The sequence below is a fragment of the Sorghum bicolor genome, chromosome 10, assembly GCF_000003195.3.
Source record: "Sorghum bicolor cultivar BTx623 chromosome 10, Sorghum_bicolor_NCBIv3, whole genome shotgun sequence".
In the NCBI taxonomy this organism is placed as follows: Eukaryota; Viridiplantae; Streptophyta; class Magnoliopsida; order Poales; family Poaceae; genus Sorghum; species Sorghum bicolor.
In genome coordinates this window covers 23,000,549-23,288,906 of record NC_012879.2, presented here as the reverse complement: position 1 = coordinate 23,288,906, position 288,358 = coordinate 23,000,549, and the positions used below count along the sequence as shown (strand labels likewise).

At 42.5% G+C, this 288,358-nt stretch overlaps 3 protein-coding genes and 1 pseudogene across 8 annotated transcripts; 2 read left to right on the top strand and 2 right to left on the bottom strand.

The window, feature by feature from the left end:
* On the top strand, nucleotides 74,018–79,278 carry LOC8072930 (phosphate transporter PHO1-3). 2 transcript variants are annotated; one of them, XR_002448876.1, is made up of 14 exons: nucleotides 74,018–74,605; nucleotides 74,980–75,331; nucleotides 75,513–75,957; nucleotides 76,042–76,090; nucleotides 76,192–76,263; nucleotides 76,357–76,486; nucleotides 76,566–76,686; nucleotides 76,795–77,044; nucleotides 77,126–77,230; nucleotides 77,324–77,368; nucleotides 77,613–77,765; nucleotides 78,326–78,557; nucleotides 78,691–78,827; nucleotides 78,923–79,278. XR_002448876.1 is itself a non-coding variant. In XM_021450456.1 (14 exons), exons 1-14 carry the CDS (start codon nucleotides 74,273–74,275, stop codon nucleotides 79,008–79,010), a joined length of 2,559 nt encoding a protein of 852 aa, XP_021306131.1. In that variant the 5' UTR covers nucleotides 74,021–74,272; the 3' UTR covers nucleotides 79,011–79,278. The 2 variants fall into 2 exon arrangements, 1 of the variants encoding a protein (XP_021306131.1); XM_021450456.1 differs by having other exon boundaries at nucleotides 74,021–74,605; nucleotides 78,326–78,604.
* LOC8078298 (pentatricopeptide repeat-containing protein At1g74600, chloroplastic) lies at nucleotides 79,485–82,241 on the bottom strand. Of its 4 annotated transcripts, none has more exons than XR_002448877.1 (2): nucleotides 79,686–82,241; nucleotides 79,485–79,603 (listed from the first exon to the last, which is right to left on the bottom strand). XR_002448877.1 is itself a non-coding variant. In XM_021450457.1 (2 exons), the coding sequence occupies exon 2, from the start codon at nucleotides 81,493–81,495 to the stop codon at nucleotides 80,164–80,166; it is 1,332 nt and encodes a 443-aa protein (XP_021306132.1). In that variant the 5' UTR covers nucleotides 81,496–81,528; nucleotides 81,627–81,765; the 3' UTR covers nucleotides 79,485–80,163. The 4 variants fall into 4 exon arrangements, 3 of the variants coding, with proteins under 3 accessions (XP_021306132.1, XP_021306133.1, XP_021306134.1); XM_021450457.1 differs by having other exon boundaries at nucleotides 79,485–81,528; nucleotides 81,627–81,765; XM_021450458.1 differs by lacking the exon at nucleotides 79,485–79,603 and having other exon boundaries at nucleotides 81,000–81,112; nucleotides 81,229–82,241.
* LOC110431118 lies at nucleotides 116,136–235,501 on the top strand (annotated as a pseudogene).
* Nucleotides 277,934–283,174, bottom strand: LOC8078297 (G-type lectin S-receptor-like serine/threonine-protein kinase SD2-5). 2 transcript variants are annotated; one of them, XM_002436947.2, is made up of 3 exons: nucleotides 282,984–283,174; nucleotides 281,252–281,345; nucleotides 277,934–280,644 (listed from the first exon to the last, which is right to left on the bottom strand). In XM_002436947.2, the coding sequence occupies exon 3, from the start codon at nucleotides 280,642–280,644 to the stop codon at nucleotides 278,128–278,130; it is 2,517 nt and encodes an 838-aa protein (XP_002436992.2). In that variant the 5' UTR covers nucleotides 281,252–281,345; nucleotides 282,984–283,174; the 3' UTR covers nucleotides 277,934–278,127. The 2 variants fall into 2 exon arrangements, with proteins under 2 accessions (XP_002436992.2, XP_021304279.1); XM_021448604.1 differs by having other exon boundaries at nucleotides 281,252–281,341.

Below are 288,358 nucleotides of genomic sequence, written 5' to 3'. Positions count from 1 at the left end.
GAAAGTACCTTCTATATTAGAAACAGAACACTATCTATGAATCCATCTAGGATAGAAAACCGTCCTCAACCCTCTCTACCAATATCAAGAGAGTACGAGGGCACCCCTTGTAACAAGGAACATCTGAATAATTCACTCAATACAACGCAAATGCTAATGCCAACTGGACGTAAAGGATATTACTCGAGATTGTACTCGAGGGCTCGAACTAGGATAAAACGACTGCCTCTTGTGTTAACCGTCGAGTTCCGGCATACGCCAAAGCCCGAACAACTGTCCCGGGTACCTCCGTGGTAGGCTATCGGTGGCAAAACATCGATAGCTGGTGCGTCGGGTACGGGCTTTCGGTGGTTTTGCATTCGAGATCTCGATGGACCTCGACAACATGATATTCTTGGCGGGGTCAGAATTCATATTTGGATCATCGATCTGCAAGGAGGACGGTGATGGCAAACTCCAAAACTATCTCCGAAAAGATTTAGCATCCAATGAAGAACTCGACATCTTGGCGAATGAGACGGATTAGCTCGCTGAGAAGTTTTCGTAGCTCATGATCCTGGGTTCTTTTCCACTAGGACTCCGGACCACGGCATCATTATACCAAAAACTCAGTTCAAGGTGTTTTCAAGATACTCCAATACGCAGGGTACCACTGTCTGGAGCTCAAGGACTCGTGCTCACAGAGACACCACATGGCTATATCATCCACTAGCCGGGTTACTTTGTTAAATTCTGAGTTGTCTTAATAAATTTTAATAAATATTAAATATTATCAAATAGTGGATCAAGCCTATATCAGCTAATCTGTCAATCTCAATTGTTACATGTTGTGCGTTCGAGATATTTGTTTTACCATAATTAATTTAGGACTAAAACAAGACCTAGCTTAATATTACTTGTTAATGGCTATATTTTCGAAACCCACTGTCAAGTATATTAAGTTAAGTTTAACTAGATCCAAATCTAGTTATGATGAAATAAATAGATCTTATTCGTGCTTTATGGACCATGTATCGACTAAATAGCCAATCCAGTCATACCTCAACAAGTAGTATGCATGTATAGATCTAATTTGGATATTGAATAAACTAGTAAGATGTATCGAATTTATTGAAACCCGCTGGCCTTTAGACAAGGTGAATATAGATTTAATGCACTTATAGAAAATAACTTGTTAAGACAACGACCAGTCTCAATAAAGTTATCGTTTATATAATAGATAGAAAAGATAAGTATATGTAAGCTACTTTTTTCTCACACAAATATAGTATTGACTAATTAGTCGATCCAGTCATTCTGGTTCATAATATGGTCATTCTTTTTACTTTAAAGAATAATTAAGTTCAATAAATGAATTCAGCTCACGATACAACATTATGATAGATAATGATTAATGACAGATAATGACTAATAAATACCATAATTGTCTCATTATTATCTGAGCATTGTTTGGAGTTGACTTTTTAGTCAATTTCCTCTGATGGACGTCTGGTTTAAGCCATACATTTTGGAACTGTCTGGCAACAAACGGCAGCTTCCATAATTTGATGTTTCTTTTCTTCTTGTCAATTACAGGACAAATTAACTGGCACGCCATAAAACCAAATCACTAAATCCAGTTCGTGTGTTGAGGCTTAGGAGATCAAGTACTCTAGCTCTTGAACGGTCTCTGAGGGCCTTCGAGTGTGTTACATGAGAGAGCAATTTTTCGCGCTAACACATTTTTGGCATGCCTAGTAGGACCACAATCATCAACATGGACAATAACAACGTCTTGAATGTTACTCTGGATGAGCTCCCTAATAACTTGAAAGAATTGGTTATTACTACTGTCAACCAATATCAGGAGAAGTATTTGCTATCTTTCACCAAGAATAAAGATAGGAAGGTAATTCAGAAAACTCTTCTTCCAAGAGTGATTATGGAAGGAGAGCATGATCTCAATCTTCAGATTCAATATGGTGCTATGCATGAGACTATGAGTAAAGCTATGGCCACAACTTTGGCTAATCATAATAAGATTTTCTTGAATGGTAAAACTAATGTCATCAAAAAGCTTTTAGTCTGAATATAGAGAATAAGGGTCCAACATATTCTGTCCCTACTGGAAGCACTGTTCGCCTAAACGGCCATTTAGACCGTTTAAACACCCGTGTAAATGCTACACAATGGTACATTGTTTCTATTTAATCATCCATTTAGCCTGTTTAATTGACCATTTAGCCCGTTTAATTGACCGTTTAGTCTGAATAATGGCTAAACAGTAGGTGATCGACTGTTTACCATTGAGCATTTAGGAAAACACTGACTGGAAGTAAGCAGGCATTTATAGGGCAAACATCAGGAGAGCAAGCATCTGGAGAATATCTAATGGGAAATCATCATGTCAATGGAAGTAACACTGTCCAGCAGTCAGTGCAACAGCTGACCATAGATTATAACAATGGTCATTCGGCTATAAAAATTGCTCCTCAAAACAGAAGACTTGTCAAAGATTTTAATGCTCCACCATATTAAGGAAGAGTGACACCTGGTGAAGTGCCTCTATGGTATCATTGTGTCTCTGAGCATCACACTTCGAATGCTTATGGTTACCAGCCCAATCTTCCGAGGGGTCAAAACCTTGTTTATCCAAAGTAGAATAATATGAATCAGTAAGAGACACAATTATAGGTGGATCAGCTAATGAGTCAAGTGACTGATATGGTGCAACACTATTTTGGTCTAAAGCCTAAAAATATCTCAATCGCATATAGAAAGCCATATCCAACATGGTATGATCAAGTGGTATTGCCACCAAGATACAGATTGCCTGATTCACTGGAACAGGTTCAACATCAACCATGAAACATATCAGTAAATATTTAGCTCAGCTTGGAGAAGTGGCTGATGAACTAGCATTTAAAGTGAGATTCTTTCCTCTCTCTCTCTCTCTCCTTGTTAGGATCTGCATTCTCATGGTTTGCATCTCTACCACATAATTCTATTGTTGGATGGGAAGATCTGGAATCCAAATTTCATTAGTACTTTGACTCAGGAGTTATGGAAAAAGGGATCACAGATTTAGTTGATGTCAAACAAGGGAATAATGAATCTAGACTCCATTATCTCTAGAGGTTCAAGCAAGTCAGGAATCAATGCTACACATTGACACTTTCAGAAGCTAAAGTGATTAGAATTGCAATTCGAGGGCTAATACCAGGTATCAAGGAGAAGGTTGAGTTTGATTGCCCGAATCTAGCTGCTTTGGCCAGGAAAATATCCAGCATTGAGACACAGTTTAGATATGCACATATTAATAAACCTTAGAAGGTTGGTAATGTTGGTTATGATTTAAACTCATGTGTTCTTGAGGAATTAATTGATGAGAGTGATGAAGAAGTGGAAAGTGATGAAGTAGCTGCTGTGGATTGGAAATGGAAGTATTCTAAATATATTCCATGGGCAAAGAATATAGCCACAGGAGAAGAAGGGAAGAAGTTTAACTTTGACATCACTAAAGCTGATAAGAACTTTGATTATCTCTTAGTAAAGGGTCAGATTAAACTAATAGGAAATCATAAGATACCTTCGGCTAAAGAGCTCAAGAAGAAGAGGTATTGAAGATACCGTAATTATACTACTCATAAAACTAATGATTGTGTTGACACCTGTTAACTCACAAAATTTGTTAGCATTTATTTCTCCACCAGATATGAATATCTACTAGAATAGGGTTATCACTAACAATTTCCATGAGTTTTGCATATTCTGTGTTTTCTAGGGATTATTTCTGAAAAGAGGGATTTAAGTGCTAATCGACCACGAAACTTATCCACGACGGAAGGATGACACCAGAGGGATTAGGAATACTCTAGAAGACACGCGACACAATAGAGGGGCTAGCAGCCGCCAGGTGGGGCCGGCCAGCCCCACCCTAGCACCGGCCGGCGCCCCCTTATTAGGGTTTTGGCTCCCCTTCCGAAAGCTTCCTCCACCACCTCCGAGGAGCCATCTCGGCCGCTTGATAAGTCGGTTTGATCCAACAGCGTGTATCCATTCCACCGGGCTAAAAATAGAAGGCTAGACCCCCCTAGAGGAGGCCAGATCAAGAGATGAAGAGTCAGAGCATTAAATAGGGATCCACTATATCTAGGCTAGCAATCAAGATAGAGATTAGAGAGATAGAGTAGAGGAGTAGAGATTTGGAGGAGTCCTAGCCTGTCAGAGCTTCCTCAAGAGTTGTATTCGTCTGGATTCGGCTCCCTCGCCCAGAGCTGTGTTCTGAGGTACTTTTGCATTTACCATTCTGATTCAAGTAAGTGTAACACCCCAAAATTTGCAATTTTCCAAAATAGGATGGAATGTTAAATTGTGTATTTTTGTGCCATGAAATATAGGAAAAATAATATTTTTTCTTTAAATTAAAATTTACTATAGGAGTTAACAACTTGTATGAGCATGCATGCCTCTGCATTTGATTTATTGTGATGAGTGGTTTTGGCTAAAGATTAAAAAGGAATTCAAATTTAGTTTTGAAAATGATTTAAAATAAGTTTGTTTTAAAAGAAAAGGGAAACAGAAAAAAAGAAGAAATCTCCCTCTCTATTTTCGGCCCGAAGGCCCAGATCTTTCCCCCCTTTCTTTTTTTCCGTTGGCCCACTCCCAGTCCTTCCCCTCGGCCCACGCATGCAGGTGCCGCGGCCCAGCTTTTTCTCCCCCGCGCCAGCATCCCTCCCCCTCCTTTCTTCCGCTGACGAGCGGGTCCCGCACCCCTGAGTCATAGACAACTGGGGCCCACTGTTCAGGCCTTTCTCCTACCTCGTGTCCAAGCCGAACTCAACCCCGACGTGAGCACCGGCCGCGCGGATTCTCCGCGGTGGCGTGACCCGCACGCCGCGGGGGCTTTAAATAGTCGCCCCGACCCTCGCCGAACTCCCCTACCCCCAATCTTAGCGCAATTCTCAGCCCTAGCCAAGCTGCAGCGCCGCCAAGATCTCCGCCGAAAGAAATCCGCCGTTGCAACGCGTTTTGGTCACCGTGAGCCCTTTGCCGATCTTCTCCTCGCTCTTGCGAAGTCGCCAAACTTGTTCTTTCTCCTTTTCGTGTCCTCGGTGCTTTGCTTGACCTCGCCGAACTTGTGCAGGAGCCCGCCTTCCGCCTTCCTCCGTCGCGAGCGCACCCGAGCCTCTTCCCGACACCGGTTTTGCCCTAGGTAAGTCCGCATCAAGCTCCTCTACGCCCCGGTGCAATCAGTTCGCGTTCTACCGCCGTAAATCGCAGGACCGAACAACTCCGGCCAAGTCCAGCAATGGCGCCGCCGTGGGTACCCTCAACTCCGGCCGGCGAACTCCCTTCCCCCACCCCGATCTAATCTCGGCCGTCCATTGGAAATCCGATGGCCTAAATTGAATGATACCCTTTCGGCCATGACTTTTGCAAAAGAGCCCCCCTGGTTTTTAAAGTTCCAACCCGCAGTCCATAGCGTAGTCTCAATAATACGTTTTCTTATTTCAAAGGTCTATTTTCTTTTATTCAGATTCAAAATACATTTTCACAAAATTACAAGTTTTCCACTGGTTTTATATTGCTCATAAAATATTCGTTTTAACTCCGTTTTGCTCGGTTCAAATTGCTTTAGATTCGTAATCACAAGATCTACATGTTAGTCTCACTGTTTTACAAATTTGAAACCCTTTATTTTCGTGATCCTATTTAATTAATTACTTTTCTAAAGAAAATCTTAGGAAATTCATAACTTCTTCGTTATAGCTCCGATTTTCGTGATCTTTACGTCTGTGTGATCGTAGTGCGATGTAGATTTGTTTTATAAACTTTTTATATTTATTTGCTACTGTTGGTGTATTGTTCTAATTATAGGTTTGTTTGCTTTGTATGATTGCCTCTGGATGATTGTTGTTGATGTGATGACTGAGTTTAGACAGTGAGCTTTTACGTGGTGATCAAGAAGCAGATTGTGGAAGGTTTGGAACTAAAAGAAGGATCTGAGTTTCAAGGCAAGTATAGCATGGGATCATCCTTGTTTCCTAATAACTTTAATCACACAATTCATATTGCATGTGTCTCCTTGTTAAGAATTTCATAGTACTGATCTTATACCTTGTCACCGATGGTTTTGCATTGGGTAGCTTATGCTAGTGCTCCACTAAACCATGATCTTGTAATTTGATTAATGGAATATGCAATAAACATTAAAAGAGGAATTTTTAGCAACTTTGGTAAAGAGGGCTGGAGCATTGGTCTATCTTATGGTGCTGTAGTTTCTCTCCATAAGGACTTATCTGTATATGACCATCCGGGACATATAGTACAACTGTGAGGGCTACATGGCTCTGACTTTAGCTCAGTATGAGGACCTTTTCTAGCTTGTTAGTGGTTACCCTTGTGGCGCAAATGGGGAATAGCAGACCGTGGATTCCTGCGGGTGAATCACATGGACTGACTAATGAAACCAAGCAGCCCTAACTTGTTAAACGAACCTTTGAAAGACTTCATAGTGAACCCTACCGGCCTCCCTAGGAAGGGGGTTAAGAGATTAGCTACCTCGGGCGAAAGGGTAAATCATGACTCACAGTGAAAGTGTACAACCTCTGCAGAGTGTCAAACTGATATATCAGCCGTGCTCACGGTCACGAGCGGCCTTAGACCAATACAGAATAAATGATCACTAATGGCAAATTATTAAAGTTATTGTTGTTAATATGTTGCTTATGCTATACTTTATTCACTTTACTTGATCATGAGTTTGCTTTGGGACTCGACAACTTGATGCTACTCAAATGCTAAAATTGTGACAACTAAAAGCTACATGCAGTTAAACCAGTGTCTAGCCTTTGAGCCTCATGAACCCTATGTTATTCTTGCTGAGTACGAGATGTACTTACGCTTGCCTTTACATTTTATTTGGATAAAAATCCCGGATGGGTACCACATTGCTAGTTTGGAGAAGAGTTTAGGCTTGTGCTCAACCAGTCAGTTGTCCCTGTGGATTTGGAGTTTTCGCCTAAAAGAACGGAGTGTCTTTCCGCTGTTTGCTATCTCAGGTTATATCTTTTATACTAAGTTCATTATATATAAGCATTGTCTATTTGATATTACCTTTATTTGTGGCTATATGTGAGATTTGACTTCCTGGGCTCATATATGGTGTGTATCTGGTTTTGTAGGGTGCTACAAAGTGGTATCAGAGCAATGCTGACTGTAGCACGCAAGCCTAGTTAGAAATTGGCTGTCTTAGGGTTTTGAAATTGTTATAAAATCCTTGTTCTATAAACTTTGATATTTTCTCTACACTATATCTTTTCCATTGCTATTCATGTTTACCTTGCTGCTTATTTTAAAAGTACTTGTTCTCATCTTCACTCCTTGATTTGGTATGCTTTTAGAACCTTCTCTTACCTCTTCTTTTGTCATCAAAACAAAAGTTTTAGGATCTTTACCCTTAATATGAAGGGAACGATAGTATCGCAAGTTGAGTGGAGTGTGAACCTTTAATGCTTAATTGGTTTATCATTATGCTTATGCCTGATTTGGATCTTTGTAGTGAGTGCAGTGATCTTGTGGGATTTCTCCACAATTTCATTTAGTGTATAGGTCTAATGTATAAGGATTAATGACATAAATAGTTGGGTTTTGGTTTTTCTCTTGTTATCTTATCCTGCCTTTTCGGAGTATCCTCTCTTTATCAGATTATTTTTCTGTTCCCGAATGAACAAAAATCATGAGGAAATTTTGGATGAAAGTGGACTTCAAGATCTTTCTCTGACCGTAAGAATCACCCTCATAGCTATTATGTTTTGGAAGTTACAAAAATCATAAGATGGTACAGTTGAGCTGTCAGAAATCGGGACCAGTTTCAGTTGCCTACTATTTTAGACAAGTGTAACTCCAGAATTTGGGAAAAGGTTCTATAATAAAGTTGTAGGTCATTTGATAACCTTTCCAACGATGCAAACTGCAGCTTTATCGGATTAACAGGACTTGAGTTATGACAACTACAAGTTGATGTTTCTGCATAGTCTCAAAATCTAGACAGTTCTAGTTAGTTCCTATTTTTCAGCCACATTAACTTCAGAATCTGCGAAAGTACTATATACAGAAGTTGTGGAGGACTTCATAAGATTTTCAGCCATGTAAGACTCATCCCCACATGATTTTTGTAGCTCGAGATATGACTGTTGCAAGTTGCCACGAGTGTGCTGACATATTTTCTGGATAGCTATTGTTCTTGGCTGTTTTATCCAAAGTTAATGTCAGAGCCTGAGACAGTATTCTATACGAAAGTCATAGAGGATTTTGTCAGGTTCCCAACGGTGTAGGCCATAAGTATATTAGACTGATGGAGTATGAGTTATAGCTGCTTTACTATGCTGCATATTTTTATTTCATGGGGAATTTCAGATTACTTGTACATATCAGTACACATGAGTTTCTCTTCGGTATTAGAAGATCTGATGATAAGAAACCCACTTGAAAGATGGACTAAACTACCCATTTAAGCCCCTAGTTACCTTTTCTAAGGGGGGTAGTCTTATCAAAGGAGTTACAAGGAGAAGTATTGGTTAATATTGGATCATCGATGAGGACCTCAAGTGTTTGGTAAATTTGGTTTTTGATGCAAGAAGTAGTTCCATTGAAGTGTGCTAATATGAATAGAGATATAGGTCATTGCTAGTACTCATAGCTTGGAAGTGGTGCTTAAGAGAATCGGGTGACACCAAAGGCTACAAAGTTATACATGGGATGTGAGAGCGAAGCCAGTCAACTATGATAGAGGTACCAATAGTTGGGACTTAGTGATGAAACCAACTCAAGATCATGAGACTTGGTACAGTGACTTTAAAAGACTATATGATGTGAATATGAGAGCTAGTCCATACTGTCCCCCGACCTATCTCATCTTAAGGGGGGTAGTACTTTGATATTATAGGTTAATGCCCTTTCAATTTACCATGAAGTGAGAAGTTGTCTCTGGAGATATCCCATGATTATAATCATCTATTCTGGCTCAAGTTAGTGAAATTGGTTACTTGACAACTTAGGAAGTGGATAAGCTGCATCTACTATTGATTCTATGGAGACTCAAAAGACTTCATTACTAAATGGAGCATGACCAGTATGTTCTAGTCGATGGAAGTTCTCATCTAGGAGATGACATCTTTAATTATGGACTTAAGAAAGTTAAAGATGCAAGAGCTGGAAACCACCAAAGGAAAGTGAATGAGACTTAGAGTTTTATAGATATGGCAAGAGGCTATCATAGGTTTGCTGGGGCCAAAGTGATCTTGACATAAGAGTAAATAATAGATTGACTTGGAATGATAAGATTCTATCAGTGGTTCACATGAAGTGTTATAAAGATTGACAAATAGAGTTATTTTATCCCAGCAAGACTTTAGATGTGCTCTACACAAGAAAAGTAATGGCTTGTGCATAAGACAACTAAGTAAGTTGGACCACCTGACACGTGATGTGAAGGTAACCATACTGGATCATGGAGATACTATCTTCTTGAAATGTAGGAGTGATATCTGTGTAGAATGTAAGAATCTAAAGGGCATCTTTAGGAAGATGGATTTGAGCTGGTCACATCATTGATGGATTTGAGTGAGTAAGAGTTATGACTAGGAAAAGTGATATCACTTGAACGAGAAAAAGCCTTTGAGAATGCTCAAAGCATAAAAAGTGTGCTAGAGGAGTTCAAATAACACCAATGTTTGAGGAGTTGAGTATTGATCTGGAGTGATGTCACTAGTACTGTCAAATGAGCTCTATTAATTACTCAGTTAGGGACCACAGGAACTACAAAGATTACTTAGAAGATATGTTGTGAGCTTGTGTATTGCAGTATGGTACAAAGATGTTACCGTATGTGAAGTATTCTTAGAACAACAGTTAGTAGAGGAGCCTTCAGTGGGAGCCTTTTGAAAGCTTGTAGGTGAAAGGTCCTTGTTTGATTTTGGTAATTGAGTGACAACTTAGGTGGACTAATAGTATTTATGTGAGATACACAGGAGACTAGTCCACAGGTGATTATATGATGATGGAGGATCTCATTGCATATGAGACATGACATGGAGTCATGTGACCAAGGTGGAGAAGATCAAGATGAGGCTTGGCTCGATGGACCAGTTGCAAGAGTGAAGGGCAAGTCGGAGGCTTTGAAGCAAGGGACCACGTGTGACGGTGAAGCTTGAGCAAGACTTGGCGCCGATGGACTGAGGCAACGGTGAAGAGCAAGTGAGGTCAAGATCGATGAACTACTGTCACGTGATGGTATGAAGTGGATCATATCATTTGGTGATTGATTGGTGCATGTGTTGCATCAACATTGGAGGAGATGGAATGGAAAGCGCAAGGCAAAGGTATAACCTAGGGCATTTCCATTTCACCGGTCATAGGTGTGTAGAGAAGTTTATGACCGGATTTAGGATAGATGGCCGTACTATCAAGAGGGGCAAACATGTTTGCATATCGGTCATCTAGTGCCACTTGAGCGATCTAACTTTGCATACGTGTTAGGATCGAGTGGCGTGGCAAGTTGAGAGGCTAACTCCTTCGGGAAAATATTTGTGAAAATGCTAACACACTTGCACATGGTGGTGTACACTTGGTGGTGTTGGCACATTTGCAAAGGAGAAGGTGTCGAAGTTGATTTTGTTCAACTTGGAGAACAGAGAGTAGTCTTTCGGTGTTCTCCAGACATTAGGATGGACTTTAGATTAGAATACTGCTTTGATCCATTTTGATTTAGATTGAGTATTCATATAGATTGGATAGCACTCTAAGTAAGCTTTCCAAAATGTCCAAGATCATCGAATTCGGAGTTCGGAGCTAAAAGTTAGCAACCTAACAAGTTGCACTGCAGGCACATGATGCCGAGAGTCTGGTGCGCACACGACGAGTCCGGTGGCACAGGACGCTGAGAGTCCGGTGCGCACAGGACGAGTCCGGTGGCACATGACACTGAGAGTCCGGTGCTGCTGCAAGTTTGCGTTGCTCTCTGCGTATGCGTCCGGTGCGCATAGGACGCGTCCGGTGTGAAGCAGCAGAGCGTCCGGTGCTACTGTTCCAGACGCGCGTGCGTGTGCTAGCCGTTGGTAGCAACGGTCGAGTTCAAATGGCTAGTGACACGTGGCTGTTTCTGGAGCACTGGACGCACTGTTCCAGCGTCCGGTGCTACCTACAGTGAGTCCGGTGCTGACGACTTTTGCCCAGTGAAGGGGCAACGGCTAGTTTAGCCCTTGGGGCTATAAATAGAAGTGGTGGCCAGCCTTGGTTGGCGTTGAGCACCCTTGGGACTTAGTGTCCATGCTTGGGGAGTGCTAGGAAAGCCTCTAACTCACTTGTGCTTGCAAGAGTGCGAATCATTAGCGAGTGAGTGATTCTAGTGCGTTGCATTGAGAGATTGCATCGAGTGGCACTAGGTGTTCGTGTTGCAAGCCGGTGGTGCTTGTTACTCTTGGAGGTTGCCACCTCCTAGACGGCTTGGTGGCATGTGACTCCGTCGAAGCACGCAAGGAGATTGTGCGGTGCTCCGGAGAAGAGATTGTGAGGGGTACGGTGCTCACCCCGCGGGGATCGCGAAGAGCAACTCTAGTGCATTGCTTGTGGCTTGGAGGATCCCCATCTTGAGAGTGGATGTGCGGCACCCGCTGAGGGTTTGGCTTTGGAATGCAAATTAGCTCGTGATCCATCAAGTGGGTGTATCGCCACAACGAGGACGTAGCTTGGTGGCAACCAAGTGAACCTCGGTAAAAATCACCGTGTCAACATTGTCTACTCTTCTCGGTGGTTTGTATTCGCTATACACGAGCTTGTATTTACATTCTTTATATACTTGTGCTTGTGTAGTTGCTTTTGTAATTAGTTTAGCTTGTGTAGCTTGCTAGTTACCTTCTTGCTTGTGTAGCTAGAAGTAGTTCCCTTGCGTGGCTAATTCGGTTTGTGTAACCTTGTTAGTCACATTGCTTAGTTTGTGTGGCTAAGTAAGTTGTGCTATCTAATTTGGCATTAGTTGCCTTGTTATTGACCTTGCTAGTGAGCTTAGGCTTTGTGCGCTTTGCCTCACTAGTTTGTGTAGGAGCTCCCCCGGTTTGCAAAGTACTAGTTGCATAGGTTTGTGTGACCTTGCTTCTAGAATTGGTTAGGTGAGCTCTTGCTAAGGTAGCACCTTGTTTTCTTGTTTAGGATCTTTTACAAGGTGCTAGAGAACTTAGATAGAGGGGTGTAGTCTTAGCTAGGCCGATAGATTTCATTCCGCATTTGTTTCGGTTAGCCGGTGCGATATTTTTTAGAAAGGACTATTCACCCCCCCTCTAGTCCGCCATCTCAACCCTTCAATTGGTATCGGAGCTAGGTCTCTCATTTGTGGTCTTTACCGACCCGAGAGGATGGCGTCTAGTGGGATAGATGATTGTGAGACACACATTTTTGATGGTACAAACTTTGCACTTTGGAAAAATCACATGCTTGATCATTTTCGTGCAAAGGGACCTAAGTTTTTGTGGGTTGTCACTAATGGTCTCACACACAACATGGACCATAAGAATCTCACCAAAGCTCAAAAGGTTCTCTTCGAACTTGATTGTGAAGCTTATTGTTATCTAATGAGATCTTTGAGTTTTGAGTTGTTTGATAGGATAAACTCCAAAGGAACCGCTTATGAAATGTGGGAGTCTATCAAACACACCTTCGGTGATTCTTCCACATGGGATGATGGAAAATTCAAAAAGGAGGAACCAAAGGTGGAGGCACATGAGGATGATGCCACAAGTGATGTAAATGATGATACTACTTCATGCACACTTGACGGTGAAGATGATGGTTCATGCTCAAGCCATGATTATGATGCTACTACAAGCCCATCCACTACACCACATAGCTTCATGTCACATGGTGACATCAAGGTATATAATGCTAATGTGGTTGAGCATGTTGTCTCATATGATGAGCTTGTTAGTAGACTTGCTAGCATGACTATGTCTTTAGAAAATTAAAAAGCTAAAACTTTGAAATTTGAAAATGAAAACTCATTTCTAAAGACCACATGTGAACAACAAAAGCATCTACTTTATGTTACTACTTGTTCACATGAGGAGCTAAAATTGGCTCATGAGGAACTTTGTGTTACTCATGATAACTTGGTAAAAGATCATGCATTTCTCACTAAGAAGCTTTCCAATGAAGAAATTAAAACTAGTGAGAGCTCATCATTTGGGTCAAATGATCAATCATATGATATTACTAACCCTTGTGATGTAGGCAAGAAGCATGTATCCACCTCTTGTGATGAGTTATTATCTATGTCATGTTCTTCACATATAGATGCTTGTTCTACTTCTATGTCTTGTGAGACTAACCTTTTGAAGGAGAACAATGAGCTCAAAAATGAAGTGAAGAAATTGAGCAACAAACTAGAGAGGTGCTACTACTCAAAAGCCACCTTTGAGCACATATTGAAGACTCAAAGAAACTATGGTGACAAGTGTGGTCTTGGCTTCGAGAAGAAAATGACAAAGGGCAAAAGAAAGCAAGATAAGAAGATGAAGAAACAAGAAATAGAGAAGCTCTCTCCTTTCATGTGCTATCGGTGCCATGAAATGGGACATCTTGCTAATGGTTGCCCAAACAAAGAGAAGCTCAAGAAGATGAAAGAAGAAGAGAGGCTCAAGCATGTCAAGTGCTTCAAGTGCCGCACTTGGGGTCATCTCACCTCAATGTGCCCAACTAAGCAATCGGTAAAGCAACAAGAACCTCAACCTAAGCCACAAGTTGAGCAAGAAAAGAAGCCCCAAGTTCAAGTCAAGATCTACCATGAAGATGGTGGTGACATGGGGATGATGAGGAAGAAGACAAGAAGGGGAGGTAGACAATCAAGATCATCAAAAGACCTCTCCCACATCAAATGCTTTGAGTGCAAGAATGATGGACACTTTGCCTCGAAGTGTCCAACCAAGCTTGAGAAGAAGGCTCAAGCAACTCTCAAGAGGCAAGGCAATGAGAAGCAACACATGAGCAAGGAAGAAAAGGCTCAATCCAAAAGAAGTTGCTACTTATGCCGGGAAAGGGGACACATGGCTTATTCATGTCCCCTAGGTAATAGTTCTAAGCCTATCTCAATTGATAACCATAATATGCTTAGAAAGGATGGTGATGGTACCTCCACGGTTGCTATTGCAAAACATCCCGCTACTCATACTAAGGTTATGCCTAAGTATGTTGCACCTAACTTGAGAGGACCCAAACTAGTTTAGGTACCATCAAAAAGTGGATGATTGTTTGTAGGTACCATCGGCATTGGAGGCTTGATTCAATTGATCTTATATTATTCATCATATGATTGAGTCAAGTATTGAAGCTTAGTGCTTATCTCATCCCAATGCCAAGTCAAATAAGTGAAGTCAAAGTGCTACAACATACAAGTGTAATATTCAAGTTGTGGTGATTTATTGGATTATTTGATGGCTTGCAAATTGTCACACCCATATTTTAAGAACAAAATAGGATGCATAAAAGACTCATATGTGCCCCAGAAACAGTCGCACACATAAGTAGACAAATCTCAAATGTACCATTGCAGTGTTTATTACATAGCGGAATATATATTGAATCACATAGTCTCATACAAAAATGATAGCATAAAGTAAGCAACGCTCTCGACGGAAGCTCCACACAGGGACACTGTTGACTGGTTGACTCCAAACCTAGTACTCATACCGATAATCCTCATTCCAGTCATCTTCATTATCATACCCTGAGGTGTTGGGAAATTGCAAGAGTGAGCACATATCGTACTCAACAAGTATAACCAGGGGTTCATGAGGCTCAAATAGCTGACACTGGTTTGACTGCAATTAGCTTTTAATAGTGGATAGCATGTTCATAATTAATGAGCAATTGTCAAGGAAGCATAAATAATCCATTAATCACATGGTCAAGTGTAAGCATAATTAACTCATAGCATAAACAATAATCAAATGAACATAATAACATAACAAGCTCATCATCTTAATGTAGATGTCCCCAAGGCCGCTCCTGACCGTGAGCTCGGCTAGTATACCAGTTTTACACTCTGCAGAGGTTGTACATCTTTACCCATGAGTCATGATTTACCCTTTCGCCCGAGGTAGCTAATCTCTTAACCCCCTTCCTAGGGAGGTCGGCAGGGATCACTATGAAGCCTTTCAAAAGTTCGTCTAACAAGTTAGGGCCGCAAGGTTTCCTTTGCGCGCAGATATAGAGCCCCCCTTCCGATGGCACAATGACTCGCAGCCTATACTCATACAGACAGAGGCCACACTATACCCAAAACGGTTCAGCCCCTCCGCCCTTTCGGGTAACCGCTAACAAGCTAGAAAAGGGCTTCATACTGAGCTAAAGCCAGAGCCATAATAGCCCTCATGGTTGCACTGTTATCCCGGGTGATCACGTACAGACAAGATCTCATACAGTTATTTGTCATTCTTTTATGTTCATTGCATAGCTATTAATCATCTTACAAGATCATGGATTATATCAAGCACTAGCACATCTACACCAAATGCACATCAAGTAGGTAGGCAAGGAATACAGGTAACAATCATCTATGATTTTGCTAAGGTCGACAAGGTGATAGCATGCATATGATATATATGTGTACTTAAGTGAATAGGTAACAAGGATGATCCCAAGTTATACTTGCCTTGCTCAAAGCTCTCCTGAGCCTGCTGGTCCTCAAAAGCTTGGTCTTGGTCACCAACGTACGGCTCACCGTCTAATCCCAATCATCAAACAACAACACGCAATCCAATGTAGACAATCATACACGAAGCAAACAAGATATAATTAGAACAATACACCAAACAGTAGTAAAACAAATATAAAAGTTTATCAAAATATTCTACGCAGCGCTACGATCACACAAACGTAAAGTTCACGAAAATCGGAATTAAAACGTGAAAGATATGAATTTTCTAAGATTTCCTATAAAGAAATAATTAATTAAATGCTACTGCAGAATTAAAAAGTTTCAAAACAGTAAACTAATACTTCTAACATGTAGAGCTCGATGAAACGAATCTAACGAAATTTGGATGGACAAAAACGGAGTTAAAATGAATATTTTATGACCAATTCAATTCCAATGGCAAAACTGTAAATATCTGATTGCGCCTTTTCACTTGAACCGACGAAAATACGTGTTTAAAACGGAGAAACGTATTTAGCAGAATACGCCAAGGACCGCGGGGTAATTTGTAAAACTATACAGGGACTCTTTATGAAGTATTTCAGCCGAATGGGTACGCTGCTTTCTGAGCCCTTGATCTCCGATCGGGCGGTTGGTGTTCCTTCCAGGGCCGAGCCCGGCCGACCGGCCGCCGGGACAGAGCCTCCCGCGGCGGTGCGCCATGGGCGCCGCCCAGGACTCGCCGGAGACCGCGGGTCGCGCGATTCCGTGCACTAGAGAACAAAAGGATGACATCAGGCGAAAGAGGGGCTCACCGCGGACACGTCTGGGGTTGTTGCTCGGCCTGGGAAGGAGCAGAGAGGGTTGGCGAGCTCCGAGCTCTCGGCGAGATCGCGTCCTTGAAGAAAACGGCGGCTAGGGTTCCTCTGATGACCCGACTTCTAGTGACTCTCTCAGCTGTCTCCAATATTTTGACCGGATACTCCTCATAAGTGAGATCACCTTTAACAGAAAGTTCTTCCAATGGTAGTTGCTCCTCAGGTACACGCAAACACTTCTTAAGTTGAGACACATGGAACACATCGTGCACACCAGATAAACTTTCCGGCAATTCTAACCGATATGCTACTTCTCCACGCCTTTCTAAAACTTTAAACGGACCAACATACCTTGGAGCTAGCTTTCCCTTCATATTAAACCTCTTCACACTCCGCATAGGTGACACTTTCAGATAGACATAATCACCCACTTCAAAAGCCAGCTCTCTCCTACGCGTATCTGCATAGCTTTTCTGACGAGATTGAGCAATTCTCAAGTTATCCCGAATAGTCCGCACTTGTTGTTCTGCATGTCTAAGCACATCTGTCCCAAACACCTGAGTTTCTCCCGTCTGATTCCAAAACAAAGGTGTCCTGCACTTCCGACCATATAGGGCCTCGAACGGTGCCATCTTAAGACTTTGCTGATAGCTGTTGTTGTAGGAGAATTCTGCATATGGCAAACTCTTGTCCCAACTAGCCCCATACTGCAAAGCACAAGCTCTCAACATATCCTCCAATATCTGATTGATCCTCTCAGTCTGTCCATCTGTCTGTGGATGATATGCTGTGCTGAAATTCAACTTAGTTCCCAATGAATCATGCACTGCTTTCCAAAAGTGAGATGTGAATTGAGTACCCCTATCTGACACAATCTTCTTAGGTACCCCATGCAAACAAACAATTCTCTCCATATACAGCTCAGCTAGGCGTTCTCCAGTGTACTTAGTTTTAACAGGTATGAAGTGAGCAACTTTAGTCAAACGATCTACTATCACCCATATTGAGTCATACCCTCTCTGTGTACGTGGTAAACCCACTATAAAATCCATACCCACTTCTTCCCACTTCCATTCTGGAATCTTCATTGGTTGCAACAGTCCAGCTGGCCTCTGATGTTCAGCTTTCACTCGCTGACAAGTATCACACAAAGCAACATACTCAGCTACATCTCTCTTTAAACCATACCACCAGTACTTCTGTTTCAGATCTAGATACATCTTAGTGCTACCAGGATGAATGGAATATGCTGACTCATGAGCCTCTCTCAGGATCATATCTCGTATGGCCTTTATTTCCGGAACACATATCCTTTTTCCAAACCACAATACACCATTGTCATCTATTCTGAATCCTGGTGCTTTGCCTAGTACCACATTCTGTGCTATCTCCTTTAGTTTCTCATCTTCCAACTGTCCTTTCAATATCTCTTCCTCTAGGGTAGGAGTGATCTCAATTTCCATAGCATTTACTACAATTCCCAAGTTCAAATATGCAAATTCAGCACACAACTCCTCAGACTCAGGTGTCGCCCGAAGCTCATTAGCATATTTCTTTCTGCTAAGTGCATCAGCTACGACGTTCGCCTTCCCAGGATGATAATGCACTTCCAAATCATAATCCTTTATCAGTTCCAACCATCTTCGCTGCCTCAAATTCAGATCTGTCTGGGTGAAGATGTACTTCAAACTCTTATGATCAGTGTATATGTCACTCTTGTGCCCAATCAAGTAGTGTCTCCAAATTTTCAATGCATGAACCACAGCTGCTAACTCTAGATCATGAGTAGGATAATTCAGTTCATGTTTCCTCAACTGCCTAGATGCATAAGCAACAACTCTACCTTCTTGCATAAGAACACAACCCAAACCCAGACGAGAAGCATCACAATAGATAGAGAAACTCTTACTCAGATCTGGCAAAACCAACACAGGTGCAGTAGTCAATCTCTTCTTGAACTCCTCAAAACTAGCTTGACACTTATCAGACCACACAAACTTAGCATTCTTCTCCAATAGAGCCGTCATAGGCTTTGCAAGTTTTGAGAACCCTTCAATGAATCTACGATAGTAACCAGCTAAACCAAGAAAACTGCGAATTTCACTTACATCTGTAGGTGGTTTCCAATTCAACACATCTTTCACCTTACTAGGATCCACTGCAATACCACCATTAGAGACAACATGACCAAGAAAAGAAACTTCCTCCAACCAAAACTCACATTTACTACGCTTAGCATACAACTTATGTTCTCTAAGTTTCTGTAAGACCAATCTCAGATGTTCAGCATGTTCTTCCTTGGTTTTAGAGAATACCAGAATATCATCAATAAAGACCACCACAAACTTATCAAGATACTCCATAAATACTTTATTCATCATGTACATAAAGTAAGCTGGTGCATTGGTCAAACCAAAAGACATAACTGTATACTCATATAACTCATACCTTGTTGTGAAAGCTGTCTTTGGTATATCTGAATTCCGAATCTTCAATTGATGATAACCAGAACGCAAATCAATCTTAGAGAACACACAAGCACCTCTTAGCTGATCAAATAAGTCATCAATCCTAGGCAATGGATATTTATTCTTGATAGTGACCTCATTAAGTGACCGATAATCAACACACATCCTCTGACTACCATCCTTCTTATCAACAAAGATAACTGGTGCACCCCATGGTGATGAACTAGGACGAATGAACCCTTTATCTTGCAATTCCTTAATTTGTTTCTTAAGTTCTTCTAGTTCTTTAACCCCCATTCTATATGGTCTTTTAGCTATGGGTGCAGTACCAGGTAGTAATTCAATAATAAATTCAATGTCTCGGTCAGGTGGCATACCTGGCAGTTCATCTGGAAAGACATCCGGAAACTCATCCACTACCAGATTCGGAGGATCAACATCATCAGTCAGTTGGTTCACTTTAGCTGTGAGTGGTGCTTGCATTGTTACATCAACACTGATTCTTTCTCCCTTTGGTGTTGTCAGAGCCACTACTCTCTCTTTGCAATTAATATTTGTCGCATGTTGCTTCATCCAATCCAACCCCAAGATCACATCTATGCCTGAGGTTCTCATAACCATGGGACTGATAGGAAAATCTACCCCCCTTAAAGAAAGACTTGCTGAGGGGCAACGTAAAGAAACTGGTATAGTCCCACCCGGTGAATTAACTAGCATAGGTGTTTTCATTGCAACTAGTGGAAGGCTATGAACCCTAACAAATGCTTGTGATATAAAAGTATGCGAAGCTCCAGAATCAAATAAAACTGTAGCAGGGATAGAGTTGATGCTGAACGTACCCATCATAATCTCTGGTCCCTCCTGAACTGTCTCCGTAGCCACGTTGTTCACTGTTACTGCATAAGCAGTAGACTTCTGGTTGTTCTGCTTGTTAAACTTCTCAGGACAATCGTATGACATATGCCCTTCCTTTCCGCACTGGAAACACCTCGTAGGAGTGTTGGAAGCACTTCTTTTCATGGGGGTAGCGCCTGAATTCCCGGTGCGAGGCGTTTGCTGACTAAACTGCTGCTGTCGGGGGTTACGTTGTTGGAATGGAGGACGTTGGTTCCCACTCTGCGACTGATTCTGGAAACGCTGGGGTTGCTGGTTACGGTTCCACTGACTAACTGGTCCCTGGAACCTCTGCTGATGGCCTTGATGAGAACTGAATCGCTGACGGTTGTTGCTCCCAGATCCTTGTGCCAGCATCCTTCTCTTCTTATCCTGACCCTTCCGCATATTATCAAGCACGATGGCACGATTCACAAGAGCTTGAAAGGTAGGGTAAGTGTTTCCTGCCAACTGCAACCTGAGTTCATAGTACAAGCCCTTCATGAATAGACGCTGCTTATCAGCATCTTCCCTGACATCATTCGGAGCATAGCGAGCCAACTGTTCAAAGGTGTCATGATATTCTGCCACAGTCATGGAGCCCATCCTGAGTGATCTGAATTCTTCTTGTTTGAGCTCCATCACTCCTTCATTTATATGTCGAGCTCTGAAGTCCCTACAGAATTCCAGCCATGTGACAGGAGGAGCATTGTTGGGACGAGCAGCTTGATATGACTCCCACCATGTTTGAGCTGCCCCCTGAAGCTGTCCAGAAGCATACAACACCTTCTCCAAATCATTGCACTGTGCTATGTTCAGTTGCCTCTCCACAGCACGTAACCAATCATCCGCCTCCATGGGATCAGCTGAGTGTGTAAAGACTGGGGGTCTTCCCTTCATAAACTCCCCCCGCTTGTCTCTCACATGAACTGGTGGTGGTGTCGGTGGAGGTTGTTGTTGCAGGTGCTGCATGAAAACGTGCATCATCTGGTTTTGGGTTTGCATGAGCTCCTCCACGGTGATTGGAGCATTGCCACCATTGTCATTGCCATTGCCACGGCCTCTACCTCTGCCTCTTCCCCTTGCTGCCATCTGCATTCCAAGGTATATAAACACATCTTAGTAATGTCCAACATGACAATTACAAGAGTTAACGGAATCTGAAATTTTCTGGGTCACATCCAACATCAGCAGTTCAGAAAATCAGTCATATATCGAGTTCCAGAATTCAAAAGGATACATGCTGTACACCGTTGGAAAGATAAAGAAATTGTCTACAACTTTCATTCAGATCATTTTACCAGATTCCAAAGTTAGGTTAATCAAAAACTGTGTACAACCGAAACTGTTCCAGAATTCCAGACTGCGCAGAAACCTCAACTTTAAACAGTCATAACTCACAGCTCATAATAGATAATATGGTCATTCTTGCGGCATTGGAAATATATGAAAGTCTACTTTTTCCCAGAAAAATTTGATGAACATTGCACGAGCAGAATTTGATTTATTCCAGAATCATTGCAGACTGCTCCAGAAAACAGCACAAGACAGAAACAGGATATGACCCCAACCCACTATTTATTCATGTTCTTACTTAAGGTTCTTAACTAGGAAACTTGTGGACATGCCCACAAAGTTCCAGCCCTCATTACAAAAATCCAAATCACACATATTCATAATAACAAATCAGCAAGCACACCAAGTTCACACCACAATAGCAAAAGACTCGAAATAACTCGTAAACTACTAACGTTCCTATTACATATGGGTTCTTTTCTATTCCTCGGGTGCAGCATCCTTCAAGATGGGTTCAACATGCAGCCTCTTATGAAGTTTGGGGCGGCCTAACTCCGCTCGAAGGTCATCCCCTTCCCTTTGCTCTTTCTCCAGCAGCTTCCTCTCACGGTGTAGTTCATTCTCCAACTCTATCACCTTGAGTGTCAGCTCATAAGTCAACTCCACTTGTGCTTGAAGCTTTGGTTGTGAAGCATCGGCAACTTCTATGGCCCAAGTCATCTTCTCTGGTACAAAGCGAGGATAGTGGTATGTTGCATTGTACTGAACATCCTCAAAGCGTCTACCACGGTAAAAGATCAAGGCCTGGTAAGCTGCATCTGCCATGCTCTCTCTCATCGTGTCCCGGCTGATTCGAGCGATGTGTTTTGATTCCACCTTTCGAATCCCCTTGGTGGCATCCAGTGTCTTGACTATCAGCTCTGCAACCCAAAGTGATCTCCTCAGCAGGTGTTTGTGCTCAGTGCAGTTATACTCCAGTGTGGCCTGCAAATCCGGGTAATGGTGTTTCAATGTTAACACCAAATTCTCATGGAAGAAGGCCTTGGGATCTGCTTCTGGAATCCACAGCTCAGTAGTCCATCCCATCCTTGCATTAGCAGACTGTGGTGGAGGTAGATCTTGCATCTCCTCATCCTCAGGCACTTCCTCCTGAGCTTCCACCCTTGATTCCTCATCTTCCAGCTCAGGAACTCCATCCACATGCTGTCCTCCTAGGTTGAACATGGCACGGTACTCCTCAGCAGCCATGCGTGCAGCACTACGGGTACGAGGCGGCATCTACAAAAGTTTTTAGACATGGATCAGATGGATGCAATATTTTCACAATAGCGCAAGATAGAGAAGCATAAACTTTTAGCAAATAACAAGACCATAGTGGGAAGCATGAAGTAAGTAAAATAAGGACCTAAATTTTTGACCCTTTGCTAACTAGGTTTGCGTCCTACAGTCAACAAAGCTTTGATACCAATTTGTCACACCCATATTTTAAGAACAAAATAGGATGCATAAAAGACTCATATGTGCCCCAGAAACAGTCGCACACATAAGTAGACAAATCTCAAATGTACCATTGCAGTGTTTATTACATAGCGGAATATATATTGAATCACATAGTCTCATACAAAAATGATAGCATAAAGTAAGCAACGCTCTCGACGGAAGCTCCACACAGGGACACTGTTGACTGGTTGACTCCAAACCTAGTACTCATACCGATAATCCTCATTCCAGTCATCTTCATTATCATACCCTGAGGTGTTGGGAAATTGCAAGAGTGAGCACATATCGTACTCAACAAGTATAACCAGGGGTTCATGAGGCTCAAATAGCTGACACTGGTTTGACTGCAATTAGCTTTTAATAGTGGATAGCATGTTCATAATTAATGAGCAATTGTCAAGGAAGCATAAATAATCCATTAATCACATGGTCAAGTGTAAGCATAATTAACTCATAGCATAAACAATAATCAAATGAACATAATAACATAACAAGCTCATCATCTTAATGTAGATGTCCCCAAGGCCGCTCCTGACCGTGAGCTCGGCTAGTATACCAGTTTTACACTCTGCAGAGGTTGTACATCTTTACCCATGAGTCATGATTTACCCTTTCGCCCGAGGTAGCTAATCTCTTAACCCCCTTCCTAGGGAGGTCGGCAGGGATCACTATGAAGCCTTTCAAAAGTTCGTCTAACAAGTTAGGGCCGCAAGGTTTCCTTTGCGCGCAGATATAGAGCCCCCCTTCCGATGGCACAATGACTCGCAGCCTATACTCATACAGACAGAGGCCACACTATACCCAAAACGGTTCAGCCCCTCCGCCCTTTCGGGTAACCGCTAACAAGCTAGAAAAGGGCTTCATACTGAGCTAAAGCCAGAGCCATAATAGCCCTCATGGTTGCACTGTTATCCCGGGTGATCACGTACAGACAAGATCTCATACAGTTATTTGTCATTCTTTTATGTTCATTGCATAGCTATTAATCATCTTACAAGATCATGGATTATATCAAGCACTAGCACATCTACACCAAATGCACATCAAGTAGGTAGGCAAGGAATACAGGTAACAATCATCTATGATTTTGCTAAGGTCGACAAGGTGATAGCATGCATATGATATATATGTGTACTTAAGTGAATAGGTAACAAGGATGATCCCAAGTTATACTTGCCTTGCTCAAAGCTCTCCTGAGCCTGCTGGTCCTCAAAAGCTTGGTCTTGGTCACCAACGTACGGCTCACCGTCTAATCCCAATCATCAAACAACAACACGCAATCCAATGTAGACAATCATACACGAAGCAAACAAGATATAATTAGAACAATACACCAAACAGTGGTAAAACAAATATAAAAGTTTATCAAAATATTCTACGCAGCGCTACGATCACACAAACGTAAAGTTCACGAAAATCGGAATTAAAACGTGAAAGATATGAATTTTCTAAGATTTCCTATAAAGAAATAATTAATTAAATGCTACTGCAGAATTAAAAAGTTTCAAAACAGTAAACTAATACTTCTAACATGTAGAGCTCGATGAAACGAATCTAACGAAATTTGGATGGACAAAAACGGAGTTAAAATGAATATTTTATGACCAATTCAATTCCAATGGCAAAACTGTAAATATCTGATTGCGCCTTTTCACTTGAACCGACGAAAATACGTGTTTAAAACGGAGAAACGTATTTAGCAGAATACGCCAAGGACCGCGGGGTAATTTGTAAAACTATACAGGGACTCTTTATGAAGTATTTCAGCCGAATGGGTACGCTTCTTTCTGAGCCCTTGATCTCCGATCGGGCGGTTGGTGTTCCTTCCAGGGCCGAGCCCGGCCGACCGGCCGCCGGGACAGAGCCTCCCGCGGCGGTGCGCCATGGGCGCCGCCCAGGACTCGCCGGAGACCGCGGGTCGCGCGATTCCGTGCACTAGAGAACAAATGGATGACATCAGGCGAAAGAGGGGCTCACCGCGAACACGTCTGGGGTTGTTGCTCGGCCTGGGAAGGAGCAGAGAGGGTTGGCGAGCTCCGAGCTCTCGGCGAGATCGCGTCCTTGAAGAAAACGGCGGCTAGGGTTCCTCGGACGCGCGTCTAACGGAAAAAGAAATCCGCTGGGATACTTGGAAGCTTTATAGGGCGCTGGGCAAACGTTTTGGCAAGCAAATCCCGGAGTCCACGGTTTCGGTTCGGTGGAAAATCTCTCGGCCGAGTCCTACTCGCTCACGGCGAGAGGAGGGGGACGAGCGCCGCCCAGTGGGGCCCGCATGTCAGCGGCAAGGAGGGGGGGGAAGGAACGGGCCTAGCGGTCAGACAGAGAGGGGAGGGGGGTGCGCATGCGCGCCCTGGCCGCGCAGCTGGGCCGCAGGGGTGCTGGGCCGCGCGCGGGGGCTGGCTACGGCTAGGGGTTTTGTTTTTTTTTTTTAACTTTTTCCAATATATTTTTCCCAAGCCTTTTCAAAGAGAGTTTTGAATGCAAACAAAATCAAACAAAAGGCAACAACACAAAATTAAATATGCACCAGCATGAAATGCACAACCATGTTTTCTAAAATCATAATAAATTTTAATTTTGACCAAAACTATTTTATTCACTAGATTCAATGCTCACCAAAATGCTTAATTAAATCAAATTAATTCCTATTGATTGAAAACAAATTTTTGGGTGTTACACAAATACATGAGTTGAAGCTTGCAAATTGGATGATCATGAGCTAACCAAGGTATATCTTTGTTGATCACATTCATTTGGGTGCATATGAGTTGATTGAAATGGATAAATATGCAATGTTGCTTGCTATAAGATGATTGAATGGATTAAATGGTTAGTAATCAAGTTTGGATTGATTTGAGTTGGATAAGTTCATAAGATGACTTTTAGTGAGTGGATTGAATTGATATATGTCTTGTGAAAGTATTCAAACAAGTCTTTTTTAAGTTTGATTCAATTTGAACAAGCATAGCTCAATTGCTTGAAATCTGTCTATTATTGAAAATCTGAGCTAGCAGTGATCAAGTCTGAGTTCGAGTAAACAAATATTATTGAAATGGCTTGAAATTTGGTATGCATGCTGTACAATTATCGTAGAAGATGCTGTAGAAATTTCATGAGAATGGGATAAGGGATACTTCGGTTTTGGAGTAGATCTTATCAGCTATAGTGCAGCAGTTTTCAGCATGTAGCAGTGGTGGAAGAATTGAAATCTGGTAGCAGTCTATATATCAAAAGAAGATTAAATTTTTACAGATGCTAGATGACTCAGTAAAGCACATCTCCACCAAATTTCGTGGTATTTGGATATGTACATTGTGAGATATGGATATTTCTTTAAAGGGTACAGAATCTGCCAGAAAAGTGACAATTATTGGATTGATCTAAAGTCACTTCAATTGAAAGGTCCTCAAGTTGGAGACATGTTTACAAGTGTTTGAGGCACCTAAGTTTTGTTTTGAATTGATCTATAAGCATGACAAGTAATGAGTACAAGGGCATTTGGTTGTGAAATGTACTTGGTGTATACTTTTAGTACTCAAATTGAAGATCAAGATCAAACTCAAGATGAAAATGAAGTTTTAGTTCTAGTGACTATTTGAGATCATTTAGTAGAAAGAAAAGGGCTTCAATAAGGATTCATGGTTACTCATCATATTAAGTCCATCACTTGAATCAATCAATCAAAGCAATTCAAGTAAGTATCAAAAATAGTTCTTTGGAGAGAGGTCACTTCTCCCTATGTGAGGGGCGTGCCGCCCGAGGAGTGGGTAAACCAAGTGTGGTGCTTGGAAGGCTAACATGGAAGTGGTGATCTAAAGGATATTTGAGATGCTTAGTTGAAGCAATCAAAAGGATTGATCAAGAGAGCAAGCAACACCCAAAAGAGAGCTAGTCATGATGTTCAAGTGGTATTCTTATTAGTTCTCTCATGCAAGCAATGGTCAAAAGAAGAAGCAAGCCAACCACAACAAGATAGTGCACTTGATCATAAAATGGTTTTCAAATCATATGGGTGAAGATTTGATCTATCAATTGGCATTTATAATTGGTCTTCACCAAGCTTATAGTTGGACTTCACATTGCTATTTGGAACTAAATTGGAATCTTATTGACTATCCTCTACTCCAAGATAGCAAAGGTATCATTGTAATGTGCATGATCATTTCATCCTTTACTAGTATGCAGTTAGTGCTTATAGTACATGCTTAATAGGATCTTGCATGACAAATGAAAAGTTTTCAATTCATAGCCTACCACTATTGCTTTAATGATTAGTTGATCTAGTGGTATGTATATGAGTTTATTCATGAGCTAGTGAACCCAAGTACTTGATCTATTTTGGATTGCTAACAAGTGACAAGTACAACATTGGCAAGATAACCCTTAATGTGAGGTGTGAAAAAGCTTGTCATTGGTTCAAACCGGACTTGGAAGCTTAGTCAAATCAACATAGTTCAGGTCAACAATTAGAAGCTCATGATGATTAGAGTACAAGAACAAGACAACAATGCAAGTGGATATCTAGACTTAAATGTCTCTTCAATTGGTATCCAACAAATGGTACTCATGATGATAGCAAATTTTCAAGATAGCAAACAAGTGGTTCCATACTAGAACACCTTAATTGGTAGAAGAATCCCATATGATATCGGACAAGATATTCCAAATATCACATTTATACATATGGTATCTATCATACAAGAAGGTGGTTCCACAAGTGATCCTCAACTTTAAGTGATCATCAAGCAAAGAAAAGTTCCCTCACCAACAAGATTGACAAGTGAAAGACCCATGCTACGACATAGGGGGAGTGCCCCACCAAATGGTATCAAGGTCAAAGATCCTATGTGGTATTTTGAGAGCAATTAAAGTACTGTCATTCCAACACATATGGTGATGTCCATCAAAAATGCAAGATTCAAGCCTCAACCATCTATCCCCATGCAATCCTTTGTCACAATGAGATTCATACTGTTTCAATTGATATCAAGTGATTTTATTGGTATCACATACGTTTTATGGAAATTGATGACAAAGGGGGAGAAGTTGGAACAAAGATATGATCATGGGATAAGTTGGACAACAAAAGATATGTTTCAAGGGGGAGAGATCAAAGATGGACATGGACAAGGGAGCAACATTAAAAGAAAAGATGATGGATCAAAATTCTTGGACAAAAGAGAAGCACACAAGTAGGGGGAGCAAGCTCATGAATATTGATTGTTTGCATTTGATATGTGCATATTCATGTGCTTGCTTGCATTGCATAAGTTTTTAAAATCAATATGCATGCTTGTGTGGTGTATGCTAGTTATAGAACTTGATTGATGATATGATAACTAGCATGCATAGGTTGGTAGCTAGACTTGTGTTCTTTAAATAAAGACTAGACCCTTGCTTATAATGTTGATCTCATGGGGTTTCTAGTTTTTTTGTTGTCTAGCTACACTTGGTGCTAAGGATGGTGTACATTGAATGCTTCAAATGATATCGAATTTGGTATCGAACTACAAAGGTTTATTCTATACACCTTAGCACTTAGTAGGGTTTTATGGTGCTTATCCAAATCTTGACATAGAGCTTAAATGTTGGATAAGTAGCATAAAATCCAAAACAAGTTAGCAATTTACACTTGTGTGAAGTGCTAGCTTGAAAAAAACATAATTTCCATATCTTTGTAGAGTTGTCATCAATTACCAAAAAGGGGGAGATTGAAAGGTCCTTGTTTGGTTTTGGTAATTGAGTGACAACTTAGGTGGACTAATAGTATTTATGTGAGATACACAGGAGACTAGTCGACAGGTGATTATATGATGATGGAGGATCTCATTGCATATGAGACATGACATGGAATCATGTGACCAAGGTGGAGAAGATCAAGATGAGGCTTGGCTCGAAGGACCGGTTGCAAGAGTGAAGGGAAAGTCAGAGGCTTTGAAGCAAGGGACCGCGTGTGACGGTGAAGCTTGAGCAAGACTTGGCGCCGATGGACCGAGGCAACGGTGAAGAGCAAGTGAGGTCAAGATCGATGAACCAATACCGTCACGTGATGATATGAAGTGGATCATATCATTTGGTGATTGATTGGTGCATGTGTTGCATCAACATTGGAGGAGATGGAATGGAAAGCGCAAGGAATAGGTATAACCTAGGGCATTTCCATTTCACCGGTCATAGGTGTGTAGAGAAGTTTATGACCGGATTTAGGATAGATGGCCGTACTATCAAGAGGGGCAAACTTGTTTGCATATCGGTCATCTCGTGCCACTTGAGCGATCTAACATTGCATACGTGTTAGGATCGAGTGGCGTGGCAAGTTGAGAGGCTAACTCCTTCGGGAAAATATTTGTGAAAATGCTAACACACTTGCACATGGTGGTGTACACTTGGTGGTGTTGGCACATTTGCAAAGGAGAAGGTGTTGAAGTTGATTTTGTTCAACTTGGAGAAGAGAGAGTAGTCTTTCGGTGTTCTCCGGACATTAGGATGGACTTTAGATTGGAATACTGCTTTGATCCATTTTGATTTGGATTGAGTATTCTTATAGATTGGATAGCACTCCAAGTAAGCTTTCCAAAATGTCCAAGATCATCGAATTCGGAGTTCGGAGCTAAAAGTTAGCAACCTAACAAGTTGCACTGCAGGCACAGGACGCTGAGAGTCCGGTGCGCACAGGACGAGTCCGGTGGCACAGGACGCTGAGAGTCCGGTGATGCTGCAAGTTTGCGTTGCTCTCTGCGTATGCGTCCGGTGCGCACAGAACGCGTCCGGTGTGAAGCAGCAGAGCGTCCGGTGCTACTGTTCCAGACGCGCGTACGTGTGCTAGCTGTTGGCGGCAACGGTCGAGTTCAAACGGCTAGTGACACGTGGCTGTTTCTGGAGCACAGGACGCACTGTTCCAGCGTCCGGTGCTACGTACAGTGAGTCCGGTGCTCACGACTTTTTCCCAGTGAAGGGGCAATGACTAGTTTAGCCCTTGGGGCTATAAATAGAAGTGGTGGCCAGCCTTGGCTGGCGTTGAGCACCCTTGGGACTTAGTGTCCATGCTTGGGGAGTGCTAGGAAAGCCTCTAACTCACTTGTGCTTGCAAGAGTGCGAATCATTAGCGAGTGAGTGATTCTAGTGCGTTGCATTGAGAGATTGCATCGAGTGGCACTAGGTGTTCGTGTTGCAAGCCGGTGGTGCTTGTTACTCTTGGAGGTTGCCACCTCCTAGACGGCTTGGTGGCTTGTGACTCCGTCGAAGCACGCAAGGAGATTGTGCGGTGCTTCGGAGAAAAGATTGTGAGGGGTACGGTGCTCACCCCGCGGGGATCGCGAAGAGCAACTCTAGTGGATTGCTTGTGGCTTGGAGGATCCCCATCTTGAGAGTGGATGTGCGGCACCCGCTGAGGGTTTGGCTTTGGAATGCCAATTAGCTCGTGATCCATCAAGTGGGTGTATCGCCACAACGAGGACGTAGCTTGGTGGCAACCAAGTGAACCTCGGTAAAAATCACCATGTCAACATTGTCTACTCTTCTCGGTGGTTTGCATTCGCTATACACGAGCTTGTATTTACATTCTTTATATACTTGTGCTTGTGTAGTTGCTTTTGTAATTAGTTTAGCTTGTGTAGCTTGCTAGTTACCTTCTTGCTTGTGTAGCTAGAAGTAGTTCCCTTGCGTGGCTAATTCGGTTTGTGTAACCTTGTTAGTCACATTGCTTAGTTTGTGTGGCTAAGTAAGTTGCGCTCTCTAATTTGGCATTAGTTGCCTTGTTATTGAGCTTGCTAGTGAGCTTAGGCTTTGTGCACTTTGCCTCACTAGTTTGTGTAGGAGCTCCCCCGGTTTGCAAAGTACTAGTTGCATAGGTTTGTGTGACCTTGCTTCTAGAATTGGTTAGGTGAGCTCTTGCTAAGGTAGCACCTTGTTTTCTTGTTTAGGATCTTTTACAAGGTGCTAGAGAACTTAGATAGAGGGGTGTAGTCTTGGCTAGGCTGATAGATTTCATTCCGCATTTGTTTCGGTTAGCCGGTGCGATATTTTTTAGAAAGGACTATTCACCCCTCCTCTAGTCCGCCATCTCGACCTTTCAGTAGGGACAAAAAGTAGAACCCTGTTGATTTGAAATCAAACGAGAGAACACAAGTGTTTGGGCTGGAAGTTCTAAGTGATGCAGAACAACATTTGAGAGTGATCAGAGATAATCTGAGGGTGGCACAGTCTCGACATAAGAGTTATGCTGACACCTCAGAAGAGAATTAGTTTTGAAGTGGGAAACTATGGGTTTTTGGAAGTGCCACATATGAGTAGTGAGTGGAGGTTTAATAAGAAAGGAAAGTTAGCACCAAGGTATGTCGGGCCTTGCAAGATGTAAGAAATATGGAACCAAGTGGCTTACCAAATAGAGCTACCTGAAAGTTTGGGAGGAGTGTATGATGTCTTCCATGTGTCTCATTTTAAAAAGTACTTGCGTGTGTCATAAGAGTAGGTACAGTTAAAAGAATTGACTGTTAAATCAGATTTCACATACGAAGAGTACCTGGTAAGAATTTTGGAAACAACAAAAAAGGTGACCAGGAGTTGGATTTTCAGGATGTACAAAGTCCAGTGGAATCAGTGCACCGAAGAGGAGGCTATTTGTAAAAGAGAAGAGGATCTAAGAAAAGCATACCCGCTTTGGTTTGAGTAAGCACCAATCGAATCTCGAGGACGAGATTCATCTTAAGGCTGGTAGAATTGTAACACCCCAAAATTTGCAATCTTCCAAAATAGGATAGAATGTTAAATTGTGTATTTTTGTGCCATGAAATATAGGAAAATTAATATTTTTTCTTTAAATTAAAATTTACTATAGGAGTTAACAACTTGTATGAGCATGCATGCCTCTGTATTTGATTTATTGTGATGAGTGGTTTTGGCTAAAGATTAAAAAGGAATTCAAATTTGGTTTTGAAAATGATTTGAAATAAGTTTGTTTTAAAAGAAAAGGGAAACAGAAAAAAAGAAGAACTCTCCCTCTCTATTTTCGGCCCGAAGGCCCAGATCTTTCCCCCCTTTCTTTTTTTTCCGTTGGCCCACTCCCAGTCCTTCCCCTCGGCCCAGCGCGCGCAGGAGCCGCGGCCCAGCTTTTTCTCCCCCCGCGCCAGCATCCCTCCCCCTCCTTTCTTCCGCTGACGAGCGGGTCCCGCACCCCTGAGTCACAGACAGCTAGGGCCCACTGGTCAGGCCTTTCTCCTACCTCGTGTCCAAGCCGGACTTAACCCCGACGTGAGCACCGGCCACGCGGATTCTCCGCGGTGGCGTGACCCGCACGCCGAGGGGGCTTTAAATAGTCACCCCGACCCTCGCCGAACTCCCCTACCCCCAATCTTAGCGCGATTCTCCGCCCTAGCCAAGCCGCAGCGCCGCCAAGATCTCCGCCGAAAGCAATCCGCCGTTGCGACGCATTTTGGTCACCGTGAGCCCTTTGCCGATCTTCTCCTCGCTCTTGCGAAGTCGCCAAACATTTTCTTTCTCCTTTTCGTGTTCTCGGTGCTTTGCTTGACCTCGCCGAACCTGTGTAGGAGCCCACCGTCCGCCTTCCTCCGTCGCGAGCGCACCCGAGCCTCTTCCCGACACCGGTTTTGCCCTAGGTAAGTCCGCATCAAGCTCCTCTACGCCCCGGTGCAATCAGTTCGCGTTCTACCGCCCTAAATCGCAGGACCGAACAACTCCGGCCATGTCCAGCAATGGCGCCGCCGTGGGTACCCTCAACTCCGACCGGCGAACTCTCTTCCCCCACCCCAATCTAATCTTGGTCGTCCGTTTGAAATCCGATGGCCTAAATTGAATGATACCCTTTTGGCCACGACTTTTGCAAAAGAGCCCCCCTGGTTTTTAAAGTTCCAACCCGCAGTCTATAGCGTAGTCTTATTTCAAAGGCGTATTTTCTTTTATTCAGATTCAAAATATTTTTTCACAAAATTATAAGTTTGCCACTGGTTTTATATTGCTCATAATATATTTGTTTTAACTCCGTTTTGCTCGGTTCAAATTGCGTTAGATTCGTAATCACAAGATCTACATGTTAGTCTCACTGTTTTACAAAATTTAAACCTTTTATTTTTCGTGATCCTATTTAATTAATTACTTTTCTAAAGAAAATCTTAGGAAATTCATAACTTCTGCGTTATTGCAACGATTTTCGTGATCTTTACGTCTGTGTGATCGTAGTGCGATGTAGATTTGTTTTATAAACTTTTTATCTTTATTTGCTACTGTTGGTGTATTGTTCTAATTATAGGTTTGTTTGCTTTGTATGATTGCCTCTGGATGATTGTTGTTGATGTGATGACTGAGTTTAGACGGTGAGCTTTTACGTGGTGACCAAGAAGCAGATTGTGGAAGGTTTGGAACTAAAAGAAGGATCTGAGTTTCAAGGCAAGTATAGCATGGGATCATCCTTGTTTCCTAATAACTTTAATCACACAATTCATATTGCATGTGTCTCCTTGTTAAGGATTTCCTAGTACTGATCTTATACCTTGTCACCGATGGTTTTGCATTGGGTAGCTTATGCTAGTGCTCCACTAAACCATGATCTTGTAATTTGATTAATGGAATATGCAATAAACATTAAAATAGGACTTTTAGCAACTTTGGTAAAGAGGGCTGGAGCATTGGGCTATCTTATGGTGCTCTAGTTTCTCTCCATAAGGACTTATCTGTATATGACCATCTGGGACATACAGTACAACTGTGAGGGCTACATGGCTCTGGCTTTAGCTCAGTATGAGGACCTTTGCTAGCTTGTTAGTGGTTACCCTTGTGGCGCAAATGGGGAATAGCAGACCGTGGATTCCTGCGGGTGAATCACATGGACTGACTAATGAAACCAAGCGGCCCTAACTTGTTAGTCGAACCTTTGAAAGGATTCATAGTGAACCCTGCCGGCCTCCCTAGGAAGGGGGTTAAGAGATTAGCTACCTTGGGCAAAAGGGTAAATCATGACTCACAGTGAAAGTGTACAACCTCTGTAGAGTGTAAAACTGATATATCAGCCGTGCTCACGGTCACGAGCGGCCTTGGACCAATACAGAATAAATGATCACAAATGGGAAATTATTAAAGTTATTGTTGTTAATATGTTGCTTATGCTATACTTTATTCACTTTACTTGATCATGAGTTTGCTTTGGGACTCGACAACTTGATGCTACTCAAATGCTAAAATTGTGACAACTAAAAGCTACATGCAGTTAAACCAGTGTCTAGCCTTTGAGCCTCATGAACCCTATGTTATTCTTGCTGAGTACGAGATGTACTTACGCTTGCCTTTACATTTTATTTGGATAAAAATCCCAGATGGGTACCAGATTGCTAGTTTGGAGAAGAGTTTAGGCTTGTGCTCAACCAGTCAGTTGTCCCTGTGGATTTGGAGTTTTCGCCTAAAAGAACGGAGTGTCTTTCCGCTGTTTGCTATCTAAGGTTATATCTTTTATACTAATTTCATTATATATAAGCATTGTCTATTTGATATTACCCTTATTTGTGGCTATATGTGAGATTTGACTTCCTAGGCTCACATATAGTGTGTATCTGGTTTTGTTCTTAAAACCGGGTGCTACAGTAAGCAACTTGTTTATATTCATTCATTGGTTTGCAACTCATACTAAATTGAGTACTATGATTTGTGTAGCTCCTAGGTCGGAGTAGTGATTCGTGGCATAGATGTGGTGTCTGGGCTATGGTTGCTTGTGAATGTCCCCTGATCAGACGGACAGTGGTAGCTCGCATAGGTGACTTTATAGCTACATTGATTCCTCTATAGTACACTTTCTGTTGAAAGGATCGACAGGCTTATAGGTGCCTGAAAGGATATTACTTTGTTTCTTCTCCTATTCGGGTTACTTGCCCGATAAGATGATATTATACAAAGTTTACCGGTAATTAGAACCAGAGTACATTAGCTATTTCCTCATTCTCAATAGTTTTCTAGATTGATTGTACCCCATAGATTAAGAGTTATAGACTAGGTCATAAATCACCTACTATTCCTTTGGATTCGATATTAAAACCGGGTTGATCTTGGTGAAGTGCTGATCAGTATATATCTGTGGGCTTGCGGATAATCCGATTATAATCATTATTAAGGTGCAGTTAATTTATACCAACAAGCATTTCTGGCGCCGTTGCTGGAGAACGGTTTGCTGATCTTGGCATTAGTCTATCTTAGTCTATAGTTATCCTTTTATAAAAAATAATTAATAGTAATATATATAAAATATATATATAATGGAAATTGAATCTCAACTTTTATATCAATATGGAGCACCATCGGGATCGTACCTCTAGCCAAAAGTATCTTCTAAACCTATCACATCATCTGGCTATGAGCGACGCCCAGGACTAATCAAATTAGTTCAAGAACATATTTTTTCTGGTAATTCTAGCAAAAACCCCTATTCCCACTTAGCTGATTTGGAGCAGACATGTTCATGTCTGAGTATTAAGGGCTTGGCCAATGAAACTTTAAGATGGAAACTCTTTCCATTTTCGTTAACGGTTTGAGCTAAGAAATGGTATAATCGCCATGTTGGGAATAGTCAAGAAGACTGAGATGTATTATAAAAAGACTTTTGCCTCAAATTCTTCCTAGTGGAAAAGGTCATTAAACTTCGGTTTGAAATTATAGGATTCAAACAGTTAGACAATGAATCGCTAGGCAGGCTTGGGATCGTTTTGATGGCTTTGTAAATTCTGGACCTAATCTTGTGTTACCAGAACCCATGCTTTTACAACATTTCTTTTTAGGCTTAATGATAAAAATCAATAATACCTTAATTTGGCCTCGGGAGGAGCATTTATGCATATTACTGTTGATCATGCTAAAACTATTCTTACTAATATTTTAAATGATCTCCTCAAAGAAAAAGAAGAGTTGTTAGATGAAAATAAACTTTTACCTGATTCATCTCAATCTATAGTTGAACTAGGTAATGAGAAGAAGACAACTCTAACTTGTGAATGGATGTTAGACTTTGAGGATGATTTCTTTAATGATTATGGTAATACTACATTTTATAGTAAGATTATTCAACGCCAACAATCTAGGGATTTTGATCCTAATTTCTCACATCCTGATGATTTAAAATTTCTTAGAGAAATTATATGAGAATTAATTTTTATTTTGGGTGATGATTGGTTAATAGAATCCGAGCAATGCCCTGAAGTAATTCGCTTTAATTCGCCCTCAGTTGCTATAAAGTTGCAAGTAGATTCATATCCTTTTGAAGCTTTATACAACCCAGTTGTAGGAGTCAACATTATGTCATATACTTTTGCTAAAAAATTTGGGAGACATACCATTAATTTCTACAAATAAATTATTAAAGAATTGTTCAGGACACATTATTCCTAGCTTAGGAATTTTGAGTGCACTTCCTATTGTTATTAATGATTTCTGCATTTTGCTAAATTTCTATATATTTGATGTGTGGGATTTCGATGTAATAATTGGAGTACCCATAATAAAACTTCTTCAAGAAGGTCGTAATGGTATATTAAACATTAAATTTGGGAAAGGATTTAGTTTTTCAATACCTATAACTCATGCAGTAAAAGTTAAAGCAGAACCCCTTCCTGGATTAGATCCAATAGAAGAGGTTAAGACATTTGAATTCGATAATTTTATTCAACTTGATTTAGAAGATGATACACAGTTCTTCATCGATGAAGAGGAAGAAGATCCTATTGATCCTGAACCTCTTGATGAATTATTAGAGCCACTTAAACCTCCTATTGAGCTTAAACCACTACCTTCTGGGCTTAAATATGTTTTTCTAAATAATGATAAAAAATATCCTATGATTATAAGTGATAAACTCTCAGATAAAGAGACTTATAAACTAATAACTGTTTTAGAAAAACACCGTGCTGCTTTTGGCTATTCACTCCAAGACCTAAAAGGGATTAGCCCTGTCCTTTGCACTCATTGCATACCAACCAATCCAGAAATTACACCTTCAAGAGAGCCTCAGCATAGACTCAAGAATACGATGAGAGAAGTAGTAAAGAAAGAGGTCTTAAAGTTTTTGCATGCAGGGATTATAATCCTGTACCGCATAAGTGAGTGGGTAAGTCCTATGCAAGTTGTACCTAAAAGGGGAGGAATGACAGTTGTCCAAAATGATAAAAATAAATTAATACCCCAGAGAACTGTCACTGGATGGCGAATGTGCATAGGTTATAGAAAACTCAACATGGCAACTAAGAAAGATCATTTTCCTCTACCTTTCATTGATGACATGCTAGAGTGTTTAGCCAATCATTCTTTCCTTTGTTTCCTTGATGGTTATTCAGGATATCACCAAATCCCTGTCCACCTTGATGGTCAAAGCAAAACCACATTTACATGTCCCTATAGAACTTATGCTTATCGTAGAATGTCTTTTGGATTATGTAACGCTTATGCATGATGTCTATATCTTCTAATATGATAGAAGAAATCATGGAAGTTTTTATGGATGATTTTTCAGTTTATGGAAAAACTTTTGATGATTGTTTACAAAAATTAGATAAGGTTTCGCAAAGATGTGAAGAAAAATACTTAGTCCTCAATTGGAAGAAATGCTATTTTATGGTTAGAGAAGGAATAATGTTAGGATACTTAGTGTCAGAAAAAGGTATAGAGGTAGATAAAGCTAAAACTGAAGTGATCAAACAGCTACCTCCACTTGTTAATATAAAAGGAATTCGAAGCTTTCTTGGTCATTGTGGTTTTTGTCATAGATTTATAAGAAATTTCTCACAAATTGCTAGGCCAATGACTAGACTATTAGCTAAGGATGTACCTTTTGAATTTGACGATGAATGCTTAGAATCATTTAATATTCTTAAAAAAGCACTTACATCAGCACAAATCATTCAACCCCCTGATTGGTCTTTACCTTTTAAAATTATGTGCGATGCTAATGATTATGCTGTAGGCACAGTCTTAGGGCAAGCAAAAGAACAAATGCATCATGCAATTGCTTATGCTAGCAAAACAATGACAGAAGCACAATTAAATTATGCAACCACTAAAAAAGAACTTTTGGTTGTTGTTTTTGCTATTGATAAATTTAGGTCTTACTTAGTTGGAGCTAAAATAATTGTTTATTCTGACCATGCTGCTCTTAAATATTTGCTTGCTAAGAAAGATGCTAAACCACGATTAATAAGATGGATTTTATTACTTCAAGAATTTGATTTGGAAATTAAAGATAGAAAAGGAATAGAAAATCCTGTTGCTGATCATTTGTCCAGGATGAATTTTAAAGAACCTCAGGAGTTACCTATTAATGACTCACATGTTGTTTAAAGTGACCAAGACAGATCCTTGGTACACAAATATTATCAACTTTATGTTTGCAAGATACGTACCACCAGGAGAAAATAAGAATTTCATTTATGAAAGTCATCTCCACATATGGGATCCACCCTACCTCTTTCGGGTATGCTCAGATGGGTTGCTTAGAAGATGTGTACCAGTGGAGGAGGGCATGCAGTTCATTCAAAAATGTCATTCATCACCATATGGAGGTCATTATGGGGTATTCTGTACTCATCCAAAAATTTGGCAGAGTGGTTTCTTCTGGCCAACCATGTACGAAGACACCAAAGATTTCATCCGAAGATGTGGGTCTTGTCAGAGGCATGGACATATCAATACTAGAGATGCTATGCCACTCACCAACAATCTTCAGATAGAGCTCTTTGACATCTAGGGAATTGATTACGTGGGACCATTTGTGAAATCGTGGAATTATGAGTACATTTTGGTGACAGTTGACTATGTATCCAAGTGGGTAGAAGCCATGTCATGCAAGAAGGCTGATTCAAGACACTCAAAGAGGATGTTTGAAGAGGTGGGGTCTACCCTTCACCGTCGTGAATTCATCACCACACAGAGCAGTAACTCTATAATCAAGCGAAGGTATGCTATTCAAGGTTAATGTACACCAACTTAAACTTTATTTAGAACCATTTGATTCGAGAGTAGTTGATGAAATAGAATTTATCCAGTTACCAACATATTAAGCTCTATTTATTCTGGTACGAAAATTTATCCAAAAACACATCTAACAGAAATTAGGAGGAGTCACAAGGCACCACGCAGAAGGGCACCCGAGGTGGGCCCCTGGTGGGGCCGGTCGGCGCCCCCTTGCCGCCTCTCATCCCAACTCTTGTTCCCCTATCCTTCTGCAGCCTTCCTACGAATATTCGTGCATAATCCAATCGCGTTTGGATATTCTTTCATACGGATCCTGTAGAGCCTAGGATTTGTCCTCATCCTGTCTCCTAAGAACCTATATAAATACGTACCAAGACCCCCTCAATAGTATCCCATAACAAGCCACCTCTTTCCTCAGAGAATGTAACACCCGATTTTAAGGACAAAATCAGATATGCACCGTATGTGCCACATATAGCTACAAATAAAAGGAAATATCAAAAGACAATACATAAATACATAATGTACTTAGCATAAAAGAGATAACCTTTGATAGCAAACAGCAGATAAATAACTCCAACTTCGGGTATTAACTTCACTCTACAGGATCCAACTGACTGGTTGATCACAAGCCTAAACTCCTCCTGAGGTGGGGCAAATAGTAAGAGTGAGTCCATGTCAAACTCCACAAGTATAGCAACTAGATTGTATAGATCCCACAATCTTATGATCAATGTGACATAAATAATGTAAAGCATTAAATAATAAATAATGAACATATCTAACACACAAGAATCATCACCCTTAATGTAGATGTCCCCAAGGCCACTCCTGACCGTGAGCTCGGCTAGTATACTAGTTTTAACACTCTGCAGAGGTTGTACATCTTTACCCATGAGTCATGATTTACCCTTTTGCCCGAGGCCCGTCGACCTCTTAACCCACTACTAAGGAAGGTCGGCAGGGATCACTATGAAGCCTTTCAAAAGTTCATCTAACATGTTAGGGCCGCAATGTTTCCCGAGCGCGCAGATATAGATGCCCCCCTTCCAGATGGCACAATGACGCGCAACCTATACACATAAGGACAGAGGCTCGCACTATACCCAAAATGGCAAGCCCCTCTAGCACCCTTTCGGGTAACCGCTAACAAGCTAGAAAAGGTCTTCATACAGAGCTAAAGCCAGAGCCATTATAGCCCTCATGGTTGCACTGTTATCTTGGATGATCACGTACAAGCAAATCATCAAGTTGCTAAAAAGTCACTTTTATCATTTATTACTGAACATTAATCTAGCCACAGGATCATGGTCATAGAAATAAAATCCAAATGCTATACTTGCCTTAATCCAAATGCTCTTGTTGATCCTTTTAGTCCTGCTGGTCTTACTTGTTGCCAAAGCTCTGATCTTGATCACCAAAAACTGCTCTCCGTCTAAACTCGATCATCGATCAACAACACACAAACAATCGGAGACAACATACACGAAGCAAACAAGGCTATAATTAGAACAGTACACCAATCATATAAAAATATTATGAAAAGTTTATAAAATGATTCTACACATTGCTATGATCCACAGACATAAAGATCACGAAAATCGGATTTAAAACGTAGAAGTTATGAATTTTCTAAGATTTTATATAGAAAAGTAATTAATTTAATTAAAGTCACAAAATTAAAATGTTTCAAACTGGTGAATTAAGTTTACTAACATTTAGATCTTGTGATACCGAATCCAACATTTGAATGGGTCAAAACGGAATAGCCAAAACAAATTCAGTGGCAAACTTGTAATTTCCTGAAAACGTATTTTCATATCAAACCGTGGGTTTTACGTTTTCAGAAGGGCAAAGCGTATTATCGTAAATGCGCTTTAGGACTGCGGGTTTATTTAACAAAAGCTCAAGGGCTCTTTAACAAAACGCGTAGCCGAAGGGGTATCCTTCAAATCTAGCCGTTGGATCACGTTTCGATGGCTCCGATTAGATTCCAGGGGGAGAGAGAGGGGTCTCTCAGCCGGCCGGCCGCCGGAACAGGACCTCCGGCGGCGGCACCATTGATGGCCTTGCCAGAGTTGGTGGGGAACACGGTACAGAGAGCCTAACTCCAATTTTAAAACATGGGGAACAAGAGAAGTTCAAGGGAAACTCACCTAGGGGTCAAACTTACGACGAGAGGGACTCTAGTCGGCCGGCAACGATCGAAGGCGGATAACGCCCCCCTGCAAGATTCGACGTTGATTAGGGAACCACTGGGCACAGTAGAGAACACAGGGAACGGTCTTGCGGCTCCGCAAAGGCATCACCAACCTCGACAGCAACTCATCAAAGCACAACAGCAGCGACCTTCGAAAAACACCATGGCGGATTGACCTTGCGCTCTCCGAGATCCGAAACACGGCAATAGTAGGGCTAGGACTTCCTAGGCGTGCTTCTAAGCGAAAAGGGAGGCGTGAGGAAGATTGCGAAGCTATATAGGGTGCTGGCTAGCTGATTTGGCAAGCAAATCTCAAAGAAATCGGAATTGGTTTGCCTCCCGGTGGTGTCCTACTCGTTTACGACGAGAGGAAGAAGATGAAGCCGGCTGACGGGTGGGGTCCACTGGTCAGTGAAAGGGAGAGAGGGAAAGCCGTGCTGGCCCAAGGGAAAGGGGGCGCGTGCCGCTGGGCCTGAGAGAGAAATTGGGCTACGTGAGAAAAGAAAGGGGGAAGAGGGAAGGGATGGCGCGCTGGGCTGGGGGATTGGGCCGCGGCGCTGCTGGCTTGGGCTGAGGCCGTGCGGTAGGGAGGAGAGAATTGGCTCTGGCCTAGAGTGAAGAAGAGAGGGGGATTCTGGCCTGCGGGCTAGATCGGAGAGAGAGATAGCTTGTTTGTTTGTTTTTTCTTTTCTTTTATTTAAAAGCCATTTCAAACTCATTTCAAAATCCTTTTTAAATCATTTTCATTCAAATACACTCAGCACCATAAATAAAATGCAGAAGCATGAGTGCACAAAAATGTTGCTACACCCTATGAAAAATTTTAGTTTGATGAAGAATATTATTTCCTATGTTTCATGAGCACAAAAATACAAAATTAAATTAAATTCTCCTATTTTAAAAACTTGCAAACTTTAGGGTGTTACAGAGAAGCTCTCCAATCTAGACCTATTAGCAATGGCGGACAAGGCAATCGTCTCCTACGGCGCGGACTTCAACAACATCCCCAGTGATGACTCAGAGGCCCTCGTCCTCACACAACCAAAGCCTCTCGTCGTTGTGCCACCGAAGCCTCTCGCCGTTGTGCCGCCGAAGCAAGTCTCTACGGTGCCCCAGCGTTATGAGCAAGCCTACTACGCACAAGATCTATCTGCTCTTCCTCCACCTCCCACAAGGCTATTGCTTAAAGGAGGTGCTAAGGGGAAGCAAATTGCTATCCCGAAAGGTATTGCGCTTCTTCCACCTAGAGACAATGAGCGGCTCTTGTCGGTCCAAACCGACAGAAAGGGAAGCTGATATGTGCCAAGTACACCATTGCTCGTCCTGTTATCCAAGGAGTGCGCGCAAACCCTAATGAAGTATGCTACACAGAGCATATCGCACCTAAGCCTAAGCCTAAGAGGAAGAGAGCAACATCAGCATTAGCACTGGAAAAAGTTCCCAAGCAGCCAGCTCCTACCCTACGCACCCTCAACGAGAAGCTTGAAGGCCTCCCCGACATTGTCAACGATATGGAAAAATCCAACAATCTGAGGGACAAGCTCACAGAAGGCATGGATACTCAGTTAGGGATCAGTTTCAAGTTAATCCACAGCCTCAAGCGCGATAAAGACAAGCTTGAAACAGAGGTTGCAGCCCTCCAAAAAGAAATTCATGCCTCAACAATAAAGGGCAGCCATAGTTGCCTAGTTCCCTATAATAAGGCACAATTCCACTAGGTTTGGTTAGTCAGTTAGGTCAGTTGAGTCATAAAATTTTCATAGGACAACGCCTATTGAGCTAGGGCAGTCGTTAGCTCAATCATTAAAGCATTTGTTAAATTATATATTATCACCGCTGTGAATAAAGTGCCTTATCTTTAATTACTCTACTCTCTATATTTGTTTTGGTATGTGTTTGTCTTCACATATTGCGCAGAAAAGTATCCAGAAAAACAAGTGTGGGGCAGGCACATCGCAATCACGAAACAAAAATTTGATCAGAAAAATAGCATAATTCAGAACATAATCGAACCAAGACCGCGCACAGCAAGGCGGGGCCCACATTGCCCAATGTTGGGGCTGGCCGGCGCCTAAGTGGGGCTGGCCGGCACCCTGCTCGCTGGTCTCCTCTCTCGCTTTGGTCACGGTCAGGTTTGAGTTATTTGCAGTATAATTTCATAAATTTTATCTTTGAATTATCATCCGAATCGTAAATCTTTATATTAAATATTTTTTAAGAAATAATAAACATCATTTAATCTATGACTTGAAAATAAATTATATAACACTTTCCTAGAGTCATGATGATTGTGAAATTTATAGTACTTCATGTTTGCTTAAGTTATTATGGAAAGAGAGATAGCAAAATAATGAGTACTCAATTCCTGATAATTTGTCTTTGGAGATTTTATTTCAAAAAGGTAAAAAAACAATTAGTTTCACCTCTCTTTGTATTGGAATCAAATAATAAAAATAAACATTCTACTGTTAATTATTATGGCTTTAGTTGAGAGATTTATCATATTCCCAGTATCATAAATAAAAACATAATACACTCTCTTGAAGCATTATTATGAAGGAGGCATGAGCTATTCATAAAGAAATTCGAGGAAATAAAAAGAGACAAGTGTCTGAAACCTCAAAAAGATAGATCACGAGGAAATAAAAAGGGACAAGTGTCCGGAACCTCGATTCGAGAAAAAGAGAGAGTGCTCATGGTCCCTCCAACATAATATGCCAAGGAGTGGAGTATTTGTCTGATCCAGGAATATGATATTTCTCTCCCTAGTTATGAATATCAAATTAATATCAAAACCATTGATGCCACTACAATTAAGAGAAGGTCGAAGCTATGTTTTATTTGCAAACTCCACTTACTCTCCAGTAGACAAAATTTAAGAAAGAGAGTAATCTATTTTAAGTTATCCTACTCTGCAATCACTACAGAATTCATGATAAACACTTTAAATATCGACAATGCGTTATGGCTAGACTAGTTTTATATAATTTAATTTCCAAGCTATGCATTAAATTTTTATTATTTATGATAGAACCAACCTTTTTCTCGAGACGAGTAAAAGCCTAAATGTGGGGGTAATTGTTGACACCTGTTAACTCACAAAATTTGTTAGCATTTATTTCTCCACCAGATATGAATATCTACTAGAATAGGGTTATCACTGACAATTTCCATGAGTTTTGCATATTCTGTGTTTTCCAGGGATTATTTTAGAAAGAGCTGAAAAGAGAGATTTATGTGCTAATCAACCATGAAACTTATCCGCGATGGAAGGATGACACCAGAGGGATAAGGAATACTCTAGAAGACACCCGATGCAACAGGGGGCTAGTAGCCACCAGGTGGGGCTGGCCGGCCCCACCCTAGCGCTGGCCGGCACCCCCCTATTAGGGTTTTGCCCCCCCACCCTTCTGAAACCTTCATCCATCGCCTCCAAGGAGCCATCTCGGCCGCTTGTTAAGTCGGTTTGATCCAACGACGCGTATCCATCCCACTATTCTATAAATAGAAGGCTAGACCCCCCTAGAGGAGGCCAGATCAAGAGATGAAGAGTCATAGCATTAAGTAGAGATCCACTAGATCTAGGCTAGCAATCAAGATAGAGATTAGAGAGATAAAGTAGAGGAGTAGAGATTCGGAGGAGTCTCGGCCTGTCGGAGCTTCCTTAGGAGCTGTATTCGTCTGGATTCAGCTCCCTCGCCTGGAGTTGCATTCTGAGGTACTTTTGTATTTACCATTCTGATTCAAGTAAGCAACTTGTTTGTATTCATTCTTTGGTTTGCAACTCATACTAAATTGAGTACTACGATTTGGATAGCTCCTAGGTCGGAGTAGTGATTCGTAGCATATACGTGGTGTTTGGGCTATGGTTGCTTGTGAATGTCCCCTGATCAGCTAGACTGTGGTAGCTTGCGTAGGTGACTTTATAGCTACGTTGATTCATCTGTAGACCACTTCCCGTTGATAGGATCAATAAGCTTATAGGTGCCTGATAGGAGATTACTCTGTTTTCTTCTCCTATTCGGGTTACTTGCCCGATAAGACGATATTATACAAAGTTTACCGGTGATTAGATCCAGAGTACATTAGCTATTTCCTCGTTCTCAATAGTTTTCTAGATTGATTGTACCCCTTAGATTAAGAGTTATAGACTAGGTCATAAAGCACTTACTATTCCTTTGGGTTTGATATTAAAACTGGGTTGATATTGGTGAAGTGTTGATCAGTCTATATCTGTGCGCTTGCGGATAATTTGATTATAATCATTATTAGGGTGCAGTTAATTTATACCAATAGATTGTAAAATCTTTAGAGATATTATCCAGTAAGCCATTAACAAAGGAAGAATTGGACTGGAGAAACCTAAGGGTGGTATGGGTATAGAAGGTCATCCTTTCCCAGCAAATACGGTTGCATCCTCTTTCCAAAGAGGGAAATTCAAGGTACTTACTTCTAATAGAGCTAGAGAAGCTAGGATAGTTTATTCAGAGAGGCAAATATTAGCCAATGAGTATCATGAAATTAAGAAAAAGCAAGATCAGCAAAATAGTCGATGTGATTGTCTCGAGACTTCTAAAGCTGGTGAAATGCGTAGGTGTCCTATTATTAGAATTCTTTTGAAGAAATGGCAATGGCAGAAAGAGAGATCAGATGCGTCGAGAAAGGGATTACTGGAAATATCAAGAGATGCTTGAAGAAAAAGAGTATGAGAGGCATCATTATGAAGAAATAAAATTCAAAGAAGAAAATAAATATCATTGCAACTGTCCTTTCTTTAGGCATTGCTAGAATGAAGGCTTGAAATTACCTACCCTTAATAATTGTTCTAAATGTAGTGATCAATATTGGAAGTATCGCCAAGCAAGAGTCAACCATCGATCTGTACATGAACGATTAAGTTTTGGAGGAGTAGATCAGAGTACAAAAATCGAAAGTGCCTGAGATCAGCTAAAGGAAGTAATAGCTGATCAAGAAATAACAGAAGGAGAATATGTTTGGCAGAAAGATCACTGGTGTCTAGGTGGGCTTACTAGAAGTCAGAAAATGAGAGTTCAACATTTGAGAAACGATGAGCTACACAAGAAGAAGCACAAAGTCTAGCAAATCAAACAAACAGTTAATAAGAGTAAGGGTAAGGCACCAGTTAAAGTTTTTGCTATTTTTATGCTATCTGTTGAGTTTACAGCTATTGATAACGAGGAAGGATCGAATGAGGAAATAGCTATGGCTTAGTGGATTTCTCAAATAGAAAGTGCAACTTTTGAGATGCCCGAGAAGCATCTACATCTAAAGGCTTTATATCTTAAGGGCTTTATTGATGGAAAACCTTTAACTAAGATGCTAGTTGGTGGAGGTGCAGCTATCAATCTAATTTCATATTCAACATTCAGAAAGCTTGGTAAAAAGGTAGAAGATTTATGTCCAACTGATATGAGATTGATAGATTTCAGTGGTAATATTTCAGTAACTAAAGGAGTTGTGCATGTTGAGTTGACAGTTGGTAGTAAGAGCTTGCCTACTACTTTCTTTGTAGTGGATGCCATAGGCACATATAGTATACTTCTTGGAAGAGATTGGATTCATACCAATTGTTGTATTCCGTATACTATGCACTAGAGTTTGATTCAGTGGATTGGGGATACTGTGGAGATTGTTCCAGCTAATTCTTCTATTAGTATCTCCTATGCTGAGGCAGATGAATGAAATTTTGAAGGTATGTAGTGTTTTTCCAGAAAGATACATGAAGGAGACATCATCAAAGTATTTCAAGACAATCAACAACCGATACAAGCAGTCGGCTCTGAAAGTTTTAATTAATAGATTCTTTAGTCAATGAAGATGATGGTAAGATGGGCAAAGGTTTTATGTTGGCTCATGAATTAGAGGCGGTGGATATAGGAGATGGTGATAAGCCTAGGTCGACATATATTAGTGCTAAATTGGATCTTGAGTATAAGCAAGAGTTACTGACTTTGTTAAAAGAATATAAGGATTGTTTTGCTTGTGAGTAATATGAGATGCCCGGTCTTGTCAAAAAGTTATTTGAACATCGATTACCAATTAAACCTAGATATCGGCCTTTTAAACAACTCGGAGAAGAACTAAATCAGATGTCATGGCCGATGTAAAGGCAACGATTACTTGGTTGTATAAGGCAAAGTTTATTCAGCAATGCCAATATGCAGAATGGATATCCAGTCTAGTTCCTATGTATAAGAAAAATGGTAAAGTAAGAGTTTATATTGATTTCAGTGATTTAAACAAGGCTACTCCCATGGATGGTTACCTTATGCCCATTTGTAACACCCTAAAAATTAGATTTCTCCCAAATAGGCAAATTGATTTAATTATTTGATGTGAGCACTAAAGAATAGTAAGAAAATAATTTTTGAAATAAAATTCACTATAGGATCTAGAAACATGTATGTGCATTCATGCTGCTGCATGTATTTTGTTGAGTGAAGTTTTCTTTTCAAACTGGTTTTGCTTTTCTTTTCAAAATATTTGAGCAAGACTTAAATTCAGAAATTAGAAAAGGTTTCTCTTTATTTTTTCCCCTGCCTCAGGCTTGGCCCAACCCTTTCTCCCCCGCGGCCCGCATCTCTTCCCCCTTCCCCCTTTCTCCTCTTTACTCCGGCCCAGCGCCAGATCGGCCCACCTCGCGGCCCAGGAGGACAGGCAGCACCCTCTCCCCTTCACCGCAGTGGCTGACAAGGCGGCCCCGTGCACCAGCGCCACTGCCAGGCGGGACCCGCCTGTCGGGCCTGTCTTCAACCTCGTGTCCGAGCCGGACACGAGCCGCACCTCAACCACGCGCGAGTTTCACGCGACGTAGTCCGGATTTCACCCGACGGTTGCCCTTTAAATACCGACCCGAAGCTCCGCTAGCCCCTCAATCCATCCCGAGCCGCAGCCATCGCGCCGAGTTCGCCGAGATCCGCCGCATCTTCAATCCGCCGCTGCAGTGCGTCCCGAGCCGCGCGAGCAGTTTGCCGAGCATCGGCTTCGGTTTGCGAAGTCGCCGAAGTTCTCCTTTTGTTCTTTCGAGCTTTCTGTGCGTAGCTAACCTCGGCCGAACCTTCTTGCAGAGCCGCCGCCCGCCTCCTGCCGTCGTGAGCTCGCAGCGGACTTCCTCGGCTCCAAGCTTGGCCCTAGGTGAGTTCGCATCGAGCGCCTAAGTGTTCCGGTGCTTTCGGTTTAGTCTCTTGTGCTCTACATCGCGAAAACCGCGAGCGCCGGCCAACTCCGGCCATGGAGCCGCCGCGCCCTGCTCAACTCCGGCCGGCTGTCTCCCCTCCCCAACCTCCGACCTAATCCTGGCCAACGATTTGAGATCCGACGGCCAGAAACGAAGGATACCCCTTCGGCCGGCTATTCTTTCAGAAAACCCCCTGCGCTTTTTAATGTTATAACCCGCAGTCCTTTACGCTTTCCCGTTTTACGCTTTCCAAGCTGGGAAAACGTATTTCAGTCGCGCAGTTTAAAAAGGAGTTTCTCAGATTTACAGTTTTGCCATCGAATCTATTTTGCTCATAAAAACTTCGTTTTAACTCCGATTTAATCCGTTCCAGTTGCGTTAGATTCGTTTTCGTGTAATCTATAGTCTAATGCTACTGTAGTACAGGTTTTCAACTTCTTAAATCTGAGTTTAGATTTAATCTATTATTTATTTAGAGGAAATCTTCGGAAAATCATAACTTCTTCGTTATAACTCCGATTTTCATGATCTTTACGTCTGTGTGATCGTAGAGCGATGTAGATTCGTTTTATAAACTTTTCATCTTTATTTATTACTGTTGGTGTACTGTTCTAATAATAGGCTTGTTTGCTTTGCATGATTGCTTTTGGATGATTGTTGTTGATGTGGTGGTTACGAGTAGACGGTGAGCAGTTCGTGGGTGAACAAGAGTACTTCTACGAGCAGGACCAGCAGGACCAGTGTGATCAAGGCAAGTATAGCATGGGATCATCCTTGTTTCCTAATAACTTTAATCACACAATTCATATTGCATGTGTCTCCTTGATAAGGATTTCCTAGTATTGATCTTATACCTTGTCACCTATGGTTATGCATTGGGTAGCTTATGCTAGTGCTCCACTAAACCATGATCTTGTAATTTCACTAAAGAATTATGCAATAAACATTAAAAGATGACTTTTTAGCAACATTGGAAAAAGAGGGCTGGAGCATTGGGCTATTTTATGGTGCTCTAGTTTCTCTCCATAAGGACTTATCTGTATCTGACCATCCGGGACATACAGTACAACTGTGAGGGCTACATGGCTCTGGCTTTAGCTCAGTATGAGGACCTTTTCTAGCTTGTTAGTGGTTACCCTTGTGGCGCAAGTGGGGGATAGCAGACCATGGATTCCTGCGGGTGAGTCACACGGACTGACTAACGAAACCTAGCGGCCCTAACTTGTTAGACGAACCTTTGAAAGGCTTCATAGTGAACCCTGCCGGTCTTCCTTGGGAGTGGGCTAAGGGGCTGATCACCTCGGGCGAAAGGGTAAATCACGACTCACAGTGAAAGTGTACAACCTCTGCAGAGTGTAAAACTGATATATCAGCCGTGCTCACGGTCACGAGCGGCCTTGGACCAATACAGAATAAATGAACCTAATGGCACTTCATTAAATGTTATTATGGTTAATATGCTGTTTATGCTATTCTTTATTCACTTTACCTGATCATGAGTTTACTATGGGTCTTGACAACTTGATGCTACTCTTATGCTAAAATTGTGACAACTAAAAGCTACATGCAGTTGAACCAGTGTCTAGCCTTTGAGCCTCATGAACCCCCTGTTATACTTGTTAAGTACGAGGTGTACTTACACTTGTTTATTTTCTTTATTTGGATAAAAATCCCGGATGGGTAACAGATGGCAATGGTAATGACTACTACCAGTACTTCCCTGAGGACTTCTAGACTTGTGGTCAACCAGTTGACGTGCCTGTGTGATGGAGCTTCCATGCTAGAGTTATCTTTTATTTCCGCTATATTTGTGTAAAGACTCTGAGTTATATCGTTATGTAATAAACACTTGTGATGATACTCCCTATAATTTGTCGGCTTATGTGTGATTGATCTCTGGGCACACATAAGGTTTTGCATTCAATTTTATCCTTAAAATTGGGTGTGACAAATTGGTATCAGAGCCGTGTTGACTGTAGGACGCAAGCCTAGATAGAAACGGTCGTCTTAGTAGTCTTTTCTTCTCTACATTCATGCTTACCATCTTGCTCTTGTTATTTTCTAAAAACTTTATGCTTCTATCATCTTATTCTATTATGAAATCATTGATTCTAATCTAACTTCTCCCCGGTCTATTCTATAGATGGTTTGTGCCAACAAGACCGCCCGCATCTCCACTGGAGGGTACCATCCACCTCGTTACCAATACGAGCCTATGGAGCCACAAGAGGAGAGTTCACCGGAGCGTGAGGAGACCCCACCACCTTCAGAGCAAGCATCTGGGCCAGAGCTATCGCAAGTGGAGTCTGAACCAGAGGAGGAGCCCCAGGAGTTCATACTTATTTCTGATGATGAAGAAGAAGGTGCTCCCGGAGGAGGTCAACCCCCATCACCACCACAAGATGGACCTGCTGAAGATGATGAGTCCCCTCCCATAGGGTGGACTAGGAAGGTGTACCACAAGGCTTCGTGCAACTCTCCGTCGCATCACCGGCTGGTGGGAATGTTGGAGAATTACTTCTCTGACTGGGATGCAGTGGTGGAGTATTCCTGCATTGAGTACACACACCCCCTGGAGAACCCCTACTGGAAGTCCAAGGTGCTGATCTTTCCCAAAGATGTGGAGAAAGATGCCTACTTGAAGGACAGGGGCTACCGTCATGATGGGCATAGAGCTACCATGGAAGAAAGCATGGAGGAGGCAGCTTTCACAGCATGTTTGTTCCTCCGTGAGCAGCGTTTCGGTAACATGCGGTGGGACATACACCGTTATCTACCCCGCCTGGACCCGGAACAAGGATGGGGAATGCTGGAGCCAACAGATTTGGACCCAGTCTCCCGAGTGATGGTGTACTTCGCTCATGAGATGGTGGAAAAGCATTTGAAATTGCAAGACATGGTGATAGCACAAGGGAAGGCTCTCAAGAGGTGCTACAAGATGATTGACGAGCATCGTGAGAGGGAAGGACAGCCCAAGATCTATGGGAAGCTCGACTATGAACCACGCCCTTAGTGTTGGAGGTCCCTATTTGTAATAAGCCGCTAGAAGCGCTAGTGAGTCGAGTCAAGTTAGTGTGGTGTGCTTTTGTTATGCTTAGTTGCTTGTTATTATGTTCATGAGTGAGTTGGATCTTTGTAATGAGTGCTGGGACATTGTAGGCATGTCTACAAGTTCCATAGTTTAGGATTAAGGTTTAATGAATAAATAGTTGGGTTGGAAAATCTGTCTTTCCTGGTATCGTTCTTTAAACCTTTCTGTCTTAATAATTTTACCCAGAAAAATCCGTTCGACCAAAAATTATGAAAATTTTATGGGAATAACTAGACTTAAGCATCTTTCCTATGCCGCTGGAATCACCTTTTTATCTGATCTGAGCCGAGAGTTATGAATGTTGAAAACAGAGGTTCCTGTGCAGTTTGAGTTCTGGGACAGTTTCGATTGGAGACAGTTTATGGCTAATTTAATGTCCGAATCAGAATTTGTGTTCTAAATAAAAGTTGTAGACAATTTCTTAAGATTTCCAACCATCAAAGTTTCGCCTCTGTTGGACTTTTATATCTCAAGTTATGATTGTTTTACTGAACTGCTGGCACTGGACTCACTCAGAAAGTTTTCAGGATGGCAAACTTGTGTATGAAAGTCTATATTTGGGAGATTCTAAAGTTTTGCATGATTATGACAGATGCCGCCAAGAGGTAGAGGACGTGGAAGGGGTGTCCCACTCAACCCACCCGCCACCATTGAACAGCTTCTAGCAGTCCAGACGCAGCTCATGGAAGCCCTGGTGAACAACCAACAGAATCATCCAATCGGAGGAGCACCACCGCGTGATAAGCGGCGTGAATTTTGAAAGGTCATCCCCCTGTGTTCACACATGCTACTGATCCACTGGAGGCAGATGACTGGCTTCGCGCAGTGGAGAAGCAACTCAACATAGCACAGTGTGATGATAGGCAGAAGGTGTTGTTCGCATCTGGACAACTTCAGGGAGAAGCTCAGACATGGTGGGAGTCGTTTGAGTATGGACGACCTCCCAATGCACCTGCTATCACATGGTTGGAGTTCAAGGAGAACTTTAGGTCCTATCACATACCTGAAGGGTTAATAGAACTGAAGGCCGAGGAGTTCCGGAATTTGAAGCAGGGATCTATGACAGTTCCAGAGTATAGGGACAAGTTTGCTCAGTTGTCGCGCTATGCTCCCAGTGAGGTGGCTAATGATGCTGATAAACAGCGCCTCTTCTTGAAGGGTTTGTATGATGGGCTCCAACTCCAGCTGATGTCCAATGAATACCCCAACTATCAGACGCTTGTGAACCGTGCCATCGTGGTGGATAACAAGCGTAAGGAGATGGATGCTAAAAGGAAGAGGATGCAGGGACAGGCCTCCGGAAGTAATACTCGTCAACGCACTAACCAGCAGCAAGGCTCTCATTAAAGGTACCAAGGACCACCTTCGCAGTGGAATCATGGTCAATACCCCCAGCGCAATCAGTTCCAGCAGCGCCCGCAGTATCAGCAGAATCAGCAGCAGGGAAATCAGCAGACGTCACGCCAGGGTACGCCCGGTAACACTCGGATGAAGACTAGTGCCCCTAACACCCCCAACAAGTGTTTCCGCTGTGGTAAAGAGGGTCACCTGTCATATCACTGCCCTGAAAAGCAAAATCAGCAGACCCCCCAGAAGCAAAATAGCAACCAGAAGTCAGCTCCCAACACTGGAAGGGTGAACCATATGTCCTCTGAGACAGCACAGCAGGAACCGGAAGTTATGCTCGGTACGTTCGAAGTCAACTCTATCCCCGCATCTGTTCTTTTTGATTCTGGAGCTTCGCATACTTTCATATCACAAGCATTTGTTAGAATACATAGCTTACGCTTATGTGCCATGAAGAATCCCATATTAGTAAATTCACCGGGGGGAAGTATGCAAGCTGCTTATAGTTGCCTCCCACTTACTTTAAACCTAAGGGGGGTAGAGTTCAAGATAAGTCCAATTGTGTTGAGAGCATCTGGTATAGATGTGATTCTGGGAATGGACTAGATGAAACAACAAGATGCATCAATTCAGTGTAAAGGAAAGGCAGTTGCACTAACAACACCAAAAGGGGACAGAATATGTGTGGAAGTTGCAGTTCAGCCTCAGCCAACAGCTACAGTGAATCAGCTTGATAACAATGTCAATCAGGAGGGCCTGGTTGTTGATGAGTTCCCAGACGTGTTCCCCGATGATTTGCCAGGTATGCCACCCGACCGTGACATTGAGTTTATTATTGAATTATTACCTGGCACTGCACCTATAGCTAAACGTCCATATAGAATGGGGGTTAAAGAATTAGAAGAACTTAAGAAACAAATAAAGGAGTTGCAGGAAAAAGGTTTCATTCGCCCTAGCTCTTCACCTTGGGGGGCACCAGTGATTTTTGTCGATAAGAAAGATGGCACACAGAGGATGTGTGTAGATTACCGGTCACTCAATGAGGTCACAATCAAGAATAAATATCCATTGCCTAGAATTGATGATTTGTTTGATCAGTTGAGAGGTGCTTGTGTGTTTTCTAAGATCGATCTTCGTTCTGGGTACCATCAGCTGAAGATTCGTGCCACTGATATACCAAAGACAGCATTCACGACCCGGTATGGTTTGTATGAGTACACAGTGATGTCTTTCGGTCTGACCAATGCTCCTGCTTACTTTATGTACCTGATGAATAAGGTGTTCATGGAGTTTCTTGACAAGTTTGTGGTGGTGTTTATTGACGACATATTGGTATTCTCCAAGACTGAACGAGAGCACGCCGAGCATCTGAGGTTAGTCTTGCAGAAGCTTTGGGAACACAAGTTATATGCTAAACGAAGTAAGTGTGAGTTTTGGTTGAAGGAAGTTTCCTTTCTTGGCCATGTTGTCTCTAATGGAGGAATAGCGGTGGATCCAAGCAAGGTGAAGGATGTGCTCGATTGGAAACTACCTACAGATGTGAGTGGAATCCGCAGTTTCTTGGGATTGGCTGGTTATTACCGAAGGTTCATTGAGGGATTCTCCAAGCTTGCCAAACCAATGACAGCTCTGCTTGAGAAAAACGCCAAGTTTGTGTGGTCTAAGAAGTGTCAAGAAAATTTCGAGGAGTTGAAGAAGCGGTTGACTACAGCTCCAGTGTTAGTACTGCCAGATCTAAGCAAGAACTTCTCCATATATTGTGATGCATCCCGTCTAGGACTTGGGTGTGTTCTTATGCAAGAAGGAAGAGTGGTGGCATATGCATCCCGACAGTTGAGGAAGCATGAGTTAAATTATCCTACCCATGACTTGGAGTTAGCCGCAGTGGTTCATGCCCTGAAGATCTGGAGACACTATCTTATTGGTCATAAGAGTGACATATACACGGACCATAAGAGTTTGAAGTATATATTCACACAATCGGATCTGAATTTGAGGCAATGTCGGTGGTTAGAACTGATCAAGGACTATGATTTGGAGGTACACTACCACCCGGGGAAAGCAAATGTAGTTGCAGACGCCCTAAGCAGGAAGAGCTATGCCAACGAGGTGCAAATAGCCTCTATGGCTGAGGAGTTGTGTGCTGAAATTTCACATTTGAACTTGGGTTTTGTTATTAATGCAGTTGAGTTAGTAATAGAACCTACCTTGGAGCAAGAAATACGAAAGGGTCAGTTACAGGATGAAAAGCTGAAGGAGATAGCTGAAAACATAGTGATCGGAAAGGCACCAGGTTTCCGAATGGATGATAATGGGACACTATGGTTTGGGAAAAGGCTATGCGTGCCGGAGGATCGGTCTATTAGAGAGGCAATTCTACGGGAGGCACACGAGTCCGCTTATTCTATACACCCTGGCAGCACTAAGATGTACCTAGACCTAAAAGAGAAGTATTGGTGGTATGGCCTGAAAAGAGATGTTGCGGAGTATGTCGCTTTATGTGATACTTGCCAGCGGGTCAAAGCAGAACATCAGAGACCGGCAGGATTGTTGCAACCAATGAAGATCCCTGAGTGGAAGTGGGAGGAAGTTGGTATGGATTTCATAGTGGGATTACCCCGCACTCAGAAAGGTTATGACTCTATATGGGTAATAGTGGATCGGTTAACAAAGGTCGCTCATTTTATCCCGGTCAAGACCAAATATAGTGGACCAAAATTGGCTGAGTTGTACATGGAGAGAATAGTGTGTTTGCATGGGGTTCCCAGGAAGATAGTATCTGATCGAGGTACCCAGTTTACATCTCACTTTTGGCAGAAAGTGCATGAGTCTCTGGGGACTAAGCTGAATTTTAGTACAGCATATCATCCTCAGACTGATGGGCAGACTGAAAGGACAAATCAAATTTTGGAAGATATGCTGAGGGCATGTGCTTTGCAGTATGGGACGAGTTGGGATAAGGGTTTGCCATATGCAGAGTTTTCATACAACAACAGTTATCAGAAAAGTCTTCAGATGGCACCATTTGAAGCCTTGTATGGTCGGAAGTGTGGAACCCCGTTGTTTTGGAATCAAGCGGGAGAAACACAAGTGTTTGGACCAGATGTGTTACGGGATGCAGAACAGCAAGTGAGAATAATTCGAGAGAACTTGAGAGCAGCACAGTCTCGGCAGAAGAGTTATGCTGATACACGAAGAAGAGAGTTGGCTTTTGAAGTAGGAGACTATGTGTATTTGAAGGTTTCCCCTATGAGAAGTGTGAGGAGATTTAACATGAAAGGGAAGTTAGCACCAAGGTATATTGGGCCCTTCAGAGTGTTGGAAAGGCGAGGCGAGGTAGCATTCCAGTTGGAACTGCCTGAGAGTTTAAAAGGAGTGCATGATGTCTTCCACGTGTCACAGCTTAAGAAGTGCTTGCGGGTGCCAGAAGAGCAGATACCGATAGAGGAATTAACGATTAAAGGTGATCTTACTTATGAAGAATATCCGGTCCGAATTTTGGAAACAGCAGAAAGAGTCACTAGGAGTCGGGTCATCAGAATGTGCAGAGTGCAGTGGAATAGATATACCGAGGAAGAGGCTACGTGGGAAAGAGAGGAGGATTTAAGAAAATCATATCCTCAGTTGTTTGAGTAAGCACCAACCGAATCTCGAGGACGAGATTCATCTTAAGGGGGGTAGAATTGTAACACCCCAAAAATTAGATTTCTCCCAAATAGGCAAATTGATTTAATTATTTGATGTGAGCACTAAAGAATAGTAAGAAAATAATTTTTGAAATAAAATTCACTATAGGATCTAGAAACATGTATGTGCATTCATGCTGCTGCATGTATTTTGTTGAGTGAAGTTTTCTTTTCAAACTGGTTTTGCTTTTCTTTTCAAAATATTTGAGCAAGACTTAAATTCAGAAATTAGAAAAGGTTTCTCTTTATTTTTTTCCCCTGCCTCGGGCTTGGCCCAACCCTTTCTCCCCCGCGGCCCGCATCTCTTCCCCCTTCCCCCTTTCTCCTCTTTACTCCGGCCCAGCGCCAGCCCACCTCGCGGCCTAGGAGGACAGCCAGCATCCTCTCCCCTTCACCGCAGTGGCTGACAAGGCGGCCCCGCGCACCAGCGCCACTGCCAGGCGGGACCCGCCTGTCGGGCCTGTCTTCAACCTCGTGTCCGAGCCGGACACGAGCCGCACCTCAACCACGCGCGAGTTTCACGCGACGCAGTCCGGATTTCACCCGACGGTTGCCCTTTAAATACCGACCCGAAGCTCCGCTAGCCCCTCAATCCATCCCGAGCCGCAGCCATCGCGCCGAGTTCGCCGAGATCCGCCGCATCTTCAATCCGCCGCTGCAGTGCGTCCCGAGCCGCGCGAGCAGTTTGCCGAGCTTCGGCTTCGGTTTGCGAAGTCGCCGAAGTTCTCCTTTTGTTCTTTCGAGCTTTCTGTGCGTAGCTAACCTCGGCCGAACCTTCTTGCAGAGCCGCCGCCCGCCTCTTGCCGTCGTGAGCTCGCAGCGGACTTCCTCGGCTCCAAGCTTGGCCCTAGGTGAGTTCGCATCGAGCGCCTAAGTGTTCCGGTGCTTTCGGTTTAGTCTCTTGTGCTCTACATCGTGAAAACCGCGAGCGCCGGCCAACTCCGGCCATGGAGCCGCCGCGCCCTGCTCAACTCCGGCCGGCTGTCTCCCCTCCCCAACCTCCGACCTAATCCTGGCCAACGATTTGAGATCCGACGGCCAGAAACGAAGGATACCCCTTCGGCCGGCTATTCTTTCAGAAAACCCCCTGCGCTTTTTAATGTTATAACCCGCAGTCCTTTACGTTTTCCCGTTTTACGCTTTCCAAGCTGGGAAAACGTATTTCAGTCGCGCAGTTTAAAAAGGAGTTTCTCAGATTTACAGTTTTGCCATCGAATCTATTTTGCTCATAAAAACTTCGTTTTAACTCCGATTTAATCCGTTAGATTCGTTTTCGTGTAATCTATAGTCTAATGCTACTGTAGTACAGGTTTTCAACTTCTTAAATCTGAGTTTAGATTTAATCTATTATTTATTTAGAGGAAATCTTCGGAAAATCATAACTTCTTCGTTATAACTCTGATTTTCGTGATCTTTACGTCTGTGTGATCGTAGAGCGATGTAGATTCGTTTTATAAACTTTTCATCTTTATTTATTACTGTTGGTGTACTGTTCTAATAATAGGCTTGTTTGCTTTGCATGATTGCTTTTGGATGATTGTTGTTGATGTGGTGGTTATGAGTAGACGGTGAGCAGTTCGTGGGTGAACAAGAGTACTTCTACGAGCAGGACCAGCAGGACCAGTGTGATCAAGGCAAGTATAGCATGGGATCATCCTTGTTTCCTAATAACTTTAATCACACAATTCATATTGCATGTGTCTCCTTGATAAGGATTTCCTAGTATTGATCTTATACCTTGTCACCTATGGTTATGCACTGGGTAGCTTATGCTAGTGCTCTACTAAACCATGATCTTGTAATTTCACTAAAGAATTATGCAATAAACATTAAAAGATGACTTTTTAGCAACATTGGAAAAAGAGGGCTGGAGCATTGGGCTATTTTATGGTGCTCTAGTTTCTCTCCATAAGGACTTATCTGTATCTGACCATCCGGGACATACAGTACAACTGTGAGGGCTACATGGCTCTGGCTTTAGCTCAGTATGAGGACCTTTTCTAGCTTGTTAGTGGTTACCCTTGTGGCGCAAGTGGGGGATAGCAGACCGTGGATTCCTGCGGGTGAGTCACACGGACTGACTAACGAAACCTAGCGGCCCTAACTTGTTAGACGAACCTTTGAAAGGCTTCATAGTGAACCCTGCCGGTCTTCCTTGGGAGTGGGCTAAGGGGCTGATCACCTCGGGCGAAAGGGTAAATCACGACTCACACTGAAAGTGTACAACCTCTGCAGAGTGTAAAACTGATATATCAGCCGTGCTCACGGTCACGAGCGGCCTTGGACCAATACAGAATAAATGAACCTAATGGCACTTCATTAAATGTTATTATGGTTAATATGCTGTTTATGCTATTCTTTATTCACTTTACCTGATCATGAGTTTACTATGGGTCTTGACAACTTGATGCTACTCTTATGCTAAAATTGTGACAACTAAAAGCTACATGCAGTTGAACCAGTGTCTAGCCTTTGAGCCTCATGAACCCCCTGTTATACTTGTTAAGTACGAGGTGTACTTACACTTGTTTATTTTCTTTATTTGGATAAAAATCCCGGATGGGTAACAGATGGCAATGGTAATGACTACTACCAGTACTTCCCTGAGGACTTCTAGACTTGTGGTCAACCAGTTGACGTGCCTGTGTGATGGAGCTTCCATGCTAGAGTTATCTTTTATTTCCGCTATATTTGTGTAAAGACTCTGAGTTATATCGTTATGTAATAAACACTTGTGATGATACTCCCTATAATTTGTCGGCTTATGTGTGATTGATCTCTTGGCACACATAAGGTTTTGCATTCAATTTTATCCTTAAAATTGGGTGTGACACCATTGCTGATATGTTGGTAGATGCAGCGGTAGGACATAAAGTGATTAGCTTTATGGATGGTAATACTGGATATAGTCAAATATTTATGACAGAAGAAGATATCCATAAAACTGCTTTTAGATGCCCTGGTGCTTTGGGATTGTATGAATGGGTAGTTATGACTTTTGGGCTCAAGAATGCCAGTGCAACCTATCAAAGAGCTATGAGTTATATCTTTTATGAGTTAATCGGCAAAATTGTTGAAATTTATATAGACGATGTGGTCATAAAATCTAAGGGGTATCAGGAACATTTGAAAGATCTTAGAGCTACTCTAGAATGTGCAAGAAAACATGGGCTAAGGATGAATCCTCATAAATGTGTATTCAGTGTATCATCACAACAGTTCTTAGGTTTCATGGTACATGACAAAGGAAATGAACTTGGACAGAAGAGTTCTAATGCGATCAGCAAAACAATACCACCAACTTCGAAAACTGAGTTACAATCTTTGATCGACAAATTTAATTTGGTCAGGAGGTTTGTATCAAACTTATCAGCTAAAATTTTGTCGTTCTCTGCATTGTTGAAGTTAAAGAATGATCAAGAGTTCAAGTGGGGTAACAAACAACAAAAGACATTTGAAGAGATTAAAGAGTACATGAAATCTCCACTAGTGTTGATCCCTCCTCAGATGGGGAAACCTTTTAAGTTGTACGTAGCAATCGGTGACCATACGATTGGATTGGCTTTAATGCAAGAATTTGGAGGGAAAGAAAGAGTAATTTTCTATTTGAATAAAAGTTTGTTGGATCTAGAAATAGGATATTCTCCTATTGAAAAGCTATGTTTGTGCTTATATTTTTCATGCACTAAGCTTCGACATTACTTGCTATCTTCTGAGTGCATAGTGGTGTCTAAATTCGACATGATTAAACATATGTTATCTATGCCTATTTTAAATGGGAGAATTGGTAAGTGGATTCTAGCATTTTTAGAATTTGACTTGAAGTATGAATCGGCTAAAGCAGTCAAAGGTCAAATTATAGCTGACTTCATTACTCATCATCATGAAAAGGAGATTACATTGTTAAAATTGACTCCTTGGGCTTTGTTTTTTTATGGATCTACTTGCAAACAAGGGGGAGGTATTGGCATTGTTTTGATTTCTCCATAAGAGGTGAGTTTTGAATATGCTATTCCAATAAAGCCGACATCCACTAATAATCAAGCTGAGTATGAAGCTATTCTTAAAGGAGTTCAACTTCTGCATGAAGTAAAGTCCGCGTGCATTCAGATTTTTTATGATTCTCAACTAGTGATTAACCAATTGCTCGGCCTATATGAGTGCAAAGATGATATATTAAGAAAGTATTATGAGGAATGCCGAAAAGTTCTTAATTCTTTTTCTTCTATTGTTATGAAACATATTCCTAGGAATCAGAATCAAGAAGCTAACCATCTCGCTCAGATTGCTTTTGGGTATCGGCAAATTACTGAGATATTAGTTGATGAACTTGATGATGAAGACTAGAGAAAAGAAATCATTGAATATAAAGGAGCCATCATGACAAGTGTCTAGAAAGTTGAGATATTAGTTGATGAACTTCATTTCTCAAGTTTGTTTTTCTTGATAACCAATTATATTACAAGATAGTTGTTGGTGTACTTCTCAAATGTATTAATCAAGAAGAAGCTAAAGTTCTAATAGAGGAGATCCATGAAGGTGTTTGTGGTGCACATTAGTTTGCTCATAAGATGAAGTGGATGATTAGAAGAATGGGGTATCTTTGGCCAACTATGTTGGAAGATTGTTTTAAGTATTGTAAAGGATGCCAAGAGTGCTAGAGATTTGGTAATGTCTAGAAATCAGCTATGAATCCTATTATGAAGCCATGGTCATTTAGAGGATGGGGAATATATTTGATTGACCAGATTTTTCCATCATCAAGTAAGGACATAAATTCGTATTGGTGGCCATAGATTACTTAACTAAATGGGACGAAGCTATTCCTTTGAAAGAAGCCTCATCAGCTAATGTGATTGAGTTTATCAGAGAGCATATTATTTATAGATTTGGAATTCCTCAGTCCATTACAACTGATCAAGGGAAGATATTTACATCCAAGGAATTTGAAGATTTTGCTACTAGTATAGGTTTTAAGTTGATTATTTAATCTCCTTATTATGCTCAAGCCAATGGACAAGCTAGAGCATCCAATGAGATTCTTATTAAGATAATCAAAAAGAAGATTAGGGAGCATCTGAAGAAGTGGCATTTAGTACTGAGTGAAACTCTTTGGTCTTATGGATGGCTTGTCATGGATTGACTAAGTGTTCACCTTATGAGTTAGTCTATGGGCATGAAGTTGTATTACCTTTGGAGATTAACATTGGATCACAAAGGGTATTACAATAGGATGAGCCGGAAGCCGATGATTATAAGAATCTCATGATGGATAATTTGGATGATTTAATTTTTTATCGGCTAAAAACTCTAGAAAATATAAAACTCATAAAATTAGAGTTGTCAAATATTATAATCAGAAGGTATGACAAAAGAAGTTTAGGGGTTTGGAAATTGATTTTGCCGATTGGATCTAAGGTAGCAAGTTTGGCAAGTGATCACCAAACTGGGAAGGGTCATATCATATTACTGGAATTTCTCCTAGAAATGCTTATTTTTATGAGATATTAGAAGGGGAAGAATACTCCAGAGCTCTCAATGGAAAATATTTTAAGAAGTGTTACCCTAGTGTATGGGTTGATCCATTTTAGTTGAATGAAGTGTTGAGATGGACTTTAATAGCCGATACAGAAGGGTATCGCCTTCAGCACAAAAAACTAAAAGTCTTACCACTAAAGACAATAGACGATGCAATATGCATCACCTTTTAAGAAAAAAATAAAAATTAGACAAAATATATAGTTCCTGACGATGAAGGAAGGATGCAGAGTAATGAATTGTCTCGATGGACATTATCACAGAGCAGAGATATTTGGATCAACAAAATAAGATGAAACTGCCTCGATGGGCAGTAGCATTTGTTTAGTATTATTACATCGACAAAAAAAGGAGATAAAGAAAATAACAATTTAATCTTCATTGTTGAAGACATTGTGATGATGTCTTTGGTGGAATAGACTTGGGCGATGGCGTCCGCGTAGGGAGCGAAGTCCTCCACCAGCTCCTCGAAACCTTTGTTGTTGTGTTCTTTGATGAAGTTTGGAGTGAGGGACTTTGAGAGCTGGGCCCCATGGCGGAGTTGGGCCCTACCAGTGCATCCACTGCCCTAGAGCGGAGACCATGGAGGGCTACCTTTCAGATGTAGTTGGGGACGTCCTAGAGTCGCTCCACCTATGTCTCCCCATGCTCGTTCACCATCCCGGTGAGTACGTCGATGGCGGGGTTGAGCGTGTTGAACCACCCCCGTAGGCCTATGATTGGCAAAAAATATATGATTAGAGGTGAAAGAAAGCCGATTACTGAAAAACAAATTCAAAGGAATACTTTCTAACGATGGTAGAGTTAGACTCTGCCAGTTGCTCATTGGCCACTGCCACGAATCTCTCGGTGCTTTCCAGCACTGCCTCCAGAGCGTTCACCTACTCCTAGAGTTGGTGAGACCTCTTGAACTCCTCAGAGTAGAGATCTTGGGCACCGTGGAAAGGACGGAGGTAGTCTCAAGCGTCTTCATTGCTGAAGACGACATCCATCCCTAGGGCATCCTCGGAGCTTTATGGCTCCGAAGCTGCTTGGCTCGTAGCTGCCTCCTCAAAGGCCGCCGCCTCCGCTGGGGGAGGAGAGGATGCTGATGTCGCTCTAGGAAGGTGGCTGGGACCCATGCTAGGATCGACTCAGGAGGGCAAGGCTACAAGAAAAGATGGAAAATAAGAATGGTGCAAAATCAATGAAATGAGAGATTTGGATTACCTGTTTAGCCGTCGGCATTGCACAGGCTGCTCAACCTCATCGGAGGAAGCCGATGCCGGACATTTTCCCCTACTGTCCGCCAGGTGGACGGTTTTGAAAAGAGGAGGCAAGAGGTTGAAGATGAGTGCGAATGAGAGTTGGAGTACTTTCTCTCGGGGGTGTCGGTATTATTTATAAAAGGACAGTGGAAGATAGAACGACATGCAGTTATTTCACCGAAGAAAGTGGATTAGCTAAAATGAGAAACGCTTCCATTATGCTAGGTGTTGACGGTCGATAAATCAACTTTTATTATAACTTTAGACCTGAAGGAAAACATGAAAACACACTAATCTAGAGTTTGATCTGACAATTTCCACGAGTTTTGTATATTCTGTATTTTCTAGGGTAAATTTCATGAAAGCTAAAAAGAGGGACTCTAGTGCAAAATAAACACAAAACGTATTCGCCACGGGAAAGGTCGCGAGAAGACTCAGGAAGGATCGAGAAGTCACCTAGAGAAACAGGGGGCCTGGCGGCTGCTAGGTGGGGCCGGCCGGCCCCACCCTAGCGCCGACCGGCGCCCCTTAGGGTTTTGGCCCTCCTCTTCTCGAAGCTTCCTCCACCGCCTCTCCTGATGCATCTCGGCCCTTGGTTAAGTTGGTTTGATCCTACAGCGCACACGCATCCCACTGAACTATAAATACATGGGTAGACCCCCCCTGGAGAGAGCCAATTAATTATTCATCAAGGCCTCAAGCCATCAAGCATCAAGCGCCTTCAAGTTTATCAAGAGCCTTCTAGTTCATAGTTCTAGTTAGTTAGATTAGAAGTAGAGGAGATCTAGTTCTTCATCGGGATCTAGAGCCCCTGGCGTCGGTCTAGAGTGCAAGAGTCTGGTAATAGATCTAGTTCTTACTTTATAGTATTCAATTGTATATTATGGAGACTTTATTCTTAATAGATTCATAAGTTCTTAATTGCATTAGTCATTGTCTACATTGATTATATGTGTAGGATAGTTGGTTTCATCTTATTGAATTCATGTAATTGCTCGTATAGCGCTTACCTAATCGATCATTGGGTAGATGATAGACAATATTTAGACATGGTGTCTAGATATCTTGTTTATCTGCGAGTGCACCCTGACGTGTCGGGACGTGTGGTAGTCCACGTAGGTGATAGTTGTGTTGGTTCCTCTATAGTCCACCCTCCGTACGTAGGACAAGCATGGGCGCGGTCGTGAAGGAGGTGACCCTTGTGTCTTAATACCCTCATTAGTTGATGCCTCTTTACATGTAATTATAATATATGGTTAGCTCAACAATGATTTCTAGATGTAATTGCACTAATTAGAGTTATTCATTGGCGTAGTTATAGAATTACCTTAGATTCAACTCCCTAGTTTATCCATTGGCTGACTATGATTATAACTAGTAGATGCTCTGATGATTATCCTTAATTATGATACTTGATGATTATGCTATCACTATTATTTATCTATATTTATCTTGTGACCTCTACCTATTATGAGTAGATTATACGACTTGGGTAATATCATTTATTCATCCTACATAATTTCTTATCAATATAATAGATTATAGTTTAACACTTAGCCTTCCTAGTGGTATAAATATAAATTGACAACCTGGATACTTTCCTAGGTAAAATGCTACAACGGTATAATTATCTGTCCAATTATCTGTCCGCTTGCAGAACCCATTCAGTTTATAATAATATTCATATCGTTTATTCTCTGTCTAGTTGCAGTAGAACATGTGAATCTATATTAAATTCCTAGCAATGTAATTAGAGATGACAACCTACTTCATGCTTAGGAATGTAGAGTGGTTAGTTGCTATTTGACAAGTTAATTATTTACCGTGCATTTCTGGTGTTGTTGCTAGACTAGGGTTTATCTCTATTTTTAGTGATGACGGTTGTAAATGTCAACAAGCATTTTTGGCGCCATTGCCGAGGAAGGCACAATAAACTTAGGATATATTGATAACATATATATGTATGGATAAAGTTATATTACCAATCAATTTCTACTCAATCAGTTACACACTTCATCGTTATCATTTTCTTATCTCATGTAGGGTGATGAATGAATAGTTTTGCTCTTCCAAGAAACTTTACTGAAGATCCAGAGAAACTCCTTAGGAAGAAGAAGTTTGTAGAAGCAAGGGACAAATTCGAATCACAATCAAGAACACCCTGTGCTGCTCAAGCTAGCTCTTCAGAGGAGCCAGCTCCAGCATTGGAAGAGGAATTTGAAGAACAAGTAGAAGAACAAACAGAAGAGCAGTTAGGTGGAAACCTAGCTCCTGTGTTTGAAGACATGGCTGAGAAGACACTACAAGAGTTCTCTGCCCCAACAACAGTAAACATTTGGACTAGACGAGCGGTCAACACTAGGGAAAATGGGTTCGAGCTCAAGCCTGCTCTCATCACCATGGTTCAAGCCAGCCAATTCTATGGAAAAGCTCATGAAGATGCAAGTGCACACCTACAACACTTTCTAGAGATCTGCAGCACCTTCACAATCACAGGAGTACCAAAGGTGCTATTTTACTCTGTCTTTTCCCGTTCTCATTATTGGGGAAAGCTAAGCAGTGGTTCTACACCAACAAAGACAAACACAATACATGGGACCTTTGCTCAACTATTTTCCTGGCAAAATTCTTTCCTACAGCCAAGACTAATACTCTGCGTGAGAAGATTTCAAGTTTCCAACAACAACATGATGAATCATTCACTGAAGCATGGGAAAGATTCTAGAATTACATTGAAGACTATCCTCATCATGGGATAGAGGAGTGGTTGTTAAAACAGACTTTCTATCATGGGCTCATCTCTAGTACCCGTGAGTCTATTCATGCTGCAGCTAGGGGAGCTTTCGTGTCACTTAAGCTCTCAGACGCTAAAGCACTTGTTGAGAAGATGGCCTCGAATTCAACATGCAATGAAGAACGTACTCAGTCCTAGAAGAAAGGAGGAGGAATCCATCATCTCAAGGAAGCTGACATGGTCACTGTCAAGCTAGACCTCATCATGAAGAAGCTCGACATAGAGAAGAAGGAAGTCATGCACATCAACGATTCTCATATGACATGTGAAGAATGTAGAGACTATGTGCACTCAGCTGTCAATTGCCCTACACTACAAGATGATGTGAACTTCATCAACAATAACACCAGCTATCGTCCTCAACAAAATCAAGGATGGAATCAACAACCTGGACAAGGTAATTACCAAGGTAATAATTTTAATAACAATTTTCTACCTTTGAGAGAATTAGTTGCTAGTCAATCCAAACTACAAGATCAAATGACTAGGAAACTAACATCAAATGATAAAACTTTGGAAAACATACATACTAGGATGGATACTTTTGCTTCTGCTATAAAGAATCAACATAGTTTCAATAAAATGCTAGAATCATAATTAGCTCATTTAGCTGCTGTAGTTCCACCATTAGAAAAAGGCAAGATTCTAGGCCAACCAGAAGATTTAGAAACTGCTAATCTTGTTGATATTCACAATGCAGCCCAATATCATATTGAGCCTGCAAACTCTCTACCAAAGAAGATGGGAGACCCTGGAAGACCTGTCATTCCTATCTCAATAGGATGCCACAGCTTTCTAGAGGCTATCTGTGACTTCGGCGCAAGTGTCAACATCATGCCCAAGGTAATTTATGAGAAAATATTAAATGATCCCTTGTTGTACACAAATATACGTTTGCAGCCTGTAGATCAGTCCATCTGCTACCCTGAGGGAGTACTAGAAGAAGTCATCATTAGAGTGGGGCAATCATATGTCCTAGTTGACTTTGTGGTCATGGAGACAAGAGTAGATGAGAAGGCACCCATCATTTTGGGCAGACCATTCTTGTGCAAGATAAAAGCCATCATCTTTGCGGAGTACGCCAAGATTGTCCTATCCATCAAGGACAAGAAGGAGAGATTCACATTCAAGAACCGCATCCTGAAAGCTCCTGCAGCACCGAAGCAATTCCATCAACAAGAAGAGCAAGAACAGCAATCAATGCCAAAGAAGAAGAACAACAGAAACAACAGAAGATGGAGAACCAAGCATGCACCAGGAGAAACAACTCAATTGATTACCGCTCTCAACACAGAGAATGATCATATGCTACCCAAGCCATTTCCAATCAAGAGAGGTGATCTAGGAGTTCCAATCATTGAATGCACAATCAAAAACACCACCTTCCCTCACACCGTCTGCGACACAGGATCAGGCTACAACATATGTCAAAACAGGTATACGATGAGTTATTTGACTTACCTTTATACCCAACATATATTCAGTTGCAGATGGCGGATCAATTATTAAGGTTCTTGGAAGGAGTGGTCAAGGATGTCATGGTAAGAATTCAAGGACAATATATACCTATAGATTTTCTAGTTCTTGACATGCAGGGAGATGATGAGTCCCCAATTCTCTTGTGAATATCATTCCTTTACACAGCCAAAGCCAACATCTACATTGGATCAGGGCATATCCACTTCAACCTACCTGCCGAAAAGGTACGCTATCAATTTAGAACACAAGTTAACCATGAGCAGATCAGGAAGCAACGCAACAGGAGGAGACGCCAAGCCTACCGTCAGGCTGCCCAGCCTCACTATGGATGGCAAGACTTTCCCGGCAAGATTGTGAAATATGAAGATCGCTTCACGGAGCAAGAAGAGAACACGCAAGCACCCCGATGGAGTGGGCTGAAGAAACTGAAAGGATAGACCAAATTGCCAAGAAAGAGAAAGAGGAGATCTTAGCCCGATTAGAAGCCTGGGAAAAGGAGAACAAAGCTGAAGAGCTGGAACTAGAGAAGGAAGAAGCAAAAGAGACAAAAACAAGATGGAAGGAAGACGCACGTACCGCATCACCACAAGACGAGGAGTTGACTGAGGTTGCCTCAGACAATGAACTCATTGAGTAAGTCCTCTCCACTATCTAAGTCCTGTCGGTAGACTTTAAATCCCGTACCCTAGCCATAAGGTCAGAATGGTAGTTATATAGTTAAGTTAGCATGCATTAGTAATTTTGCTTTAATTCATTTAGTAGCATATTTATTTCTCTTGGCATATTAATACAAAATACAGACAAATATTTATTGTTTTAATTACTGCATCATAAAAACTAAAGCCCCATGTGAATAAACTTATGGTAACCCCTTAGGGATATTTACTGTGGTAGCATAAAAAATAAATAAATAGCATTTATATTTAATTCCTGCATCATAAATAGAAAATTCAAAAAGAAGAGAGAAGTGAAATCCTGCTTAAATCAGACAATATTAAAATTAGCTCATAAGAATAATCAATTGCTCATTAGTTGATCACTAACCCATTATTAAATTCAAACCTCGAGTTTTGGTTTTCTTGTTGGAGTATGACTATGCAAGAATAACATCATAACAAAGAGAGAGTCCATCAGTGGCACCCATCGGGTTCACTACTGGCTAGCTCACTCTGAAGGACATCTACACCAAATATTGCAAACATCCAGCTTGGGGGAGGAGCATCCCCTAGTTATCAGGTAATTATACCTAAGCGATTATCGAGTCTATATAGTTATAAAAATACCAAAAATATGTGGGCACATGAAGGTCCATAAGTCATAGTCTTTTGTGAGTTTATAATTAGTTAAGTATTAGAGTATTTTTAGAGTCAGTCTAAACTAGAACTAAATAAAAAAAAATTGATGAAACATTAAAATTTTGTCTTCGAAATGATGAATAGTTGCACTATTATAATTCTTTACGAGTACCTAGATTCCAACGTTAGATTTTCTCGAGTTTTGGACATTACTATTTTAATCTGAAGATTAACTCTGAACCTACAATTTGTGGAGGCATAAATTTGAGTTAAGTCTAGGTAGTTGGTTGATATGATCACTGAAAGTCTGAGCTACTATTTATCTTATTCCTAGCATTACTAAGTTCTCGAGATTTATTTTGAAAACCCAAAATCCTACATGATGAGCTCTACACTATGACAAAGTATTAATTCCTACCAAAGCCATATATAATACACATTTAGAGTTAGGAAAACATTTGTATATTTATGCCGCTTGCTTTGCATTGAGTTTAGTCAACCTTTGTAGTATACCTTATGAGAGTCTTGTCATGCTTTTAAAACTAAGATCACGTACACACTCTAGTTCACATATGCATTATTCCTACAGTAGGAGTAATAATAATCATTTCCATTCCATGTTCATCAATCATGTTTTTCTCCTACACTAGGTGTAAACACCAACAATCACCCTATAGGATAACACTTGTCTTTAATGCTCTAAGTTTTGAGTATTATCTCTCTGATCATTTATTGTATTTAAAGGATACATGTGGCTATGCAAAAATATAAAAGAAAAAAGGGAATAAAAGATGGACAAGTGTCCCAATAATTAAAAAAATGGGTACTAGATGCCTGCCTCCCTGTTAAAAAAAAGAGATAGCCCATGTCTTTCCTGAAAAGTTTCAATAGAGAGCTGTTCCTAAAGAAATAGAAATTAGCCACAAATACCACAAATGCACCTATCCACCATATTTCATACACATGCACACCTTGGTTTAATTGTATGCCTCGATTCTCTATGGATCCATTAGTTGACTTTACTATACATGCATTGCAAGTATGCTTATCCTTGTTATTAGCACTCCTCTAAGCTCTACCATATATATACCTTTAGCTATACGAGGCATAACATCATTAATGCCTCAAGAGAGAACCAATAAATACCACATACATTGAGAGACTTGAGAGTGTCATACAATTAAGCTCTGAGTTTTATTCTAAAAACTTATAAAAACTCTAGAATAACGGTTCTGTAGAGAATTTGAAACATAGTGCTTGACCTGATTGTTCTATCTTCTGATTACTCAAGACTCATACAAACACTGTAAAGCCCCATGGTTAAAGGTAAAATAGGTAAGTTTGAAGATTAGAGCAACTATTGACTAATCCGGAGGAGAATCTTTTGTTTGGGAGCATGTGTACTTGGCAAGAATGAAAACATTGTAGCAACTCTTGATCTAAATACATATACTGCTTAGGCTTGGTTTGCCAAGGGACTGGCAAAAGGTAAGCTTGAGGGAATTGTTGACGGTCGATAACGTCAACTTTTATTATAACTTTAGACCTGAAGGAAAACATGAAAACACACTAGTCTAGGTTTTTATGTGACAATTTCCATGAGTTTTGTACATTCTGTATTTTCCAGGGTGAATTTCAGGAAAGCTAAAAAGAGGGACTCTAGTGCAAAATAAACACGAAATGTATTCGCCACGGGAAACGTCGTGAGAAGACTCAGGAAGGATCGAGAAGTCACCCGGAGCAACGGGGGGCCTAGCGGCTGCTAGGTGGGGCCGGTCGGCGCCCCCCTTAGGGTTTTGGCGCGCCTCTTCTGGAAGCTTCCTCCACCACCTCTCCTGATGCATCTCGGCCATTGGTTAAGTCGGTTTGATCATACGGCGCACACGTATCCCACCGGACTATAAATACATGGGTAGACCCCCCTGGAGAGAGCCAATTCATTATTCATCAAGGCCTCAAGCCATCAAGCATCAAGCGCCTTCAAATTCATCAAGAGCCTTCTAGTTCATAGTTCTAGTTAGTTAGATTAGAAGTAGAGGAGATCTAGTTCTTCATCGGGATCTGGAGCTCCTGGCGTCGGTCTAGAGCGCAAGAGTTCGATAATAGATCTAGTTCTTACTTTATAGTATTCAATTGTATATTAGGGAGACTTTATTCTTAATAGATTCATATGTTCTTAATTGCATTAGTCATTGTCTACTTTCATTATATGTCTATGATAGTTGGTTTGATCTTATTGAATTTATGTAATTGTTCGTATAGCGTTTACTTGATCGATCCTTGGATAGATGATAGACAATATGTAGACGTGGTGTCTAGATATCTTATTTATCTGCGAGTGCACCCTGACGTGCCAGGACGTGTGGTCGTCCGCGTAGGTGAAAGCTGCGTTGGCTCCTCTGTAGTCCACCATCCGTACGTAGGACAAGCATGGACGCGGTCGCGAAGGAGGTGACCCTTGTGTCTTAATACCCTCATTAGTTGATTCCTCCTTACATGTAATTATGATATAGGGTTAGCTCAATAATGATTCCTAGATTTAATTGCACTAATTAGAGTTATTCATTGGCGTAGTTATAGAGATTCAACTCCCTAGTTTATCCATTGGCTGACTATTATTATGACTAGTAGATGCTCTGATGATTATCCTTAATTATGATACTTGATGATTATGCTATCACTATTATTTATCTATATTTATCTTGTGACCTCTACCTATTATGAGTAGATTATACGACTTGGGTAATATCATTTATTCATCCTATCAATATAATAGATTATAGTTTAACACTTAGCCTTCCCAGTGGTATAAATATAAATCGACAACCTGGATACTTTCCTAGGTAAAATGCTACAACGGTATAATTATCTGTCCAATTATCTGTCCGCTTGCAGAACCCATTTAGTTTATAATTATATTCATATCGTTTATTCTCTGTCTGGTTGCAGTAGAACATGTGAATCTATATTAAATTCCTAGCAATGTAATTAGGGATGACAACCTACTTCATGCTTAGGAATGTAGAGTGGTTAGTTGCTATTTGACAAGTTAATTATTTATCGTGCATTTCTGGTGTTGTTGCTAGGGGTTGGGTTTATCTCTATTTTTAGTGATGACGGTAGTAAATGTGAACACTAGAAAAGTGGATCATCAAAAACTGAGTGCGAATGTAAGAGCAATTTAAGGAGGGATGCTATTACAACTTGGTTGAAAAGCTGGGAGACAGAAGATGGAAGTTTCCTTTCAAAAAAATAGAAGATGGAAGTTCATAAACACATTCATATTTCTTTTTACTATTTTCTTGTTTTTCCTCCACCTTTTAGTTTTACTTTTGCTTTTTCTTCTGTCTTCCTTCTTCCTTCACTGCTGCTCCATGTTCCCCTCTTCACCAATTGTATATGTGCATATATTTGCACAGTTTTGTCTCATTTTTAATAAAATTTAGGTAGGGGCCTCCCCTGGCGTCTTCGTAAAAAAAACAAATTCAATATGTAAGAAGTAATTTATGGTCAAAGCTTAGAATCAACATCAAACAACCCAAAACGTCACTTGTCTGACTACAAGGAGCATGAAGATCCATTTAATCAGTATAGTATATTTTAAATCACCGATTGAAAATTCAGTCAAGTAGGAAATGTAAATATATCAAAGGTCATGTGTTCTAAGCTTCACAAAAAAAGTATGCGTTCAAAGGGGAGAGGAAACTACAAATAAGAATCATTGTCAATGGTAATACACAAAAAAAAAGATACATGCTGTTTCCCGGCCCTGTCGTAGTTGCAAAAGCCAAAGGAAGTAATCATTGTCAATGGTAATACACAAGAGATGGGTAAGGCTATATACCAAAAAAAGATACATGGTTGTTTTCCTTCTTGAGATTCAGATACTAATGGGTAGGAATGAAAACGGTATAGATATTTTCCGACCGTATTTGAGACCAAATTCGTTTAGAGAGATTCAGATATGTCCGTATCCGAGTTCAAATATTCAACATCTGATACCGTATCCGTATCTGAATACTTAAATCTTATATTTATAATGTCGACATCCAATCATATCCTATCCGACATAATTAACATTATCCATATTCAAATCCGAATCTGACCAGAAATATGAACTCAAATATGATATCAGTGATATCCGTTGATATCCGATCTGTTTTCATCCCTGCTAATGGGGACGGGTTCCCGATCTTTCGTCAGGTTCAAGATAAACAATGATTTAGTCGGAGAGCGACACACTGATCCGGCTTCAGATCACAAAGACCTGAACCCTGGAACCTTAGCACCACGTCTCCTCAGGTTATTGACTGACACTGTACGGTTGACCTTGTCAAGAAGACTAATCCTTGCCTGTGAATTGAGAAACACAAGAAAGAATGCAACCAAATTTACAGATGAATGATTAATCTCACAAAGTTGGGGTCTCACAAACCGATGATGGCCAAACTGTTGTAAATAGAATAATCTAAGCAAAACTGAAACCCTAATGAGAGTGGCGCCGACTAATTATAAGGTGTCAGGGTCGTCACTCCCCCTGGACGTGCCCCCCTAATGGGCTCAATGAAGATACATGACCCAACAGACCAAAAACGGTGACGCAACACCCTTCCAGATTCTGGATGCTGACTTATTTTGACAATTTCTATTGACTCTGAATGTATATTGACGCGAAACCAAAGCCATTAGTTAGCTTATCAAATTATCTTTCCATCCATACGTGGATCATCAAAAACTGAGTCCGAATGTATCGTGGGTGTCTGTGTTTACTGCAGATTGCTTCTAGATTCCGAGGTGGACTCAAACTTGATTTAGGCCTCCACCTTTGGTGACTCAAACCATATAAGCTTTAAGCCTCCTTCTCTATTTGGATACCCTTGCTCATCTACTTAGCCTCCATGTGATTCTCTAAGCATGGTCATGTGCATGGCGCCCATATCCTCATCAGATACAATGGATATATTTGTGTTCCAATTATCACCTAGATGTTACTTAAACTTTTGGTCATATATATATATGTGATACGCTAGCAGGGTATAGTACTGGCGCATTTAATTTAGGCCCTGTTTGGTTCCCCCAACTAAATTTTAGCTAGCTAAAATTCTTTTAGTTACTCTTGGGTGACTAATGGAACTAAACTATTTTAGCTCTTTTTAGTCAATGTGTTTGGAACTTTAGCTACTAAAGTGACTAAAATTTAGCTAGCTAAAATTTAGTTGGTGGAACCAAACAGGGCCTTAGTTCAAGCAGCAGCATATAGAAACCACCCAATGTTTCTGAAGCAGCTAAATGAATCTGTGCTGTAGATGAGGAGGCAGGCAACATAACATGTCCGAGAAGGGGTCGCTTGAGAACATCTAATCAGTCGTTGAAAGCCACTGGTGGTCTCGGTAGTTGCCAAAATTTACCTGTATTCTTCCATTTACCCATCTCTCTGCTTTCTGGTACATGGCAACCATCATCAGAGGTTGCAGCAGCCTAAGCCAAAATGCGCTACGCGTCAATCCATCCTATAAAATACCCTCCCTCCCACTTTCCCTCTCTATCCCCTGTCCACTAGAACACGTAACACAGCGACTTGTTACATTCCCCTGTCAGGCTTGATGCTCATCCAGTGATCACAATTCAGAACAGGTACGTACGTAGCTAAGAGCCACAACCCCCCATAGGCAACAATTCCCCCCCATGTTGCATGCTAACAGATACTTGAGAATGTGCTAACCTAACCCTGTCACAATAGATTCTAGTCCCAATTGTCCAACGAACTGAACTCTGCAGCACACTCCATCATGCACATGATATAAGTCCACACACCCAAAGCATGGCCTCCCTTGAGACGACGCACCATCTCAATCCCAGAGCACTGCACTGCTTCTCCCTCCTCTGGTCGTCTACGGAGGACGACAAGGAAGAAGCAGCAGCAGGTGCCCCAGCAATGGTGAAGTTCTCCAAGCAGTTCGAGGGCCAGCTGGTGCCCGAATGGAAGGAGGCCTTCGTGGACTACTGGCAGCTCAAGAAGGACGTCAAGAAGCTGCAGGCCGCAGCAGATGGTGCCGTGGCGCTGGCATCGCCGCTGCAGCCAGCGGTGGCTCCGGCTCACTGGGTGATGAGGCTGCCGTTCTTCCATCCCCATGGGCAGCCTGCCGCCATTCAGGCATGCACTTACCAGCTTTCCTTGGCGCTGCCTAATAAAGTTCCGTTTGATGCTGCAACGCCACGTTTGGAAAATAAACAAGCTTGCACATACACCTACTTTGCTATAAGTATATCGTACTATTATATTAGTAGCTACTCGAAAGTATCTTTTCGCAGAACCATATCTGCAAACAAAATCTCTTTTAACAAGAGGAGGACACACAAGCACCAGTACCATAAACATGTGGAAGCCAACGCTACGGCAACTATACCACCTAATAACATGCATGCCGCGATCGAGTTCGACCACTATCTATCACCTAATTAACGATGTAATATATAGTAATAATAACATATATAGTAATTAACATGCATGCCGCGGGTGCAATGCAGGTGCACAAGAAGCTGGCTGTAGACAGGAGCATCGACGGCGCGATGGCCGGGGAGGTGTACGAGACGGCGGTGGCGGATGGTGCCGGGTTCGTGGATGCCGAGGCGGCCAAGGCCTTCTTTCAGAGGCTGGATCAACAGCTCAACAAGGTGAACCGGTTCTACGAGCGGAAGGAGGGGGAGTTCCTGGAGCGCGGAGAGTCGCTCAGGCGGCAGCTGCAGATCCTCGTCGACCTCAAGGCTGCCATCACCCAGCAGCAGCAGGCACAGGCACAGGCACGGCGCGGGGCCGACTCCAAAGGGAGCACCGACACGGATGATCATGATCCCGCCGTTTCTTGCTCCATCCAGCTTGGTGAGACCATGTCCCTGCACGTACCAAAAGTCCTGTTCCTGTATGCCAATTACTTATTATAAGCCAGCTGAAGAAACAATATTACCTTTTTCCTTCGTGCTGTATAAGATTGTCCTGTTCCCTTTCTTGGATTGACTGCTATATATACACTGATCCTGACATAGCATCTCAAAAATCACAGGAGGCCAATCTCTTAGGGAGATTGCAGAGAAAGAACAAGAGTGTGAAGAAAAACTCAACGACGATGTCACTGCCAAGAGCACTGACGAAGGACCTGAGGACCAGCTCTCCGTCCCTCAAGGCCTTATTAGTGAATCAGGGAGACTTGGCAAGCCGAATGAAGAAGTTACGAGCAAGCTGAGGACACTCTCAGGGAGGGTGGTCACCTGCCACGGCAGGAATGTGAGGATCAACATCCCAGTCACCACGCCTTCCAGGACTGTCACTGCCATACGCGAACTGCTGTTTGAGGACATGCTGAGCCAATCGAAGAAGATTGGCACACATGGTACCGATGGCAATGAGAAGCTAAGCATCAACAAGAGGAAGGTGCACCAGGCAGAGAAGATGATCAGAGGTGCTCTCGTTGAGCTATACAAAGGACTGGGGTACCTCAAGACATACCGGTATGCATAGTTGATTTTGCAATATGGCTTGTACTTCAACTTTTTCTTAAGTCGATACTGACAACGAGAGCATCCTTGTTGCAGGAGCTTGAATATGATGGCCTTTGTGAAGATCCTGAAGAAATTTGACAAGGTTTCTGCTCATATCTCTTGCTCTCTTTTGATGGTGCAATATCCTGAAATTTATCTCATATAAGCAATTCTGATGATAGCAGCTATATTTTCATGTTTCAGGTTACAGCAAAGGAAGTGCAGCAAATTTACCTCAAAGTAGTGGAGAGCTCCTACTACAATAGCTCTGACAAGGTATTTTGTAGCAATGAAGCAATTCTGAGATGCTTTCAATAATTTCCTTCTATCTAGGCTCCAAATTTCTGACTGCAATTTTCATCTTAACAGGCAGTCAGGCTCATGGATGATGTTGAGGAGCTGTTTTTGAGACATTTCACAGATGGTGACAAACGGAAAGCAATGGTGTATCTGAAGCCAAATCAGAGGGAAGAATCACATTGTACTACGTTTTTCATTGGTAATAATTTTTAATAAGGTTTTCATTCCTTCATCACCATAGATTTTCCAATCTTTAAACAAACCTATAAAATTTTCAGGATTATTCACTGGTGGCTTCATAGCATTATTCATAGGTTACTGTATCATGGCACGCATTGCTGGAATGTACACTCAGCAGTCAAACAAGGTGTACATGTCAACATCTTATCCTGTTCTTAGGTGAGCACTCAACATGCCAATTCAGTTGCCGCTGTGCAGTTCCTGAAAAAGAAAAACTACTGCAATTCAGGCATGCCATTGCTGATAATATTTGATCCCAAACTGCAGCATGTTCAGCCTCTTCTTTCTGCATCTCTTCCTCTATGGATGTAACATTTTCATGTGGAGGAAGACACGCATAAACTACACATTCATATTTGAATTCACGCCTACTAAAGAGCTCAAGTACCGAGATGTGTTCTTGATATGCACTACTTCCATGACAATTGTTGTTGGTGTAATGTTTGCGCACCTCACAATAATTGTTAAAGGAAATTCATCAAGCGCAGTCCAAGCTATACCAGGGTCCTTACTTCTGGTATGCACTATTGAACTTAACAAATTTGTTCATAATTACATATGAAAATTTATGACCTTATAAGGTGCTCCCTCTATTCAGGTGTTCTTGTTGATATTAGTCTGCCCTTTCAACTTCATCTACCAATCAAGTCGTTACCAATTCCTTAGAGTTATCAGAAACATCATTCTAACACCCTTTTACAAGGCAAGTTTCTTAAGCATAATTGTTTAAGATGTGTGCTAAACTTCCAATTAAATCAAAAGGGAACAAGCTAGTAAATTTTTTGTATATATGCAGGTTGTCATGGTTGATTTCTTCATGGCTGATCAGCTCTGCAGCCAGGTAATAATTTAATTAAATACTAAAGGTTGGTCAAGTTCACTTAGGCAAACTTAAGCTATTCCCTACAAACCATAATGCTCAGAAGTATGTATTTTTAATATAAACAGAAGAGGACTTATAAAAAGTGGTTCTCCTACCGTAAATACTTATCTGAGTTACAACTCGATAGGCTACTACATACTCGAGCATAAATGATTGTATTAGTATCAAAATGACTAAGCATGTAATTACTTCTGACAAACAGGTTCCGGTGCTAAGGAGCCTGGAGTATTTGGCATGTTACTACATAACAGGCAGCTACATGACACAAGACTATGGCTACTGCACAAGAGTGAAACACTTTAGAGACCTCGCTTATGCAGTATCCTTCCTGCCTTATTACTGGAGAGCCATGCAGGTATATAATCCATCAGTACCCACTGTTCGCCTAAACAGCCGTTTAGACCGTTTAAACGCCGTATAAACGCTACACAGTAGTACGCCGTTTACGTTTAATCATCCGTTTAGCCCGTTTAATTGGCCATTTAGCCCGTTCAATGGACTGTTTAGCCGGGGCTAAACAGCAAGTAACCGACGGATTACCATTTAACGTTTAGGAAAACATTGTCAGTACCACTCACCACAAAAGAATAATGTTATTTGGGACATTGACATGCTCAAAAAATTATATTCAAATCAATAATTTAATTGTAGTGTAACAATAGAACCGAATAATATATAATATTATTATTACAGTACTTCTGGAGATACATCTTCTACTTATATGATTCTCATGTTTTAAACATGAAAATTTAGAAACATATCAATAGTCATGGTTTCAAACTGTACTTAATTCAAAAACAACTTTTTCCATCTGGAGGTAGTAAGATTGAACATAACGACATGATAGTGTCCCTTCTTTGTTGTCCCTTCTAAAGGCTATTTATAAGCTAGTGGTACTTTACTGTTATCCTACAGTGCGCACGGAGATGGTTTGATGAAGGGGATATAAACCACATTGTCAACCTTGGGAAGTATGTGTCAGCCATGCTTGCTGCAGGAACAAAGGTGGCATATGAGAATAACAATAGTACTGGGTGGCTGTCACTTGTTATCATTGTATCAAGTATTGCAACTATCTACCAACTGTACTGGGACTTTGTCAAGGACTGGGGTCTTCTACAGTTCAACTCCAAGAATACCTGGCTTCGTAATGATTTGATACTTAAACAAAAATACATTTATTTCATATCCATGGTGCGTTTTCAAATAATTAAGCTCTGCATCAAGATTTCCAAAGCAAAAATAGATAGTTCACTTACAGAGACTCACATGTTTTACAGGGTCTGAACCTTGTCTTGAGGCTTGCTTGGCTTCAGACTGTCATCCACCCTAATATTGGAAGCCTGGATTCTAGAGTAACTCTATTCTTTCTAGCAGCACTTGAAGTGATAAGACGAGGTCACTGGAACTTCTACAGGTAAATGCTTTTAGAAAATCAAGCTGTTAATGGGAACTTTTCGATTTGATATAAACATGAATGTCACACTAAAGAACTATAAACTTTAATGTCAGGCTGGAGAATGAACACCTAAACAATGCAGGGAAGTTCAGAGCAGTGAAGGTTGTTCCGCTTCCTTTTCATGAAGTGGAAGAGGACTAACAAAATAGGACCACCACTGGAGCAGGTTGTAGGTGTTAAAAATACAAACAGTTCGTATGTAACACCAACTAATGCTAGAAAGCATGCACTACACTACCATTAATAAGATTCATTTTTTTGTATGAGCAATAAAGGCCATTCCGCATTGTCAGTATGGACAAGTTGTATGGGAGCAGTAGGCACTTACATAGAATGTAGATTTCCTATAAGTTCCCCAACATTGTTAGAAAACTCAAGCAATATAAAGCAGCAGCTCAGCTCTACAGATGTTCCTTTGCTCCTCATCAATTTTGTGTTGTGCCTGTCATGCATAAATTACCTCTAAAAAGGTTTGTGATCATTTTGCAAAGCATAAAATTTCTTTATAAGCCACTTAGAAGGTACAATAGACACTAGCAGAATAGCATATGCCACTGAACTCTTGTGATCTCAATAATGAACTTCACAACTTGGAATTTAAGAATTGCAAGGATCTACAGAATCCTGACAAAGAGTCATATTGGCATTGTGCAATGACCTCACTTTCAGCTCTCACTCATGTAAGCCATGTCTCTACCGAGTCATTTGATGTGCAACAGAGTATGCACGCATATCTGGTCCAAAGCATAGAAAATTATAGTTTATTTGGGATTTGTAAAACATACTGATAAAGAGCTGGACTGTGCTCATACTAACCTCCCACAGCAGGTGAACATAAAAAACTTAAACCTAGGTGTAGATTTTGTTTGTATCCACTGAAGAGATATCTCTGTATCTCCAACATCAATGTAAAGTTTGGCTGACAATAGAGAAGTATCAATATACTTTCCAACTGCAGCGCTGCAGCGCCCTATGTACAGCTTACAACATTGGCAGCATCGTAGAGCATCACAAATTTAAAGAAACATAATCACTCAAAGTTTACAACCGTGTTCCACACCATAGAAAGGATAATAATCTGCCTTCTGCACCACATCATATATTTTCTTCCGTGATGATCTGACATAGGTCAGTTCTATTCGATACAAGACACTGAGACCATGGTTTGCTTGCATTCACGGATATCTTTTGTTCTGCTTGTCGATTTCTTATGATTCAGGGCTCTGCGCTTCACTGAAACCATGGAGAGTAGCAGACCCCTAGTCTTTCGGAAAAGAAGCATTATCAACTAACATTACATCACTCCAATTTGTAATGTATCCAATATATTCTCTGATAATTCTTGTGCATCAATCCAACTCCTTCCAGTATCCTTTCTTGCTTGCTGGGTATCGAATACAGTGCGATTCCAGCATTTCTCATCCCACATGTCAACTGAAGCATGAATGCTTGATAATGTAATGTATGCTGAATAATCATGTGGTGTAATTTCCAGAATTTTCTTAGCTGCTATTCTTCCTAACCCCAAATTTCCGTGAATCTTACAAGAAGCTAGCAAAGCTTCCCACAATATTTGGTCTGGTTCATAAGGCATTGCATCAATGAAGTCCATTGCATCACAAAATCTTCCAGCACGGGCAAATAGATCAACCATGCAGGTATAATGAACCATCTTGGGCTCCAAGTTGTATTTTGCCTTCATTTCATTGAAGTACTCACAGCCCTCTTTTACAAGGCCCATTCGGCTGCAAGATGATAGCAGGCCAACAAAAGTGTAATCATCTGGACAGACCTCTTCTTCTTGCATCAGATCAAAAAGCTGAATGGCTGCCACCTCATTGCCATGCTGTGAAAAACTTGTGAGTAATGCATTCCAAGTGACAATGTCTCTATTACTCATTGAGTTAAATATCTTCAAGGCAACCTGGACACTTCCACAATTAGCATACAAGGTTACGAGTGCATTCTCTACAGAATTATCATCATCAATACCTAGCTTCACAGTCCTCGAATGGATTTGCAATCCAATAGCTAGATTTGAGGTTCTAGAACAGGCTCGTAGTACACTAGTCATGCAAAATACTGGAGACCCCAACCCTCTCCGGAGCATTTCCCTAAAGAACAAGAGTACCTCTTCATCAAGACCATTCTGAGCGTAGCAAGTTAACAATGCCGTCCATGATATGATGTCCTGTTCCTCCATTAGGTTAAATACAGTTTCAGCACTAGTGGTATCACCACATCTGCCATAAACAGTGATGATAGCATTCAGTAGTAAAGTATCCAACTTGAAGAAAGTTTTTAAAGCATAACAATGTACCTCCCGAACCATTCTCAGTTGTCCAACAGATGAACAAACCTGCAGCAGACAAGTCATAGCTGACTGATCAATTGCCATATTTGTCAAGATCATCTCCTTGAAAACACCAATTGCCTCTGCATTGTATCCATTACGAGCATAAGCTCCAAGCAGGGAAGTCCGTGAAAACACATCATGCCTTATACGACAAGCCAACCTAGCTATCTCATCAACTCCACCACATCTGCCATACATCGTCATCAAGGCACTCCCCAAAGCAGTGTCAACCTCAGTCCCTATCTTCAGCAAGCAGCCATGAATTTGCATTCCAACGGATAGCAAATCAGGCGTATTGAACACCTTCAGGATGCAAGAAAACGTCACATTGGTAGGCCAAACCTTTAATGCCAGCATTTTCTTGAACAGCAGCATTGCTGCGTCATGGTAACCTGACGAACCTTGGTTGACCAGACAGGCAATCATGCTCGTCCAACTCAGGACGCTCCGCTGCGGTGCGAGCGTGAAGGCCCGCCATGACGAGTCCACCCACCCGCACTTGGCATACATGTCCACCAACGCCGCCGCGACGCTCTCATCCTCGTCGACGCCGAACTTGGCCACGCAAGCGTGCACCTGCACGCCAGCGTCGACGTGTCTGGCGCGGGAGCACCCGGCGACCAAGGCCCCTAGCATGAACGAGTCCGGACGGTCCCAGCTTCCCTGCCCCGCACCGTGAAGCATGTGGGAGAACAACGCGAACGCCTCCGCGAGGACGCCGTGGCGGGCGGAGCCGGAGATGACGACGGACCAGGACACGAGGTTGCGGCGGGACATTTCGTCGAACAGCCTGCGGGCATGCGCGGGGACGGAGCGGCTGAGGTAGGCATGCAGAAGATTGTTGCAGAGAAAAGTGGAGGCAATGCAGCCAAGCTTGATGGCCACGCCGTGGGCGGAGTGAGGATGGCCGCCGCTGCGAAGGAGGGCGGCGAGGGGGTCGCGCATTGGTACCGCATCGGCCGCACGCGCGGCTGTGAGGGGCTGGCTGTATTCTATTTCCTTCACTGGCCGATGTAGGCGATGAGTACCACCCATTGCAAAAAAGTGCTCTACAAAAGAAAACTATGGTCTTGTTCACCTAAAATTTAAAATTTTTTTAAAGATTCTTCCTCACATCGTGGCATAGCACTAAATATAGATAAAAGTAATTAATTATATAATTTATCTATAATTTGCGAAATAAAACTTTTGAACCTAGTTAGTCCATAATTACACAATAATTATTAAATACAAACAAAAATACTAAAATATCAAAATCCAAAAAAATTAGTTCTTAAGAAAGCCTATTTCTACTTGACAATTGAACTGAAAATCTTTATAATTTGTCAACTCCCTTACTTTTTCTTTCCCACTATTTTAACACTTTTTTAGGACTTGTTTAGTTACATCTAAAATTTAAAAAAATTTCAAGATTCTTCATCCCATCAAATCTTGTGGCACACATGTATCAAGTACTAAATATAGATAAAAAAATAACTAATTTGTAATTTGCGAGATAAATCTTTTGAGCCTAGTTAGTCCATGATTAGACAATAATTAACAAATACAAACAAAAATGCTATAGTATGCAAAAACTTTTCACCTAGGGAACTAAACAAGACCTTACTTTAGAATTTAGATGGGTATAAAGGTGTTAGGTCCTAAATGAAAAGACCAATATTCTAAAAAATACTAAACAAAGCAAATAGTTTATATTTTCTAAAAAAATCTAGGATGTAATTAAGTTATGAACAAGTAATAATGAACTATGTGAATTTCTAATTTTTTGGAACATAAATTTAATTGTTTTGTTGCATAATTTTGGGATGCACTTGGTATTTATGCGCCTAGAATTTTTAAAACATATTTTGGGAATTTAAAAAAAAACTCAATATTGGAGGTTAAAAAGCAATCTCTATATTTTCTACAATTATTTTTGCACTAAAAAATTGTTTCAAAAATTAAAAATTATAAAAAAACAAACCTAAACACTGCATGTGGCACAACCTCCTAAGTGTTTGGGCCCACCGGCACCTGTCATTGTCCCAAAGACCTATGACGGTAATGCCGGGGATCCTCCCACTCTAGAAGTCCGATGAGCACCTCTGGACGCTCATTCCACCGCTATCCGGGGCGTATCACACAAGCCTATCTTGACCACCAGCAATGGTCAATTAACGAAAATGTCTTCTCCTCGCCCTTACAGGATAGCAAGTGGCCACCTTAACACCAGGATCACTCGTTGCGAACACATTGCAGTATCACAAACGACATAAGCCCAAAATAAGATTTCAGAGTAAAACAGCGGAAGTATTACATAACTTATTTTACAAAAGGAGTTCTTCCAAATAGCAGAGTGTTATTACAAGCCAGGCCCAGCGGAGCAACTTAAACTTTAGTACACAGATTACAAACTTATACAGACCCTGCCCATGGGTCACGCTCACACTTCTTCGTCGTCAACCTCGACGACGGACACACAACAGGGTCCGAAACAGGTCGGCTCCTGAGCTTCACCTGCAACAGGGGTTGTAAAACCCCGAGTACGGGAGTACTCAACAAGACTTACCTGGTAGAAAAAGAGGAGAAATTAGGAATGCAGGCTTAGGGTAGACAAGGGGTGGCTGAGCAAGGAGCCAAAGTGTTTTGCTAAAAAGCTTACTAATAGTGCATCCTTACTTTCAAGTTTTACCCACGAATCCCTCTCCTTAAGAGGTCGAGGAGTTCGAGGACAATCTATCTAGTTGCTTCTCACAGACAAGTCTGTAAGTTCCTAGTCCTTAATCAAAGTATTATTTATCAAGGTAGTAAATGCAGCAAGTAGGTTAACCCAATTCTCAACTACCTAATGCAGCACTTTCAATTCATAAGTGATAAAGGATTTAAAACATTCAAGGAGGGGTTAATGCATCCGGGGCTTGCCTTGGTTGCAGGGCAGAGAGGGACCCTCGGAGACTTCCCAAGTCTCGGATCCTACTTCCTCGAACGGAGCACCGACCTCGGGGTTCGGTTCAACGGTCGCTCCTTCGGTCACGTGCACTATACGCAAAATGATGTATGCTCATGATATGCGTATGACAAATATGCAAAAAGGACCAAGTTAAGTACTACTGGCTCTCTTGGTGCAACAGAGACTAAACAATAATTAAAGTTGTTTAGTATCTTAGTGTCTTTACCCAAGAGGTTGCATCTGTAAATTAAGGTTTCTCTTAATTCATAATTATCCTAAATTAACTAATTATTAATTCTTTCTTCTTAATTAATTCTTAATTAAATATTAATGATAGCAATTAAGCATTAAGGCCAAACAATAATTAAATGCCAAAGGTCATTAAGGTTAATGACCTCAGGTCAACACATAATCCCAAAATCACTCAAACCCTAATTTTTAGAATTTCACTAATTATTACCTAATTATCCTAGAATTATTATTTAATTACTAATTAAGGGTTTAATAATATTTTATTCAAACATTATTCAAATGCTCAAAATTTGGTGTGGAGCCAGAGAATAATATTCAGAGGCATCCCACAAATTTTGGTGATTTTTGGACATATTAATAAATTATTAAAATTCATAGAAGTTTTATTTACTAATTAAAAGAGGCAATTTTTATACACATGCAAACTACCAGAAAATAAAACTTAACATTTTTCCTGTGTTCTACTTATTTCATGGAGTCTATACAAAAATTTTCATGATTTTTGGATCAGTGCACAATTTTTCACACAAATTCAAACATAAAGCACTTTTAATTCAAAAAGAAAAAGAAAAACAAAAGTTTGAAACCGGAAGGGGCCCGGCTAAACGGCCCGCAGGCTGGCCCACACGGGCGCTGAACCCGCCCCTTCCCCTCTCTCATCCAGACACTGACAGGGCGGCCCCACCCGTCAGTTGCGCCTTCACCGCGCACGGCGGCTCGGCCACGGCTCCGGCCGCCGTTGGCGAGGGTTTTGGCCCCTGCGCGAGCGCGCACCAGCCTCGCCTCACCTTCGCGAACCTATTGCTACCACTCAATCGTGCTCTACTCCCTTCCTTTCACCTTGGCCACGCGAATGGCGGACGACCGCCATGAACGACCGCGGACCGGCCACTAGGGCTCGGTAGAGCGCAAACGGACGAGCTAGAGAGTTTCCATGGACGGTAAGGAACATGGTGCTCACATCACCACGGCGAAAGAAGCAGTAGAAGGCCTTGGCACCGATGGCCGTGCGGTCGAGCGGGTGCTCCGGCTCCGGCGAGGTCGTTCCGGCGATCCTGTTCACGTCTAGGGAAAAAGAGAGAGCGCATGAGTTATAGGAGCTGAAGAGGAACTGGAAACGACCGCGAGCGAGGTGTACCACTCACTGGAACAGCGCGGCCACGGAGGGAGTTCCACGGCGGAGGTTTCTGTCGGAGTTGGGGGAGATAGAGAAGCTCCGGCGATTGAGTGGGTTAGGGAGGGAGCTCGGGGGTGCTCGGGGTTCGCAAGGAGGTGGCGAACGTAGTGAACTGCTCAAATTGGCTCGAGGGGGACCGAGTACGGTGAATTTTGGGAGAGAAGCTCGTCGGGATTCTTTGGCTCTGGACGGAGATAATGAGCGGCGTCACCCACGCTGGTGCTCAAAGGGGAGGAGGGAGCGAGCCTGGGGCGTCCACGTCGCCTGGCGGCACTAGCAGCAAGCAGCTGCGTGCTTGCACACATGCACGCGGTGCTGCCTGCGCGGCGGCTGCGCTGGACAGGGGGCCGGTGATCCTCATCGGATCACTGTAGCTGACCCTTATCCCCTCTTCTCTGTCCCTTTGCAAAATTCGACCAAAACTTGAACTCAAGCCAAATTGCCACCAAAATGAAAGTTGTGCAAAATTTTATAAGCTACAAATCATATTTTGGTGACCAGAGCTAATTTTGAGTGGAACATGGTGAATTTGACCAAACAGTTTGAAGTTCGAAATCCAATTTGGGGAAATTCAAATTTTTTGAATTGGGGCAGATCAGGATTTCCAAAATTACTTTTGATTTTTCCAAACAACTTGAAAAACTCCCAACATGAAAGTTGTTCAACTTTTTGAGATCTACAACTTTCATGTTGGTCACTTTTCAAAATTCCAAATAGATTTTGAATTGGAGGTTCAAATTGGAAAAGGGGACACTTTCTGGAAATCTGTATTTTCAAAATTACTTTGAATTTTATATTGAAACTTCAAAAACTCAAAACACCAAGGTTGTACATCTTGACAAGATCTACAACTTTGCTTTTTAACTCAACCTCAAATTTTGCTTGGTTTTTGAATTGCACAAAAGGGGGCAGTTCTAGGGTTCAAAAATCAGGGTTTCCCCCCCCTAATCTTTCGGAAATCTTTCACCTTAGGGTTTTAGCAACCAACACAAGCATCCATACACAATGTAAGCACACTTTAATTCCCTAAGCACATTCAACCAAATTAAACTTGTTTTAAGTTAATGCATCAGGGTGTGCTTAGCAAATATGTTGTGCAATGCTGATGATGACATGATCCAAATTTTAGTAACCGTAACATCGGGGATGTTACAGCCCTTCCTTAAAGAAATCTCGTCCCCGAGATTTAAAGCCTTAGGGTACGTAATGGAAAAGGAAATTTGTCAAACCCTTTCACCTCCAACCTTTTTCATAAGAGAAGAAGTTGGGGAAGATTACTCAATTAGAAACATACATGTACACTAAGTACATGACTTTGACTACTCCTTTCCTTCACTAGAGTACACTCCCTATTTTATTAGATGTTGTCTTGAAGAGAAGCGTGAAACTCAAGAAAATTCTCCATTAGGTAATCTTCAGATTCCCATGTGGCTTCCTCTTCAGAGTGTTGGCTCCACTGTACCTTGTACCACTTGGTAGTTGTTCTTCGAGTAACTCTATCTCTTTGGTCCAATACTCGGATAGGATACTCCGAATAAGTTAGATCCGGTTCAAGTTCCACATCTTCAATATCTTGAACTTGGTCTGGTACCCGAAGACACTTTTTCAATTGAGACACATGGAACACATTATGTATCTCGGATAGTCGTTCGGGCAGTTTAAGGCGGTAAGCTACCTATCCACATCGGTCAATGATTGGAAAGGGACCAATGCAACGGGGCGCTAACTTGCCTTTAACACCAAAACGATTTACTCCTTTCATTGGGGATACTTTCAAATACACATGATCACCTTTGGCGAACCTTAACGGTCGACGTCTTTTACCGCATAGCTTTTCTATCGGGACTGAGCAACTTTTAAGTTATTTTGGATTTGTCTAACTTTGTTCTCAGTCTCTTTCACTAAGTCAACCCCGAAGAACCATCTTTCTCCGGGCTCCGACCAGTGTAACGGAGTTCGACATCGACGGCCATATAGTGCCTCAAAGGGAGCCATCTTGATACTCTCTTGGTAGCTATTGTTGTAAGAAAACTCTGCTAGAGGCAAGCAGTCATCCCACTTATCTGGAAAATTTAGGGCACAAGATCTCAATAGATCTTCTAGAGTTTGATTCACCCTTTCAGTTTGCCCACCTGTTTGAGGGTGGTAGGCGGTGCTGTATAAAAGTTTGGTGCCCAAGGACTCGTGTAAACATTTCCAGAATTGGGAGACAAATTGTGTGCCTCTATCTGACACTATTGTCTTTGGTACCCCATGCAGACTTAGGATACGATCAAAATAAATCTTAGCATAAGTGGAGGCAGGATATAATATCTTTACAGGCAAGAAGTGTGCTCTTTTGGTGAGACGATCCACAATGACCCAAATAGAATCAAAATCTTTAACCGTCTTGGGCAACCCTACTATGAAATCCATACTAATATCATCCCATTTCCATGCTGGAATAGGCAAAGGTTGCAATTCTCTAGCGGATTTGAGATGAATAGCTTTGACCTTTCGGCAGGTATCGCATTGGGCCACATAGCGAGCTATTTCTATCTTCATTTTTGTCCACCAAAACCTTTGTTTTAGGTCCTGATACATGACATTCCCCCCTTTTCTCATTTTATCACTTAGTTGCATATTTATCTACGATGAGGGTCGAAGGAATTGAGTCTCCCAATCGGGGAGCAACGACGATTCGAATCGCTTAGCAATCCAGCTGGAGTTCCTAACCACCCGACATATGTAGAACCAAATCTTGCATATGTCAACCCAATTCTAGCTCTCCCCAAATTTGACCAAGTTCGTGGCACCCAAGAGCACAGTAGTAGACATAGGTTCGCGAAGGTGAGGCGAGGCTGGTGCGCGCTCGCGCAGGGGCCAAAACCCTCGCCAATGGCGGCCGGAGCCGTGGCCGAGCCGTCGTGCGCGGTGAAGGCGCAACTGACGGGTGGGGCCGCCTCGTCAATGTCTGGCTGAGAGAGGGGAAGGGGCGGGTTCAGCGCCCGTGTGGGCCGGCCTGCGGGCCGTTTAGCCGGGCCCCTTCCGGTTTCAAACTTTTGTTTTTCTTTTTCTTTTTGAATTAAAAGTGCTTTATGTTTGAATTTGTGTGAAAAATTGTGCACTGATCCAAAAATCATGAAAATTTTTGTATAGACTCCATGAAATAAGTAGAACACAGGAAAAATGTTAAGTTTTATTTTCTGGTAGTTTGCATGTGTATAAAAATTGCCTCTTTTAATTAGTAAATAAAATTTCTATGAATTTTAATAATTTATTAATATGTCCAAAAATCACCAAAATTTGTGGGATGCCTCTGAATATTATTCCCTGGCTCCACACCAAATTTGGTAGCATTTGAATAATGTTTGAATAAAATATTATTAAACCCTTAATTAGTAATTAAATAATAATTCTAGGATAATTAGGTAATAATTAGTTAAATTCTCAAAATTAGGGTTTGAGTGATTTTGGGATTATGTGTTGACCTGAGGTCATTAACCTTAATGACCTTTGGCATTTAATTATTGTTTGGCCTTAATGCTTAATTGCTATCATTAATATTTAATTAAGAATTAATTAAGAAAAAAGGATTAATAATTAGTTAATTTAGGATAATTATGAATTAAGAGAAACCTTAATTTACAGATGCAACATCTTGGGTAAAGACACTAAGATACTAAACAACTTTAATTATTGTTTAGTCTGTGTTGCACCAAGAGAGCCGGTAGTACTTAACTTGGTCCTTTTTGCATATTTGTCATACGCATATCATGAGCATACATCATTTTGCGTATAGTGCACGTGACCGAAGGAGCGACCGTTGAACCAAACCCCGAGGTCGGTGCTCCGTTCGAGGAAGTAGGATCCGAGACTTGGGAAGTCTCTGAGGGTCCCTCTCTGCCCTGCAACCAAGGCAAGCCCCGGATGCATTAACCCCACCTTGAATGTTTTAAATCCTTTATCACTTATGAATTGAAAGTGCTGCATTAGGTAGTTGAGAATTGGGTTAACCTACTTGCTGCATTTACTACCTTGATATTTGTTATCTTGTCCTTGGCAACTGTTTTGTTTTAAAACTGCGTAGTGATGCTTAGCCCTGCTTATTAGATAGGTTTTCAACTAAGAAAGTTTGAAGGGTTGTTGTGGAATACACTTATGGTCAATGATGTTTCAACTTGAGACCGGTCGATGGACTTGCTTTAAGAATGGAGTCTTAAAGTAGTGTCTCCAACTGTGTCGGTTAAGGACCGGTCCGTTGATGGCCTGCTGGGTTGAGAATTTATAGTACTAACCACTTGCCCTCGGTAAGCCCGGTCTTGGGATCCCTCGATGCGAACAGCTACTCGCGCACTGGGCGTGGAGCGATGGCGAGAGTAGCGTGTACCCACCTTACGGATCTGAGATGACCGGGAAACATCTAGATCGGCTGTAGGATGGTGGAGTACTGTGCTCTCGGGTGCCGCGAACCTGGTCAAATTTGGGGAGAGCTAGAATTGGGTTGACATATGCAAGATTTGGTTCTACATATGTTGGGTGGTTAGGAACTCCAGCTGGATTGCTAAGCGATTCGAATCGTCGTTGCTCCCCGATTGGGAGACTCAATTCCTTCGACCCTCATCGTAGATAAATATGCAACTAAGTGATAAAATGAGAAAAGGGGGAAATGTCACATGAGGTTCGGATCCCAATTCCCGGACTCAGAGTAACATGAAGCTATGACCGTTGGATAAATAATACTTTGATTAAGGACTAGGAACTTACAGACTTGTCTGTGAGAAGCAACTAGATAGATTGTCCTCGAACTCCTCGACCTCTTAAGGAGAGGGATTCGTGGGTAAAACTTGAAAGTAAGGATGCACTATTAGTAAGCTTTTTAGCAAAACACTTTGGCTCCTTGCTCAGCCACCCCTTGTCTACCCTAAGCCTGCATTCCTAATTTCTCCTCTTTTTCTACCGGCTAAGTCTTGTTGAGTACTCCCGTACTCAGGGTTTTACAACCCCTGTTGCAGGTGAAGCTCAGGAGCCGACCTGTTTCGGACCCTGTTGTGTGTCCGTCGTCGAGGTTGACGACGAAGAAGAGTGAGCGTGACCCATGGGCAGGGTCTGTAAATTTGTAATCTGTGTACTAAAGTTTAAGTTGCTCCACTGGGCCTGGCTTGTAATAACACTCTGCTATTTGGAAGAACTCCTTTTGTAAAATAAGTTATGTAATACTTCCGTTGTTTTACTCTGAAATCTTATTTTGGGCTTATGTCGTTTGTGATACTGCAATGTCTTCGCAATGAGTGATCCTGGTGTTAAGGTGGCCACTTGCTATCCTGTAAGGGCGAGGAGAAGACATTTTCGTTAATTGACCATTGCTGGTGGTCAAGACAGGCTTGTGTGATATGCCCCGGATAGCGGTGGAATGAGCATCCAGAGGTGCTCATCGGACTTCTAGAGTGGGAGGATCCCCGGCATTACCGTCAGAGGTCTTTGGGACAATGACAAGTGTCGGTGGGCCCAAACACTTAGGAGGTTCTGCCACACTGCATCTATATATATGTTGGTAATTCTTGTGTTGTGTTATTGTTCCGCAAACCACTCCCTCACTCATCACTCTAAGACTGTCTCCAACCGGAGACCTATATGGATACCCAAACCCAAAAATGGGTAGCAGATGACCTAAAATCAGCCTCCAATAGAATACCTATATGGTAGACCCATTTTGAGTTGCCTAAGAGACAAAACCCAAATATGAGTATCCTTTATCATATAAACTCATTTGTAGAAATGATTTTTTGGGTTTTATTGTTGGAGAAGATGTTGAATTGGTATTGAACTTTTTGCCTGTAGCAGTACCCAAATGTTAAATGGGTCTTGTATTTTGGATGTTATTGTTGGAGATAATCTAAATTCTGTAAATTTAAGGCTAAAATTTAAACTTCCGTGGTCTTTTTTGGCACATCGGACACGTTATGATAAAAATCAACACCGCCATGAAATTTGTCTTATCATTCTCTCATTCTCTATGTCGTAGAGTCCTTCTATCCGTCGTTGTTGTGTGCCATCCCATTTATATTTTTTACTTAAAATTAGATAGCATGTCCATGTATTGCTACGGGATAACTAAATCTTTGTGTTAAAAGCATATGGATCGTACGATAAGATAATAATACCGTGAAATTAAATACCAACATTAAAATATTATTTTATCCAAAAGATAAAGTTTATAAAATTAATATAGTCAAGAAGAATACGGCATCTCAGGCTCACCAACTCTACTTTGCAGATCTTTTATTCGTGGCAGCGAGAACAAGTAGTGTCGTTGTGAAAGAACAAAACAATGCACGTATACGTGTGTTATACAAATCCAGGAATCTTCTATTGTCCTTTCTAGCTTCACCTCGTTTGTTGTGGCCTAGTGGGTTGCCTATAGAATACAATATTCTTAATCCCATATTGCAAGCATTAGCTCTTACTTTTTTTTGCATAGATAGATATACCCTCCAATCTGTTATCGTGCGCCTGCCACACAAGACATCACCGACACCACGACCGCCACACTGTCCCGATCATGATGGCTCTCTGCTCCCCACATCTGTGGTGGTTCAGGTTGCTCATGTGGAGGCGAAAGGTTAACTATGAAAATCAGCATCTAGCTTGTGTTACATAGATTGGATCATGTCTCTAGAAGAAATACAAAAAAACATGAATAAATATGTGCTAACACCACGTACAAAGATTAACAATAGTTGGAGATGCAAATAATTGTTTTCTAGGTAAGATGCAACCATCTGAAAGGAAAACTTCTATAGAAATCAAACATATTTCTAAACTTGATTGAAACCAGCAATCATAGCTTGCAGAACTCAAAAAATAGAATAGAGCTTTGATCTTGCATCATTTTCCCCTACAATTAGGATTTCCTTTTTTTCGAGACCCAGTTACAGACGCAAACGCTCATATACACGAGCGTGCACTCATCTCTATGAATGCACACACGCACACCCTATCCCTATGAGCATCTCCAAAGAACCGAGTTGGACCGGCAAATCTTGAGATTGACGAAGTCATTACAGGCGCCTCGCTGTTGATGGGCACGTTGTTGACCACTAAAAGCATAGCATCGTTAAATCCTAGAATAAGTTTAGGAAAATACGAGCACTCTGTTAAGTCGGGGACTTGAATCCGGATGGGCAGGTATGACAGAACCAATTTATACAAGTTCAAGTATGACTATCCTCGTTTAACACGTTGACACACACATACTCTCACTTATATAAACTCGGTAGTCTGCCTAGTGTCACGAAGGACCTCGGTAAATCAACTTCACACCAAGATCACATGATTAAGTAAATACACATTACATACATAGAGATTTGCAGCGAAAAAATATTACAAAAGAGTTCACAAATAATAGTACAAGTTTGAATTTCCAAATCAATTAGAGAAAACAACATAGGTTTCAAATGATTAAAATAACATAAGTTTCAAATATATTGGTAGCATAAGTGACATCCTCCAACAATAGCATATAGATGAGAACACTATATAGAGTCACCGAGCCCACCGGCAGTTAACCACCATCTTTACCAGACCGAACACTTCATCTGCAACATGGTGGGATAAACTCTGAGTACTCGAATGTACTCAGCTAAACTTATCCAACAGAAGAGAAATAAAAAACTCTCAAGGATATGCAAGGCTTATTTGGTGGAGTTGGTTGGATAGCTTAACTTTGCCAAAAAGATCATTACTATCATGAGTCCTTACTTTCAATCCTTTAGTCAATATTTTAGCACCAAGTTCAATGAAGCTATTGTAGCTAGATTTGCACTTATTCTATAGCAATCACTTGATTAATAAGCATCACATTAGTAACTGTTGATACTTATTAATGCAATTACTAAAAATAGACTCTTAAACATATCCCTAGTAACAGCGTCAAAATTACTTTACATCACTTAAGCCAGGTTGTCATCCCCAGCATGATGTAGAAGTGCTGGTATTAAATCTATATGCTTTTCTAGGAATAAATAAATCAAGGATCTGCAAGCGCACAGATAATACCGATGTAGCATTTTAACTGGGAGTAATCCAGGTATCATTATTTATATTTTTACCACTGAGAAGGGACTTGCAATGGATAATGAGTAATGAGCACTACATGTAATCATGGAGATCTTAACCATGTCTTTATCTATCTGCATGCAGGGTAAGTGTCACATAAGATAAATATATGAATAATAAGTGACAAATGATAAATAAGAATTCATAGCCATATGATAAATATGATAATCACCTCAATTAGATTACTCTAAGTCTATAACACTAGCATGTTACCAGGATAATCTACAAGAATAAATCCTAAGTATTCTAACTATACTAAGCATATATTGATTAGTGCAAATACACCTAGCATAATTGCAAGAAAAGGTTATATCTATGTATAGTGATATTAGCAAGAAAGATCATGAACATAGCAATCACTTCCCTATAATAATGGTGCTCTACAAGCCTTATAATCGGTAGAAGGAATACAAAGGACTCAACAGGACTGTCACTTGCGCGATCTACCTCAAGCTTCAGACTATAAGGGGTAATCGCAGATAAATACGGTCTAGGCACCTCGCTTACACAATATCTACCACTTAGCCATCAGCCTAATGAGTAAGCGCTATACGATCCTATGCATAAACATAATTCTAATCTAATTACGCTAAGCATATAATCAAAGTAGACTCATAACAATATAATTGAGAATATAAGCAAGTAAAATAAAGTCAATTATGATATAATCAAATAGATCAAAGTCATATTCATAGTAGCAAGAACTAATATAAATATAACAAAGAAGAATAAGAGTTTACCAAGAACAAAGATAGATCTGGACTCCAAGATTAATTTGACTCCTTCTAGATCTATTCCTATATAGCTATGCTATGAAACTATAGAGATTTAATTGAGATGGTGACTAAGAACCCTAAAGAGATAGATCCATTCGAGGGACCCCTCTCTATCTAATTCTTCTTCTCTTGATCTTCTCAAAGAATAATGAACTCCTCTCCAAGGGGGTCAGAGTCATATTTATAGCCCCCTAGGAAGCACCACAGCCCTGGATCAAATTGACTTAAATGTACGCTCAAGATTACTCCTCAAAGGCGGTGGAGGCAGGATCCACGAGGTGGAACCTCATTGGTTTAGGGTGCTCGCCCTTGGCTGGCTAGAAGGGGGGCCCCACTTTGCAGGGTCACCTCCTCGAGATTCTAGAGTATTCCTGAGTTGACGTTTCATGTATTCTCTCTATGTAAATCTAACATGTGGACCTCCTTTTGTTCTTATTCTAATAACCCCCTATAGAAATAGACAATCACCAAAACTTGTAGAATTCTATTAGTGATAACCCCTATGGCTAGATAGTATTCTGATTTTAATCCTTTTTCATGCTATGTTCACGGTTAAAAAGAATACTTATCTACCGTCAACAAACTCCCCCAAGCTTACCTTTTGCTCATCCCTGAGCAAAGATAGACTCAGTGATGGATCAGGAGTTGCTACAATACTTTCATGCCTCACAAGGACACATGCTTTCAAACAAGGACTCCCCCTCCAGATTAGAGTGAACTATTCTAACTCAAGACTCACTCATATTACCTTTTATCATGGAGCTTATAGCTATCACTTAGGTCTTGAATAGTTGAAAGATAGAACAGTTAAGTCGGACACTATGCTATTCACTCTTTGATCAACTATTATTCTAGAGTTTTTGCAAGATTTTTAAATAAAACTTAGAGTTTCCTTGTATGATAATTTCTAGTCTCAGAATATGTGGTATTTGTAGGACTAAGGCATAGTTGCCTACTCTCTCTTACCATATTTCTAATTGACTTATATGGAGCTCATAGGTTGGAAAGACAATTCAAACCTACTTGCATGTATTGCATAGAAACCATGGATCTAGAGAAACTAATTACACAATCAAGTCATATGTGCATGTGAGTGCAGTGAATGAGGTGAATGATAAGAATGAAAGTGGTTATGAGGGGTGATAATTGATGGTGAATATCTAATTCTACAATTGCTCCTTGGGGATAACATACCTCCCTAATCTGAGAACAAGGACTTGGCTGTCTTTTTCTTTTAGATTGGGACTTTTGTCCTCTTTCTTTTCTTTTCTCATTTTTTTAGAGATCAGCCAATTCTTTTAATGCACTGATAACAATAGGGAGTATCAGTTGAAATAACTAGAGCTTTATTAGATAAGTAGAATAAGACAATGGATATTTTTAGGGTGTCTTCTCCTAGTGTAGGAATAGAACATTTTCTAAGTGGATGGTGGAATGTGTATGGGTGAATAGAGGAATGTGTACTCCAAGTGTAGGAGCGGCATAAGTGTATGTCTCCAAGATAGAAACAACACAGAGTGTAGTGCGTATATGTGGGTGGTACTTCTAGGAACAGAAGTAGCACATCGAGAATGTGGTGGATGTAAGTGGTTGCATACTTCTGAGGATAGAAGTAGGTAAGATCAATGGATGGAGAGCACATAATATTGACTTTAACTACATGACTAGTTCCTTAGGGTCTACACAGCTTAACTACCCTCAATGCTTATAGGATGAAACATAAGTGGAAGGTTTTCCTAATCTAGTAAGCATGAGTATTTGGGTGTGGTAGGCATTTAAAATACTCTCGTCATAAAGGAACTCATCATGTAGCAATTTAAGATTTTCAAAATAAAATTCTCCAGAACTCTAGCATCTTTAGGAGCAAGATTGATAGCAGCTCAAGACATTTTCATATCATATCCATCAACTAGCTAGACTTAGATCAAGCATTTGCTACCCACAAGTTTCAGGCTCAGAGCAAAATCTTAAATCTAAATAGTTGTGTCTAAAACTCAAGAGAGTACAAGGTTAAAAACTAGGTACTTGCAAGGAATTACGGTAGAGCAACTATTCATCATTTCCATATAAGAGTTTATTCTAGAGGTTCATTTTAACAAATTCACTAATATCTCTCCTTAGCAAAATTAATTATGAAAGATAAAATATTTATTGAGTTTCTAAAGTTATTCATCTTTTTATCTTGCCATAATGCATTAGGAATAAATAGATAAGTGAGTAAGGAATACTTAGCTTGGTATACGGGGGTTGCTCTCCCCCAAGCTGGATGTTGACATAGTCTGCTGATGTTGCTAACGGGCAGTGAAGGCATACTGATGCTCCTGGAGTGTCGTGGATACTTGCTGTCAAAAATAGCAGTTACCTGATGTGGACAGTACTCCGATAGGGGACAAGACATTCTTCTGCCTGTTAGTTCTTCTTGATCCTTTAGAGCCTATGAAGCTCAAATAGACAACAAAGCTTGTGTAACTGAAAAAGCGTTAGTAATAAACCTCTAAGCCTTGGGACTCTAGAACTTTCTTATACCCATTTATCTTTTAACAATATCAATATATTTTATGCTTTTCATATTTATAATATGCAAATAGGAAAATAAATATGCTAAAACTTATTTTTGTGCCTCCATAGTAGATAAGTATGTGAGTGTATCACATATTAAATACTTGGGCTTAGTAATTTTTCTAGATGCAATGCAAAACATATTTATTTTCTTTTCTAATGCAGCAAAAAAATAAAGATGCAACTACTAATGCAATTAAGAGAAATAAATATGCTAAAGGAAAATGTAGATAAATACCAAGTTACCTCTTGGCGCAGCGTTCGATGATTTAAGTCCTCCAAATAGGACCTTCTTGTTTGCTCAATGATTGAGGGGCGCATTAGAGGGCGCCACAAGTGCTATGTCCTGTGCAGGATTTAATTCTAAGTTTACCTTTGGTTTCCATACCTACCCTATAGGTGATGGTGACTTGGAGGAGAGAGTGTCTGGAATCACTATCTTTTCTTCTGCTGGTACCTCCTCTTTGACGGCGTTCACCTCGTCAGGGTATCAATCTTTGAATCTTGAAACCTCTCCTTCATAGTCGACCCATCTGTCTACAACATTCTTCTTCTTCTGGTGGTAGGTATGTTGCCTTCTCCTTGATCTATTCTTCTTGGGATCTTCCTCAATTATATAATTACTATTGAAATGAAGGCGTACCTTTTTTGAGGGGAATTGGAAATATACCTCCCCTATTCCAATTTATATGATGGCCTTGGTGGTGTTGAGGAACGGTCTTCCTAGGATGATGTGTGGATCACATTCATCTTCTCCCATGTCGATGACCAGGAAGTCAGTGGGGACGTAGTGGTCGTCAATCTGGACAGGGACGTTTCTGACTTTCCCTTCCGTAAAGTGAAAGGACTGGTCCACTAATTGCAACTGCGCATGGGTGGAGTCCATAGGCATAGTACCATATAGAAATTTATAAGTTACCTTGGTCATTATGTTGACACCTGATCCGGTGTCATAGACAGTGTTGTAGAAGTAGCATATGTTGATGGAGCATAAAATAGTCGGGACACCTGGATCGTCCTTCTTGATCAGATGTGGGGACTTGAGCAGATGGTCATACTCTATGCGGATTGCAGTGACCATCTATGTTGTCTCTGTCTTCTGGGCCTTCTGTTTGCCCTTGTTCTTGGTCTTAGCCTTGTTTTAGGTGTTACTCTTGTTCCTACCATTGACGGTTTCCTTTTGTACAGGGAATGACAATGTCCTATTCTTGAAAGAAAATGCTTCCCTGTTGCCCTTAGTGTTGAAAGTGATCTTGGCATTGCTGGCGTAGATAATAGCTCTGGCAGTGTTCAAGAATGGTCGTCCCAGAATAATAGGCAACCTCTCAATGGTACCAGTGTTCACTACTGTGAAGTCTACAGGTACGTATGAGTTGCCTGCTTGCACACAGGTCTCTTCCATGATTCCCATGGGGTAGCAGAGTGACTAATCTGCAAGTTGCAAACACATGGCTGTGTGTGATAAAGGATAATTGAAAATTTTTTTGTATAACACCTTAGGCATGATGTTGATGCTTGCACCGAAGTCACAGATTGCCTCGTTGAAGTTTGCACTTCCAATGGAGATCAGAATAACCGGCCTCCCTGGATCGCCTTTCTTGGTTGGTAGAGATGAGTCAAACCATGTTCCTCTCGGAGGATACCTCCAGTAGCTTCTTGCATTAAAGATGTCTACAAGATTTGCAGTTTCTAATACCCCTTGTTGTCCAAGAATCTTACCTTGGTCGTTGGCGGCAGCAAAGGGAGCAAGCTATTGTAACTGAGATTCTAGGATCTTATTAAAGCTAAGCTAATTCTTGATAGCATTTGAAAAAACTTCCATTCTAATATTAATTGATTCTAAGGTTTTGTCATTACATGCTAGCTTCTTTGATAGGCTATCCATTAACTTGCCTGATGAAGCACTAACTCTCTTAAAGGTGGTTGATTAGTATTAGTGTAAGAATTATTACCTTCGTAATTACCTGAGTTGTTGGTTCCAACCTTGATTCTACTCAGGACAGTAGTAGTTGTTGTTGTTGTAGTTGTTGTTGATGTAGTTTACATCCTTCGTCAGCTTAGGGCAGTTGGTACCTATATGCCCAATTTCTCAACACTATTCACAAGTCATGCTAGAATCATAAATGTGCATGACTTCCTTCTTCTCAACGGTTCTCTCATCAAGTATTTTCATTAGCAGGTCCATCTTGGCAGCTAGCATATCTACCTCCTTGAGCTGGTGCATTCCTCCACATCTTTTGCGGGTATGTGTTCTTTCTTTACTCTAACCTTGGTTGGAGGCCATCTTCTCCACGTGAGCAGTGGCTTGAGCAATGATAAGTGATAAGAATGCTCCTCCAGCAGCAGTATCCATGGTTTCACGAGTGTTGTTGCTGAGCCCATGATAGAATGTCTGCATGAGCAGCCAATTCTCTATCCCATGATGAAGACACTCAAGTATGTAGTCTTGAAAGCACTCCCAAGCTTCTAGGACTGTCTCATCATGTTGTTGCTGAAAGCTTGATATCTTCCCACATAGAGTATTGGTCTTACCTATAGGAAAGAACTTCACCAAGAAATTGGTGGAACATAATGCCCATGTAGTGTTCTTCTCCTTGTTGGTGTAGAACCACTGCTTCGCTTTCCTCAAGAGTGAGAATGGGAAAAGGTGAAGTAATATATTATGTATGGGGATGCCCTTGATAGTGAAAGTGTTGCAGATCTCCAAAAAGTGTTGAAGATGAGCACTAGCGTCTTCATGGGCCTTCCCATAGAACTGGCTTGCTTGCACCATGTTGATCAGCGCTAGCTTGAGCTTGAATGACCCATTAATATCCACAGCTGGACCAGTCTACTATGTTTTCACCCTTTAGCAACGTCTAAATATGCTGCAATAGCCTTGTTTTCGATGCAATAGCCGCAATTACACCCACAAAAAATCATAAACAGATGATGCATAAAATCTCATGGTATTAACCTTCAACTACGAATGTCTTTGTGTCGTTGCACTAATTATGGTATTGCAACACAGTGAGGCGTTGAAACAATCATCTATCGCAGCGCTTAAGTTGGTTGCCATGTATCCTATCGTGACAGACTAGGTGATGCTAGAGGTTTCACTTCCACCACCTACAAAGCATTGCAATGTGTCAACTGAGGCGTTGCAAAATATTGTATTGCTACACTCAAGTTGTGGTTGCTACAGGGGTAGCCCATCTATTGCCATCAACATGAATTTGTTGTTATATGTGGTTTCCTATGTTACCACAAAATGGATCTCGGTGCAATAGGGGTGTCCTTTATTGCTACCAGGTGTCCTCAGATGCTAGAGGTAGATAGCTCTATTGCCACCAACAAGGTTGGTTGGTATAAGTTGGACATGTTATTCCAACCAAAACTAGTTTGGAGGCTAGAGGTGGGACACTATTGCCACACAATGTGGTTTGTTGTTAGATGTGATCTCCTCGATTGCTTCCTAAACGTTTTGGTTGGGTAAAGTTCATGTCTCTATTAACACCATAATAATCGGTTGCAAAATGTGTACCTTCCTCTATTGGCACAACCCGTCGTGACATCAAAAAAACTAGGTTGCTATAGGATGAATTATCATTTGCAATGAATGGTGTTGCTTTCCATATTTTTGTACATACTGCCACATGTCACCAACAATTTAAAATAATAATATAATATAGGATCATACAATTAACTATGTATTTAACATGCATCAAAACACAATTAATTAAACCACAGAAGTAGTATAAAATTACACCACACCACATAGTTAAATGTTTCGCACTCCATCCACACCACACATGAATTAAAGTTTGTGATGACCACACATGCACTGCTCCATTGTTTCAAAGTATTCTAAATGGCGACTTGATACGATCGAAATGAATATCATCCTAAGATAACTGATATGAAATAAAGCACTCAATCAGCAATCCCATAACTTGATCAGCAAAGGATAAATATTCCAAGACAATCCCATCACTTGTCACTCCATCAAAATGCCTTTACGTTTCTGGAAAGAATGAATGACATTTGTTTTAGCATCAAGTAAACTAAAATTAACATTAAAGGTACACAACATCGAACACTAAACCAAAGTTTCATTGATCATCATAAAATTATATGAAATGCTCATCACAAAATTATATGAATTTCTCATAATGAAATTATATGAATTGGTCATCATAAAATTATCAGAATGATAGCATGTGATGAACTCAATTATAAATACTTTGACAGCGGAAACAAAAATGTTCACCTGCTGCCTTCTTGTTGCTGCTAGTGTTTCATTTCTTGTTATTGGGTCCCTACTTGAGATGTTCTATAGTAACATAATTGGGCGCTGCTGCCTTAGATGGTTCGTTGCCTACAGGTCTAGTACTTCTTGTATGGCGAACACTTCTTGCTGTTTGTTTATCAGCGAGTTGAGAGTCCTCCTGGTTGCCTTGTGTCTGCTTATCCTAGGAACAAATAAGGACATTCCAAGGATAAAATTAATTAGCCGCCATTTTGTGCAGTATCAGATGATAGCATAAAAAAGTTATCAATTCACAGTCAACCTGATTTGAGGAGACCAAAATCTCTAGGATAGGCTCATCAACATGAGTACTTGTGTTTGTTGTAGCAGTCGCCACCTCTACAATTTTAGTGACATTGTTGTTTGACTGGATAGATACAGATGGTTAGTTACAGAACCAAAGGAAATAAAGTCATTCAATAACTAGCTTCATGCCAACTTAACATTTTGTATTAGTAGTACCTGCTGCAAAGCTACCTATGCTTGTCCTGCTAGCAATGCTTGGATCTCTTGCCTAAAGGCTTCTTTATCAGCATCCCTTGCCCTCATAATTTCTTCAATCTGGCCTGCATAAAATGACCTTTAAGCTTCCCTTTCAGCTTCCCTCTCAGCTTCGCATACACTCATTTGTTGTTGTAGCTTCTCAAATGAGTCCATGAGCTCAAGGTGTTCATGATGTTGTTCCTCTTCCCTACGAATTTGTTCCTTCCAATCCGCATTCAGCAACTGCCTTCTAGTTGGGTTTTTTGCAAGGTACCCATTACCGTGCAACTTTTTTGATTTGCACTTTGTGACTTCCTTGTATGCATCCTGGAAAAACTCATTCCTCTCCCTTAGGGAAAGGAAGTTTTGTAACATCCCTGATGTTACGGACACTAAAACTGGATCATGTCATCATAAGCATTGCATAGCATATTTATTGAGCACATCCTGATGCATCAACTTAAAACAAGTTTTATTTGGTGCTTGTGCTTAGGGAACTAAAGTGTGCTTGTGTTATGAAATGATGCCAGTGTGGTTGTGAAATTCTTAGTGTTGGAGGGTTCCGAGGAAATGGGGGAGAAAACCCTAATTTTAAAACCCTAGGTTTTGCCCCCTTTTGTGCAATTTAAAAACTAAGCAAAATTTGAGGATATGTTCAAAAGTGAAGTTGTAGATCTTGTCAAGATGTACAACTTTGGTGTTTTGAGATTTTGAAGTTTCAATACAAAATTCAAAGTAATTTTGAAAATACAGATTTCCAAAAATTGTCCCCTTTTCCAATTTGAATCCCTAATTCAAAATCTATTTGGAATCTTGAAAAGTGACCAACATGAAAGTTGTAGAGCTCATCAAATTGAACAACGTTTATTTTGGGATTTTTTCAAGTTATTGAGAAAAAGCAAAAGTAATTTTAGAATTTTTGTCCTAGTCAAACTCAAAATTGGAATTTCCCCCAATTGGGATTTGAATTTCAAACTGTTTTGCCTAAATTCATCCTATTCCACTCAAAATTAGCTCTGGGTCCTTAAATAAGTTTTGTAGAGTGCAAAATTCTGAGGAACTTTTGTTTTGGCAGAAATTTGACTTTAGTTCAAATTTTGGAGGAATTTTGCAAAAGACAGGAAAGGGAGGGATAGGGCTCGCTACAGTGATCCGATGAGGATCACGGGCACCTCTGCCCAGCGCGGCCGTAGAGCGTGCGCGCGCCTCGCCGCCACGCAGCTGCTTGCCGGCCGCGTCACCGCGTGATGTGGACGCCCACGACCTCTACGCCTCAACCTCTTGAGCGCCCGCGCGGCCGACCTCGAGCTCACTTACCTCGGCGACCGAAAGCACTCAACGAAACTCCACCATCCAATACACCCTACACGCAACCCCTCTGGCTAATTCGAGTTCTCCACCACCTTCACCATTTCCTTGCGAACCCAGCGCACTCCCCGGAACGCTCTCTATGCCACCCAGCCACCCGAACGCCGTCTTTCTTCCCCAACTCCGGCCGGGACCGCCACCATGCGCCTTCTCCGTGGCCACGCTGTTCTGGAAGGTAACACGCCTTGTTAGCGGTTGTTTCAGGTTCCTCTCATCCCCCAGAAGCTCATGCGCTTGCTCTTCTTCTTCGGATGCAAGCAGGTTCACCGAAACGACCTCGCTGCGCTCGGAGCACCCGCCTGGAGGACCTGCTACCGTCGCCAGCGCCTTAGGCCACCTCTCCGAGCCCTACGACATGAGCACCACCCACCCCACCCTGCTTGGAAGCTCCCTAACACATTAGTTTACGCTCTACCGAGCTCTCGCGGCCGGTCTACGGGTGGCCGACGCGGCCGTCCGCCATGCGGGTGACCGAGGTAGAGAGGGACGAGTAGAGTGTGCTCGGGTGATAGCAATGGAGTCGAGGGGGTGAGGCGAAGCTGCCGCGCACCTCAGCGTACCCCCGCTAGCGGCGACCGGAAACGCGGCTGAGCCGCCGGTCGAGTGGAAGACGAAGCTGACAGCGGGGGCCCGCTGTCAGCGACGTCGTGAGGAGGGGGAGAGCGCGCACAGCGGGTGGGTCGAGCGCGTCGGCCGGCCTGGGCCGAGCGTGAGCAGGCCGACCACAGCAACAGTGCTGTTTTTCTTTTTTTTTTAGAATTAAAAGTGATTAATGTTTAAATTTGTGTAGAAAATTGTGTACAGATCCAAAAATAGTGAAAGTTTTTGTATAGGCTCTGTGAAATGAGTAGAACATAGGAAAAATGCTTGGTTCCATTTTCTGGTAATTTACATATGTATAAAAATTGTGTTCTTTATTTAATAAATAGGGTTTCCATGATTTTTAGGAATTTATTAATATGTCCAAAAATCACCAAAATTGGTGAGATGCCTCTGAATACTATTTCCTGACTTCACAAAAAGTTTGGAGGTATTTGGATAATGTTTGAATAGAGTATTAATATACCCATAATTAGTAATTAAGTAATAATCCTAAAATAATTAGTTAATAATTAGCTTAATTTCAAAATTAGGATTTGAGTGATTTTGGGATTGTGTGATGACCTGAGGTCATTAACCTTAATGACCTTTGGCATTTAATTATTGTTTTGTGTTAATACTTAATTACTATCATTAATGCCTAATTAAATATTAATTAAGATAAAAAGGAGTACTGATTAGTTAATTAAGAATAATTGTAAATTAAGAGAAGTCTTAGCTTACTGATGCAACCTCTTGGGTAAAAACACTAAAGTGATAAACAACTTTAATTACTGTTTAGCCTGTCCTTGCACGGAAAAGGAAAGTTGTACTCGACTCGGTCCTTCTTATATGTTTGTCATAAGCATATCATGAGCATACATCATTTTGCGTATAGTGCACGTGACCGAAGGAGCGACCGTTGAACCGAACCCCGAGGTTGGTGTTCCGTTCAAGAAAGTAGGATCCGAGAGTTGGGAAGTCTCCGAGGAACCCACTCAGCTCTGCAACCAAGGCAAGCCCCGGATGCATTTAACCTTTCCTTGAATATTTTAAATCTTTTATCACTTATGAATCAAAATGCTGCATTACGTAGTTAAGAATTGGGTTTAACCTATTTGTTGCATTTACTACCTTGATATTTCTTATCCGGTCCTTGGTACCTATTTATTTTAAAATTGCGTAGTGATGCTTAGCCCTGCTTATTAGGTAGGTTTTCAACTGAGAAAGTTTGAAGGGTTGTTGTGGAATACTTTTATTGTCAATGATGTTTCAACTTGAGACCGGCCGGTGGACTTGCTTTGAGAATGAAGTCTTAAAGTAGTGTCTCCAACTGTGTCGATTAAGGACCGTTCCGTTGATGGCCTGCTGGGTTGAGAATTTATAGTACTAGCCACTTGCCCTCGTTAAGCCCGGTCTTGTGATTCCTCGACGACAATGGCTACTTGCACACTGGGCATGGAGCGATGGCGAGAGTAGCGTGTACCCTCCTAGCAAATGGGCTGGATGGTGGAGTACTATGCTCTCGGGTGCCGCGAACCCAGTCAGATCTTGGGAAAGCTAGATTTGGGTTGACATATGCAATATTCAGTTCTACATATGTCGAGTGGTTAGGAACTCCAGCTGGATTGCTAAGCGATTCGAATCGTCGTTGCTCCCCGATTGAGAGACTCAATTCCTTCAACCCTCATCGTAGTTAAATATGCAACTAAGCTATAAAATGGGAAAAGATAAAGTGTCTCATGAGGTTCAGATCCCAATTTTCGGACTCAGAGTGACATGAAGCTATGGCCGTCGGACGAATAACACTTACTAGATAGACTATCCTCAAATTCCTCGGCCTCTTGAGGTGAGCAATTCATGGTTAAAACTTGAAAGGAAGGATGCACTATTAGTAAGCTTTTTAGCAAAACAACTTGGCTCCTTGCTCAGCCAGTCCTTGTCCACCCTAGCCTGCATTCCAAATTTCTCCTCTTTTTCTACCGGGTAAGTCTTGTTGAGTACTCCAGTACTTAGGGTTTTATCATCCATGTTGCAGGTGAAGCTCAGGAACCGACTTGTTTCGGACCCTATTGTGTGACCGTCGTCGAGGTTGACGACGAAGCAGAGTGAGTGTGACCCGTGGGTAGGGTCTGTACCTTGTAATCTTTGTACTATGGTTAAAGTTGCTCCGCTGGACCTGGCTTGTAATAACACCTTATCTAAGTCTTACTTTGAAGAACTACTTTTGTAAATTAAGTTATATAATGCTTCCACTATTTTACTCTGAAATGTTATTTTGGTTACCTCCTGTTTGTGATACTGCAATGTCTTTGCAATGAATGATCCTGGTGTTAATGTGGTCACTTGCTATCCTGTAAGGGCGAGAAGAAGAAGTTTTCGTTAATTGACCATCACTAGTGGTCAGGACGAATCCTGTTGTTGCGCCACAGGTAGCAGTGGAATGAGTGTCCTGGGACGCTCATCGGGCTTCTAGAGTAGATGGATCTCCAGCATTACCGTAAGAGGTCTTTGGGACAATGACAGGTGTTGGTGGGCCCAACTACTTAGGAAGTTCTACCACAGCTAGTATCAGAGCATTTATTGCTAAGATGACTGTTGTATCCTTTGAAAAACTTCAAATCTATTTGGATCCAATAATATAAACTTGCCTATTTTGAGTCCAAGTGCTTTAGCTACCTTACCCTTGTCTGTAGGCTTTATTAGAATTTTTAAGGCCGCGTGGAGGAGCAACATAAAGTATAGACCTATGTTGTAAAATTTTAAGTGATATATGAATTTTTATTGCGAATCGTAAGTACATGCATGCATCATGATATATCACTTGGTTAATTACCTTCCTCTTTATCCGGGTTGGGTTGTATAGGATCAATCCCATTCTTGCTAACCTTTAAGGTCTCCCTTACTAATCCAAACTTACCCTCTACAGGATGGGCCGTTTGAAGCAGACTCCTCGCAAGAGAACAGGTCCCAAGGGAGTGCCCCGACATCAGTTGGCCCCAAGAAATGATCAAGCTAGTAGCAGTCGCTCCCAACCTCAGCAGTTGCTAGAGTGATTGTTAGTAGAGTGGATGGAAGTGACTAGAGAGAGAATGCTCAACGATATGGAGATTAGCGAGCTCAAAGCCCAATTAACAAATCAAAAACAAACCACAGAGAATTCCGAGGTGATGCTGACCCGCGTGGTGGAAGAGCAAAATGCAGCCATTGCCCGGGAGGAGGAGGCCAAGAGTACACATATGCACGAGCTGACCCGTATGAAGGCCAAGCTGACCAAAAGCAAGTACACTAAAAATTTATACAAGAAGATGGCAGCCACTGTCACTGCACAGAGGGACGTCGCGTGGCAACGGAGGATCAACTGCAGCTTGAGAAACTTGAGTTGGCGCACCATTTGGACACCGTCAGTGATATGGCAATGCAATACCGAGATATTGCATTTGACTTGTACCATCAGCTTCATCCACCTCCAGGGGAAGGGGAGATGGATACTGGTGGAGAGGTAGCAGATGGGGGAGAGCCTGATCAAGACCCCTGTAGTCTAGAGGAACCCGACTCTGGTCACGACAACTCGGGGGACGACCATGGCGATAACGACGATGACCCAGGCTATGGTTCCGACCACACTGACTAGTTCGGTGGAGTTGCGGGCGACGTCGTTATAAAGCTTTCTAGACTACCGTAGTTGGGTTGGGTCAGTAGTAAAGCGTGTTTTAAGTTAAAAAGTTGTACTCGTTTGTTTTTGGTATGCTGAACTGTTGTATGATAAATAAATTGAAGTATGTAAAATATGTTTCTAAGTTGTGGGTTTCAAGTGGTAATGGGTAAATATAACTGTTGTAGCAGATGTCGATGCTCACCCGCGGATTTGATGGAGCTGGACCTTCCCAGGGAGGGGAGGACATCCCTAACCCTCCACCTGCTCCACCTTCTCTGGCTGATGCAATTGCTGTTCTTCTGAGTGCCACCACAGACAATGCTTGTCTGTTGCGCGTGTTAGCGCAGCGACAACCCCATCCTCCCCCGAACTTCCGAGCATAGAATCAGCCAGAGGGAGAAACTCGTTACGTGAATTTCACTGAGACAAGGCCACCAGTGTTTACAAAGGCAGATGAGCCTTTGGAGGCTGACAACTGGCTCCGGACAATGGAGCATAAATTCAGCCTAATCCGTTGTTCAGAAACCCAAAAGCCCCTCTTCGTAGCCCAACAGCTTCGAGGAGCTACAGGGGCCTGGTGGGAAAATTTTCTTGCTATCCAGACTCTGGGACACCAGGTCACCTAGACAGAATTCAAGGATGCTTTTCACACCCACTATATTCCAGAAGGACTTATGGCAATGAAAGTGGAAGAATTCCTCGCCTTGCGACAAGGCGATAAAAGCGTAATGGAGTATGTGGCTAAATTCAATCACCTTTCTCAGTATGCCACTGAGCACGTGAACACTGATCGGAAGAAGAAGGCATGCTTTATGCGCGGCCTCAATACAAAACTTCAAACAATGATGACCACATGTCAAAATGCTACTTACTATGAGGCGGTTAACATTGCTATCGCCTCAGAAGAGAAAAATACAAAGCATAAGGAAGCAAAGAAGAAGGCTACTTCTTCCTCTTTCTTTGGTCGCGGCCAAAAGCACCAGAGAATCATCTATCACCCTCAGAGCCACGGGCACTTCCCGGCGCAGCCACCTTTTCATGGTTCTTTTCCCCCTCTACAGTACCGACCTGGGCAGTAGGTTTATCCTCGACCTACTGCCATCGCCACAGCACCTCGCTAGCCGAACGCCCCAGGTGTTCGTCCTACTGCTCCGCCAAACCACAATTACCCTTTCTATAATTGTGGTTAACCCAGACATTTCTCTAAGGAGTGCCCCTACCCTCGACAAAATAACCCCACTTTCCAAAGGCCGCCTACCGGCCAACCTCAACTGAGCCAGTTTAAAAATGTGGCTCAGAAAGGGCAGAATGCACAGAGGGGTAAACACGCAAAGAAGGTGGGACAAGTTTTTCATACAGAGGTTGAAACCATACCGGAAGGAGAGCCGGTGATGATGGGTACGTTTCCTGTTGCTAATCATCCTGCCTTAATGCTTTTTGATTCTGGTGCATCCCATACTTTCATCAATCACACCGTTGTGGTAAAGCATGACATACCCATCGGGGAAACTGTTGACATTCGTTAAGTGCAATAAGAATAAGAAAAATTCCGCAAGCGCACAGAACATCATCGTAGCATTTTACCGAGAGTATTCCAGGTATTGTTATTTATATTTTACCACTGGGAAGCTAAGGTTAAAGAATCTGATAACTTACTATCATGCATCTACTAATTTAATAAACCAACTAGACTAAAGTAGGGGTAAACGATATATGATAGGTAATAATATAAAGGTGAGAATTCTATGATAAATGCGTAGATAGCCATAGCAGGAGGACAACGGGAGAGACCTGGGTTCCTGTATACTTCTCTTTTACTTCAGTTCTATGATAACAAAGAATGAAGAGATATAGCAATCACATATTAGCACTTTGGGACATCAGAACACCAACCACAGAAAGAGATGAGAAGGGGGCTGGGAAGCTTTGACTACGGTCCTACAAACACCGATCCGAAAGAGGTGGAATACGTCGACCGTTAGGTCTATCACTACCCTAGGGATACCACAACAATCCGCAGGACTGGGTGCAACCTCAGGTAACCTCTAGTATAGACACCACGTCTACATTAACGATTACTACTCTAATTACCATGAATAACTAGAGCACTCGATGCGAACGGAGATCCTATGCCAAAATATAACAACTACACTACTCGATAATAATAAAGGCACAAAAGTAAATAGAGAAGATAAATATATTAAAGCATAAGTCTTACAATAAATATAAAGACATACCAAAACTATGAAGACTTCTCCACAACCGGAGCGCAGCTCCGCTCTTCCTAACTCCCGACTAGAACTAATCTACTACATTGGAATGTCTAGCCCTAATTCTCTATAGAGGAAAGGTTATCCTTCGAGGGCACCTCTCAACTCTATAATGATGTGTTTTCCTCCAGGGGCGAGAGGCCTTGCTTATATAGTCCTCCTCCTTTGTGCGTTTTTGGTTCAGCAGGCGATGTGGTACTAAACTTTTCACCATATCTCATTAAAATGTACATAAGCTTTAATGGACCAAAATTTGATTTGGGCCCAATTAATCCCGCAGCTCTTTTATGTGAAGTCATTCTTTTATTAATATCTCTTGATTCCGAACTCCAAATATAGCAAATAATATATGCATTTCGATCAGCTCGACGAGATCTTTGTAATGGTGTACTTCATTCTTTGATTGGTGCTTGTACCAGGGCGGGCGCCCTAGGATCAATGGCGGACGCCCTGGTCCCAGGCCTGTCTCGGCTCCGCTTCGGTCGAGTTGTTTCTAGAGTCTTTCTGATTATGGAAAATTACCACACACATTAATTCTCTATGTAAATCCGACGTGTGGGCCTTTCCTTCATATTTTCTGATAACCCCCTGTAGAAATAGACAAACACCAAAACTCGTGGAAATCTGTCAGATGAAACCCTAAGTCTAGGTGTCGGTTGCATTTGGATCCTTTTTCGTGATTAGTGGACGGTTAAATGTGAACATTAAGGACCGTCAACAAGCTCTCCCAAGCTTAACCTTTGCTCCTCCCTGAGCAAAGATGGACTCAAGAGTTTCTGCAGTGGTTTCATGCCTTAAAGGTACACATGCGTTCAAACAAGATCTCATCTCTGGGTTAGGGTAAACTGTTAAGATTTAAACTTACTCATTTTACCTTCCACCATGGGGCTTGCAACCGTCACTTATGTTTTGAGCAGTTAAAAGATAGAACGGTCTAGTCAAGCGCCATGTCTCTTGTTCTTCGATTAACTATAGCTTTGGAGTTTTTGCAGATTTTCAAATAAAACTCAGAGATTCCTTGTATGACTCTCTCTAGTCTCTCTATTGTGGTATTTCTGGATCCTTACCAAGGCAGTAATGGTGTATGCCTTCTCTCAAAGTATGTTGTATTTTTGGTATAAGGCATAATGGTATTGCCTTCTCTCTCACCCTACTCTAATAAGGTTTTGATATCTGGAGCTCATAGGTGGGAGATAAAGTATACATACTTACAAGACACCTATTGCATAGTCAAACCATGGATCTAGAAGAACAAGTCAATAAGTCAAATTAAGATGTGCAAGTGTGGTGAATGAATGGTGATAATGGTGAAAATAATGGTGAAAGTCTAATTCTACTTTTGCTCTTTTGAGGGGTACATACCTTTCTTGCACTTGAGGCTTTTGAGGGGAATGAGACGCTTTATATTTTATTTTTCTTTTCTCTCAGGTGGGTATCTTGTACCCCTAATTCTACTGTCGGACACTTGTCCATTTTTACCTCTAGTCTCACTTTTTCTCTTTTTTTAGGTTTCGAGCACTTGCTTCTTTTTATTTCCTCGTATTCACTTTTTTTCAGAGCACTCACCCTCCTGGAATAATGTAGCAAGTGGTAGTAACCAAAATATCTCGAGCATTTATTTCACGGGGAATAACAGGGATAGGATAATGTTTTTGGCTATTCTCTCCTAGATAGGAGTAGAATAATTTTGGGTGAATGTGGATATGGAAATGAGTGGATGTATGTGGGTGCGTACTTCCGGAGTAGAAGCAGCATGTATGAGTGAACGTGCAAGTGAATCTTGATTTTAACCGCATGACAAGCTCCTAAGGGTCTACACAGCTTGACCACACTCAATGCTCATAAGCATTAAAAAGTAAATGTATGGTTCATAGTCTAATAAGCTTGTATATATGGCTGTGGTAGGATTTTAAACTCTCATCATACAGGAACTCATCATGCAATATTTTAAAGATTTTCAAACATAAAATTCTCCAGAATTCTACTATCTCTAGGAACAGATAAACAGCAGCTCAACCTTCCCTTATCGTATCCATTAACGACTTAGACTTTAGATCAAGTACTCTTCCCACAAATTCAGGTTTAGAGCAAGCTTTAAATTATAACAGTTATGCCTAAACTTGAGACAGAGCTCAAATTTGAAAACTAGGTACTTGGCAGAGTAACTGTTGATGGTTCTTAAGTATCAATTTTAATTATCAAATAAACAAAGGAAATGACCAATATGCAACCAACACCTAGAATTAGGGTTTGATCTGACATAATTCCACGAGTTTTGTTGTTTATCTGTTTCTGCAGGGGGTTATCAGGAAATAAGGAAGAAAGGCCCACATGTCGGGATTACATAGAGATATCAACGCACCGCGTGATTTTCTACCATCTAGAAGACTCCAGAAGCCACGGGAAGAAGGCAGAGGCCGAAAGGGGCCAAGCCCAGGGCGGCCGCCCTGGTGACCTGGGCGCCCGCCCCCTGCTGGAAGACATTCAGGACTCTCTTCACACACGATGTTCTACCGACCTAATGGATCAAAGATAACGTAGTACCACCTCGCCTACCGACCCAAAAACGCATAGAGGAGGAGGACTATATAAGGAGACCCCCCTGGCCCCTGGAGAAGACAAGAAATTATCATAGAGATTGAGGGGTGCCCTCGAAGGAAAACCTCTTCTCTAATTAATATTTCTTTTTAGGCTTAGCAACCAATGTAAAGTAGAAATAGATCTTCTAGTTTCTACTAGATTGAGAGAGATAGAGTGGAGGTGTAGATTGGAGGAAGCCCGGCCTGTCGGTGTCTACTCCAAGCTTGTACCTGCGGGATCAAGTTCTCCTAACCCGAAGCTTGCTCCTAGGATTCTTCAGTATTTCGACTTCTAAATTCTAGTAAGTTCTTGTTTTATTGTTCTTCCGGTTTATGAGTTTACTTTAATCTCTTCGCGTAGAGTTTAGAGTAATCATTGCTAGCGTAAACGTGATGTTTAGGCTGGGGTACTCATAGATATTCCCTGACTAGCTGGACCGTGGTAGTAGTGAGGAACGTGACAATTCCGAGTTACCTTTGCAGACCATATCTCGTTAACAGGAAGGATAGGGTTTATAGGTGCGGGTTGAGCATCCTTTGTGGTGTCTAGATTCCGTTAGCCTCCCTAATAGAACAGTAGATCATCCTTACCAAGGTTAGAAGGAGACTACGGTTGCAGTCTTCTCTATTTATCACTCACATCGAGAGACATTCTTTGTTGCCTAAAGGGTTAGTAGTAATAGACCGGTTAGTCAGATGCACTCTTTCTCCTAGTGGTAAAAAAATAAATACGATACTCTGGATAATTTCCCGGGTGAAGTGCTCACCGATATCCATGCGCTTGCGATCAATTCCTTATTGCGTTCCCAAATATCAACAAGCATTTCTGGCGCCGTTGCCGGGGAGAAAGACGGTTGCTGAGATAACCTTGAGTCTTACTACTAGCTTGTATCTATACTTTTATCTTTTCTTATTTTTTATATCCTTTATTTATTTTCTTTACTCTTACCTTATGGAAAACCAAAATTCTAAATCGATCCATGAGTCTGCAATCCCTTCAGTAACTGACCTTTTACCATGGGAATCATCACAACCTATCCAAACATCCCAGTATAAGTTAAGTTCTAGGTTGATTGCCATGATTCAAAACCTATCTTTTTCGGGAAAGGAAGACGAAAACCCTTACCTTCATATTAGAGATTTTGAGCAAACATGTGATTGTCTTCGCACTGAAGGCATTTCTGATAAAACTTTACGTTGGAAGCTTTTTCCTTTTTCCTTAAGGGGGGAAGCTAGACAATGGTACAGTCAGAAGGTAAGTCAACAACGAGGTGAGTGGGGAGTTTTACGAGCCAACTTTTGTCTAGATTTCTATTCCCTCGACCGTATAGCCGACCTTAGACTCGAAGTCCTATCTTTTAAACAAAAAGATAATGAAACTTTGGGAAAATCCTGGAAACATTTTTCTGATCTTTTAGAATCTGGTCCAAACCTTAATCTTGAAGACCCTGTTCTTTTATTTCACTTTTTTTGAGGTCTTCATAAAAATCACAAACAAATGCTACACACAATGTCTAGAGGTTCTTTCTTTCGCATCCCTACTGATGAAGCTAGAGTGATCTTAGATAGAATCCTAGAAGCTGAGATGGATAATACCCTTCATGATGAAACCTACAAAGCCGAAGTAGACACTTTGCCAAATTCTTCATCTACTTTAGCTATCCCAAGTTCTGAGCCACAAGAGGAAGAAATTCCACCACTGGACTTCATGCTGGATATAGAATCCGATCTTTTTGCCGATTTTGGAAACATTTCAAGCTACCATTCTATTGATAAACCCCAAAACAGCCAGTTTAGCATTTATTTGCCAAGTGAATATCAATTGAGAGAGCTTATCTCAGTAATGAGTAGCGAATGGTTGGAGGAATCAGAGCTTTCCTCTGATGTGATCCGTTTGGACACACCCTCTATAACTATACGCTGTGCTTATAATTCTGATCGATTTAATGCTCTTTATAATCCTGTTGTGGGGATCAACATCATGTCTGAATCTTTTGCATTTAAACTATTTAAAAATCTTGTCTTAACCCCCACAACAAAGGTCATAAAGGAATCTTCGGGATGATTAGTCCCTAGTCTTGGAATTATCAATGTCCTACCTCTTACGTTAGAAGGCTCCATGGTTCATTTGAACTTCTATATCTTTGATACATGGGACTTCGACCTGTTGATAGGACAACCTTTTAGAAGACTCCTTTATGAAGGTCATACTGGAAAGCTACACATTTCTTTTGGAAAAACCTTTAAATTCCCAATAACAATTTCACACTCCTTAAACAATAAGGCCGAGTCATATCTTTTGCCTGATCCTATGGAGGAGGTAAAGGCTGCATCTTTAGAGCTTTTAGATGAACCATACTTAGAAGACGAAACTCCTTTCTTCACAGAAGAAGAAGCCAAACCTTCTGACCCTGAACCCTTAGATGAGTTTGCAGAAACACCTAGACCCCCCATAGAGCTTAAAACTTTACCACCCGGTCTTACATATGCTTTCCTAAACAATAATCCAGAGTTCCCTGTAATCATTAGCGATAAACTCACTCAGGATCAAACTTTGCGATTAATGACCATTCTTGAGAAACATCACTCAGTGTTCGGCTACTCACTCCAAGATCTTACAGGAATCAGTCCTATGATTTGTACCCATCGTATTCCAACAGATCCTTCTGTTCCACCCTCTCGAGAACCCCAACGTAGACTTAATAACACTATGAGAGAGGTAGTTAAAAAGGAAGTTATAAAGTTGCTGCATGCAGGGATTATATATCTTGTGCCGCATAGTGAGTGGGTGAGCCCAATACAAGTTCTGCCTAAAAAGGGAGGCATGACTGTTATTATGAATGAAAAGAACGAGCTAATTCTGCAACGCACCGTCACAGGATGGCGGATGTGCATAGACTATAGAAAACTAAACAAAGCCACAAGAAAGGATCACTTTCCTTTACCTTTCATAGATGAGATGCTAGAGCGGTTAGCGAACCATTCATTCTTCTGTTTCTTAGATGGATATTCAGGGTATCATCGGGTCTCGATCCATCCCGATGATCAAAGCAAAACCACTTTTACATGCCCATATGGAACTTATGCTTATCGTAGAATGTCTTTTGGGTTATGTAATGCACCAGCTTCTTTTCAAAGATGCATGATGTCTATATTTTCTGATATGATTGAAGAGATTATGGAAGTTTTCATGGATGATTTCTCTGTTTATGGAAAAACTTTTGATAGTTGTCTTGAAAACTTAGACAAGGTTTTGCAAAGATGTGAAGAAAAGCACTTAGTCCTTAATTGGGAAAAATGTCATTTTATGGTTAGGGAAGGAATAGTGCTAGGACACCTAGTGTCTGAAAGAGGGATTGAGGTAGACAAAGCTAAAATTGAAGTAATTGAACAACTACCTCCACCTGTGAATATAAAAGGAATTCGAAGCTTTCTTGGCCATGCTGGTTTTTATCGTAGATTCATAAAAGATTTTTTATTTATTGCTAGACCACTTACTCTTTTGCTAGTCAAGGATGCTCCTTTCGAATTTGATGATGCATGTCTAACATCTTTCAATTTATTAAAGAAAGCACTCATCTCTGCACCAATCATTCAACCCCCTGATTGGTCGTTGCCTTTTGAAATTATGTGTGATGCTAGTGATTATGCTGTGGGGGCAGTATTGGGACAAACTAAAAATAAGAAGCATCATGCAATTGCTTATGCCAGTAAAACTTTGACAAGAGCTCAACTTAACTATGCAACCACTGAAAAAGAGCTTAACTATGCAACCACTGAAAAAGAGCTTCTGGCTATTGTCTTTGCCATTGATAAATTTAGATCTTACTTAGTTGGAGCTAAAATAATTGTTTACACTGATCATGCTGCACTAAAATATTTGCTCACTAAAAAAGATGCTAAACCTCGCCTGATTAGATGGATCCTATTACTCCAAGAATTTGACTTAGAAATAAAAGATAAAAAAGGAGTAGAAAATTCTGTTGCTGATCACTTGTCTAGAATGTATTTTAAGAGTCCACAGGAAACCCCCATCAATGATTCACTCCGGGACGACATGCTCTACGGGATTAACAGGTCTGACCCCTGGTATGCAGATATTGTTAATTTTATGGTTTCAGGGTATGTACCACCAGGAGCAAACAAGAAGCTTATTCAAGAAAGTTGTTCACATATATGGGATGAGCTATACCTCTTCCGAGTATGCTCTGATGGCTTACTCAGGAGATGTGTGACCACTGAGGAAGGATGGAAGATCATCGACAGATGTCATTCATCACCATATGGAGGTCACTATGGAGCATTCTGTACACATTCAAAGATCTGGCAGTGTGGATTCTACTGGCCTACAATGTATGAAGACACGAAGCAATATATCAGAAGATGTGGGCCATGTCAAAGGCACGGGAACATAAATACAAGGGATGCAATGCCACTCACCAACAACCTTCAGATTGAGCTCTTTGATGTCTGAGGAATAGACTACATGGGTCCATTTCCTCCATCAAAGAAGTGTGAGTACATCTTGGTGGCAGTAGACTATGTCTCCAAGTGGGTAGAGGCATTGCCTTGCAAGCATGCCGACAATGTCAGTTCAAAGAGGATGTTTGAAGAAATTATATTTCCAAGATTTGGAGTCCCCAGAGTAGTGATAAGTGATGGAGGAGCACACTTCATCGACAAACGCTTCAAGCAATATCTATCAAAACATGGAATCCGTCACAACGTCGCTACCCCCTATCATCCTCAGACAAGTGGCCAAGCAGAGACTTCCAACAAACAAATCAAGAATATTCTTCACAAGACAATAAATGAAATGGGAACGGCGTGGAAAGACAAGTTACCCGATGCACTCTGGGCATACCGGACAGCATACAAGACCCCAATTGGAATGTCCCCATACCAATTGGTGTACGGGAAGACTTGCCATCTACCTGTTGAACTAGAGTTCAAAGCACACTGGGCCATAAAGAGATGGAATATGGACCTAGATGTTGCTGCAGATTATAGAAGAATGCAACTATCAGAATTGGAAGAATGCCGAGAGAAGGCATATCACAACTCAAAGATCTACAAAGAAAGAGTCAAAAGGTGGCATGACAAGAGAATCAAGAAGAAGGAGTTCACACCCGGAGATAAGGTATTACTTTTTAATTCCAGGGTGAAGCTTTTCGGGCATGGAAAACTCCAGAGCAAATGGGAAGGACCATTCAAGGTAATTAATTCATCATCCCACGGAGCTATCACACTTCAAAATGACGAAGGTACGTTATTCAAGGAAAATGGTCAACGTCTTAAATTATTTTTAGAGCCCAATAAAGAATTAGAAGAAATAGACGTAGTCCATTTTTACCTTCCCATGGAGAATTAGAGCCCGACCTTTTTACTCTGATGTTTTTGGGTCATATATATATTTTCTAAATAATTTTGCATCTAGAAACGCGCTCGAGAAAGTGGGCCCACAGAGGGGCCAGAGAGAGGGCGGGCGCCCAGATCAGGTGGGCGGGCGCCCAGCTCCTGTTCCCCCTCGGTCCCAATTTTCTCTGTTATGGTAAATGCATTTATGGTAATCCGAATAATCCCTCGGATGGAAAGTTTCGCACGCACATCGACGGGAGCCACCCGAACAACCCATAGAGGCACTTTTTGACCCCTATATAAAGACCCCTGACCTCAGTTTTCAAACACCAAGCCACCAAGCCTTCTCTCCTTCAATTAGAGCTTGATTAGTTCCTTGCCATGCTCAACCAGTTCTCACCGCACCGCCACAACCCCTACTCCTCAAAGGATCATCATCCAAGACGAAGACCACCATCAAGGTGCCAACCGGCACAAGGATCCTTCCACCTAGACCCAACGAGAGGGTCGTTGGAGTCAAGACCAACCGGAGCGGCGAGATCAGCAGTATTCGCTACACTACGGAGGAGGAAAGGCCTTACTTTGAAGGGATTAGAGCAGCCAAAGTCCATTTCATCCCTCCAAAGGCAGCCCCGAAGCACGCTCTCAATGCTTTTGAGACACCTCCCAAGCGTCGCAAGACTATAATGGATATTGATGAGGACGTTCGCAGGCTAGACAGAGTTATCATAGACCTCCAGTCCTCAATTAATTCCCTCACTAGGCAGCTCTCTAACCACAACACCATTATACTAGGCCTTAGGCAGGATCTTGCCAGTGCCAACAAGAAGATTAAGGAATTAGAGCGCCGCTAAGTTATCTAGATTAGACCTTGAGGCAATGCATCTTAGTTATTTATCTTTAAATTCGGTTTAGGTTTACTATTATCAACAGTTTGCTATCAGTTTACTACTCGTCTTTTGTAATAAATGTCTCAAGATTAATAAAGAGTATTATTATTATTATTATTATTATTATTATTATTATTATTATTATTATTATTATTATTATTATTATTATTATTATTATTATTATTATTATTATTATTATTATTATTATTATTATGTCTTGTGTGTCTCTACTTTATTTTTGTAAGAAAGCAGAAAAGAAGTATGGGGGAGATCCCTCGACATGCCAAACACACTCCGACCACACCACTCCACGATTTAGGTACATACTCTGCACACTTTACTTTACACATACTTATATATATCTTGGATTATGCAGAATATTGTTTCCGACATGATAAATTAAAAAGATTAAAATATTTCTAATCATGATCTGTGATATTTCCTGAAAACTTGCAACTATCATAAAATCATTTTAAAAACCCTGTGTTACTTAAGTCAATATAGAATATGTGATGGTAGAGTATGAGTTTCTTATTCTTGATATCATTGCTACTTGGAGAATTTATTTCAAAATATTCAAAATTCTAGCTACCATCCTCAGTGTTTTATATGCCTGATAAAACTGAAAATATTAATGATTATAAAAGCTATCTAGTCTGTATTGAGTTTGTTCAAAATGAGTTAGACCCTTGTTGAGAGATTTATCATGCTCCTAAGATCAAGACATTTATTCAAAAGATTGACTCTTCCGAATATTATTGCATTAGAGGCATGGGCTATGCAAAAATAGAGATATTTCGAGGAAATAAAAAGGAGCAAGTGCTCGACAACCTCGCAAAAAAAATGGACAAGTGTCCGGCAGTAGAATTAGGGTTACCTCGGTATCCACTTAAAAAAAGAAAAGAGAGAGAGAAAAGAAGAAAATGATAGCCCATGGTCCCTCTAATAAGCAATATGCCAGCAAGACTTGACAAAGATTTTAATTTCCAAAGTCTTTGATCTAAGAGTATGACATTCCCCTCCTCGGATCCCGTTTTGATCAGGCAATAAATGCAAAGTAAGTATGCTTGAGAATATTTGCAAAATAAAACAGCCTCAGTGAGATATATAAAAGATAATGAGTGATCTGAGAGAACCTATGAGGATAAAAAGGTATGCTAACTTTCTTTCAAAAATATACAAAAACTCCAAGTGACAAGATTGAGAAGAAAGGATCTTTACTCTTAACCATATACTTCCCTGACTATAGTACACAGTGGAAATTTAACACCCAGCAGTTATAAAGAGAATGTTTTATACCCCAGATATTTTTCTTAACCATCCTTTTCTTGAGGACGAGTAAAAGCCTAAGTATGGGGGTATTTGTTGACGGTTCTTAAGTATCAATTTTAATTGTTAAATAAACAAGGGAAAGGACCAACATGCAACCAACACCTAGAATTAGGGTTTGATCTGACAGAATTCCACGAGTTTTGTTGTTTATCTGTTTCTGCAGGGGGTTATCAGGAAATAAGGAAGAAAGGCCCACATGTCGGGATTACATAGAGATATCAACGCACCGCGCGATTTTCTACTATCTAGAAGACTCCAGAAGCCACGGGAAGAAGGCAGAGGCCGAAAGGGGCCAGGCCCAGGGCGCCCGCCCCCTGCTGGAAGACATTCAGGACTCTCTTCGCACACGATGTTCCACCGACATAATGGATCAAAGATAACGTAGTACCACCTCGCCTACCGACCCAAAAACGCATAGAGGAGGAGGACTATATAAGGAGACCCCCCTGGCCCCTGGAGAAGACAAGAAATTATCATAGAGATTGAGGGGTGCCCTCGAAGGAAAACCTCTTCTCTAATTAATATTTCTTTTTAGGCTTAGCAACCAATGTAAAGTAGAAATAGATCTTCTAGTTTCTACTAGATTGAGAGAGATAGAGTGGAGGTGTAGATTGGAGGAAGCCCGGCCTGTCGGTGTCTACTCCAAGCTTGTACCTGCGGGATCAAGTTCTCCTAACCCGAAGCTTGCTCCTAGGATTCTTCAGTATTTCGACTTCTAAATTCTAGTAAGTTCTTGTTTTATTGTTCTTCCGGTTTATGAGTTTACTTTAATCTCTTCGCGTAGAGTTTAGAGTAATCATTGCTGGCGTAAATGTGGTGTTTAGGCTGGGGTACTCATAGATATTCCCTGACTAGCTGGACCGTGGTAGTAGTGAGGAACGTGACAATTCCGAGTTACCTTTGCAGACCATATCTCGTTAGCAGGAAGGATAGGGTTTATAGGTGCGGGTTGAACATCCTTTGTGGTGTCTAGATTCCGTTAGCCTCCCTAATAGAACAGTAGATCATCCTTACCAAGGTTAGAAGGAGACTACGGTTGCAGTCTTCTCTATTTATCACTCACATCGAGAGACATTCTTTGTTGCCTAAAGGGTTAGTAGTAATAGACCGGTTAGTCAGATGCACTCTTTCTCCTAGTGGTAAAAAAATAAATACGATACTCTGGATATTTTCCTGGGTGAAGTGCTCACCGATATCCGTGCGCTTGCGGATCAATTCCTTATTGCGTTCCCAAATATCAACAGTAACTATTCATCATATCCATGTAAGAGTTTATCATTGAAGTTCAGTTTGACATAGACACTTTACTTATTTATTTAGCAAACTAAACAAGATATATATACATATATATATATATATATATATATAAGCACAAAATCTTTATTTGGGTTTTTATGATTATGCTTGTTTTTATTACTTGAGTAAAGTATAAACGTGAGTAGAACACTTAGCTGGATAAATGGGGGTGCTCTCCCCAAAGCTGGATTTTGACGTAATTTCTTCTAATGTAGCTAGTAGGTGGCCTAGGAGTATTTGAATGTTGGCAGCACCCTGATAGTGATTAGGATATCCTCCGTCTGCTAGTCTTCCTTAATCCTTGAATTCTGTGGAGCTCAAATAGACAACAAAGCTTTGTGGAACTGGTTAAGTGTTAGCATAAAATCTCTTAGCCTTTATTATGTTGAGCTTCCTCTAATAAATATTACTCTCTTTAGTAGGATCATAAATTTATTTTTATATTTTCATTTTTATAGGACAAGAATATATTTATTTTATTTTTACGCCACCACAGTGAATGGGTTTTATGCCACGAGCATACTCACATGGGGCTTACTGTTTTTAACATTTTTATTTTCTTTTCAAGATAGCATGATTAACTAACAAGCTATTTAAGAAAAGTAAATAATTTAAGAAAAAAAGGGAATGGAGAAAGGATAAATATGGTTAACTACCGATTTTACCTTTCGGCGAGGGTTCAATGTTTTAAGTATTCTGAACAAGACTTTTCACCGTGTTTATTCTTTAGGTGCGTCATTTGAGTTAGGTGTGGACCTTGACATCTGCACCTCTTGATACAGTGTCACCCATGTTTTTCGTTTGCCCAGCAGTTCGAAGTGCGGCGTTGGCAGCATCCTCCTCAGTGTGTTTGTGCTCGTAGATCCAGGTCCTTCACTTGGTAGAGTCTGGGAGTTGGAAAACTCCTCCATTTTGCTCGAAGTGTATCCTGCTCATAGAGACAAGGCAGAGATCAAGTGCATGGGCCCTGTTGGTGGAAAACACCAATAGAACCAAAAGTGTATTTGTTCTTCTCTAACCTTAAGCATAGTGAGCAAGACAAAGTTGATGGATAATAAGATCATGAGTGTAGCATTTAAAACATTTGTCAGATCAGATCACTCAACCTTATGGAAAGATAATCTATCTAAGTAAATGTTTTTTTCTTTACATGACTATCATTTTTCAAAGATCGGATGTGCAACATTTTAGCTCATATGGTTAAGAGTGTGGGATCAAGAAGGTAGTACCGGGAACAAAGTTTAAAGGACTAAACATGTTGAATCAATTAGGTTGGTTAATTTGTTGTTATAAATCATACATGTTTGTCTTTTTATCCATGTGCATGCCAGAATCAAGGAGAAGCTTATAACAGTGACAGTCACATACCTTAAGATGTTACCTTAATTGAAGAGTGGTGGTACAATATCACCTTGTGGACGCTTTTCTTTCTCAATGGTTGTGCATCTTATTCGTGGCACTCTTCGTCTCGTTCCATGGATTATCTCTCGAGCTATGTCTTTCTTATGCAAATTGTTAAACTTCATGTGTCTCTTTCTTTATCTCCATTCTTGTTGTTATTCTTCACTCGTTTACTTCAAGCCTGAATCGTGAAGATAACGGGATTGCTTCCCCCGAGCTGAATGTTGACATAGTCTTTAATCTTGAATCCGCACAACACAAATGTTCTTCAATATTCTTGAGCTTCAAAATGTCAGTAATGATTGCAGCGCTTCCAAGTTGATGAAGATATCTTGATCATTGGGGATTCTCTCTTTAAATCATGTTAAACTCAAATAGACAACAAAACTTGTGGCACCGATTAAACATTGGTAGTTGGCCACTTAAGCCTTAGTTGTCCAAGCTTTTTAGATTTTTCTTAATTCTTTTTCTAAGCAGAGTTTCAACAAGATCTCTTTCTCAATATATATATTTTTTTGGGTTTTAATCTTTCTATGAAGCAAAAAGGAAATGGAACACGATGAATGCATGTTTATTTATTTTTATATATTTTTTTATTCCACCATGTGGGCTTTTACACACCACACAATTTATTCATATGGGGTTTTAGTATTTAAGATGCAATGAGTTATATAAAATATTTTTATTATATTTTCTAATGCAATAATAATGCATAAAGATAAATATGTTATGGAGAAATAAATATGCTAAAAACAAATGCAGAAAAGATAAATACAATAAACCTACTAAAGCTAGTGATACATTAAATTAGCAGACATCAAGATCACTATCAAAATCTTCACACCAATTGCTTCCCCAGCAACAGCACCAAAAATGCTTGTTGACATTCGTTAATTGCAATAAGAATAAGAAAAATTCCGCAAGTGCACAGAACATCATCGTAGCATTTTACCGGGAGTATTCTAGGTATCGTTATTTATATTTTACCACTGGGAAGCTAAGGTTAAAGAATCCGATAACTTACTATCATGCATCTACTAATTTAATAAACCAACTAGAGTAAAGTAGGGGTAAATGATATATGATAGGTAATAATATAAAGGTGAGAATTCTATGATAAATGCGTAGATAGCCATAGCGGGAGGACAACGGGAGAGACCTGGGTTCCTGTATACTTCTCTATTCAGTTCTATGATAACAAAGAATGAAGAGATATAGCAATCACATATTAGCACTTTGGGACATCAGAACACCAACCACAGAAAGAGATGAGAAGGGGGCTGGGAAGCTCTGACTACGATCCTACAAACACCGATCCGAACGAGGTGGAATACGTCGACCGTTAGGGCTGTCACTACCCTAGGGCTACCACAACAATCCGTTTGACTGGGTGCAACCTCAGGTAACCTCTAGTATAGACACCACGTCTACATTAACGATTACTACTCTAATTACCATGAATAACTAGAGCACTCGATGCGAATGGAGATCCTATGCCAAAATATAACAACTACACTACTCGATAATAATAAAGGCATAAAAGTAAACAGAGAAGATAAATATATTAAAGCATAAGTCTTACAATAAATATAAAGACATACCAAAACTCTGAAGACTTCTCCAGAACCGGAGTGCAGCTCCACTCTTCCTAACTCCCGACTAGAACTAATCTACTACAATGGAATGTCTAGCCCTAATTCTCTATAGAGGAAAGGTTATCCTTCGAGGGCACCTCTCAACTCTATAATGATGTGTTCTCCTCCAGGGGCGAGAGGCCTTGCTTATATAGTCCTCCTCCTTTGTGCGTTTTTGGTTCAGCAGGTGATGTGGTACTAAACTTTCCATCATATCTCATTAAAATGCACATAGGCCTTAATGGACCAAAATTTGATTTGGGCCCAATTAATCCCGCAGCTCTTTTATGTGGAGTCATTCTTTTATTAATATCTCTTGATTCCGAACTCCAAATATAGCAAATAATATATGCATTTCAATCAGCTCGACGAGATCTTTGTAATGGTGTACTTCATTCTGTGATTGGTGCTTGTACCAGGGCGGGCGCCCTAGGATCAATGGCGGACGCCCTGTTCCCAGGCCCGTCTCGGCTCTGCTTCGGTCGAGTTGCTTTTAGAGTCTTCCTGATTATGGAAAATTACCACACACATTAATTCTCTATGTAAATCCGACGTGTGGGCCTTTCCTTCGTATTTTCTGATAACCCCCTGTAGAAATAGACAAACACCAAAACTCGTGGAAATCTGTCAGATGAAACCCTAAGTCTATGTGTCGGTTGTATTTGGATCCTTTTTCATGATTAGTGGACGGTTAAATGTAAACATTAAGGACCGTCAACAGAAACTAAAGATCATTTCTATATACAATCGCCAGGAGGACGACTGGGTTCTAAGGAAATGGTTTATCAAATACCCATCGAATTTGGTGGGCATAGTTTTCCTACCAGTATGATTGTTCTTAAAGATCAAGATATTGATGTTATACTAGGCATGGACTGGATGACACAACGAGGGGTTGTGCTAGACACCCTACATCGAACCATCAAGATGCCATTGCCCAATGGTAATTCTTACCTTCTAATCCAACTAGCCACTCCAAAATGGGCAATTGAACAAGTTCATGCCACCACGGTGAAAGAAGTTGAAAATATCCCGGTAGTTCGGGAGTTCCCGGATGTGTTTCTCGTGGACCTACCAGGTCTGCCACCAGACCAGGATATTCAATTCAGTATAGAATTGAAACCAGCGACAACCCCAATTTCTCAAAGAGCCTATCGAATGGCACCAAAAGAACTGGCTGAATTGAAAAACCAATTACAGGAGTTGGCTGCAGAAAGGTTTTATTCAACCCAGTTCATCTCTATGGGGTTGCCCAGCCTTATTTGTGAAAAAGAAAGATCAGACATTAAGGCTATGTGTTGATTATCGTCCCTTAAATGAGGTGACGATTAAAAACAAGTACCCATTGCCCCGCATTGACTTGCTATTTGATCAGTTAGCCGGGGCTAAAGTATTCTCAAAGATTGACTTGAGATCTGGGTACCATCAAATCAAGATTAAGCTGGAAGATGTTCCCAAGACGGCTTTCACAACCCGTTATGGGCTATATGAATATCTGGTGATGTCCTTTGGTTTAACCAATGCACCAGCTCAGTTCATGTACTTGATGAACTCCGTCTTTATACCAGAGCTAGACAAATTTGTAGTCGTCTTCATTGATGACATTGTTGATGGTCCTTAAATACCAAATATAATCATCAAATAAATAAAGAAAAGGATCCAAATGAAATCAACATCTAGACTTAGGGTTTTATCTGACAGAATTCTATGAGTTTTGGTGTTTGTCTATTTCTACAGGGGGTTATCAGGAAATACGGAAGAAAGGCCCACACGTCAGGATTACATGGAGATATTAATGTGCCGCGCAATTATCTTACATCTAGAAGACTCTAGAAGCCACAGGAAGGAAGCGGAGGCCGAACGGGGCCAGGCACTGGGCGCCCGCCCAGTTGACCTGGGCGCCCGCCCCCCTTCAGAGTTGGATCTGGACTCTCTTTCGAGACTAATCTCCACCGACCTAAAGAATCAAGGATAACCGTCCAATCAATGTCGGTTTGATCCAATGGCTCATGTTCACTTGAGGGGACTATAAAACCAGACCCCCTGGCCCCTAGAGGAGACAAGTTCATCATAGAGTTGAGAGGAGCCCTCGAAGGAATACCTCTCCTCTAAATAAAATTTCTTTTAGGCTTAGCATCCAATATGAGTAGAATTAGATCTTCTAGTTTCTACTAGATTGAGAGAGATAGAGTGGAGGTGTAGATCGGAGGAAGCCCGGCCTGTCGGTGTCTACTCCGAGGTTGTACCTGTGGGATCAAGTCTTCTAACCCGAGGCTTGCTCCTAGGATTCTTCAGTAATTCGACTTCTAATTCTAGTAAGTTCTTGTTTTATTATTCTTCGGTTTATGAGTTTACTTTAATCTCTTCCGGTTGAGTATTAGAGTAATCATTGCTAGCGTAAACGTGGTGTTTAGGCTAGGGTACTCATTGATATCCCCTGACTAGCTGGACCGTGGTAGTAGCGAGGAACGTGACATTTTCGAGTTACCTTTGCATCCCATAGCAGGACGGGTAGGGTTTATAGGTGTGGGTCGAACATCCTTTTTGGTGTCTAGATTCTGTAAGCTTCCCCAATATAACAGTAGATCATCCTTACCAAGGTTAGGACGAGACTACGGTTGCAGTCTTCTCTATACATCACTCACATCGAGAAACATTCTTCGTAGCCTAAAGGGGTAGTAGCAATAGATTTGGTTAGTCAGATGCACCCTTTCTCCCAGTGGTAAAAATATAAATACGATAACTCTGGATAACCTCCCAGGTGAAATGCTCACCGATATCCGTGCGCTTGCGGATCAATTCCTTATTGCGTTACCAAATATCAACAAGTATTTCTAGCGCCATTGCCGGGGAGAAAGACGGTTTGCTGAGATAACTTTGAATCTTGCTATTATCTTGTATTATACTTTTATACTTTTATTCTTGTATCTTTTTATTTTTCCCATCTTTATGGATAACTCAAATTCCATATCTATTATTGAATTCTTTGCACCTTCGGAGACCAACCATAGACCATGGGAGTCAACAAGTCCTGCCCCTAATTATGATTTGTGTCCGGAGTTGATTGCAATAGGTCAAAACCAACCCTTTTCTATAGCCGAGGTCCTATCTTTTAATCAAGAAGATAATGAACTTTTAGCTACACCTAGGGAATCTTTTAATCTTTCTATAAATTCTGGTTTAAACCTAGCCCTACAAGACCATGTTTTTTCTCGATATTTTCACATTGGTCTTAATCATATGACCTTTGGTAGAGTCTTTCTTTCTTTACCTATTAGTAAAGGAAGGTATGTCTTCATTTGTGGACATCCTTCTTGCACTAGTCTTCATAAAAAAATCCTAGAGATAGAGAAGGAATCATCTCCCAGACAAGGAAAGGATGTTTCAATCGCAGATTTCCAAACATTCCAATCCCATGATTCGGCTATCCAACCCATCCTTGAGCCTAATAATTTCTACTATGATCTTTCTCCTGAACCTCCCGATGATCTTATGAATCTCTCTAGACATCCCATGCATAAGAGTCACCAAGACCACAAGGAGGATCGAGAAGAGCAACATCAATGGCTAGAGGGCAATAAAAATCCATGTGCTATCACCATTGAATGGATAGATAAAACAAACTTGAGAGACAATCCTAGAGGAATTTTAAGCATTCATGAAGAATCATCCTTGGAGTTTGAGAATGAGAGAAACAACAGTGAGCATGGAAGTTATTTCATAAATACCTCACCAAGTCCTTGCTCATATAAAACATCTCCCCAATCAATTGGTCTCTCCAACATCACCGCATTTGAGATCTCCAACCCCCTCTTCCTTTCTATTTATAAAAACTTTAAAAGGACGGTTGTCGATGCATATGTCTATAATAAATATTGCAGATCTCGTTGAGTTGATCTAGATATAGGTCAGCGTTGGAGGAGAAACCACTTCGCCGACATAAATTGATTGTTTCCCAAGGACGAGTTTAGTGTCCTAAAACAAGCACTGATCAGATCGTAACATGAACTTCTAATTATTTGCAACATTGCCTTGTGTATGGAGCATATAAAGATAATTTTAGAAATATTCCTTCGGGTATTCTTGTTACTAACCTTTCCAGGATTGGAGCAAGAAGATCCGAGGAATGACAAGCACAAGGTATGTCCAACCAATCATAGCAACATTGAATTAAATTCATCCAATCTTGAATTTTGCAAAATTCAAGCTTGGGGGAGTACTTTACATAAAAACATGTTGCTATGTTGGTTGTCCTTACCTTTGAGACATGCTCAATTTGTTAAATACTAGTCACACTACTTCATCTCCACTTGAGTAGATCTCTATAAATGTCATCATGCTACCTATGTTTATCTTAAGTAAGTGTTGGTTTGGAAGTATTGGACATACTTCCATTGGCATTTAAATTAAGTGTGGTGCTTAGGTTAAATAGCCTTCCTTAATCTGATTAGACATGGAGTCTAGTTTGGTTACTGAACTAAAAACTCTTTGAGTAAGCATTGGTATATCTTGTCGGACTAACCCCTGCAGGAAAACTTTCAATATCGACCTGGGAAGTCCTGAGATAAACTCACATTGGAGACAAAGAGAGAGACACATGAAGGTTAACAATTTACACAAGGAAGGCATAGCTCAAAAGAGATGATCCATGGAGGGTGCCACAAACACGATGCACAACCGCTAAGAAAGGAAAGCTTCCACAAGGTGATACTATACCATCACTCTTCAATTAAGGTAACATCTTAAAGTACTTGATTATCACTTTTATAAGCTTCTCCTTGGTTTTGGCGTTCACATACAATAAAGAGACAAACATGTATGATTTGTAACTACAAATTAACCAACCCAACTGATTCAGCATGTTTAGTCCTTTAAACTTTGTTCTTAGTACTACCTTCGTGATCGCACACTCCTAATCATATAAGCTAAAGTATTGCACATTCAATCTTTGGAAGATATAAACAAAACATAAATATAGATAGATTATATTTCCATTAGGTCAAGCAATCTGATCTGGCAAATGTTTTAAATGCTACACTCATGATCCATTAACTTTGCCTTGCTCACTATGCTTAAGGTTAGAAAAGAACAAATACAATTTTGGTTCTGTTGGTGTTTTTCACCAACAGGGCCCATGCACTTGATCTCTGCCTTGTCTCTGTGAACAGGTACACTTCAAGCAAAACATGGAGGAGTTTTACAACTCCCAGACTCCACCAGGTGAAGGACCTGGATCTACGAGCACAAACACACTGAGCAGGATATTGCCAACACCATACTTCGAACTGCTGGGCAAACGAAGAACATGGGTGACACCGTATCAAGGGGTGCAGACGTCAAGGTCCACACCTAATCAAATGATGCACCTAAAGGATGAAGACGGTGAGAAGTCTTGTCCAGAAGACTTAAAACATTGGATCCTTGTCGGAGGAGGTCAAAATCTTCGACTCAAGTCGCCTTTCCTGATCAAGAAGGATGACCCTGGTGTTCCAAAAATCAAGTGCACAAGCAACGGATACTCTTTTCAGAAGACACTCTACGACACCGGATCTGTCGTCAACATAATGACCGCAGTCACTTATCAGCTCCTGCATGGAACCATAACCAACATACATTCAGCTCCAGATAATTTTTAGGTCATTGACATGGGAAAAGACGAGTATGATCCACCCACCATCCTTGGAAGACCGTTCCTCAACACTAGCAAAGCCATCATTTATATTGGAACCGGAGAAGTCCACATGCACTTCCCTCTAAAGAAGGCGATGCAACCAAAACCAGAGGAGGCAAATCATCAAGGACGGATGGGTGGACTACGAAGGAGAAGTGGTAAGGTCTGAAGACATATAGCTTGAACAGAACTGTACTAAGGAAACCGTAGCACCGAGTCAGAAAGAGAAGATAGTTATACATGAAGAGGAGGCACCACCGGAATCACCGACTACGCCATCCAGCGAATCCCAGGACGACTGAAAAAACGGAGAGTCCCGTTCGGAGGACTTAAAAACACCGAACGTCTTGCCAAGAGGTAAACTTGGTAGTTATCCTTTTCCTTTCAATAGTTTGCATAGTTAATCAGGTTCATGCTATTTTGAAAAGAAAATAAAAATGTTAAAAATAGTAAGCCCCATGTGAGTAGACTTGTGGTTTAAAAACCCATAGGTATACTGACTGTGGTGGCATAAAATAAATATGTTTTTATCTTACAATAAAAATATAAAAATAATAAGTGCATGATCTTGATAAATAAATCACATTTATTGAGGAGGCTCAACATGATAAAGGCTAGATATTTATGCGAACACTTAACTAGTTCCACAAAGCTTTGTCGTCTATTTGAGCTCCACAGAATTCAAGGATCAAAGAAGACTAGCAGACGGAGGACATCCTAATCGCTGTCAGGGTGTTGCCAACATTCAAATACACCTCCGTCACTTGCTAGCTACATCAGAAGAAATTACGTCAAAATCCAGCTTGGGGGAGAGCACCCCCATTTATCCAGCTAAGTGTTTCTACTCGTGTTTATACTTTACTCAAATAATAAAAAGATGCATAATCATAAAACCGAAATAAAGATTTTTGTGCTTATATATATATATATATATCTCTTTGCTTAGTTTGCTAAATAAATAAATAAATGAAGTTTGCTATGAAACCTCATGATAAGCTCTCACATAGAAATGATGAATAGTTTCTCTGCCATGACTAGTTCTTAAAATTGAAATCTCTCTCAAGTTTAGGCATAACTATTATAATTTAAACCTGCTCTAAACCTGAACTTGAGGGAAGAGTACTTGATCTAAAGTCTAAGTCGTTAACGGATATGATATGGGAAGGTTGAGCTGCTGTTTATCTGTTCCTAGAGATGCTAGAAATCTGGAGAATTTTATCTTTGAAAATCTTTAAAATAACACATGATGAGTTCCTGTATGATGAGAGTTTAAATTCCTACCACTGCCATATATACATGCTTGCTAGACTTTGAGCCACACATTTACTTTTTAGTGCTTATGAGCATTGAGTGTGGTCAAGCTGTGTAGACCCTGAGGAGCTTGTCATGTGGTTAAAATCAAGATTCACTTGCACGTTCACTCATACATGTTGCTTCTACTCCGGAAGTACGCATCCACATATATCCACTCACTTCCATCTCCAGAGCCACCCAAAAGTATTCTACTCCTAATCTAGGAGAGAATAGCCAAAAACATTTCTGTTTTTCCCTGTGAAATAAATGCTTGAGTTATCTTGGTTACTACCACTTGCTATATTATTTAAGGAGATGAGTGCTCTCTAAAAAAAGAGAGGATACGAGGAAATAAAAAGGGGCAAGTGCCCGGAATCTCAAACAAAAGAAAGAGTGAGACGAGAGGTAAAAATGGACAAGTGTCCAATAGTAGAATTAGGGGTACAAGATACCCACCTAAGAGGAAAGAAAAAAAAGAAAATATAGAGCATCTCATTCTCCCCAAAAAGCTTCAAAGTGCAAGAAAGGTATGTATCCCCTTAAAAGAGCAAAAGTAGAATTAGACTTTCACCATTGTTATCACCATCATCACCATACACCATTCATTTACCACACATGCACATCTTGATTTGACTTATTGACTTGTTTCTCTGGATCCATGGTTTGACTATGCAATAAATGTCTTGTAAGTATGTATTATCTGTCTCCCACCTATGAGCTCCAGATATTAAAACCATATTAGAGTAGGGTGCGAGAGAAGGCAATGTCACTATGCCTCATACCAAAAATACCACATACTTTGAGAGAAGGCATATACCATTACTGCCTTGGAAAGGATCTAGAAATAGCACAAAAGAGAGATTTGAGAGAGTCATACAAGGAATCTCTGAGTTTTATTTGAAAATCTGCAAAAAACTCCAGAGCTATAGCTGATCAAGAATAAGGGACATGGTGCTTGACTTGACCGTTCTATCTTTTAACTGCTCAAGACACAGGTGACGGTTACAAGCCCCATGGTGAAAGGTAAAATGAGTAAGTTTTAAGTCTTAACAGTTTACCCTAACTCAGAGATGAGATCTTACTTTTAAGGCATGAAAACACTGTAGAAACTCTTGAGTTCATCCTTGCTCAGGGACGAGCAAGAGGTAAGCTTGGGGGAGTTGTTGACGGTCCTTCAGTACCAAATATAATCATCAAATAAATAAAGAAAAGGATCCAAATGAAATCAACATCTAGACTTAGGGTTTTATCTGACAGAATTCCATGAGTTTCGGTGTTTGCCTATTTCTACAGGGGGTTATCAGGAAATACGGAAGAAAGGCCCACACGTCGGGATTACATAGAGATATTAATGTGCCACACAATTATCTTACATCTAGAAGACTCCAGAAGCCACGGGAAGGAAGCGGAGGCCGAACGGGGCCAGGCACGGGGCGCCCGCCCCCCTTCAGAGTTGGATCAGGACTCTCTTTCGGGACTAATCTCCACCAACCTAAAGAATCAAGGATAACCGTCCAATCAATGTCGGTTTGATCCAATGGCTCATGTTCACTTGAGGGGACTATAAAACCAGACCCCCTGGCCCCTAGAGGAGACAAATTCATCATAGAGTTGAGAGGAGCCCTCGAAGGAATACCTCTCCTCTAAATAAAATTTCTTTTAGGATTAGCATCCAATGTGAGTAGAATTATATCTTCTAGTTTCTACTAGATTGAGAGAGATAGACTGGAGGTGTAGATCGGAGGAAGCCCTACCTGTCAGTGTCTACTCTGAGGTTGTACCTATGGGATCAAGTCTTCTAACCCGAGGCTTGCTCCTAGGATTCTTCAGTAATTCGACTTCTAATTCTAGTAAGTTCTTGTTTTAGTGTTCTTTGGTTTATGAGTTTACTTTAATCTCTTCCGGTTGAGTATTACAGTAATCATTACTAGCGTAAATGTGGTGTTTAGGCTAGGGTACTCATAGATATCCCCTGACTAGCTGAACCGTGGTAGTAGCAAGGAACGTGACATTTCCGAGTTACCTTTGCATCCCATATCTTGTTAGCAGGACGGGTAGGGTTTATAGGTGTGGGTCGAACATCCTTTGTGGTGTCTAGATTCCGTAAGCTTCCCCAATATAACAGTAGATCATCCTTATCAAGGTTAGAACGAGACTACGGTTGCAGTCTTCTCTATACATCACTCACATCGAGAAACACTCTTTGTAGCCTAAAGGGGTAGTAGCAATAGATTTGGTTAGTCAGATGCACCCTTTCTCCCAGTGGTAAAAATATAAATATGATAACTCTGGATAACCTCCCGGGTGAAATGCTCACCGATATCCGTGCGCTTGCGGATCAATTCCTTATTGCGTTACCAAATATCAACAGACATCTTGATCTACTCCAAAACAAAGAAAAAACACGCTGAACATCTGAGGATTGTGTTAACCCGTCTAAGAGACCATCAACTATATGCCAAGTTCAGCAAGTGTGAGTTCTCGCTGGACAAAGTTCATTTCCTGGGTCATGTATTATCAGCGGAGGGAGTCGCTGTAGACCCAGGTAAAGTAGAAGATGTTTTGAATTGGAAGCCCCCTACTACGGTGCATGAGGTCCGTAGCTTTTTGGGTATGGCGGGATATTACCGCCGCTTCATTCCGGACTTTTCAAGGGTTGCTAAGCCAATCACAACCTTGCTCAAGAATCAAACAAAATTTGTTTGGTCGTCTGAATGTGAGCAGGCCTTTTAGACTCTGAAAAGGTTGCTGACTACTGCACCTGTATTAGCCCAGCCAAATATTGAGAAGCCCTTTGATGTGTATTGTGACGCATCAGGAATAGGGATAGGCTGTGTGCTAATGCAGGAGGGTCGAGTAATTGCATATGCCTCTAGGCAGCTTAAGCCACATGAAGAGAATTACCCTACCCACGATCTTGAGCTAGCCGCCGTAGTGCATGCTTTGAGGATCTGGCGCCACTACCTACTGGGAAACACTTGTCATCTATACACAGATCATAAGATCTTGAAGTATATTTTTACTCAAGCCGAACTTAATATGCGCCAGCGAAGGTGGCTAGAATTGATCAAGGACTACGATCTTGAGGTGCATTATCACCCAGGCAAGGCGAACGTGGTAGCAGATGCCCTAAGTCATAAAGCTCACTGTAATTGCTTAACAATGATGCCTAGAGACATAACTCTATGCCAAGAGCTTGAAAACTTGGGAATACAGATGACTTCCTCAGGAAGCCTAGCCCATCTAAAGATTGACTTCAATCTCGAAGCTCAAATCATAGCGGCACAAAAAGAAGATAAAGGCATGAAATACCTCAAGGAGAAGATTGTTAACAGAGCACCCACAGACTTTAAGGTGGATGATGCATGAGTAATCTAGTTCAAAAACCGGTTAGAAGTTCCAAAGGTACCTTAGCTACGTCAGCAAATCCTGGATGAAGCTCATACCACAAGGTATTCTATTCACCCAGGAAGCAATAAGATGTATGAGGACCTAAAGCAGAGATTTTGGTGGACGAAGATGAAGATAGAAATAGCCTGCTATGTAGCCAATGTGACACATGTTGAAAAGTCAAAGCCATTCATCTTAAATCTACTGGAGAGTTACAACCCTTGCCTATTCCAGCATGGAAATGGGATGATATTAGCATGGATTTCATAGTGGGATTGCCCAAGACGGCAAAAGGCTTTGATTCTATTTGGGTCATTGTGGATCGTCTTACCAAAATGACACACTTTATACCTGTGAAGATATTATATCCTGCTTCCACCTATGCCAAGATCTATTTTGATCGTATATTAAGTCTGCACGGGGTGCCAAAGACAATAGTCTCTGATAGAGGCACTCAATTTGTCTCCTAGTTTTGGAAATGCTTACATGAATCTTTGGGCACCAAGCTTTTCTACAGTACAGCCTACCACCCTCAAACAGGTGGGCAAACTGAAAGGGTGAATCAAACATTGGAAGATCTATTGAGATCATGTGCCCTTAATTTTTCCAGACAAGTGGGATGACTGCTTGCCTCTAGCAGAATTCTCATATAACAATAGCTATCAGGAAAGCATTAAAATGGCTCCGTTCGAGGCACTGTATGGCCATCGATGTCGGACTCCATTACACTGGTCTGAACCCAGTGAAAGATGGTTCTTTGGGGTTGACTTGGTGAAGGAAACTGAAGACAAAGTTAGACAAATTCAAAATAACTTAAAAGTTGCTCAATCCCGACAAAAGATCTATGCTGATAGAAGATGTCGACCCTTAAGATTTACTAAAGGTGACCATGTGTATTTAAAGGTATCCCCAATGAAAGGAGTGAATCGTTTCGGGGTTAAAGGCAAGTTAGCACCTCGTTACATTGGTCCATTTCCAATCATTGACCGGTGTGGATAGGTAGCTTACCGCCTTAAATTGCCCGAACGATTATCTGGGATACACAATGTGTTTCATGTATCCCAATTGAAGAAGTGTCTTCGAGTACTGGACCAGGTCCATGATTTTGAAGATGTGGAACTTGAATTGGATCTGACTTATGCAGAATATCCCATCCGAGTATTAGACCAAAAAGATAGAGTTACCCGAAGAAGAACTACCAAGTGGTACAAGGTGCAATGGAGTCAACACTCTGAGGAAGAAGCCACATGGGAATCTGAAGATTATCTGATGGACAACTTTCCTGAGTTTCACGCTTCTCTTCAACACAACACCTAATAAGAAAAAATGTACTTAGAGTGGATAAAGGGTAGCCAAATCCATGTACTTAATGTATGTATATGTTTATAATGAAATGTTCTTCCCCAAACCCCTTGTCTTATGCGAAAGCTAATGATAGATTAGTTTGACAAATTTCCTTTTCCATTGCTCACCCTAAGGCTTTAAATCTCGGGGATGAGATTTCTTTAAGGGGGAAGGGCTGTAACATCCCTGATGTTATGGACACTAAAACTGGATCATGTCATCATAAGCATTGCATAGCTTATTTATTGAGCACATCCTGATGCATCAACTTAAAACGAGTTTCATTTGGTGCTTGTGCTTAGGGAACTAAAGTTTGCTTGTGTTATGAAATGATGCCAGTGTGGTTGTGAAATCCTTAGTGTTGGAGGATTCCGAGGAAATGGGGGAGAAAACCCTAATTTTAAAACCCTAGTTTTTGCCCCCTTTTGTGCAATTTAAAAACTAAGCAAAATTTGTGGATGAGTTCAAAAGCAAAGTTGTAGATCTTATCAAAATGTACAACTTTGATGTTTTGAGTTTTTGAAGTTTCAATACAAAATTCAAAGTAATTTTGAAAATACAGATTCCTAGTAATTGTCCCCTTTTCAAATTTGAATCACTAATTCAAAATCTATTTGGAATCTTGAAAAGTGACCAACATGAAAGTTGTAGGGCTCATCAAATTGAACAACTTTTATTTTGGGAATTTTTCAAGTTATTGAGAAAAATCAAAAGTAATTTTAGAATTTCTGTCCTAGTCAAATTCAAAATTGGAATTCCCCCAATTGGGATTTGAATTTCAAACTGTTTTGCCAAAATTCATCGTCTTCCACTCAAAATTAGATCTGGGTCCTTAAATAAGTTTTTTAGAGTGCAAAATTCTGAGGAACTTTTGTTTTGGCAGAAATTTGACTTCAGTTCAAATTTTGGAGGAATTTTGCAAAAGACAGGAAAGGGAGGGATAGGGCTCGCTACAGTGATCCGATGAGGATCACAGGCACCTCTGCCCAGCGCGGCCGCAGAGCGCGCGCGCCTCGCTGCCACATAGCTGCTTACTAGCCGCATCACCACGTGACATGGACACCCGCGACCTCTGCGCCTCGACCTCTATAGCGCCCGCACGGCCGAGCTCGAGCTCACTTACCTCGGCGACCGAAAGCACTCAACGAAGCTCCACCGTCCAATACACCCTACACGCAACCCCTCTGGCCAGTTCGAGTTCTCCACCACCTTCGCCATTTCCTTGCGAACCCAGCGCACTCCCCGGAACGCTCTCTATCCCACCCAGCCGCCCGGACGCCGTCTTTCTTCCCCAACTCCGGCCGGGACCGCCGCCGTGCGCCTTCTCTGTGGCCACGCCGTTCTAGAAGGTAACATGCCTTGTTAGCGGTTGTTTCAGGTTCCTATCATCCCCCAGAAGCTCATGCGCTTGCTATTCTTCTTCAGACGCGAGCAGGTTCACCGGAACGACCTCGCTGAGCTCGGAGCGCCCGCCTAGAGGACCTGCTACTGTCGCCAGCGCCTTAGGCCACCTCTCCAAGCCCTCCGTCGTGAGCACCACCCACCCCACCCTCCTTGGAAGCTCCCTAACACATTATTTTACGCTCTACCGAGCCCTCGCGACCAGTCTACGGGTGGCTGACGCGGCCGTCCGCCATGCGGGTGACCGAGGTAGAGAGGGACGAGTAGAGCGTGCTCGGGTGATAGCAATGGAGTCGCGGGGTTGAGGCGAAGCTACCGCGCACCTCAGCGTGGGCTAAGACCCCCGCTAGCGGGGACCAAAAACGCGGCCGAGCCGCCGGTCGAGTGGATGACGAAGCTGACAGTGGGGGCCCGCTGTCAGCGACATCGTGAGGAGGGGGAGAGCGCGCGCAGCGCGTGGGCCGAGTGCGTGGGCCGGCCTAGGCCGAGCGTGAGCGGGCCGACCACAGCAACAGTGTTGTTTTTCTTTTTCTTTTAAAATTAAAAGTGATTGATGTTTTAATTTGTGTAGAAAATTGTGTACAGATCCAAAAATAGTGAAAGTTTTTGTATAGGCTCTGTGAAATGAGTAGAACATAGGAAAAATGCTAGGTTTCATTTTCTGGTAATTTACATATGTATAAAAATTGTGTTCTTTATTTAATAAATAGGGTTTCTATGATTTTTAGGAATTTATTGTCACCAAAATTGGTGAGATGCCTCTGAATACTATTTCCTGGCTTCACAAAAAGTTTGGTGGTATTTGCATAATGTTTGATAGAGTATTAATATACCCATAATTAGTAATTAAGTAATAATCCTAAAATAATTAGTTAATAATTAGTTTAATTTCAAAATTAGGATTTGAGTTATTTTGGGATTGTGTGATGGCCTGAGGTCATTAACCTTAATGACCTTTGGCATTTAATTATTATTTGGTGTTAATACTTAATTACTGTCATTAATGCCTAATTAAATATTAATTAAGATAAAAAGGAGTACTGATCAGTTAATTAAGAATAATTGTAAATTAAGAGAAGTCTTAGCTTACTGATGCAACCTCTTGGGTAAAAACACTAAAGTGATAAACAACTTTAATTACTGTTTAGCCTGTCCTTGCACCGAAAAGGAAAGTTGTACTCGACTGGTGTTGGGTATTTTAAACGCAAACAGAAAAATCCGCAAGCGCACGGATACCGATGTAGCTTTCACCCGGGAGTATTCCAGAGTATCGATTTTCCACAGGGAACGTGAGTGTACTAATTAAGATCCAAGATCGTCCAAGGATAACTATATGATTATTTTTGGTGGGAAGAGAGGAAGTTTCCTGAGAGTTCTCTAGTTGATCTAAGAATCAAGAATTACTTCAAAGATTATTTATATCGGGACATCAGAGCACTAACCACAGAAAGAGATGAGAAGGGGGCTAGGAAGGTCTGACTACGGTCCTACAAACACCAATCCGAACGTGGTGGAATACGTCGACCGTTAGGGCTGTCACTACCCTAGGGCTACCACAACAATCCGTGGGATTGGGTGCAATTCCAGGTAATCGCAAGACTAAACACCACGTCTAATCTATTAATTACTAGATTACAACTAGAACTAACTAGAACTAGAACTAGAGGAACTAGAACTAGAACTAGATGAACTAGAACTAGATCTAGATGAACTAGAGGTAGAACTAGAAGAACTAGAGGGATCCTCTCTACTTGGATGAAGAATTGAAACCCTAGCTTTGATTCTGTAGAAGAGGTATGATCTCCAGGGGCCAGGGGGGTCTGGTTTTATAGTCCCTTCAAGTGAATCTGGGCCGTCGGATCAAACCGACATTGATCGTGTGGTTTTCCTTGAAGTATTAGGTCGGTGGAGCATGATCCCCGAACTTCGCCCTGATTGGTCCAGGGGGGAGGGCGGGCGCCCAGTAAGGGAGGGCGGGCGCCCAGTGCCCGGCTCCGTTACGTCTCCCATTCGTTCCCGTGGCTTCTGGAGTCTTCTAGATGGTAGATAATTGTGCGGCACATTAATATCTCTATGTAAACCCAACGTGTGGGCCTTTCTTCCATATTTCCTGATAACCCCCTGCAGAAATAGACAAACACCAAAACTTGTGGAATTCTGTCAGATAAAACCCTAAGTCTAGGTGTTGGTTCCATTTAGATCCTTTTCCATGATTAGTTGATGGTTAAATGTGAACATTAAGGACCGTCAACAAGCTCCCCCAAGCTTAACCTTTGCTCGTCCCTGAGTAAAGATGAACTCAAGAGTTTCTGCAGTGGTTTCATAACTTAAAGATACACATGCGTTTAAACAAGATCTCATCTCTGGTTAGAGTAAACTGTTAAGACTTAAAACTTACTCATTTACCTTTCACCATGGGACTTGTAACCGTCACTTCTGTCTTGAGTAGTTAAAAGATAGAACAGTCTAGTCAAGCACCATGTCTCTTGTTCTTGATCAGCTATAGCTCTGGAGTTTTTGCAGATTTTCAAATAAAACTCAGAGATTCCATGTATGACTCTCTCTAGTCTCTCTTTTGAGGTATTTCTGGATCCTTACCAAGGCAGTAATGGTATATGCCTTCTCTCAAAGTATGTGGTATTTGTGGTATAAGGCATAGTGTCATTGCCTTCTCTCTCACCCTACTCTAATAAGGCTTTTGATATCTGGAGCTCATAGGTGGGAGACAGCTAATACATACTTACAAAACATTTATTGCATAGTCAAACCATGGATCCAGAAGAACAAGTCAATAAGTCAAATCAAGATGTGCATGTGTGGCGAATGAATGGTGTATGGTGATGATGGTGATAACAATGGTGAAAGTCTAATTCTACTTATGCTCTTTTGAGGGAATACATACCTTTCTTGCTCTTTTGAAACTTCTTGAGGAGAATGAGATGCTCTATATTTTCTTTTTATTTTTTTCTTTTCTCTCAGGTGGGTATCTTGTACCCCTAATTCTACTGTCGGACACTTGTCCATTTTTACCTCTCGTCTCACTTTTTCTTCTCTTTTTTTTTTCTTTCGAGCTTCCGGGCACTTGCCCCTTTTTATTTCCTCGTATTCTTCTTTTTTTTCTCTTTTTTCTTTAGAGCTCTCATCTCATGAGATAATATAGCAAGTGGTAGTGACAAGATAACTTGAGCATTTATTTCACAGGGAAAAAATAGAAATATTTTTGGCTATTCTCTCCCGGATTAGGAGTAGAATATTTTTGGGTGGTTCTGGAGATGGAAATGGGTATATGTGGATGGTACTTCCAGAGTAGAAGTAGCATGTATGAGTGAACGTGCAAGTGAATCTTGACTTAACCACATGACAAGCTCCTAAGGGTCTACACAGCTTGACCACACTCAATGCTCATAAGCAGTAAAAAGTAAATGTGTGGCTCAAAGTCTAGCAAGCATGTATATATGGCTGTGGTAGGAATTTAAACTCTCATCATACAGGAACTCATCATGTGATATTTTAAAGATTTTCAAAGATAAAATTCTCCAGAATTCTAGCATCTCTAGGAACAGATAAACAGCAGCTCAACCTTCCCATATCATATCCGTTAACGACTTAGACTTCAGATCAAGTACTCTTCCCACAAGTTCAGGTTTAGAGCAAATCTTAATTAATAACAGTGATGCCTAAACTTGAGAGAGATTTCAATTTTGAGAACTAGTCATGGCAGAGCAACTATTCATCTTTCCATGTGAGAGCTTATAATGAGGGTTCATAGCAAATTTTATTTATTTATTTATTTAGCAAACTAAGCAAAGATATATATATAAGCACAAAATCTTTATTTGGGTTTTTACGATTATGCATCTTTTTATTATTTGAGTAAAATATAAACGTGAGTAGAATGCTTAGCTGGATAAATGGAGGTGCTCTCCCCCAAGCTCGATTTTGACGTAATTCCTTCTGATGTAGCTAGCAGGTGGCGAAGGTATATTTGAATGTCAGCAGCACCCTGACGGCGACTAGGCTGTCCTCCGTGTGCTAGTCTTCTTTGATCCTTGAATTCTGTAGAGCTCAAATAGACAACAAAGCTTGTGGAACTAGTTAAGTGTTAGCATAAATATCTAGCCTTTATCATGTTGAGTCTCCTCAATAAATATTACACTTTTTAGTGGGATCATAAATCTATTTTTATAATTTTATTTTTATAGGACATGAATATATTTATTTTATTTTTACGCCACCACAGTGAATGTACTTATGGGTTTTATGCCATGAGCATAATCACATGGGGCTTACTATTTTTATTTTCTTTTCAAGATGATGTGAACCTGATTAACTAAGCAAACTATTTTAAAATAATTGAAAGGAAAAAGATAACTACCAAGTTTACCTCTTGGCAAGGCGTTCGGTGTTTTTAAGTCCTCCGAACGAGACCCTCCGTTTTCTGAGTCGTCCTGGGATTTGCTGGATGGCATAGTCGGTGGTTCCGGCGGCGCTTCCTCTTTGTGTATAACTATCTTCTTTCTGCACACCTGACTCGGTGCTACGGTCTCCTCAGGACAGTTCTGTTCAAGCTGTATGTCTTCAGACCTTACGACTTCTCCTTCATAGTCTGCCCATCCGTCCTTGATGATTTGCCTCCTCTGGTTGCGGTTGCGTCGTATTCTTCTTGCCCTGACCTGCTTAGAGTCTTCAACTATATAGTTAGGGTCAGTAAAATAGCAGCGTACCTTCTCAGAGGGGAAGTGCATGTGGACTTCTCTGATTCCAATGTAGATGATTGCTTTAGCGGTGCTGAGGAACGGTCTCCTAAGGATGATGGATGGATCGTACTTGTCTTCTCCCATGTCAATAACCTTAAAATCATCTGGAGCTGAATGTATGTTGGTTGTAGGGACATGGTTCCATGGAGGAGCTGATAAGTGACCGCGGCTAGTATGTTGACGTCAGATCCGGTGTCATAGAGTGTCTTCTAAAAAGAATATCCATTGATTGTTCACTCGATCCTTGAAACACCAGGGTCGTCCTTCTTGATCAAGAAAGATGACTTGAGTTGACGATCTTGACCTCCTTGAGCTGCAGTGACCATCCTAGCTGACTCGGTACACATTTGCTTGTTCCTGTTCCTCCTGTTGGTCCTTCCTTGGTTCATGTCAGGATTGCTCTAAGATTTGTGTAGTCTTGTTCTTGAAGGAAAATGTCTCCGTCCTTCCCATGATGTAGAAACTGATCTTGGCAGCACTAGCGTAGATGATAGCTCCCGAGGTGTTCAGGAATGGCCTCCCTAGGATGATGGGTGCCCTCTCATCAGTATCAGTCTCTATCACCACGAAGTCTGCTGGAGCGTATAAGGTACCAACTCGGACGTAGAGGTTCTTCAATATTCCCTTTGGGAAACTTAGTGTCTGATCTGCAAGCTGCAAACACATGGTTGTTTCTAGGAAAGGATGTGTAAAGAATTTTTCATAGAGTACCCGGAGCATAATGTTGACGCTGGAGCCAAAGTCGCAGAGTGCTTCTAGGAAGTCCACCATGCCGATGGAGATCGGGATGATGGTGCGTCCTGGATCGCCTCTCTTGACTGGCAGAAGGTCAGTAATTACTTCCACAACGGGGTTACTCCAGTAGTTACATCCTCAAGCATTTTAGGGCAGTGATTGCCTGAGTGTCCAGTATCTCCAGTGTGTTTGTGCTCGTAGATCTAGGTTCTTCACTTGGTGGAGTCTGGGAGTTGTAAAAGTCCTTCATATTTTGCTCGAAGTGTATCTGCTCATAGAGACAAGGCAGAGATCAAGTGCATGAGCCCTGTTGGTGGAAAACACCAATAGAGCCAAAAGTGTATTTGTTCTCTCTAACCTTAAGCATAGTGAGCAAGACAAAGTTAATGGATAATAAGATCATGAGTGTAACATTTAAAACATTTGTTAGATCATATCGCTCAACCTAATGGAAAGATAATCTATCTATATATATGTTTTGTTTATATCTTCCAAAGATTGAGTGTGCAACATTTTAGCTATATGATTAGGAGTGTGGAATCACAAAGGTGGAAGGACTAAACATGTTGAATCGATTGGTTTGGTTAATCTAGAGTTGTAGATCATACATGTTTGTCTCTTTTATTCATGTGAATGCCAGAAATAAGGAGAAGCTTATAAAAGTGATAGTCAAGTACCTTAAGATGTTACCTTACTTGAAGAGTGATGGTACAGTATCACCTTGTGGAAGCTTTCCTCTCTTAGCGGTTGTGCATCGTGTTTGTGGCACCCTCCAGGGATCATCTCTTGTGAGCTATGCCTTCCTTGTGTAAATTGTTAAACTTCATGTGCCTCTCTCTTTATCTCCAATGTGAGTTTGTCTCAGGACTTCCCAGGTCGATATTGAAAGTTTTCCTGCAGGGGTTAGTCCAACAAAATATCCAATATCTACTATAGCATACTATCGGCTCAAAGATCAACCTAGACACCATGTCTAATTTGATTTAGGAGGGCATTTTAACCTAAGCATCATGCTTAATTTAAACTCCCTTGGAGGTAAGATCATCAGCCCTAAACTAAGCACCATGCTTAATTAAGAGATAAATGAAACGACTCCAAACCTAGACATATACTAAAGCAAATAAAGGTAGCATGAGAGTATTTATAGAGTTCTACTCAAGTGGAGATGAAGTAGTGTGATTAGTATTTAACAAATTGAGCATGTCTCAAAGGTAGGGACAACCAACATAGCAACATGGCAAAGGATGTTTCATGTAAAGTCTCCCCCAAGCTTGAATTTTGCAAAATTCAAGTTTGGATGAATTTAATTCATTGTTGTATGATGATTGGTTGGACATACCTTGTGCTTGTCATTCATCCGATCTTCATGCTCCAATCCTAGAAAGGTTAGTGACAAGAATATCCAAAGGAAACTTTTTACAATTATTCTTATATGCTCAACACACAAGGTAATGTTGCAAATAATTAAAAGCTCATGTTACGGTCTGATCAGTGCTTATTTTAGGACACTAAGCTTGTCCTTGGGAAACCATCAATTTATGTCGGCGAAGTGGTTTCCCCTCCAACGCTGACCTATATCAAGATCAACTCAACAAGATCTGCAAAATTTATTATAGACATATGCATCGACAACCGCCCTTTTAAAGTTTTTATAAATAGAAAGGATGAGGGGGTTGGAGATCTCGAATGTGGTGGTGTTGGAAAAACCAATGGATTGTGAAGATGTTGCATATGAGCATGGAGTAAATGAAGTGGCTATGAAATAAATTCCATGCTCATTAATGCTTAGAGTGAAATCCATGTGGTATGGTGAAAATGATAAGGTGAGTGTGGTGAAAAAGGAAAAGAAAAAGGATACACGGACGACTTGGTTCGAAACTAGCACAGCTACCGTTCCCCGGCAACGGCGCCAGAAAGCTTGTTGGGTATTTTAAACGCAAACAGAAAAATCTGCAAGCGCACGGATACCGATGTAGCTTTCACCCGGGAGTATTCCAGAGTATCAATTTTCCACAGGGAACGTGAGTGTACTAATTAAGATCCAAGATCGCCCAAGGATAACTATATGATTATTTTTGGTGGGAAGAGAGGAAGTTTCCTGAGAGTTCTCTAGTTGATCTAAGAATCAAGAATTACTTCAAAGATTATTTATATTGGGACATCAGAGCATTAACCACAGAAAGAGATGAGAAGGGGGCTAGGAAGGTCTGACTACGGTCCTACAAACACCAATCCGAACGTGGTGGAATACGTCGACCGTTAGGGCTGTCACTACCCTAGGGCTACCACAACAATCCGTGGGATTGGGTGCAATTCCAGGTAATCGCAAGACTAAACACCACGTCTAATCTATTAATTACTACTCTAGCGTTATAAAGACTAGAGCACTTGATGCAAGCGGGAATCCAATAAATAACTTGAATGTAAATAAAAGTAATTAAAGAACTCAGGATTATGAATTGAAGAACCTGGAGAACGATGAAGGACGAACCAGTTGCTGCAAAAGTACAATGTTGAGGAAGATCCGACAGATCCAGCTCCTCCTCCGCTCTCCTCTTCTCTCTCCCTATTTTCTAGATTACAACTAGAACTAACTAGAACTAGAACTAGAGGAACTAGAACTAGAACTAGATGAACTAGAACTAGATCTAGATGAACTAGAGGTAGAACTAGAAGAACTAGAGGGATCCTCTCTACTTGGATGAAGAATTGAAACCCTAGCTTTGATTCTGTAGAAGAGGTATGATCTCCAGGGGCCAGAGGGGTCTGGTTTTATAGTCCCTTCAAGTGAATCTGGGCCGTCGGATCAAACCGACATTGATCGTGTGGTTTTCCTTGAAGTATTAGGTCGGTGGAGCATGATCCCCGAACTTCGCCCTGATTGGTCCAGGGGGGAGGGCGGGCGCCCAGTAAGGGAGGGCGGGCGCCCAGTGCCCGACTCCGTTACGTCTCCCGTTCGTTCCCGTGGCTTCTAGAGTCTTCTAGATGGTAGATAATTGTGCGGCACGTTAATATCTCTATGTAAACCCGACGTGTGGGCCTTTCTTCCATATTTCCTGATAACCCCCTGCAGAAATAGACAAACACCAAAACTTGTGGAATTCTGTCAGATAAAACCCTAAGTCTAGGTGTTGGTTCCATTTAGATCCTTTTCCATGATTAGTTGATGGTTAAATGTGAACATTAAGGACCGTCAACAACTGGGTCCTTCTTATATGTTTGTCATAAGCATATCATGAGCATACATCATTTTGCGCATAGTGCACGTGACCGAAGGAGCGACCGTTGAACCGAACCCCGAGGTTGGTGTTCCGTTCGAGGAAGTAGGATCCTAGACTTGAGAAGTCTCCGAGGAACCCACTTAGCTTTGCAACCAAGGCAAGCCCCGGATGCATTTAACCTTTCCTTGAATATTTTAAATCTTTTATCACTTATGAATCAAAATGCTGCATTATGTAGTCAAGAATTGGGTTTAACCTATTTGTTGCAATTACTACCTTGATATTTGTTATCCGGTCCTTGGCACCTGTTTATTTTAAAATTGTGTAGTGATGCTTAGCCCTGCTTATTAGGTAGGTTTTCAACTAAGAAAGTTTGAAGGGTTGTTGTGGAATACTTTTATTGTCAATGATGTTTCAGCTTGAGACCGGTCGGTGGACTTGCTTTAAGAATGGATTCTTAAAGTAGTGTCTCCAACTGTGTCGATTAAGGACCGGTCCGTTGATGGCCTACTGGGTTGAGAATTTATAGTACTAGCCACTTGCCCTCGGTAAGCCCGGTCTTGTGATTCCTCGATGAGAGCGGCTACTCGCGCACTGGGCATGGAGCGATGGCGAGAGTAGCGTGTACCCTCCTAGCAAATGGGCTGGATGGTGGAGTACTGTGCTCTCAGGTGCCGTGAACCCGGTCAGATCTTGGGAAAGCTAGATTTGGGTTGACATATGCAAGATTCGGTTCTACATATGTCGAGTGGTTAGGAACTCCAGCTGGATTGCTAAGCGATTCGAATCGTCGTTGCTCCCCGATTGGGAGACTCAATTCCTTCGACCCTCATCATAGTTAAATATGCAACTAAGCTATAAAATGGGAAAAGATAAAATGTCTCATGAGGTTCGGATCCCAATTTCCAGACTCAGAGTGACATGAAGCTATGGCCATCGGACGAATAACACTTTTGTTAAGGACTAGGAATTCACAGACTTGTCTGTGAAAAGTAACTAGATAGACTATCCCCAAATTCCTCGGCCTCTTGAGGTGAGCAATTTGTGGTTAAAACTTGAAAGTAAGGATGCACTTTTGGTAAGATTTTTAGCAAAACAACTTGGCTCCTTGCTCAGCCACTCCTTGTCTACCCTAGCCTGCATTCCTAATTTCTCCTCTTTTTCTGCCGGGTAAGTCTTGTTGTGTACTCCAGTACTCAGGGTTTTATGACCCCTATTGCAGGTGAAGCTCAGGAACCGACTTGTTTCAGACCCTGTTGCGTGACCGTCGTCGAGGTTGACGACGAAGCAGAGTGAGTGTGACCCGTGGGCAGGGTCTGTACCTTGTAATCTTTGTACTGTGATTAAAGTTGCTCCATTGGACCTGGCTTGTAATAACACCTTATCTAAGTCTTACTTTGAAGAACTACTTTTGTAAATTAAGTTATATAATGCTTCCGCTATTTTACTCTGAAATGTTATTTTGGTTACCTCCTGTTTGTGATACTGTAATGTCTTTGCAAGGAATGATCCTAGTGTTAATGTGGTCACTTGCTATCCTGTAAGGGCAAGAAGAAGAAGTTTTCGTTAATTGACCATCACTAGTGGTCAGGACGAATCCTGTTGTTGCGCCACATGTAGCAGTGGAATGAGTGTCCTGCGATGCTCATCGGGCTTCTAGAGTAGATGGATCCCCGGCGTCACCGTTAGAGGCCTTTGGGACAATGACAGGTGTCGGTGGGCCCAACTACTTAGGAGGTTCTGCCACAAGTTTCCCTCTGCATTTGATTCCTTATCACAAATAACCCTCCTTGCTTTCTCCTAACATTTACAAGGCACAAATGAAGGAGTTAGTTTAAGATGAAATTGCATGCACTAGCAACTTATGCACAAATTCATTATGAACTCACATAGACATCTTTAGATACTTGGTCTTTCCATTCCCCATTCTTAGTGTGAGTAATATACCAAAGTTCTAAGTCATTGGGCTCATCACCATTTTTTGGGTCTCTCTAATATGTCAAGAACGAAAAACTAGTAAATCATGCAGCAAGAAAGCTTGTAGATGTGCTTCTCTAGTTATTACCTTCTCATAGCTACACTGAGAAGAAGGCTTGGAGCCTAACAAATGTGTGGGCTTTTTCTAGGATCGATTCCCAGAGTTCGTCATGCTCTTTTCCTAAAGAATGCAATTTGAACAGTCATCTTAATGATTGAGACATAGCCATTTTTCATAAATCACTATTGTTAAGCATAGTAGAAATGTCGAACAAACCTAGAATTTTGCACTCCTAAAATACTTCAATAAATAGTGCCAGTCTACAGTGTCTAATTCTTCAGACATATGGCTCATTCTCTCCTCGTAGGTGTTGTATGCCTTGGCCATAGCACTTAAAGTTGAATGCCACCCTTTGTAATGCTCTTTAGCAATGGGCCATGTCACAGAACCGACCAAATTATAAGAGTTCAAGTGTAGAAACGATCGACAAGCAATCAAGTTTCCAAACTTGAGCCCATATAATCCCGGTAGTCAATTGAAATCACGAAGGACTTCAAACCAACTGGCAACAAACCAAGATCGTAATAATTCAACATGAACATAGCGAATGTTACATAGTCATTCATTGCCGTCGAAGCGGCACCATATTGGAGTTATTAAGTTATTACAACACAAGTTCAAAGTAGCGGAAGCAAAATAGTCACACACACATTCGAAAGTTCAGTTCATAAGTTCAAGTTACTGCCAGAGTCTACATCATCCTTCCAAAAGCAACAGGTACGAGTTTGTTAGAGAACTGTGCCCAACGGTTAGTCCTCATCCCCAGCGAGATGGAGACAGGTCTTGCAGAAGCCGTCATAAAAGATGTCATCTGCAACAGGTGGGAATAAACCCTGAGTACGAGAATGTACTCAGCTAGAATTACCCGTCTAGTAAAAAATAAAAGACACCAAGGATCATGCAAGGCTAATATAAAAGTAGAGCTGGTTGACTCGACATTTTGCCAAAAGCCTTTATTAAGACTACCCAATGGAAGAGCATCATATTTATTCATCGTCAGCCTACTACTAGATTAGCATCTGTACTACAACACGTCACTTGATTATTACAAGCAATAATAACCATATCAAGTTCATCATATGTTCTTCTTGCTATCATCATTATCACGAACCAAGTTCATTAGTGAATGCTACATTTGCCGCTGCTCTGTCAAGTTCTCACTGACCGGGAGAGACGGCGATTCGAATCGAATTCCTATCCAGCTGGAGGGTTATTCCTAGCACTCACCCAAGCATCCCCCGTCGGAGAGACAACGGGTCACCTTTGGTACGACTCAGGAATCACGGCTCCGATCAGCGCCGCACTCCCAGGGCTACCACTCTGCCAGGGAGGTCAGGAATTTTAACTCACCTGCCTTTGGGCTTACGCCAATGGTCCCCCGCACACCGCACTTCCTCCGGTAGTGCGCACTTTATACTTGCCGGTCTTCCGGCCTGAGTCATACTACTCGGCTTCGCGGTCGGAACGAGTTATCCGGCCAACTAAGTGTCAGGCATGCGTTCAACATGACAAGAGGACGTACAACGATCGGTAATTAACTGCCACAGACGGAGCTACTACAACCTTGCAAAACTCCGCCCGACTTAAGTCAAATTAATCAGGTTCCATCCACGATAGCACATATAGACCATCGTGATCCGACATAACCCTATATCGCGCAGGTGACAGGAAATCACCCGACTTCTACCGTTTAAGCATGGCTAAGCTGCTACTCGATCCTAACTCTATAACCAGGTAGTGGTAAGATATTTGGACAAGGATTGAGTAAAATGCAGCAAAGGTTTCATCACAACTCCTATACTTAATGCACCAATAGATATAACATACTCCCTCTGTCTCTTTTTAATTGTCGTCGTTGGTGTGCGTGCCACAAGTTTGACTCGATTTGTGGAAAATACGTGTAACATTTGTATTTCCAAATAAATTTGTTAAAAAACTAGATTCAAAGATCTTTCTAATGATACTAATTATGTATTATAAATATTAATATTTTTTAAAATATAATTGCTAATAGTTGTTTTTCGAGAAGCGCAAGCGACAATTAAAAAGGGACGGAGGAAGTATTAAGTAACTTTCAAAAGTAAAGGGAGGCTTAGAATGCTCCGGGGCTTGCCTTTCACGAATGAAGCTGGCTCGTGACTTGGGCACTCAACTTCTTCTTCGGGCTCCTCGAGTCCGGCTTGCTGGACCTCCACCTCCTGGCAGCCCTCCTGGCCTTCGGGGTTCACTTGCAGATCGAAGGAGGCTGCCACGTCCGATGCACCTATTGCATGCTCGGTAATGAGAAGGTGCACAACAAAGAATGAATGCTTGACGACACAAGTGACTCACTGGACACTCATTTACGGAGTAAACTTCTAAATTAACTTACAAGAACCACATGAATCAACAAACTAAGCAAGTTAACTTATAGCGGCAAGCACACAAACAAAACAGCTCAGTAAACAGATCATAACTATTGCTACAAAGGTCCAACACACTTAAGTGAGGACATTCTGGAAAGCTTATGAAATTGTCTACAAATCATCTTTTAACATCACAGCAAGGTTCATATATTAAACCAATCATTTAAACAAAGTTCCAGGTTCTGTCCCAGAAAAACAGAGAACATCTATTTCTGGAATCTAACTTGGAACAGCCATAACTTTCAAACTACTAAGCCAAATGGCCTCAATTTAAACCACAGCTAGTTCAATAAGTTTACAACAACTTTGATTTAGACAAGCCTCCCAGAAAACCAAGTTATCAATAAGTAATGACTAAATTACTCCCTTGCTGTCCAGAACAGCCTTTAACCCTAGAATTAATTATGTGATGACATGACCAAAACATAAACAATGCCAACCACATGGCTTATGAGTACAAACACAACATAAGGTTACCAGATCACCACATGATAACCTCCAAATGTTCATTAACAAAGCATTTATTAATTAATTCTAGAAAAGAGCATAATTACAAGATATTAGTCAAGATGCTAAGAAAAATCTACAAAAATTACAGAGGTACAAGTAAAGCACCAGAGCATCACCATAAAATTTTCAGAGCAATTGCACATACCAAATTAAAGATATGCATTTAACATGTAACAAGGTATTTATTTCATAAATTCAGAAACATGACTTATATAGTGTCAAACAACAGATTTCAGATTATTTACATATTAGGAATACCAGGAACAGGTTTACCACCAAAATAGAGCACCCGCATAAATACCATTCATTTTATATGATTTAATTAAAGAAACAAGCTACATTGCAATCACAAATTACATAACAAAGCTGCAGTACTCCAAAAATCATGAAATATTTATCAAAGCACTCTAATACCACACAGAGACTACCATAAAATTTTCAGAGCAAACAAAACAGTATAACCAGAGATATGAATTTATCCATGAATAACAAGATTAAATTCTTAATAAACATTTTCCCAGAAAACATGGTTCATTTTGTATTTTTATTAAAAACTAGCCGTCTCAAGGAATACGAAAAAATTGGTTTCACAATTTTTGGATCTCAGAAACAGGAGATATGATTTTTGCAAGAAAGCCAAAAATCAGGATTTTGAATAAAAGAAAAGGAGGGAAAGAGGTGACACTGACAGTGGACCCCAGCTGTCAGGTTCTTCTTCCTCACGGCCGAGGCGACTTTCGCCGGCGATTTCTCCGCGACGGCGAGGTCTCCGGCCAAACCAAGGGCACCAACGTGATCCCCAGACTCTAGCGACTCGATTGACCCCCTTTTCCCCACGGCGGAGCCACCGGAAGGGACTCGACGTCGACGATGGCGGCTCGGCGGAGGTGCTCGGCGTTACGCCGGAGCCCTCAGGCCGGTAGAGCGTGACCTAAGACCTTCTACAGCACCAGCGGACTACGGCGAAGCTTCCTAGGTACGTGGCTTGGCTTGAAACCTCGCGGAACACGCTGGCCACGAGAGCACCCATCTCCGGCGGAAACACGGCGGCGCTACGCATCGTGTCCGGCGACGGAGAGCTCGGTAGAGCGTCTACCAAGTGGCGCAAACGCTCGCTAAGGACCTACTCTATCTCTACGACCTGACCAGAGGAGACAAGAGGCTTCACCGGGCTCGGCATTGGGCTCGCCGGAAAAGATGGTCACGGCGACCCGATTTGGGGGAAGAAGGGAATGGCGGCTCACCGGTGGATTTCACGGCGAGATGGTGGGTGGAGAATGGAGAGCGGTTCACAGCGGAGCTTTGGGTGAAGTTTGGTGGACAATGGCGCAGCAAGGAACGCGCGCGAGCTCGCCGGAGTACGCTCGCGACGGAGAGCTCACGGCAGCCGCGTTTCTGGCGCGAGGGGCGAGGCAGAGCGGAAGTGGACGCGTCCACTTTGCTCGGGGCGTCACCGTGGACGTCATGCGCGCGCTGGGAGCTGACGAGCGGGGCCATCGCTGGCGTACGGACGACATCTGGCAGACAGGTGGTGCTCTGGCCATCCCCGACGGTGAGCTCGGCTTCGATTCAGAGAAAACGGCGACCGACTGACAGAGCGACTTCAGCAACGGATAACTCCCAAACCAGCCCGAGATAGAAGATGATGCAGTTGAGAAAGTTGGAGTTCCAATCGAGTTCTACAACTTTGTCAACTAGAGCAAAAGCCAGATCGGCCGGGATTGAGAGATATAGAGTTTCCAAAATCGATCGAGCAAACTGTTTGTGTTCCCGCACATAGAAATTTTTCTAAGTGTTGAAAACAGCCCCAAATCTTTCTTGTGGGTCACTTTTGAGCTATTTGTGATCATTTTCATGAGATGGCCATAAAACAACTTTTGTTCCTTATAAAATTTGCTACAACTTTGCTGTAGGAGGTTTTGACATGCAAACATTTTATGAAACACTTTTTAAAAGCCTAAGCAAAAGAGGTTTCTAGGGCCTATTTACACAAGTATGACTTAAGGGCATATTTTGGAGAAGTGATCAACATGAACATTGTTCCCAAAGTTAAGTTAAGCATAGATAAACTAATTACCAAAGCATAGAGCACAAACACAAGCATGGTTCACTCAAACATAAGCATAGGAAGCCTATTTAAGCAATTTAGATCACAATTTTGCAAAGAATGACATGGATCAAGATAGATGATGGTCATGATGTGCTTTGAGTAGATGATGATGCTCATGCTATGCTCATGATTAATGCAACCATAACACTAGGGTGTTACAGCCCTCCCCCCTTACAAAAATCTCGTCCCGAGATTTGAAAGCTTACTGATTTTCGAAGAAGGTTTTGTAAACTTCTCTTAAATAATCCTCCTTCTCCCAAGTAGCATCTTCTTCCCCGTGGTTACTCCACAACACCTTGTAGAACTTAACCACACGATTACGAGTCTCCTGCTCCTTGCTATCAAGAATCGCTACGGATTTCTCCTCATACACCAGGTCTGACTTCAACTTGATATCTCAAACTTCCACTCGTTCCTCCGGTACACGAAGGCACTTCTTTAATTGTGATACGTGGAAGACAGGGAAAATAGCTCGAAGCGCAACTGGAAGTTGAACTTTGTACGCCACATTCCCTTTCTTTTTGAGAATCCGATAAGGTCCCACGTAACGAGGTGCAAGCTTTCGCTTGACTCCGAACCTTTGTACACCCTTCATCGGAGACACCTTGATATACACATGGTCACCAAGTGAAAACTCAATCGGTTTCCTTCTTTTGTCGGCATAACTTTTCTGACGAGCTTGAGCAGCTTCCAGATGTTGCTAGATGGTACGGACTTTCTGCTCGGCTTCGTTCACGAAATCGATGCCATAATACCTTCGTTCTCCGGCTTCTACCCAATTCAACGGGTTCGACACTTTCGACCGTACAAGGCTTCAAATGGAGCCATCTTGATACTCTCCTGGTAACTATTGTTGTAGGAGAACTCAGCTAATGGCAACCACTTAACCCAAGAACCTTTTGAAGAGAGAGGACATGCCCTCAACATGTCTTCTAGGATTTGGTTAACACGTTCAGTTTGACCTGCTGTTTGGGGATGATAAGCAGAGCTACGGACTAAATGAGTACCAATCTACTCATGCAGACACTCCCAAAAACGAGCAGTGAACTGTGGTCCATGATCTGATACAATAGTTCAAGGCACACCATACTGACGAACAATGTGCTCGAAGTACAACTCTGCATATTGATGTGGACGGTAGTCAGTTAGAACTGGAATAAATCGAGCAACCTTGGTCAAACGATCTACAATCACCCAGATGGAGTCGTAACCCTTAACAGAAGTTGGGAGTCCACTGATGAAATCCATGCTGAGTTCTTCCCATTTCCAACCAGGAATTGATAAGGGTTGAAGCAAACCAGCTTTCATGTGAACAGCCTTCACACGACAACAATTGTCACAACGAGCGACAAAAGCAGCGATCTCCTTTTTCATCTTTGTCCACCAAAACAAAGGTTTCAGATCCTGATACATCTTGCTACTACCAGGATGGATGGACAATTTGGATGAATGAGCTTCAGACAAGATCTGATTTCGCAGCTCGCGGTCTTTTGGGACCACTAGTCGATCTTTGAACCAAAGAATTCCGTTTTCATCGACTCAGAAATGCTTGGTTTCTTCTTCCTTCATCTTCCTCTTTATGTGGTGGATGCCTACATCTGTTTGCTGCAATTCGATGACTCGATTGCGAAGAGTACTCTCCAGAGAAATCTGGTGGAGCACAAGTGGATGCATAAGATGTGACAACAACGGATCTTCCACTTGGATTGAGTGACAGTGCGCTTTCCGACTCAAGGCATCCGCCACCATGTTCGCCTTGCCCGGATGATAGTGCACTTGTAGATTATAATCTTTAATCAACTCAAGCCACCTTCGCTGCCGCATGTTCAGTTCAGGTTGAGTGAAGATATACTTGAGGCTCTTATGATCGGTGTAGATATTACACAGATTACCCAACAAATAATGCCTCCAGATTTTCAAAGCATGAACAACTACCGCCAATTCTAAGTCATGAGTAGGGTAATTGACCTCATGCTTTCGAAGTTGGCACGAGGCATACACGATAACATGACCTTCTTGCATCAACACATAGCCTAAACCGATGCCTGACGCGTCGCAGAAGACATCGAAAGGCTTCTCGATATCGGGCTGAGCTAGAACAGGAGCTGAGGTCAGCAATGTCCTCAACTTGTGGAATGCCTCTTCACACTCAGGCGTCCACACAAACTTCTCATCTTTCTGAAGTAGCCGAGTCATAGGCTTGGATATTTTTGAGAATTCAGGAATGAATCGACGATAATATCCAGCCAGACCAAGAAAACTCCGAACCTCGAGTACCGAAGTTGGAACTTTCCAATCCAGCACTTCTTGCACCTTGGCTGGGTCCACCGATATGCCTTCTTCAGATAAGACATGGCCCAAGAAAGGTACTTTCTTCAGCCAAAACTCGCATTTGCTAAACTTGGCATAAAGCTAATGTTCGCGCAAACGCGACAACACTATACGCAGATGCTCTGCATGCTCCTCTTCATTGCAGGAATATACCAAGATATCATCAATGAAGACCACCACAAACTTGTCCAATTCAGGCATGAACACCGAATTCATGAGATACATGAAATGAGCAGGTGCATTGGTAAGCCCGAAAGACATGACGAGATACTCATACAACCCATACCTCGTCGAGAAAGCTGTCTTAGGTACATCTTCAGGACGGATCTTGATCTGATGGTACCCAGATCGCAAATCGATCTTGGAGAATACCTTAGCTTTAGACAACTGATCAAACAAGATATCAATGCGAGGAAGAGGGTATTTGTTCTCGATGGTTACCGCATTTAGGGGACGATAGTCCACACACATGCGCAAAGATTGATCATTCTTCTTCACAAAGATAGCCGGACAACCCCAAGGAGACGAACTAGGACGGATAAGACCCTTCTTCAACAACTCATTTAGTTGGGTCTTAAGCTCAGCTAATTTGTTGGGTGGCATTCTATAAGGTCTTCTAGAGATAGGAGTGGTACCTGGAATCAACTCAATTTTGAATTCCACATCCCGATCTGGAGGAAGCCCGGGTAAATCGTCAGGAAATACATCCGGGAACTCACATACCACCGGAATGTCTTTAATAGCCTTAGATGTAACTGCATTCACAGTGCTACGGATTTGAATATCACGAGGGAGTTGCACTAGAAATGCCTCCTTGGTATTTGGGTCTTTCAACATCACTACACGAGTGGTGGTGTCGATAAGAACTCCATTGCCACTCATCCACTTCATCCCCAGAATTACATCTATGCCCACACCGGGTAGAACAACCAAATCAGCAAGAAACTGACGGCCTCCTATTTCCAGAGTTGCCCCCAAAACCACTTGATTGGTGGAAATATCATTTCCCGCAGCACTAATACAATAACTGCCCTTATCAAGTGTAATTGCCTTGAGATTATGCTTAGACACAAATTCAGAACTCATAAAAGAATGCGATGCTCCTGAATCAAAAAGCACAAGTGCGTCATGTTGATTGACCAGAAACTTACCAGTCGTAACTACCTCACCAGCAGGGATTGCTTCTACAGTGGTGTAGTGAACACGCCCCTGACGGATGTTCCCCTGGTTGACCTTCTTTGGCGGGTAAGGACAGTTGCTCTGCCAATGCCCGGTCTGATTGCAGTTCCAGCACGGACGGTTGGCAGGTGGAGTCTTGGCATAGTTGGGACCCGTGTTGCCTCTAGGAAGAGCAATAGAGTACCCCTTGCGAAAACCCATCTTCGCCTGATTCTTCTTCACCGGAGGGCGGTACCGCTGGTTAGGTGTTGGAGCGCGGAACGGTGGCTTAGCTGCCACTGGAGCCTTGGACTAAGATGACCCTGTCCCAGCCTCAAAAACCCTCTTGCGAGTCTTGGTCGCAGTGTACACAGTGTTATAGTTCTCTTGAGTGAGAGCATCACTGACAAACTCATTGAACATTGCACACTTAGTGCGGCCCATAGTCTTCAGCAACTTGGGGCCCAAACCCCCCTTGAAACTAGCAATCTTTTTCGTCTCAGTGTTCACAAACTCAGGAGCATATCTAGACAAATGATTGAAAGCATGCAAATACTCCTTCAAAGTCTTGTTGCCCTGAGTTAACTGCATGAACTCGGTATGCTTCATTTCCATAACACCAGGAGGAATGAAATGCCCTTTAAAAGCATCACGGAACAGATTCCAGTCAAGCACAGTGTTGGCTGGAAGAGCTTCCCGATACTGATTCCACCAGATGCCTGCTGGGCCTTGCAGTTGAAGAGCTGCATACTCTGCCTTCAAACCTTCAGTCAACCGAAGCAACCGGAACTTTTGTTCCACCGTGTTCAGCCATTCTTCAGCTTGAAGGGGTTCTTCAGCTTCTCTGAAAGGTGGGGGCTTTGTATCCATGAAGTCCTTGAAGCTACTGTACTGGTTAGGAGCTGGCCCTTCATGTGCATTACGACCACCCTAATTCGCCATCCGATTGATGGTCTCAGTGAGCATCCTCTGATTGTCCACCATCATTTGCTTTAACTCAGCAGGATTGGGTGGTGGAGGAGGAGGAGGTGGATTCATGTTTGCACGCTGTTCCGCACCTCGGGTGCCACGAGACATCTATAAAGACACAGTCAGTGAGCATTGATGATGACAAGATTTGCCGCAGAAGAACTTATATTTATGCCTGAAAGTATTCGAGAGAATAACTTTACAGAAAAGGCACAATAATTCAATTCCACAAAACAACATCACCAATCCAACACATGACAGAGATATCCGCAATATGCACCACAACGGAAAACATTGTCATAACATAACAAACATGTTAAGATTGCACATCGGGTCCATAAAGTTATTACACCATCACAGTACATGCCATGAGTCAAGGTCAAGGTTCCGGATTACAACATGGGTACAACAGCATCACCGCTAACTGCCATACTACAAAAGATCCCCCACATAACACTACCCACTACTCCCTACACTCCAGGCTCGTCGTCCGAGTCAGCGTCGAAGATCGCCTCTCCATCCTCGTCGCTAACCGGCTCAAGCTCCTCGTCCTCCACGTCCTCGTGCAAAGGTGGTGCAGCCGCTGCTGGTCCATCGACCTCCATACCATCATCATCGGCCACAATCACCTAAGGTCCCACCTCTGGATACATGGGTATAGGGCGAGGAATAGGGTGTAGCAAGTTGTTGAGACGGTGAATCTCCACAAGACCAGCCTCAATCTGATCCTGCAGATAGTTCTCCCGCTCAAGAGACGGAACTCGGTGCATCTCCCATGCTCTACGCCTGTTCTCCGACACGCGGTGTGCAGTGTCCCTCTCACGAGTGATCTGCACCAAGCGCTCCTGCACTGTCTCCTTCTCTCTAGCTAACTGACTCATCTGATCCTGCTTATGATCTCTCTCTCTAATGGCCTTCACCCACTGCTGCCTACGGTACTCCACAATGTCTTCCCAGTCATTGCGGTCCTTCTGAGCTTGCTCCAGGAGTCTAGCCTGCTTGCGCAACTTGCGAGCACGCTTTTCAGCCTTCCGCTGCATCTCCTGAGCCTGGCGAACAGCCACCATCACCTGTGCGTAGGTGTCCTCTCACTGACTGATCAGCTTGAGCACAGCCATCATAGCACTCATAGCAGGACTAGAACTCTCAGCTCTCTCTCCCCTGCCTCGAACCAAAGCACAACCATCAGCCTGTTTCCACTCCGCTGTTGCTGGGTCAGCACGGGGAATGGAGGCTGCTGGTCCTCCCGTCAGCTCATCACCACACCTCTGACAGATATCGAGCAGGATAGTCTGGGCTGCAACCTGAGCTGCCTCCCAGGGAGTCTGCCCATCTGAGCTACAAGTCCAGCCTGTCCATGCAGGCTTGTCCCCATGTGGAGGGACAACTCCCTGCACAGCAAACCACTGTATCCCTCCTGTGCTCTCCAACTCCCACCAAGAATACTGAGGTGGCTCAGTATACCCGACAGTCTGTAACACTCTCCAGAGCAGGGTAGGAGTGCCAAACTCGCGCAAGAAGGTGTCACTGGGACGAGGTGAAGCGGATGTGTCCATCTGTGGAAAGGAATAGGAACACCATGGGTAAAAGAGGATTAGTTTAAGCAACATTTATTTAATTAAAAGGGACGACATTGTAAGGGAAGGAGTAGACAGAATGTATGTATGAATGCGACATGATGCATGCACGAACCGTACGTCCTCTCAAACTTAGAAAATTAATATTCTAACGGATATACGGTGTCATACATTCGTCTCTCGATACGATAACTATCGGTTTACACGTGCGCTGTTAGCGTACCTGCAGAAAACTTCATTTCAGCCCAACAGTTCCCAATATATCGCTCAAAAAAGCAGTAAACTAAGTGCACCTTGCTTGGACATGCCCAACATGCACAAACAATGACACCACAGCTACCCAAGAAATTAAATACTCCCCAATTAATTTTCTTTCGTGGTTCCATGGTTTGGACATGTAACCACTCCAGAAAACCACCGCGAACACTCCCCTAGATCGCCGTTTGGACGATCATGCTCTCAGAGCTCACACTTACCAGAGCGTAGGTGCGACGTTGCATAAATTAAATCTAGCAACATATGTGGCTAAGTCACATATGAAGGCTACCTCCACCATTAGAACACAGGGTAGCATAGTGGGGTCATCACACATCCATACCTGATTACTGCCGGAGATGCATAAATAAAACCCCCCTAAGTCAGTACTTAAATAGCCACCTATAGTCCTTATGTGGGCAAGGAGGATTCGACCACTGGCATAACTTAATTATTGATTTACACCATTTTATTTAAAAACTCTTTTGTTTTTAAATACACAAACGCTGCATTTATAATGCTGAACTTGCTCCGATACCAGCTGTCACAGAACCGACCAAATTATAAGAGTTCAAGTGTAGAAACGATTGACAAGCAATCAAGTTTCCAAACTTGAGCCCATATAATCCCGGTAGTCAATTGAAATCACGAAGGACTTCAAACCAACTTGCAACAAACCAAGATCGTAATAATTCAACATAAACACAGCGAATGTTACATAGTCATTCATTGCCGTCGAAGCGGCACCACATCGGAGTTATTAAGTTATTACAACACAAGTTCGAAGTAGCAGAAGCAAAATAGTCACACACACATTCCAAAGTTCAGTTCATAAGTTCAAGTTATTGCCAGAGTCTACATCATCCTTCCAAAAGCAACAGGTACGAGTTTGTTAGAGAACCGTGCCCAACAGTTAGTCCTCATCCCCAGCGGGATGGAGACAGGTCTTGCAGAAGCCGTCATAAAAGATGTCATCTGCAACAGGTGGGAATAAACCCTGAGTACGAGAATATACTCAGCTAGACTTACCCGTCTAGTAAAACATAAAAGACACCAAGGATCATGCAAGGCTAATATAAAAGCAGAGCTGGTTGACTCGACATTTTGCCAAAAGCCTTTATTAAGACTACCCAATGGAAGAGCATCATATTTATTCATCGTCAGCCTACTACTAGATTAGCATCTGTACTACAACACATCACTTGATTATTACAAACAATAATAACCATATCAAGTTCATCATATGTTCTTCTTGCTATCATCATTATCATGAACCAAGTTCATTAGTGAATGCTACGTTTGTCGCTGCTCTGTCAAGTTCTCACTGACCGGGAGAGACGGCGATTCGAATCGAATTCCTATCCAGCTGGAGGGTTATTCCTAGCACTCACCCAAGCATCCCCCGTTGGAGAGCCAACGGGTCACCTTTGGTACGACTCAGGAATCGCGGCTCCGATCAGCGTTGCACTCCCAGGGCTACCACTCTGCCAGGGAGGTCAGGAATTTTAACTCACCTGCCTTTGGGCTTACGCCAATGGTCCCCCGCACACCGCACTTCCTCCGGTAGTGCGCACTTTATACTTGCCGGTCTTCCGGCCTGAGTCATACTACTCGGCTTCGCGGTCGGAACGAGTTATCCGGACAACTAAGTGTCAGGCATGCGTTCAACATGACAAGAGGACGTACAACGTCGGTCCTTAATTGCCACAGATGGAGCTACTACAACCTTGCAAAACTCCGCCCGACTTAAGTCAAATTAATCAGGTTCCATCCATGATAGCACATATAGACCATCGTGATCCGACATAACCCTATATCGCGCAGGTGACAGGAAATCACCCGACTTCTACCGTTTAAGCATGGCTAAGCTGCTACTCGATCCTAACTCTATAACCAGGTAGTGGTAAGATATTTGGACAAGGATTGAGTAAAATGTAGCAAAGGTTTCATCACAACTCCTATACTTAATGCACCAATAGATATAACATATTAAGTAACTTTCAAAAGTAAAGGGAGGCTTAGAATGCTCCGGGGCTTGCCTTTCACGAACGAAGCTGGCTCGTGACTTGGGCACTCAACTTCTTCTTCAGGCTCCTCGAGTCCGGCTTGGTGGACCTCCACCTCCTGGCTGCCCTCCTGGCCTTCGGGGTTCACTTGCAGGTCGAAGGAGGCTGCCACGTCCGATGCACCTATTGCATGCTCGGTAATGAGAAGGTGCACAACAAAGAATGAATGCTTGACGACACAAGTGACTCACTGGACACTCATTTACGGAGTAAACTTCTAAATTAACTTACAAGAACCACATGAATCAACAAACTAAGCAAGTTAACTTATAGCAGCAAGCACACAAACAGAACAGCTCAGTAAACAGATCATAACTATTGCTACAAAGGTCCAACACACTTAAGTGAGGACATTCTGGAAAGCTTATGAAATTGTCTACAAATCATCTTTTAACATCACAGCAAGGTTCATACATTAAACCAATCATTTAAACAAAGTTCCAGGTTCTATCCCAGAAAAACAGAGAGCATCTATTTCTGGAATCTAACTTGGAACAGCCATAACTTTCAAACTACTAAGCCAAATGGCCTCAATTTAAACCACAGCTAGTTCAATAAGTTTACAACAACTTTGATTTAGACAAGCCTCCCAGAAAACCAAGTTATCAATAAGTAATGACTAAATTACTCCCTTGCTGTCCAGAACAGCCTTTAACCCTAGAATTAATTATGTGATGACATGACCAAAACATAAACAATGCCAACCACTTGGCTTATGAGTACAAACACAACATAAGGTTACCAGATCACCACATGATAACCTCCAAATGTTTATTAACAAAGCATTTATTAATTAATTCTAGAAAAGAGCATAATTACAAGATATTAGTCAAGATGCTCAGAAAAATCTACAAAAATTATAGAGGTACAAGTAAAGCACGAGAGCATCACCATAAAAATTTCAGAGCAATTGAAGATACCAAATCAAAGATATGCATTTAACATGTAACAAGGTATTTATTTAATAAATTCAGAAACATGACTTATATAGTGTCAAACAACAGATTTCAGATTATTTACATATTAGGAATACCAGGAACAGGTTTACCACCAAAATAGAGCACCAGCATAAATACCATTTATTTTATATGATTTAATTAAAGAAACAAGCTACATTGCAATCACAAATTACATAACAAAGCTAAAGTACTCCAAAAATCATGAAATATTTATCAAAGCACTCTAATACCACACAGAGACTCCCATAAAATTTTCAGAGCAAACAAAACAGTATAACCAGAGATATGAATTTATCTATGAATAACAAGATTAAATCCTTAATAAATATTTTCCCAGAAAACATGGTTCATTTTGTATTTTTATTAAAAACTAGCCATCTCAAGGAATACCACAAAATTGGTTTCACAATTTTTGGATCTCAGAAACAGGAGATATGATTTTTTCAAGAAAGTCAAAAATCAGGATTTTGAATAAAAGAAAAGGAGGGAAAGAGGTGACACTGACAGTGGACCCCAGCTGTCAGGTTCTTCTTCCCCACGGCTGAGGCGACTTTCGCCGGCGATTTCTCCGCGACGGCGAGGTCTCTGGCCAAACCAAGGGCACCAACGTGATCCCCAGACTCTAGCGACTCGATTGACCCCCTTTTCCCCACGGCGGAGCCACCGGAAGGGGCTCGCCGTCGACGATGGCGGCTCGGCGGAGGTGCTCGGCGTTACGCCGGAGTCCTCAGGCCGGTAGAGCGTGACCTAAGACCTTCTACAGCACCAGCGGACTACGGCAAAGCTTCCTAGGTACGTGGCTTGGCTTGAAACCTCGCGGAACACGCTGGCCACGAGAGCACCCATCTCCGGCGGAAACACGGCGGCGCTGCGCATCGTGTCCGGCGACGGAGAGCTCGGTAGAGCGTCTACCAAGTGGCGCAAACGCTCACTAAGGACCTACTCTATCTCTACGACCTGACCAGAGGAGACAAGAGGCTTCACCGGGCTCGGCATTGGGCTCGCCGGAAAAGATGGTCACGGCGACCCGATTTGGGGGAAGAAGGGAATGGCGGCTCACCGGTGGATTTCACGGCGAGATGGTGGGTGGAGAATGGAGAGCGGTTCACAGTGGAGCTTTGGGTGAAGTTTGGTGGACAATGGCGCAGCAAGGAATGCGAGCGAGCTCTCCGGAGTACGCTCGCGACGCAGAGCTCACGGCAGCCGCGTTTCTGGCGAGAGGGGCGAGGCAGAGCGGAAGTGGACGCGTCCACTCTGCTCGGGGCGTCGCTGTGGACGTCATGCGCGCGCTGGGAGCTGACGAGCGGGGCCATCACCGGCGTACGGACGACATCTGGCGGACAGGTGGCATTCTGGCCATCCCCGACGGTGAGCTCGGCTTCGATTCAGAGAAAACGGCGACCGAGTGACAGAACGACTTCAGCAACGGATAACTCCCAAACCAGCCCGAGATAGAAGATGATGCAGTTGACAAAGTTGGAGTTCCAATCGAGTTCTACAACTTTGTCAACTAGAGCAAAAGCCAGATCGGCCGGGATTGAGAGATATAGAGTTTCCAAAATCGATCGAGCAAACTGTTTGTGTTCGCGGACTTAGAAATTTTTCTAAGTGTTGAAAACAACCCCAAATCTGCCTTGTGGGTCACTTTTGAGCTATTTGTGATCATTTTCATGAGATGGCCATAAAACAACTTTTGTTCCTTATAAAATTTGATACAACTTTGCTGTAGGAAGTTTTGATATGCAAACATTTTATGAAACACTTTTTAAAAGCCTAAGCAAAAGAGGTTTCTAGGGCCTATTTACACAAGTATGACTTAAGGGCATATTTTGGAGAAGTGATCAACATGAACATTGTTCCCAAAGTTAAGTTAAGCATAGATAAACTTATTACCAAAGCATAGAGCACAAACACAAGCATGGTTCACTCAAACATAAGCATAGGAAGCCTATTTAAGCAATTTAGATCACAATTTTGCATAGAATGACATGGCTCAAGATAGATGATGGTCATGATATGCTTTGAGTAGATGATGATGCTCATGCTATGCTCATGATTAATGCAACCATAACATTGGGGTGTTACAGCCCATATCTTCATCCTTCAATCATAGGTATCCATAAGGTCCCACCTAGCCTATTATATAATTACAAGGACATGCAAATACTTGGTCAGTTGTTACATTACTATACAATTAAAATGTATACACAAGCAAAAAGATTCTTAACAATAAGTCAGATGCTATTAACTGTTTAACATCATCATGAATATCTTTCCATGTTCTCACTCCAATGAGTGGCACCCTTTTCCTTGTAAACATCACTATTTCATTAATGAATGTGCGTGAGTTCTAACCTACCGCTCGTCCAAGTCTGGAGAACTCAACATGGAGCTTTTGGTTGCCAGACTTGTGTCGCTTAGAGAGTGCCTTGAAGCACTTGAGGGTACCATGTCCTCTTTTCTTCCCATTTTATAAGCCAATTCCATGGAAACAAGATGTTACAATTGAAACTAAACGATATAAAGCCTAAGCTCAGAGCTAAGAGATGAAAGAAAATTAGTTTGTGTTTATGGCTAGACAACTTTGTGAATTAAAGCTTATTTTCTTTGTTACCTTTTCCTTGGTCGGGTTGCACTGCACTGGTGGTGATCGGTTGCTGTCTTGAGTGGAATATATCTGATTGCTAGGATCCTTAAAAGCATCTGCAGGCAATATTGTCACATGATCAGCTAGCATAATTTGAAGTTTGCAAAACAATTGTAATTTGTTTGACAAGTAGGATAGGGATATTACTGATGTCATCAAGGTCTCCTAGAACCCTCAACCATTCTATGAATGTAATGATTGTGTCCTCCTGTATATATCTTGGAACTCTGAAAAAGAACAATAATATGAGTCATGAGTGTGCATTGCAAAATCCATATATATATATACAAGGTGGGATTTATCGTAACTCACCCAAGCCTTCATATTTTCATGTAGATAATATAGCCAATCTTTGTAAGCATCTAAATCAAAATCTTCATCTTCATCATCATCAAAGCAACCTCTCTTCTTTTTAATGGGTGTTATGGCAACACATAGATCTGATGTTGGATTCTTCGATAAAACTAATCTAACCCTCCCTCTCATCCTCATTACTATCTAACATGTCTGATGCATCAACATCATATTCAACTTCATGTAGTGTTGCTGACGCAGGATCATCAACACTTCTCTTCTTGAAATACATGTAGTCTCTAGACCCATACCCCAGTTTTGATTTCAATGTTTGTTGACATTAACTACCGTCATAACTAAAAAAGAGATAAACCCTACTCCTAGTAACAACACAAGAAATGCACGGTATATAATTAACTTGTCAATTAGCAACTAGCCACATCCTTAATTATTAATATTCCTAAACATGAAGTAGGTTGTCATCCCTAATTATATTGCTAGGAATTTATAGATTCACATGTACTATTGTGACTATGCAGAAATAAAAGATATGAATATAATTGTAAACTAAATAGGTTCTACAAGCGGACAGATAATTATACTGTTGTAGCATTTTACATAGGGAAGTATCGAGGTTGTCGATTTATATTTATACCATTGGGAAGGCTAAGGGTTAAACTATATCTATTATATTGATAAGAATGAATAAATGATACTACCTAAGTCCTATAATCTACTCACAACAGGTAGAGGTCACAAGATAAATAATGATAAATAATAGTGATAACATAATCATCAGTAACATAAATAAAGATAATCATCAGAACATCTACTAGTCATAATAATAATTCGCCAATGGATAAACTAGGGAGTTGAATCTAAGGTAATGCTATAACTACGCAAATGAATAACTCAAATTAGTGCAATTACATCTAGAAATCATTTTTAACTTAACCCTATATCATAATTACATGTAAAGAGGCATCAACTAGTGAGGGTTTTAAGACGCAACTGTCACCTCCTTCGTGACCGCGCCCATGCTAGCCCTACGTACGGAGGGTGGACTACAGAGGAACCAATGCAGCTGTCACATACACGGACCCTGCACAACCTGGCACGTCAGGGGGCACTCGCAGACACGCAAGATATCTAGACACCATGTTTATATATTGTCTATCATCTACCCAACGATCGATTAGGTAAACGCTATACGAGCAATTACATGAATTCAATAAGATCAAACCAACTATCCTAGACATATAATCAAAGTAGACAATGATTAATGTAATTATTAAGAATAAAGTCTCCCTAATATACAATGAAATACTATAAAGTAGAACTAGAACTATTACCAAACTCTTACGCTCCAGACTAACGCCAGCGGCTCTAAATCACGATGAAGAACTAGATCTCCTCTACTTCTAATCTAACTAACTAGAACTATAAACTAGAAGGCTCTGATGAACTTGAAGGCGCTTGATGCTTGATGGCTTGAGGCCTTGATGAATAATGAGGTTGGTGTCTCTAGTGAGGGGACTGCCCACGTATTTATAGTCCGGTTGGAGTCACGCGTGTCGTCAGATCAAACCTACTTAACCAAGGGCCGAGATGACTCCTCAAAGGCGGTGGAGGAAGCTTCCGGAAGGGGGCACCAAACCCTAGACCAGGGGGCCAGCCAGCGCTAGGGTGAGGCCGGCTGGCCCCACCTGGTGGTGGCTGGTCCTCCCCTCACGTCGGGTGTCTTCCAGAGTATTCCTGAATCCTCTCGCGCTGTTTCTCGTGGCAGATACGTTTCCGTGTTTGATTTGCATTAGAGTCCCTCTTTTGCAGCTTTCCTGAAATTCACTCTGGAAAATACAGAATATACAAAACTCGTGGAAATTGTTAGTTTAAAGCCTATACTAGTGTGTATTCATGATCCCCTTTAGGTTCAAAGTTATAATAAAAGTTGACATTATCGACCGTCAACAATTCTCCCAAGCTTACTTTTTGCTAGTCCCTTGGCAAACTCAGCCTAAGGAGTATATGTATTTGGATCAAGAGTTGCTATAATGTTTTCATTCTTTCCATGTACACATGCTCCCAAACAAAGATTCTCCTCCGGATTAGTCAATACTTGCTCTAATCTTCAAACTTATCCGTTTTACCTTTAACCGTGGGGCTTTACAGCTTTTGCATGAGTCTTCAGCAATCAGAACATAGAACAATCAGGTCAAGCACTATGTCTCAAATTCTTTGCATAACCATTATTCTGGAGTTTTTATAAGTTTCCAGAAAAAACTCAGAGCTTAATTGTATTACACCCTTAAGTCTCTCGATATATGTGGTATTTATGGTTCTCTCTTTAGGCACTTATACCTCCTATAGCTAAAGATATATATGGTTTAGCTTATAGGAGTGCTAATAACAAGGATAAGCATACTTGCAATGCATTTATTGTAAAGTCAACTAATGGATCCATAGAGAATCGAGGCATACAATCAAACCAAGGTGTGCACGTGTTTGGAATATGGTGGATAGGTGTATTTGTGGTATTTGTGGCTAATTTACTTTTCTTTGGGAATAACTCTCTATTAAAACTTTTCAAGAAAGACATAGGCTATCTTTATTATTCTTCTTCTTTTTTTCACAGGGAGGCGGGCATCTAGTACCCATTGTTTTAATTATTGGGACACTTGTCCATCTTCTACTCCCTTTTCTTATTTTTATATTTTTGCATAGCCACATGTATCCTTTGAATACAATAAATGATGAGAGAGATAAGAACTTAGAATATTAAAGTCAAGGGTTATTCTATAGGTTGATTATTGGCGTTTACTCCCAATGTAGGAATAATGCATATATGAACTGGATTGTGTACGTTATCTTGATTTAGAAAGCATGACAAGACTCTCATAAGGTATATGACAAAGGTTGACTGAACTCAATGCAAATCAAGCAGCATAAATGTGCAAATGTCTTCGTAACTCTAAATGGATATTATATATGGCTTTGGTAGGAATTAACACTTTGTCATACAAGAGCTCATCAAATAGGTTTTTAGGTTTTCAAACTAAATCTCCAAAACTTAGTAGTGCTAGGAATAAGATAAATAGTAGCTCAAACTTTCAATGATCATATCAACCAACTATCTAGACTTAGCTCAAACTTGTGCCTCCACAAATTGTAGGTTCAGAGTAAATCTTTGAATTAAAATAGTAATGCCTAAAACTCAAGAAAATCGAATGTTGGAATCTGGGTACTTGTAAAGAATAGAGCAAGTTCATCATTTCCAAGACAAAATTCAAATGTTCATCACTTTTTAATTGGTTCTAATTTAGACTGACTCTAAACAGACTCTAACGTTTAACTAATTTTAAACTCACAAAAAGACTCTATGACTTGTGGACCTTCATGTGCCCACATATTTTTGGTATTTTTATGACTATATAGACTCAATAGTCGCCTAGGTATAATTACCTGATAACTAGGGGATGCTCCTCCCACAAGCTGGATGTTTGCAATACTTGGCGTAGATGTCCTTCACAGCGAGTTGTCCAGTAGCGACATCGGTGGGTGTCACTGATAGACTCTCTCCTTGTTATGATGTTATTTCTGCATAGTAGTACTCCAACAAGAAAACCAAAACTCGAGGCTTGTATTTAATAAAGGGTTAGCGGTCTACCAATGAGCAATTGATTATTCTTATGAGCTAATTTTTATGTTGTCTAATTTAAGCAGGATTTCACATTTCTCTTCTTTTTTAATTTTCTATTTATGATGCAAAAACTAAATATGAATGCTATTTATTTTATTTTATTATTTTATATTTTTTGCCACCACAGTAAATATTTCTAAGGGGTTACCATAAGTTTATTCACATGGGGCTTTAGTATTTATGATGCAGTAATTTAAGCAGTAAATATTTTTGTTTGTATTTTATATTAATATGCTAAGAGAATTAAATATGACACTAAGAGTGTTAAAGCGAAATACTAATGCATGCTAATTTAACTAGATAACTACCATTCTGACCTTATGGCTAGGTTATGGAATTTGAAGTCTACCGACAGGACTTTGATAGTGGAGATGACTTACTCAGTGGGTTCATTGTCTGAGGTAAGCTCAGCCAACTCCCCATATTGCGGCGATGCTATACGTGCGTCTTCCTCCCACCTTGCTTCTGTCTCTTTTGTTTCTTCTTCCTCTAGTTCCACCTCTTCAGTTCTGTTCTCCTTTTCCCACGCTTCTAATCGGGCTAGGATCTCCTCTTTCTCCTTCTTGGCGATCTGGTCCATCCTTTCAGCTTCTACGGCCCACTCACTCCATTGGGGTGCTTGCGTGTTCTCTTCTTCCTCCATGAGGTGGTCTTCATATTTCACGATCTTGCCAGGAAAGTCTTCCCACCCACAGCGATGCTGGGTAGCCTGACGACGGGCTTGGCGTCTTCTCCTGTTGTGTTTCTTCCTGGTTTGCTCATGGTTACATAGTGTTCTAAATTGACAGCGTACCTTTCCAGCGGGTACGTTGAAGAGGATATGCCGTGATCCGATGTAGATGTTAGATTTGGCTATGTAGAGGAACGGTCTTCCTAAGAGGATCAGGATCTCATCGTCTCCCTGCATGTCAAGCACTAGAAAATCTGCAGGTATATAATGTTTTTGAATTCTTACCATTACATCCTTGACCATTCCTTCTGGGAACCTTAACGATTGATCCGCCATCTGCAACTGAATATATGTTGGGTATAAAGGTAAATCAAATAATTCATCGTATACCTATTTTGACATTACATTGCCGCGCCTGATCCAATGTCGCAGACAGTGTAAGGGAGGTGGTGTTGTTGATTGTGTAGTCAATGATTGGAACTCCTAGATCACCTCTCTTGATTGGGCATGGCTTCGGTAGCGTATGATCGTTCTTGGTGTTGAGAGTGGTGATTAATTGAGCTGTCTCTGCTTGCTTGGTCTTCCTCCATCTTCTATTGTTCTTCTTTGGCACTGATTGCTGTTCTTGCTTTCCTTGTTGGTAGAATTGCTTCGGGGCTGCAGGAGCTTTCACGACGCGGTTCTTGAATGCAAATCTCTCCTTCTTGTCCTTGATGGATAGGACAATCTTGGCGTGCTCTGCATAGATGATGGCCTTTGTTGTTCATAAGAATGGTCTGCCTAAAATGATTGGTGCCTTCTCATCTACTCCCATCTCCATGACCCCAAAGTCAACTGGGACATATGATTGCCTCACTCTAATGACAACTTCTTCTAGTACTCCCTCAGGGTAGCAAATTGACTGATCTTCAAGCTGCAAATGCATATTTGTGTACAACAAAGAATCATTTAATATTTTCTCATAAATTACTTTAGGCATGATGTTGACACTTGCTCCGAAGTCGCAGATAGCCTCTGGGAAGCTGTGGCATCCTCTAGAGATAGGAATGACAGGTCTTCCAGGGTCTCCCATCTTCTTTGGTAGAGAGTGGTCAATCCACTGTACAGCTGCAGGCTCAATATACCATTGGGTTGCATTGTGAATATCAATAAGGTTAGCAGTTTCTAGATCTTCTGGTTGGCTTGGAATCTTGCCTTTTTCTAATAGAGGTACAGCAGTAGCTAATTGTGCTAATTGTGATTCTAGAAGTTTATTGAAACTATGTTGATTCTTTATAGCAGAAGCAAATGTATCCATCCTAGTATGTATGTTTTCCAAAGTTTTATCATTTGATGCTAGTTTCCTAGTCATTTGATCTAGCAGTTAGGATTGATTAGCAACTAGTTCTCTTAAAGGCGGAAAATTGTTATTAAAATTATTACCTTGGTTGTTACCTTGGTAATTACCTTATCGAGGTTGCTGATTCGATCCTTGATTTTGTTGAGGACGACAGTAGGTGTTATTGTTGATGAAGTTCACATCCTCTTGTAGTGTAGGGCAACTGGTAGCTGAGTGCCCGTAGTCTCCACATTCTTCACGTCATATGGGAATCATTGTTGTGCATGACATCCTTCTTCTCTATGTCGAGCTTATTCATGATGAGGTCTAGCTTAGTAGTGACCATGTAAGCTTCCTTGAGATGATGGATTCCTCCTCCTTTCTTCCTAGATTGGGTACGTTCTTCATTGCATGTTGAATTTCAGGCCATCTTCTCAACAAGTGCTTTAGCATCTGAGAGCTTAACTGATAGGAAAGCTCCCCCAGCTGCAGCATCAATAGACTCACGGGTACTAGAGATGAGCCCGTGATAGAAAGTCTGCTTTAACAGCCACTCCTCTATCCCATTATGAGGACAATCTTCAATGTAATTCTGGAATCTTTCCCATGCTTCAGTGAATGATTCATCATGTTGTTGCTGGAAACTTGAAATCTTCCCACGTAGAGCATTAGTCTTGGCTGTAGGAAAGAATTTTGCCAGGAATGCAGTCGAGCAAAGGTCCCATGTATTGTGTTTGTCTTTGTTGGTGTAGAACCACTGCTTGTCTTTCCTCAATAATGAGGACAGGAAAAGACAGAGTAAGATAGTATCCTTTGGTACTCCTCTAATCATGAAGGTGCTGCAGATCTCTAGAAAGTGTTGTAAGTGTGCACTTGCATCTTCATGAGCATTTCCACATAATTGGCTGGCTTGAACCATGGTGATGAGAGCAGGCTTAAGCTCGAATCCATTCTCCCCAGTATTGATTGCTAGTCCAGTCCGAATGTTTGCTGTTGTTGGGGCAGAGAACTCTCGCAGTGTCTTCTCAGCCATGTCTTCAAACAAAGGAGCTAAGTTTCCTCCTAACTCTTCTGCTTGTTCTTCAAATTCCTCTTCCAATGTTGGAGCCGACTCCTCTAAAGAGTTGGCTTGAGCAGCAGAGGGTGTTCTTGATGGTGATTCGAATTTATCCCTTGCTTCTACCAACTTCTTCTTCCAAAGGAGTTTCTCTAGATCTAAAATAAAGTTTCTTGGAAGAGCAAAACCATTCATTCATCACCCAACATAAGATAAGAAAATTGATAACAACGAATGGTGTACCTAATTGAGTAGAAATTGATTGGTAATGTAACTTTACTCGTACATAAATATGTTATCAATATATCCTAAGTTTATTATGCCTTCCCCGGCAATGGTGGCAAAAATGCTTGTTGACATTTACTACCGTTATCACTAAAAACAGAGATAAACCCTACTCCTAGTAACCACACCAGAAATGCACGGTATATAATTAACTTATCAATTAGCAACTAGCCACTTCCTTAATTATTAATATTCCTATACATGAAGTAGGTTGTCATCCCTAATTATATTGCTAGGAACTTATAGAATCTAATTGTAAACTAAATGGGTTCTGCAAGCGGACAGATAATTATACGATTGTAGCATTTTACCTAGGGAAGTATCCAGGTTATCGATTTATATTTATACCACTGGGAAGGCTAAGGGTTAAACTATATCTATTATATTGATAAGAATGAATAAATGATACTACCTAAGTCCTATAATGTACTCATAATAGGCAGAGGTCACAAGATAAATAATAATAAATAACAGTGATAGCATAATCATCAAGTATCATAAATAAGAATAATTATCAGAGCATCTACTAGTCATAATAATAGTTAGCCAATGGATAAACTAGGGAGTTGAATCTAAGGTAATGCTATAACTACGCCAATGAATAACTCTAATTAGTGCAATTACATCTAGAAATCATTGTTAACTTAACCCTATATCATAATTACATGTAAAGAGGCATCAACTAGTGAGGGTTTTAAGACACAACCGTCACCTCCTTCGCGACCGCGCCCATGCTAGCCCTACGTACGGAGGGTGGACTATAGAGGAACCAACGCAGCTGTCACCTACGCGGACTACCACACGACCCGGCACATCAGGGGGCACTCACAAACAAACAAGATATCTAGACACCACGTCTACATATTGTCTATCATCTACCCAACGATCGATTACGTAAACGCTGTACGGGCAATTACATGAATTCAATAAGATCAAACCAACTATCCTAGACATATAATCAAAGTAAACAATGACTAATGTAATTACGAACATACAAATCTATTTAGAATAAAGTCTCACTAATATACAATGAAATACTATAAAGTAGAACTAGAACTATTATCAAACTCTTGCGCTCCAGACCAACGCCAGGGGCTCCAGATCCTGATGAAGAACTAGGTCTCCTCTACTTCTAGTCTAACTAACTAGAACTATGAACTAGAAGGCTCTTGATAAACTTGAAGGCGCTTGATGCTTGATGGCTTGAGGCCTTGATGAATAATGAGGTTGATGTCTCCAGGGGGGTCTGCCCACGTATTTATAGTCTGATGGGAGTCGCGCGCGTCGTTGGATCAAACCAACTTAACCAAGGGCCGAGATGACTCCTCAAAGGCCATGGAGGAAGCTTCTGGAAGGGGGGCACCAAACCCTAGACCAGGGGGCCGACCGGCGCTAGGGTGGGGCCGGCCAGCCCCACTTGGTGGCGGCTGGTCCTCCCCTCGCTTCGGGTGTCTTCTAGAGTATTCTTGAATCCTCTCACGCTGTTTCCCGTGGTGGATACATTTTCATGTTTGATTTGCATTGGAGTCCCTCTTGCAATTTTCCTGAAATTCATCCTAGAAAATACAGAATATACAAAACTCGTGGAAATTGTTAGTTTAAACCCTATTCTAGTGTGTATTCATGATCTCCTTCAGGTTTAAAGTTATAATAAAAGTTGATGTTATCGACCGTCAACAATGTTGTTAAGTTACCTAGCGAGATTTTACTCTTGTCAATAGCAAATTCCTTATAAAGTTGTTCTCCCTCCTCGGCCCCCATGCAAACTACATGTACTATCCATCTATCTTTCATTCTGCATATTAAGCGATGACACTTTAATTAAATCGCTAGCAGAGCATGATAAGGACACTACTAAAAATATTAATAGGAACATTGTAGAGGGATCATTTACTTTTTACACAAATATTCCTATAGATCTCGTTCATGTTAATTAATAACAACAACAACATAATTTAAAAGGAAGCGTTGATGAGATGCGCCTATACGTACCTGTTCTCTGTCACATCCTGAGATGAAGGTAGGAAATCTTGTGGATCTTGGTTGTTGTCGCTTGCGTCATTGTTTGCGGAACTCTGTGACCCAAAGAGTAAAGCCTTCGCCCAACATCTGTTGGCCGCAACTAGTGTTGGTGCAGTTGCCCTCCCAGCAGATGGTGTGACCATTGTTATAGGTAGCAACACCGACACAGGTGTGTGCAGCTCTATCAATGACAAAGGGGTCCCCTTTGCCGTCTTGCTCGATGTTGGCATCCTAGGTTGCATGGTGGATGACAAGAACTCGCGGTGGTGGCAGAGACAGCGTCTGTGGAACCCTAATTGAATGAGAGGAGATTAACTACAAGGGGATATGAGGAGTGCAGTTATATATCAACACAACATTTAGGCTTAAACGTGGGCAGTGGCGCGTTAGTTTGGCGCTATTGCTAAAAAATTGGGATGGAAAAAATGGTGCCACTTTTAATTATTTTTGTTCCCAATCGCGCGTTGGCTCCAAAATTTGATTTTGGAAACAAAACATCAGCCGCGCGTTTATAGTCTATTTATAGGCTAATGAACTGTTTTTGTGCTCATCACATGATCTTGTGGCCATATTTAGTTTAGGAAATTTCCAAAAATAAGAATATCATAAACGTTGCTCGGCAATATATTACTGGCTTCATGGTTCGCTAAGAAAAGTTTGAAACAAAAGCTGTTAACAACTATGCCAAGAGCTTGTAGTTTGACACAGTACTTGACTCATTACAAACTAATTTACAACTATTTAGTAAGATGATTGTAGAGACCACTATATGATCTCCACACAAAAGCTAGACACAGGCCACTATCTTATTCACTTGCGTCACAGGGAGCAGGAGGAGTTCGAGTCGCCGTTGTCGTCGGAACTGGAGATTAGCTCATTCTTCCTAAAGAAATTGTGCTTGATCAGGACACGAACTCTCTCAGCCTCTTTCTTGATCTGTCAGTTCAAAATGAGGCAAGTTAGCATATACTCCCTACATTAACATTTGTAGGGCATGCAGTAATTAACCAAGACTTAGCATATACTCTTATGCAAATTGTTCTCCTTAGAGTCTACTATCATTTGTAATTAAAGTTCACCATCACATGAATTATGATATACATGTCGACAAATCATCAATCATCAACATAAAAACTGTAATATCCACGAAAGTACTCACATCATGCAGTATGAATAAAATCTCCAAGATTGAGCTAATAAATCTATAAATAAATTATGTTATGTTCCTACATTAGTAGTACCATAATATCATCTAATCCTTCTAGTTTTGTCTCAAATTTTTCAATCCAAAGCATTTTCACATGAATCTTAAAGTAGAGTGGAGCCATATATTACCTCCCTGTTCAACAAGACAGGCCAGTGTTGGGTCTCATCATAGCCCTCATGAGAAAATGTGCAATGGATTGTAAGCTTTGGATTGACAATGAACACATGGGGGTGATCAGGAATCTTCATAAACAAAAACAGAGTTGGTATTAGAATCACACACAATTCTAAGCAGAATATATATGAGACTGTCAATTTAACATGAATGATTACAAGTGCTAAATTAATGATAGAAGCAGATTAGTGAGCAAATTAATCTTGACTATATCATATATAGTATAGATCAGAAACAGAGTTGGGGTTTCTTCTTTTTTTTTGCGAGCCAAGTTGGGACAGATTAAATCTAAATCGAATCTAGATCAGAAAGAGAGTGGTACTACAGCACTTCCACATTAATGATAGACATTAAAAAAATAACCAAATCTGCACTTGCATATGAAGAACTATAGACACAAAAACCTTTACCTGGGGTTGGCTAAGGGAGAAAGAAGACTGTGCCACCACCTGGAGATGATTCACGTTGCGGTCCGCTTTCGTGAAGCCAGGAGGGATGTCAGGGATAGTTGGAAACATCCATGGTGCCTCTTCCGCCTAGACATTGTGTCTCCAACTCGCCGGTGTTGCCCCGCTCCTCTTGCGCGCGAATCTTCCCCTACGGTCGCGCTGCTACTTGGTGGAGTGGTGCACTGATGGCATCGATGTTTGGGTGGTCATAGCAGGGGAGCGGGGAGAGCGGTTGTTAGAGCGGGTCTTGAGAGCGCTGGCCATGTCGCCAATGGAGGTTTCACGTCGAGCGATGAGGGCGAGAAGAGGCAGTTGATGTGACATATTGGAGGCAAAGCACGGTAGGGGGCACTAAAGTTGTGTCCCTATATTCATGCATGTACTTAAGGATTTGTGGGCCCCATCATCATTGGTCTCTGGCATCATTAGACAAATGTTAACCATTCATTGACTCATAGCCATTTGGGTGTTCCAATTTGGATAAATATATATGTTAATAGATGACACACATTTGTAAAGCAAGTGCATGACCACTTTCTCATAATTGGTTGAAACTTTTTCCTCAACACTAAACACCTAAATTATGTGACCCTACAAGTTTTTAGATTTTTATAGGCACCTCAGGAATTTTTCCCATTTTCCTTCAGAAAATCAACAAATAATTACAATAACAGGTAAACTTTGTCTAAAAATTGCCTAGGTGCACACAACACCATTAAACACCTACATAAACATCCCAAAAAAGTTTCAAGTGGTTTTGTGAAAGTTATGCTACACATCCCCTAGGCGGGTGGACATGTCTTTGCTAAGTGACTAGGACATGTGTGAGATATGAGTGCCTCTGTAAAGCAAGTGCATGAACACTTTCTCAAATTTGGTTGAAACTTTTTCCTCAATACTACACACTGAAATTATGTTACCATGCAAGTTTTTAGATTTTTCTAGGCACCTCAGGCATGTTTCCCATTTTTCCTTCAGAAAATCAAAAAATAATTGCAATAATAGGTAAACTTTGTCTAAAAATTGCCTAGGTGCACAAAACATCAGTAAAAACCTACATAAACATCCCAAAAAAGTTTCAAGTGGTTTCGTGAAAGTTGTGCTACACATCCCCTAGGTGGGTGAACATCACTTTGCTAAGTGGTGTGTGAGAGATGAGCGCCTCTGTAAAGCAAGTGCATAAACATTTTCTCAGAATTGGTTGAAACTTTTTCCTCAACACTACACACCTAAATTATGTGACCATGCAAGTTTATAGATTTTTATAGGCACCTCAGGCATTTTCCCCATTTTTCTTTCAAAAAATCAAAAAATAATTACAATAATAGATAAACTTTGTCTAAAAACTACCCAGGTGCACACAACATCATTAAACACCTATATAAACATCCCACAAAAGGTTCAAGTGGTTTTGTGAATGTTGTGCTACACATCCCCCAGGCGGGTGGACATCTCTTTACTAAGTGACTAGGACGTGTGAGAGATGAGTGCCTCTGTTAAGCAAGTGCATGACAACTTTCTCAGAATTAGTTGATACTTTTTTCTCAATACTACACACCTAAACTATATCACCATGCAAGGTTTTAGATGTTTCTAGGCACCTGAGACAATTTTCCCATTTTTCCTTCACAAAATTAACAAATAATTACAATAATAGGTAAACTTTGTCTAAAAATTGCCTAGGTGCACACAACATCATTAAACACCTACATAAACATCCCAAAAAAGTTTCGAGTGTGAAGAAGCATCTAGGCCCCTAATGAGTTTTGGTGATTAATGACAATGTTGACTACTATGACTAACGTGTGTTTTGCAGAGGCAAAGTCATCAATGTTAGGTCATGGTAATAGGTACTCGATGGACAAGGATGTTCATGCCTACTTAATAGTGGAAATCATTTCGGTTTTCAAAGGATGGTTGGACATCGTCAAGACTAGACTAGGTCTAAGTGCAATTTGGTGAAGAAGGGCACTTAGAGTAGTTTAGGACTTTGTTTTCCATTGACCGTACTATTAAGAGGGACATTGATCTAGTAGCTTGACTTAGGCAAGGCTTTTTAGGTTTAGGTGTGGTGCACACTTGGTAAACCTAGCACTAGGCAGCTCAGAGATAGTCCTTAGATCGAGAGGAACAAACTTCGTTTTACAAAGATCGCGTTTCGATGAAGTTTAGGTGCCTAAGCAGGCATCGGACGCTGCACTGGACACTATGTGAGTGCGTCCGATGAGGTTGACTTGAGTCAGAGTGACTGAGTGCCTAGGGTTAGGCACTGTACGCTAGCACCGAACTCCCCAGGTAGCGTCCGGTCCTATACCCAGGGAGGTCCAAAAGGTGACCAGGGCACCGGACGCTAGCACCGGACTCACCGGGTAGCGTCCGGTCCTAAACTCAGGGAGGGTGTAAGATTCACCCTCACACCGGACGGTGTCACCAGACCCTATCAGGTAGCGTTCGGTGCTCTATCAGAAAGAGTACAATTAGCCATTATGAGGTCACCGGACGCTCGGTGCAATGCTTCCGGTGCAACATAACCAGCGTCCGGTGCTCCCGTTTTTAGTGTATAACGGTTGGCCGGCCCTTGAACTTGATGGGGAGTATTTATACTCCACCTCATCCATGGGAGGTCTCTTGCCCATTTGATCAGTTGAGAATCACCTTGTTGTGCAAGAGAAGCAAGAGCCTAGAGAGGATTGAGATTTGAGTAATTTCTTGTCAGAATCCTTCTCTAGTGGAATTCCAAGAGTCAAGTGTGCATCCACCACTCACTTGTGCCTTGTTTGGGTCAAGTGAGAGTTCTTTGCTTGTTACTCTTGGTGATCGCCATCACCTAGATGGTTCCGTGGTGATTGGAGGCACGAAGACCGCCCGGAGTTCTTGTGGGTGGCTCGTGCCAAGTTTGTGAGCGGTTGTGGGCGATTCACCGCGACGGAGTGTCAAAGAATCAGCCTGTAGAGAGCACTTGGTCCTTGCATGGACCAAGGGGGAGCAAGACCCTTGTGCGGGTGCTCCAACGAGGACTAGTGGAGAGTGGCGACTCTCTGATACCTCGGCAAAACATCGCCAAGCACTTTCTTGCCCTCCTCCTTTACTTTCTAGCATTTACTTTGTGCAATTACTTTGATTTTTTACATTCCTAGAATTGCCTTGGTAGAATAGGATTGGAACTAGGTTGCAAAACTTTTATCCAGTAGCTCTCTAGTCACACTAGGCACAAGGGGTTGAATTAGAGCTTATAGGTTGCTTAAATTTTTAGAGAAGCCCAATTCACCACCCCTCTTGGGCATCTTGATCCTTTCAATTGGTATCAGAGCCTAGTGCTCATTATTTAGGCTTCACTGCCTATAGAAAAGATGTCTAACGGGGATGGACCGCCACCCATGTTCGATGACGATGACTTCCCGTATTGAAAAATACGGATGGAATCATACCTCAAGGCATGTGACACTAAGAGCCTAAAAGCCGCGACCAAAGGGTTTACCCCTCTGGCAAAAGACACCACTCTTACTCCACAAGAGCAAGAAAACGAGAAGTGGAATGCAAAGGCCAAAAACTAGATCTTTGCAAAGAGGTGTTCAACCGCGTAAGGAACCACAAAACCACCCATGAGTTATGGAAGGAACTTTGTGTGCTCCATGAGGGATCCAAGAGTGAGCATGAGGAACTCTTTCATCTTGTGATGAACAAGCTTAATACTTTTGAAATGCTTTCAAAAGAAAATGCTAATGAAATGTATTCTCGCTTGAATGTTATTGTAGAGGAGCTAAATGGACTTGGGCTCAATCAAATGAGTCCGACGGATGTGGCGAGGAAGATACTATGTGTTCTAACCGTTGAAAAATACGGGCACATAGTAACCATGCTTCATCAAGGCGATCTCTCCACCGCCACACCAACGTCTATATTGGGGAAGATCAACGCTCATGAGATGTACATGCACATGAACCCCCAAGATGGCTCCTCATCGGCCAAGAAGGAGAAGAAGGACTTGGCCCTCAAAGCTTCTCACAAGGGCAAAGCCAAGAAGATTGAAGTTGAGTCATCAAATTCAAGTGACGATGATGCATCCTTTGCCCTCTTGGTGAGAAGAACCACCAAGATGTTGAAGAAGCTCAACAAGAATGGAGTCAACTTTGACTCCAAGAAGAAGAAGTTCTTCACTAGTAGCAAGAGAAAGCCCATCTCTGAGATGGATTGATACAATTGTGGTCAACTTGGTCACCTTGCCCACCAATGTCCCAAACCCAAGAAGGACAAGTACAAGAAGAAGACCAAAGAGCAAAATGACTCAAGTGATGATGAGAGAAGCGACAAGAAGCCATACAAGAAGAAAGGTGGCAAGAAGAAGGAGTACCACAAGAAGAAGAATGGCAAGGCTTACATTGTTGGTGATTGGCTCATCGAGATTGAAAGCACAAGTGATGACTCCTCCGACAGCGAAAGTGATGATGAGAAGGTTGCCGCTATTGCAATTGATGCTTCATCACCATCATCTTCACCACCATCTACATCCTCTACACACCTATGCCTCATGGCCAAGGGAGACCGGAAGGTACAAAGTGAGGATGAGAGTAGTGAGAGTGATAGTGAATATGAATCACCCTCTTATGATGAACTAGTGCAATTGCTAAACAAATACACTAAAGTCATAAGAAAGACTAGAAGTGAAAATGATAAGCTTGAACATGAAAATGAATCACTTCTAGCAAAGCTTAAATCTAGTGATGAGCTTAGAGATCAAAATGAAATCATGACCACTAAGCTCAAGGAGCTCAAACTCTCTTTAAAAGAGCTCAAAGAAAAACATGATAAACTTGAGAGTGTTCATGATGAGCTTATCGCTAGACATAGAGCTTTGAAGTAAGAGTTCACAACTCTAAAAGCTAACTATGATAATCTAGAGATAGCATATGATCTTGAAATCAATGAAACACATGTTGCTACTAACAATGTTGCTATGCTTGATATAGCCACATCTTGTGATGACCTACTTGTGGAGAGCACTAGCAAATGTGTTGGTTGCAAGGGCAAGAAAGTGGTAGTGGCCGAGAGCTATGAGGACACTATCAAGATCAAGGAAGAAAATGCTAAGCTCAAGAAAGAGTTGCAAGAGCAAGCCAAGCACAACACAATAGTGATTGAGTCACTTGATCAAGATAAGAAGCTTGCATATGAGAACAAGTTGCTCAAAGAAGAGAACCAATATCTCAAGCTTGGTTTGTTGTCTGACAAGCAAGAAGAAGATGAGTCATTCATCTTAGAAGAGTTAGAGAACAACAATGACCCAATCATCAAGAAGCTAACTCAAGAGAACAACAAGCTCAAGAAAGAGAAATAACATCTAACCAAGGGGTTAGCAAAGTTCACAAAAGGAAAGGACCTTCAAAGTGAGCTAATCATTAACACCGTCATGAAGATGGACAAGAGTGGGATTGGCTACAAGGCTCATCAAAGCAAGCTCATCAAGTCACTAGCCACTCATGATCAACCAAGCAAGCCAAAGCCAAAGAAGTGCCTTGAGTGAGGTCAAGAAGGACACTTTGCTCATGAGTGTGAGGCACCACTACCACCAACCTTGCCCAAGCATGCTAGACCATTTGCCTTTAATGCTCACTACATTGTAAGGAAAGACAAGAGTGGCAAGGTCAAGGTTAGCTTCATGGGGCCGCCCAACAAGCTAAGGCCAAAGGGCAAATGAAGAATATGGGTGACACCGTATCAAGAGGTGCAGACGTCAAGGTCCGCACCTGAATCAAATGACGCACCTAAAGAATGAACATGGTGAGAAGTCTTGTCCAGAAGACTTAAAACATTGGATCCTTGCCGGAAGGTAAAATCGGTATTTATACATATTTATCTTTTTTGCATTCCTTTTCCTTTTTTTCCATCACTTGCATTAGCATATTTACTTTTGCACATTAGCATTAGAAAAGAAAACAAAAAAATATATCATTGCATTGCATCATAAAGCCCCATGAGAGTAGACTTGTGGTTTAAAACCCATAGGTATATTGACTGTGGTGGCATAAAATAAATATGTTTTCATCTTACAATAAAAATATAAAAATAAATTTATGATCCTACCAAAGAGAGTAATATTTATTAGAGGAAGCTCAACATGATAAAGGCAAAGAGATTTTATGCTAACACTTAACCAGTTCCACAAAGCTTTGTTGTCTATTTGAGCTCCACAGAATTCAAGGATCAAAGAAGACTAGCAAAGAGAGGACATCCTAATCGCTGTCAGGGTGCTGCCGACATTCAAATACACCTCTGTCACCTGCTAGCTACATCAGAAGAAAATTACGTCAAAACCCAGCTTAGGGGAGAGCACCCCCATTTATCCACCTAAGTGTTTCTACTCGCGTTTATACTTTACTCAAATAATAAAAAGATGCATAATCATAAAAACCCAAATAAAGATTTTATGCTTATATATATATATCTTTGCTTAGTTTGCTAAATAAATAAATAAATAAATAAATAAATAAAGTTTGCAATGAACCCTCATGATAAGCTCTCACATGGAAATAATGCATAGTTGCTCTGCCATGACTAGTTCTCAAAATTGAAATCTCTCTCAAGTTTAGGTATGACTATTATGAATTAAGATTTGCTCTAAACCTGAACTTGTGGGAAGAGTACTTGATCTAAAGTCTAAGTCGTTAACGGATATGATATGGGAAGGCTGAGCTGCTGTTTATCTGCTCCTAGAGATGCTAGAATTCTGGAGAATTTTATCTTTGAAAATCTTTAAAATGTTGCATGATGAGTTCCTGTATGATGAGAGTTTAAAATCCTACCACAGCCATATATACATGCTTATTAGACTATGAACCATACATTTACTTTTTACTGCTTATAAGCATTGAGTGTGGCCAAGCTGTGTAGACCCTTAGGAGCTTGTCATGCGGTTAAAATCAAGATTCACTTGCACGTTCACTCATACATGCTGCTTCTACTCCAGAAGTACGCATCTACATACATCCATTCATTTCCATCTCCAGATTTACCCAAAATTATTCTACTCCTATCCAGGAGAGAATAGCCAAAAACATTATCCTATCCCTGTTATTCCCCGTGAAATGAATGCTCCAGATATTTTGGTTACGACCACTTGCTACATTATTCTAGGAGGGTGAGTGCTCTAAAAAAAGGAAAAAATACGAGGAAATAAAAAGGGGCAAGTGCCCGGAACCTCGAAGAAAAATAAAAAGTGAGACGAGAGGTAAAAATGGACAAGTGTCCGACAGTAGAATTAGGGGTACAAGATACCCACCTGAGAGAAAAGAAAAAGAAAATATAGAGCATCTCATTCCCCTCAAAAACCTTCAAAGTGCAAGAAAGGTATGTATCCCCTCAAAAGAGCAAAAGTAGAATTAGATTTTCACCATTATTACCACCATACACCATTCATTCGCCACACATGCACATCTTGATTTGACTTATTGACTTGTTTCTCTGGATCCATGGTTTTAATATGCAATAAATGTCTTGTAAGTATGTATTAGTTGTCTCCCACCTATGAGCTCCAGATATCAAAACCTTGCTAGAGTAGGGTGAGAGAGAAGGCAATATCATTATGCCTCATACCACAAATACCACAAAAGAGAGATTTGAGAGTCATACAAGGAATCTCTGAGTTTTCTTTGAAAATCTACAAAAAAACCCCAGAGCTATAGTTGATCAAAGAACAAGAGACATGGTGCTTGACTTGACCGTTCTATCCTTTAACTGCTCAAGACACAAGTGACGGTTGCAAGCCCCATGGTGGAAGGTAATATGAGTAAGTTTAACTCTTAACAATTTACCTTAACCTAGAGATGAGATCTTGTTTGAACGCATGTGTACCTTTAAGGCATAAAATCACTGCAGAAACTCTTGAGTCCATCCTTGCTCAGGGACGAGCAAGAGGTAAGCTTGGGGGAGTTGTTGACGGTCCTTAAGTACTAAATATAATCATCAAATAAATAAAGAAAAGGATCCAAATGCAACCAACACCTAGACTTAGGGTTTTATCTGACAGAATTCCACAAGTTTTGGTGTTTGTCTATTTCTGCAGGGGGTTATCAGGAAATATGGAGGAAAGGCCCACATGTCGGGTTTACATAGAGATATTAACGTGCCGTGCAATTTTCTATCATCTAGAAGACTCTAGAAGCCACAGGAACAAAAGCGAAAGCCGAGAGGGCTCAGGGACAGGGCGCCCGCCCAAGTCCTTAGGGCGCCCGCCCACCTATTTCGGCCAATCACGTTCAACTTCGCAGATTATGATCCACCGACCTAAAGGATCAAGAATAACCGTTCAATCAATATCGGTTTGATCCGACGGCCCAGGTTCACTTGAGGGGACTATATAAGCAGACCCCCTGGCCCCTGGAGGAGGCACCCCTTGATCATTATTCATTATTCATAGACAGAGCAAAAGCTAGGGTTTAGAGATGAGAGCTCTCCTCTCTTCTCTAAACTAGAGTAGATCTAGATAGTAGCGAGATGGAGAGCGAAGGAGGATTAGAGGAGAGGCCGGCCTGTTGGTTCTTCCTCCGGTTGTACTTCATCATGATCAAGCTCTAATCAAGCTTGCTCATGGGATGACTCTGGTAATCTACTTCTAATTCATTATGCAATTACTAATCATGTATGTTCTGGTTCACAACTCTTTTGAGTACTTTAATCTATAGGACGCTATAGGTGAGAGTTGTAGTATAGGTATAAGCGTGGTGCTTAGACCTAGATTACTTGTGGATATCCCCTGTCTAGCTGGATCGTGTGGTAGGCCGCGTAGGTGACAGTTACGTTAGTCCCCTGTAGTCCACCTCTTGTTAGCAGGACGGGTAGGGTTTATCGGCCTATGGATAAGCATCCTTTGTGGTGTATTCTTATCACGTGGTTCATCCCAGACATAGACATATGCCTTTGAAGTAGAGAAACCATAGTTATCCTCTCTATTCTGCTACCATCGCCCATATATTAGATTGCTCTACTCTCTATTCCCATATTATCACTTATTGTTATCTTACCTTTAATATTGTTCTTATTCAATTCTACCATCTTTCCTATTTACACTTATCTATTTATCTTGGTTAAGTTAGAGCGTAGTTCATTCTCCCGTTTCCCTGTGGATACGATAAAACCTTTAACCGGGAAAAACCTATAACGGTATCCGTGCGCTTGCGGATTATCTGTGTGCGTATAAATACCATAGTACAGTCTAGTGCCATGCTGGGGATGACAACCTAGTATTCAAGTGGTGTTAGCAAGTGCCAACAGTTCCCGGAAGGAGTGGTCAAGGATGTAATGGTAAGAATTCAAGGACAATATATACCTACAGATTTTCTAGTTCTTGACATGCAGGGAGACGATGAGTCCCTGATCCTCTTAGGAAGACCTTTCCTCTACACAGCCAAAGACAACATCTACATTGCATCAGGGCATATACACTTCAACCTACCTACCAGAAAGGTATGCTGTCAATTTAAAACACAAATTAACCATGAGCATATCTAGAAGCAATGCAACAGGAGAAGACATCAAGCCCGCCGTCGGGCTGCCCAGTCTCACTGTGGATGGGAAGACTTTCCTGGCAAGATTGTGAAATATGAAGATCACCTCATGGAGCAAGAAGAAAACACACAAGCACCCCGATGGAGTGAGTGGGCTGAAGAAGCTCAAAAGATGGACCAAATTGCCAAGAAAGAGAAAGAGGATATCTTTGCCCGATTAGAAGCATGGGAGAAGGAGAATAGAGATGAAGAGTTGGAACTAGAGAAGGAAGAAACGAAAGAGACAGAAGCAAGATGGAAGGAAGACGCACGTACTGCATCAGCACAAGACGGGGAGTTGACTGAGATTACCTTAGATAATGAACCCACTGTGTGAGTCCTCTCTGCCATTTAAGTCCTGTCGGTAGACTTTAAATTCCGTACACTAGCCATAAGGTCAGAATGGTAGTTATCTAGTTAAGTTAGTATGCATTAGTAATTTTGCTTTAATACACCTAGTAGCATATTTATTTCTCTTGGCATATTAATACAAAATACAAACAAATATTTACTGCTTTAATTACTGCATCATAAATAACAAAGCCCCATGAGAATAAACTTATGGTAACCCCTTAGGGATATTTACTGTGGTGTCATAAAAAAATTAAATAGCATTCATATTTACTTCATGCATTATAAAATCAGAAAATACAAAAAAAGGAACACAAAATTCTGCAAAATTAGCTCATAAGAATAATCAATTGCTTATTGGCTGACTGCTAACCCATTATTAAATTCAAGCCTCGAGTTTTGGTTTTCTTGTTGGAGTATGACTATGCAAGAATAACATCATAGCAAGGAGAGAGTCCATTAGTGGCACCCACCGGGTTCGCTACTGGCTAGCTCGCTCTAAAGGACATCAACACAAAGTATTGCAACCATCTAGCTTGGGGGAGGAGCATCCCCTAGTTATCAGGTAACTATACCTAAGCGATTATCGAGTCTACATAGTTATAAAAATATCAAAAATATGTGGGCACATGAAGGTCCACAAGTCATAGAGTCTTTTTGTGAGTTTATAATTAGTTAAGTGTTAGAGTCTTTTTAGAGTCAGTCTAAATAAGAACTAAATGATAAACATTAAAATTTTGTCTTGGAAATGAGGAATAGTTGCTCTATTCTTTACAAGTACCTAGATTCCAACATTAGATTTTCTCAAGTTTTGGACATTACTGTTTTAATTTGAAGATTTACTCTGAACCTGCAACTTGTGGAGGCATAAGTTTGAGCTAAGTCTAGGTAGTTGGTTGATATGATCATTGAAAGTCTGAGCTGTTGTTTATCTTATTCCTAGCATTACTAAGTTCGGGAGATTTATTTTGCAAACCCAAAATCTTACATGATGAGCTCTTGTATGACAAAGTAAATTCCTACCAAAGCCATATATAATACACATTTAGAGTTACGAAAACTTTTGCACATTAATGTTGCTTGCTTTGCATTGAGTTCACTCAACCTTTGTAGTATACCCAATGAGAGTCTTGTCATGCCTTTAAAGCCAAGATCACGTACACACTCCAGTTCACATATGCATTATTCCTACACTAGGAGTAATCACAATCATTTCCATTCCATGTTCATCAATCATGTTTTTCTGTCACACCCATATTTTAAGAACAAAATAGGATGCATAAAAGACTCATATGTGCCCCAGGAATAGTCGCACACATAAGTATACAAATCACAAATGTACCATTGCAGTGTTTATTACATAGCAAAACATAATAAATCACATAGTCTTACACAAAAATGATAATAATATTAAACAACGCTCTCGACGGAAGCTCCACACAGGGACAGCATTGACTGGTTGACTTCAAGCCTAATACTCATAACGGTAGTCCTCAATCCAATCATCATCCTTAGCATAACCTAGGGTGTTGGGAAATTGCAAGAGTGAGCACATATCGTACTCAACAAGTATAACCAGGGGTTCATGAGGCTCAAATAGCTGACACGGGTTTGACTGCATTTAACTTTTAATAGTGGATAGCATATTCATAATTAAATAGCAAATGTCAAGGTAGTATAAATAATCCATTAATCACATGATCAAGTGTAAGCATAATTAATTCTTAGCATAAACGATAATCAAATGAACGTAACAACTTAACAAGCTCGTCGTCGTCGCAGCAGGAACCCCCAAGGCCGCTCTTAACCGTGAGCACGGCTAGTATACCAGTTTTTAACACTCTACAGAGGTTGTACATCTTTACCCATGAGTCATGATTTACCCTTTCGCCCGAGGTGCTCAGCCTCTTAACCCACTTCCAAGGAAGGTCGGCAGTGATCACTATGAAGTCTTTCAAAAGTTTGTCTAACATGTTAGGGCCACAAGGTTTCCTTCGCGAGCAGATATAGATACCCCCCTTCCGAATGGCACAATGACGCGCAGCCTATACACATAGGGACAGGGGCTCGCACTATACCCGTGTCGGTTCAGCCCCTCCGCCCTTTCGGGTAACCTCTAACAAGCTAGAAAAGGTCTTCATACTGAGCTAAAGCCAGAGCCATTATAGCCCTCATGGTTGCACTGTTGTCCCGGTGATCACTTACAGACAAGATCTCATATAGTTATTTGTCATCTTTTAACGTTCATTGCATAGCTATTAATCATCTTACAAGATCATGGATTATATCAAGCACTAGCACGTCTACACCAAATGCATATCAAGTAGGTAGCAAGAATCCAGAATACAATCATCTATGATTTTGCTATGGTCGACAAGGTGAAAGGGTGCATATGATATATATGTGTATTTATAAGTGAATAGATAACAAGGATGATCCCAAGTTATACTTTCCTTGATCAAAGCTCTCCTAAGCCTGCTGCTGGTCTTCAAAAGATTAACCTTGATCTCCAACGTATCGCTCACCGTCTATATTCGATCATCAATCAACAACACGCAATCCAATGTAGACAATCATAAACGAAGCAAACAAGCTATAATTAGAACAATACACCAAACAGTGGTAAAACAATTATAAAAGTTGATGAAAATATTCTACGCACCGCTACGATCACACAAACGTAAAGTTCACGAAAATCGGAATTAAAACGTGGAAGATATGAATTTTCTAAGATTTCCTATAGAGAAATAATTAATTAAATGCTACTGCAGAATTAAAAAGTTTCAAAACAGTAAACTAATACTTCTAACATGTAGAGCTCGTGAATACAAATCTAACAAAATTTGAATGGACAAAAACAGAGTTAAAATGTGTATTTTATGAGCAAAACAATTCCAGTGGCAATTCTGTAATTAACTGAAAACGTATTTTAAACCAAACTAATAGGAATACGCTTTCGGAATTGAAACACGTATTTCCCCAGGGCGCATTGGACGGCAGGTTAGTACTCAGATCTTACAGGGGCTCTTTAGCAAGAATGACCCCGAAGGGGTAAGTTCTATTTGCGGCCGTTGATTCTCGATCCGACGGCCGAGATCGCTCCCAGAGGACTCCGCGGCGGGCCGGCCGTTTCCAGAAGTCCGGCGTGGCGGCGCCATGGGAGAGGCTCGCCGGAGTTGCCGTTTTCGTGATTTAGAGCGCTAGAAATCAAAAGAAGTATACCAGGCGAAGGAGAAGCTTACCCCGAACTCGTTAAGGTTGCTTTCTCGGGCTGAGATGGGACGGAGGAGGCTCGCGGCGGCGGCGCGAAGAACTTTGCTCGGTGAGATCCCAAAACGCAAGGAAACGGCGGCTAGGGCACGGTTTGGCAAATTAGGTGCAAAGAGGGGGTCACAGGGTTGATCTAGAGGCTTTATAGAAGCTTGGCACACAAGATAGGAAGGAGAGTACGGAGATTACGGAATCGGCTCGGAGCTGGGGGAAGAATCCGCCCAGGATACGATGAAGAAGGAAGGGCACTGCGCAGTAGGGCCGAGCTGTCAGCGAGGAGAAAGAGTGGGGCCCACATGTCGGTCGGAGAAAGGAAGGGAGAAGGGGAGGGCTCGCGCGCGGCCTGTTCCGGAGAAGGTGGGCAGGGTTACTGGGCCTGAGCGCTGGGGGAGGGGGAGGGGGCTTCGGCCTGTTTTCCAGGGGGTTTTCCCGCCCTTTTTTAAATTCTTTTTCTTTGTTTTCCAAAGCCTTTTTGAAAAGAGATATTAAATCTTTTTTTGGAGTAAAACAAAATACATAGAGGATAAACAAACAAGCAAGTAAATAAATAGATTAATTTCAGCATGAATGCACAACCCTGTTTCTAAACTTATGATGGATTTTTAATTTTGACAAAAATTATTTCTTTACTAGATTAAATGCTCACCAAAAATGCTTAATTAAATCCAATTAAATCCTATTAATTCAAAAGCAAATTTTGGGTGTTACAAATTCTACCCCCCTTAAAAGAATCTCGTCCTCAAGATTGAGCGGTGCATAAACAATCCACTGTGGATACGATTCTCTCCAATCATCCTCTCCTTCCCAAGTTGCTTCTGTCTCTAAATACCGATTCCATTGCACTAGCAAAATCAATGTCTCTAATCAGGTAGCATACCTGGCAACTTATCTGAAAATTCATCCAGGATCTCATTCACTACACGGTCCTGAAGATCCACATCTTCCTCTATCTGATTCACTGTAGCTGCGTGTGGAGCTTGTACTGCTACACATCAACACTGATTCTTTCTCCCTTTGGTGTTGTCACAACTACTACTTTCTCTTCGCACTTAATCTCCGTAGTATATTTCTTCATCCAATCCAAACCCAATATCACATCTATGCCTGAGGTTCTCATAACCATAGGACTAACCGGGAAATCTACCCCCCTTAAAGAAAGACTTGCTGATGGACAACAATAAGAAACTGGTATAGTCCCACCCGGTGAATTTACTAGCATAGGGGTTTTCATGGCAACTAGTGGAATGCTATGAACTCTAACAAATGCTTGTGATATGAATGTATGCGAAGCTCCAGAATCAAATAAAACTGTAGCAGGGATAGAGTTGATGCTGAACGTACCCATCATGATTTCTGGTCCCTCCTGAACTGTTTCTGTAGCCACATGGTTCACCTTTGCTCCATGAGAATTAGACTTTTGATTGTTGTTCTGCTGGTTGAACCTTTCCGGGCAATCATATGACATATGTCCTTCCTTCCCACAGCGAAAACACCTTGTAGAGGTATTGGGAGCACTTCTCTTCATAGCGGTGGTATTTGAATTTCCCGAGCGGGGAGCCTGTTGTCCACTCTGTTGTTGATTAGGATTATGCTGAGATTGTTGGTTGTGGTCCCACTGACCAATCGGTCCCTAGAACCTCTGTTGATCGCCCTGCTGAGAATTGAAACGTTGGCGCTTGTTGCCTCCAGAACCTGGTGCTAGCATCCTCCTCTTCTTATCTTGGCCTTGGCGCATGTTATCCAACATAATAGCACGGTTCACCAGAGCCTGGAAGGTAGGGTAGGTATTTCCAGCCAACTGCAACCAAAGTTCATAGTAAAGACCTTTCATGAAGAGACGCTGCTTATCTGCATCTTCTCTGACTTCATTTAGGGCATAGCGAGCCAGTTGCTCAAACTTGTCATGATACTCAGCCACAGTCATAGAACCCATCCGTAGAGATCTGAATTCTTCTTGCTTGAGCTCCATCATTCCTTCATTGATATGTCGTGCTCTAAAGTCTCTGCAAAATTCCAACCAAGTGATAGGAGGAGCATGGTTGGGACGAGCAGCTTGATATGACTCCCACCAAGTCTGAGCTGCTCCCTGAAGTTGTCCGGAAGCATACAACACCTTTTCCATATCATTGCACTCTGCTATGTTCAGTTGCCTCTCCACAGCACGTAGCCAATCATCTGCCTCCATAGGATCAGCTGAGTGTGTAAACACTGGAGATCTTCCCTTCATAAATGAGCCACGCTTATCTCTCACATGAAGAGGTGGTGGTGGTGGTGGAGATTGCTGTTGTAGGTGCTGCATGAAAACGTGCATCATCTCATTCTGAGTTTACATGAGCTCTTCCACAGTAATTGGATCATTGGCACCCATGCCACGGCCTCTGCCTCTGCCTCTTCCCCTTGCTGCCATCTGTATTCCAAGGTACAGAATCATGTCTTAGTAATGTCCAACATGATAAATACAGGAGATAGTTGAATCTGAATTTTTCTGGGCGATATCCAATATTAGTAGATCAGAAAATCAGTCATATCTCGAATTCCAGAATTCAAATGGATACATGCTATGCACTGTTGGAAATATAAAGGAGTTATCTACAACTTTCATTTGGGCCATATTAACAGATTCTGTCGTTGAGTTAGTCAAAACTGGACATAACCAAAACCGTTCCAGAATTCCAGACTGCACAGAAACCTCAACTTTGAACAGCCATACCTCACAGCTCATAACAGATAATAATGTCATTCTTGAGGCATCGGAAGCATATGAAAGTCTACTTGTTTCCAGAAAAATTTGATGAACATTGCACGAACAGAATTTGAGATGTACCAGATTTACTGCAGACCGCTCCAGAAAACAGCAAAGGACCGAAACAGGATTTTAACCAAACCCAACTATTTAGTTCATTAATCCTTATGCCTTAGGCCTATAAACTAAACGAAATTGTGGATGAAGTCCACAAGATCATTGCACTCATTACAAAGATCCAAATCAAACATAAGCATAATAACAAACCAAACCAAGCATCAAAGGTTCACACTTCAAGCATTAACTCAACTTGCGGTACTATCGTTCTCTTCATATTAAGGGTAAAGATCCTATAACTCCTATTTCAAAGACGCCAGAGAGTGGTAAGAAAAGGTTCTAAAAGCATATCAAGCAAGGAGTGGGGATGAGAACAAGTCTTTAAAATAAGCATCAAGGTGAAGATGGGTAGCAACGAAAAGGATATAGTATAGAGGAAAATATCAAGGTCTATAGAACAAGGATTTTATAGCAATTTCAAAACCTTAAGACGTCCAATTTCTAACTAGGCTTGCGTCCGACAGTCAACAAAGCTCTGATAACAATTTGTCAGACCCATATTTTAAGAACAAAATAGGATGCATAAAAGTCTCATATGTGCCCCTGGAATAGTCGCACACAAAAGTAGACAAATCTCAAATGTACCATTGCAGTGTTTATTACATAGCAAAACATAATAAATCACATAGTCTTACACAAAAATGATAATAATATTAAACAACGCTCTCGACGGAAGCTCCACACAGGGACAACATTGACTGGTTGACTTCAAGCCTAATACTCATAACGGTAGTCCTCAATCCAATCATCATCCTTAGCATAACCTGGGGTGTTGGGAAATTGCAAGAGTGAGCACATATCATACATAACAAGTATAACCAGGGGTTCATGAGGCTCAAATAGCTGACACGGGTTTGACTGCATTAAGCTTTTAATAGTGGATAGCATATTCATAATTAAATAGCAAATGTCATGGTAGCATAAATAATCCATTAATCACATGATCAAGTGTAAGCATAATTAATTCTTAGCATAAACGATAATCAAATGAACATAACAACTTAACAAGCTCATCGTCGTCGCAGCAAGAACCCCAAGGCCGCTCTTAACCGTGAGCACGGCTAGTATACCAGTTTTTAACACTCTGCAGAGGTTGTACATCTTTACCCATGAGTTATGATTTACCCTTTCGCCCGAGGTGATCAGCCTCTTAACCCACTTCCAAGGAAGGTCGGCAGGGATCACTATGAAGCCTTTCAAAAGTTCGTTTAACATGTTAGGGCCGCAAGGTTTCCTTCGCGAGCATATATAGATACCCCCCTTCCGAATGGCGTGCAGCCTATACACATAGGGACAGGGGCTCGCACTATACCCGTGTTGGTTCGGCCCCTCCGCCCTTTCGGGTAACCTCTAACAAGCTAGAAAAGGTCTTCATACTGAGCTAAAGCCAGAGCCATTATAGCCCTCATGGTTGCACTGTTGTCCCGGTGATCACTTACAGACAAGATCTCATATAGTTATTTGTCATCTTTTAACGTTCATTGTATAGCTATTAATCATCTTACAAGATCATGGATTATATCAAGCACTAGCACATCTACACCAAATGCATGTCAAGTAGGTAGCAAGGAATCCAGGTAACAATCATCTATGATTTTGCTAAGGTCGACAAGGTGAAAGGATGCATATGATATATATGTGTATTTATAAGTGAATTGGTAACAAGGATGATCCCAAGTTATACTTGCCTTGATCAAAGCTCTCCTGAGCCTGCTGCTGGTCTTCAAAAGATTAACCTTGATCTCCAACGTATCGCTCACTGTCTATATTCGATCATTAATCAGCAACACGCAATCCAATGTAGACAATCATATACGAAGCAAACAAGCTATAATTAGAACAATACACCAAACAGTGGTAAAACAAATATAAAAGTTGATGAAAATATTCTACGCAGCGCTACGATCACACAAACGTAAAGTTCACGAAAATCGGAATTAAAACGTGGAAGATATGAATTTTCTAAGATTTCCTATAGAGAAATAATTAATTAAATAGTACCAGGAAATTAAAAAGTTTCAAAACAGTAAACTAATATTTCTAACATGTAGAGCATGTAATTACGGATCTAATGAAATTTGAATATCCGTGCGCTCAGTTGAACCAGACAGGAATACGCTTTCAAACACAGAAAACGTAATCTTTTCCAGGGCGCCAGGGACCGCGGGGTAAATAGAGAAATCTTCGAGGACTCTTTAACAAAAATACCCCCCAAAGGGTTATCCTCTGATTTGAGCCCTTGATCTGAGAATGGACGGCTCAGGCGCGTCTGGGGCGCCAGGTGGCGGCGGCCGGCCGCCAGGGAGACAGCTCCGGCACGGTGGCGCCATGGCCGGAGCACCTGAGCTCGCCGGCGTCCGCTGACTTCGCGTTTTCGAGCACCGTTTCAAGAAAGAAAAACACCGGGAAGACGAGCAGCTCACCGCGAAGTCGACTAGGGTCGTTGCTCGGGCCGAGAGCTAGCGTGGGGGCGTGTCCACGCGCGGCGGCGGAGTTCTTCCCGACGAGATCCGAAACTGCTCGGTTTAAGGCTTGGTTTCGCTAAATAGATGAAAAGACACAACGAGGGGCATCGTGGGGTGCTTTATAGGGTCTCAGTTCGCGAAAAGGGCAAGAAAATCCTGGCTCCACGGATTCGATTCAGTAGGAGGTTTCCTGCTCGGTTACGAACAGGAAAGAGGAAGAGGAAGACGCCGCCTCGGCGGGTCCCGTGTGGCAGCGAGAGAAGGGACGGGGCCCGTCTGTCAGCAGCAGAGAGAGGGAGGGGAGGGAGTGCGCGCGCGGGCCGGCCTGTTGCTGGGCTGGGGAGAAAAACTGGGCCGCATTAGCGGGCCGGGGGAGGAGGAGGTGCGGGGGAAAGGGGGCTGGCTGGGCCTCTCGGCCAGTAGGCCTTCTCCTCTATTTTTTTCTTTTTCTTTTATTCTTTCTTTTCCAAAACAGTTTTCCAAATAGAATTTTGTGTGCAACTAAATTCTAACCAAAAACAATCAAGCACCGATTAAAATATGCTCCAGCATGAATGCAAATTCATGTTTCTAAATTTATGATAAATCTTAATCTTCACAAAATTATTTGTTTGCTAAATTCAAATGCCCACAAAATACTCAAATAAATCAAATTAATTCCTGTTAAAATCAAAATTTTGGGTGTTACAGGTGTCTAGATATCTTGTTTATCTGCAAGTGCACCCTGACGTGTCGGGACATGTGGTAGACCGCGTAGGTAACAGCTATGTTGGATCCTCTGTAGTCCACCCTTTGTACGTATGACTGGCATGGGCGCGGTCGCGAAGGAGGTGACCCTTGTGTCTTAATACCCTCATTAGTTGATGCCTCTTTACATGTAATTATGATATAGGGTTGACTTAATGATCATTTCTAGATGTAATTGCACTAATTAGAGTTATTCATTGACATAGTTATAAAATTACCTTAGATCCAACTCCCTAGTTTATCCATTAGCTACCTATGATTATGACTAGTAGATACTCTGATGATTATCTTTAATTAGGATACTTGATGATTATGCTATCACTATTATTTATCCATATTTATCTTGTGATCTCTGCCTGTTATGGGTAGATTACATGAGTTGGGTAATATTATTTATTCATCCTATATAGTAACTTATCAATATAATAGATAGTAGTTTAACACTTAGCCTTCCCAGTGGTATAAATATAAATCGACAGGATACTTCCCTAGGTAAAATGCTACAATGGTATAATTATCTGCCCGCTTGCATTCTGTGTCTAGTTGCACTAGAACATGTGAATCTATATTAAATTCCTAGCAATATAACTAGGGAAGACAACCTACTTCATTCTTAGGTTTGTTAGAGTGGTTAGTTGCTATTTGATAAGTTAATGATATACCACGCATTTCTGGTGTTGTTGCTAGGGGTAGGGTTTATCTCTATTTTTAGTAATGACAGTAGTAAATGTCAGCAACATGTAAAGGTTGTTTTGCTTTGGTCATTAGGATGGATAGGGATTTGGTGATACCCTGAATATCCATCTTTGAAACAAAAGAAGGAATGGTTGGCTAACCGCTCTAGCATTTCATCAATGAAAGGCAATGGAAAGTGATCTTTCTTAGTTGCCTTATTAAGCTTTCTATAGTCTATGCACATCCGCCATCCTGTGACGGTGCGTTAAGGGACTAACTCATTCCTCTCATTTTGGACAACAGTCATACCTCCCTTTTTAGGTACAACTTGAACAGGGCTTACCCACCCACTATGCGGCGGCAGCATAAATGATGCCTACGTGCAATAGTTTCAAAACTTCCTTCTTTACAACCTCTCTCATTGCATTGTTGAGTCTACATTTGGGTTCTCTAGATGGTGAAATATTAGGATCTATAGGAATGCGATGGGTGCAAAGAGCAGGACTAATAACCTTTAGGTCCTGGAGTGAGTAGCCAAAGGTTGAGTGATGTTTTTCTAGCACTGCCATTAGGCGAAGAGTCTACTCCTAAGTGAGTTTATCACTTATAATGACGGGAGACTCTGGATCGTCACCTAGAAAAGTGTATCTAAGACCTATTGGTAAAGGTTAAAGCTAAATAGGAGGTTTAGGTGATACTGCAAACTCATCTAAAGGTTCTTCCTTAGAAGGGTCAGCTTCTTCTTCTATGAACAATCTAGTTTCATCTTCTAATCCTGGTTTGGCTAAAAAGTCTAAGGATGCAGCTCTAAATTCCTCCATCGGGTCTTCTTTTGGATAAGGTTCGGTCCTAGAATTTAAATAGTGTGAGATGGACAATGGGGATTGAAGTTTCTTGCCTAAGCAAATTTTAGGCTTCCCAGATTGTGCTTCATAGAGAAGTCATCTAAAAGGTTGTCCTATCAATAGGTCAAAGTTCCATGTGTCAAAGATATAAAAGCTTAAATGCATTGGGGTTCCTTCTACCTGAATGGTAGGATCTGTAGGATTCCTAAACTGGGGATAATATGTCCCGAGAGACTTGTCATGAATTTTATTGTTGGGATTAATCTCATGCTTGTATTAAATGTTCTGCAAGAGACATAGACATGATATTTATCCCTATACAACTAGATTATAGAGAGCATTTATTTGATCTGTATTGATTATGTAATGAATTAGAATAGAAGAGGAATCCAAACAAATTATTTAGGTGGAAAGCTCTGATTCTTCTAACGATTCATTACTTATAATAGATACTAATTCTCCTTACGTTCTTCCAGAAGGAATATCCTTAGGGGGATAAAAAGACTCTCTAGAGTCTCTCTGTGGCCTATTCAGAGAGTGATAATTCAAAACATTTCCAAATTTGGAAACAGATCAGGTTCTATGTCTAGCATAAAATCTGGAAATGGAATTTCTTCTTTTTCTTGCTCTAGACATATGTTAGCTAAAGTGGATGGTGTGTCTAGAAAAGGGTTGGTTTCAGCTAACTCGGGTTGAGGCTCTACTTCTAGGAGGTAATCTAATTCAGTGGATAGGATTTGATCTAGGATTAATCTTGCTTTCTCAGAAGAGACATGCAAGAAAGATCCTCTTGAAGTAGTGTCGAGCAACTTTCTACTTTCTCTACTCAGACCTTTATAAAAATGTTGTAAAAGAATAGGGTCTGGTAGACTAAGGTCTGGGTCAGTTGCTAAAAGTGTAGCAAATTGATTCTAGGCTGAAGCCAAGGATTCTTTAGATTTTTACCTTATAGTAAGAACCTTGACTCTAAGGTCGATGATTTGGGAGATGGGATAGAAATCTAGACAAAAGTTAGAACGTAAAGATCCCCAATCTCCTTGTTGCTTACCTACGGCTCTATTATACCATTGTCTACCTTTTCCCCTTAATGAAAAAGGAAATAGCTTCCGACGGAGAGTTTGATCAGATATGCCTTCAATGCGAAGACAGTCACATGTTTGCTCAAAATCTCTAATGTGTAGGTAAGGATTTTCATCTAGGCTTTGGACCAACGCAATCAACCGCGGACTCAGCCTATAGCTACATGTTTGGATAGGTTGCGATGACTCATGTGGCACTAGGCTGGTCTCCGTGGGTGTAGAGAACTGAAGGATAGGAATGGAATTTAAGGTATCCATAAAAGAAAAGTTAAGATGTAAGAAAAGGTGAGATAATAGAAAAAGATAAAAGTGTGCTACAAGATAGAGTAAGACAAGGTTATCTAAGCAGACCATCTTTCTCACCGGCAACGGTGCCAGAAATGCTTGTTGATATTAGTTATGCACACAAAAGAATCAAAGACAAATAATCTGCAAGCGCACGGATATTAGTGAGCACTTCACCCAGGAGATAAGTCTAGAGTATCGTATTTTTTTACCACTAGGAGAAAGCGTGCAAAAGGCTTACCTTTTATCTTAACTACTACATATGGGTTGAAAGACAAGATAGTGAGATGTAAGCGATATAGAGAGAACTCTTTCTTCAATCCTCTTCTAACCTATGTTAAGTGTTTAGATATCGTTCTAAGAGAAGTAACTAGAGAAAAGCGACACCTCAGAGAGTGCTTAACCCTAGTACCGTATACCCTACCTTACCTCCTGACGGGATGTCGATTACTGAGACCCAAGAGGATTGTCACTTGCCCCAAAAGGCTACCACAAATCTGGCCAAACAGGGAGTATCTATGAGTATTCAGAGCCCAAGCACCATGCATACGCTACAAATAATTACTCTATTCCCTATGTGAGGCGAATAATGTAAAATCATAAACCAAAGAACAATAAGAACAATAACTTACTAGTATTAGAAGTTGAATTGCCAAACGATTCTAGAACCAAGCCTTGGACTAGGAGACTTAATGCTGAAGATACGAAGAAGAAGGCACCGACAGGCCGGGCTTCCTCAACTCTTATCTTTACCCTATATTCTCTCAATCTCTCTTGTTGCTATCACCCAAAAGAGACAGATCCATTCGAAGAACCCCTCTCTGTCTAACTCTCTCTAGAAAATATAAATTAGGGTTTTAGAGTTACATCTCAGCGGGGTCAGGGTCTTTATTTATAGCCCCCTAGGGATCACCATAGCCCTTGGATCAAACCAACTTAAACGTGCGCTTAAGATTAATCCTCAAAGTCAGTGGAGGTAGGATTCGCGAGGTTCACTCTGATTGGTGGAGACCCTTTGATGAATCACTCTCATCAGTTGAGAAAAACCCGGGGGATACGGTGGTAAATCTAGGTCGTAATCTTCGTCCTCGGAGTTTATAACCTCAGTAGGGACGGACCCTGTGCTGGAGTTTGTGCTGGAAGCCTGATCGTTCGGCAGTACTGATTGACACCATATTGACGTGATGGCGAGCTGGTCGACTGCTCTGTCTCGGCGACCAACCCGCCCTGTTGAAAAGGGATTGGATGTGCCGTGAGTAGTGAACGGCCGAGTTGTTTAGCCCATAGGGAGGACTCTGGTCTGGGTCTGCCTTGAGTTCGACGGACCGCCCCGTGGGGGTGGAAGTTATTGTCAGAGACGTCCCCAGCTGTTCGTGTGTGACGATAGGAGTTCGCCGGAAGGAGTCGAAAGAGTCCGTCGACGCGACTTGATCAGATCGGCACGAGATCCCAGTCGGGAAGCTTCGAGGAGCCTGAGATCAGCATGATCAAAGGCTCAGAAAAGGTCTGAGTCATCGACCTTCTTTCCCCTATAACGAGGGAGCGGTGGTCGAGTGCTCGGAGTCAGCGTGATCGGAGTCGACGCCGCCGTTGTCCAAGATCGGATCTGGGTTTCTTCCGAAGTCGTGGTCGTGAGGCTGCCGCCATGAGTCGTCCACGTGATCTGGCCGACGGTGAACGTGAGGCCTTCAGGCACGGCCGCGGAAGCTGGAACGATGACCATCTTGTTCGCCGAGAGAGCTGTACGCACACCCCCTACCTGGCGCGCCACTGTCGATGAAAGCTAGTCGGCAGTCTACCTTGGGGTATACCCACGGTAGTAGTTTATCGGTAGACGGTGCGCAAGCTACGAACTCAATGGTGACGCAAGACACAGACAAGGTTTTTATCTAGGTTTTTATCGGTAGACGGTGCGCAACCTACGTCCTACGTCTGATTGTATTGGATTGTGTTGAGAGAATAATATGTCCCAAGGGGGGTCCCTTGCCCCTCCTTATATAGTCCGGGGGGTAGGGTTACAAATTTGGAAACTAATCCTAGTTGGTTACAATTGCCATAGATAGTACGATATCAATTCGTATTCTGACTGACCAGAATCCGGCTTGATCTCCATGTCTTGTTTCCTTACGCGAAACTCCGAGCAGTTGGATCAAACCTCGAACTGTCCTCGTGATGGGCCAAGCCTCCTGGCCCAAGTCTAGCCGTAAGGGTATAGGGGTTTATACCCCCACACCCGTGCAGCTGCCCCTATCAGGGTGGGACGCCCGCCCCTGCCCTATGGCAGGTGGGCCCCACATTTCAGGTGGTGTCTTCCCGAGTCTTCTAGATTGTTCCTGAGTCTTCTATGTAATTCTGACATGTCGACCTTCTTTTGTTATTATGCCAGTAACCCCGTACAGAAATAGACATTCACCAAAAGTCATGGAATTCTGTTAGTGATAACCCTATATGAGTGCTTGGAAATAGGTCCTTTTTCATGATAAGTTGATGGTTAAAATTAGGAGTTATCTACCGTCAACAACAGCTCGCTGGGAGGATGACGTTATGAGCTCGGATGGTTATCCACTGAGTCATCCTCCTCGTTACTCCACCAGCACGGGGTTGGAGCATGACATAGGATACCTGCAGCACTAGCTTCACGGAGTACAACTTTATGGCGCAGCAATATGCCAGGACCTTAACCTTCTTTCACATGATTTTCAACAGTTTTGTCAGGAGAGCTTGGAGCGATAAACTCGCTCGCGCAGAACAACAAGGCCCACTGGGTGGATGTATGACCTAACCCGTTGATGGAGTCCAGCTTGGGGGAGGACCGCCGTCAAGAGGTAAGTTTTCTTAAGCTTGACCAATTTTTATTTTCTTTTTTTAATATCACATCTAAAATGAAAACCCAAAACTATTAGTGTTATTATGTAAATAAATAAAATTTCTATCACCTTGTTTATTTTAGTTTGTTTCAAATTGAATAAAATACTTTCACTCACAAGTTATCATGCCTAAAATTAGTGTTTAATTAATGATAAACTTGTTTATGTCTTTTTTCTTATGCCATGAACCTGATTTTCTATGGGATAAATTACTAGAACTAAACTTGAGATATAAGAACAAAATGATTAGTGAAGAAATGACTAAGTTTCGAGTCCAGCCTTTAGCAAGATCAATCTATGGAGCCTCTATTTTTAACTGCAATAAAACTTGCTCTAGTATTTCTGTGGCAATTAAAACACCTACCAAAGCCAAATATTCCATACACTTTAGTAGAGAGTTAATCCCACCTGGCCGCATGCTAGTATTGATCTTAATCAAGCTTTTGTTTGAGTCTTAGTTGAGAAGCTTGTCATGCTAATAAGATTAAGAATCACGTACACCCACCTATATATTGCTACTCTCACACCGAGAGGTACGCACAAACATGCATGTTCCATCATATTCTACTCTATGGCAAACATTTATTCCTCATAAATTTAAATGTTGAATTTGGGTATGGCTATCTAGAAAAAAAGAGAGAGACATGTGTCTTAGCAAAAAAAAGAAAAGAGATAGCCATAACCATACAATTAAGGGGAGAAATGCCATGATAGAGGAGCCACCATAGTTATCACACATGCACATTTCTTGATCTATAGTATGACCTTTTGCTCATTTGATCCAATTGTTTTACTTTGCAACACTATGCTGAGCATTGTATGCACCACATCCTTTCCTATTTAGAAACTCCACAAATAATTAGTGATAGGATTGAAGGCATCATGCATAGCCTTTATAGTGAGGATATATTTCCACTTACATATGAGAGGCTGAGTGTGCCACAAAAATAACTAGACATGCTTTCTTTGAAAAATGCATGAAAAACTCCATATGATTTGATTGAGCAAAAAGGCATGGGTAATAAACCCTCTTTCTAGCTAGCATGAGTTCTAATCTTATGTGCAGGGAAGGTGATGAGTTCCTTGGTAATGAAGGTGAGGGGCACTTGTTTTTTATGATGTCAACATGTTAATCAGAGATTGATCATCTAATTAAGGTATATCACTATTAAGGCTTAGTCTTTGCTTAGGGATCAGCAAAAAGCAAGCTTGGGGTAGCTTGTTGATGCTCACTAAATGCATATTTTAACCATCAACAAGACATCAATTCATGGATAAAAGAGACATAGATGATAGGGAATTTGGTTTAAACTAATGGAATTCCACTTGTACATAAGTTTTATTTGTATGGAGGAAAAATGTCAAAAATGTGCAAGAATTAGATCACCAAGAGGCAGTCCAGCACCTATTGGCCCACTGGGGCCCAGGAGGGTGGTGGGCGCTAGGTCCAGGTGGCGGCCGCCATGGCTCACCTGGCGGGTGCCACCCTACCTCCTCTACCATGTGACCGATCCACGTGACTTCATCTATGGCAACATCTGGGATGTTGAAGTGAAGTCGGTTTGATCCAAATGCAGGGAACAAGGGTCACATGGATTGTGGTTTTCCACCAGATGCAACAATTGTTTCGAACACGTGCCAACCGACTTACCCACAAAGCAAACTACCTCTGAGGATGATATAGAGCTATCAGATGTTAAGTCGATTCATGGGAGGTGGCAGTCGTCGTAGGATCATGGTGCCCGCCACTCCACTTCACGCCAGGTGCTTCCGTAGCACCCCATCACCTCTGTCCTATAAATACCCCCTAGTTTTATTGTATTGGGGGAGCCAATATAGAGAGAAAGCTAGTTGAGTCATTTGTGTTAGTGTAGTCCACCCTCTAGTGAGACTAGTAGGTAGAGTGAGAGTGAAGAGTGGAGTCCAGAGCTATAGAGAGGAGTCTTCTGAAGCCTCTGGTATAGCTCTTGTATTTCTCTCTTTGTAAGTGCTCTTGCATTATTTTTTCTACTTTCAGCATTTTCTTTAAGTACTATACTTATTGCATTGAGTGCCTTTACTTATTACATTGAGTGATATACTTATTGCTTGAGTGTTAGTAGTTTAGTTATAGATAGTTTAGTTGTCTTGTTTACTTCTAGTACCGGTTCTTCGCAGCTAGTCAGTGCTCTAGTTCTTGCATGGGATTAGAGTAGTATCATATAGTGTAGGCATGGTGCTTAGACTATACATTACTTTAGTTTGTGGCTAGCCCTCCAGATAGTTGTGGTAGTGGCAGGTGGTGATAGCCCTGTTTTCCTTTGTATTCCACCATGTTGGGGCAAGTTATTAAATCATAGACCTCATTGTGCATCATTCATGATCAACCTTGTGGTGAGTTGAGGACACGTACGGTCCGAAGTACTAGTTAGGATTCTTTAATTGCTAGATTAGATATTCTTGAGCTAGGTAGATATATTGTTTGCTTACACACTCTAGGGCCTCTCCTATTACGTCTAGTTGTCTCATAGTTAGTAGTAGTTAGGTTTTTACTTAGTCTATAACCCACATCCAATTCATCAGTTTTTAGATCACCCCTGATAGATTAGGTTGTTCTTAGTGAGTTCATTAGAATTATTTCTTAGCCACATATAGCTTCCCTGTGGAAATAAATACGATACTTGGTGCTCCCAAGTGAAGTTCTATAATCGATATATTTTGTGCGCTTGCGGAATTTCCAATAGATATAAGAATAATCAGTAATATTTCTAGGGCCATTATTTAGAGTAGGGAATTATCTCTAGTTCTAGTAGTGACGTTAAGACGTATCAACAGTATCAACAAAGGTGACATGGGTAAGTTTCAAGAATGAACAGTTTATCCATTGTTTGGTAAACAATTCCTTTTTGAATATTTGTGTACCTCTAAGGTGTGAAAGTATTGTAGCAACTCCTGATACATCATGGTAGTTTGCTAAGGGACTAGCAAAAGGCAAGCTTGGGAGAGCTTGTTGACGGTCCCTAATGTCAGCATTATACTTTCAATTAATGCACAACATAATGGCAAAAGTGTTATTAATGCATAGTTATAGGGATTATTCTAATAAGTTCCACGAGTTATGTTGCTCTCATCTATTTTGCAGATTATTGATACTTCATCACATAAAAGTACCATAAATAATGAAATAGAGCATACCATTGTGAAGAGCTCTTCGAGACGATCAAAACGGACATATCATTTGCTAAATTTAGAGTCTGAACAAGGGAGTCCCTGACGGATACAACCAAGAATTATCTAGAATACTCCGAAAGAATCACCAAACAAAAGTTTTGCGGACTAACATGACAACTTACATAACTTTGGTGATTTGTGAATTTTCACAGATCAAAACAAAATAATCCGAGGAAGACTAGGAGCCAAGGAACCGAACCAAATCACGTCAAAATTCCACAACAATTGATGAGAAGGTTCTAGAGGACATCAGAAGACACAAGAACAAATCGAGAGCACGATGGCAGGTGGGGCCAGCTGGCCCCACTAGCTAGGCCAGCCAGCCTAGGCCCCCTAGAAGTGACCTCCACTTCACGTGACAGCTTCCAACTGACCTCTACAATGCATCTTGACCCTTGTTCTATGTCGATTTGATCCAAAGGCTATGGTTCATCCTACTGGGCTATATAAGGAAGGGTAGACCCCCTGAGAAATCAATCATCAATGATTAGTTGATCTCTCATTCAGAATGCCAAAGAGAAAAGCTAGGGTTTCCTATTAGAAGATTAGATCTCCACTTCAAGTTTAGGGTTAGATCTAGTTAGATACAAGTAGAGTTGAGCGTGGCTCAGGATTTCAGATCAATGTCAGGAGATTTGGTAACATTTATCATTATATCTTGTAATTACGACTTTGTGCTAGTTCAATATCATTATGTTCTTATTTATTCTATTCTTAGCTTATTCTAGTTCTATCTTTGATATAGTCTTGATTGATAATAAGTTTAGACATATGTTTGTAGAGCGCTTAGTTCAACTCCGGATTGAATTAGGTGGTAGAAATAATGTAGACATGATGTCTAGATTATATTTACCTACGAATGTACCCTATTTTTCGGGCCATGTGGTAGATTGCAAAGGTGACAGCTTTGTTGAGTCCTATGTAGTCCACTCCCCAAATCTAGGCCAAGTAGAACCCAATTACTTGGGGAAGGATTGCTATGTTCTTGAATTCACTAAAGTAATGTTCCTTATGTTTAGATGGAAGATTGATATTTGCTATAAATAATAAATAGTATAATAGAAGCCCTAAGACTTAGTAGATAGGATGTAAACTTAGGAATTAAAATCTTTAACTGTGTCACTTTATTCTACCGTACTTGATCCTATGAGTCATCTCTAATTATGGATTCCCTATCATTATCTCATTATCATTATTATTATTATTACCATTATCTGCCTTACCCCTATTTAGATAGAAGTGGTTAATTGATTTGTTTGTAGGTATGCATTTGTAATTCTTTTAGCCATATCAATTTTCTCTTCTAGATCCCTTCTTGAAGCTCCCAATGGTAAAATTATAAATAATGATACCTGGAACTTTCCTAGGTGAAATGCTATAACAGGAGTATTTTATCTGTGCGCTTACGGATAACTTATGTTTCATATTTTATAAGTGCCACTATTATAATTACCACCACATTTGTTACGTCTTGTTAGGAATGACAACCTAGCGGGTGCAGCGTAAGGGATGCCAACAGTCACTTAAATGTTGAAGTTCATAGTCAGTGACCGTCGAACGCATCAGATGCTATACACCAGACACGCGACCCTCACACTGGACGCTACTCAGAGAGTTCAAAAACCACTTGGGGAGGCATCAAACACATTTGGCGGTAGGCCATTGGAATCAGCCAGCGTCCAACGTGCACTACACTCAAAACCCTCGTTCACGCCCCTATTGACGTCACTACTCATCGGACGCTGAAATAGTGTCCACTTTGCATCCGACATGAGCCCATCAGATGCTCCAACACTTTGTACAGACGAGGGACACTAATCCACAATGCACTGGACGCTAGACCAGTGTCTGATGCCTTTGTTGCTAGTGTCTGATGAGTGTTTCTCAACAAGAAACACTCCTGCGACTCCACCAAACTATCCACCGACGCAATAGAGAATATGCATTTCATTTTCTCAAAAAGCACCGAGAGGAACCCAAACCACTCCACCCTTCAAACTCCACCTCCTTCTCAAAGTGTGCCAACACCACCATGTGTGTACCATCGTGTGCATCTGTGTTAGCATTTTCACAATCATTTTATTCGAAGGAGTTAAGTTAGCTCACTAGGTTCTAAATGCATGCATATGGACAATGTCACCTAGTGGCACTTGATAGACCACTTAGCCAAAGAATTACCCTCTTTATAGTATAGCTATGTATCCTAAATGTGATCACACCCTCTATGGTGTCTTGATCACCAAAATGAAAATCCTATTTATACCTTTGCCTTGATCTCCATAGGATTCTGTTTTTCTCTTTCTTCTTTTCCATGTTGAGCACTTCATCACCTTATGGTCATCACCACCACCATCATGATCCTTTAGGCTCCACCACTTGGCATGTAACAACCTTATCTAATCTACACATACTTAACATAGAGGTTAGTACTTGGGCTTCATCAATTATCCAAAACCAAACTTGGGATTTCACCTGCTCCTTCATGGAGGACACCATAGATCTGGTATAGGGAGAAACTATGAGGTAGAGGGACATAGACAAGGAGGGGAGGAGAGGGAGAGAGGTGCTCACCTTAGCCTAGTGTTTGGCATGGCGACCAGTAGATCCTGATTGTGTCATGCGTGCAGATCCTTCTTTGCTACCTCATGCCTAGAATGATGGTGGGGTGGTGTTGCCAAAGCAATGGGCAACAACAAGGACAGAGCTTGGGCATAGTGAGCTGCTTGCCACCATGTCGAGGGGAAGAGGCAGATGAAAACTCCAAGTCATGTGGTGAGTCACCAGTGAGGACGACAGTGATGGCACAGGTGCACCACCGCAAGGGTGGGGGCAAGGGCAGGGCAAGGCGAAGACTAGAAGAGAGAGGGATCGTTGATGACCCAAGGTGGAGAGAGATTTTCACCTATGTCATCGTTAGCCTAGGGCAAGGGGCACGAGTGATGATGGTGGCATTGATGTCGGGGCTCCGTGTATTGACGTGTCAAGGTTCCAAGCTAAGCGAGGATTTTTGCAATGTGTAGGTGTTGACGACAGATAAGTACTCTTTTTAACCATCAACATAGCATGAGAAAGGATTAAAATGAGAATACTATCTAGCTATAGGGGTTATCACTAACAGAATTTTACAAGTGTTGGTGATTGTCTACTTCTGCAGGGGGTTATCGGAATAAGAACAAAAGGAGGTCCACATGTGAGATGTTCATAGAGAATTCACATGAAACGTTAATATAGGAATACTCCAGAAGGTTCAAGAAGACACCACCTAAAAGGTGGGGCCCACCTGCCATAGGGCAGGGGTGGGCGCCCCACCCTATCAGGGGTGGCTGCCTGGGGGCAGGAGCCAATCATAGTGAACCTCACCGATTCTACCTCCACCGACTTTGAGGATTAATCTTAAGCGCACGTTTAAGTATGTTTGATCCAAGGGATGTGGTGCTTCCTAGGGGCTATAAATAAAGAACCTGCCCCTCGGAGAGAAGAGAAGAGAAGAGTTCACTATTCTCTAAATTATACAGGGAGGGTCCCTCGAATGGATCTGTCTCTATAGGATTCTTAGCCACCATCTCAATTAGATATCTATAGTTCTTTAGCATAGTTACATAGGAATAGATCTAAAAGGATTCAAGTTAATCTTGGAGTCTAGATCTATCTTCAGTTCTTGGTAAACTCGTATTCTCTTTGTTATATTTATATTAGTTCTTGCTACTATAAATATAACTTTGATCTATTTGATTATATTGGAATTGACTTTATTCTATTTGCTTATGTTCTTAATTTTATTGTTCTTAGTCTACTTTGATTATATTCTTAGTGAAGTTAGATTAGAATTATGTTTATGCATAGGATCGTATAGCTCTTACTCATTAGATTGATGGGCAAGTGGTAAATATTATGTAGGCGTGGTGCCTAGACCGTATTTATCTGCGATTACCCCTTATAGTCTAGAGCTTGAGGTAGATCACGGGAGTGACAGTCCTGTGGAGTCCTTTGTATTCCTTCTCCCAATTATAAGGATTGTAGAGGACCATTATTATAGGGAAATTCTTGCTCTATTCATGATCTTTCATGCTAATATCATTATGCATAGATATAACCTTTTCTAGTGATGATTCTAGGTGTACTTGCACTAATTAAAGTATGCTTTGACTATATAGTTAAGATACTTAGGATTTATTCTTGTAGTCTATCCTAAAACCATGCTACTGCTATAGACTTAGAGTAATCTAATTGAGATGATTATCATGTTTATCTTATGGCTATGAAATTTTATTTATCCTTTGTCACTTATTAATCATATTCATACATTTATCTTATGTGACACTAACCCTGCATGAGAGATAGATAAAGACATGGTTAACATCTCCATGATTACATGCAATGCTCATTGCTCATTATCCATTCCAAGTCCCTTCCCAGTGGTAAAAAATAAAAATAATGATACCTAGAATACTCCTAGTTAAAATGCTACATCGGTATTATCTGTGCGCTTGCGGAACTTTTACTTATTTATTTATTCCTAGAAAAGCATATAGATTTAATACCAGCACTTCTACATCATGTTAGGGATGACAACCTAGCGTAAGTGATGTCAAGTAATTTTGACGCTGTTGCTAGGGATAGGTTTAAGAGTCTATTTTTAGTAGCTGCGTTAAGAAGTGTCAACAAGCATTTTTGGCGCCATTGCCGAGGAAGGTGAAAGCATTAAAGGATAATGAGCACTGCATCAACTCATAGATTGAGCACCATCAACCCTTCTCACTCATGCAGCTTTACCCTTGTCTTTTTTGTCTATTTTTATCATATGCAGGGTAATGTATGAACATGTTTGATCTCCTAGATAACTTCATTGATAATCTAGAGACATTGATCAGGAAGACAAAGGCTAGGTTGAGAAGGAACCAATCAACATCATTATCATCTCAGCTTGCCAATCCTCCTAAGACAGAAGATCAACCTACTCAAAGTTTGACACCAGAGATTGACGTCATGGCTGACAAGACACTTCATGAGTTCTAAGCTCCCACTATGGCCAACATCCGTACTGGACCAGCGGTGGACATTAACGGATCATTTGAGCTCAAGCCGGCGCTAATCAATATGGTGCAAGCAAGCTAGTTCTGCGGGAAGTCCCATGAAGATGCTAGTGCTCATCTCCAACACTTCCTAGAGATCTGCAACACTTTCACTATCAAGGACGTTCCCAGAGATGCTATATTACTTCGCCTTTTCCCATTCTCACTCTTGGGCAAAGCGAAGTAGCGGTTCTATGCCATTAAGGAGAAGAATACTATGAGGGCATTATGTTCCACCAATTTCCTGGCGAAGTTCTTTCCCACAGGCAAGACCAATGCTCTGAATGGGAAGATATCAAGCTTTCAACAACAACATGATGAGATAGTACTAGAAGCTTAGGAACGCTTTCAAGATTACATACTCGAGTGTCCTCATCATGGGATGGAGAGTTGGCTGCTCATGCAGACATTCTATCATGGGCTTAGCAACAACAGTCGTGAAAACATGGATGTTGCTGTTGGAGGAGCATTCTTGTCACTTACTATCTCTCAAGCCACTGCTCTTGTGGAAAAGCTGGCCTCCAATCAAGGTTGGAGTGGAGAAAGAATACAGACTCGCAAGAGAGGTTGAGAAATGAACCAGCTCAAGGAGGTAGACATGCTAGCTACCAAGATGGACCTGCTGATGAAAAGACTTGACGACAGAACTGTTGAGAAGAAGGAAGTCATGCACTTTCATAATTCTAGCATGAGTTGTGAAGAGTGTGGAGAAACTGGGCATTCAGGTACCAACTACCCTGAGCTGAGGGAGGATGTTAACTACATCAACAACAACTACTACCGTCCTCAGCAAAATCAAGGCTAGAACCAGCAATAGCGGCCTAACTACTTAGGTAACTACTTAGGTAATTACCAAGCTTGCTCCTTTTGCTACCGCCAATGAACAAGGTAAGATTCCTAGATAGCTAGGAGAATTAGAAACTGCAAATCTTCTAGACATCTTTAATGTCGGAACCTACTTGAGTGACCCTCTGAAAGGAACATTGTTAGACTCATCTCTACCAACCAAGAAAGGTGATTCAGGAAAACCGGTTATTTCGATCTCCATTGGGAGTACAAACTTCGATGAGGCAATCTGCGACTTCAGTGCAAGCATCAACATCATGCCTCAGGTGATCTATGATAAACTCTTCAATTATCCTTTATCATGTACAACCATGTGTTTGCAGCTTGCAGATCAGTCACTCTGCTACCCCGTGGGAATCATGGAAGAGACCTGTGTACGAGTAGGTAACTCGTACATTCCTGTAGACTACATAGTGGTGAACACTGGTACTGATACGAGGTCGCCTGTAACACCCTAGGTATTAAGCATGCACTTAGTCTCAAAAACTACCCATAATCACTCTCATCAAGCATGGACATAAGCATAGCATCACATGAGCATAGTAGCATTAAAGTGTGATTTTATGAGCTTGGTTTAAATGAATTTAAATATGATAAATTATTATGCTTGCTTCAATAATGCTTGTGTTAACCAAAGTAGGTTGAACTATGTTTTAGAAGAATTAAGAATAATTTTGTGACATTTTTGGAGCTTTAGAAATTAAGAAATAGATTTATGCAAAAATTCCCCAAAATAGATTTATTTAAAAACCTAGAACTAGTTTTAATTTGTGATTCAAATTCTGTTTGGAATTTGGACTTGCACTTTGAAACAAAGTTGTAGAGTATTTTATGGGGAACATTTCTTTTTTTATCCCAAATCCTGAAAAACTTTGCAAAGGCCTCAAAATTTGCATTTAAGCTTTTTGGGAAAAAGAAATTTAAAAAAATGGAAGAGGGGGCTGTTCACTAGCGGGCCGGCGCCAACCAACCGGCCCAGCCAGCGAAGCCGGCCCAGCCTCCCCGCGCCCACATCCCCTTCCTCCTCCCGCTCGGACACGGCCGCGCCACGCATGCCCGACCGCGTCAGGCTAGCGGCGCCGCGTGGATGGCATGCATTCCCGGCCGACGCCACGACCCTCCCCTCCGCCTGTGGACAGCTCCAGCGCGCTCGACACTCCCTCCTCCACTCTGTGTGCACCGTCTCGCTCTCTCACCTCCGCTCCACGCGCACCGCACCGCCGCCCGCCATTGGAGCTCCCGAGTCTCCTTCGCCTTGTTCCAAGCACACCGCCGCATCTCAGCGCCTTCTTCCACCTCTCCGAGCTCCGCATTCGCATCAGCGTGCTCGGACGAGATCTTCATGCTCAGGTGAGCTTCCCCAGGGCACCAAATCGCTCGTCGGAGAGCGCGGGACCTTGCCGGAGCTCTCCGTGGCACCGGTGTCCCTAGTTCTTCCCTTTCTGGCCTTTTCTTGCCTCGCTACCGCGCGCATTTTGGTCGCCGTGGCTTCGTGAGTCGCATGCAATCACTCCGGCACGCTCAACCGGCGTGTGGTGGTCGGCACCACTGTGGCAGCGCTGCCGGTCTGCCATTACCGGTGGCCAGCTCGCTGTGCTCGGCCATGGGTCACGATGTGGGGTGGGATCGAGTCGCAAAGATAAGGCGGACGCGATGATGCCCTCGGTTTCGGCCGAGAGGCCTCACCGGCGACAAGCCGTCGACGGGGATCTCTCCCCCTCTCGGCGCTCTGGCCAGCGGGCCCAGCTGGCAGGCTGGCCTCGCTCGTCAGTGACCGTGGGTGCACTGCACCGGGTGCATCTAGCCGAGCTAGGGGGTGTTTTGAAATTGATTTTTAGAAAATGCCTTCCCAGAATTTGTTTCAATAGTATATAATCCATATCTTGAGATCTATAGCTCCAAAAATGTTGAAATAAAACTTGACAGATTCTATAAATCGAGATCTACAACTTGGTACCTCTGCATGTCATGTTTGTACAACTTTTATGTGTAAATATATTTATTCCATGTTTTTGCTGATATTTAGAAAATGCAGAGTAAATGGGATATAGCTCAGAAAAATGTAATTCTTGTTTTACTAGCCTTGCATGGATGTGTAGTTTCTGGGAAAAATATGTAACACAATATTATTTATGATGATTTAAATGCTTGCATAGCAGTAGTTTATGAATCTTAATAAATAACTGGATCATGCAATTAATCTAGAATTTTTTGTGAGCATTTCTTATGTTAGTAAGTAATTTATAAAAATATGAAATCTGTTGTTTGACACTTTATCACCAGTAGGGTGTTTACACTTAATTATGTTAATAAACTTGTGATTTTTGTGTGGGCAATGTTACCTGCCCAAGTGATATGAAAATTTGGTGATGAACTTTATAAATAACCAGTGACCTACTGTAACTTCTGTAGAATTTATTGAAGCACAGAAGTATATGCTACTGTTGTAGGCTTAATAATAATTAATTAATTAAACCCTTGTTGTGCATGAGATGAATAGAATGAAATTGTGTTTGGTGCATCTTTGAAGCATCATGGTAGCTTGCTGGTTAGTAATAGCTTGTAGAAGAGAATGCAGTAGATGCTTTACTTTGGTTACATGTTCTTGGATGATGTTGACTACCTTGTAGAAATGGTTTCCTATTTTATCAGTTGGAACTCATCTCCCCTAGAGATGGGGTTTGTGCCTACTCATCTAAGCACCATGTCGTGATTATCTTGTCTTAGTTTACATAGAATTGCACCTCGGGCATCTTGCACTTTCACTCATGTGCACACATGCATCATACAGGCTCGCTGGAGAACGATGTGGGACCCGAGGAGTAGGAGGAGACACCCGAGCAGGAACTTCTGGGAGGACCAGAGCCACAAGGAGATCTGCAGGAGTGCCTGGACCACAGGCCTAGCACCTTCGAGAGAGGCAAGCCCCGGAGCATTCCAAGTCTCCCTATTCTTGCTAACTTAATTTGTTCTATCATGATTGTTTTACTATGCTGCATTAAGTGATAGGAGTTGCTTGATACCGTTGATGCATATTTACTCCTTGATATCACCACCTATTTATCTACCTTGTCCTAAGTAGATAGGCTCATAGTCTATGCTTAGCTTGCTTTTAGCACGGTGGAAGTCGAGTGATTTCCTGTCACCTGCGAGATATAGGTGGATACCTCAATGATTAGCTATCAATGCTATGGTAAAAAGTAACCAAGTGTGGGAATGAATCTAAGACCAGGCAGGGTCTTATGGTGGTGTTGACCATAGTGCTCCTGCCTGTGTCGATTAAGGACCGATCGTTGATGGCCCTCTTGTCATGTTGAACGAATGCCCCACACTTAGCTGGAAGGATAAGTCGTTTCGACCGTGAAGCCTGAACACTATCCAGGCCAGGAATCGGCCCGATGTACGCGCTGTATTGGTGCTGGTCGAGGAGAACGACGAGGGCACGACGCACAATCTTGGTGTACCTTGGATACCACAGTCGCCGAAACGGTCCTCGGGTACGGGCGGTGCCTGTCGAACCCACGAATTGGTCCTGGATAGTGTTATACGGTGACCTGTAGCTCACTTGATCAGTGAGTGTGGTTTGTGTGGGGAATAAAATCGCAACCTGGTCAGAAATTGATTCGAATCGCCATCGCTCCTGGATAGTGAGCACTTGACTTGAGCTTCGTCCTCGTAGTAAGGACTATGAAATACTTGGGTTATGATAATGATGATTTGTGAATGCTATGATAGGGTACTATCATATCGCAACAATTGTTTGCAATAGTACAGGTGCTAATCTAGATGATAGGTAATAATACTTATCTTGAGCTAAATAAAGAAAAAGGGGTTTTAGGATATTCCACTAGATGGTTTATGCTTTTATGCAAAAAGGGTGCAGCTATCCCACTATACAGTCTTCATGATCCTTGAAGAGTCTTATATTTTTGGTTTATGACGGGTAAGTCTAGCTAAGTACATCCTCGTACTCAGGGTTCCATTCCCATGTTGTTTTGCAGATGGGCAGATGTACTATTTATATTGCATTCACTACTTGTACCCAGCAATGGGTGATGACTAGACCAAGGGCAATGGTCACTCTCCCTCTTCTTTTGCTGTTGTGGGAATGACCAGACCGTGGCACTATATCAAAATAAAAGTGTGTGTGTGTTATTTCAAAACTGAGATGCTTCTGCTACTCTTGAACTTGGTTTGTAATAACTATGTTTGAACTCCGATGTAATTTCCGAATGTTGCGAATTGGATGTAATTGTGAATGGCGACCGCTGAACTTATTACGATCTTGATTGTATGTATGAAATGTGGTTTGAAATCCTTCTAAATTTCATGGACTACCGGGATTATATGGGCTTAAGCTTGATAGTTTGACTGTGCAAATGGTCGCTATTATGCTTAATCTCTTATAATTTGGGCGGTTGTGTTACATCGCCTATCATTCTGGGACAACCATTCTTGAACACTGCCGGAGCTATTATCTATTCCATCAATGCCAAGATCACTTTCAACATCAAGGGCAATAGGGAAGCCTTTTCTTTCAAGAACAAGACATTGTCAATCCCTGCCCAGAAGGAGACAGTTGGCGGTAGAAACAAGACCAACATCCAGATCAAGACCAAGAACAAGAACAAGGGCAAACAGAAGGCCTAGAAGACTGAGACAACACAGATGGTCACTGCAGTCTGCATGGAGTATGACCACCTGCTCAAGTCTCCACATCTGATCAAGAAGGATGATCCAGGTGTCCTGACCATTCTATGCTCCATCAATAGATGCTACTTCTACAACACTGTCTGTGACACCGGATCAGGCATCAACATCATGGCTAATGTAACATATGAATTCCTATATGGTATTATGCCTTTGGACCCTACCTATGCATACCTGTAGTTGGCAGACCAGTCCTTTCACTTCGTGGATGGGATAGCCAAAAAACGTCCTTGTCCAGATTAAAGACCACTATATCCCCACTGACTTCTTGGTCATCGACATGGGAGAGGAATATGATCCACCCATCATCCTAAGAAGACCATTCCTCAACACTACCAAGGCCATCATATACATTGGAACAGGGGAGGTTCATTTCCAATTCCCCTCAGAAAAGGTACACCTTCATTTCAATAGCAATTATATAATTGAGGAGGATCCCAAGAAGAACAGGTCAAGAAGGAGGCAACACACCCATCACCAGAAGAAGAAGAATGTTGTAGACGGATGGGCTGACTATGAAGGAGAGGTTTCAAGATACAAAGATCGATACCCTGACAAAGAAAACATCGTCAAGGAAGAAGAACCAGCAGAAGAAGAAATAGTGATTCCAGACACTCTCCTCCAAGTCGCCATCACCTAAAAGGCAAGAATGGAAGCCCAAGGTAAATTCAGAATTAAATCCTGCACAGGGCATAGCACCTGTGGTGCCGTCTGATGTGCCCCTTGATTAGTGAGCAATCAAGAAGGTCCTGTTCGGAGGACTTGAAATCACCGAACGCCGTGCCAAGAGGTAACTTGGTATTTATCTGCATTCCCCTTTAGCATATTTACTTCTCCTAATTGCATTAGTAATTGCATCTTTATTTTTATTGTTGCATTAGAAAAGAAAATAAATATGGTTTGCATTCCATCTAGAAAATTGCTAAGCCCCATGTATTTAATATGTGGTGTGACAGCTCACATACTTATCTACTTTGGAGGCACAAAAATAATTTTTAGCATATTTATTTCCCTATCTGCATATCATAAATATGAAAAGCATAAAAATACATTGATCCTGTTAAAAGATAAATGGGTATAATAAAGTTCTAGACTCCCAAGGCTTAAAGGTTTATTACTAACGCTTAATGAGTTCCACAAGCTTTGTTGTCTATTTGAGCTTCACAGGCCTTAAAGGATCAAGAAGAATCAACAGGCAGAAGAACGCCCTGCCCGGTCAGAGTACTATCCACATCAGGCATGTGCTGTTTCTAACAGCAAGTACCCACGACACTCTAGGAGAACCATTACGCCTTCACTGCCTATCAGCAACCTCAGCAGACTATGTCAACATCCAGCTTGGGAGAGAGCAACCCCCATATAGCGAGCTAAGTATCTCTTACTTACTCATTTATCTATTTCTAACTAGTGCATTATGGCAAGATAAAAAGATGAATAACCTTAGAAACCCAATAAATATTTTATCTTTCATAATTAATTTTGCTAGCTATGGAGAGATCTTAAGGAATCTATTAAAATGAACCTCTAGAATAAACTCTTATATGGAGATGATGAATAGTTGCTCTACCGTAATTCCTTGCAAGTATCTAGTTTTCAACCTTGTACTTTCCTGAGTTTTAGACACAACTGTTTAGACTCAAGATTTTCCTCTGAGCTTAAAACTTGTGGGTAGCAAAATCTTGATCTAAAGTCTAGGAAGTTGAGGGATATGATATGGGAAGGTCTTGAGCTGCTATCAATCTTGCTCCTAGAGATGCTAAAGTTCTGAAGGATTTTATTTTGAAAATTTTAATTGCTATGAGTTCCTTTATGACGAGAGTTTAATTTCCTACCACAGCCAAATACTCATGCTTGCTAGATTAGGAAAACCTCCACTTATATTTCAACCTATAAGCATTGAGTGTAGTTAAGCTGTTTAGACCCTAAGGAACTAGTCATGCAGTTAAAGTCAATATTATGTGTCCTCCATCCATTGATCTTAGCTACTTCTATCTTCAGAAGTACACAACCACTTACATCCACCACATTCACTATGTGCTACTTCTATTCCTAGAAGTACCCCCCACATATACGTACTACACTCTATGTTGTTTCTATCCTGGGGACACGCACCAATGCTACTCCTACACTAGGAGTACGCATTCCTTCATCCAACCACATACATTTCACTTCCACTCAGAAAATGTTCTACTCCTACACTAGGAGGGAATACCCAAAAATATCCATTGCCATTATGTCTTATTCTACTTATCCAATAAAGCTCCAATTATTTCAGTTGATACTCCCTGTTGACATCAGTGCATTAGAAAGGATGGCTGATCTCTAAAAAAATGAGAAAAGAAAGAAAGAGGACAAAAGTCCCAATGCACAAAAAAGAAAGATAGCCAAGTCCTTATTCTCAGATTAGGGAGGTATGTTTCCCCAAGGAGCAAATGTAGAATTAGATATTCACCATCAGTTATCACCCCTTTCATTCTTATCACATCACTTCATTCACTCATATGCACATATGACTTGATTGTATAATTAGTTTCTCTGGATCCACGGTTTGACTATGCAATACATGTAAGTATGTTTGAATTATCTTTCCCACCTATGAGCTCCACATAAGCTAGTTAGAAATAAGGTTAGAGAGAAGGCGACTATACCTTAGTCCTACAAATGCCACATATTCTGAGAGGAGAGAGAAGGCATACTCACTTGCCTTGGAGACGATCCAAAAATACCACATATGAGAGACTAGAAAGTGTCATACAAGGAAACTCTGAGTTTTATTTGAAAATCTTACAAAAACTCTGGAATAATAGTTGATCAAAGAGTAAGTAGCACAGTGCTCAACTTAATTGTTCTGTCTTTCAATTGCCCAAGACCTAAGTGATAGCTATAAGCTCCGTGGTTAAAGGTAATAGGGGTGAGTCTTGAGTTAGAATAGTTCACTCTAATCTGGAGGAGAGTCCTTGTTTGAACGCTTATGTACTTGTGAGGTGTGAAAGTATTGTAGCAACTCATGATCCATCACACTGAGTCTATCTTTGCTTAGGGACGAGCAAAAGGTAAGCTTGGGGGAGTTTGTTGACGGTAGATAAGTACTCTTTTTAACCGTCAACATATCATGAGAAAGGATTAAAATGAGAATACTATCTAGCTATAGGGGTTATCACTAACAGAATTCCACAAGTTTTGGTGATTGTCTATTTCTGTAGGGGGTTATCAGAATAAGAACAAAAGGAGGTCCACATGTCAGATTTACATAGAGAGATCATGTGAAACGTCAACTCAGAAATACTCCAAAAGGTTCGGGAAGACACCACCTGAAAGGTGGGGGCCACCTGTCATCGGGCAGGGGCGGGCGCCCCACCCTGTCAGTGGCGGCCACTCGGGGGCAGAAGCCAATCACAGTGAACCTCACGGATTTTGCCTCCACCGACTTTGAGGATTAATCTTAAGCACACATTTAAGTCGGTTTGATCCAAGGGCTATTGTGCTTCCTAGGGGGCTATAAATAAAGACCCTGCCCCCCTGGAGAGAAGAGAAGAGAAGAGTTCATTATTCTCTGAATTAGACAGAGAGGGGTCCCTCGAATGGATGTGTCTCTATAGCATTCTTGGCAACATCTCAATTAGATCTCTATAGTTCTTTAGCATCGCTACATAGGAATAGATCTAGAAGGAGTCAAGTTAACCTTAGAGTCTGGATCTATCTTCAGTTCTTGGTAAACTCTTATTCTCTTTGTTCTTATTTTTATTGTTCTTAGTCTACTTTGATTATATGCTTAGTGAAGTTAGATTAGAATTATATTTATGCATAGGATCGTATAGCGCTTACTCATTAGATCGATGGGTAAGTGGTATATATTGTGTAGGCGTGGTGCCTAGACCGTATTTATCTGTGATTACCCCTTATACTCCGGAGCTTGAGGTAGATCACGGGAGTCCTTTGTATTCCTTCTCCCGATTATAAGGATTGTAGAGAACCATTATGTTGACACCATTTTTTGACACGTAATCAGGATCGGTAGAATGTAGATCGGCAAGCTAGGGTAACAGTAATTGGTCTGCAGGGGAGTTGCCGATGAGGGTGGTTGCCGATGAAGGGACAGTTGAATGTGACTAAGTCCATGACTGGTGATGCGTTCATGCCGATGGTCAGCGTTAGCCTTTGCCGATGGCTACGATGAGGAGTCTGCCAATGATTTAGAAGGAGAACTTGAGGGTTGCCGATTAGTCAATGGTGGTGTCCCAGTTTGTCATGGGAGGATAGTTTTGTGTTTTCCTTAGTTATTTAAATCGTCTTGTATACAGATTCTGTTTAATTTGGAATTCGAGTCCTAGTCGTGTCTAATTGTAGCTCTTTGAGCAGGGTATAAATGTAGACCCTAGGGCCTTGTAATAATCAATCAATCAAACACAAGTTTTTACTTATATTCTAGCATCTACTTTTTCGACGACTTCGTCATATTTTCCTTTTCATTACGAGTTCTTAAGAGTTCGTCGACTTAAGCTCGGCGTATTCTCGAGTTCCGCGTGAATACCTCTTGGCCGTGGCATCCGGGTGCATCGCTGTTGTCGGGACCAAAGTATTCGAGTTATCACCTTTGCCGATAGTAAGGTCAAATCGGCTGGCACGCCTTAACGTTTGAATCGGGTATTAGCCCTTTGTGTTTGCAGATCCAGCTTTTGCATCAACACATCTTTTGGCACGCTCGGTGGGACCAGATTCAAGATCAAGATCAACATGTCGACTACCGAGTTCGACTTGGAGAACGTCATCCCCGTGACAAGCTAGCCTCAAAGATGAGCAGAAGCAAGCTATTGCGAAGGCTATGGAGGATTACAAGCAACAATGTCTCAAGTCCTTTAGCATAAACAGGAGTGGCGAGGTGATCCAGAAGGAAGCACTTCCGATGCCTCGGCAGGTTACTTTTGAAGCCAATCCTGGTAAACTTCAAGACATGGTTGATGGTGCTGTTAACCGTGCCTTGATCAATCAAGCTGGTGTGCTGTCCAATACGGTTTTCAATGCCGTGGTTAGAACTTTCAAGGAAGGAAAATTGCCACCAAATTATGTGGGCCCTTCTCATCATCAGCCAGGATCACCGATGGTCACAGCCCCGTCGACTGCAGCGGCCGCCGCGGGCACAGAAACTACTGTTCCTCCAAGCACGTTAGGAGTCACTAACGCGCAATCTACGCCGATGACGACCAATCCATCGACTTTAGATGGGCAGATCAAGCTTGCTACAGATCTATTGGCATCGGCAATGTCGGGATCGGTCCCTCCTCCTAACTGGTGGGGTTATGGTATGCCTCTAGAGTTGACATTGAAGACGCCTAGCGTATCTCAGACGGCTGATGTGAGAGGCAAGGCTCCTATGGCTTCGGCACTTCCGAATATGCCGATGAATCAGAGTCCCCAGTATACTACAAGTACTACTGCAAGGCCTTACACTAGGAATTCTCAAGCTCCAACGTTCCAGATGCCTAATCCATCGACAGATTCAGTGCCGACGCAACAGAGGTTTATGACTTAGTCAGGGTATGTCAATTCAATGATGATGCCTAATTACCAGACGTCGGTAGGATCTATGCCGACGAATGCTAATAGTGGATGGCCTGAGCAGCAAGTCTTTCCACAAATGCCCCAACAGCATCATCAAGCTGCAGGGTTTCAACAAGGCCAGATCTACCCTAGATTCTAGAATCAGGGGTTGGTCAACCAGCCGATGAATCTCGGTGGTCAGCAGTTTGGTGGTCAACAGATCGGTGGTCAGCATATTGGTGGCCAGATGATTAACCCAATGTTCCATGCAGATCGCGCACCACATAGACACGTGGAAGCATATCAGTAGATCCCAGATCCGCAACCGCCTCATCGGCAAGATGCCGATGCTTATTGGGCCGATAAGATTGCTGAAGTAATGAGAGACCAATTTGGGATAAAACCCAAAGTCAACACTTACTCTTGTCGGACACCGTATCCTCCTGCATATGATTCAATCCCGCTTCCAAATTGGTACAAAGTGCTGGATTTTACTAAGTTTTTTGGGCAGGATGATACATCGACCATGGAGCACGTCAACAGGTTCATCATTCAGTGTGGAGAAGCTGCTAACAGGGACAAGTTGATGGTTCGCTTGTTCTCGTCATCATTATCTGGATCGGCTTTCACTTGGTTTATATCATTACCTCCTAACTCAGTAATTACTTGGGCCGATCTAGAGAAGCAATTCCACAAATACTTCTTTTCTGGAGTCCATGAGAAGAAGATCACCGATTTGGTCAAATTGAAGCAACGCAATGATGAATCAGTTGAATGTTTTGTGCAGAGAATACGGGAGGTCAAGAACAAATGCTATAGTCTGGTTTTGGATGATCGGCAGCTAGCCGATTTGGCTTTCCAGGGTTTGTTGCCACATATCAGGGACAAGTATGCATCTCAAGAGTTCGAAAGCTTAAGTCATTTGGTGTAGAGAATTTCTAATCAAGATATCAGGCCTTTTGAGCCCAAAAGAGCATGGAATAAAAAGGTATCATTTGTGGATGAAGCAGCAAGCTCAGACTCTGATGAGGAGCCAGTCATCGGCTTGGCAGAATGGGTAAAGAATAAGAAGCCGATGTCTTGCCCTTTTGGGCATAAAGAGCCAGAGAAATTCGCATTTGATATTACTAAGGCCGATAGGATATTTGATTTTCTACTTCAGGAAGGCCAGATCAAGTTGTCACCTATTCATGTGATTCCATCAGCTGAGGAGTTGAAGAAGATGAAATACTGGAAATGGCACAATGCAACTTCTCACAGCACCAATGAGTGCAAAGTTTTTAGACAACAGTTGCAATCGGCTATAGAATCTGGGAGGATCAAATTTGACAGCTCCAAAACTCAGAAGCCGATGAAGATTGATCAACATCCTTTCCCAACAAATATGTTGGATACTAAGGGAAAGGCCAAGGTCTTGACATCGAAAGCAGCTGAAAGAAGTGCATTGGTGGATCCTCAGCATCAGGTCACTACCGCCGATGCAAAAGGAAAAGGCTTGATCTAGGAGGGAACTAACTCGGGAAGGCCTCCCCGATCTGGTATTGTGATAACTCATAGAAGGCCTCAGGAAACTTGGTAGCAACGTGAGGATCGGTATCGGCGCCAGCAAGAAAGCTATCATCGGGAAGAAGAAAGACGCCATCATGAGTGGAATCGGCATAAGGATCACTGGAACTGCCCGTTCTTTATCCATTGCTAGGAGCAGAACATCAAGTTGCCCACTGTTAGAGATTGTCCTGAGTGCAATGGTTATGATCGGTATGACAGATCCGATCGGCGCTATCACAATGATGATCGGCGATTTAATGGGCCGATTAGGGGGAGAGCGTCCGTTCATGATCGGCTAGGGGGCAGGCTCAGTGTGCACGATAGGCTTGGTGATCGTGTTGAATATTTTCCTAGGAACCAGGAAGGGCTTGAAGAGATGGCTAATGCATGGGTTCCCAATGAGTTCATATTTTGCAGAGATGCTAATACTCATCGGATGGAGTCAAGGGAATATCGTCGTCCATCGGCAAGGCAGTCACCACTTCCCCCATGGTGTCCAGAGGGGTTGACTAAAACACAGAAAAGGAGGCTGCAGCGCAAAAGACGAGAAGAGCTAAGCAAGGGCGAGAACTCTGGCCAATCTGGGGATCAGCAACAATCACATCCTAAAGGGAAAGGGCCATCGGCAGATGTCAACATGGTATTTATGTTGCCGATGGAATTCCTTGCGCCATCCAGCGATGATGAGGAGTTAGAGTTTTCCGACTAGATAGCTCAGTTGGCTCTGGATCTGATGACGGCTATCTTTGAAAAGCCTGCCGATAATGAAAGGCAGCATCTTAAAGCTTTGTTTGTCAAAGGAAGGGTTGATGGTCAGCCAATGACCAAAATATTAATTGATGGTGGAGCCGCTATCAATATCATGCCATATGCGGTATATCGGAAGCTTGGAAAAGGAGATCAAGATTTGACCAAGACCGATATGATGTTAAAGGACTTCGAGCGAAACGTGTCTCCGGTTAAGGGGGCAATATGTGTCGAGTTGACCATCGGCAGCAAAACCTTGCCGACAACTTTCTTCGTGATCAGCGGAAAAGGTGCTTATAACTTGCTGTTAGGGAGAGATTGGATTCATGCCAATTGTTGCATCCCGTCTACAATGCACCAATGCTTGGTTCAGTGGGTAGGTGACAAGATTGAGATTGTTCCGGGAGATTCTTCTTACGTCATCGCATCGGCAGAGGCAGATACCTATGAGAGGACTAGGTGTATCTGAGGAGAGATTTGGGAGAAGGATTTTCTCAAAGTTGCCGATTATGAAATTCCACCGATCCAAGCAGTCGGTTCTGATGAAGGTTTTTAATGGATAGGTTCGCCGATGATGGAAAATTGGGCCAGGGATTCACATCGGCCGATGATTTGGTAGAAGTAGATTTAGGTAGTGGTGATAAGCCTAGACCTACTTTTATTAGTGCTAAGTTAAGTTCTGAGTGTAAGCAACAGTTAACTGATTTGTTAAAGGATTATAAAGATTGCTTTGCTTGGGATTATACTGAGATGCCTGGTTTGGACCGATCAATTGTTGAACGTCGGTTGCCTATCAAGTCTGGATTTCGGCCACATCAACAGCCAGCTCACCGATGTAATCCTAATATTCTTCCTGATATTAAGGCCAAAATAACCAAACTTATTGAAGCTAAATTTATTCGGCAATGTCGGTATGCCGAGTGGATTTCCAATGTTGTTCCGGTTTATAAGAAAAATGGGAAGCTTCGGGTTTGCATTGATTTCAGAAATCTTAATAAAGCTACACCGATGGATGGATACCCAATGCCAATTGCCGATCTACAAGTTGATGCTGCGGCTGGGCATCGGATCATCAGCTTTATGGATGCCAATGCAGGATACAATCAGATATTCATGGCTGAAGAGGATATTCCAAAAATTGCATTTAGATGTCCTGGTCATGTTGGGTTGTTTGAATGGATAGTCATGACCTTTCGCTTGAAAAACGCTGGTGCTACTTATCAGAGGGCTATGAATTTTATATTTCATGAGTTCATCGGCAAGCTGGTGGAAATTTATATTGATGATGTGGTGGTTAAGTCTGGAGACTTCACAAAGCATCTTGCCGATTTGCGAAAGGTGTTGGAATGCACAAGGAAGCATGGTTTAAAGATGAATCCCAATAAGTGTGCATTTGGTGTATCGGCAGGACAATTTCTTGGCTTTATGGTGCATCAAAGGGGGATTGAAATTAGTCGGAGATCCATTGATGCTATCAACAAAATAGTCGCCCCTACTAACAAGACTGAGCTCCAATCCTTGATCGGCAAGGTAAATTTTATTAGGAGGTTTATATCTAATTTATCTGGCAAATTTCGTGCTTTCAGTCCTTTACTTAAGTTGAGAGCCGATCAATAGTTCGTCTGGGGAAAGAGCAACAATTGGCCTTGGATGAAATCAAGAATTATTTGGTAAATCCTCCAGTTCTGATTCCACCTCAGCAAGGGAAGCCCTTCAGATTGTATTTGTCTACCGATGGGATGGTCATCGGTGCGGCTTTAATTCAAGAATTTGAAGGGAATGAACGTGTGATTTACTATTTAAGCAGGAGATTGGTTGATGCTGAGACCAGGTATTCGGTCATTGAAAAGATATGTTTGTGTCTTTATTTCTCATGTATTAAGTTGAGACACTATTTGTTATCGGCCGAATGCACTGTCATATGCAAAGATGACGTGGTCCGATATATGCTGTCTATGCCGATTATGAGTGGTAGGATCGGTAAGTGGATTTTGGCGTTGTCGGAATTCAATTTGCATTACGAATCGGCTAAAGCGGTTAAGAGACAGATTATGGCCGATTTTGTAACTCAACATTGCGGTACAGTGGAGACTTTGGAAATTGTGCCTTGGACGCTCTTCTTTGATGGATCCACGTGTGACCGGGGGGTAGGGATCGGCATAGTGTTGATTTCCCCTCGGGGAAGGAAGTATGAGTTCTCCTTGCCGATTGTTGCCACGTCAACAAATAATCAGGCTGAGTATCAAGCTTTGATAAAGGGGTTGGAATTACTAAGGGAAGTTCATGCTGATGCTGTTGAAATCTTCGCGGATTCTATGCTGGTTATAAATCAATTGGCTGGAAGCTATGAATGCCGAAGCGAGGTCCTGATAACTTATCACGAAAGGTGTATGCAACTGTTAAAGGAATTCAAGGACTTCCGATTAGAGCATGTTCCTCGATTGCATAATGAAGAGGCCAATCTGTTGGCTCAGCATGCCTCGGGATATCAGCCCATGATTAATGCAATATCGGCAATCGGTGCTGATGATTGGAGAAAAGAAATCATTGATTATTTAAAGGATCCATCCAAGAAAGTTGAGAGACGTGTTCGGTTTCAAGCCACCAAGTATGTGCTCCTCGAAGATGAATTATATTATCGAACTATTGATGGGATTCTTCTCAGGTGTTTAGGTGATGATGAGGCTAGAAGTTTGATGGGAGAAATCCATGAGGGAGTGTGTGGAGCACATCAGTCGGCATTTAAGATGAAGTGGATGATCAGAAGAAACGGGTATTATTGGCCGACTATACTTGAAGATTGCTTTAAGTATTTCAAAGGGTGTCAAGGATGTCAGAAGTTTGGCAATGTTCAAAGGGCACCCGCATCAGCCATGAATCCTATCATCAAGCCTTGGCCGTTCTGAGGAAGGGCTATTGATTTAATCGGCCAGATTTATCCACCATCCAGCAAAGGACATAAGTTTATCTTGGTTGCCACCGATTATTTCACCAAATGGGTTGAAGCTATTCCTTTAAAGAAAGTTACATCGGCCAATATGATTGATTTTGTGAAAGAGCATATTATTTACCGATTTGGAATTCCTCAAACAATTACTACCGATTAGGGTACTATGTTCACATCGGGGGAGTTTGATGAATTTGCAATCGGTATGGGAATTAAAGTATTAAACTCTTCTCCTTATTATGCTCAAGCTAATGGGCAGGCCGAGGCGTCTAACAAAGGAATTATCAACCTTATTAAGCGGAAGATTGAAGAAAATCCTAGGAGGTGGCACACGTTGTTAAATGAAGCTTTATGGTCATACCGGATGGCTTGTCATGGATCGACCAAGGTTTCACCTTATCAGTTGGTATATGGGCATGATGCAGTGTTACCTTGGGAAATTAAGACAGGGTCTAGGTGACTATCTTTTCAAGATCAATTGGCTGCCGATGATTATGCTACTTTGATGACAGACGAGTTGGATGATCTAGCAGGGCATCGGCTAAGGGCTTTGATGAGTATAGAAGAGAATAAGAAGAGAGTTGCCAGATGGTATGATAAGAAGGTAAAAGCTAAGGAGTTTGCCGATGGAGACTTAGTATGGAAGCTAATCTTACCGATCGGGACTAAAAGTTCAAAATTTGGGAAGTGGTCTCCCAATTGGGAGGGTCCCTATCGGATAAGTCGGTCGGCTCCTGGTAACGCCTATATTTTAGAAACTCTTGAAGGAGTTGAATTTCCCAGAGCATTAAATGGTAAATATCTAAAGAAGTATTACCCAAGCATATGGGTCGATGCATAAAAGTTTAAGTGCCGATAACATTCCTATCAGCTGGATCAAAATGTATCTGGGGACGGACTTAATGCTCTAAAAGGATGCCGATGACAGTCCTATCGGCTGGACCAAAATGACTAGAAAAAAGAAATAAAGCGCGTCGTTGATGAAGAGTTCACATGTCTAACAGAGTCTGGATGGTTGATATGGCGCGTAGGCAGATTTGGTTGGCTTCTTCTATCTCTTTGATGTCTTCATCAGCAGAACCTTCCACCGGCTTCAGCTTCTTCTTCATCTGCAGTGCATTCCGAGCTTGGATATTCCATTCTTGCTCAAGGGTCTTGATCATCTCAGGCAGCTGGCTTTCTTCCTGTTGAGCTTGAGATAGAGCTTCTTCTACTTGTTTGAGTTCTGCTAGCAAGGCATCTCTCTTGGCCGATAGATCAGAGACCTTTTGCTTCAGCACATCTCCTGAGGATTTCAGAATGCCGATGCTCTTATGCTTCTCATCGGCAAGGAGTTTTACTTTCATCATTTCCTCTAAAAGCTGAGCATGAGTAGCTCTGTCGGCAAGACGCTGAGCAGCCCTTTGATATTGCAGCTGACGACTCTCTAGGTGTGCAGCCTGAAAAAGGATCTCCTCGGCATCGGCCGGAATTTGTCCTCTAAGAGTCTTGAACAGAGCCTTGGCTGAGTCAGAGTCATCGACCAATTATGCTGTATCTTGATGGAGAAGAGCTGATAGATCTGCCAGCTTTGCTCTAATCTCTGCCGATGAGATTCCAACTGCTCGGGAAGAACTTGCTTCCTCGCCTTCATCCTCAGAGATCTCAATGGTGAAGGAGAACAGGCTATCGGGAGAATCCTCTTCCTGGAAGAGAAAAGATAAAACGGGTTATTTTATGATCAAGCACGAGTAGTGATAAGAATTGAGTTCAGGTAGCTCATTTGCTTCAGAGCTATTTCTCGCCTCTGACTAGTGGAGGCCGATAGAACTACGGGCTGATCGGCTGAAATTGCCGATGAGACTATGTCAGCTGAAAGGGTCACAGAAGTAATTATAAGTTGGAAAAGTAGGTTCATCGGTAATGGTTTCATGGAGAGTATGTTACCTTGAGGAGGTGCAGTGCCTGTCTGGATCGAGGAAACTACCGATGCTATGATTAAGCTTGCTGAATCGGTAGTTTGCTCGCGCACATCAGCCGATGTTTCTTTCGGCTGGGGTACTTCTGGCTGGGGCTCTTCTGGTTGAAGTTCTTCCACTTGGGGTGCTTCTTGTGGCTGAGAAGGAGGTGGTACCTGCTGTGTCTGGGTTTCTGGAGGAGAGGGAGAAGATTCCACCGGGATCGGTGACTTTGGGGGAGGAGAAGGTGTTGCTGTCCTCTGGCGCTTTGCTTGTGATCTGGTTCTCTTGGAGCCTTTCCTCTTCGCTTGATTGGACTGGGGGCATCGGCAGTCGTACTTCTGGTCTTTGCCGATGTGCTGGTGTGCTGGTACAACAATGAAAATTTGTGAATACAAGTGTAACAGATGTAAGAATGGAATCGGTATATGTAAAAGAATTTCAAAATTTACCTTAAAGGCCTGTGCTAGAGTAGAGGCAGCTACCGATGGAGATGCCTTCGTCCGTTTGGTGGTGACCTTCTTGAGATGGACGCCCCGATGCATTATAGCGGCCAGTGATGGAGAGTTGTTGCCGATCAGAGAAATCGGACCCGATGGAAGGAGCTCAATCGGCTTACCGCTCCTGCTGACCGATGGCGGTGTGTTGTCAACCTGTAATATAACACAGAAAGTGAGTTACCGATGGAAGTAAAAGTGAAAGGGTTGAAACATCGGTTTAAGAAATACTTACAGTATTATCGGGGACTTTGTACTGGGGGTCGATCATGCCACGGTACGTGAGAGCCGATTTGTAGAACAAATGTTCTTTCCATTCTTCCCACCATTGTTTGTATGCCTGAGTAATGAAGAGGGCCGGGATCCAGTCTGATAGATCGACATCTGTGTCGGCATTTGGTGGCAGTTGAGCTATCCTGGTCCACTCAAGAAGGCTAGTGATGGTTTCCCTAGGTTTTATTACATCGGCAGAACAGAGTGCAATCGGCAGCTGACCGAAAGCTAGTTGACGCGCTAGTGCCGATGGGTTGTAGAATTCATAGGTCTGATTGAAGGTTTTCCCACTGCCAAAGAAGTTCACTGGTATAGCTCTGGGAGTGATCAGTGCCATCATCACCTCATGATCCTTATTGAGAGCATCATCGAAGGGGTGAAAGGTCAGAGGAAATCTTGTGTCTGGATCTTCATAGGGCATCCATGCTCGCTGTTCTTTGGTCAGACCCTCATAAAGAGTCTGAAAGAATCGACTGACTTGATCTCTATTGCCTCCAGTACCAGGCAAGACTATGACGGCTTCGCCATAGTTCAAGGGAGGACGGGTCGCCGATTCTTCTTCATCCAACTCATGATCCTCTGCTATATCCCTAGGGAAACGCTGTGCAAAAAGGTCGAATCCCAGTCGCTTGTGCATGTGGAGGCTGAGCCACATGTTGATGAACCACCAAGGGCCCCCTAAGTTGCTGATGGACTCGCCGAGCAGAAGTTTTCTGGCTACTTGATGGAGAAGATGATAGGCAGAGCCAAGCCGGTATCGGCCGAGGGGAAATCGGCCACCATTAGCTAATCTCTCTGCTGCCGATAGGTAGACAGAGGTTGGTCCTGCCGATCGACCGCAGAATATAAATTTGTCCAACCACATGTTCAGAAAGGTGGTTTGTTCCTTTATGTTGATAGGCCCCGTTCTACGGTACTTCTGAATGTACCCAGACCAGCCGCCGATAGAGCGGGTTTCCACTTTGGCACTAGGCGTGGTGTCAAATATGTGACTACTATCGGCAATGGATACATCTAAGCCGGTGAGCATAAGCACATCGGCAAGAGTGGGAGAAGCAGGGCCATGACCGAAGATAAAGGCGTTAAGTGTGTCCGACCAGAAATATGATGCAGCAATCAGCAGCGATTCATTCCTATGCATATCGGCAAGGGACAATCTGATGCATTGGTCCAGTTTTCGCTCACCCCACTGAACCTCATTAGAATGGCTGACTCTCAAGAACCAATCCTTCTATCCCTTGGTAGGACTGGGCCAGGAATGGAAGGCGTCTTTCCACAGATCTAGAGAAAAGTTCTTGGCTCTAAAGGGGATTATGTTGGTTTCTACGTTGATTAGATCGGTAGGATCTGGGTTCCCTAGCGGACCGAGACATTGGAGGTGTGGTTGATCAGTAGGAATGACAATTTTATTGGACAAATCCTAGAGGTTTTGAAGAATAAAAAGAAGAACAAAAGAAAAAGAAGAAAAATGTTCAGTAAAATAAATTGCGGATGAACAAGGGTATGGTAAAAGTACAAGAGGTAGGGTGATGAACTGACCTCGGTAACAGCAAAGTTGATGGCCATCTACTCGCGAGGAAGATGATTGAGGACTTTGAGGTTGGAGGAAGTTCTTGCTAGATTTCTTAGAGTCCTCGAACGGTGCCACCACCAAGGAAATGGATGCTGGGGCTGTAGAATGATGCGATGGAGAAGGAGTACCCGAGAAGGAACTATTTATAGGACAAAACAGGCAAGGGCAAATCTGAATTGTCTCTTCGCCGTATCCGTGAAGTTCGAGGGTACTCAGGTGGATATGGTAACTGTTCGCACGGTAATCAAGGGATTGCGTGGGTGATTTGACAGGAAGCGATCATAATCTGGAGATATTTCACTGTGCGGGATTTTCTGGTCGGTCCATCGGCAGCCCCTTCTAACGGTAATATTGCCGATGGGCGAATATGGTGGAGATGTCCAGTTCGCGAAGTTGAGGAATTCGAGGAATCTGCGAAAGGATCGGGCCAGAGTTGTTCGGCTTCAACGGTCGGTTACCGAATTGGGAGGATTAATTGCGAAAAGGCGTCGTCATTGCAGAGAATTTTGGAGTATTAATGATTTTATACTCCGAAATTGGGGGGCATGTGTTGACACCATTTTTGGACACGTATTCAGGATCGGTAGAATGTAGATCGGCAAGCTAGGGTAACAGTAATTGGTCTGCAGGGGAGTTGCCGATGAGGGTGGTTGCCGATGAAGGGACAGCTGAATGTGACTAAGTCCATGACTGGTGACGCGTTCATGCCGATAGTCAGCGTTAGCCTTTGCCGATGGCTACGATGAGGAGTCTGCCGATGATTCGGAAGGAGAACTTGAGGGTTGCCGATTAGTCAATAGTGGTGTCCCAGTTTGTCACGGGAGGATAGTTTTGTGTTTTCCTTAGTTATTTAAATCGTCTTGTATATGGATTCTGTTTAATTTGGAATTCGAGTCCTAGTCGTGTCTGATTGTAGCTCTTTGAGCAGGGTATAAATGTAGACCCTAGGGCCTTGTAATAATCAATCAATCAAACAAACACAAGTTTTTACTCATATTCTAGCATCTACTTTTTCGATGACTTCGTCATATTTTCCTTTTCATTACGAGTTCTTAAGAGTTTGTCGACTTAAGCTCGGCGTATTCTCGAGTTCCGTGAGAATACCTCATGGCCGTGGCATTCGGGCGCATCGCTGTTGTCGGGACCAAAGTATTCGAGTTATCACCTTTGCCGATAGTAAGGTCAAATCAGCTGGCACGCTATTGACGGTTCTTAAGTATCAATTTTAATTATCAAATAAACAAGGGAAAGGACCAATATGCAACCAACACCTAGAATTAGGGTTTGATCTGACAGAATTCCACGAGTTTTGTTGTTTATCTGTTTCTGCAGGGGGTTATCAGGAAATATGGAAGAAAGGCCCACATGTCGGGATTACATAGAGATATCAACGCACCACGTGATTTTCTACCATCTAGAAGACTCCAGAAGCCACGGGAAGAAGGCAGAGGCCGAAAGGGGCCAGGCCTAGGGCGCCCGCCCTGGTGACCTAGGCGCCCGCCCCCTGTTGGATTCCGTTCGGGACTCTCTTCGCACACGATGTTCCACCGACCTAATGGATCAAAGATAATGTAGTACCACCTCGCCTACCGACCCAAAAACGCATAGAGGAGGAGGACTATATAAGGAGACCCCCTGGCCCCTGGAGAAGACAAGAAATTATCATAGAGATTGAGGGGTGCCCTCGAAGGAAAACCTCTTCTCTAATTAATATTTCTTTTTAGGCTTAGCAACCAATGTAAAGTAGAAATAGATCTTCTAGTTTCTACTAGATTGAGAGAGATAGAGTGGAGGTGTAGATTGGAGGAAGCCCGGCCTGTCGGTGTCTACTCCAAGCTTGTACCTGCGGGATCAAGTTCTTCTAACCCGAAGCTTGCTCCTAGGATTCTTCAGTATTTCGACTTCTAAAGTCTAGTAAGTTCTTGTTTTATTGTTCTTATGGTTTATGAGTTTACTTTAATCTCTTCACGTAGAGTTTAGAGTAATCATTGCTGGTGTAAACGTGGTGTTTAGGCTGGGGTACTCATAGATATTCCCTGACTAGCTGGACCATGGTAGTAGTGAGGAACGTGACAATTCCGAGTTACCTTTGCAGACCATATCTCGTTAGCAGGAAGGATAGGGTTTATAGGTGCGGGTTCAACATCCTTTATGGTGTCTAGATTCCGTTAGCCTCCCCAATAGAACAGTAGATCATCCTTACCAAGGTTAGAAGGAGACTACAGTTGCAGTCTTCTCTATTTATCACTCACATCGAGCGACATTCTTTGTTGCCTAAAGGGTTAGTAGTAATAGACCGGTTAGTCAGATGCACTCTTTCTCCTAGTGGTAAAAAAATAAATACGATTCTCTGGATAATTTCCCGGGTGAAGTGCTCACCGATATCCGTGCGCTTGCGGATCAATTCATTATTGCGTTCCCAAATATCAACAAGCATTTCTGGCGCCGTTGCCGGGGAGAAAGACAGTTGCTGAGATAACCTTGAGTCTTACTACTAGCTTGTATCTATACTTTTATCTTTTCTTATTTTTTATATCCTTTATTTATTTTCTTTACTCTTACCTTATGGAAAACCAAAATTCTAAATCGATCCATGAGTCTGCAACCCCTTCAGTAACTGACCTTTTACCATGGGAATCATCACAGCCTATCCAAACATCCCAGTATAAGTTAAGTTCTAGGTTGATTGCCATGATTCAAAACCTATCTTTTTCGGGAAAGGAAGACGAAAACTCTTACCTTCATATTAGAGATTTTGAGCAAACATGTGATTGTCTTCGCATTGAAGGCATTTCTGATAAAACTTTACGTTGGAAGCTTTTTCCTTTTTCCTTAAGGGGGGAAGCTAGACAATGGTACAGTCAGAAGGTAAGTCAACAACAAGGTGAATGGGGAGTTTTACGAGCCAACTTTTGTCTAGATTTTTATTCCCTTGATCGTATAGCCAACCTTAGACTCGAAGTCCTATCTTTCGGAAAATCCTGGAAACGTTTTTCTGATCTTTTAGAATCTGGTCCAAACCTTAATCTTGAAGACCCTGTTCTTTTATTTCACTTTTTTCGAGGTCTTCATAAAAATCACAAACAAATGCTACACACAATGTCTAGAGGTTCTTTCTTTCGCATCCCTACTGATGAAGCTAGAGTGATCTTAGATAGAATCCTAGAAGCTGAGATGGATAATACCCTTCATGATGAAACCTACGACGCCGAAGTAGACACTTTGCCAAATTCTTCATCTACTTTAGCTATCCCAAGTTCTGAGCCACAAGAGGAAGAAATTCCACCACCGGACTTCATGCTGGATATAGAATCCGATCTTTTTGCCGATTTTCGAAACATTTCAAACTACCATTCTATTGATAAACCCCAAAGCAGCCAGTTTAGCATTTATTTGCCAAGTGAATATCAATTGAGAGAGCTTATCTCAGTAATGAGTAGCGAATGGTTGGAGGAATCAGAGCTTTCCTCTGATGTGATCCGTTTGGACACACCCTCTATAACTATACGCTGTGCTTATAATTCTGATCGATTTAATGCTCTTTATAATCCTATTGTGGGGATCAACATCATGTCTGAATCTTTTGCACTTAAACTATTTAAAAATCTTGTCTTAACCCCCACAACAAAGGTCATAAAGGAATCTTCGGGACGATTAGTCCCCAGTCTTGGAATTATCAATGTCCTACCTCTTACGGTAGAAGGCTCCATGGTTCATTTGAACTTCTATATCTTTGATACATGGGACTTCGACCTGTTGATAGGACAACCTTTTAGAAGACTCCTTTATGAAGGTCATACTGGAAAGCTACACATTTCTTTTGGAAAAAACTTTAAATTCCCAATAACAATTTCACACTCCTTAAACAATAAGGCCGAGTCATATCTTTTGCCTGATCCTATGGAGGAGGTAAAGGCTGCATCTCTAGAGCTTTTAGATGAACCAGACTTAGAAGACGAAACTCCTTTCTGCACAGAAGAAGCCGAACCTTCTGAACCTGAACCCTTAGATGAGTTTGTAGAAACACCTAGACCCCCCATAAAGCTTAAAACTTTACCACCCGGTCTTACATATGCTTTCCTAAACAATAATCCAGAGTTCCCTGTAATCATTAGCGATAAACTCACTCAGGATCAAACTCTGCGATTAATGACCATTCTTGAGAAACACCACTCAGTGTTCGGCTACTCACTCCAAGATCTTACAGGAATCAGTCCTATGATTTGTACCCATCGTATTCCAACAGATCCTTCTGTTCCACCCTCTCGAGAACCCCAACGTAGACTTAATAACACTATGAGAGAGGTAGTTAAAAAGAAAGTTATAAAGTTGCTGCATGCAGGGATTATATATCCTGTGCTGCACAGTGAGTGGGTAAGCCCAGTACAAGTTGTGCCTAAAAAGGGAGGCATGACTGTTATTATGAATGAAAAGAACGAGCTAATTCCGCAACGCACCGTCGATGGCGGATGTGCATAGACTATAAAAAACTAAACAAAGCCACAAGAAAGGATCACTTTCCTTTACCTTTCATAGATGAGATGCTAGAGCGGTTAGCGAACCATTCGTTCTTCTATTTCTTAGATGGATATTCAGGGTATCATCAGATCCCGATCCATCCCGATGATCAAAGCAAAACCACTTTTACATGCCCATATGGAACTTATGCTTATCGTAGAATGTCTTTTGGGTTATGTAATGCACCAGCTTCTTTTCAAAGATGCATGATGTCTATATTTTCTGATATGATTGAAGAGATTATGGAAGTTTTCATGGATGATTTCTCTGTTTATGGAAAAACTTTTGATTATTGTCTTGAAAACTTAAACAAGGTTTTGCAAAGATGTGAAGAAAAGCACTTAGTCCTTAATTAGGAAAAATGTCATTTTATGGTTAGGGAAGGAATAGTGCTGGGACACCTAGTGTCTGAAAGAGGGATTGAGGTAGACAAAGCTAAAATTGAAGTAATTGAACAACTACCTCCACCTGTGAATATAAAAGGAATTCGAAGCTTTCTTAGCCATGCTGGTTTTTATCGTAGATTTATAAAAGATTTTTCATTCATTGCTAGAACACTTACTCTTTTGCTAGCCAAGGATGCTCCTTTCGAATTTGATGATGCATGTCTAACATCTTTCAATTTATTAAAGAAAGCACTCATCTCTGCACCAATCATTCAACCCCCTGATTGGTCGTTGCCTTTTGAAATTATGTGTGATGCTAGTGATTATGCTGTGGGGGCAGTATTGGGACAAACTAAAAATAAGAAGCATCATGCAATTGCTTATGCCAGTAAAACTTTGACAGGAGCTCAACTTAACTATGCAACCACTGAAAAAGAGCTTCTGACTGTTGTCTTTGCCATTGATAAATTTAGATCTTACTTAGTTGGAGCTAAAATAATTGTTTACACTGATCATGCTGCACTAAAATATTTGCTCACTAAAAAAGATGCTAAACCTCGCCTAATTAGATGGATCTTATTACTCCAAGAATTTGACTTAGAAATAAAAGATAAAAAAGGAGTAGAAAATTATGTTGCTGATCACTTGTCTAGAATGTATTTTAAGAGTCCACAGGAAACCCCCATCAATGATTCACTCCGGGACGACATGCTCTACGGGATTAACAGATCTGACCCCTGGTATGCATATATTGTTAATTTTATGGTTTCAGGGTATGTACCACCAAGAGCAAACAAGAAGAAGCTTATTCAAGAAAGTCGTTCACATATATGGGATGAGCCATACTTGTTCCGAGTATGCTCTGATGGCTTACTCAGGAGATGTGTGACCACTGAGGAAGGATGGAAGATCATCGACAGATGTCATTCATCACCATATGGAGGTCACTATAGAGCATTCCGTACACATTCAAAGATCTGGCAGTGTGGATTCTACTGGCCTACAATGTATGAAGACACGAAGCAATATATCAGAAGATGTGGGCCATGTCAAAGGCACGGGAACATAAATACAAGGGATGCAATGCCACTCACCAACAACCTTCAGATTGATCTCTTTGATGTCTGGGGAATAGACTACATGGGTCCATTTCCTCCATCAAAGAAGTGTGAGTACATCTTGGTGGCAGTAGACTATGTCTCCAAGTGGGTAGAGGCATTACCTTGCAAGCATGCCGACAACGTCAGTTCAAAGAGGATGTTTGAAGAAATTATATTTCCAAGATTTGGAGTCCCCAGAGTAGTGATAAGTGATGGAGGAACACACTTCATCGACAAACGCTTCAAGCAATATCTATCAAAACATGGAATCCGTCACAACGTCGCTACCCCCTATCATCCTCAGACAAGTGGCCAAGCAGAGACTTCCAACAAACAAATCAAGAATATTCTTCAGAAAACAGTAAATGAAATGGGAACGGCGTGGAAAGACAAGTTACCCGATGCACTCTGGGCATACCGGACAGCATACAAGACCCCAATTGGAATGTCCCCATACCAATTGGTGTACGGGAAGACTTGCCATCTAACCGTTGAACTAGAGTTCAAAGCACACTGGGCCATAAAGAGATGGAATATGGACCTAGATGTTGCTGGAGATTATAGAAGAATGCAACTATCAGAATTGGAAGAATGGCGAGAGAAGGCATATCATAACTCAAAGATCTACAAAGAAAGAGTCAAAAGGTGGCATGACAAGAGAATCAAGAAGGAGTTCACACCCGAAGATAAGGTATTACTTTTCAATTCCAGGGTGAAGCTTTTCGGGCATGGAAAACTCCGGAGCAAATAGGAAGGACCATTCAAGGTAATTAATTCATCATCCCACGGAGCTATCACACTTCAAAATGATGAAGGTACGTTATTCATGGTAAATGGTCAACGTCTTAAATTATTTTTAGAGCCCAATAAAGAATTAGAAAAAATAGACGTAGTCCATTTTTACCTTCCCATAGAGAATTAGAGCCCGACCTTTTTACTCTGATGTTTTTGGGTCATATATATATTTTTCTAAATAATTTCGCATCTAGAAACGCGCTCGAGAAAGTGGGCCCACAGAGGGGCCAGAGAGAGGGCGGGCGCCCAGCTCCTGTTCCCCCTCGGTCCCGATTTTCTCTGTTATGGAAAATGCATTTATGGTAATCCGAATAATCCCTCGGATGGAAAGTTTCGCACGCACATCGACGGAGCCACCCGAACAACCCATAGAGGCACTTTTTGACCCCTATATAAACAGACCCCTGACCTCAGTTTTCAAACACCAAGCCACCAAGCCTTCTCTCCTTCAATTAGAGCTTGATTAGTTCCTTGCTGCTCCAATGGCCGAGAAGTACCACGATGATTGGGAAGTCGTCCCCTTCAACCTCAACATGGAGCCTGTGGAAGACCCCGATGCCCGTGCTCTCGTCCCGGCCAACACAGAGCGACAGCTAGAAGCCATGCCATTACGCCAACGCAGCTCTCCCCAATCTTACCATGCTCAACCAGTTCTCACCGCACCGCCACAACCCCTACTCCTCAAAGGATCATCATCCAAGACGAAGACCACCATCAAGGTGCCAATCGGCACAAGGATCCTTCCACCTAGACCCAATAAGAGGGTCGTTGGAGTCAAGACCAACCGGAGTGGCGAGATCAGCAGTATTCGCTACACTACGGAGGAGGAAAGGCCTTACTTTGAAGGGATTAGAGCAGCCAAAGTCCGTTTCATCCCTCCAAAGTCAGCCCCGAAGCACGCTCTCAATGCTTTTGAGACACCTCCCAAGCGTCGCAAGACTATAATGGATATTGATGAGGACGTTCGCAGGCTAGATAGAGTTATCATAGACCTCCAGTCCTCAATTAATTCCCTCACTAGGCAGCTCTCTAACCACAACACCATTATACTAGGCCTTAGACAGGATCTTGCCAGTGCCAACAAGAAGATTAAGGAATTAGAGCGCCACTAAGTTATCTAGATTAGACCTTGAGGCAATGCATCTTAGTTATTTATCTTTAAATTCGGTTTAGGTTTACTATTATCATCAGTTTGCTATCAGTTTACTACTAGTCTTTTGTAATAAATGCCTCAAGATTAATAAAGAGTATTATTATTATTATGTCTTGTGTGTCTCTACTTTATTTTTGTAAGAAAGCAGAAAACAAGTATGGGGGAGATCCCTCGACATGCCAAACACACTCCGACCACACCAGTCCACGATTCAGGTACACACTCTGCACACTTTACTTTACACATACTTATATATATCTTGGATTATGCAGAATATTGTTTCTGACATGATAAATTAAAAAGATTAAAATATTTCTAATCATGATCTGTTATATTTCATGAAAACTTGCAACTATCATAAAATCATTTTAAAAACCCTATGTTACTTAAGTCAATATGGAATATGTGATGGTAGAGTATGAGTGTCTTATTCTTGATATCATTGCTACTTGGAGAATTTATTTCAAAATATTCAAAATTCTAGCTACCATCCTCAGTGTTTTATATGCCTGATAAAACTGAAAATATTAATGATTATAAAAGCTATCTACTCTGTATTGAGTTTGTTCAAAATGAGTTAGACCCTTGTTGAAAGATTTATCATGCTCCTAAGATCAAGACATTTATTCAAAAGATTCACTCTTCCGAAGTATTATTGCATTAGAGGCATGGGCTATGCAAAAATAGAGATATTTCGAGGAAATAAAAAGGAGAAAGTGCTCGACAAGCTCGCAGAAAAAATGGACAAGTGTCTGGCAGTAGAATTAGGGATACCTCGGTATCCACTTAAAAAAGAGAGAGAGAGAAAAGAAGAAAATGATAGTCCATGGTCCCTCTAATAAGCAATATGCCAGCAAGAGTTGACAAAGATTTTAATTTCCAAAGTCTTTGATCTAAGAGTATGACATTCCCCTCCTCGGATCCCGTTTTGATCAGGCAATAAATGCAAAGTAAGTATGCTTGAGAATTTTTGCAAAATAAAACAGCCTCAGTGAGATATATAAAAGATAATGAGTGATCTGAGAGAACCTATGAGGATAAAAAGGTATGCTAACTTTCTTTCAAAAATATACAAAAACTCTAAGTGACAAGATTGAGAAGAAAGGATCTTAACCATATACTTCCCTGACTATAGTACACAGTGGAAATTTAACACCCTGCAGTTATAAAGAGAATGTTTTAAATGTTTACCCCAGATATTTTTCTTAACCATCCTTTTCTCGAGGACGAGTAAAAGCCTAAGTATGGGGGTATTTGTTGACGGTTCTTAAGTATCAATTCTAATTATCAAATAAACAAGGGAAAGGACCAATATGCAACCAACACCTAGAATTAGGGTTTGATCTGACAGAATTCCATGAGTTTTGTTGTTTATCTGTTTCTGCAGAGAGTTATCAGGAAATAAGGAAGAAAGGCCCATATGTCGGGATTACATAGAGATATCAACGCACCGCGTGATTTTCTACCATCTAGAAGACTCCAGAAGCCACGGGAAGAAGGCAGAGGCCGAAAGGGGCCAGGCCCAGGGCGCCCGCCCTGGTGACCTGGGCGCCCGCCCCCTGTTGGATTCCGTTCGGGACTCTCTTCGCACATGATGTTCCACCGACCTAATGGATCAAAGATAACGTAGTACCACCTCGCCTACCGACCCAAAAACGCATAGAGGAGGACTATATAAGGAGACCCCCCTGGCCCCTGGAGAAGACAAGAAATTATCATAGAGATTGACGGGTGCCCTTGAAGGAAAACCTCTTCTCTAATTAATATTTCTTTTTAGGCTTAGCAACCAATGTAAAGTAGAAATAGATCTTCTAGTTTCTACTAGATTGAGAGAGATAGAGTGGAGGTGTAGATTGGAGGAAGCCCGGCCTGTCGGTGTCTACTCCAAGCTTGTACCTGCGGGATCAAGTTCTCCTAACCCGAAGCTTGCTCCTAGGATTCTTCAGTATTTCGACTTCTAAAGTCTAGTAAGTTCTTGTTTTATTGTTCTTATGGTTCATGAGTTTACTTTAATCTCTTCGCGTAGAGTTTAGAGTAATCATTGCTGGCGTAATCGTGGTGTTTAGGCTGGGGTACTCATAGATATTCCCTGACTAGCTGGACCGTGGTAGTAGTGAGGAACGTGACAATTCCGAGTTACCTTTGCAGACCATATCTCGTTAGCAGGAAGGATAGGGTTTATAGGTGCGGGTTCAACATCCTTTGTGGTGTCTAGATTCCGTTAGCCTCCCCAATAGAACAGTAGATCATCCTTACCAAGGTTAGAAGGAGACTACGGTTGCAGTCTTCTCTATTTATCACTCACATCGAGAGACATCCTTTGTGGTGTGTAGATTCCGTAAGCTTCCCCAATAGAACAGTAGATCATCCTTACCAAGGTTAGAAGGAGACTACAGTTGCAGTCTTCTCTATTTATTACTCACATCGAGCGACATTCTTTGTTGCCTAAAGGGTTAGTAGTAATAGACCGGTTAGTCAGATGCACTCTTTCTCCTAGTGGTAAAAAAATAAATACGATACTCTAGATAATTTCCCGGGTGAAGTGCTCACCGATACTTGCGGATCAATTCCTTATTGTGTTCCCAAATATCAACACACGCCTTAACGTTTGAATCCGGTATTATTCCTTTGTGTTTGCAGATCGAGCTTTTGCGTCAACACATTACTATATTGAAGTTCTTCTTTTCATGATCTTTCTTGCTAGTATCACTATGCATAGATATAACCTTTTCTAGTGATGATGCTAGGTGTACTTGCACTAATTAAAGTATGCTTTGACAATATAGTTAAGATACTCAGGATTTATTCTTGTAGACTGTTCAAATACCATGCTAGTGCTATGGACTTAGAGTAATCTAATTGAGATGATTATCATGTTTATCTTATGGCTATGAACTTTTATTTATTCTTTGTCACTTATTATTCATATTCATATATTTATCTTATGTGACACTTACCCTACATGAGAGATAGATAAAGACATAGTTAAGGTCTCCATGATTACATGCAGTGCTCATTGCTCATTATCCATTGCAAGTCCCTTCCCAGTGGTAAAAATATAAATAACAATACCTGGAATACTTCTGGTTAAAATGCTACATTGGTATTATTTGTGCGCTTGCGGATCTTTTACTTATTTATTTATTCCTAGAAAAGCATATAGATTTAATACCAGCACTTCTACATCATGTCAGGGATGACAACCTAGCTTAAGTGATGTTAAGTAATTTTGTCGCCGTTGCTAGGGATAAGTTTAAGAGTCTGTTGACACCGTTTTTGGGCACGTGTCTGGGATGGCAGGATAAGGTGGCAGTACGATGTTTACAAAGTGGGTTGCCGATGAGGATGGTTGCCGATGAGGGAGAGGTTGAACGTGATTAAGTCCACAAGCAGTAATATGGTGCCGATGGCTAGATAAGAAAGTCTGCCGATGACTATGGCAAAGGGTCTGCCGATGATGCGAAGAGGGAGTCCGGAAGCTGCCGGTCGTTATGTGGAGGAGTTTTGGTTTGTCACGAGGGATAGTTTTGTTATTTCCTTAATTATTTACATCGTTTTGTATACGGATTCCGTGTAATTTGGAATTCGAATTCTAATCGTGTCTGGTTGTAGCTCTTTGAGCAGGGTATAAATGTAGACCCTAGGGCCTTGTAATAGATAATCAATCAAGAAATCAAACACACGTTTTTACTCGTATTCCAGCATTTACTTTTCGACGACTTCGTCATACTTTTTCCTTTTGTTACGAGTTCTTAGGAATTCGTCGACTTAAGCTCGGCGTGTTCTCAAGTTCCGCATGAGTACCTCTTAGCCGTGACATCCGGGCGCATCGCTGTTGTCAGGACTAAAGTATTCGAGTTATCACCTTTGCCGATAGCAAGGTCAAATCGGCTGGCACGCCTTAACGTTTGAATCGGGTATTAGCCCTTTGTGTTTGCAGACCAGTTTTGCATCAACACATCTTTTGGCACGCCTGGTGGGACAAGATTCAAGATCAAGATCAACATGTCGATCTCTGACCTCGATCAAGAAAACGTCATCCCTGTGACGGAGGCCAACCTCAAGGATGAGCAGAAGCAAGCTATTGCCCAAGCCATGGAAGAGTTCAAGCAGCAATGCCTGAGATCTTTCAGCATAAACAGGAGCGGCGAAGTGGTCCAGAAAGATGCACTGCCGGCACCACGGCAGGTTACCTTTGACGCCAATCCTGGCAAGCTTCAAGATATGGTTGACAATGCCATCAATCGAGCGTTGATTAACCAAGCTGGTGTACTGTCTAATACGGTTTTCAATGCCGTGGCAAGAACTTTCAAGGAAGGACAAATCCCACCAGATTATGTGGGCCCCTCCCATCATCAGCCAACGGCACCAGAGGTCACGGCTCCATCGGCTGCCTTGACGAATGCAAGTGCACAATCTGCCGTCCCTCCAAGTACATCGGGGACTACTGGTGCACTATCTATGCCGATGGCAACCAACCCACAAATTTCAGTTGGGCAGCATAAACTGACAACAGATATGTTGGCATCGGCAATGTCAGGGTTGACTCTTCCTCCCAACTGGTGGGGTTACGGTATGCCTCCAGAGTTGACGCCGGTAACATCACAGATAACTGACATGAGGGGCAAAACTCCTATGACATCGGCACCTCCCAATGTGCCGGTGAACCAGAGTCCTCGGTATACCACAACTACTACTGCAAGGCCTCACACTGGAAATACTCAAGATTCAATGTTCCAGATGCCCAACGCATCGGCAGAGTCAATGCTGATGCAACAGAGGCCTATGGCCCAGTCGGGGTATGTCAATTCAACGACGGTACCCAATTACCAATCATCGGCAGCACCTATGCCGATGAACGCTAATAATGGATGGCTTGGACAGCAAGCCTTTCCACAATCGCCCCAGCAGAGTTACCAGACTACAGGGTTCCAGCAAGGGCAGGTCTATCCCGGGTTCCAAGGTCAGGGGATTCCCAACCAGCCAATGAATTTTGGACAGCAACTCGGAGGACAGCCAATCGGTGGACAGCAGTTTGGTGGTCCGCAGATTGGAGGACAGGTGATCAATACAATGTTCCGCGCAGATCACGTCCCCAACAGACACGTGGAGGTTCGCCACCAAGTACCAGATCCGTAGCCGCCTCATCGGCAAGATGCCGATGCATATTGGGCCGATAAGATTGCTGAAGTAATGAGGGAACAATTTGGGATAAAACCCAAAGTCAACACTTACTCTTATCGGACACCGTATCCTCCCGCGTATGATTTGATCCCGCTTCCACATCGGTACAAGGTACCGGATTTTACAAAGTTTTCCGGACAGGACGACACGTCAACCATGGAGCATGTCAACAGGTTCATTATTCAATGTGGAGAGGCTGGTAACAGGGACGAATTGAGGGTTCGTCTATTTTCATCATCATTGTCTGGATCGGCCTTTACTTGGTTCATATCGTTACCTCCCAACTCAGTAATTACTTGGGTCGATCTAGAGAAGCAATTCCACAAATACTTCTTCTCGGGGGTTCATGAGAAGAAGATCACCGACTTGGTCAAGTTGAGGCAACGTAATGATGAGTCGGTTGAGGGATTTGTGCAGAGGATACGAGAGGTCAAGAATAAATGCTATAGCCTGGTTCTGGATGATCGGCAGCTAGCCGATTTGGCTTTCCAGGGTTTGTTGCCACATATCAGGGACAAGTATGCCTCTCAGGAGTTCGAAAGTTTAAGTCATTTGGTGCAGAGGATTTCTGATCAAGACATCAAGCCTTTCGAGCCTAAGAGGGCATGGAATAAGAAAGTGTCATTTGTTGATGAAGCAACAAGCTCAGATTCTGATGAAGAACCAGTAATCGGCTTGGCAGAGTGGGTAAAAAACAAGAAGCCGATGTCTTGTCCTTTTGGGAAGAAGGAACCAGAGAAGTTTGCTTTTGACACCGCTAAGGCTGATAGGATATTTGACTTTCTACTTCAGGAAGGTCAGATCAAACTGTCACCTAACCATGTGATCCCATCGGCAGAAGAGTTGAAGAGGATGAGATATTGCAAGTGGCATAATGCAACTTCCCATGACACCAACGAATGCAAAGTATTCAGACAGCAGCTGCAATCGGCTATAGAGTCAGGGAGAATCAAGTTTGACAGTTCCAAAGCCCAGAAGCCGATGAAGATAGACCAACATCCTTTCCCGACAAACATGTTGGATGCTAAGGGGAAGGCTAAGGTCTTAACATCGGAGACAGCTGAGAAGAGTGCATCGGTAGATCCTCAGCATCAAGTTACTACTGCCGATGCAAGAAGTAAAGGCTTGGTCCAGGAAGGAACTAGCTCAGGAAGGCTTCCTCGATCTGGTATCGTCATAACTCATAGAAGGCCTCGAGAAAAATGGCAACAACGGGAAGATCGGTATCGGCGCCAGCAGGAAGATTATCGACGGGAAGAAGAAAGACGCCGACAGGAGTGGAATCGGCACAGGGATCATTGGAATTGTCCATTCTTCATCCATTGTTGGGAGGAAAATATCAAGCTTCCTACTGTCAGAGACTGCCCTGAGTGCAACGGTTATGATCGGTACGATAGGATCGATCGGCATTATCATGATGATGAACGGCGATTTAATGGGCCGATCAGAGGAAGGGTGTCAGTTCATGACCGGCTGGGGGGCAGATTTAGTGGGCACGATAGACTTAGTGACCGTGTCCAGTATTTTCCCAGGAACCAAGAAGAGCTCGAGGGAATGGCTGATGTGCGGGTTCCCGATGAATTCATATTTTACAGGGATGCTAACACGCATCGTATGGAGTCAAGGGAGAACCGACGCCCGACGGCAAGTCAAAGGCCACTTCCTCCATGGTGCCCTGGAGGATTAACCAAGACACAGAAAAGGAGATTGCAACGTGAAAGGCAGGAAGAGCTAAATAAGGGAGAGAACTCTGGAAGTCGGCAGCCGTCAGACACTAAGAGGGAAGGTCCATCGGCAGGCGTCAACCTGGTCTTCATGTTGCCGATGGAGTTTCTTGCACCAGCCAGTGATGATGAGTTGGAATTTTCTGATCAGATAGCTCAGTTGGCTCTGGATCCGATGACGGCTATCTTTGAGAAACCTGCCGATGACGAGAGGCAGCATCTTAAAGCTCTGTTCCTCAAAGGAAGGGTTGATGGGCAGCCAATGACCAAGATCCTAGTTGATGGTGGAGCTGCTATTAATATTATGCCGTATGCAGTATATCAGAAGCTTGGGAAAGGGGATCAAGATTTGACCAAGACCGATATGATGCTCAAAGACTTTGAAGGAAACGTGTCTCCAGTCAAGGGGGCGATATGTGCAGAGTTGACCATCGGCAGCAAAACCTTGCCAACAACTTTTTTCGTGATCAGCGGAAAAGGTGCTTACAACTTATTATTGGGAAGAGATTGGATTCATGCCAATTGTTGTATCCCATCTACAATGCATCAATGCTTGGTTCAGTGGGTAGGTGACAAGATTGAGATTGTCCCAGGAGATTCTTCTTATGTTATCGCGTCGGCAGAAGCGGATACTTACGAAAGGACCAGGTGCATTTCAGGAGAAGTTTGGGAGAAAGATTTTCTCAAAGTTGCCGATTATGAGATTCCACCGATCCAAGCAGTCGGTTCTGACGACGGTTTTTAATGGATAGATTCGCCGATGATGGAAAATTAGGCCAGGGATTCACATCGGCCGATGATTTGGTAGAAGTAGATATAGGTAGTGGTGATAAGCCTAGGCCTACTTTTATTAGTGCTAAATTAGATCCTGAGAGTAAGCAACAATTGACTAGTTTGTTAAAGGAATATAAAGATTGCTTTGCTTGGGATTATACTGAGATGCCTGGTTTAGACCGATCAATTGTTGAACATCGGTTACCCATCAAGTCTGGATTTCGGCCACATCAGCAACCAGCCCGCCGATGTAATCCTAACATTCTACCTGATATTAAGGCCGAAATCACCAAACTTATTGAAGCTAAGTTTATTCGGCAGTGTCGGTATGCCGAGTGGATTTCCAATGTTGTTCCGGTTTACAAGAAGAACGGGAAGCTTCGGGTGTGCATTGATTTCAGGAATCTCAATAAAGCTACGCCGATGGATGGATACCCAATGCCTGTCGCCGATCTACTGGTTGATGCCGCGGCTGGTCATCAGGTCATCAGCTTCATGGATGGTAATGCAGGTTACAATCAAATATTCATGGCGGAGGAGGATATTCCAAAAACCGCATTCACGTGTCCTGGTCATGTTGGGCTATTTGAGTGGATAGTCATGACTTTGGGGTTGAAGAATGCTGGTGCTACTTATCAAAGGGCTATGAATTTTATATTTTATGAGTTCATCGGCAAGCTCGTGGAGATTTATATTGATGATGTGGTGGTTAAGTCTGGAGATTTCTCAAAGCATCTTGCCGATTTACAAAAAGTGTTAGAGTGCACAAGGAAGCATGGATTGAAGATGAATCCCAACAAGTGTGCATTTGGTGCATCGGCAGGGCAGTTTCTTGGTTTCATGGTACATCAGAGGGGTATTGAAATTAGTCGAAGATCCATTGATGCCATCAATAAAATAGTGGCCCCTACCAACAAAACCGAGCTCCAATCCTTGATCGGCAAGGTAAATTTTATCAGGAGATTTATATCGAATTTTTCTGGTAGGATTCGTGCTTTCAGTCCTCTTCTTAAATTGAAAGCCGATCAAGAGTTTATTTGGGGAGAAGAACAGCAGTTGGCTCTGGATGAAATCAAGAAGTATCTAGTAAATCCTCCAGTTCTAGTTCCACCTCAACAAGGGAAGCCCTTCAGATTGTATTTATCTACCGATGGATCGGTTATCGGTTCAGCTTTAGTTCAAGAATTTGAAGGGAAAGAAAGGGTAATTTATTATTTGAGTAGGAGGTTGATTGATGCTGAAACCAGGTATTCGGCCATTGAGAAACTATGCTTATGCTTATATTTTTCATGTATCAAGCTGAGACATTACCTGTTATCGGCCGAATGCACTGTTGTTTGCAAAGATGACGTGGTCCGATACATGCTATCTATGCCGATTATGAGTGGTAGGATCGGTAAATGGATTTTAGCGCTGTCGGAGTTCGATTTGCGTTACGAATCGGCTAAGGCAGTCAAAGGGCAGATTATGGCCGATTTTGTGACTCAGCATTGCGGTCTAGTGGAAACCTTGGAGATTGTACCCTGGACGCTCTTCTTTGATGGATCTACCTGTGACCGGGGGGCAGGAATCGGCATTGTATTAGTTTCCCCTAAGGGGAGGAAGTATGAGTTTTCCTTGCCGATTGTTGCCACATCAACAAATAATCAGGCTGAGTATCAGGCTCTGATCAAGGGATTGGAGTTGTTAAGAGAAGTTCGTGCTGATGCTGTTGAAATATTCGGGGATTCTATGTTGGTTATAAATCAATTGGCCAGAAGCTATGAATGCCAAAGTGAAGTTCTCATAACTTATTTTGAGAGAAGTATGCAACTGTTAAAGGAATTCAAGGATTTCCGATTGGAGCATGTTCCCCGATTGCATAATGAAGACGCTAATCGGTTAGCTCAGCATGCCTCGGGATATCAGCCAATGATTAATGCGACATCGGCAGTCGGTGCCGGTGATTGGAGGAAAGAAATTATTGATTATCTAACAAATCCATCCAAAAAAGTTGAAAGACGGGTTCGATTTCAAGCAACCAAGTATGTGTTCCTTGAAAATGAATTGTATTATCGAACTGTCGACGGAATTCTTCTCCGATGCTTGGGCGATGATGAGGCTAGAAGTTTGATGGGGGAAATCCATGAAGGAGTGTGTGGAGCGCATCAGTCAGCTTTTAAGATGAAGTGGATGATTCGAAGGAATGGATATTTTTGGCCAACCATACTTGAAGATTGTTTTAAATATTTCAAGGGATGTCAAGGTTGTCAAAAGTTTGGTAATATCCAAAGAGCACCCGCATCGGCTATGAATCCTATAATAAAGCCTTGGCCGTTCCGGGGATGGGCCATCGATCTGATCGGCCAGATTTATCCACCATCTAGCAAAGGGCATAAGTTCATTCTAGTTGCCACTGACTATTTCACTAAGTGGGTTGAAGCTATTCCTTTGAAGAAAGTCACATCGGCCAATATGATTGATTTTGTGAAGGAGCATATTATTTACCGATTCGGGATTCCCCAAACGATTACTACCGATCAGGGCACCATGTTCACATCGGGGGAGTTCGATGAATTCGCAATCGGTATGGGAATTAAAGTGCTGAATTCTTCTCCTTATTATGCTCAAGCCAATGGGCAGGCCGAAGTGTCTAACAAAGGAATTATCAAGCTTATTAAACGAAAGATTGAAGAAAATCCTAGGCGGTGGCATACATTATTAAATGAAGCATTGTGGTCTTATCGGATGGCTTGTCATGGATCGACCAAGGTATCACCCTATCAATTGGTGTATGGACATGATGCAGTGTTGCCTTGGGAAATTAAGGCTGGATCTAGGCGATTATCTTTTCAAGATCAATTAACTTCCGACGATTATGCCACTTTGATGACCGATGAATTGGATGATCTAGCAGGGCATCGGTTAAAAGCTTTAATGAGTATAGAAGAAAATAAGAAGAGAGTTGCTAGATGGTATGATAAGAAAGTGAAGGCTAAAGAGTTTGCCGATGGGGATTTGGTATGGAAAGTAATTTTACCAATTGGGACCAAAAGTTCGAAGTTTGGAAAGTGGTCTCCTAATTGGGAGGGTCCTTATCGGATAAGTCGATCGGCTCCTGGTAATGCCTACATTCTAGAAACCCTCGAAGGAATTGAATTTCCCAGAGCATTAAACGGCAAATATTTAAAGAAGTACTACCCCAGTATATGGGTCGATGCATAGAAGTTTAGGTGCCGATAACACTCCTATCGGCTGGATCCAAATGCTTGGGGACAAGACTTGGTGTTTCAAAAGTTTAGGCGCCGATAACAGTCCTATCGGCTAGACTAAAAGCTGAGGATACAATGCCGATGGAAACTCTATGTGTTAAGCAGCGTCTGGATTGCCGATATAGCGCGTAGCCGAATTTGGTTGGCTGCTTCTATCTCCTTGATGTCATCATCGGCAGAACCTTCTATCGGCTTCAGCTTCTTCTTCAGTTGGAGTGCTTTGCGACCATGGGCATTTCGCTCGCGCTCAAGAAGCCTGATGGTCTCTGGCAATTGGCTCTCTTCCTGTTGGGCTTGGGACAGAGCGTCCTCTACTTCCTTGAGCTCCGCCAACAGAGACTCTTTTCTTGCCGATAGATCGGATATCTTCTGCTTCAGCGCGTCTCCGGAAGATCTCAGGATACCGATGTTCTTGTGCTTCTCATCGGTCAAAAGCTTCTCTTTCCTCATTTCATCGGAGAGTTGAGTCTGAGCGGCTCTATCGGCAAGCCGCCGAGAAGCTCTTTGGTACTGCAGCTGGCGACTCTCCAGATGAGCGGCTTGGAACAGGATTTCTTCAACATCGGCTGGGATTTGGCCTCTGAGAGTTCTGAACAGGGTCTTGGTAGGGTCGGAATCATCAACCAATTGCGCTGTGTCCTGGTGAAGGAGAGCTGACAATTCTTCCAGTCTGACCCTGACCTCTGCCGATGTGATGCCGACCGTCTGAGAAGTGCTTGCTTCTTCACCTTCTTCTTCAGAGAAATCGATGGCGAAGGAGAACAGGCTATCGGGAGAATCTTGTTCTTGGGAGGGAAAGCAAAATTAGCTCATACTTAGAGAATCGGCAAATAGTGCTAACGGTAAACGGTGACTTACTTGCTTCAAGGCGATCTCTTGTCTGTGACTGAGAAATGCTGATGGAGCTGCAGGCTGATCGGCCAAAGATGCCGATGGAGCTACAGGTTGATCGGCTGGGATTGCCGATGGAACGATATCAACTGAAAGAAGACAAAAGGAGTTATGAGACTAAATAAGAATAAGTTCATCGGTAGCGATATTGTTAAAGTATGTTACCTGGAGGAGGGACGACGGTTGTCTGAATCGGGAAAACTGCCGATGGTATAACTGGACCCACCGGGCCAGTTGTTTGTTCACCCATGTCAGCTGATGTATCTTCTGTTTGAGATCCTTCCTGTTGGGGTTCTTCTATCTGTGGTGCTTCCTGCATAGGTGGGGGAGATGGTGCTTGCTGTGGCTGGGCTTCTGGAGAAGAAGGAGAAGATTCCACCGGAATTGGAGATACCAGAGGAGGAGGGGGGATTGCTACCTTCTGGCGCTTTGTTCCAGTCTTAGCACCCGTGGTGCCCTTTCTCTTGGGTTGACTAGACTGGGGGGCATCGGTACTCTCACGCCTGGCTTTCGCCGATGCGCCGGTTTGCTGCAATAATGAACAAGAGTTTATAAGCATAAATATAGCCGATATAAAGATAGTCAGCATAAAGAAAAAGATTTGACAAATTGCCTTGAAAGCCCGCGCGAGAGTGGGAGCAGCTACCGTTGGTGATGTCTGGGTTCTTCTGGTGGTGACTTTCCTGAGGCGTACACCCCGATGCACGATGGAAGCTAGGGTGGGAGCATTGTGGCCGATTGAGGAAATCGGGCCTGATGGAAACAAGTCGATCGGCCTGCCACTCCTGCTAACCAACGGAGGAATATTATCAACCTGCAAAAGGAATACAAGGGTAAGCTGCCGATGGAGGTAATATTGAGAAAATGAAACGTTGGTTTGAGTTACTTACAGTGTCATCAGGAACTTCGTATTCGGAGTCAATCATGCCGCGGAATGAAAGTGCCGATCTACAGAACAGATGCTCTTTCCATTCTGCCCACCATAACTTGTATGCCTGAGTAATAAAAGCAGCCGGGACCCATTCTGACAGATCTACATCTATATCGGCGTTTGGTGGTAGTTGGGCTGCTCGAGTCCACTCAAGAAGGTTGTTGATAGTTTCTCTGGGTTTTATCACATCGGCATAAGGAAGTGCAATCGGCAACTGGCCGAAAGCTAGCTGGCGAGCTAATGCTGATGGATTGTAAAATTCGTAAGTTTGAGGGGAGGTTTTTGTGCTACCAAAGAAATTCACTGGAATGATTCTGGGAGTCACAATTGCCACCATCACCTCATTGTCCCTGTCGAGAGCTTCATCAAATGGATTGAAGGTCAGAGGGAGCATGCTATCTGGGTCATCATAAGCCAACCATGGTCGTTTGTCTCTGGTCAAACCCTCATACAGAGTCTGGAAGAATCGGCCGATCTGATCTGGATTACCCCCTGAACCAGGCAGAACTATGACAGCTTCGCCAAAGTTCAAGGGGGCGCGTGTTGCCGATTCCTCTTCACCCAATACATGGTTTTCAGCTATATCTCTTGGGAAACGCTGTGTGAACAGGTTGAAGTTGAGACGCTTGTGCAGATGCAGATTGAGCCACATGTTGACAAACCACCAGGGGCCTCCCAAGTTGCCAGTGGATTGGCCGAGCAGAAGTTTCTGGGCTACTTGATGGAGAAGGTGGTAAGCAGCGCCAAGCAAGTATCGGCCGAGAGGGAATCGGCCACCGTTAGCCAGTCTTTCTGCTGCCGATAGGTAGACAGAAGTCGGTCCTGCCGATCGACCACAGAATACAAACTTGTCCAGCCACATGTTCAGAAAGGTAGTTTGTTCCTTTATGGTGACAGATCCTTTCCCACGATACTTCTGAATGTACCCCGACCAACCGCCGATAGCGCGAGTCTCCACTTTGGCACTAGGGGCAGTATCAAAAAAGTGGGTGCTATCGGCAGAAGATATATCTAGACCAGTAAGCATGGCTACATCGGCAAGAGTAGGAGAAGCAGGGCCGTGGCCAAAGGCAAAAGCATTGAGGGTGTCTGACCAAAAGTAGGATGCAGCTATCAGCAGTGACTCGTTTCTATGCATATCGGCAATGGACAATCTGATGCATTGGGCTAGATTCCTTTCACCCTACTGAACTTCATTAGAGTTGCTGACCCTCAAGAACCAGTCTTTCCACCCTACAGTTGGGCTGGGCCAAGAGCGGAAGGTGTCCTTCCACAAATCTAAGGAAAAATTTTCGGCTCTGAAGGGGATCCTGTTGGTTTCTGCGTTGATAAGGTCAGTTGGATCTGGGTCCCCTAGAGGGCCGAGGCATTGAAGGTGTGGTTGATCGGTGGGGATGACAATTTTGTTGGACAATTCCTAGTGATTTTGGGCGTAAAAAGAAATACAAAGAGGAAAGAAAAGGAAGATGTTCAGTAAAATGGATTGCGAGTGAATAGGGATATGAAGAAAAATACAGAAGACGGGGTGGAGATTTGACCTCAGGGACGACGAACCCGACGGCCATCTTGCTGCGAAGGAAGCGTTTGAAGGCGCCGGAGTTGGTGAAGAGGGGTACTTGTCAGAGACCTTGGGAGTTTTTGGTGGCGCCGCCGCTGGAAAAGTAAAGTTGGGTAGTAGAATGGTGTGATGGGGAAGGAGTACCCGAGAAGGAACTATTTATAGGACAAAATGGGCAAGGGCAAATCCGACTTATCTCTTTGCCGCATCCGAGAAATCCGAGGGTACTCAGGTGGATATGGTAACTATTCGCACGGTAATCCAGGGATTGTGCAGGTGATTTGACAGGAAGCGGTCATTATCTGAAGATATTTTACTGTGCGAGATCTCCTGGTCGGTCCATTGGCAATATTCTACAACGGTCATATTGCCGATGGGCGGATAGAGGGGAAGTAACCGTTTGTGCGAATATCCTGGTCAGAACATCGGCAGATCTTTGTAACGGTATTGTTGCCGATGTACGGCTGAGAAAAATGCCCGTTTAGAAAGTTGGGGATTTCGAGAAATCTGCGGAGGAATAGGATCAGAGTTGTTCAGATTGAGGTTGTCGGTTACCAGATTAGGAGCATTAATTGCGGGAAAAGGCATCATTACTGCAGAGAATTTCGGAGCATTAATAGTTTTATACTCCGAAACTGGGGGGCATGTGTTGACACCGTTTTTGGGCACGTGTCTGGGATGGCAGGATAAGGTGGCAGTACGATGTTTACAAAGTGGGTTGCCGATGAGGATGGTTGCCGATGAGGGAGAGGTTGAACGTGATTAAGTCCACAAGCAGTAATATGGTGCCGATGGCTAGATAAGAAAGTCTGCCGATGACTATGGCAAAGGGTCTGCCGATGATGCGAAGAGGGAGTCCGGAAGCTGCCGGTCGTTATGTGGAGGAGTTTCGGTTTGTCACGAGGGATAGTTTTGTTATTTCCTTAATTATTTACATCGTTTTGTATACGGATTCCGTGTAATTTGGAATTCGAATTCTAATCGTGTCTGGTTGTAGCTCTTTGAGCAGGGTATAAATGTAGACCCTAGGGCCTTGTAATAGATAATCAATCAAGAAATCAAACACACGTTTTTACTCGTATTCCAGCATTTACTTTTCGACGACTTCGTCATACTTTTTCCTTTTGTTACGAGTTCTTAGGAATTCGTCGACTTAAGCTCGGCGTGTTCTCAAGTTCCGCATGAGTACCTCTTAGCCGTGACATCCGGGCGCATCGCTGTTGTCAGGACTAAAGTATTCGAGTTATCACCTTTGCCGATAGCAAGGTCAAATCGGCTGGCACGCCTTAACGTTTGAATCGGGTATTAGCCCTTTGTGTTTGCAGACCAGTTTTGCATCAACAGAGTCTATTTTTAGTAGTTGGGTTAAGAAGTGTCAACATTAGGAGGGTCTGACGCCATCTATCACCACTGGGATGCTTGTGTGGGCCTGTAGGGGAGGAAAACCGTGCGACACTAGGCCCATCGCCTAGCGGGAGAGCACGCAGGGAAGGGATCATAGGGGTCAGGGCAGATGGATGACCCAAAGTTTTGTCGCATGAAGTTTTGTCCATATTTTACTCTTTTTAGTTGTGGCGAGATTGATGACCATCTATCATGTGCCTTCTCTATCTTTCTGCATTCCTGGCTTTGCCTTTTCTCTTGTGCAGGCCACAACATCAAGGCACCAACACCATCATGGCTCGATGGTGGCACGATAAGGTTGTGGAGCCAACACTAGCTTCAACAGGATCATGTCATGTGTTTGGTGGCTGGTTGATGAACGGATGGAGAAATCTGTGTCTCCTATATGGAAGAAGATGAGGGAACTAACAAAGAGCCGACAAGTGGGACCTATGTGAATGGAGAGAGAGAGCAACATGGGAATTTTGGTACATATGAAAATACAATAGTAAGACCTATCACGTAAGAAGTGGTGGCTTTTGAATCGTTAAATTTATAATAGCATGGTTGTAACTTAAAAAAGGTTATTTGGATACATTTCACTACAATTTTCAGGCTTCCCAGATATGCTATTATTGTTTGTCTACTTCAAAACTTGCCATTTCAATTCATGTGTGTGTTTGAACCATGCCATTTTGTATGTCTTCAACAACATCAAGCCCACATGCAAAAGTATGTGATGATATATATTATTTGTATGGCTTGAAATACCACCATCGTCTTTTTTAGCAAAAAAAAAAGAGCTTAACCACCTGTGAGTGGATTAGTCTACTCCTTCTTACAAGTAAGATACCCGCGCGATGCTAGGACAAGAGAAATCAAACCATTTGCAAAAGACCAGTTGAACTTTTTGGTTCTCTTTCGCACCACTCCTTGACATCGTACCGGGTTGCATCTCGACTCTTTCTCCGTAACTTGGGCATGACATAACGTCTCCAAGAGCTCGAAGTGTTGCAGTTGGCTGCGCCACAATTTATAAGATCTCTTTCAATACAGTAATGCACTCTATTAATACTAGAATCTAATAATTCCCTTATCTCAATGTATATACTTCAACGGCTGCCTCCTGCTGCACAGTGCATTCAGATTGGTTCGCTGGCGTGCTGTTACCCCTTTCAACACTTAAACTATGCAGGATTCTTAGAAAGTTGGTGATGCATATGCTCAACCATCAACCTTGGGGGCTGAAACACACACAAATGATGTAATACCACCCTGGCTAGTCCACTTCTCTCCTTACTTACAAGTGGGGCCCATATCTCATCTCCTTCCTTCCTCCCAGGCTCTTATCCATCTTCTCATTCCTCTCTTGTTACAACTCAAGCTCCCATGGCAAGCAGGTGAGGCCAGGAATGGTTAGAAAGGCACCCTGACACACATGTCCTAGGAGATGGTTTAGCCGGTGCGCTCACCCACGACCACTGGCATGCCCCCACCCATGTTGCCCCACAATTGCACCTCATCAAAGATGGTCCTTTGTCCCTCCACTATCACCAACCTACACGGGCTTTCATGTACTAGTGAGGCACCTACCCCTTAGAGCAGTTTTGCAACCATGGAGCTGGTGCTAAGGTCGTCTCACACTCACTAAAAGCCCTAGTTTAGTTTGGGTAATTGAGTGCCAACCATGTGAACCAATGCTTTCATTGAGTATGGATAGCTAGGGTCCACATGGAAGTGATGGGCAATGCATAGGAGGTGATGGAAATGGAGATCATGATCACATGTATGCAAGTGTTCATCAAATGGAGCAAAGATGGAGCAAAATCATGTCACAAGGCAAAGGTATTTGTTAGGGCTTAGGACAGATATACTATACTATAAAGAGGAGAAATATTTAGTTGCAATAGTTATCTAGTGTCACTAAGTGTGAGTTTTATTTGCATGTGCATATCGCTTAGTGACATGGTGAGATACAAGTGAAAACCCTTGAAAAAAATGTTTGTGAAAGACTAACTCATGTGCACAAGTTGGTGGAATACTTGAGGAATTACCACGTTTAAAAAATGGATGAAAATTGAGTGTTTGGTGCCTTTTAGTGGGCACCGGATTAACCCAGCAATGTCCCACTTGAGGCACCAAAGCAAGCGCCACATGAACAGTCTTAACCTAGGCTAGGGTTAAGTAGCACCGGATGATGCGCTGGCACTATTCACTAAGGGGTTGTTGCTCGGGAGTTCCAAAAGGGGGTCAATGGATAATCTGGAGATAGGCACCACAGTATCCAGTGGCCAAAATTGCTCTCTAGAACCTCTCTGCAAAGGCATTTGATTAATCCAATGGTCACTAAGAGCTAAAGGTTGGCCGTTAGGGGCTGCAACGGCTAGTCCGGTGACACTACCAGATAATTCCTTGGTCCAATTTTTTGTGCACGTTGGCTCCAACGACTATTTTGGGATTGTGCACTATATATACCTGTGTGGCCAACCAATTTGGTTATCTTAGCACAATTAGCTGACATTGTTGCATAAATAGAGCTCAAGCAAACACTCCAACTCACTTGCTAACTTCGTGATCATGTTTGTTTGAGATTGTGAGTGATCTAGTGGATTGTAAATTGAGAGCTTGAATTTGGTAGCACTAGGTGGTTTTTGAAACTCAAGATTTCTTATTAGTTTTGAAGATTTTCTTCACCTAGCTGGCTTGGTGCTTATGGAGGACCATGGAAGGGTCTCTTGGTGATTGTAGCCACTTTTGGTCATTGGCTATTGTGAGGGGTTTTGTGCTCATCTAAAAGCCCTAGTTTGGTTTTGGATAATTGATGAAATCCTAGTACTAACATCTATCCTAAATGTGTGTAGACTAGATGAGGTTGGTACATGCCAAGTGATGGAGCAAGAGATGATCATGGTGGTAATGGTGATGACCACAAGGTGATCAAGTGCTCAACTTAGAAAAGAAGAAAGAGAAAAACAAAACTCTTTGGAGATCAAGGTAAAGGTATTGCTTAGGGTTTTGGTTTTGGTGATCAAGACACCATAGAGGGTGTGATCACATTTAGGATAGATAGTTATACTATAAAGAGGGGAATTCTTCGGGTAAGTGGTTATCAAGTGCCACTAGGAGTCATTGTTTATGTAGGTGCATTTAGAACCTAGTGAGCTAATTTAACCCTTGAAAATGTTTGTGAAAATGTGCTAACACATGTGCAAAAGGTGAAACACTTGGTGGTTAGCACATTTAAGAAAGGGTTGAAGTGATGGAGAGGAGTTGGGTATCTCTCTCTCCCTCCCACTTAGCTTGCGAAGTGGGATTTGACGCTTTTGAGAAAATGAAATGCATATTTTCTATTGCACCAATAGAAAGTTTGGAGAAGTCACAGGAGAACACTCACCGGACGCTGGCCACTGAGGCATCAGATGTTGGTCCAGCATCCGGTGTGTCATGGAAACTCAGCGCATGTTTGAATGGTGCATCAAAGCATCCGATGGGTGAGCGTCGAACGTGGCTCTAACACTTTTCCTATGTCCAGTGAAGTGGTAACGTCAGCAAGCGCGCAAGCGAGCATCTCTAGCTATGAGTGTCAGACACCATGGAGCGTCCAGTGAGGACGTGTCGGGCGCGTTCGATGACCTTGCACACTTGTAGGGCTCCCTGAGTAGCGTCCAATGCTAAGGGGCGTGTGACGCGTCCGATGCATGTTCCCTGAGAAATTTAATGTTTAGCGGCTCCATTCTTTGGGGCGGCTTATAAATAGTGTTTGGCCGGCTCAAGGGAAACTCTCTTAGCATTCTAGCATACTTGACATCCTTATGAGCCTAAGCAAACACCTCCCACTCATCTCCTTCATAGATTAACCATCTTTGTGAGACTGGGAGTGATTCTAAGTTCATTTGCTTGGGTGATTGCATCTAGTGGCACTTGGAGATCGATTTGGCTGCACATTTCTTGTTACTCTTCGTGGTTGCCACCACCTGACGGCTTGGAGCAGCGGAGGAGCATTGGCATGATTTGGTGATTGTTCGTGGCCATCTCTAGGTGATTGAGGGGTTTTGTGCCTTTCCTGGCGAAGCGACAAAGGAAACTCTAGTGGACTGCGCGTGTCATTGGGCTATCTCATTTGTGGGTAGGTTCTTGTGGTGTCCTATTGAGGACGAGGTTAGTGCAACATGAGGAAAGTTACAAGGAAGAGTCACGTATGTTACAAGGAAACAATAGATGAGCTTAATGGACTATCTAGAATTTGCCAAAAGAAAATTGTTAATTTTGTTGTCCTTAATTTGCCTCACTAATGGAGTATTCTTTTCGTTTTTTTTATGAAAGCACTAAGTACAAGGTTGTAGTTATTAAAAAAGTCCAAAACGAGGAAAGTTCTGAAGGCAGAAGATGTTGTGGTGGTAAGCATTAACCTAACCAATTCGATAGTGCAGGTATTATCTAGGTTATTGTGCACATTTTTTATTTGTTTGGTTCAAATACCTATCACTGTACTTCTGCTATTTATTTGGGACATATCAGACTCAATGTTGTACTTCTGCAATTTATTTTGAGAAGAATTGTTTGATATACTACACTATTTTAAGCTCTGTTTCCATGTCAAATGTTATACTTCTGTTTCGATAGAGCTTGACTTCAAACACTTACTGAAGAAGTGCAGTCTCAGTGACATTAATACTTTACTGTTGTAGAGTCGTTTTATTGTGCTCTCAACTTTTTCTTCATGAGAAATCAATCATGTGCTATTGCCATTTAATTGAAAGAAAATGCAGATATGTTGTTTAAGCTCTTGCAGATCAACTTGCTACAGAGCTGTTGAAACTTGAGAGGCACTTGCAAACATTTTCTCATAGGAAAAAAATGAGGTGGTGAGATGTTACTTGGAGAAATGGAATCTGAATTTGTGTTGCTTTCTGTTTCAAGTTCTGAACTTTCAACTTGTAGATGCCATACATGCTAAACTGGTTTGTGGTTTGGGTTGTGCACATGGGATGCATTTTACACCAATCTTACTATTGGAAGAGTGAGAGAAATACTAAGGATATTTACAATTGTCATGCATTTTCACCAATACTGATCCCTATCACATTATAAGTAATACTCCGACCCCTACTTATATTTCATTTATTTTTAGAGGTGGAGTTTTTTTTCCATAGGTGACAATGTATATGTCACTATGGATCCAGCGGGAATTGCATGCTAATTTGATAACTCAGCCAAGTAAGCAGACTAAACATATTACACTTTATCACTCATTTTTTTAACAAAATGTAAGGAGTTTCAGTTCATATTTTGTACTTCGTTGTTCTGTCTATTAGCTTTGGAAACAGGTTGACTCATATAGTCATATTAAGGGGAACCACAAATTTCAGAAAATAGTTTTGAGAGCTATAAGCTATTCCCGGGAGAAAAGGCGAGGCTACCTGCACTTGTTGGATCTCAATTCTCACGGTAGAAACATATTGATGTTGCTAATCCTTCACTAAAATAGGAAAGCCTAGAAGATTTTTGGTTAAATTCCATTGCAGGGATGGACCCTTTGTAGTTATTACTTACGAGTGAGATGGACATGCTCCTTTCTCTTACCTGGCTCGACCTTGCTCCCTTCTGGATTGAAATTTGATCAATCGTACTAGAATACAGGCCAGATTGGATCTGTGGTATAGGGTGTAGTGTTCCTCGAAATTGCACTAATCAGGATTTTCGTGCAGCGCAGGTGTTTGCGTATTTGCTACAGCAATATGTTGCCTGCGGACGATGGAGGAAGCCAGTGATAAAGATCGGCTCAAGAGAGCGCTTCAGATGCATGGTTAGGACTCAGAAGGCTGTGGGGGGTTTTCATGAAGAGCTCGTCAAGGCAGCAAGGGACATTGCTGACCAATGGTATAGACATGTAGTATAATGTATATATATGCACTCTCCGAACCATTCCTAGTCACATATGTTCTTCTTTTCTGTTGTAGTTCAAATCCTGAAGGTGGAATCACAGTATAAAAATGTGAAGAAATCCTATCTCAAGTATTTGTTAGCCAAACTCGCGTCCTAGAAAGCTTCCGCCACCTCGTCAAAGTAGGTGAACCCTCCCAGGATGACCACCATTCTTTACAAGAAACACTCACTTTCATGGATAAAGTGAAGGTGATTTATATGTCTGCTCCTTGTTTGAGGTATTATGGCTTGGTGTCCATGGCTGTTTTCACTCGATGCGCATTTCTTTACTTTGTGTTTGCAGGCATCATCTACATATGATGGAGATTATGAAGATTTTTTGATCACCATATCTAAGTCAATGGAAAAAAAGATCACTGATCAAGAGACATACCTATAAGTGTTTGTTTTTCTTGGTGGTTTGTCGAGAACAATTGGACAATCATTTTACAACCATTTGTCTTTGTAGGTAAAGAGAGCCATGCACCAGATGAAAATCATAGTGCAAATCGCTTGGATCATAACGAAGAAATAGGTACTTCAGGGATCGCCGACTTCGTGCAAACATCTACAATAGGTATGTCAATTTTCCTTGAGAAGTTTATTTATATGCATTTTGAAGGTGGGTGCGAGCTCCGCCGTGGCCTTGCCTTTTTTCTCGGGCGCCGGCAAGCCATAGGCGAGAGGAAGAGCTGCTACTAGAGGGTATTTGTTCCTTCCAAATGATAGAGCTCTTCAGTTTTATCGTAGTGTTAGCACGGGCATACTACTCAATAGTCAACAAGTCCAATTCTTTTGATAGCAGTCAACAAATCAATTGTTGCTTCTAACCTGTACATGTGTGCAACACCATACCCCACCTACCTAAATATTCAATGTGTTGACTGATTGAATTTCGTTCTGAGTTTCTTCGAGTAAGGCCCTATCATATCGAATATTTTGACATATGTATGAAGTATTAAATATAGACTATTTACAAAACTAAAAACACAGCTAAAGAATAATTTCTGAGACAAATACTTTGAGTCTAATTAGTCTATGATTGGACACTAATTGTCAAATAAAACAAAAATGTTACAGTACCTGTTAAACTTTAACACCTCCAACCAAACACCCTCTAATCTGATGTGACAATATTTACATATATACTTGAATTTGTGTACAAGATGGTACGAATATGTGGCGGAACTTATTTGTGAATTTACTGGCGCACGAAAGAAATAGATATGAGATATTTATTTTCTGCTGATATAAAATATTATTTTAGTCATATCACGGAAAGGTCTATACAGTAGAGCTTGTGAACCTATGATGTTACGCTCTCTATGACTGTGTTAATTTCATAAACTTTGGTTTTTCGATTTAATATCACTTTAATATTGGTATTTAATTTCATTGTATTGTTATCTTATCGTGCGATCTATGTGTTTTATTATAAAAATTTAGTTATCCTGTGATAACGTATGGACACGCTACCCAGTAAAATATAATGATAAACTTCTAAATAGATGAATAATAATGACATGTCTCAGCGTGGAAATTATAATAATATTGATCAAATCACCCTTAATAAAAAAATTTAACAATCTCAAAAAATTGACTCTCCTGTCCGTTCTCTTCCCGCATCTCCTGCGTCTCCCCATTTCGGCACCAACTCCGGTGGAGTCCACCTCAAGTCCTCCAGCTAGTCAGTAACCACTGGCCACCGCCACCCCGGCCCCGCTACTCACGTTGTCATCCGTCCCCACTGCAGCCGATCCTCTCCGTCTTCCCAACCGATTCATTCCTCGAGGGATCGCTTGTCGGCGGGGAAGGAAAGCTTCTCATTCTTGCCGGCCTGCCGCTCAACCTCTCCTCCGTTGCCTATTCGCCTCAGGTGAGGAAGATGTGAAGAACCCTCTCTTGTTCCCCAATTTTGGGTAGCCTTCTCGTTGTGTAGAGAGGCGGTTTGCTGCTCTGCGTTCTTGCTCTTGAATCTAGATTGCTGGTCCTGGTTGTCCTTCAAGGAGGACGCGTTTATGCGATTGAGATAAGATGGAGTGAACTCTCTTTAGGGCCTGATCTTGGTTTGCAGTTTAATTAGTTACTTGCCTCGGGAACGCTGCAAGTTGGTACTTGTGTTTGTTGCCTGCTGAATTGTGGTTGGTTAGGAATGGTTCGCCATACCATACTGGCTTTTCTGCTGGCTTAGAGTTTTTGTCTCATAATAAATCAGTGAACAATAGTTTCAAACTATTATACTTGTTTCCTCAGGGAGCCTTGGTTTGCAGAATTAGTCTCAACCGAGCCATCTGTTCCAGGGGTCCCTTAATTTGGGTGTTAGGTCTGTCTAGTTGCTTATTGTCACGGAGTATCAGTGCAATCCAGAGACCTATTGGTAGGATCCTTAAACATGGTTTGCAACTTTTCTAAGAATTGCTCCAGACTCTAGCAACTAAAAAAAACCAAGGATTAAGGTTCACATTCTTTCTTAATTCCATTTATATGTTCTCCTTGTCTTCATGATATAAAAAATACATCTCTTGGTTGAATGAACTAAGAACCTTTTCTATCTCTTCTTGTATTCTTGGCCAAATTGGCATCTCACAATTTCACTGATAGTTTTTCCTATTATAATTTATGGTATTTTCAGTTTCCATGATAAATCTTTGAGTTTAAGTCCTGTTTAGCCTTTAATAAGCTCTTTCAAAATGAAAAATTGATTTCATTATGTTTGGTCGACTCTGATTTTTGTTGACCTGCAAGTTTGGTTCATACATTTGCTTTCATATAGTTGTTAGAGCACCGATCAAACACACATGACACTGTGGAAGACACACAGGTTTTGGGGCTGCAATGAGGCAGCTTTTTCTCTGATTATAGTTTGCTCTATATAGCTGATTACATAGCTATCTAAGGCAATAAGCCAATCACTAAAACTAGGCAATAGCTTAATATGGCATGCTCGTGATTGGGGGTTGCCATCCCAACTCCTTGGGCCATGCCGTGTACTACTAAGAGCAGAACAGGAAGATACAAAATAGGAAAGTACAGCTCACGGCTTACTGCTAACAATCTCCTCCTAAGCCGTGAGTACCTACTCTATATTCTTCATGCCTATCATGCTTCGAAGCTCTTGGAACCGAATGCGACCCAGTGCCTTTGTGATGATGTCACCTAGCTGCAACTTTGTTCCGACAAACTCAACATGAATCAGCTTCCTGTCGCAGCATTCCCGGATGAAGTGGAACTTTACATCGAAATGCTTGCTCCGGTCATAGTGTATAGGATTTTTCATCAAAGTGATGGCAGACTTGTCCACCAGATGTCTTGGTGCGAGGATGGCTCCTCCGACGAGCTCAGCTAGCAAACGTGCCAACCAAACTACCTCGCACGCAGCAGCAGCAGCAATGTACTCCGCTTCGCATGAAGACAGAGCAACCACCTTCTGCTTCGCCGATTGCCAAGCAATCGGTCCCCCTGCAAGGAAGAAGATGAGCCCACTTGTGCTCTTTCTATCATTCACGTCGCCGGCCAAATTGCCGTCTGAATATCCCAGCTGCTCCGGCGTACCACAATTCTTCTTCTTGGGGTAGTAGTGTAATCCCCAGTGCAGTGTGCCCGCCATGTACCGGAGCACACGCTTCACAGCAGTGAGGTATTCTTGGCGTGGCGCCTTCATGAACCTGCTGAAGTACCCCACAGGATAAGCCAGGTCTGGCCAGGAACTTCACAAGTACCTCAGGCTCCCAATTAGGCTCCAGTGCTCAGTGGCATCAACAGCCGACGAAGTTCCTTCCTTGAGCAGCTTCAGCCTTGGCTCCATGGAGGTTGTACTTGCATTGCAAGCACTCAAGCCCGCCTTCTCAAGTATCTTTGAGGCATACGCCATCTGCCGGAGCGAGATGCCAGCTGCTCCCTATGTCACCTCGAGCCCAAGGTAGTAGGAGAGCAAGCCAAGGTCACTCATCTTGAACGTGTCAGCATCTGCTGCTTGAACTTTGTCACGACGTTGGCGTCTTCTCCAGTTATGATGAGGTCGTCGACGTATACACCAACGATCAGGCGGCCTGTGCCTTGACCGCGGGTGTACATTCCATGCTCGTCGACGCAGCGCCTGAACCCAAGCCACAACAGGTTGGTGTCAAGCTTTTGGTTCCAGGCGCGCGGAGCCTGACGCAGTCCATAGAGTGCTTTGTGGAGGTGGAGCACTTTATGCTTGTGATCGTCGACGATGAAGCCTGGAGGTTGCTAAACGTACACCTCCTCCTGGAGTTCGCCATTCAAGAACGCCGATTTGACGTCTATGTGATGGACGCCCTAGCCGAAGTGATCTATGACTGCAAGCACCAGCCGCACTGACTCCAGTCGTGCGACCGGGGCATAAACCTCCTCAAAGTTGACTCCGGGCTGCTGCACATAGCCTTTGGCGACAAGGCGCGCCTTGTAGTTGACAATGGCGCCGTTCTCATCGCGCTTGACTTTGTAGACCCACTTCAAGCCTATGGCCCGGTGTCCGTGTGGAAGCTCGACCAACGACCAGGTGTGGTTTTCACATATCGACTTCATCTCCTCCTCCATTGCGGCAACCCAGTTGGGATCGCCGTCAGCCTCCTTCAGCGAGCGAGGCTCCTCCACGCTCACAGCGTGGCTGACTGCATGGAGCTCGGCTTCGGCGGTGTCGCGGTGCGCCAGCCCCGGCACCGCGTTTGTACCAAGGATTCCAGTGTCCGGTACCGATGCGGCTCGCCTTCATCATACGTGTCAAGGTTGACGTCGTTGGCGAGCGGCGTCGCGAACTCAATCTGAGTTCGGGTTCCCTGCGTCGATGCGGACGGAGTCGACAGGGATGGCGAAGTCCGTGTCGTGCTCGGGGTCGAGGATGACGTCGTGGGTGCACTCGGGGCTGAGGAAGACTCCGCAAATGCAGCAGATGCAATCTGCGACCGCGTCACCGGTGATTCCGGTGCTGGAGTTGGCACCGGGGTGTGTCGCGTCCGCACCTCATGGTCGTCCTCGATGGTGAAGGGTAGATGGTCGTCTGCGCCCAGAGTATCTTCCCAGTCCCACTGCGCATCCTCATCGAAGACGGCATCGTGGGAGACATAGACGCGCACGGCCTCACGATCGAAGAACCGGTACGCCTTGGTCCCGTCCTGGTAGCCGATGTACACGACCTTGATGCCCCTGTCGTCGAGCTTGGTGAGGTGTGGGCATACTTGCTTGATGTAGGCGACACAACCAAACACTTTGAGGAAGTGTACAGGTGGTTTCTTCCAGTACCACGCCTGGTACGGGGTTCTCCCATCGAGCGGAGTGGTGGGTGCCCTGTTGAGTAGGAACACAGTAGTGTGCACCGCCTCGCCCTAGAAGCGCCCTGGTATGCCACGTGCTAGAAGGATGCTCCTCACCATCGCCACCACGATGTGATTTTGGCACTCTACAACGCCATTCGCCACCACGATGCTCCTCGCCATCGCCACCACGATGTGTATAGGGAGCCGAATGGTGGCGCTGAATCCCCTCTCCAGCACAATACTCACCAAACTCGACTGAGGTGAGCTCACCGCCATTGTTAGTTTGGAGAACTTTCAGTTTCTTGCCCGTCTCGTGCTCAACACGCGCTTGAAATGCCTGGATCGCTGTTGGGGCATCCGCCTTGGAGCGCAGGAGAGGGGCCAAATGAAGCGGCTCATGTCGTCAATGAGTAGAAGGAAGTAGACATTCCTAACCAGTGTTTCCAGCGTGATGGGGCCGTAGAGATCTCCATGGATCAGTTCTAGCTCCTCCTGAGCCCTAAACTTTGCGGCCTTGGGGAACGGCGTCCGCTTCTGTTTTGCCAGGACGCAGTCCTCACAGACCTACTCGATTTTGTCTCTGGTGTGTACTCCATGCACCATGTCGGAGCATCCCAGCTTGCGCAGCGCCTTGAAGTTGAGGTGGCCATAGCGTTCGTGCCATCGCCACGCCACGTCGCCCACCCGTGCGGTGAGACACACAGGGTCAGTCACCTTCATGTCGAGGAAGTACAGACGGCTTGGCGATCGATGCACCTTGGCCAGCAGCTGTCGGTCCAGGTCGAAGAGGCGGAGTATGCTCGACTCGATGACGACCTTGAACTCAGTCTCGTCCATCTGACCGAGACTGATGATAGTGGTGGTGAGGCGAGGGATGTAGTAGACGCCGTCCGACTGATGGTGTTCACCGGTCCTGTAGACAAACAGTACCGTCCCCTTGCCGTGGATGTTCACCACTGAGCCATCTCTGAACTTAACCGTTCCGGAGATGCTGGTGTCGAGCTCGGCGAAGACACTCCGGGCGCCGGTCATGTGGCTGTGTCGAGCACCCATCGATGGGGCTGAACGGCCTCCTCCTACTCCTCAATGAGGTGAAGGAGGACCTTGGGTTCAGTGAGGTGAACCCGTGTCTTCGACTCTGGGGCGGCTGGCGCCAACGGTTGCCTGCGAGAACAGCACGGCACGGGCGACGCGATTACCTCCGGATCCGCCGCAATGTACATCAGCGCATGCTCCTCTTCCTTGGCCTAGGCAATTTGCGATGTGCTTCCCAATCCTCTTCATAGAGCATCAGGCGGCCCAGCGAGTCGGTGACTTCCTTCGGCTTGAGTCGCTCCTCGAACACCCGCAGCCGCCCGATCACCTCCTCGATGGAGACGCTGTTCAGATCGAGGAACATATCGAGGGAGACAGCTGCCTGTGTGAGCTTCTCTAGAATGACCTGCAGAAGCTTTTTGACTACCTCTGCATCCTGGATGTTGTCACCGAGGGAGCGCACGTTTGCAGCGAGCGTGGAGATGCGGACGTCGAAGTCGCTGACGGTTTCCCCCTCCTTGAAACCACGCGAGCGCGTTCGTCGCCGATTCGCAGATGATTGACCGCATCCCAAGCCTGCTTCACCGTGTCCTTCCTAGCCAGCGTGTTCCAGAGCTCGGACGGCATCGAGCGTAGTAGACCGGCCATTGCCCGGTGATCGTCGTGGTACTCGTCATCATCGGCGTCGTCGAAGAGGTCGTCCTGGACGACGTCCCATACTCGCAACATCTAGAAGTTTACTTCCATGACCAATGCCCACTCTGGGTAGTTCGTCCTGGTTAACATCGGCCACGCAACATGTGCAGACGAGCGCTCGACGATTTGCTCGACAACTCTGGAGCCGGAGCGACAACGGCTGTCGGAGCGCCCATGGCGACGTCGCGGCGAGCGCGGCGGATGGACCTTCTTCTCGTTGTTGCTCTCTTCGGCCTTCTTGATCTTTGCTGGAGATTTAGAAGACACAGCTAACTACGAGATCAGGCTCTGGTACCAAATGTTAGAGCACCGATGAAACACACACGACACAGTGGAAGACACACAGGTTTTGGGGCTGCAATGAGGCAGCTTTTCCTCTCATTATAGTTTACTCTATATAGCTGATTACATAGCTATCTAAGGCAATAAGCCAATCACTAGAACTAGGCAATAGCAAACTAGGCAATGGCATGCTCGTGATTGGGGGTTGCCATCCCAACTCCGTGGGCCATGCCGTGTACTACTAAGAGCAGAATAGGAAGATACAAAATAGGAAAGTACAGCTCACGGCTTACTGCTAACAATACTTTTCTGTAGTGGGATATCAGATTCACTTTGTCAAATTATTCCTTGTAGGAATTTGGGAAATTATGTCTCTTTGAGGGGAATCAAGGGACTTGCTTTTACTTGTCTGGGCTCCATGTCTAAGTGGGAGCCAGTCACATTTCAGGAATCTCTTAGCTTTGTCAAGAAAGTAAAGATGAGAAGTTTGCTCAAAGGAACTCTCATTCAGTTGCTAGAAGCTTTTTGCAGTTTCGATGGATAGTGTTCTTTAATCTTACGCTGTTGCGACCCATAGCTGTTAGTTTATAGCTCACATTCTAGTCATATCAGTGGCAACAATTTATCCTTAAGTGATGGAAAAGTACATGTTCCATGTTCTACTTATTAACATAAATATCTGAGGCATGATGGTAGTTTCATCATCTAGGGTGCACAATAAGAATGTGCATAGTCCTTTTCAACCATTTGGTAGCAAGTTGTCTGCAATTAAGTGAAGAAGGAAATGGTTCTTTTTCATGATATAAAAGGCTGCGAGCAATTGTTTGGCAATTTGGATCTGAAGCAAATAGAGATACTTGCTTTACAGATATTGAAACCAGGCTGCCGACAATATGCAAAAAAACAACAACAAAGCCTTTTGTTACCTAGCAAGTTGTGGTGGGCTAGACTACTAGAGATGAAATCCAACAAGAGCAACCAATAAAGCAGATAAAAAATGTAAAAGAAAAAAGGGTAATAGTACTTCTCTCTCTGATTCCAAACATAAGTCGTTCGGGACAGCTTACACAGTCTCAATATGGTATTTTGAATTGCAGTTTTGTAGAAATGTATTATTTGAAATAATGAAAGTTATATGTTATGAAATTATTCCATGGTGTAGCTGGTATCATCAGAATTGTTACTGTCAACTATATAACTTTTGATGTAGCTGGTAACATGCAATATGAAATATTTGAGTCTATCATAATTAAATTTTGCATGCTGTAAAATATGTGTCAAGAGCGTCGAGCCCTTGACTGGCAGGACCGCGGCTACGGAGCTCGTAGCCATCGGCCGTCTTCTCCGGTGAGGTTATACCCCTCTACCGTAGGCTTAGGTTTCAGAAGAGAGGAGATAATTGTTATTGCTTGCTTATATCAATAGAGTCTACAAATATTTATGTCCCTTCTACTTCACCTCTTTTGCTAAATAACTTATATGGGACTAATATAAATTGCCAATACAAAGATAATTAAACTTATAAAGATAACTGGGCCGAAAGCCTGTTGGCTGCCCATGACAGAATCCTAACAGCCTATTTGTCCTTTTAGCCCCTGGACGGCGCCTGGGACTCCTGGGCCGCGCCCTCGACGCGCTGAGCGTGCTCAGCCACGCGCCTAACGTTCCAAGCCTGACGACGCCTGCTGTACGTATTACCGTACATGACATCTCTCCCCTCCTCCTGTACCAGCTCGTTCTCGAGCTGGAACGTTGGAAAACGTTCGCGGAACGTGTCCCAGTCTTCCCAAGTCAATGACGAGAGCGGCTCTCCCTTCCAGCGCACCAGGACCTGGCGCACGCCTCTTGCCAGCCGCGAGCGCGCCGGATGACGGGGAGAGGCGGGGACTGGTTGGGGGGTCGCCCTGCCACTTCTTAAAGAGCCCGACGTGGAAAACATTATGAAGTCGAGCACGGGCCGGAAGGGCCACCCGGACGGCGACCAGGGCCTGAAGAAACGGGGCTTCAACTTGTCGGACGATGGTTCAGCGACGCGATGGGGCGGTGGCGAAGACGCAGCAGAACCCAGTCGCCCACAGCATAGGACACCTCCCGATGATTCTTGTCGTAGTGACGTTTCTGAATGGCCTGTGCCTGTTCTAAGCGGAAACAGATGTCCTGCAGAAATTCTTCCTGCCCGGCCATGGTCTTGGCGACGGCGGCCACGCGCATCTCCCTGGCTTCATTGGAGCGTATGGTCGGCGGGTCCCGGCCATAAACAATGCGGAACGGAGTGTCGCGGAGGGACGACTGATATACTTAGTTGTAGATGAACTCAGCCCAAGGAAGCCATCAAAGCCATTAGCGGGGACGGTCGTCGGTGAAACAATGCAGGTACATGGTGATCACCTTATTCGCTGCCTCAGTTTGGCCATCTGCTTGCGGGTGAAACGCCGAGGTCATGTGCAACTTTGTTCCCATGAGACGCATGAGTTCACGCTAAAATGTTGAAGTGAAGATGGGATTGCGATCAGACACCATAGACTGCGGCATCCCGTGGAGGTGAACAATGTCGGCGAAGAACGCATTGGGAACTGATTGTGCAGTGTACGGGTGAGCAAGAGGAATAAAATGACAGTACTTGTCTTGTTTAACCTGTCCACCACGGTGAGTATGACGGACTTCCCGCAAACTTTTGGGAGAGCTTCGACGAAGTCTAGTCCAATGTCGGACCTTACCAACGACAGCACCGGAAGCGGCAAGAGGAGCCCCGCCGGGTGAAGGTGCTCCGACTTGAGCCGCTAGCAGACTCCACACTTGCGGATGAAGTCTTGAACGTGGTGGCGCATCCTGGGGAAGTGAGAGTCACGCCGGAGTCGATGTAGCGTGCGCTAGACTCCCTCATGGCCGTCGTCGTGGATAGCAGCCATGATCTCCAGGAGCAGCAGGGACGAAGGCGCGATGTAGAGGCGGCCTGCGTAAGTCACCAGACCGTCGCGAACAGCCCACGGCGAGGCGCGTGTGCCCTCCAGAATCTCCTCCCGGAGAGCCACCAGGGCTGGTTCCACGGCGTGTGCTTGACGTAGCTTGTCAATGAAGTCGAAGCGCGGCGCCGACAAGGCAAGCACCACTCCCGTGCTATCTTCCATGTCGCGGCGAGAGAGGGCATCGACGACTACGTTCTGAGTGCCCGGCTTGTACTCCACCTCAAAGTCGAATCCCAGAAGCTTCCTGACCCAATGATGTTGAGGGATCGTAGTGAGCCGCTGGTCCAGCAAGAACTTTAAATAGTAGTGATCTGTGCGCACGGTGAAGTGGCGGCCCCAGAGGTATGGACGCCAATGGCGGACGGCGTGGACGAGCCCGATCAGCTCCCGCTCATATGCGGTGAGGGAGCGGTGTCGTGGCGCGATCGGCCGACTAAAGAACGCGATCGGGTGCTTCTCTTGCAGGAGCATGGCGCCGAAGCCATGCGTTGAAGCATCACATTCGACCACGAATGGCTTGCTGAAATCAGGGAGGGCGAGGACCGGTGCTATGGTCACGGCCGCCTTCAGCGCCTCCCCCGACCATGCGAAGCCATCTTTTTCAACAGCCCCGTCAGAGGAGCCGCGATGGCGCCGTAGTTGAGGACGAAGCGCCGGTAGTAGCCCGACCGACCGAGGAAACCACGGACCGCGCGTGCCGACTTGGGCACCGACCAGTCGTGGATGGCCTATACCTTGGCCGGGTCCATGGCCACTCCGGTCGCTGTGATGAAGTGGCCGAGGTAGGAGACCGACGTGACGCCGAAGGCACACTTGGACCTCTTGACGAAGAGGTGCTGGCGGCGGAGTTCGGTCAAGACCGCACAAAGATGTCAAAGATGATCCGCCCATGACTCAGTGTAAATTAGGATGTCATCAAAGAAAACAAGGACAAACCGACGAAGAAATGGTCGTAGGACGTCGTTCATCAAAGTTTGGAATGTTGCAGGCGCGTTGCACAGGCCGAACGGCATCACCAAGAACTCATAGAGACCGTCGTGCGACTGGAACGCGGTCTTGTGGACGTCTTCCGGCTTCATGCGCACTTGATGGTAGCCCGAACGCAGATCGAGCTTGGTGAAGAACCGAGCACCGTGAAGCTCGTCCAAAAGCTCCTCCACCACGGGGATCGGGTAGGCATCCTTGACGATGAGTGCGTTCAACGCGCGGTAGTCTACGCAGAACTGCCAGGATCCGTCCGGTTTTCACGAGGAGTACCGGCGAGGATAAAGCCGATGTGCTGCGGCGTACGATCCCTTGCTCGATCATGGCAGCACACTGGTGTTCCAGCTCATCTTTGTGGGCCGCCAGATACATGTACGATCGCACCGCCACTGGTGACGCGCCGGGCTTGAGTAGGATCGGGTGGTCACGGCCGCGTGGGGGGGGAGACCCGCCGGGGCGGCGAAGACATCCCCAAAAGAATCCAGCAGACCCTCCAACAGGGGCTCGCCGGTGGTTGCTGCGTGTACCGTGGGCGCCGCCATGCACGCCACTCCCGACCAACAGATAGGCCGACCGTCTTGATGGAAAGACAGGGTGTGGGTAGCGACGTCCCAAGCGATGCGCCCTAGGGTCGCCATCCACTGGGTACCCAGCACCATGTCGTATCCCGCGAGAGGCATGACGTAATGGTCGACGTCGAACGTCATGCCCTCGATGCAGTGAAAGAGCATCTACACCCCTAGTGATTTCGATGATTAATGACATCATGATTACTATGACTAACGTGTGTTTTGCAGAGGCAAAGTCATAGGTAAGGTCATGGTATATAGGTACTCGATGGACAGGGACGTACATGCCTACTTAATAGTGGAAATCGTTTCGGTTTTCAAAGGATGGTTGGACATCGTCAAGACTAGACTAGGTCTAAGTGCCATATGGTGAAGAAGGGCAATTAGAGTAGTTTAGGACTTTGTTTTCCTTTGACCGTACTATTAAGAGGGGCTTTGATCTAGTAGCTTGACTTAGGCAAGGCTTTAGGTTTAGGTGTGGTGCACACTTGGTAAACCTAGCACTAGGCAGCTCAGAGATAGTCCTTAGATCGAGAGGAACAAACTTCGTTTTGGAGCGATCGCGTTTCGATGAAGTTTGGGTGCCCAAAGGGGCACCGGACGCTCTGTGAGTGCGTCCGGTGAGGTCCCTAGCCGTTAGAACAGTGTCGTGCTTAGGGTTAGGCACCGGACGCCAGCACCGGACGCACCGGGTAGCGTCCAGTCCCTTACCTAGGGAGGTTGCAAGCCTTCCCTGAGCACCGGACGCTAGCACCGGACGCGCCGGGTAGCGTCCGGTCCCATGCGCAGGGAGCATGTAAAGTTTTCCCGAGCACCGGACGGTGCACCGGACGCTGGGAGTTAGCGTCCGGTGACCTGTCAGAGAAAAGTGCAGGTAGCCGTTATGAAGCACCGGACGCTCGGTGCAGTGCGTCCGGTGCAACATAATGTGCGTCCGGTGACCCCGTTTTCAGTGCAAAATGGTTAGCCGACCTTTGGACTTCGTGGATAGTATTTATACTCCTCCATCTCGTCCATGAGAGCTCTCTTGCCCATTTGAACATCAGAGAACCTTGTTGTGGACCAAGAGAGTTGCAAGAGCCTAGAGAGAATTGAGATTTGAGTGATTTCTTGAGAGAATCCTTCTCTAGTGAGTTCTAAGAGTCAAGTGTGCATACACCACTCTCTAGAGCCTTGTTTGGGTCAAGTGAGAGTTCGTTGCTTTTTACTCTTGGTGATCGCCATCACCTAGACGGTTCGGTGGTGATTGAAGGCACGAAGACCGCCCGGAGTTCTTGTGGGTGGCTCGTGTCAAGCTTGTGAGCGGTTTTGGGCGATTCACCGCGACGGAGTGTCGAAGAATCAGCCCGTAGAGAGCACTTGGTCCTTGCGCGGACCAAGGGGGAGCAAGACCCTTGCGCGGGTGCTCCAACGAGGACTAGTGGAGAGTGGCGACTCTCCGATACCTCGGCAAAACATCGCCGAGCACTTTCTTCCACTACTCCTTTACTTTCTTGCATTTACTTTGTGTTTTTACATTCTTATAATTGCCTTGCTAGAATAGGATTGGAACTAGGTTGCAAAACTTTTATCCGGTAGCTCTCTAAGTCACACTAGGCACAAGGGGTTGAATTGGAGCTTATAGGTTGCTTAAATTTTTAGAGAAGCCCAATTCACTCCCCCCCTCTTGGGCATCTTGATCCTTTCATGCAGATAGCTGCCTGCCGGAGGACGCCAGGGCACGCCACCTTCTCGCCATTGGCCACTGTGGTAGTGAGCCGCGGCCGGGGTAGGATGGTGAGCCCGGTGCGGTGCGCTGCCGCCTCGCCGATGAAGTTGTGCGTGGACCCCGTGTCGACCAGGGCGACGAGTGTGGCGGCGCCCAAGGTGACCTGAACCAGGATGGGCGTGCCCACTGCCATGCCGGCCACAGCATGGAGGGAGAAAACGGGAGCCTCCATCGCCGCGTCGTCCCCCTGAACAGCAGCACCTCCTTCGACGTCATCAATCTCCACACCGTCCATGAAGAAGATGCGGCGGCAGAACCTGTTATGGCCACGTGAATATTTCTTGTTACAATTGAAGCACAGACCATGGCGGCGGCGCTCGGCCATCTCTTCCGGGGTGAGGCGGCGCTGGTTGCCCTTGGCCCGGCCCTGCGGAGCAGCCACTGGTGGTGGCGGGAGCGCCAAGAGAGGCGGTGGAGCCGGCAAGGTAGCCCGGGCCATGGGAGCCGGTGGTCCGCGCTGGTGCGCCCGCGGTGGAGGTGGCGTCGGGCCCTCCTGCTCCATCAACTCGACCTGGCGGGCCAGGCTCATGGCGGCGGAGAGGGAGTCCGGGTTGTGGATGCGGACTGCGTGGCTGGGCGGCGGTAGGAGCCCTCCCTTGAAGAGTTGGACCCGTTGTGCCTCATCTAGGCGGCCGGCGCGAGGCAACAGTGCCTGGAACCGATTGGCATACTCCTCCACGGTCCCCATCCGGTGGCACTCGGCGAGCTCGAACATCGGGGCGGAGCGAAGGGGAGGACCGAACCTCAAATTCAGAAGATCCTTGAAATTTCCCCATGATGGTGTGCCATCATCATCCTGCAGCTGCTGGAACCACAGTTGTGCGGTGTCGTCCAGATGATAGGACGCCATGCGCACGCGCTCTTCCGCCATGGTTCGGTGTTGGCGAAAATTGGCCTCACATTTGTTGAGGAACAGCATGGGGTCGGACGTGCCGTCGAAGCGGGGGAAATCCCACTTATTGTGCTTCGGGTGGAAGTCCTGGTCGCGCAGACCGTCCGGGCGGCGTCCCTCGGCGCCACCGAACGCCGACGACTCGGACTTCTCCTTCATCGAGGCCATGTCGGCCTTCATGGTCATCATCTCGTCGGACATGGTCTTGAGCTGGGCGAGCACATCGGCCAGGGTGGGTTCAGCCATGGCTGGGGACTGTGCAGTGGACGCAGTGGAGGGGGTTGGGGTAGACGGCTGTTGGGCGAGGTGGGCTGCGGCGGCGGCGGTGGGAGGTGGAGCGGAAGTGGAGGTAGAGGATCGCCGGATAGCTGATACCAAGTTGTCAAGAGCGTCGAGCCATTGACTGGCAGGAGCTCGTAGCCATCGGCCGTCTTCTCCGGTGAGGTTATACCCCTCTGCCGTAGGCTTAGGTTTTAGAAGAGAGACAAGAGACAAGAGATAATTGTTATTGCTTGCTTATATCAATAGAGTCTACAGATATTTGTGTTATTTTTACTTCACCTCTTTTGCTAAATAACCTATCTGGGACTAATATAAATTGCCAATACAAAGATAATTAAACTTATAAAGATAACTGGACCGAAAGCCTGTTGGCTGTCCATGACAGAATCCTAACAGCCTATCTGTCCTTTTAGCCCCTGGATGGCGCCTGGGACTCCTGGGCCGCGCCCTTGACGCGCTGAGCGCGCTCAGCTACGCGCCTAACGTCTCGAGCCCGACGACGCCTGCTGTACGTATTACCGTACATGACAATATGAAACATGAAGATTTATGTTCCAGTGCTTCGGGGAAAAATATACTAAGGGGAAAAGTTCATATTGCTGCAATGAACTATTCACTTTGTTCACCTCACCCGTCATATGAAGTTTCATATCTTAACTTCCCTGAAGTACTAAAATTTGGTGAATTCACCTCCAAATGGTATTTGTATTTTTTGGTTGCTCACCATACAATTTTGGTTTTGACTTCACATTTGGGGTGATATATGACAACATACCCTATGTTATATTTATTTGTCTGTAAGTTAGAATATTTTTATCCCTATGTTTTTACTCCCTATTTTAGATTTAAGATTTTTCGTGATTAATTTTGTGCCTTCTCATATCTAGAAGTTAGCCAGTATCAGATGGTTCCAAGTTCAAATCTAATCACGAAAAAATCTAATATATTTTAATATTTTTGAATATGGGGTATGCTGAAAGTGCTTGAACATGAGAGGCAAGTTTGCTCTTAGTTCTTTGCTCTTTGTGCATTCATCTCACCTGTATCTGTTAGCTTTTTTTTTTTTCCCCTTGAAGTGTTCACTAGTGTTACATACTTACATGAATATTTTGATGACACACTATTTATGTGCTACAAAGTATTGTGGGAGAGCGCCTATGATATATATGAGACCCAAAAAGGACTCCTTTTTGTGTTTGATCGTGCAAGTAATACTGTAAGGTGCACCCTGTTTTACTGTGTGCAAGTAATAGTTGACTGATTTGTGTTTGATCGTGCTCTTTGCTGGTACAGTCACGTGACTATATGCTATACCTATCACTGCTCGATGTGCTCAACCGGAATGATCAAATCCCTCTGCAAGCTTACAGTGAGGTTAGCACGACTCTGATCCTCTCTTTTTTGTTGAAGAGGAATCTGTAGCATAGTGATTCATCTGGTTCCATCATCTTCAAAAATGCAGCTTTCACTTCTGTTCCAGCATCACGAAGATCTGTTAGCGGAGCTGTCGAAGTTCAGGCCCCTCCCATGTCCAAACAACATTTATACCCATGGCTCGATTTGGATGATCATATTCCTCATGCCCTTTCTGCTCCTGAGCCTTGTCCTCGCCTTGAGAAGCCATTGAAGCGCTTCCTGCTCCATTACCATTAGACTGTTGCAAGCCTAAATGATGTGTCGTAGTACTAGCAGCCAATTGTACATAGATATATGGATGGGTTTCTATCCTGTAATATCTTTATGATCTCCTTGTACGCTCGTGCATACGGAAATAATCTTACAATGTTATTTCAGTAGCAGCAGTCTGGCAGTTAATAAAGCCTAAACAGAGATCGTTTGACGTCGTCCAATCGGAACTTCAATTTGTACAGAGAACTTGGTGTTTTTTTTTGAGTCTATATACAATTTAAACAGGTATAAACGACTTTGGAAAAAATCATAGTGAAGTCTTCTTCTGTATCGTTTGTGTTACATACAGACTTTTGATGGCCTTGATTCCTTGAACCTAAGGTAGTAAGGTGCTACAGAATGCCGTAGGAAGTCTTGATCTATTTCTTGTTTAATCAAAACACAATATCTCCATCTATATACATGAGTTTGAGATGTCTCGATGTCTTGGCTAAACTACCTATATAAATTAGAGCATCTCCAAGAGATTAGCTAAAAACACTGCTACTCTTTAAAATAAATTTGACAAAAAAATATTTGAGTACTCCAACAAACTCTATAAAAGATGACTAGTAAGGCCAGTCTCAATGCATGTTTCATGAGAGTGTCATGCACATTAAATACGGTGCCACATAAGCAAAATTGCTGACTTGGCAGGATCATTAAATGAAGGAGTTTCATCAGATGAGAGAAGAGTTTCATCCCCATAAAACTCATCTGGCTCGGTTAACTAGTTTAGAGTCTTGGTAACTGTGCCATGAAACTGTGCATTGAGACTGGCCTAAGGTAGGCTATCCAAAAGTAGAGAGCAAATAAAAGCATCTCCAAGAGATTAGCCAAACCATTTTCTAAAGATAAATTTAGCTATTGTTGAAGGAAAATGTCTCCAGTAAACGACTCTATAAACTTAGTATCTCTCTATCTCACCTTATTTGCTCTCTACTTTTCGATACCCTACCTTACTAGCCATTGTTTATAGAGTATGTTATAGTACTCTAATTTTTTTGTTAAATCTATTTTAGAGAGTAGCTAAATTAGTAAATTTAGCTAGTCTATTTGACTAATCTCTTGGAGATGCTCTAAGATGGGATGGAGAGCTACTATTAGAAACGTTTTTTCTTTAACAATAGCTAAAGTTACGTTTAGAAAATGATTTTGCTAATATCTTGGCTAATTTCTTGGAGATGCTCTATTTATTATACTAGAGCATATCTTTTACTATAGAAATATGGAGTTCTATCCACTTTGCAAACTTATGAGTTGAGGAGGATATTTAACAACTTTTTATTTTTAAGTACTTCTTTTACCAAACTGTTAGAGGGGGTTTTTTCTCTTTTTGCTAAAAAATCAAGATAAGAAGTTGTTTTACCAAACTTCTAGAGATGCTTTTAGTTTGAAATTATAAAATATTTTGCCAAAAACCCAAAAACGAGTTATAATTTGAAGCAGATGGGGTAACATTTACTTTATCCCTTTTAAACATTTTTTTCACTAAAAATAGTCTAATCAGGAGTAGGGTACCTAAGCACTATCGACACGCATAGTATCCTTGGCATGCATGCTTGCATCCATAACATTTTCTCTACCATATCTGCTTCTTAGCGCTAATGAATGTACATGCACAATGGGCTGCATATGACAGTTTGTTAGTGGTTTGGACGAAGTTCAGAAAATTATAGAACTAGAGGGCATAGTTATCATCAGTATGGGACTATGGACTTATGGTGCACCGGATTGGGCAAATCTCCCAGGCATCCTTCACTAACAAGTAACAATACACTAGAACGAATCTGATCAAAGTCAGCCAGTATTGTAATTTCCAAATCCTGGTATATAAACCTGATCATAGCTTCGACATTAATTTGTTTTATTTCTTTTTTTTTGGTGTACAATTGCAAAATTGCCAACTGAGTTTTCTATCTAAGGGGTCAAATTGTGCCCCATATGGGCATTTCAGAAAATTCGAACTAAACACCTCAAACTTTCAACATATATATACATGACTACGAACACAAACGAATGGCTTTCCCCCAAAATTGGACATCATCAATTCATCATCATGCTAACTAAAGCAGAGCAATGTACATAATCATATCACCTGGGCCCAGAGAGCCGCACAGCAGAAAGTAAAGCATCACTGTTGTAGTCTGACATCCCAGATGACGTGCCCTCTTCGCTGCTAGATTTGAAAGCATTCGTGTACAGCCGGTATCCGATATGCGAAGATATTGGTGGCTGGGGCACGTCGCAGACGCCTTCCAGCATCTGGACAACCTTCGACATGGATGGCCTCTGATAGAAGTCCTCCTGAATGCACCACAGGGCCACCTTGATTGCCATCTCAACTCGGTTATCCTGGTCCTTGTATTTTAGCTTGGAGTCGGAGATATCACGGAGATCGCCTTCTTCCAGCTTCTTAAAAGCATAGGAGGGGAAGTGAGCTTTCTCCGAGCCTTCCACAGGATCATAGCTCTTCCTCCCACTGATTATCTCAAGGAGAACCATCCCGTAGCTGTACACGTCGCTCTTCTCTGAGATGGCATAGTTGGTGATCCATTCAGGTGCAAGGTAGCCCCGCGTGCCTCTGAGTGTCGTGAACACATGGCTCTGCTCCCTGGTCATTAACTTGGCGAGGCCAAAGTCTGACACCTTTGCGAGGAAGTTGTCATCAAGGAGGACATTCTCAGGTTTGATGTCACAGTGAATGATCTTTGACTCACAGTCCTGGTGGAGGTATGCCAACCCCTTGGCTGTTCCAAGGGCAATGTTAAACCTCGTGTCCCAGTCCAGCAGGGAGGAATCATTGTTTCTTTGGAAAATCCATCTATCTAGAGACCCTTTTGCCATGTATTCGTATGCAAGAAGCCTGTGTGCTCCCTCAGCACAAAAGCCTCGGAGTTTAACAAGATGGATGTGATGTATGCTGCCAATGATGGTCACCTCAGAACGGAATTCTTTTTTCCCTTGTCCTATGCCCTCTAGTTTCTTTACAGCGATGCGACTGCCATCAGGCAGTGTACCAAGATACACAGATCCAAACCCTCCCTGGCCAAGCTTGTCTGAGAAGTTGTTTGTCGCATCCTGGAGCTCCCTGTAAGTATACCGTGTCGGTGCTCCTGATATAGTTTGCAGGAAACCATCATCTTCTGATGAACCAGCATCATGTGAGGGTGTATGGTGACTCCTTCGGTAAATGCAGAAACCAACATACACAAGGACCCCTATGACAGCCAAAGTTCCAACTATAATGACAACTATTACGATGGTGAGCCTACCATTGTCACTACCACCTTGCCCTGTGCCACGATTACCGCTTGATACCTTAATGAAAGATGCAAAACTACTCTTACCTCCATCTTTCTGTTGCAAGCTTCCAATCTGGTCGAAAAGGAAGCAATTTCCTGAACTTTGGTCGAAGAATACAGCAATGCATGAGCAGTTACCCATGCAAGCATTCTTGCATCCTGTGAGGTTTGTCTTGGGCACAGGCGATGTGAATCTAGTGCCAACATACCCAACACCACTGTCCAGTTGAACCAGCTGAAACTTGTCCTTTGTGTTGCATGGTGATATGATGCCAGGGTCGCAGTTTGCATAGGAGCTGAGGGCTGAAGGACACTGGCACCCTGTCCCGCTGTTGCAAATGGAGTACGGCTTGCAGTGGGCAGGCATGTCACACGAGTCCTGCGGAACTGTGATAGGAAGAGCACTCTTTCCATTCACACTCTGGAGCCTATAGAAGTTAATCAAACCATCATCACCGAGGACAGCAGCCAGTGTGGTGTTAGCATCACCCTGCTGCTGTGCAATGACAAGCTGTGATTGAAGGAGCCCTGATTGATCATAAAACGACCAGGAACCTGAACTCAGGTTTGCAGAGTATATGTTGTTGTTGCCATTCTTGTCGATGATCATCCTGTTATCCTGCAGAGCGGACCAGTACGGTTGGGGCATCTGTAAGCCTGCATACAACAACATGTCCCCAGATTTGATCTGAAGTGTATAGGTCATGTTCTGTGCATTGGAATGGCTCACCAAACTCATCCCCTCAACAAAGTTCTGTCCAGACAGAAGTGTGTCTGTTGGATGGCTGAAACTCTGCCACAGAGGTGAAGAGCCGTCCTTGCCAAACACTAAAAGATTGCCCGTGTCTAGCAACTGCATAGAGGTGGCCCCCTTGCCGGAGATATTAGCAGTCCAGACCGTGGAACCTCCAGACTGCAGGTAGGCATTGCCATCCTTGTCAAAAACAAAGTTGTCTGAATGAGAAACTGGAGAGTTAGCATTCGCAGACCAGACAATAGAAGTGGTGGCCAAGTGGACTACTGCAAGAATGTAGGATGTGCTGTCTGACACACTGATGGTGACAAAGCCAAAGCCAAAGACAGAGCCATTGGAGAGAAGAAACTTCCCATCGTTATCAATGTAATCCATTTCTGAGGCGCTGAACCCTGGCATGAGAACTTGCTTCTGGGTACTGCTGCTGCACATTATCCAGAGGTTGGCTATGGCAAGCACCCATAGTATAACTGAGCATTTTGGTGGGCTGTGATGTTTGTTCGGAATTTCCATGAGCGTAGCCTTCCACAACCATCCACTCATTCCCTCCATCTGAAGCATTTAAGAATGTGCACGGTTAGAAAATCAGTTGGGAATGGAGGAAGTCTTGGATTCTTAGACTAGCAGATTGAACAATACAGCTTTGCAGGTTGCATCTCGTGGCATTTATTTCAACAGGTTTCCTCACTAATTTGCATGTAAATTCAGAAGCAAGCATGCAAAATTCTAAGGCAATCCATAACAGATTGCACGTGATAATTATGTAGTATAATTAGAATGTTTTTTTATAAGGGAAGCTTTATTATATTCAAGTTCATTAGTATAATTAGAATGTAGTGCAGGCTTTGGCTAGATGTTTTATTTTCCTTATTAAGTGGCATGGCAGATGCAGGCTGATTTCAAAACTAATCATGCTTCTGAGAACAGTAGTATAGATGGAAAAATGTGGCACAAAGTGACTATTGGAATATTGGGATTAGCCATTTGTTTTGTAAAGGAAATGTACTAATTCACATTTTCTTCAAGACACTCAGCATGAACTAGTTAATTCATAAGCAGTTTTGACCTTTTGTTCTAATGTATTAAAATATAATAGAAAAGGGTCATCATCATAAAATTTACCCTCATGAGTGGCTGGAACAAGAGATCATTAACCTACCTTGAGTGGAAGCAATTCCTGATAAAGCTTCGTACTGGTTTCTCAACCTCCTTTACTAACATTTGACAGTTCAGTTGAGTCCCAGACAGACTACCTTCCAGAAACAGATACAAGGAATGAATAATGGCAAATTGGTAATCCAAAAACAATATAATTGAGAGAAAAAGGGGCATTTCCTTTTTCCTAAAAAAGAAACAAAGAAAAATCAGGGCAAAGGTAATGAGCAGTTCCCTATCTGCAACCAATTTGCCACCAAAAAGCATGAAATCAATAGACCACAGGGTGTTGGCATCAATCAACTCTTTTGAGGCCTTGTTTAGTTCACCTCAAAATCCAAATTTATTTCAAGATTCTCCGTTACATCGAATCTTTGAATATATGTATGGAGCATTAAATATAGATTAAAAAATAACTAATTACACAGTTTGTCTGCAATTTGCGAGACGAATCTTTTGAGCCTAGTTAGGCCTTGTTTAGATCCAAATTTTTTTTTGGATTTAGATCCAAACATTGTCCAATCATAGAGTAACTAGGCTTAAAAGATTCGTCTCGCGATTTATAGGCAACTGTGCAATTATTTTTTGTTTTCATCTATATTTAATGCTCCATGCATAGGCCGCAAGATTCGATGTGACGGAGAATCTTGAAAAGTTTTTAGTTTTTTGGAGTGAAATAAACAAGGCCTTAGTTTATGATTGGACAAAAGTGCAAATCCAAATTTTTTCACCAACTAAGGGCTCGTTCGTTTAAGGCCATTCCTAGCCAGGAATAATTCTTGGTGAAAATTGACTATACAAATTACACTAGCATTCCTGGTAGGAATGGTTCCTGGTCACCGTTCCCTTCCAAACGAACGCACCCTAAACAAGGTGAGTGGTGTCCAGGTCCGGAAGACCGAGAGTCCGTGACCGTTGCGACCATCAAAGCACTATGCAGGCAGCACGAAGCAGGGGCTAGAGGAAAAAGCCTTGTATATAATAACAGTATCATAATATGTGCAGTAGCACCTAACATTCCACCAAGGTGGTTTAACCGCACATCGCCCTTCCAATTTGCTCTTCCCAGAGCTGTCGGTGTTTCAAACTGCTTTCTTGCCTCCCCCAATTTTTCTTTCTTATCTTGAGAACCCTAGTCCACGAATTAGTCTTAAAGCAGAGTACGGTAGAGTCTGAATTCTCGAACCAGAGAGAAAGAAAGAAAGAAAACTGCTTCAGGTGCTATGGCGCATTCGTAATTACGCCTAGCCATTGCGCCGAGTGATGGAATTTTCGGAGGCTACTAATCCATTACCGTGAGAATCCGACCAGCTAAACCATTCAGAAATTGGGTAGATCGAAGCCCTAAGAATTTCGAAATCCCAGTCACGAACGTCTTGTCACTCTCTGTGTGCACAGAAAGAGATTGGGGGGACTTGTCCCTGTCTGCTCCCCGTAGTGGAGAAAGGGGCACTCAATTCCACAAAAAAAGTACACCCTGAAAGTCGAGATCGTCTTAAAGCAAGACACGGACCGTCTATGTATGTACTGTATATATCGCCAAAGTGGAGAGAACAACGGAGGACGCTGATGCTAATACAGAGTAAAAAGGAAACATGGTAGAGAAGAAAACAAGCAATCAAACATGAACCAAAAGAAGGCAAGAACATCAGGGGGGCTGTGAGAGGCGTCAGGCACAAGAGAAGGGGGATGAAGAAGCAAGCAGGGGGGGCCAGAGCAGGGCAGAGTGTGGTCACCTCAGGGCCTGGAAGCAGCGGGGCGAGGGCGGGCGATGGCCTCCGATAAAATGATTTGGCGCTACTGGGCGCAGCGAGGGAGAGCAGAGAAGTGGAGGAGGAGCCGTGGTGATGGCGTGATGCAATGGAGAGAGGCGGGCGGCCGGCGGGGCGGGTCGAGCAGGTGGGTGGATGGTGACTTGGGGAGAGGCGGAAGCGGAATTAAGGAGGGAGCGGTGGATGGATGGGCGCACCGCAAGTGGTGACCATGGCCGCTTTGTTTAGGCCCGTTTAGTAAAAAAAAAATTGCAAAATTTTTAAAATGTCTTGTCATATTGAATTTTACGGTAAATATATAAAGCATTAAATATAAAAAATAACTAGCTATATAATTTATCTGTAATTTACGCAACGAATCTTTTGAGTATATTGAATTTATAATTAAATAATATTTATCAAATACAAATAAAAATTTTATAAAATTTATTTTACAAAAAATTTTAGAACTAAACAAGACCTTAATCCCCGAGCTTGGAAGGGAGGTCATGCCCATCCCATTTCATTTATGTACGGCCGGTCCCCACGTACACTGTGCGCAGCGCAGCGAACAGATTGGGATTTGGGATCACCGTCGCTGCAAAAATCAATCAAACACCCACGTCTACGACAACCCAGCGTCAGCGTATGAAAATATTATCTGCTGATACACTACTCCTAAACAAAACAGGTAGGACCAGTCTGGTGTTTTTTTTTTTTGAAACTATCAGTCTGGTGTTATACTAGTGAATCGTGTGCGGAGACTCTCTGGATCTTCTAACTGCTATGGAATATATGGCCACGTGCACAGCCTATTATGACAACTCTCGTTTGACAGGGTGATCTTGCCTGGTTAGCGCATTTTCCTGCAAAAACATTTTCAGTTAGTTTCGACTTAGTTGGGGGCCAAAATCAGTCCTTAACGTAATGAGACATTGGTCGATGTCTAAAATAGCCAAAAACCTCGGCCTTTTTACGGCCCGGGATTAAAGACCCCTTTAGCACCGGCCAGCGCCACGGGCCGAGGCAAAGCCTTTAGCTTTACAAACCGGTGCTAAAGGGTCACCCTTTAGCACCGGTTTTTGCCGTGAACCGATGCTAAAGGTCCGGTTTATAGGCCGGATCCCTCCTCCTCTCTGCCCATTTGAAACCGAGAGCACCATTCACCATTGTTGTTCTTGGAGCTTCTTCTTCCTTGTTCTTCATTTGTTCTTCATCTCCAACGCCCATCGTTGATCTTCTTCGACTCCATCATCGTTTCTTCGTGTTTGGAGGTGACTAACTTTTGTCTTTCTTATCTTTTTCATGTTGTTTTTGGCTTGTGATGTTCCCATTATTTTTAGCTCAAATCCACTTTGTTATTTTGAATCATTCACATGAATTAGTATCCATATATATATATATCATATTTCATGGTTGACCTAGTATTAATGTAGTTTGCAAGAATGAATTATAATATCTTTTTATGATCTTAGAAAGTAGGATAGTTTAAATTAATTGGTTTGTTAATATCACTTGATTTATTTTTATTACTACATAATGTCCATTGTATAATTTAGAAGATTTGTTGAAGTAACTAGACAAATAAAGGATATTATTAGGTTCTTCTTTAATCATACATGTTTACTAGTAAATGTGGAATTTATAATTGTTTAAAAATTGAGTATGGATAGTAGATGGCAACCGTGACCGGGTCTTCGGTCTCTCAACGGGTTCAAAAGCGATACCGGCCGGAACTCCCTCTCATTACTTGTGGCAAGTGTGGGCAGAAGACTGTGATGGAGTACAAAGTGTCGAAAGAGGGAGTAAACAAGGGTCGTATATTCTACAAGTGTCCGGATCGTAATGTGAGTTATTTCCAGACATTTGCTTATATATGTGAATATTTTTTTAAATGATATTAATTAAACTTTTGATTCTCTCTTTTAATTTCAGTGGGACGGTACCAGCGGATGTACAGGTTGGTACTGGGAGGAAGAATACATTGAACACATTAAGAAATCTTTTGCACAGGTGGTTGAGGCTGAAGGTGGTGAGGCAGTGAACCGACGAAAGGAGTTCAATGATGTTGATCAAGCGAATGATCTATCTATTATAGTTGGGATCGGACGCGAACTAATTATGTTGCTTAAGTGTATTTTAGTTTTGGTTTTTTTAGTGCTAGTTGTGATTGTATTTGTTGTAGCCAGGCTTTCCTGAATTAATCAACTATGTATCTTAGACATGTTGTGCAATAAGATGAGAAACTATATGTGTGCATGGTTTTCATAATATATATGTTATATTTAATGCAGATGGTAACACGTAATTGGATGTATAATGCCGATCGGCGCTCCGAAGAGTTCATTAATGGCATGCACTATTTCTTAAGTGTGGCCGAGACAAATAAGAGGGACGGTTTCATGTGTTGTCCATGTGCCGTGTGCAAGAATTTGACGGAATATTCTAACTCAAGAACTCTTCATTCGCACTTATTAAAGTCTGGTTTCGTACCAAACTATATTTGTTGGACCAAACATGGAGAAAGCGGGATTATAATGGTTGAAGGTGAAGGAGAAGAAGAAGAAGAATTGGACCATGCCAATATTATTGCTCAGTACGGTGGCTTCAATGATGTTGCAATAGAGGGAGATAATGATGAACAGGTAGCGGCAGAAGATGATCGGGGCGATGATGCTTTTGGTGATGCCATCCGTGATGCACAAAGAGAATGTGAAAGTGATAAAGAGAAAGCCAAGTTCGAGCGCATGCTAGAGGACCACAGGAAATCGCTATATCCCACCGCTGAAGAGGGGCAAAAAAAGCTTGGTACCACACTGGAATTGCTGCAATGGAAGGCAAAGTATGGTACATCTGACAAGGCATTTGGGCAGTTATTGAAGATCATAAAAAAGATGCTTCCGAAAGGCAACGAATTGCCCACCACTATGTATGAAGCAAAACAGGTTGTCTGCCCTTTGGGATTAGAAATCCAGAAGATACACGCATGTCCTAATGACTGCATCCTCTACCGTGGGGAGGAATACGAGAATTTGGATGCATGTCCAGTATGTAAAGCATCACGGTATAAGATTAGACGAGATGATCCTGACGATGTTGAGGGTGAAGAACGTCATAGGAAGAAAATTCCTACCAAGGTTATGTGGTATGCTCCTATAATACCACGATTAAAACGTCTGTTCAGAAATAAGGACAATGCAAAGTTGTTGCGGTGGCATAAAGAAGACCGTAAGATAGATAATATGCTGAGACACCATGCCGATAGATCCCAGTGGAGAGCGATAGACAGAGAATTCCCAGATTTTGCAAATGATGCTAGAAACTTGCGGTTTGACTTAAGTACAGATGGTATGAATCCTTTCGGTGAGCAGAGCAGTAGTCATAGCACTTGGCCAGTTACTCTATGTATCTACAACCTTCCTCCATGGCTATGCTTGAAGTGGAAGTTTATTATGATGTCGGTGCTTATCCAAGGACCGAAGCAACCTGGCAATGACATAGATGTCTACCTAAGGCCATTAGTTGAGGAACTTCAACTTTTATGGAGCAAACCAGGAGTTCGCATGTGGGATGAGTACAAACAAGAGAGCTTTGACCTGCGAGCATTGCTGTTTGTAACAATCAATGATTGGCCAGCTCTAAGTAATCTTTTAGGCCTGTCAAACAAGGGATATAATGCATGCACACATTGTTATGAAGACCTTGACTGTGTATTTTTGAAAAAATGTCGAAAGGTCGTGTACCTTGGCCACCGTCGGTTTCTTCCTGTGAACCACCCGGTACGAAAGAAAGGCAAACATTTTAAAGGCAAGGCAGACCACCGGACCAAACCTCTCAATCAAACCGGGGATGATGTACTCGAAATGGTCAAGGATATAAAAGTGGTATTTGGAAAGGGACGAGGCAGCGAACCTATTCCCAAGGATGCTAAGGGACACGTACCCATGTGGAAGAAGAAATCCATATTTTGGGAGCTACCTTACTGGAATGTCCTAGAGGTCCGCAATGCGATCTACGTGATGCATCTGACAAAGAATCTTTGTGTGAACTTGCTCGGATTCATGGGTGTCTACAGGAAGTCTAAGGATTCACTTGAAGCATGACAAGACTTGCAGCGCATGAAAAAACGAGACAACCTGCATCCAGAAAAGACAGATGATGGACGTCATTACTTAAGCCCTGCTAGCTACACTCTGAGCAAAGAAGAGAAGGAAAGCATATTTGAATGTCTTAGCAGCATCAAGGTCCCATCTGGATTCTCCTCCAATATCAAGGGAATAATTAATGTACCAGAGAAGAAATTCCTGAACTTGAAGTCCCATGACTGTCACGTTCTAATGACGCAATTGCTGCCGGTGGTTTTAAGAGGAATTTTACCTCCACACGTACGTCTAGCCACCGTAAAGCTATGTGCCTTCCTCAATGCAATTTCTCAGAAGGCAATCAATCCAGAGCAACTAGCTACTCTGTAGAATGATGTCGTTCAATGTCTCGTCAGCTTTGAGTTGGTGTTCCCTCCATCCTTCTTCGATATCATGACACACCTCCTAGTTCATCTGATCAAAGAGATTCGTATTCTCGGTCCTGTGTTCCTACACAATATGTTCCCCTTCGAGAGATTCATGGGTGTCCTAAAGAAATATGTCCATAGTCGTTCCCAGCCAGAAGGAAGCATTGCCAAGGGCTACGGAACAGAGGAGGTCATAGTGTTCTGTGTTGACTTTATTCCAGACCTTGACCCAATTGGCATTCCTGAATCTCGACACGAGGGCTGACTCAGCGGAAAGGGAACACTTGGGAAGAAAACATATATTGGTACGGGAGACGATTACTTCAATAAAGCACACTACACAGTTCTCCAGAACTCCTCATTGGTGGAACCATATGTTGAGGTACACAAAGATTTCCTACGGTCCCAGTGGTCCGGAAAGAATGAAGCTTGGATAATGCGTCAGCACATGGAAACTTTTGGTGATTGGTTGCGCAAAAAATGTCAAGGTGATGAAAACATTGATGAGCAGCTTTATTTGTTGGCCAGGCAACCATTGTGGCATGTCCTCACGTACAAAGGGTATGAGATAAATGGTAACACATTTTACACAGTTGGCCAAGATAAAAGGAGCACCAACCAAAATAGTGGTGTACGCGTGGATGCCACGGATCCAAATGGGAACAGACAAACATATTATGGACGCATAGAAGACATATGGGAACTAGTCTATGCAGCTAATTTTAAAGTTCCTTTGTTCTGGTGCCAATGGGTGAAGATGACCGGAGGTGGGGTAACAGTCGAAAGGAGTATGGGATGACAACCGTGGACCTTAACAATAGTGGGTTCAAAGACGAACCATTCATCCTTG

Bases quoted from the DNA above. Each gene is read 5' to 3' on its own strand.
- LOC8072930 (XM_021450456.1), top strand. From the start codon at position 74,273: ATGGCCTCCCTTGAGACGACGCACCATCTCAATCCCAGAGCACTGCAC. The intron at 76,687-76,794 runs GTGAGCACTCAA...CCCAAACTGCAG, and splicing joins ACATCTTATCCTGTTCTTAG to CATGTTCAGCCTCTTCTTTC. The intron at 77,766-78,325 runs GTATATAATCCA...GTTATCCTACAG, and splicing joins ATTACTGGAGAGCCATGCAG to TGCGCACGGAGATGGTTTGA.
- LOC8078298 (XM_021450457.1), bottom strand. From the start codon at position 81,495: ATGCAAATTCATGGCTGCTTGCTGAAGATAGGGACTGAGGTTGACACT.
- LOC8078297 (XM_002436947.2), bottom strand. From the start codon at position 280,644: ATGGAGGGAATGAGTGGATGGTTGTGGAAGGCTACGCTCATGGAAATT.